Genomic DNA, 253772 nt, shown 5'->3' with positions numbered 1-253772 from the left:
ATTAGCTTTTCAGCGATAGTGTGCGCTTCTCCTTCTTTTCATTCACAGTCTGAGTCGCATACGTCATAGTTTTTTGGCTTCTTAATAATTGTTCTTTTTTACGTAGAAAAGATTCTTTACTTTTGTTTTTGAAGTCGGGATGTACAGCTACTAAATGTCGGCGCATCTTAGCAGGTACCATCGAACTATTAGGAAGGAGTTTGCTGCACATGTTACAAAGAGGTGAGCCGTTGGAATCAACAAATCCGAGATTAATGTATGATTCGTCATACTTTCGTTTTTTCACCTTCAGTGTGTACCTTCACCTTCACCATTAGATGTTTTACTACTTGAACTTGAAACCATAAAACTAGAACTTGACGCCGTCATATCACCTTGATTTGAATTTGACGCATCATCCAAGATTTTACAAGCACTACGAACAACAACAAGACAAGCGAACATAAAATACTGAGCGGGGTGTGAGTACATTTTGCGGTACGTTGCGTAATTAATAAATTCTTCGCGCCAAACAATCCTCCTTTATATTATACCAGCAACCATCGAATCATCTCGAATTCCTCAGAAACTTCGGAGAGCCAGACGATTTTCTCCGAAGTACGCGTCGACGCACGAGCACGAGAAACAGCGCGACGACCCGAGGTCATTCGATTGCTTATAGTCCGGGGGCGAATGGTGGTGTACGAGTAACGCTGTAACATTTCGATGTAATAGGTCAGACATTTACTTAATAATACATATATTAAATTTTCGTATATGTACCAGTAACACCTATAAGTAGGCGTTTCGTTTTGGTTGTTTATTTTTATCTTAGGTAACTTTATTCTTATAGAGTCCACTTTAATACATGCATTCATTTATTATGACTGCTGGCGGAGCCATACGGGAGGTTTCGCGGAGCACCGGGGATCCGCGGACCACACTTTTAGTAACGCTGCTCTAAATCATGATATGCTGCTAGCTAAATTAAATTTCTTTGATTTTTCTAATACCTCTATTGCTTTACTAAGATCCTACCTGACCAGCAGGTTTCAATGCGTGGAGATTGATTCTCACCCCTTATACTCAAAAGCTGATCTATTCTGGATCTGATTTATTCCTGTTAGCACTGAGGTACGTCAGAGATCTCTATTAGGACCCTCCTTTATTATTCTAATTATGCATTGCTGATATCAAAAATATTATATCTTATTCAAAACCACAACAATACGCAGATGATTCTCAGATTTATACATCGTTCTCATTAAACTCCTTACGACACTCACAAACAAAATTTAATTCCGACTTAAATAATTTACATATATATGCTAAGGCTCATAACTTGAAACTAAACCGTTCAAAATCGTGTCTCTTATATATAGGATCCAGTAGAAATAACATAGAACATGTTTCTTAAGACTTTGTGGTTAAAATAGACAATACAATAGTACCTGTGGTTAATGAAGCAAAGAATTTGGGTATTCTTTTGATAATACTTTTTAGTCTTTTTCAGCCCACATAAACAAAAAAATTACCTCTGCTTATATGCGCTTAAAATATTTAAATAATCTAAAGCGTCACTTACTGAGTGAAACCAAGTATTTTTAGCGCAACTCTTTAATTGTTTAACTCATTGTTTGATGGCGATGTAATCTACAATAACGCAATTACATCGGCAGTTTCATCTTCTATTTAAAAAGTGCAAAATTCTTGTATGCGTTTTTCCTTTAATATTTGCTACAGAAGTCATATTACCCCATATCTTAATAATCATTTTATTCTTTTAATGTCAAATAGACACAAATATCACATGTAGTCTTTCATATACAGAATTTTCAAGTCGGGTTAATATCTAAGAAAACTTTTCAATGTGCATTAAGACAACCAGAATACCAGACGGTTTAACATTTTTAGGGTTCCTCATCATACAACAGCAGTTTTTTAAAAATCATTTAGTTACGTTGCAGTTCATTTGTGGAATAATTTGCTAAAGATAATTGTTTTAAAAGTATAAGAAATACATAAGAAATAAGCTTATGCAGTCACAGTATGATGCCTAATAATTGAATATGTATTGATATGAATGCCAATTTGATTTGTTCCAGTCTCTTTTTTCATTCAGGTTGTGTCATATTCATGTACTTGTACTGGGTCAAGTCTACACTTACATTTTCGTTTCGCATTTAACAAGGTATACCTGTATCATATTATTTATATTCATATATATTAAATGTGTTTCCTCTTTTGCGCTTTCTTGATTCAGTCACTGCGTACCCCTGCCCTGTGTATACAAATATAAATAAATTGTCTTTTTTTAATTTTTTTTTCAAGCTCTTACTGTCAGAATGTATCGAAAAAATAATCTTACGTAAGGTTTTTTTTTATTATCTTCTTATTTTGTTCCTTGTTTGTTGCTTTTTCGTGAAGATGTACCTCTTGCAGAGGTACTTTTGAGAAACGGTTTTTATAATCGAGATGCATTCCTATTTGCTAACTTCACTTACATCATAAGTACAACTGTTTTGTAATTTTTGATATTGCCAAATAAACGTTTTGAATTTGAATGTGACCATTTGTGTAAATGACTTCTAGATTTTTTTTCATTCTTCATAGTACTTCTGTGTTTGTAATGTGAGTTGTCCATGATATTCTAAGCATTCTCCTATAAAGCCTACGATTTTTAGTGGTGACTTACTCATAGAGTCAAGGATTCTACACCATACAATGAAACAGAGAAGACAAAAAATGTTAAGTGCCTTATTTCCGTTTCAAAAGATAGGTTGTGACTTTTGAAGATGGTACTCATTTTGTCAAATACCACCCTATACGGCATTTTATTTCTTGTGCAATAAAACACAGGGTGGGGACTCTAACTATGCGCTCTTGAAAAAAAATTTTTCACAAAACATAAAAACAAGTCTACTAAGATTGTTTACCGCTTTTAAAAATATGTCTAAAAAAAATGGCAATCCCTTCGAAAGGGTGACCTAACACTATGTAGCGTTTTTTCCGTTCGTTAGGTGTCAATTAAAACAATCGAACAAAAAGTCAACTAATTTACTTACAGAACACGATCATAGAGATATTTATTTTTACTGTATTTATTTACAACTATTTGAATTTCGCGCTAATTTTCTGAACTTCACTGAACTGACAATTGACTACTATCGGCGATGTGGCTCCGTATATACTCTGCAGAATGCTGTTTCGGACACAAAACACAAAAATATAGAGAAGTGGTGGTTGTTACTGATAGAAATTCCTCTGACAAATCAGCTAGCGTCCTCTCGCTTGGCAACGAAACTGTTGTAACCAAGTTGACAGTTTGACGTACCTAATTGAACCAATCAAAATGGTAGAAAGGCGTGGCCATTTAAGGCGGGAAATCAATTCATCTTAAACAAACGCCTAATCGAAAAGGTTACTTATAGAGAAAAGGGACTTCTGATCAGATATTGATCAGAATAAAAATAAAACTCTTCATTAGCTTTATTTTACATATCTAAATGAGTTAATTTACTGCAATAATCAATTAACCATAGTGTACTACATATGTCGTCGTCAGACTTTTGATTTAGTGGACTGTATTAGGTTTTTGAGACAGATTGAGAATTAATATGGTTCTTCGTTTTTTCTTTCATTAAATGTTCGAACGCACATTAGTGATGCATAATGGCTTACCTTGCTTCGTTGAAGTCGGGCTTGGTAGCGCTACCAGTTCATCGTTCCTTCCATATCAGGCACTCACACTTTAGGTAAAGTTAAATTTAAATCGTTATTATAAGTTTAATTACATTATTATAAGTTTAATATAAGTTATTTATTACTCCATAAAAATCACCGGCGGTCAATATGTATTGTTCAGTTCAGAGATCTATTGGAATCTTTGATGTGCCGCGAATAGTCCGTGTGTCGGTATTGCTTGTATTGTCACATGACAGGCATGTTTAAATCGCAAACTTTAATGTGAAAAGAGTCATAAAATAATATTCTAAGGGTACAAACATAGTGGAGCGGCGAGCCTCGAGTCTAGCCGCGATTCTAGCGGCAAGATTAAAAACTCGAAGAGCCACACATCCTATAGTAGAGCGACGCGTTTTGCATTTTAGTGAGAGACAAAACCTAAAGTCCAGTTACCAAGATGTTGTCGGATAGTAAGGACGAAATTCTTCTAGGTGGTGCCGCATTGCGAATTTTAGTACTTTTACAAAGACAAGATGCTGTACATACAGTTAATAAAAGAAGAACGAAGTGTGGTGCCTACTACACTCTGTTTAGAGAACTAAAAAACCACCCTGAAAGATTTTTCAAATATGTGAGAATGAACTTATCTACATTTTCGTACATTCTGGAGCAGGTATCACCATTTCTTCAAAAGAAATTCACAAATTTTCTACGACAACCTATTTCGCCTGAAGAAAGACTTTTAGTTACTTTAAGGTAAGTAATTAACTACATAGTTTACAGGTTTACATAAATGGTATAATTTATTTTAAGGAAGATAATACACCTATTACAACTGTGTTTAGATAATTAAAATTAAAAAAATATATTATTCTTTCACAGCTAAAGATTCAATATATGGTATATTATTGAAATTATAGTTTTCCTGTTGTAATACAGTTGAAGTAGAGTTAGGACGTGTAGTTATTTAGGTCAAGTGCGTAGTAGTCTCGGTCGTTGTTATAATTAAAACCTTCTAATTGCGTACGATGTGATTGTGGTGGCTGTAAATTTTGTTTTTGTGGACAGGCATAACGTTGCACTATACATATTTTGAATTTCGTTTCTAAAAGCCACTTTACGAGAGTCTTCAAATTTTCTTGACATGGGGTATGACACTGTCAAAAAAAAGCTTATCCTCATCGGGTGCTGATTCCGACCGAGGTTCTTCCGTTCGCTTCCTCTGTGTGTAGTCCATTTTTTGTTTCTCAATTTCCAGGAGAGCATCAACTTGGTTTTTTCTAGTCCGACGTCTTGCTTGCAAAACTGTTCTGGGTTCCTCATAAACCGAAGTAGCAGTGGATATGGAAGGCGTGGGATGTGACGAAGAGTTCAATTGAGTGCCTGAATCGTGTGAACTATGTCATCTCCGCTGACGGATAGGGCATTATCGGGCGACGGAGGACTATTTAACGATACGCTAGCAGAGTCTTCAAAATCATTGTCATCGGTTGTAATAGAAAGATTGCTCTGGGATGGTCAAGGGGTAAACTGGTCTTTCAAAAACAGCATTTGTTTGAAGTGGGCCCAATTAGACTTCGGTGCTGAACCTCCGGGATCCCCTGAGCGAGGAGGGGGTATTTTTTTAAGTTCTCGTCTAAAATAGTCTCTGACACTTTTCCATTTTGCTTGTGCTTCTTTTGCTGGTAATAAATAAAATTTGATGAAGAAAAACAGAATGCCAATCGTGCATCGATAATAATTATTTTTTACACTTTTGAGAGAACCCTGTGTACTTGCACGATGAAATTCATGTTTTATGACATAAGTTTTAAAATCAGTTTATAATGAAGGTAATATTATGTTAAAATTTTTCTTTCTTTTCTATAAATTTGGCAACCGGAGAATCCTACAAGAGTCTGTCATTTACATTTCGAATGGGAGCTGCAACGGTAGGCCAAATTGTAAAAGAAACAGTCAAGGTATTATGGGAAGTTTTGCAACCTCAATATATGCCAGCACCTTCAACACAAGCTTTTTTTCAAATAAGTGATGATTGTATTAGTGCTCTGGATGAGAAGCATATCAAAATTAAAAGTCCCAAGCACTCTGGTACAATGTATTACAATTATAAACAGTTCTATTCCATCGTTCTTTAAGCAGTATGCAACGCTCATTATGTTTTTACAATTATTGATGTCGGAAGTTTTGAAAAACAAAGCGATGGCGGCACTTTTCAAAGTTCTAATATGTATAAGTTACTTAAGCAACAAAAATTGAAAATTCCCACAAATAGCTTTCTTCCTGAAACAAATATTAAAGCGCCTTTCGTCTTTATTGCTGATGAAGCCTATCCACTTATGACGCATTTATTAAAACCATATAGTAGGCGAAACTTGAGCCCAGAAAATATGAATTTCAATATGCGTCTTTCAAGAGCGCGCAAAACAATTGAATGCGCATTTGGCATTCTGTATTCAAAATGGCGCATATTGTCAAAAGCAATTGAAACAAATGAAGAAACTGCTGATCATATAATTAAAGCAATATGTATTTTGCATAACACCATCATCCATAAAGAAGGCTTTGAAAAACATTTAAAATTGGTAACTGACAGAGTTCTTCAAAATGTTGTGAACAGACCAATAGGACGAGCTACTAATGAAGCTCAGTTTACGCAAGACACTTTTCAAATGTATGTCAACTCCTTTCCTATCCAGTATACATAAATATTTAATTTTGAATAATATACTTTGCTTTTATTTTAATAAAACATATTAATATTGTTTGACTTACCTGATATTTTACATTCCTTGGCTACGTCGGCCCATAACCGGTCTAAAACATATCTATTATGATGATCTGGATATGATTGATCCCAAAGCGGTTTTAGATTATAAACACAAATTATAATATTTTCATTTATACTCATTTTCGGGCTATTCTTCACGGCCAACAAACATACACTTGCCTGTAGTAACGTGTAGTTTCGCTGCATATCGCGCAATAAAGAAATAAAAAAGAAATTTTAAATCTAGGCTCGTCGCTTTCTTTGACTCCATGCTACAACGAGACACTCGTCGCTTCACTATATGCGCCTCTATTTGAATATAATTGCTTAAAATCGGTCTCGCCGCTAGAATCGCGGCTAGACTCGAGGCTCGCCGCTCCACTATGTTTGTACCCTAAGCGATATTTAATAAATTCATTAAATAAATAAATGTTTTAAGCATTTTTTAAGTAAGTATACTGGAAGTATACTGGATCCTAAAACTACAGTGGATACTAAATACTTTTATAAATTTAACCACTTATTTGAATCTGGCCCAAAGAGTTAATACAATTTTCTAAATTCTGTTTTTTTGGCTTTGTGCTTTAGCAGTTTTTTCCATTAAGGAAGGAAATAGTTTCTCTGTTGCCGCTATGGATTCCAATTTTATATCGCACATCAACATATGGATACTAAAGCATTACATTATATATACTTTATTGTGTCGCTGACGGACAACAGGGGCAGTAAGCTGTAAAAATAGCTATTTATGTATCAAGGGCATCGTAAGGACGATAATGCCCGGAAGGTGGAAATAGTAGGTTTCCGCCTGATGGGCATTAGAGTCTAACAATGCCCGTGGTGCATACAATGCTTTAGGTTTTACCTAAAAATTAATTTTTATGAACAAAAATTATTTTAATATTAATTAAAAAATAGGATCTACCTGTACAGGTAGGTATACGTACATACCTACCCACAGAAATTTATCAAGTGACTTGCAGTGATTATTTAAGTTTGACTTTGATGTTTCTGTCAGTTAGTCAGTTGGCATTTTTTGTTTAAATATTTGCTTAAAATGGAAGAAATTCCACAAAATATAAGACAAAAGGCCATAAAAGCGACCGAAAATCTTTTGCCAGTTAAATCAAGGCAACAGTATGATCGGGAGTATAGCATATTTGGTATTTGGAAAGATGCCGACGCAATTGTTCAAATAACCGAAACCGTATTAATGGCATATTTTCAGGAACTGGTAAGTTATTGATTTTATTTTAATAGGTACATATCTTTAACAAATTTTAATATTTTTCATCGGAAAAATACAGTCCGAACTCTCTCTGGACCAAGTATTCTACCCTAAGGTCTACGTTAATGGTCTATAAAAATATAGACATCTCGCAATACCATCGTCTCATATCTTTTTTAAAAGTTAAGTCGAAAGGATATGTCCCGAAGAAGTCTAAAGTTTTGGAAGGAAAACAAATAATAACATTTATTAAGAAGGCTCCTGATGATATCTACTTGGTACACAAAGTCATATTGGTAATGGGTGTTTTTGGAGGTTTAAGACGAGATGAGTTGGTTAAAATGACTATTGATGATATTGAAGATAGAGGAACGGTCTTGGTTATAAAGGTACCAGAAACTAACACTTCAACTTCAAAAAGTTTTACTATCATTGAAGAAGATTTAGGCGCTTTAAATTTAATAAAAAAGTACGCAGCATTAAGACCAGCTGGAATAAAGGAGTGAAGATTCTTTCTTACCTATAGAAAGAGTCGCTGTACAGTACAACCTGTTGGAAAAAATACCATAGAAAGCGTCCCAACATTGATCGCAAAATTTTTAAAACTGGATAATGCAGAAGCTTATACCGGCCACTGTTTGCGTCGCACATCGTCAACTTTACTTGTTGAGGCAGGTGCTTCGTTTGAAATGCTAAAACAACATGGGAAATGGAAAAGCTCGTCAGTAGCTGAAGGATGTATAGAAGAAAGTATTTCATCCAAAAATAAAGTAGCCAAAATGATTGCCAATTCAGTTAATTCCGTATCGACTATTGAAAATTCTTTAATGGACAATTTACAAACTATACAAAATACTATAACAAAAAACCGGGACATTTCAAAATTGTAATTTTTATTTTGGAAATAAAGTTTAATTTTTAGTATTTAAAGAAACATTATTTTTTGTATAAAATGGATGTTTATTCTTTATTATGAGAGAAATAAAATTGGATAAGCAATAAAATTTCCGGGCATTATCATAATGCCCGCTTATAATGCCCTAGGTGTGATAGCAGGTATTATTGCTACCATAACATCTAAGGTATTATAAATCAATAATAGATAGGTAAAACATAAACAAAATTTTAGACTTGTTTTCTTAATAAAAACAGGGTTTTTCTTACCATAGCAAAAAATGGTTTTTCCCAGAGAATGGTGGAAGAAGCAGTCTTTATTGTATCACTGAAGGACAAACAGGGGCAGTAAGCTGTAAAAAAAACAAAATTTTAAACTTGTTTGATTAATAAAAATATGGTTTCTTAATATGGCAAAAACGACTTTTTCCCAGAGATTGGAAATCATACATCAATCATAAATGTATCATACCATGTTTCGGCTAAATAATATATGGATCTTTCTTTCTCCCAAATTTTTTAAATTTTCTTCAAATATTCTTTGCACCAGCTGACAATTCCATTACAGCAGCTCTTTTGTTAACCCTCTTAAGCTTAAATCCAAGTTTTATCAGATATCTCCGCAAGGTTGAGACTGAGAAATGTTTGTTCCTTGCCGATAAGGTGTCCTTAATCATCTCTATGGTCAGAACCTCAATGTTTTTGTATATAGAATACACACCTTTCCTTAGCAATTTAGAAATATCCGTGTCAAGTCCCTTTGATTGTCCTGCATCTTTTCTTTTTATTCTGTCTTTAATCCATTCTTTTACAGGCATATTGTACTATAGGGAACCCCTGTTAAAAACGTTTTTTTGCAAAGCACTACAATCATTTGTGAACTGAGGATCATTCCTTAGATTGTTATTGACATTTAGATAAATTTGTTTGGCGTCTGTGCTTAAACAATTACGTTTTAAAACTGCTTGATTTTTCCCTGTAGCTTCTATTTCGCTTGCTTCTTTTTGCTTCCTCAACACTAGAAAATGAACTATCAGAACTATGTAAGTCTAAATCACTCTCCAGATCACTCTTATTGTTTTCATCACAAATGTTATTGTCTTTCTTGTGCACCCACTGTCTCCATAAGCCCACACAAACACTTTCCTCTTCATTTGCCAAATTTTCCTGCCTATTTTCACAGGGTCGAAACATTTTAAGGTCTTTAGGTATAATACCAAAACAAATTAACAAACACAAATTAAAAAAAACACACTTCCTCACAGTAAAACCTGCAAAAAATTTAAACGAATTCTAAATTCTCCACGTTCATAAACGTGTAAAAAGCAAATCATCAAATAATAATACCCTCACATGACCCCCCTCCCAACTATTAAAGGTGATAGATCCATCCAACAACTCTTTTAAAGGCGATAGACCCATCCTTAAAGATCTCTTTAAAAACATGACGAAAGTAATACAAAAACAGCCCAAAAATTTATTTGGGTACGGACCCGTAATCTTCAAAAACAGTTGGATAGAGAGAGAGATACAAAATCACTTGTACAGCCTGAAGTAGGAATTGCCAGAACGCAGGTGTTTTATCTTTGTTTAATAGACTGGCAAAAAAGAGGTGACAGGTCTGTGAGTGCTGGAAGTGTTTAAAATATTGTGTAAGATGCTTGGATTTTAGTCCGCGGTCAATTTTTTGATATTATTTTCTTGTGATATTATTTTCTTTCTAAAAATTGACATTTTCGAAAGAAAAATAAAAAATGCTATAAAATATGGGGTTTCACATATATTTAAAATGATTTCATAGATAAAGAATATAAAATTTTGCCATTTAAATATGTATATCATGCGACATTAAATACGACATAGGCATACGGACTAGTTACTGCGGCATCTGCGACACATCAAAGATTCTAATAGATCTCTGAACTGGAGTTTATAAGGCTGTTGGCGGTTAGCTGTTTTACAAAACCTACTTGCAAGTGTGTGTAGGTACTACTGCACTTACTTCCTTCCAATTTTTGGCAATGCATTTGTCCTGTATTGCGCAAGGTCAGTAAGGTACAAGCGCGTAAAACAATGTGCGTATTTTCGCGGAAAAATATATTTTAAATAAAATGGTTAATTATTAAAGAACAAAAAAATAATAAAAATATTCAATATTAATTAATCTTGGATTGATATCCAACAACATAATACCAATCACAAAATGGAAATAAAATAATGTTTTGCTTTAATACGTGTAATATTTAATTTTCCTGAAAAAAAATCCTTAAAATGATATAAATAATTTACAATAATTTATTATAACAGACTTTATATAGATTAGAATTAATAATGTTTAAAAGTATTTTGCTAGCACTGAACTACCCTCATTTTTAAAAAGATTAGAAAAGGTTGTGAAGATGTTTGTGCTATTTTCTTATCACAAACACAAACATATATTCAATAGAGGATGAATTATCATTGTTTAATATGTACTTGTTCCTGTTTCCTAAAGAAAAGTTAAACAGAAATTAAAAAGTAATTAAAAATTTTATAACAGTAATATCCAAAGAAACAATATTTCTCTACAAAAGAAAATAAACTCTTTGAGAATGAAAACAATAATTTATTTTAGTATAAACATATATCACGTAAATAGTATATATTTGTTGGTCTCTTATAATACTAATATTAATAAAAACTTAATTGAACGACACATGTCTACAAAAAATAAAAAGAAACTCTTAAAAAATACAAGTTAAAAGAAAAACATTCATTCTGATACATTCTGTGTGCTCAGCTCTCTTAGTCATTGCATATCTCTCTTCATGTTTTTCTCGTAATGGGGACTAAACGAACTTGAAAAAATCTTTTCTTAGTATGTTTATGAGAATGACTTAAAATATAAATACTATAATCTTTCTTTATTTAGCAAAATCTGCTACATTAAAATAAATTACATAGTATGGCATTTAATATAATATTAAAAAGCAATAAACTAAAATTAAAAACCAATACAAAACCAAAAAATAAGGATAATATTAAGTGCTGGTATGAGGTTCGAGTATTGTTGGCAAATAAACATGTTTAAGATTATGCATTCACATATGAGTGGGATTATACAAAAAGGTAAGAAAAACAAACATATACAATGTAAAAATAAAATCATACAAATAAAATCTTAAGCTTATCGTAAATAAATAATAAAACATGAGTTGAAATAAAATTTTAAAATATAAAATAAGTTAAAATTTAATAAAATCAGACCACAAACACACAATAAAATTAAGGTAAAATAAATAATAAAAAAAACTTAAAATGACATGAAATAATTTAAACCTATAAAATAAAACGTATAATGATACAACACAGAATATAAAATTAATAACAGAGAATAAAGATAAAAAGACAAATACTAAATCTTTAGAACAAATTTTCTCAAGAGCCTTTTAAACACGTTAAAACTATCAAAGGATTTAAGACTAGCCGGTAAGCTATTGAATTCTATTAAGCCCCTATATAATATTGACTGGAGCAATTAAGTTGTATTACATCTGTCAACTAGGAAATCTGTTCAGTTGCGAGTATGATAATTATGAATATCACTAAAAATTGTCAATTTATCACAGATATAGTCTCGTAGCAAACGATGTTTTAATTTAAAAATAAACAGATAAACATTAAACATAATTCTATGGTTCACAGACAACATACCTAGGACGTTTAACATAGACACAACTAGGGTATAACGATTTTATTTAAGGATCAGTCTCATAGCTCTATTTTGTATTATTTCAAACTGGTTTATTATATCTTGGGGTAAATTAAATAATAATGCCGAACAGAATTGCAGATGGGAAAGGACAATAGCATTATAAAGCATTAATTTTGTGTGCATTTCTTTGCAAACTTCCTCATGTTGTAATTAGCATGCGCATGAAAGTTTAGGCTTGCGATCAAAATAGTCCCTAAGTATTTTATTTCCCTTTCAAAAAGAATTTTTGTCCATGTAAAATAATGTCCATAGCGTCAATGTCTACCCGGCTCAATCTTGATTTTCTGTTAAACACACAGAATTTTGATTTATTGGCATTTAACTCAGTTTATTGTGGCAGAGCCAGCCAAATAAGTTTGCAAGATCAGTGTTTATATTAGATACCAGTTCATTAAGATTTTTACCAACTGTGTAAATCATGGTATCATCTGCAAACAAAACAATATTACATTTTTTGATTACTTTTATCATATCATTAATATATAGTGTAAACAATAATGGACCTAACGCTGTGCCTTGCGCTACACCAAACATAACATCAAGAACACCAGACAGACAACTAACATACCTAACACGTTGGACTCTGTTACATAGATAAGATTTAAACCAGTTTAAGACTGTACCCTTAATTCCTAATATTTCTAATTTTTTAATTAAAATATTCCTATTAATAGTTTCAAAAGCTCTGTTAAAGTCTAAAAATACAGCTAAATCATAGTTATCACTGTCAATGGCTCTGAGAAAATTATCACAAATATGACAACCACAGATTCACAAGAGTGATTCTGGCGGAAACCTGATTGATTGGAAACGATTATTGAATTTTCGTTGCAAAAATCAAGAAGTTGCTCTTTTACACAAATCTCAAAGAGCTTTTCATAGACAGGTACGGTGTTAATGGGTCTGAATTCATTGTGATTAATGGTATTTTGTACTTTTGGAACAGGAATAACAGTATACAGTTTCCAGGATTCTAGCAACATACCGTTGCTTAAAGAACTGTTTATATTATTTAACAGACGGTCACCTACAGCATAAGATACATCAGACAGCACATCCTTGAATATACCGCTCTTACCTCCTCCTACGTTTTTCAGGTTTTTTAGAATTTCTTTCATTCTTTCAAGTCAGAAAAGATCTTATTAGGTTCAGGGGCCCTGGTAAGATGAGTTATCATATTTGGAGATTCTGGAATATTTTGAATGATACTGTCAATACTATCTACAAAATATTTATTAAATTTTTCCACAATAACCACTTCTTGATTTATCAGTTCTCCTTCAAAGTTTATTTGATTGGGCACTGTTTGCCTTTTCCCAGGTAGTAGAGTCTTAAAAATTTTCCATAATTCCTTAGGGTTGTTTTTATTTTCATCTATGCATTCTGCATAAAATTTTTCCTTCTCTACTCTAATTTTATTAACCTTTAACCTTATACTCATCCCAGGCACCCTCACTCCTATAAAGAACAGCCCTTTTGTATAAAATATTCCTTTCATGGATAAGGTTATTAATGTCAGACGTTATCCATTTTTTATCCACATATTTTTGCTTTTGGATAATCTTGAGTTTAGGGCACATTTGGTCTAAGATCGTTTCAATATCCCCGATCATAGAGTCTGCCAGTAAATTTACATCAGAGCTATCCTTGTTCCAGTCAATAGCAAGCAGTTTTTCCTGTAGAATATTAGAATTATAATTTTTAAAAGATCTTTGATAAATCACGGTATCAACAAGTGGTTTTTCTTGCTGATTAAATAAAATAGGTATGATTGAGTGGTCACTGATTTTAGGGGTCAGATGTACATACCTTATGTGCCAATTGCTTATCATTTGTAATTGTAAAATCAATTAGAGTTTGGCTTGTATGAACTATTCTGGTGGGCTCTTTCACTATTTGTGTAAATTCTTTTGAATATATAAGATTTTTCATTTCATTGGCATAAAAGGTGTGTAACAATAATGTTAGTACCATTAAAACTGCTTACTTCATCTAAATATTCTTCGAGGAAGTCTAAAAAATTGGCGTCATATTTTTTTTGGTAGATGATACAACACTGAACACAAATACTTAAAATTACACACAGACAATTCCAAGGACAATAACCAGACACAAGAATTAACAAAAAGGACACTTTTCCTTTTATATCTAATATCAGATCTTATCAAAGCCATAACTCCCCCGGTTCTACTGTTATTACTGGCACACTGTTCCAACTTGTACCCATCTATGTCCAGTTCGCATGGTTCGATTCAGCTTCAGATGTTATGTAAGTCTCACTCAAAAGAACAACTGTAGGCCTCCAATCGTTAAGCAGTAAAATAATATTATCCTTATTATTTAAATAACCTTGACAATTAAAATAAATAATGTTGGAGTTTAGTACAATATTAGAGTCTAGTTGCTATTTTATGTACTTACTACGTTGAATTTTATTATTATTTCTTCTATTCTCTTGTATGATGTGATTTACATTTAAGTTGAGACCAAATTTTTCGTTAGACAACACACAATTTACACATTTAACTAAATTCACATTACATTCTTTAACATCGTGGTTTCCACAACACTTTGCACATAATTTTTTCTCTTACATGAAGGATATTTACAGGAAAATGTTAATCAACTTTTTAATTGTGGAAAAGAAAATGAGAGGCCAGACATTTTGTAATATGTATTTATATTAATCAAGTTAAAAATTAAATGCTTGAAAATTGAAACTTCTTCATTGAAATTAACTGAATTTCATTTTATTAAAGACTGAATATTGACAATACAAAAACATAATATTAATAAATAAAATCAGATTTTCTTACCAGAAACCTGGAATTGCTTGCTGCAAATCAATTAAAACATTACTCCAAATATTGAAAGAGAACTTTTTAGAAAAAAAGTCATGAATTTAAAATAACATCCTTAAAACAAATAGCAAACTCAACCCACGCTTCCAGCATTCATTGAAATGAAAAGCAAACTCAAATGGTATGACAATGATAAATGTCAACATGTCAAAAATCAACAACTGTCTGTCAGCTCCCTGTCAATTTTTCCAATTAAGATGGCCGACATACGATTCCGATTTCCAGCATACAAGCTTCATACATGTGCTTCCGGAAGCTTCTCGCCAACCTTCGAGATATCGTGCGGTTTGCGACTGGTGTCATTCCGTAATGACGAAGAATCAGTTGTTTTTTCTGTGTTTACAATATCGTTAAACTTACTTAATTTTTCTTAGAGCGAAGCTGTTATTCTGTGCTCATGACAGATACAAGTAGACCGAGTTTTGGGACGGGTCGGAAATAAGTCCTGATAACTTTGGTTCTACGGCGAATTTCTTTCGAATTCTTACTGTTTTATGTGTGAAGGATGAGGGTACGTAATAGTGAAATTTTTTTTCGTCAAGCTCTCCCGAAGCCTACCCTTTTGACTAGGCCAAAAACCAACTTTTTGACGAAAAAGGCTGCTGTTTTAGTTTATGGAAAACTATCTTTGCCGAATTTTCTGTAGCTCATTGACGTCAAAGGCCTCCACGGAAAGTTGCTTCGAAAGGATGCTTTTTAAAATAAACCCTGAAAAGTGGGATTTTCATGTGCGTGAATGTTGAAAATTTAGCGCGATACCTCGCGGTACCGGCTGTGTGGCTAAGGCTGCTCCTACATTGGAAGCATAATTTCTTCACACTTGACGGTCTGAGCGGGTCTGAATGGGTCTGACCGAGTCTGACGAAAACAAACACAAAGGCGCCGAATTCCCTCGTACACTAGAGCAAGTTGTCGTACCGGGAAGGAGCGACGGGTCTGAACTGGTCTGACAACAACCAAAATAGTTTGTTTTTCTCCCAGTTGGTTCGTGTTTGGTGTTCCCATTTGGCTTGTGTTTATAAATCTTAATAATTGTTGTTATAATGGTAGACAAAGGAAACTTGATTGAGTTAGTGCGTGAGAGAGTGGCTTTGTGAGACCAGAGGGACAAAAATTACCACAACCGCAATTTAAGGGGAAAGGTGTGGGATGAAGTTGGTAAAGAGCTTGGAATTGAAGGTAATAAGTTTATTATTCCTAGTTGATATAATTATTAACTTATTTATAAATAAATATGTATATACAGGGTGCCCCGTAATTAAATTTAATAAAATTAAATTAATAAAACGACCAAAATGTTATCATGCTATAATGTAGGTAAAAAAAAAAACAAACATTTTCATCATATAATGTTTAATTCCATAATGCAGTATTCTGTCTGCCTCGCTGTATCTAAGGTTTATCTCTTATTGTTAACGTTGAAGACTATTTCATTCCGCCACGAAACACTTCCAGGGCCATTGAAGTAGTCTTTGTAGAAATTTCTCACCTCTTGGGCAGCGGTAGAGGATCTGTTAAATCGTCGTCTGCCAATATCTGGTCTTTCATGTTTTTGTTAGTTTTCCTGTAGAGCGTCTTCAAGCACTCGTTGATTCAGTGTAATATTCTCTTTGTCAATAATCAAATTATGCTGAAGGCACATGCATGATTATTTTCTCAGCTTTTTCTTCCTCTGTTTCAATGGCTTTGTAGAGTAATCTCCATTTTGCAGTTAAAATTCCAAATGCGCATTTTATACACCTTCTGCACCGTGACAATCGATAGTTGAAAACGCGCTGTGCTTCGGTCATTTTTCTTTGACTGAATGGTTTCATTAAAAAAGGCTTTAAAGGGTACGCATCGTCACCGACTAGAACAAATGGAACCAGAGTGTCACTGTCATCGATTGGTGAAGGAGCTGGCAACGTTACAGAGCAATTTTCAAAAAAAGTTGAGATTGGAGAAGCTTCGAATACGCCCCCGTCACTTTACTTTCCGAAGGCTCCAACGTCAATGAATATGAATTTACACCGAGCGTCTGCTACACCGTGAAGATTAACAGAGAAAAAATGTTTATATAGTTGTAAAAGAGGGTACCACTCTTCCGAGGAGCTTTGATTTTAACATGTTTGCCGTCTATGCAACCGGCACAGTTAGGAAAGTTCCACATGTCCTTAAATTCTGCAGCAATTTCAAGAAATCTTTCTCGATTTGGAACCGATAAATTGATTGGAGCTAATTGGTTCCAAATAGCATCAGCAGTTTCTTCTACGATTTTACCCACGGTGTAGTTATTCATGCGAAATGTTTCGCTCAGAGCTTCAAAGGAAAGACCTGTTAATAGATACCTAAAATAAAAAAAATAATAATTAGAAATATTATAGTAAAACAGACATGGGCTAAGAGAAAAGTATATTTAAGTTTATAACCTTAAAACAAATAACCTGTACAATACATGTGTTTTTATTTTTAAGTATCATTTTATTGTTATTTATACAACTCCTTGTTTCAGGAGATATGGCCCGCAAGAGTTGGGAGTTGCTGAGAGATATTATGTTACGCAAGAAAATTAAGGAAAACTGTGGTGCGTCAGGTGCTGCTGCCAAGTCCAAGTGGGTTTATTTTGATTCGTTGAGCTTCTTGCTTCCTATGATGAAGCCAAGAGCTACTTCAGGAAATCTTCCTGCGTCTCAAGTAGCAAATACACTGATGGACATGGAACCAGGTGAAATTGATGAAACTCAGGAATCAGGCGAAACTCCTCGATCACAACATGACTTTGACGTCCACACTGAAGATAAAAATGTTGATGAGTCTGAGGAACTTACACAAGTAAACAAAGCTCCACAACCTACTACTACTTCCTCGACAGAAGAGAGTAAGTTGCGGTGCCCCAGACCAAAGAGAAAGCAAAGCCAAAATATTCAAAACGAGGCACTAAAGTTAGAAAAAAGAAAAGTGCAATTGCTGGAATCTCGTTTTTCGGCATCACAACCGACCAGTTCAGCAGAGGAGGATGACGACCTATCATTCTTCAAAAGTTTACTTTCTTCGCTCAAACAATTACCACTCCTAAAACGAATGAAATTACGATCAAATATTCTGAATTGTGTCATCGCTGAGCTTGAGTCACTAGAGCAACACACCATGGACATCGCCATTGACAGTTTTACCTCACCCTCCACGAAATTACATAGGATACTACCCCAATCAACCGTATGCATCCAGTTCTTCGGATACATCAAGCTCCATCTTTTTCCATGCCAACCAGAAAATTCCGAACAAGCAGAATCTCAAAATATCCCAATTACCTTGCGAAACTTAATTTAATTTTTTTACAATTTAATTTGTTGAAATAAATATGTTCTAACTTACGTATTGCCGAAATTGTATTAGACTCGGTATTAAAGTAACTTACCTCAACAAAATCGACAGTTTTTCTGCTGGCTCTATACAATTCCTTCAAGTTACTCCACTTCTGTATGTCCCCTTTTATGTGTGACAAGATGTAGTCAAACGTTTCAACGGTCATTCTGTGACATTTTTTAAATTTGTCTGGATAACCACGCATAGGTAAGCAGGTTAAGTAGTATTCGCTTTCCCTGTGGTCTTCATTAAACTCATGAACCCACTTTCTCGTGGGTTTATTGAGTAGTAAATTTTGGTCCATTAATATAAAATCAAAAAGTTCCTCGTCCATTTTTAAATTCAGATAATCACAACTGGGGCAAAAACTTCCTTTCTCGTCGAGAGCTCACACTGTACTGCATCCTGAAACCACTTGCAGTGTAGGAGCGCAGGGTCTGGTCTGGTCTGATTTGGCCGGGTTGGCTGACCAGATACCATCTGCCTCCAATGTAGAAGCAGCTTTAGTGGTGTACTCCCCGGCCATGTAGACTAAACGGCGCTTTTCTACGTAAATGTAGCTTTTTTTTTTGTTAAAACTATTTATTGCAAAAAAAAACTCCTTCAGAGATAAACGAGCTTTAACATAAAAAAAATAAATCCGAAGAAAATGATCCCGGCATTATTACATATAACCGGAATTTTTACAGAAATGATTTTTTCCAAATCCAAAAAAGATAACATTAAAACTTATTTTCTGAAATAGTATGCCACCCTTTACGTATGGCAGTTTTTGCTCTACACAATTTTGACTTTAACACTGAATACTGCAATACCTATGCCACACTTTTAGTAGTGATTGTTTAGATCAGATGTTAATAAGATGAATGTAAACCTATTTTATAGTTTATCTTCATTCAGTCAATTTAGGAAATAAAAATAAATTAGTAAAAAAGACGCGTTTTTTTTTAAATTTTTTCCAAACCATCATCGTTTACTCCACTTATATAGCTGCTATGTATATATTTGTAGATGATATCTTCTATTCCCCAGTCCTTTTATTTTGATATGCATTATTCACCACATTTGCCCTTCATAAAAAAATTAAAAAATCATCAATTCGAATATATTCGTAAAATGTATAATCGTGAAAAATGTCTTTTTGTTGTCTTTTTACTTTTTTTGAATGATTTTTAAGTAGCAGAAAGAAGTTTTTAGTTCATTTGGGCTAAAATTTTGTACCAAAATCAAAAACTGCAAAAAAATCGGGTTTTCGTTCATTCTAGGGTGAAATTGGTAATAAAACCTATTTTAGAGGTATTCTGAAGTAGTACCGGATAGAAGAATAAAAATTTTAAATTTTCTCATAGCACTCTTGATAATTTAATATTTATATTTAATGGTTTTTTGCATTTGCCCCAATTCTATAATAGCTAGAACCGATTTGTTAACGAGCGAACACCTTGCTATATTCCTCGTAACTTTTATTAAAAACAAAATATTCTCAGAATAATGTTTTAGAAAAAAATCAATAAAAAGCATTTTTAGGAATTTTTGGTGCTAATACGATTTCGATTTTGAACCAAAAGAAATTTGCTTTTTTCGGTTTTTACATTAAGGATTGCCTGTCCAGGAAATACTACCCGTGTCTAACCTATTTTTTCAGATATTATCTCTTGATATCTTAACCAAAGCGCTAGTTTTTTAGTCCTTTTAAAGTAGTGGTCGTTCAATGGCTGTGCTACTGAAGGCATTGAACTTTCGCAGAGGCTGTGTTTTAACTACTTCCTGCTAAAACTCTTTGTGTTTGTATAGTGTCATAACTACTAATAGGTAAGTTGAGCTTGAATTCTTTTTGCTTGAAATTTTCCGTTTTCTTACTTGCTATTTAGCATGTTTTGGCTTCTATCCTGTGTGTGCTTATAGCATTTCTTTGCTTTTTGAACAGACATGTCTCTTCCTCCATTCAAGCTGCTCATCAAACATTTTGCTAATAATGATAACAATTCACGAAAAATTGACAAATAACCAGTTTTGAATGCAAATTCCGAGATCCATTTATAGTTTACAACGAAACAATAGAAAGGCTGGGTTTTAACATTGGTAAATTTAACAATACAAAAATAGCTGGTGACATCTTTAGATTGAATCTTGCTGATGTGAAGAAAATTAAGAATAAAGGTCTCAATAGAATATCTATTGAATTTATTGGTGCTTCTGCTGCTAATAATTTTACAAAAAATAAATCACTTCTGAATAAGGGTTATAAACTCTTCATTCCCATTAATTTTGTTACTTGTAAGGGATTAGTTAGACAAACAGACCTTGAAATTGAGGATAAAGAATTATTGGAATGTTTTAGAACGAACAATATTAAAATTTTAGATTCGAAAAGGCTTAATCGTAAGGTTATTAAAAATAATTAAAAATCTCTTATGCACCAACTGGCATAGTTCTTTTTTACCTTTGAGGGTATTAACCTACTCAAATATATACATTTTTATATCCCAATCTCTTTGTAGATTTTTCGGGTTACATAGTGTTTTTGTTGCCTAAAAATGACAAAAAATAAAAAAGAATATACTCGTCAAAAAAAATATTAAAGAACTCATGAACTCGTGAAAATTGAACTTTTTTCGATGCAAGTGAAATGGTAAAGAAATCTTATATTCCTCATGATGAATTTGTTTATCGACATAGTGGCTTTCCTCCCATTATGTATCAGACTCGCCTAACTTTGAGGCAGCAGGTTAAATACTTGAGAGTCATTTTAGACAGCAAGCTCACGTTTAAAACTCACGTAGAGCAGGCAGTAAATAAGGCAACGGCCCCAATATGGCAATTACGGGGAACAATAGGTACAAGATGGGGTCTATAACCTCCCGTTCTCCAGTGGCTTTATACCGCAGTCATACGACCGAGGATCTCGTACGGATCTGTGGTATGGTGGCCAGCCGTATTGAAGGTCATCAACGCCCAAAAGCTGAACAGGCGGCAAAGACTGGTCTGCCTGGGAATTACTGGAGCTATGAAAACAACACCTGCGGCACCACTAAATATTCTTCTTGGGCTACCGGACCTCCCAGTCTGGATTGAGAGGGAGGATGAAGGATAGCGGAGGGTGGTGCAATGTTCACTTAGGAATGACGATTGCTCTCAGGATTTGTAAGAACATACCAATTCTGATATCCAGATGCACTACAGAAAGTGACAAACTAAGGTTAAAGAAGGGGTTTCATGTCGAAATCCCGACAAGGGAAGAATGGTCGGCGAACCAAATTAAAGAGCCAAGTGGTTTCCAGGCCTGGTACACAGATGTATCATGGATGAAAAGCACCAATTAAGCCGGAGCCGGAGTATACAGGATGGAAACGAACACAGCGGAATCCTTCCCGCTAGGGAAACACACCACAGTTTTCCAAGCAGAGATGTTTGCTATACTCGAAGCAGCATAAACAAACGAGAGGCATTGGAAGGTAACGGGGGGGATTTGCATCTACTCCGATAGTCAAGCTGCCCTCAAGGCGATTTAGAAACCCAGGGCCAGCACAGCGCTAGTCTAGGAATGCAGAGACGCATTGAACAAGTACACCAAGGTGTCGAGGGCAATGAGTGGGACGACGAACTGGCAAGACAAGGTTCCGTTAACCCCTTCGTAGGCCCCAAACCTTGTCTCGGCCTTAGCAAAAAACAAATCTCCCAGGCACTTAATAATTGGGCCTGGGAAAAAACAAGGAAGAATTGGAGAAGGACAGAAGGATGTCGACAGGCCAAGGTAATAATACTAGACCATGACGGCTCTAAAGCAAGTCGACTGCTAACAAAGAACCGACAAAGTATCAAAGACTTGGTGGGAATCCTGACTGGATACAACAGTCTAAACAGGCAATCTACACCTTCTTGGTATAAGAGAAAACCCACTCAAGATCTTAAAGATCTGGACTGGGACAACGTGCAAGCCTTTATTAAAAGGACGGGCCGACTCAGTGAAGACCGCGCATTGGGAGTGGAGGCGTAAGGGTGGGTGATTCTGGGGTTGGCGAAAAGGGACTGTTCAGGCCTACTTGCCGAGCTCTAGCATAAAAAACATAAAAAACAAAAAATTCTCAAGTCAATCTGAAATTAACGAAAATGTTGTTTAACCTTTTCAAAGACGTTCGCAACAGTTTACGCCTGACACCATTAAAAGATCTCATCAAAAACCATTATCCGAAAATGCTAAGGAAAACAGGATTATTCACAAAGGATATGACCAAAAGGCTCATAACGTAAATTTACTCTATCCCAAAGGGAAAATAATTCACAAAATTTTCTTCAATATATACAGCAAAATAACCCCCATAATGGTTCACAATCACCTAGTTATAATAATAAATAGAATAATAAAAACTTTATTTTCACAATTTAACAATTCTTAAAAGAAATTTTATTTATGATTTTATGCACTTTCACCTGAGCCAGGATTAACGTTCATTCATGACATGAACGTTGATCCTGATTCACAATCAGACGAATTTTAATTTAATTGCATTTTTATAATATTAATAATAGATTTAAATAATTTTAATTCCATCCAATGGAATATTTGAATCATTAATTCTTACAAGGCCAATTTATTACATTTAGTTTATAGAGAAGATTCAGACTTAATATTTATTAATGAATCTTGGTTAAAAGTAGATAAATTATAATTTAATTAGGAAGGATCGAGATGATGGTTGTGGGGGTGTGATGTTAATATGTCTGATAAGAAATATAGTTTTCAAAATATTAAAGATTTTTTTGATTTGAAAATATTTAATACATAAATATAGAAATAGATAACACATACAATATATTAATATTTATTGTAACTCTTATACTAACGTGAGCATTTACATTTACGAACTTATGTCACACAATTCAAAAAATTTATTTATAATGGGAGATATAAATGCACATCATCCGTTATAATTCAACAAGGGCAGTAAATTGGTTTTTAACAATGATTATTTATTATGAATGATGGGTCTCTATGCTTTAATTGGGTAATGTTTCTAGTTTCGTAGATTTATCAATTGTGAGTGGAGCTCTGGCTGTAAAGGCCTTGTGGATTACAATTCAGGACTGTGGTAGCAGCGACCATTTTCCTACATATCACGATAAGATTTTGATGAATCTATCTGATTTTTATTATAATTTAAACTATTCTAAACTATCAAATACTATAACCTCTGTCGCTGAGCAGGTTATTCCTTTAACGTAGTGCTGACTAATCATAAAAAAAGTAAATCTCTGGTGGGATAGTGTGTGCTCTTAAAGGGTGTCGCCCACTAGAGCGGAGCGCGCCGGAGCGTGTGGCAGCGCGCCGGAAAGTACTTTTTATAATACATTGTTCTAAATGGAAGTCCGCTCACTTGTCGGAAGAGCACCGATCGGCAGCGCAACGAAGCGACCGGAATTCTATGTTGGGTATATTTTTCCGCTGCCGTACGCTGCCGATTGCGGTGCTACGCCGCGCGCTGGCTGATGTGCGATATGTAGCGCCCCAAATAGGCATTTTTTTGCAAGTAAACGTTTCAAGATTAGTTTAATATTGTCTTTTGAAACACGAGCGCAAAATGTCGGACGAAGAAAAAAAGGTATGATATGGTCACATACATATACATACATATATATACAGATACATATATACATACATATATACATATATATACATATATACATATATATGTATATATACATATATACATATATATACATACATACATACATATATATACAGATATGGCCTCCATCGTTGCATTTCCTCCCACTCGTCGTAAATTTTGAAGATTATCATTGTTAAGGTTATTGTCAACTAATTCCAATGAAATTAAAGAAGGCCTTAAAAAATTATGTAAACAACAGGTCGCTAAAATAACTTTGTCCACATGTTCGGAGCTCATTTTTAATCTCCTTTGATAAATCCTAAATACTTGTGTCAAAATTCCAAAAACATTTTCAGATAACCTTCTGGCTCGGCTCAAGCGATAATTAAAAGTTTTTTTTGATATATTGTCTTTAATTTGTGAACCAGGAAACGGTCGCAATAAATGCTTGTTTAGAGGGAATGCTTCATCGCCTACAATTACGTGAGGCACAATAATATTGGTTCCTGGAAGACTTATCAGGAGGTATATTAAAGGAGTTCTGCAACAGTGCTTTTCCCATATTAGAAAAAGCAAATATTCCTCCATCATTGTTCTTTCCATAGGCACCTATATCTACACATATAAAACGATAATTAGCATCTACTAATGCCAGTAGAACAATACTAAACGTCTTTTTGTAGTTAAAATATAGCGAACCACTATTGGCAGGTGCTTCAATAATTACATGTTTGCCGTCGATGGCACTGATGCAATTGGGGAAATTCCATAGTTCGTAAAAGTCTTTTTCAACCGTTTTCCATGTTTCCTTTGTTAGGTTTGGCATGACAATATTGCGTATTTTAGTCCAAATTATGTCACAAGTTGAATATACAATGTCTATAACAGTGTTTTCTCCTAAGCGATACGAAAATGCAATTGATCTAAATGAATCTCCTGTAGCCAAGAATCTAAAAAGAACATTTTTATATTTCAGCTTCAAAATGTAAAGATAAATGGAAAAAACTAAGAGTCAATTTTCGCAAAGCCATTAAAGCTCGTAAAACAAAGAGTGGGGATTCTGCAAAAAAAATTAGGCCCTGGAAGCTTGAACAACAGAATATGGCTTTCCTTCTTCCACACATCACTGAAAGACCTCAAACCTCAAACATACAAACAACAGAGGAAGAAACTGGTAATTCAAGTGAAGAGGATTCTTACTCCAATATTAGTTCACCACCGCCCACTCCATCGACTACATCGACCTCATCAGCCCCTAAGAAAAAAATACAGAAATGCCGTCAGATGCCCCCAAATATTATAGCAGATGGGCTGCAAAACTACCTATCAACTAAAGACATAAGTAAAAAAAAAGTAGAAAACAATAACTCAATAAGAAGTTTTTTTCTGAGTATGTCAGAGGCAACTGAAAATTTGCTGGCTCATCTCTAAATAGAGGTAAAATCGAAAGTTTTTAAAGCTGTCAATGAAGCTGAATTAGCAGCTTTATCTGAAAGACAACACGCACAATCAAATAGAGCTGAATATCCACCATATCCACTCTCATCTTTATCACGAACATCTCGTCAGCATTCAAATAACTTTCAAGATTCTGTGCTATTGGGAATACCTCAAACATCACCAGACATAAACCGTCAATACTATTCCTACACTCAACCATCATCATCATGTCAACAGGCACAGGCCCCACAATTTTCCGAGGATCTTACCAATTTACATAATTTAGATGATTCACACTAGTTGCCTGAACACTTATAAAAATAATTAGGAAAACTTTTAATTTTATTTTTTTATTATAATTTAAAAAATTTATTTTTTGAGTTTTTTTGCATATTAGAGGTGTACTTTCTTTGTAACATTTTTTGTATAAAAATAAACAAGTTATTTTAGAAGGTTGCCTTTAACTTGTCTTAATTATCTGTTAAATTAAAATTTTACTTTTTTTCTCTTACACCACTTAAATTACCTATTTTTTAATGTAATTTACCTTAAGCATACAGCTAACCTTTCTTCTGGACCTATAGCTTGACGAAATAACGTATTTTGTCTTTCGATTTCTGGTTTTAGGTAACCTAATAGTTTCATGAATTGTCCGTGCGTCATTCGGAAATACTGATAAAATTTAATTTCGTCTTTTATTAGATCAGGAAATAAAGTATAGAATTCACTCTCAGTCTTACGTTTTTTACATATATTATGTATCCAACATTTTCTTTTCCTTTTTTGTTTTTTTTCTGCTTCTTCGCACAAAGCAGAAAATATAAATACCTCTTCCTCATCGGAGGACAGCAATGTACAAACTGAAGAAACTCAGCTAAGCCGCTCCGCGTCGCTTCGGTACAGCGCGCTCTATGTGCATAGGCGCAAGAAAATGCGCTCCGGCGCGCTTCGCTCTAGTGGGCGACACCCTTTATGGATAAAGTATAGAAAAATAGCTATTAAAAAAATTCAGTGAACAACCCACCATTGAAAACTTTATTTTAGCAAAAAAAAATATAGGAATTACTAGCAAAAATTAAGAATAAGAAAAAAAGAAATTATAAATATTTCTTTTTTAAATTTTGTGAATCCCTAAATTAAAATTCAAACATGAACTTTGTATGGAAAAAAAATTCGAACAAGTTCAATAATAACTCAAAACAGAATAGCTTCAATCAGACAATACCTAATGATGTTTACCTATAAAGTGTTACCTATATGATGTTTACCTTATAATAAGGTTTATCCGTCATTAACCATTTTTCGATCTTGCCCCCGAAAATGAAAATTCAAATGTCTTTCTGTTTAGTATGAATTAAATTTAAAAAAAAATCTACGGGTATAGATGATAGATATATCATATCTAATGTTTAACCTTACCAACTTTAACTAAAGCTAAAATAATATTACTAAACATATATAATAGAATCTTGATGGGGGAAGAGAAAATTCCTTTTGCATGGAAAAAATTAAATATTGTCAGTTTGTTAAAGCCCAATAAAACCCATCACTGCCGAAAAATTACAGACCCATTGTTTTATCATCATGTAGTGCTAAAATTTTCAAGATCATGATTAAAAAAATATTAGATTGCCAAGTGGAAAATAAACTTACTAAAAGTACAAGTATAGACAAAGAAAAGTACAGACAAAGAAAATTTTATACGAAAATCCTATACTTAATTTTTTTTGGCAATTATTAGCAGGCGATGGAAGAAAGCCATGGAAAAACAAATATTTAATCAAAACATAAATATACCTCAAATTCTCAATAGTTTCGCTTACTTTTGTATAACTTTTGCAGTAATAAAGCGTTTTACGAACGATGAAGCTGTGGATTTGCTTGTGATTTATTTTGAAGGCCGCAGTAGCAAAAAGAGTTTACGCGGCTCGATATGCAAATTGGCGTCTTTGTGATGTGAGAGTTTTTCCCCGATTAGTAGCTAACTTACAAGCCAATGGTAGTTTTCGGCTTACATTTCAATGACAAAGAATTAGAAGAACCCAGGAAAATATTAACTACGTATTGGGATAATTCAAGGAAATCCTCATGGTAGCCCAAGAGCATTATCCCTTGAGTTTGGCATATCGCCGCGAACAACGGTTCAAAATATTTTGAAAGAATATAGGTATGTTTAAATGACTGTCACAATATACTGACCTATTCTAATATTCTCTGAATTTATCTAATATTTATTTTAATTTTTACTAGTAATTTTAATTAATTTTAGAATGCACTCATATCATTTGTTGTTTTCCATCAGGCCTTAAAGGAGGAAGACTTCGATTGGAGGTTGGACTATTGTCATTGGATGTTAGGTATGATTCGGGAAAATAGAGAATTTTTATTGAAAATTCTTGGGGCGGATGAAGTCACCTTTAACAGCGACGGTAGAGTCAATGTGCACAATATGCATTACTGGTCTGCAGAAAATCCGCATTGGTTGCGTGAAGTTCAGCACCAAGGTCGTTGGAGGTTAAATGTGTGGTGTGGTATACTGGGAGGCAGAATTATTGGGCCATACTTTTTCGAACAATCCCTAAATAGCAACGTCTACCTTAACTTTTTGACGAATCAATTGCCGTTGTTGAATTGCGGCAAAACATGTTTTTGCAGTTAGATGGTTCCCCCGCACATTTTGCTATTGCTGCGCGAGAGCACACGAATGCAGTTTTTCAACAGCGGTGGATTGGAAGAGGAAGTCTTTTTCCATGGCCTCCACGATGACCAGATTTAACTTGTCTTGATTTTTATTTATTGGGTCGAATAAAAGACATCGTGTTTTAGAGCCAACCTACGACCAGAGAAGATATAAATAACCAGATTCGCAATGCAATTAGGAATATACCCAGAGCCGAAATTGAAGCTGCAGTTCTGTCTACCCATGACAGGCTTCAACAATGTATAAAGCATAATGCTCAACATTTTGAACATCTAGGGAGGCTTTAAAAACCTCTTTAACTTTTAAATCGGTCCTTTTCAGGGCCACAAATTAATACAAAAGAAAATTCGAGAAAAATTAATTTAAACATTCGTATAAAATTTTCTTTGGTCTAAATTTTAGGTTAGAAATAAGATATCGAGATGCGGTTTTCGCGAGCCTGTTTGGGTCATTTAGCTACTTTTTTATGAAAAAAAATAATAGCAATGCATTTAATTTTTTTAAGAAAAAGATTTCCAGATATTCAGTTACGATTTCAAAAAGACAGAGGTCTATGATAACATTGCCTTTTTAACTTCGATCATTTTTGAGAGCCTACAATCATCACAATCGACTATTGCAGTCTTCCTAGACATTGAATCAGCATATGATAATGTACATATTTACAGAAAGTAGTATAATAAACTACTAGAATTAAGGATATCATAATATGCAGGATGTTAGTAAATAAGTGCGACAAACTTTAGGGGGTCATTCCGCATGGAAAAATAATGGCAGTTTGCTATATAAACGTATATTCGCAAATGCTTCGTTTTCTGAGGTACGGGGTGTTAAAGTTTTTCTTAAAAATAGACGATTTATTTATTGCTCTGAATCCGGTCGAGATATGCAAATGAAATTTGGAGTGTTTTAAGAGGTAGTTATCGCGCATTTTTTGACATGCAATTAAAAATTTTAAGTTCGCCATTGGCGCGAATACGGGTAATGATCTTAATTTTTTTAAAGAAAATAATGGTACGCCACTGAGCTATTTTAAATTTAAAATAATTTTTGAATTCCTTATTCAATTTGTGACAAAAAACCTCTTTTATCTTTTTTTCGTATGTGGTGCCGTTTTTATGCAAGAAAAAAAAATCTTGACGCGTATTTTTCATTTCTTTAATACATTTTCACAAACTATCTAATACAACAATATTAAACCAGAACAATAATAGAAAATAACAATACTAAAATTTTAAATAGGCGCAAAGCTACAAGTGTTCAAAATGACCTCCCTCAGACGTTACACAAGATTCAACTCTTCGCCTCATCTCGTATTCGCGCAAATATTCCTAATATTTTTCTTATTATCTCACAGCCGGCTATAATTCGATTCCTCAGGTCATCAACATTTTCGACGGGACTGGAATAAACTAATGACTTAAGAAAAACCCAAATGCAAAAATCTAGAAGATTTAAATCTGGCGATCGAGCAGGCCAATGTTCTGCACTTCCCCTACCTATCCAACGATTTGGAAATTCTGTATCTAAGTGATTACGTACATTGATATTAAAATGGGCTGGTGCACCATCATGCATGAACCATAAGTGTTGCCTCAGCTGTAGAGGTACTTCTTCAAAACGAACAGGTAACTCTTCCTGTAGGAAATGAAGGTAAGATTCTCCTGTTAGGCATTGTGGGAGGAAATATGAGCTGATGAAATGATCGTCAATTAAGCCATTACTAGTACATACATATTCAGCACATTTACTGAAAACTGATGCTGAAAATGAGTCTCAAAGATTCCATGTGGATTCTCCTCATAAGTGATTGTTATGGAAATTTCCTCAGCATACAATCTTCGAGCTTGCCGACCATTTCCATTACTTCGGCCATAGATAAAATCCATATCTGACAGTTCCGCATTTGTAAAATTTTCCATTTTTTTCGATAAAAGAAAAATTATTTACTTATTAATAATAACTAAAAGCTTAATAGTGAAGGAACGCTAATTTGTACGATATTTTGTATTTCGCAGATGAATGTTGACATTTTGTATTTAATATTAGTTCATTAATATTAAATACAAAGATCTAATATTAGTATATGAGTTCTTTATCTGTACTATCTAAACAAGCGTAGTCAGAAAGTTATACTTATGTGGAAGAAGGTCAAATTCAAAATTTCAATTTATTAGGAGATGTAACTGAATCTCCAATTATAACTGAACATTTTAAGCAAACACCTCAAAAGCCATCCAAAAGATAATTAGGAAGCAATAAAAACATTAATACAAAGCTGTTAAGATTAGAGAAAAAAAAATGAAATTGCTTACAAATCCATATTTAACTAATCAAAAACCAAAATCCGATGATTATCATTATTTTATGAGGCTTATACCAGTCATGCCATATCGATTTTTGTAAAAAATGAGAATACAGTGGCAAAATTCCAGAAGCAATTACGGAAGAATTATAAGCCTTTCTTCTGCTGTAATTGGGTTTTTCGTAATTTGGGTATTTCGTTATATTGTGCGAGAGTTTTAACATTAAGTCACAAGAAATCATTGAACGACATTCTTGTCTATTCAAAAAATTTTTGTGGATGTCTTCTTCAATTGGTATATAAATGCTGATATTCCTCATGAGTTTTGCTGCTCTTGTTAATATCATGAACCCAAACTGGTCACTTATTGGATAAAACTCTAAATTTTAATGTAAAATTTTCGATTAAAAATTGTCAGAAAGAGATAGTTTTTCCGTAATATCACACCACCGTCCGCTAAGTTCTGTACTGTTTATGTAATTTGCAAATTAAAATAAGCCCGACATCCGCTATCAGCGCTAGTATCTGAAGTACTCTTCGCTATCAGCTTTATGTGTGACCGAAGGGAGTCATCATACCTGACATAAATATGTACCCTGTGAAAATCCTCGCGCCTGCAACATAATTAGGAATGCGTGGTCTTTTCCCTCACAGATCTCTGCACAAGGGATCTAGTACCCGTCAAAGTGTTAACAGGTTTGAGAAAAAACTTGGTAGTCTGCTCTGCCTACTTCTCATCGAAATTGACTCACCTCCCCGGGTCGTTACTGCAGTGGTCAAATATTGCAAGAACTTGGATCTCCAGCGTCGCATGTGATTCCAATTCGCATCATCGCCTTTGGGGATGTGAAGATGAGAACCGAAGGGGCCGCTACCTGATTAACTTCTTGTCCTCAAACGGGCTCATAAAACTACTCAACCGGGACAGCGTCCACACTTCGGAAACTCTTGAAATCGGAGCCAATCACTCATCGATCTCACGATCTGTTCACCCAACACTGCGAAGCTTTTTGGCTCATGGAGGGTGTTTCTTGAGGTCATAATGTCAGACCACAGGCACATCATATTTGAGCTTGAGTAACATGCTCGGCGGGATACGCCAGCCTACAGAAGTCCGATAACCACTGATTGGGACCACTTTCAAGAGGAACTAGTCGGTGGTCTTGTGGACATGCCGGCAAGGTACACACTTCTGGCGGATACTGAGATTGGGACTGTCAATCTGACTCATACGATAGCCGCGGCATTGGAGGATATTTGTCCACTAAGATAGAGACCCGCAAATGTAAAGAATGCCTTGTGGAATAATAGCACGGAAAAATACCCTGACACTACGCGGCGGCTCCTTCGCAGGGCAGAGCTCTCTAAGCTTGCCACTGACCGGAATAGGTTCCACGCAGCTCAAAGGCTTTACTGAAAGATATTCAGGGACTTTAAGTTGTTCTCTGTTGAAAACACATCCTCCGCGGCACGCCTGTGCAAGATACTGTCCAATAACCCTGGTACTAAGATCGGGTCGCTGTGACTTCCAGATGACGGCCTATGAGAGGGAGACATGCTACGCACTCACTTTCCAGGCTCCAACTGGTCTTATGATCACCCTCGCTGTTCTCGGACCCGAATTCATATCGAATACGAGACAGCTAGAAAGATAATCACCTACGATCGAATCACCCACAAGGAAGTAGCAATAAAATCATTCCCTCCCTTCAAATCAGGAAAGACAGGCTTCAGGAGGCTTACAGACTCCCTTCAAGACAGGAAATCCTAAACTGCGGATATCAATCTGCTCGGACAGCAAGACAGCCATTAAGGCTGAAAAGGTGAGATTCAAGCTTGTACTGGAGTGCATAAAGGTCCTGGAGGAACTGGTAAAGGTAGGCTGCCATGGTGGAAACCAAGAAGCGAACTCCCTTGCTAAAGGAGGATCTGCGAAACAGCCGGTGGGACCTGAACCCGTAATCGGTATAGCTAAATGCATAGCGACTGCATGAATGAAGAGTCTGCTGGACAAGTGGACCCTCCAAAGATGGACTGAAGCACGTGGCATGAGACAGGCATACATAAACGGACCCTCTGCCTGCCTCACTAGAAATCTACCGCGCTTTAAAAGACGCGAAATTCGGCTAGTGACGGGTCTATTAACCGAATACTGGGCATTTAAGACGCCGCGCCATCTCCACTGGGTGGCAACATCGTATTTTAAATAGAATATAGGATTATTATCGCAAATATACAAGCTCTTCAAAAAAATTATTAGGAACGGACTGATCAATCAATTAGATCAATACCAGCCATAGCACAAGCGGGTTTTAAAAAACAGTATAGCACGAGTGACCATCTTTTCGGATCCTAGTGGAAGAAGAGATTAAATATAATTAGGATATTTGTTTGGCGTTCGTAGATTTTCAAAAGGCCTTTGTTAAACATTGGGCAACACCTACATTGTACCGAGCGATAATCTTTAAATCCTTCAATCCAGATGTCCGTATTGGGTTTTCCAAGGGCATTGGCCTCTCGTAACTCTCGGTGGGGCACGACGGGTCCTTCTAGAAGATCTATGTAGATAGCAGCCTCCGACTGCTTACTACACTACAAATCACAAATCAATCAAATCATTATCGCTTAGGGCTTTGTCAAATGATTTAATTTTTTTACCAAAAATGTACATATTATTACTTTTTATCATCTTTTAACACTTAAATAGTAACATTACTAACTAGTCACGCACAAGCTTGGAGCTTACCTTTACGGCCGTGATAGCCTTAATGGCAGCTCTGCAGGTAAAAGTGATATTAGTAAAGCTATACCTGGACTACTGGCCCGGGACCATTTATTGGAGGGGTTAAGTTAATCTTCAACCTATAATTTGCCTTCAAGTTATTATTTCATACTAGTTCTTATAAAGAAAACTAATTTGTTTAACTGAAAATAGCAAATTACATCCAATGTTTTGACGTGGGCTACACGGCAAGATGACGTAAACCAGAGGTTTGGGAAATTTGATCAAATTCATCATTGTTACTCATCGAGAGTGCGGTAATAATAGATAAGTTACGCTATTAGAACGTTATATTCGGTAAGTTAAAAGGAAGAACATACATAAAATAATGTTTTAAAATGACAAAAAAATCAAGATTCCTTTTTTTTATCTATATTTTTAACAGCTAAAACTTAAAAAGCTAAAAAATGGTTGTATCTTAACAGCCGCGAATATACCAGCTGTTCTTCGGCATAGGGAGATCATCTCGTCCGTTGGTTAGACCCGAAACTGCGACAACGACGGAGTGACCTGCGAGCATACGTCGCGCCATTTCGGAACACCTGTACAAAGTTGGAAAATGTTTTGAAACAGTGGTCTACCCAATATATACGCAGCGCTATGCTGCCAGTTCAAGTCTGAATATTGACGCGACTTCTAAATCGAAGTAAATAATACAGTGTAAATAAATGTTTCTAGTAGTTAAATTATATTGTATCGAATATATTAATTTATACCTAAATGGACAGCAAAAACGCTACAATGCCATCAAAGTTCTACCAAATTGTTTCTTTGGAAATGTTCATGGAATGTTGGGTCATGTATTTATATTCTCTGAACAGACCAGGAATGTTTCAGTTTAAACCCTGAATATTTATAAATCATATTTAGTGAATCATCATGGAATATTTATGCTATTATTAGTTATTCATACAAAAAAACATTACATAATTACATATTAAAAAGTAGAATAACATATCTTAGAGTTTTTACAGGCTTCATTTGAATTGCTTCACATATCAGTATAATTCGGCGGAGAAAAATCATTTATCGGATGATAGGATATGCATACAGCATTATGTACCTATGCATAACTACTCTACAGTACAATAGCTCATCTAAAAAAGAGCTATGTTACAGAAAGAGTTAGTATAGAAGATTTCGTTCTCTGATGTTCGATGCACTTCACAGGATACCTATAATGTCAGATTATCTGCTGAGAGACCTGACCATTCTTGTCTCTGCGATCATCTCCTAAAGAAATATTTACACATTGTTTCTCTTACAGATCACCATGCTGGCCTCGGATTTTTATATAGGTTTGATATACAAAAAAAAAACTTGTATTAAAGTTAATTTTAAATACAATACTCTACATTTCTGCATATTTTATAAAGTGTTAACTCTACGTTTTATCTTAAATATGTATAAAAATATGCTTACAATATACACATGTGAGCGCATGGTTATTTATATAATGATAAGTACTCACATATGATATCAATTTTGTGTCTGTATTCAGGTAATTTAAAACGATAAGATAAAAAATTAACATTTCTTATAAAAAGTGCATAAGCTGGTAACCTTTCGCGATTTGCTAATCTATTCTTTTAGGTTAACTGTAGGTCACCTGACTTAACCATTTAATTACAATTAATTACAGATTTAACATTTTTTACATTAAACTACAGATTTAACCATTTGTGGAAGCAATAAAGAAAATATTTTAAATCGAACAAACGAGAAACATAAAAATACACATGCCTCTGTCACTAATCTGATAGATTCCCAATCTACTTTAAAAAAACTAAAGAAATCTGTTGATGGGATGGATAACGAGGATTATTTGGTACCGTTAAAGTGTTTTCCAATATATGCTCATCATTTGGTACTGAATTAGTCTAAGTTAACTGCGTTAGGTGTCGCTACAAATTTATATTTGCCAACGTAAAGTCAATATTCTAAGTAGGCGAAAAAGTCAAAGACGTTCTTTTACTTTTTTTAAAAATGAGCCAGGAGTTCACAAAAACTTTAATAAAGAATTAATTTTCTTGCAAAAATTATATTTCTTGTTAATTTGCTCTGTTGTATTTCACATGGGTGGCATAAAACGTCCTATTACAAAATCAAGGACCTTGGTTTAATTCTTCTTCTTGTTCTTCAGATACCCATCCGTTTCGAATGTTGGCAATCATACTCATTTTGTAACAGTTCGAAACAGTTCTACTGAGCTTTTCTCAAGCCAATAACTCCGTAGATTCCGCAACCATGATGTTCCTCTTCTTCTGGGCCCTCTGTTACCCAATACCTTTTCGTTGCACTTTATGTTTGTAATGTGAGCTGTCCATGGTATTTTAAGCTATTCCTATACAGCCACGGTGGCTTCTGCGAGTGTCCAGGTTTCTACGCCATACAATAGAAAGTAACATAGCAACAGTGCCTTACTTTCGTTTGAAGAGATATGTTATAACTTTCGAATATGGCACTGATTTTATGAAATACCTTCATTGCTTTTCCTAGACGATATTTTATTTCATGTGTACATGGTTTATTCATGACGGTACCAAGGTCGCAATGTGGTTGAAAATTTTTAATTCGAGTTCCGGCGACATATCCATTTATATCTCTTTTGCTGATAATCATTTGTTTCCTTGATATTAAGACCATATTGTTGACTATATTGCGCGATATGGTCCATTAACCTTTGCAATACTTCCAAGCTATCTGCTATCACTCTAATATCATCAGCGTATTGAATATTATTCAGTCTGACTACGTTCAAAAGGTTACCTTCTTTTACTCCGTTAAAAGCTTAGATGAACATTTTTAAATTTCTTCAGAATGTAAGTTGAATATCAAAGTCGAGAGGGCACATCCCTGTTGACCTTGCGTTGTATTTTCATCTGTTTCATTCGGTTTCTATCAAATCTTAAGCATGCTGTCTAATTCCAGTAGAGATTTGAAATTAATCTGATATCTTTCTCGCCCAAGCCGGCCTCTTCCAGGATATTAATAATAAAGACTTTTATTTTAATAAATATACATTGTAAATACAAGATGTTAAATTAATGGCGAAGTCTAGCCCTAAGGGCTACTTTAACTTAACCACAAAATAGCATATTATGACTTTTTTAATTACATAAACTAACAATAATAAAATTACGATTCTATTCCATAAAACTATGATGTAATACTTATAGGTTAAACATAACAATAATGAAGTTTATAGAGTCTTGCCGGGAGAGATCAACAAAATAATACGTATTTTAATTTAATATTAAGAATATATAAGGTTATAAATGCAGGAGCCCATTTAAAATCAAATATGATCAAACAATAAATTGTATAAAGTAATAAGAATCTTGTTGGTTCATATAAAATCTAAGGCTAAAGGACTGTATGTACAATGTACATAATGGCATGCCCTCCTACGGTTGTTTTTGAAATAGATATTCCCTAAATTTATATTTAAATTTATTTACATTTAAAAGTTTAAACTCAGGTATATTATTACGTAATTCAATAGCATTAAACAGAAAAGATCTTTTTTAAAAAGTAGATTTAAATATAGGCATGGTGAAGAATCCTTTATTTCTTATGTTCAAGTTATGTACTTTACAAAATTTGCTAAATGAAGCTTGCACCTATTTGACATATTAAGCCATTTAGTTTCTATTATTTTATGTGATATATGCTCATTTTTTTTAATACCATATATTAATCTGCAACAAGAATTTTTTCATTTTTTGGAATCTTTCTTTTTCTACTAGTCGAAGACATGGCATATATAGTTCAGTTCAGATATCTATTAGAATCGTTGATGTGCCGCGAATAGTCCGTGTACCGGTGTTGTGTGTGTCACATGACAGGCATGTTTAAATCGCAAAATTTTATGTGAAAAGAGTCATAAAGTAATATTCTAAGCGATATTTAATCATTTAATTAAATAAATAAATGTTTTAAGCATTTTTTCTAGAATTTATACATTTAATTCGTAAAATTCGACTACATGCGCCCACGTACTATTTTGTTAGATGTCTGACGTCAGTCATCTAACAAAAGCGTGAAAAGTTGCACAGGTCCGACCTTAAAATGTATTTGTATTTAAAACTTTATTATTCGGGATTTTTGGGTTTAGTTTTATTAAGTTAGAAATTCAGGATAGTTGATAGCAAGATAATATTTAACTATAAGATTTAAGTACGTAAAATGAGTTTAACCAAAAATTTTAATTTAATAAGTTTAGTTTTTAGCGCCATCAGTGGGGTGTTTTTTAGTACCAATTTCTTTTGATAAAAAGTAGTTATGTGGTCAGAAAAGTGGAAGTATATTTTTTAAAATAAACTTTTATATTAAAAATCATCTAGCTTTATGCGTTTAAAAGACACAAGTTTTACTTATAAAAAAAACACACTTTACATCCTGAATGTAATATTTATTAATTTGTTTGCCTCATATTTAGTTATTGTGCATATTAGGAGAGATTTGATGAAAATTAACAAAAATAAATGCTTATACTAAAAACTAAAAATCTTATTCAAAACACTACATTTACAAGTATACTGGATCCTAAAACTACAGTGAGGATACTAAATACTTTTATAAATTTAACCACTCATTTCAATCTGGCCCAAAGAGTTAATACAATTTTCTAAATTTTATTTTTTTGGCTTTGTTCTTTAGCAGTTTCTTCCATTAAGGAAGGAAACAGTTTCTGTGTTGCTGCTATGCATTCCAACTTCATATCGCACATCAACATATGGATACTAAAGCATTACATTATATATACTTTATTTTGTGACAAACAGGGCCAGTAAGCTGTAATTTTTTACAGCTTACTGGCCTTAAAAAATTAAAATTTTAAACTTGTTTAATTAATAAAAATATGGTTTCTTACTATGGCAAAAACGACTTTTTCCCAGAGATTGAAATCATACATCAATCATAAATGTATCATACCATGTTTCGGCTAAATAATATATACACCAGCTGACAATTCCATTACAGCAGCTCTTTTTTTAACCATTTTAACCTTAAACCCAAGTTTTATCAGGTATCTCCGCAAGGTTGAGACTAAGAAATGTTTGTTCCTTGCCGATAAGGTGTCCTTAATCATCTCTATGGTCAGAACCTCAATGTTTTTGTATATAGAATACACACCTTTCCTTAGCAATTTAGAAATATCCGTGTCAAGTCCCTTTGATTGTCCTGCATCTTTTCTTTTTATTCTGTCTTTAATCCCTTTTTTACACATGTACTATAGGGAACCCCTGTTAAAAACGCTGTTTTTTGCAAAGCACTACAATCATTTGTGAACTGAGGATCATTCCTTAGATTGTTATTGACATTTAGATAAAATTGTTTGGCGTCTGTACTTAAACAATTACGTTTTAAAACTGCTTGATTTTCCCCTGTAGCTTCTACTTCCCTTGCTTCTTTTTACTTCCTCAACACTAGAAAATGAACTATCAGAACTATGTAAGTCTAAATCACTGTCCAGATCACTCTTATTGTTTTCATCACAAATTTTATTGTCTTTCTTGTGCACCCACCTCTTGTGGTCTCCATAAGCCCACACAAACACTTTCCTCTTCATTTGCCAAATTTTCCTGCCTATTTTCCCAGAGTCGAAACATTTTAAGGTCTTTAGGTATAATACCAAAACAAATCCACAAACACAAATTAAAAAAAACACACTTCCTCACAGTAAAAACTGCAAAAAATTTAAACGAATACAGACCAAATTCTAAATTCTCCACATTCATAAACGCGTAAAAAGCAAAACCGACAAAACTCATCAAATAATAATACCCTCACATGACCCCCCTTCCAACTATTAAAGGTGATAGACCCTTCCTTAAAGATCTTTTTAAACACGTCGAAAGTAATACAAAAACAGCCCAAAAATTTATTTGGGTACGGACCCGTAATCTTCAAAATCAGTGGGATAGAGAGAGATTCAAAATCACTTGCACAGCCTGAAATAGGAGTCGCCAGAACGCAGGTGTTTTATCTTTGTTTAATAGACTGGCAAAAAAGAGGTGACAAGTCTGTGAGTGCTGGAAGTGTTTAAAATATTTTGTAAGATGCTTGGATTTTAGTCCGCGGTCAATTTTTTGATATTATTTTCTTGTGATATTATTTTCTTTCTAAAAATGGACATTTTCAAAAGAAAAATAAAAAATAGTGTACAACATGGGGTTTAATGTATATTTAAAATGATTTCATAGATAAATTATATAAAATTTTGCCATTTAAACATGTATATCATGCGACAAAGGCGTACGGACTAGTTACTGCGGCATCTGCGACACATCAAAGATTCTAATAGATCTCTGAACTGGACTTTAAAAAGTAGGTCGCGATCACTTTGCTCCCGGTTTTGGCGCACAATAGCCGATCGGTATCTTTTATGTGGTATTTATAGCTCGCAGCAGTACTTCCCCGGTATGTTTCAACAGAGCTTTTAGATGTTTAGTTAAGGTTTTAGTAGTGATTTGTACAACGTAGACTATATTTTGGACCATTCTATAAATTATTCAGGTTTAATAAAGTTGTGTTAAACCAAAAGGTGCTTGATTTATTTCCAAAGTAAGGCGAACCCTTGGGCAAACGAGTAATCAGAAATACAATTGAATCCCTCAAGAAATTAGGAGGGTCTCTGCTCCGTGCAGTAGAGCGCTAAAATTATTGTGGAATGTAACCGCCACAGGCACCATGAAACCACCCAGAACACATCAGGCTCGAGGGATCAAAAAATGGGGTTAAATAGGGTCTATTATTGGCAGAAACAATGAACAAGCATGCTTAAATTAAGGGATTAACATAAATCTATAAGATCGGTAGTCTATATATTATGTTATGATTTAATGGTTTCTGTGGGAGTAGTTGAACTAGACTTCTGAGGAGTGAATAAGCGTGGAAACGTGGCTATACAACGCGCATTAAACCATCATTTATACTTTTTTTTTTAACTCTATCATGTTTTGGACAATGGATTTTATTCCTTATAAAACAAATATGATTTGTGAAATTAGAAATGTGTTTCAATATGTCATTTATCTGCATTTACAAATACAATATTTACAATATATAGGGTGGAATTTTTACCTGGACTGCAATAAATTCGGTATTAGAGCCGCTTTATTTGTAAAAAAAAACAAAGAGTCCTTTTTGTGAGTTTGGAAATTTTTTTTCATGATTTTTAGTTCCAAGTTCTCTTGGGGGTACAAACCGTAACTTTCGGGATAATAAACAAACACACATTTAACAACATTTTTTTTTAATTACCTATTGCCAATAATGGGTTTGAGAGCAATTGCAGGTTAATATATAATTTATCTAAATCTTACAATTAATTATTTGAAAGACGACTAACATATAATATCTCCAATTTTTTTCTGGCTATTTCGCAAGTTAATAACTTTGTTTACAATGCAACATATATTACAGATATTTTTATTAATATCTTCTGCTTTCATAGCCACATTAATGATAAATATACAGGGTTAAGGAAAAGCTGTCGATGTTTATATTTATTAATTTATGTCATGTCTCCTAAAAAAGCTTAATATCGTTTTACTTCTATGCTCATAGCGAGTGCCCGAAAATGTTAAAGTTAAAAAAAAATACCCTAAAAAACATTATTACAGTTATTAGAATTTGTTGTTTTTTTTTTTAAATAAAAGTATTTAATCTTAATCCTAAGTATTATTTATATTATATTATTACTCTGGAGCGATTAAGGGTTAAACAATAAATAAGAAATTATAAATTTTCATTTGCATCAAGGAACAGCTCATATTTCTATACCATTATATTTATTTACAATATTTTAAGAGGAATATACTAAAAATAAAAAATAACGATATTAATACTCTTTTTCTAAACTTTTAGATACATTATATAATAAATAGCCAGAATTATAAACTATATATATATATATAATATTATTAATTAAATTACCTATTTAAATATACCATGCACAGCTCATTTTTTACTTATATTTTATTTCTTGATAAACCATGGTTTTTGTGTTCCATCTAACGAAAAATCGACAATATATCTCCACAAAGTGTAAAGAAACAACGATGAAAAAATAATTAAAAAAAATTTATACAGGAAACTTCTTACGTAAATGTCGTAAGGGATGTCTATGCATTCGTAGAATCTCACGAAATAATTGGCTAGGAACTATTGGCGTGGTCTTGCAGGCAAAGGAGGAGGCGGAACAGACCGGGCCGGCACTGGTGGTGGCCGTAAGGGTGTTGATGGTAAGGAGGACTCTGCTCTTGGGGGTGGTGGCGGCGGACCTGCCAAATTAACATACATTAATGAATACCTAATTTTAGCGCATTTTTATCGTTGATATTATTATTATTAGGATACATTTATATAAATATCGATATCTCTTATAAAAACCTAATAGTATAAGATGCCTTTACTCGTTACTTCATGAAGAACACACTCTAAGAATGTCTGTAGTTGATATGGGAAATTGCGCTTAAGATGACATACTTTTTGTTTTTAGGCAAATATTTGATAATCCAAAGATGATAAATAAATCTAATGAAAATGTTTATTTACAAAGTAATAAAATGCCTTAAGAAAATTCAAGATTTAGAAAGAAACAAAAACATCGTCATGTCGATGGTGATTGGTGGGGAAGATGACACACAATAGTCTAAGTTGACTTATCTAATTATTGCTGCACAATTTAAAGGTGAACATCTTAAGTTTTGGTGAAAAGCCAGCACAAACAGTATGGCACCATCATTTACATACCTTATGGCAACATAACTAGTGCTCTCCTGACTTCGATTTACTATATAATTCGTTGCAATAAAGGCGTGCAGCATCCGAGTCATGCGTAAAAGCTTCATTAGGTTCCGTATAGGAAATAATTAAAACGATAGTTCACTTCACCTAATTTCTAACTCTAACGCTCTTACGATATTCTTTCTTTTTTTTGTTTTGGACTTGGGCTTTAATTACATCCATATAAGGAGAACTTGTCAGAATTTGAGAGGCAGTTATTTTTCTCTTTGTACTTCTTGCTGGCCCCCTAGATCCGCTTTCGGAAATAGAGAAATACTGCATAAGTAATTTACCATCTCCTGGGTGGCAGACGACCTAGTAATGACTTGACAATCACGCTGAACCGGTATTGGATTCATCGTATGCTGTGCTAAAACAGAAGGTCCAGGAATGTCTTCATAATTAAGCTTCTCTCTCTCACTCACAACGGGTAGAAACAAAAGATCCGGAAAACCATGTGCGCTCAACGGATAAATTCCAGTTTTGTTCAAATCCACTCGTCATATTTCCGAACGTGGCAACACTTTCATATGCTCTTTCAAAAATACCGCCGATTTGGTTTAACCCTACGGTTTTACCAAGGTTAATTCAGGTGACCATCTCTCGGTTGTAGTATGAATCCAGTCATTCAGAAAATGACACGTCTAGTGGTTGCTTCCGATGGGTGTATTGCGGCCACGTTCATAGCAATAAGACTCCATTAACCATAGCAAACTCCAGACCCTCTAAGTATTCGAATTTAGTTCTTTTTTGGGATAATCATGGCAGGCAGAACAAAATTTTCAGCAGCATTCGCACATACAGCGACAGAGACATGCCGGCCTCGTTCTGCTTTTGTTATGACACCAACTTGTTATTTTTTCCTCCTAGACAAATATTTTCCGTGGTTTTTGGACGGTGTTAAGGCCCGTTTAGTCTATGTTGTACATTTTTATCGGTAGAATATCATTGTCAGTTATTAATTATCCTAAAAGATCAAAGAACTTCATCACTGTTGGTCTATGGGTACATCAAAAGTACGCTTGAAACGTCCAAGATTTTCAGAAATGACGATGAAGTGTAGCCAGCGTCATGTTGAATGCTTCAGAGGCCTTTAGCCACCCCATTTTTTGTTTTCTTTGACGCTTTTGGCCAAGAATAACGTATAGACTTTCGTTGATAGTTGTCACGCATCCTGCAAAATAAATAGGATTTTTTCAAATATTGTTACTCTTCGTAAAGAACATCAGGGCAAGATGACATACTATATCATCTTAAGCTAACAGGTTACTATGTCATCTTACCCTACCAGCTACAAAATATTGACAGCCCTTGCTGCTTTAAAACTTTAGGGTTATGTTAATTATTTTTCTGTATTCATAAAGCAGATTACTGACAGTTAATATCAAATTACCCAAAATATAAGTAAAAACTTACCCGATACAAATTCTTTGGTGCAAACACTTTGAACACATCTATATTTTCAATGAAAATAAACAAATGCACACAACAACCAAGCAACGCGAGCTGGCGGTCACAGCAATTGTGAGGTCGCGCCTTTAACGTAGGTACGAGTTAGTTTTAAGGTCCACTACTAGAGTTTGTCTAGATAAGGAAAGGTACACCATCTGTTTCAAAGCTGCGCCAAGTTTTGTTCCCTAATAACGCGCGATTAGCGACAGTAGCGCGCCTTTTTTTAATTTAATTTAATTTAATTTAACGGCACAGAACACAAATATAAGAATTAACGCAACGGCACTGTTTATATGCAAATCGGGGCGATCGATAACCGAGCCGAACAACACGTGCTGTACCTTTCCTTAGCTAGACAAAGTCTAACAACGCAACCAATCAGTTAAGTCAATTATATTTAAACAACCTGAACAGTTATTAATCTCATTATTTTGTACTAGCAACTCATTGTTATAAGTATATTAATAAATTCTGTAGATAATAATATCATATGTGTCGTACTCCTTATCCCGACATATTTGGTGACCCCACAGTGATAAAACTGTTACAATAAATGAGCGCGAAGCATAGCGACGCGTTTCCTTACTCGATAGCAACCCAGTGCAAGTGAACCGCAAGCAACGACGGCATTAAGTCAATCTTGAGGATCTCTCTCATCTCATAGACCTAATTTTCAATAGATTTTTATTGAATGTTTGGGCTGGCGTGGTAAATGCTTATTGGATCCTACTTTTTTCCATTTCGACTGACCGGTGAAATTTATTTAAATTTTCTTCGACACAATCTTCCACAATTATAAGAAGATGTTCCTCTAAATGTAAGACAGAATATTTGGCTTCTACATGATATGGCTCCACCACATTTTAAAGGACAAGTTCAGAAACATTTATATAATGAGTTTCCAAATAAAAGGATAAGGTGGAATAGACCCATTTGTTGGCTTCCTCTTTTTCCAGATTTAACCGAGAAAGAGTTGGTGTATCTTTCACAATCTTGGATAGAGCAGTAAATACTCCGGCAGAACTTCAACAACTCATTGAAAATTCTTGTGATTTAATTCGTGCACACCAGGATTTTATTTTCTAAATATTTGTGCATTCGCCGAGCAAGATTGTGTGTTAATCGAATAAATAGCGAAAACTTTGTTCAATTCTTGTAAAAACGGTAACTATTTAGCTTATTAAATATTTTTTTTTAATAATTTTTAATAATGTGAAGTAGATCTCTTATTGTGCAACTTTTATATAGGTAATTTTTGGTATATTAAATTCTTTTGACGAGTTCTACAAGGTGTTCAAATAAATGACCCAGTTTATAAACACCCTGTATATAAGTATCCTATGTATACCAGTCATATCAAATAACACATAATTTAAGGAAATTCTCGTAATTATTACACATAAATGTTTCCCTATATCTAAAAATTATACAAAGTAATTACCCAAAGGTGCTGGCATATTAACCGCGGAATCATCTTGAATCTCTTCATAAATACCGCCCTCTTGATCCCGTGGAGGCAAAGAAGGTAACTCCGGTGGTGGCATATTTGGTGGAGGTGCTCCCGATGGAACGCCATTCCCATTTTGGTTTATAGCGGATGAAACTATGGTTGGCTGAAGGGCAGGTTGGGGAGTAGATTTAACCGGAATACTTATAACTCCTGCTCTTGGTAATAAAGTTTTTTTTATTGGACTTGAGATTGGTGTCATTTTAACAGAAGGTGGGGGAGGACGACTAGGTGGAGAGGGTCGTGAACTATCCTTTTGCTGAACTAATGGTATACCAAGACCTTAAAATTTGAATAGTCAATTATTAGTTTTTGCAGAAATTAGATATGGTGTGAGCAGATGCAACAACTCTTTATGAGGACTAAGATCAAACATCTATGTCACAAGTTTGGCTAAGTCAATGATAATAGAAAACACTTACAGTGATATTCAGATTGGCTGGCTGTAGAATATAAAGAAATTGTATTATTAGAACATAACTCAATCTCTTCTTTAGCCTTTTCTACCCAATCCGGGGCCTTCAACGATAAGGCAAGGTCATAATCTTGAATCTAAATGTTAAAATAATAACGGTAAAAATGAGGTTTTACGTGTAAATTTAGAACTTACTCTTATAACACCACCAGTCTTCTTCATAGCTTCTAACACGGACTGTCCTTCTCTAAAAGTGATCCACATGGTATCAGCGACGAATCTAACTAAAATGGTTTCCCCGAATTGGGCAAACTCTTCTAGTAAAATCATTACAATATTATCATCAAAGACCATTCCATCTTCTTGTTTGGCATCTAAAATTTTTAACTCCTAAATAAATAATCAACCAAGAGAAAAATAATGGGTGTATGAGTTAACATTTAATATAATTCTGCTGAAATTTGACAGGATATATCACTTAAAAGAATTCTGATATTCTTGAATTGTTGTCTATTTTCAACGACTTTTTTCGGATGATAATAATGATGACTAGATAGTCGAAATGCATTATATGTTTTAACACTTTTATTTGTTGTATACAAGTATGGTCATAAATTTTTCTAACATTACATTTTTAGATTTGTCAACTTTGTAATAATAATATTTGAAACGCTAAACTCGAAATACTAGATATCGTCGTGGTGACTGCAACATATTGTATGTCATTTAAAGTATACTTTTCAGGAGATACAAAAATGTTATTTTACATGACAATAGCTGCAATAGGTAAACCGTACTGACAGGTTTTTCTTTATGAAAGACCATGACATACCACCTTTTGCTACTCTACTTTGATACTTATGGCGAGACACGCCCAATTGATAACAATAATTAACATACAATAGTCAATAAAAAGGGATAAAACGCATATAAAATTTTGATTATAAACATTATTAATTATAACTTAAACCATCATAAAAAAATGGTAATTTTGGGGAATCAGCTGCTTTAGTTCTTGCAAATGTCCAAATTTTAAGGCCTCAACCGCGCGAGGTGCATCATATAATTTTTAATGATATGGTAAGCTGTCAACTCGTTTTAACGCTGTGGTTAATGGTTTCCAGTCTTCCTGGAAATCAAATTTATAGTTATTTTTTCCTTCTGGAACATATTGGTAGGCAACGACATCAGTGACACAAGGATCACCAACTTTATTCTCCAGTCAAATGCAATAAAAAATAGTTAAAAAAAGATCATGTTGATGGTAAGCGGTTTCATATGATTTTGTCTTGCAGCTTGATTTATTGGTACAATGTCTGCTAGAACATAAACCTCCCTTTCTTTCCCAGTTTCCCTTCTATGGCAGCATGAATCGAATCTATTTTCGTTAAAATATGTCCAACTTCAAGGTACTATTGTTCGTGTATTTTTAATGCCAAGCTTTATTAGTGCATTCGACAGCTTTCTTGGTATCCGCAACCGTCACTCCAGATTATAATTTTATTAGGTTTATAAGTATGCATTTCTTTTTAAAAATACTTCACTACAATTGAGGATAATACATAACTTTCCGCTCCTCCAGCTGCTTCATTCCACGCATAACAAACATCTTTGGTAGAAAAACTATAATACGTAAGATTGTGCACCTTTAATTTAGTTTTGTAATAGTTTGCAGCTGCACTAAGACGAGGTGAAAGCAAAACGGCTTGTTAATCAGTTATGTAAGTTTTTACTTCAGAAAACTCTAAAGCTGCAGACTTGTCCCTTTCTTTTTCATACCAGGCATCATTTTTTTTAAATCTGTTTTTAATATGCTTCGTCGTTTAAATTGCCTTATTTATACATAGTGCATTCATTGCATTGGTCTTTTTTAGATTTATAAATACCGATATTTAGTTGTATAATTGTAAGAAATGGCTTATTTTCCGTTTTACCCCAATAAATTCAAGAACTACCGTAAAATGGGGTGAATAGAAATAGTTTCGGACCTTTCCTACTCTGCTGCTAACATGGTAGTCACCTTTTTGACAACAAAAAATAAGGAATCTACGGGTCTCGACTTGTAGATCAAAAAGCGCATAATAGATTTTTTTTAAATAGAGGTTTTCCACAAAAAAAAAATAAAAGCGCTCTTTTTCTACCCTTAATGTGGGGTGAATAGAAACACCTGAAAAAAAATTTAAATTGATAAAAAAAATATAAATACACAAAAAAAACTGAGAAAAACCAATTTTACAAAATAAAAAAACTTTATTTCTCTAGAAATGTAAGTATAAACGTAATAAACAAGTTTAAACATATTAAATTAAACAACTTTGATGCAAATTAAATTTCAAAATGTCTCTTCTTGACGTAGATGCTTCTATCTCGTCATGAACTAGGAAAACCTCTCCAACAACCTGGCTAAAATGAAAGGTGGAAACATCTGGAAATCCATAAATATATCCTGACGAGTGTTTAGTGGGGCCACTTCTTAAGAAAGTGGCTTCAATGTAATTTTCTGTATTATTAATGACTTGTCCGATAAAATATTTATTTCTTTGTCTATTTCGATATTTGTTATATTTTGTTGCGAAATAGGAGAAACACATCGGAACAATTTACCCGCGAAGCAGACTGATGCTGATGAATTATTTGTATCCCACTTATTCTCGGACTTATCAGTGAAACTTGATAGTGAAGTGTCCATTTCTGAGTCTGCATCTGAAGAATGATCTTGATCTTTTTCCATTTCAGAGTATTCACTTGAAGAATGATCTTGAGCTTTTGCCATTATTGGCATGAAATCACCAAGGGGCAAATTCATTTCCGGGTCTGAATCTTCATCTAAGGTTTCCATACGTCTTTCCAAATCATTATCCTCTTGATCGTCTTTAACCAACGTGCTTTCAAAATCTGCACTTGTAACGCTTTTGCCAGCAGGAACTTGAAGTTTACGACGTCGACTCTTCACATTTTGACCATCGCCATATCTCATTGTCCTTAGAAGGTTTACCAAAGAGTTATTAAGTCCTTCTTCAATGTTCTGATTCTCATCATTTGTCTCATCAAGATTTTGCTGCGGAAGGCGTCTCAAGACTTGATCCCTATCTAGTGGAAAAATTGCACACTTTCTAAACCCAGATTGTATGTTTTTTCCAGTATTAGGCTCAATAGCCTTTGACAAGTCATTTAGCAAGAAAGGGAATCTGTCCTTTGGAACCGTGCAATACTTTGAACCAGCCCCCATTTTCAATTTTTCAAGGATCTGTCGCCAAGATGTTTTAAGAGCCCGGAAAAATGCCACGTCCAGGGGCTGGGTTAGATGAGTAGAGTTAGCCGGGAGGAAGATAAATGAAATATTATTTTCTTCGCAAAAAGATACCATTCAGATTGTCGCCAATTAAGTACTTCTTTCCCGGTAGATCTTTTACTGCAGGTATGACAGTTCTCTCTACCCAATCTGAGAAGGAAATCGTATCAAACCAACCTGAAGGACTTCTATTAAATCTGACGTCCTTTGGTCCTCCAACTGTCCAAGATGTATACAGATTTTTAGCTTTGTAAACCACGTATGGTGGGAACAATTTTCCATCAGCTGAAACAGCGTACATAATAGAAATGGCTGAGTTCGACGTATTGCAAATACGTTCTGGATAGTGACAGCCTCTTTTCGAGATTACTTTTTTTCTACCCGGAGCGTCAGTTAAATTTGTTTCGTCGTAATTTATTATGTCTGATGACGGTACATTTTTCAACTCCGTGGCTAAATTGTCAAAATAAGCATTTTGGTATTGGGAGAAACAGCAGCTCTTGAGCGCTTGATGTTTTGGCAGATTCTAGATCTTAATTCATTTTTGTGACGTTTTAAAAAAGAATAGACAAAGTCTGCCAGGGATATTATCTTTAAATCTCGTTATTGTTTTACCTCTACTGTCTAGGTAATTTTTTATCATCATCCTGACGTCCAAATGGTCAAGTGGATACCCCCAATTGGTGCCGATAAAGCACAGAATAATGAATGTTGTATGTTTCGTGAGCCACTCTATAACTCATCCCGTTGTCAATTGAAGCAAGGGCTATTTTTAGAGATTTTTCATCAATTTTCCTATATGTTTTACCTCAAGTGTCTGGTTTATAAACGCGAGGCATTTTCCTGCAAAAGAACAATTATAGGGTGGATAGAAACAGCGGGTGAATAGAAACAGCGTGTTTCTATTCACCCCAAAATTACTTAAAAGTGACGTTATGTATTATATTACATCATAGCAAAAAAAAAGCAAGACAAGCAATTTCTAAAATAGGCAATGTAAACCAGACACCTTAAAGCTACTTTAACCAGCAACTCAATGTCTTACCTGTTTTTAGCTAACCACTGTGAATAAAGTTTTGCTGGTGATGAAAAAAGCACATGTGTTCACTCCAATGGGTGGTTGGTACTGCAATCAGGGGTGCCAATATAAAACATCTTTGGCCTGTTAAAGTAGTTATGGCGACATCTGTTGACCGTTTAAGAACAAATTTGAAGCGTTGGGAGGTTTAATTTCAATGTTGATTTTTTTAAAAAGAAGTTTCCCGTTTTTGTTGCTATTCACCCCATTTCACGGTACTCTATACTTTTCACGACTGTTTATATCTGGTTAATTTCAGTTGGTGCCCAATTCTCAACTTCCGAAGTTGTACCTGCTGAATATACCCTTTCCTCATCTGAAACCCATCATCGCACAGCCTTCTTCCAAATGCACAATATGTTGTAAAATATTTAAACGTCAACTTTTTTTAGAGTTTTCTGAAATCATTTGAAATCTTCTGTTTTGGTCGTACTTTTAAAACGTTTCCTGATACGAATACTATTTTAGCCTTCCATGAAGAGAAACATCAAAACCGAGCAAAAATGAAATGTCGTTCTTCTTCACTAATTGTGGAACATTCAAAATTTCGATTTGCACTGCCCTTTCCAACATGCAAGCCAAGAGATCTCCTGTTTCTGCACGGATTGTTGGTATTTGCTGAATCCGTTTTTTTATTCTATATAAATTTTTTCTGCAAGTCCATCAATAACTTTCAATTTTTGTTGCCCTTTGCAATCCTTACAATTTACGTCTCGCCCTCTTTTTTCGAGGTTGTATTCTGTCTCTCGTCTTTGCTGGATGGTCTAGCCTCATTTAAATTAAATTCTTTTTCGTATTCACTGATATGATAAAACTTGGTTGCAGTAACGTTATCTTGAGTTTCATTGGGATCGGTTGATTCATGCGACTCGATTGTCCTAGTACAATCAACAAATCTAGATGTTATTCTTATGCCATTTTAAAATTAATTTCAGTCGTAGATATTTCCGAAACATATCGTTTCAAAATTGAATGACGTACATCTTCTTAAAACATTCTTAAAATTGAAAACTATTTATAATAAATAAAAGTAATAACGATTAAAAGCAACTATTTTCAATAACAAGGCAACTAAACTCAGCTAAACTATTTTTTTAGGTTTTAAAAGAACTAAAACAAAAAAAAAGTTAAGACTAATAGAAAACTAGCGACCTTATTCTATATTACATAAAATGTTTAATATAGCACAATACCGGCACCAACACTCATCGCTGTGACATACGGTTAATTGCCATAACCAAAACACATATTAATTACATTCGCCCAGTTAGAAGTGATTTCGTCAGCTTGTTATTGGACAATCGACATGAGATCATTTTCAAAATTCCGTTACATTATTATAGTTCGAAAAGTGTAATAAACTTAAATTCGATTTTTTTAACATACGACCTATTGCGGTCACTACGACGATATACTCAAAGTTTTTTGGGCTAGTTTTGCTTATTTACCTTGACAATGTATAATAATGGTTGAATCTGGAGGTCCCATATCTTTAATAACTTCATAAAACATGTCTTGCCTTTTAGAGAGATCAACGCGTCTACATTCAATATCCACGATTGCAATAACTGGTCTATGATCACTCTGCTTTAATTCAGCTCTACCATAATGAATTAAATTACCAGCTGATAAATTCTGTGTCTGGCCATTAAGTTCTGCAAAATGTCTTCTTTTCCATAGAATTCGATCTGTCCAGGCTGGAGCGCGACATTTTTCACTAGTATCATAATCATCACTAAAGAGGTCATATTTATAAGTCGGAGGAAAGGTAATTTTACCTTCAATAAAATTTTTAAATGCGTTACCCTCTTCTTGTTGCTTCTAAAAAAATATTTATTACTCTTTGATGCATATTAACGTAGGCAACAACTGAAAACAATATTTTTAAATTTTATTAAGAAAATCAATGTTATAAAGTTGGTTTGTTAAAAATCACATTTTGTCAAAAGCTAACAGAATGTTTACTGATATTATATACAGATCGAGTTCTTATTATAAAATAATCCATTGTTATTCCAATTGTAACATAAGAAATTAAATCATAAAAAGTTTACAGTTTTAAAACTGGAATAACTTATGCCATATCGTTAAATAACGTACTGAAAAAAAAATAGAAATTATTATTTAATTATTTATTAAATATTGATACATTTAAATATGTACATATTTAATTTTTTTAAGTTTTGGTTTGTTTGTTTTAGTTAGCTTGTACCAAAAATGTATTATTTCTTAAGTGTTATTTGCCGAATTAATTAACGGCTGCTTACCTTTAACTGATCTCGCTCTAAAATAGCATCAAAATTACCTACACGAACTAGTTCTTTAATCTCATCTTTATCCATATCTACACGATAATTAAAATCTCCACACCAGAAAAGGTAATCATGTGAATTTAATGAACGACCCTAAGGAAGAATATTATCTTAGTATGTGCAATTTTGCGTCTAAAAAAGTACATCTAGAAAGATCTACAGGAGTTTTGTATTATTTAAATATAGATTATACCAATGGCAAGCAAAAATACATGGACTTAAGAAGTGTTAGACCCAAAAAGAATAATTTCTTTAACTTGATTTTTCGAACATAATGACTAGATTTAAAAAGTGCTATGGCAACAACCCTTAACGTTTATTTATTAATCTTTATTTTTGTTTATTATTTTTAAAATTTTATCTCTTAGTTTTTGTGAGAAGCATTTCTGAGAGCTGATTAGTACAGATATTTTTAGTTATTGCTCGTCCGTTTACTAGTGTTAAGCATAACAAAATGCCTCTAGTTCGTCGAACACATCAAAATTATCACCATAACGATTTTGACAGTCATAGAGTTATTGCCTATCGAGATGTTGATCCTATCGCAAAATTGGCCACCGTGTTAGTTGTACTGGATAGAAGAAGGTAGGGGAACACGAAGAAGGCCAATTGGTCAACGTAGGCTCTGTAATACGAGCGTATAGAAGCTTCACACAACTAGCCCTACGAAACCGTTTTGGTACTACACGTCAGATCGCTGGCCAATAGTTTGGAAAAGAAGGTACTAGTAGATCCGTTTCTATCCGTATACTCTATCTCTTGGTGACTCTATGGGAGCCTTTGGACTTTTTTTCATACCGTCCAGTCAGTTAGTGCTTCCTCTGAGGACCACTGTCGTAACGTTGAAACTGGATTAGAGAACGGCAACACTGGGAGGCAGAATGGCATAATGTCATCTTCAGCAATGAATCGCGATTATGGACGATGGCCGTAGAAGGTTAAGATGCCACCGTGGAGAACAGCGTAACATTGGATTTGCTGTTGACAGGCATGTACACAGTACACTGTTGGAGTAATGGTTTGGGTATATTGCTCGTCATACTACGGAGTTTCTTCCAAGTAGGTGCCAGGCTTACTGTTTTACCGTAGCCACCTCGTTTACCGGATTTAAATCCCATCAAACATCTGTGGGATATCATGGGGAGAAGACCCACAGCTAATCCACGGAGTTTGACTTGCTTGGAATGCGACATTTTGTCGATGCCTAGACATATACAGTAGTGTATTTACAGGCAGGATCGTCAAACACATTATTTATTTTTCTTATTACTTCCCTATAAAAATTCTTACAAAGTCTCGCTTTCCTGATGTAAGACTACCTCATTGCGAAAAAATTAAGTTGGAGAAATTCTTCTGGGTGTAACACTTCTTATGTCAGTGAGTTATTTTCCTCTGGAAAATGAAAATTTATATTATACAGGGTGTTCAACTTCTGGGGGTTGTTCAGTGCAACAGAAGAATCCATTTGAGTATAGGAACCCATGTCCGGAAATGCGTCACTACGCCATTACGGCCCTAAGACGCGTTTAAATTTAAAAAAATATTAATTACCTAAATAGGATCTGATGCATTTATTTTTACCTTTTGTACATAATACCATAACAACAATTGTTTAAAATCAACGCTTATCAATGTCATGTTTAAAAATTTTATAGCTTATAATTTTTAAACATTTATTGCTAATGGAAAACTTTACCAACCAAGAATTGGCGGATATGCATTTGGCATACGGAGCAACAAACTGCAATGCACGAGCAGCATCGCGGTTGTATCATGAACGTTATCCCGAACGACAGCATCCTGGATACAAAAAGTTTATTGCGGTTCATCGGCGGCTCGCTGAGACAGGCATGTTTAAGACCAAGATGCATGATACTGGTGTTGCTCGAACCGTAAGAACGGTCAAATTTGAAGAAGAGGTGCTTTAGCGAGTTGCCGATGAACCATCAAATAGCACACGTGACGTCGCTTAGAATATGAATACGAGTAACGCTTCTGTCTGGCGGGTACTAGACGAGCAACAACTCCATCCTTACCACTTCCAGAAAGTTCAAGGTATGACTGCAGCCGATTACCATCCTAGAGTTTGATTTTGTCGATGGCTTCTGGATCACATCATTGCACACCCAAATTTTTTACGATATGTTTTGTGGACCGATGAAGCCTCTTTCACAAGAGACGGTATTTTTAATAGTAGGAATAGCCATGTTTGGGACGAAGAAAATCCTTATGCAATTTTTCCAAAAAAACATCAGAATCGTTGGTCTGTCCACGTATGAGCAGGCATTGTTGATGATTATTTAATTGGGCCATACCTTCTACCGGAACGGTTAACAGAACCTATTTATCTGCATTTCTTGGAGGAAGTTCTTCCAGAACTCTTTGAAAATATTCCACTAAACGTTAGACAGCAAATGTGGTTTTAGCATGATGGAGCGCCGGCTCACTTTGCTGTACAAGTACGCGAGTATTTGGCTCAGCGGTTTGGGCACCGTTGGATTGCCAGAGGTGGAGCAGTTTCTTGGCCTCCTAGGTCACCCGATTTAACGTCGCTCGATTTTTTCTTGTGGGGACATATCTTTAGTCTACGAAACTCCAGTAGAATCAGAGCTAGACTTAATTGGACGAATAACAGCAGCATTTGAAATCATTCAAAACGAGGATCAAATTTTTAGTGTAGTCCGCCGAAATAATGTGCGGCGTTTAAATCGGTGTATTGAGGTTGGAGGAAGACATTTTGAACAATTGTTGTGATGGTATCATATACAAAAAGTAAAAATAAATGCATCAGATCCTATTTAGGTAATTAATATTTTTTCTAAATTTAAACGCGTCTTAGGGCCGTAGTGGCGTAGTGACACATTTCCGGACATGGGTTCCTATACTTAAATAGATTCTACTGTTGCACTGAACAACCCCTAGAAGTTTGATCCCATAGTTCTGAAACACCCTATATTTCATTACAAAATATTATATAAATCGATAACATCCAAATTTTGAAAAAATATAGTAATATCACTTTTATGTGTATAAAGATTATTAAATTAACATTTATACTATGTAATACAAAATATGTTAATTATATTTGCCATTTTAATTTCATAAAGTAATTAAAAATTCAGTAAAAATGTTGTTTATATATACATTGAAATACCATTTATAACTTATCCTTACCATTGGAAAAGCAATTTTTCTTGTAATTTCATTATAATCCGCATTTCTCTCATTGACCTGGGACTGACCAGCTGCAAAATGTGCACAAACAAAACAAAGTGACGTGGCATGAACTACAAGACGTATTGCCGAAGCACCTTTATTCCCTAAAAACGAAATCCATCAAATAAATAATCAAATACCTATTCAGGTATACTTTATATGTAGATATTAGATTCCAAGATAATTTTATATTATTAAAAAAATGTCATAATATTTTTACTACCTATAAAAAAATTATCTGTATTTAATTGTTTTTTCGAGCTTTTCGTTTTTTTTTAGAATACTATTTAATTGTAGCCACGTATAAATCAGTAATGTGGAAATAAGTATGTATAGTAGTAGTCGTCAATCACCGACGGTTCGATGAAACTGTCGCAACATTTTATCATTACAATTGATAAAGTTGAATTTTCATTCGGAAGAACTAATGTAAATTGAAATTATTATATTTATATAAAGCGCCATTATTATTTTTTACTTTTCCCTCCTAGCATTCTCATTTATCCCATGAAACAAAGTTTCATTATTGTCAAAATTAAATAAGTTAACCATTAAAAAATAAATAAGTAAGTTTTTCTTGTATGGGATATTTCATAGATAATTGGAAAATTTTTACTTATAAAGTATTATTATTATTTATTTACCTGTGTGTCCTCCTAAGCCAGTTTTGACAGAATCCACAGCAACATCTTTAATAAAAGGAATAAGTTCAGGTCGGACGAAGACATACAAACAAACTCCAACGAGCTGTTGATATGTAAGCAAAGCATATGGATAATCCCTAGAAAGTACTTTTTCTAATTCCGTAGCCCAGGCTTTTGCATTCTCCGTGCTTGAGTTGACAATATTTGCAGCATTCAAATCAACGATTTCTTCAAAACCAATAGCATATATGTCCACAGGGGTCATTCTATTAACATCACAACCAGTAGTATCGACGAGACTTTGATTTTGTTTATGGTTATCAAGCAACCAATCTGATAATTTTATATCTTTAAAAACTAAGCTTCGAAAGTGTTTGCCTCCATTTACATTATATGTTCCAACTGCTACTCTAACTTGTAGAGGCTCGGTATATTCATTGTATCGCTTACACATTTCTCTCAAAACTTGAGGGGGAGCATGTAAAGTATTGTAAGGCAATAAATTTCTGGCTCTATCCGCTAGTTCAGTTGATAACGTTGATCCAAGTAACAAAATATCTATTGCTTCTTGTTTAGAGTTGTCCAACAGATTATTTTGAATAGTACGTGCAGCTGACCTTGCGCCGTCCATAATCTAATAATTATTATAAACTTTTAGAAAAGGTTAATAACCAACTTATAGTCAAGCAGCACAATGAACCATATTGAGATCTTAAAGCTTTCTAAGGATGGTATAGAAATATTACAATTTATTTCTAAACACAGTGCGAAAGGGTTACAGTGTGTATTAGCATTTCACATATTTAGCTAGAGTAACACAAATTTACCGTTTTGTTACGATCAATTTTGGAGATTTGCATATCTGTATAAAATGATCTACTTGGTAAAAGGCCTCTACTACTAAAATCCTATAATTTGTGCGGTAAATAAGGACACTTTAAGCAAAACTGTTATAACAAACTGAAAAAGTAATGATTTTAGTCCCAATTAGATAATCAACACGAATTTAACTGTTTCTTCTTACTTTATTTAAGGTACACATTCATTTAATAAGTTCGATAAGCTATTTAATGAATTTAATCCTTATTCTGATAGTGGTCGAGTCAAAGCGATTCAATGCTATTTTATGCATCTCAGAGGAGAATGAACCAAAACTTTGGTATCGCTATATTTAGAGCTTAAGAAAAACATTTAAAAAACTCTAAGACAATTCGTTCAATATTTGTACACTCCCAAACAACTCGCCATAAATACTTGAAAATTTGCTAGCTCGATTAAAAAAGGCAACCGATAATTTTTCCTTTTTTTTTTCTTTCATTATTATTTTTTTGTGATTCATTATGATAAACAATAGGCAAAATATAAATTTGGCCGCAGTATCTCATCTGATTAATAATAATATTATACTACAAAATGTAACCGTTAAATAAAATGTCAAAATAACAAATCCGCGTGGCTGAATGAAGTAAAGGGAGCATTCTTATCATACAGGATGTTCTCAAAGTTGAGTCATTTATTTAAACTGCTTATAGGACTCGTCAAAAGGAGTTGATATACTAAAAATCACCTATACAAAAGTTGCATAATAAAAGAGATAGTAAAACATTTAAAATTTGAAAAAATTTAAGTATTAATAAACACATTTTTTGATATTCTCGGCAAATGCCGTGCAGATTTTTACCGTTTGTTGTTTAGGGTCTTACCGTTTATTAAAATTTATGTTATTGTATGGTTTTCAATACAACTCCTTAGCTCTATCTGTTGTATCAGTCTTTTAATGGTGCGTATTTCATTTGTCTAATTATTTTGTGCGGAAAAATGGTCGATGTTTACGGAAACAATGAACTAGCGGACATAATACTTACCTATGGAGTGTGAACAAAATGCAGTCACAGCTTGCAAGTTGAATGCGAAAAGGTTTACTTTAAGGAATCATCCGGCCCACGTATGTTCCTAAATGTAGTTATTAGACTTCGCGACACAAAGTTTTTAAAAGAACAAGACGAGTACTAAAGCTATAACAGCTCAAGCTGAAGTTTCTCATAGTAAAGTGTGGAAAACAATACGACAAGGACCGTATTATCCTTATCATTACCAACGGGTATAAGCGTGTCAATCTGAAGATCATCCTAGAAGAGTTGTATTTTGCCAATGGCTGTTAGAACAGGTCGGCAGAATTGAAGATTTTACTTTTATTTTCAACATAGATCTTCATTAAATATTTGGGCTGGTGTGGTAAATGGCATGTTTATTGGATCCTACTTTTTTTCAACTCGACTGACCGATAAAATTTATTTTGATTTTCTTCGACACAATCTGCTACAAGTATAAGAAAATGTTCCTATAAATGTGAGACAGAATATGTGGTTACTCCATGATCACGCCGCAATACAGCAAATTTTTGAATTTGGCGGAACTTAAAAAGCTAACGGCCAGGTCATTTGAATTTCAATTACTTGTGAACCGATCTTTATCTACAACTTTTCTCTCTATTGGTACGACTTTGGAGTGAGAACGTGGAAGAGAGACGAAAATTAGACAGTAAGAGACAAGAGAGTAAGGCAGTGAGTGACACTACGCATCTTGCGTATCTACTATTAAAAGAATTATCCTTTTTTCCGCCTGAATTAATTAGGCCCATTATTTTTTAATGTTAATTATTGCGGAGACGCATGTGATAATTAAAAGTTGTCAAGCTGTGCAGGAGCCCCTGAAAATCCATATGTTGTGGCGTTAACTTTACAGTGTTACTATTTTGCCAAGAGTTTGCAGACGGTAGCTCAGAATTATTGGAGGCTTGGGATTGTTCGAAGGTTCACTTGTGACTGGCTATTAAAGAATCTAAACTTGATTATAACTATTAAATAAGAGGGCGCCACTTAGTTTTTTTTTATAAATGAAAGAAAACTAAGAAAAACACTTTGTATATAGGTTTCAATTAACAATTAAATGACCCTGGATAAAGTAGATTTAAAGAGGCAAAAAAAAATATCTTAACAATACAACCAAATTATATTTACATCAAAGATAAGTATACACCTCATGTTCTAATCTGTTAAATGGTAATAATTTATTATGAATTAAAATATGAATAATGTTGATGTGATTAAAATAAGTTTGACAAAAGTAACATTTAAATTATGATTTCACTACTAGGTAGATTTCAGCACTTGAAAAATAAATTGCAATTATTCAAATTTTTACTATATATTCGTATTACACAGGGGAAAGTTCATGCACCTTTTTACCTAAGGCATATTAGCCTTAACCGAGTTATATCTACTTAACTACCAAAAAAGGTACTGAAAAATACTGAACAAAAAATAACTAAAATTATAGATAAGAAATTGACGTATTAAATTATGATATTGATTAAATATTTGTAGCAATAAATTGAAATTAAAGGTATATTAATAAAAATTTAAATATGTGAGACAAATCTATGGTTAATAATATTTAAATAAATGGAATAAACTGGCCTGTATATCCCTCCAAGAAATGAACGGCTCGCCTTCAAAACCAAGGCTGTGAATGTATGCCATTTGTAGCTTAGCTATCTGGAATAGGAATATCTAATACTAGCTCTAGTTCTGGTCTCAGCTCCACCGCTTTCAGCAATTTCAAAAGTCTACAGCCATCAACAATTGAAGAAGAATAAAGAGGAAAACGGAAAAGTAAAACCCTAAAACAACGGTTGCCATTGTATTCACTGTCGATAAAAATTAATGGCGTTCAAAATGTGACATACTCACCTTGCTAAGTTTCATTATCTATCCATCAAAATCTCGGGCATCCCGCACCAGAACCATGAAACAAACAGTTCCCCAAAGGAACAAGATTAAGGACTATAAATTATAAACCATATTGGCCACTTCCTGCTTCACAAACTTCGGAAATAAAAAACTGGCCTTTTACGTGCGCTTCCACCTGCGACACGGGAACAAGTCCTCGAAAAATGAACGCAGTACCGACTAAATCAGTAACGACCCCACCTCTCGCCTGAATTGTCAATATCAGCCAATCAGAGAAAACATTAATTAAGACCAACCAGAAGAGTGACGGACCGTCAACAGAAAGCATGAATAATTAAACCAGGAGAGTGATGCGTTACAGTAGTAATGTGTCATTGAGAGTGTGAATTTAAAGAAATATAAATAAAAGAAGTTATTAATATAATATTATATAAAGAAGTACTGAAATTATTAATATAATTATTGAACCTAATGAAATTTCAATGGAGCGTTAGTGAAAATAAGGAATAGAAAAATAAAACGCTACAATGTGTAGGATACTGTGTGAGTACTATTTTGACATAGTCACGTTGTGGGTACGTTTGATTTATATTTTGTTTAATAATAATTACTTACATAAATTATTATTTGTTTGATCAAATTTTAAATACAGTCCGCCTAAAATTATCAATCTATAGGGTAGAAAATTTCCTTAAACGTTTTCACTCTACACATGGGGCTCCACCACATTTTAGACGAAAAGTTCATGAACATCTAAATAATGAGTTTCCGACTAGATGGATAGGGCGCAATGAACCTATTTCTTGGCCTCCTCGATCCCCTGATTTAACGCCTTGCGATTTTTTTCTGTAGGGCTATTTAAAAGAGTCAGTGTATCATGATAGAGCAGTAAATACTCTGGAAGATCTTTAAGAGCGCGTTGAAAATTCTTGTGATTTAATTCGTAAACACCAGTAGTTTATTCTTGATGCTTGTAAAAAGTCGTGGATTTGCCGAGCAAGATTGTGTGTTAATCGAACACTTCTCTCAAGAACCTTCACTTCTTTTGACGAGTTCTACAAGGTGTTAAGGTAAATGACTCCTTTTAAAACCTTTGAAAACATCCTGTACAGAGCTGAGTTTTTAATAAAAAGTTAAATAATAAAAATAATTCATAAACCTAGTAATAATAAAGGGTACCTTCGATCCACCTTGAATTGCGCCTGTACCAGCATAAATTTTACTAATCTCGTTTCCATTATTGATCCACATTTGTCTAAATACCTCTTCAAATCTAGCATTCTTCTTATCAATCGTTTGCATAGCTTGCAACTGTCTTGCCAAAATCTAAAATATAATGACAAACAATTAAAATTGTTGTTTATTAAATTCATTGGTTGTTGCATGCTATGACATCCATAATAAAAAGTAAATTATCGATGTTTTCTAAAATTTATATTCGGATATTAAGTAAAAAAGAAATGTATTATAACTTCTAAAAAGAAGTGATACAACATTTGAAAAATTCTCTTACAATTTGCGGCCTCTTTCAAGGAATCATCAGATTTTTCAAAAAATAGTTTTCAGTCATAGAGAATATAACAATTACTTACCTCTAACCCGAAAAATGTTTGTACACAATTTGTTCGATCTAAACAATCTAAGCAATTAGTCCGAATAGTGCCTGTCTGTAAACTATGAAGAGTGTCACCACTGGCATGATAAAATGAAAACTTGTCCAATTCTTGCTCAACTTTAGCTCTTAGCTTTTGAAGACTAACTTGATTATTTCCCCTTACTTCTTGGTGATAATCAAATACTACATGTGGTATATCGTTGTGTATGGAATCCTTATGGTGTTTCTAAAAAAATTTTGAATATTAAATTTTCCCTAAAACACTTATTAACATACCTGGAATTCTTGACTAAGCGTTGCTTCACCTTCCTTACTACCAATTAGGCTAGTTCCTAATAAATTCACTATAACCTGGTTACCATATTTTTCTTTAATCATGGTCATATGTCTATCAAAGGCAGCCTTGGAAGCCTCATAGCCTCTAGATATTCTTACTTTATGCGATCCCATCTAAATAGTTGCGGTAAAGATTTATATACTTTTAAGAATTTAATCAGTCGTTACCTGTATGCCAGGCTGCTCCCAAAATAAAGGAACCGAGCCCCTCGTTTGCAAATATGAGGAAACCTCGTTATCTAAATAAATTACTTGTTCTGTTTCTACAAAATTTGCCACGTGACCTTCATCGTTGGTACCTCTTACATTGAAACTAAAATTTTTAGGACAAATGTCATGTTCCAGAGTAAACATGTACCAGGTGGTCCATTTAACCTGAGACCGACTAATATCTTAACCATAGTGCGTTTTAGAAGAAAGTTTAAAATAATAGTTTGGTACTATAGAAAAAGGAAATTATTTTTACACTTTTTCAAGCAGATCTTTTTAAGCGGACAAAACAAGTAGCTTCTCAACTGTCGGGATTCATTTTTTTTAATGCTCTCTCAGGGTATATGGCATGTGTGGTATGTAAACAGGGCCCGCATCGATCGATTGTGGGAAAATTATAATTAGGAAAAATCTGAAAGTTTGACAATATTCTAAAGTCGATGAAGGCAATTCGAATAAAATATTTTCAAGACTGGCGTCACCTTCGGTTATACGAGACTTCGTTATTTTAAATGGAAAATTGAGGCATTTATTTGTACAACTCGTCAAAAGGAGTTAATACACTAGAAATTACCTATATAAAAGTTGCATAATAAGTGTGCATAATAAGTATATACCATACTTGTCGCCTAAAATTTGGTAGAGCCATATCATGTAGGAACCGCATAATCTGTCTTACATTTAGAAGAACATCTTCTAATAATTGTGGCAGATTGTGTCGAAGAATATCTAAATAAATTTCACCGGTCAGTCAAGGTGGAACAAAGTAAAAGTCCAACAGCGTGTCGTTTACAGCTTGCGGATTTTTTATTGCGCAAACATGATTATTGTAACAATTTTGCACTCCATCGTAAAATCTTTGTTTCTACAGAACTGTTCTAAAGGCCACTGGCAACATACAATTCTTCTACGATGATCTTCAGGATGTAACGCGTGTACCCGCTAATAATGATAAGGATAATACTGTTCTTGTCGTGTTGTCTTTCACACTTTTCTATGAGAAACTTGAACAACTTAAGCTGAGCCATAGCAGCTCAAGTTGAGCTGATATAGTTTTCAGCTACTAGCTCTAGTACTCATTTTTGTATCGTCTTTGACCATTTCTAAAATGTCTTTTTCAATTTGTAACATTTCCGGTTGAACAGCTGGTTTCGATCTTTTAAATACCATGTGTCATTTAATTTAATTATTTGTTCAACAGTAAAAACCAATTACAGAACAATATTTAATCTACAAGAGTAAAACTAATAAAAACTACAGTTACAAGAAGAAAAAAAATATACAATGCAAAATCAAAATTATGCCTAAGCCAAATATTGACTTGACAGTAATACCCAGTTGCTCAGCTATGTTGTATGTGTCTATGTTGTATCGGCGGCAGTGTTTTGTGATCTATCCAAAGCATTTGACTGTGTGGATCATGGAATACTGTTATCTAAGCTCGATAAATATGGTTTTAGGGGCGTAGCGTTGCGATGGCTTGAGTCCTATCTATCAAATCGTACTCAGAAGGTTACAGTGTCTGGGCGTTTGTCTGCTTCTAGATCCCTAAAATGCGGCGTTCCCCAGGGTTCAGTGTTGGGACCACTGTTATTTTTACTGTATGTGGATGACTTGAGTTCATTGAAACTGCAGGGCAAGGTGGTTCAGTTTGCTGATGATACCACCATACTATGGAGCCATAAAAATTCTGATTATATTAAGACTTGTATCCTTGAAGACCTTCAGATTTTATCAGGGTGGTGTGCTTCCAACAGGCTCGTGTTTAATGTAAAAAAGACGTCTATTATGGGATCTAAGTGCGATGTTCAGGGTCTGATGTTTGACGAAAATTCCCTCTTGCAGAATAAAGAGTGCTGCAAGTTCCTAGGAATTACCATTGATGGTCGCCTTCGGTTTGAAGATCATATTTTACATTTAGCTGGGAAATTATCTTCTGGATGTTTTGCAGTAAGAATGGCAAAACAAGAGCTGGGAGGGGTGGTTGCACGTTCAGTGTACTTTTCACTTATTGAATCTCATATTCGGTATGGCTTGCCTTTTTGGGGTTTAACCAATAAGGGGCTATTTAACATTGTCTTTGTTATTCAAAAAAAAGCAGTTAGATACCTGTGTTCTGCTAAGTTAAGAGATTCTTGCAAACCCCTCTTCATTTCTGAAAAAATCCTAATTCTTTTTTCACTCTTTATCTTAGAAACAGCTGCTCTTATTCACAAAATTCCCAAACTACCCTCTGACACTGGCCATTTGACTCGTCGTGTAAATGATGTTCCCCTACCTATTCCTACGTCTTCCCTTACCAAAAACTCATTAATTTACATAAGTAAAAAAATTTACGATCATGTTCCTCTATGTGTTAGACATATAACGGATGTTAAGAAATTTAAAAGAGAATTAAAGACGCTTTTATTGGCTAAGGCATATTATAACCTGGATGACTTTTTTAATGATAGGTTTTAACCTTGGACATGTTGGAAAGTTTTTTTTTTCCTTTTTTTCTTCTCTAGTTTTGTCAACAAGTTTACCTTTATTTAGTAATTGATTGTTTTATTTAGTTATCTTTAATTCAAGTATGTTCAAAAAGTTTTGTCTTCTTGTGTTTAATTTTGTTCATTGTTTTGTCAATTTTTGAAATTGTATTTTTGTTTTCTTTTTTTAGCTTGTAGGATGCTTGTACACAAGATTATTCTTACGTAATATAGCACATTTTCTTTCTTTCTTTCTTCTTAGGAGTTCAAAAATGCACATCACACAAATGAGAAATATTATTAAAATTTGTGGTCATTATAAAAACAGGCGATTTTCTAGCGGCATTCGTTCTAGAAGCCCTATTATAGAAAGTTGTGGAAAGTCGCGAATTCATGCGTGGTATCCGAAAGCTTAACGTCGATAATAAATAAGAATCAACTTCGTTATGAAGGAGTTTGTAAAGAAAATTAAGAGATATAAGCGATCTTCTGAAGTCTAGTGAATCAATGTTAAACTGTCATAGCAAAATGTTATTGTTACAGGATTAATTACGCTTTAAACGACATCTCGAGAATTCTAACTTTTATTCATTTGGTTAAGATATTTAGAAATGACCTTGTTATAAATTTTTCTTTCAAAACTTCATAAGTACGCGACTGACTCAGACACCCACCATAACTACTATATTGCCTTCGATTTTTTATAGAATTCGCCAATATTTTTCACTGAAGCACTATCAATGTTATCATCACTTTAATTCTTTGTTATTGTTTACAATATGCTGTGCATGGAGAAGATTTCAGGGCAGGTGAGTTGGTCAATCGGTTTACTAAAGCAGACGCCAGTGCGCGTGCGTATCGAATTATTCCGATTTGTCCCGTATTTGTATTTTCTACTAGACATTCCATGGTTTGCTTATTCGTGATCTATGTATGGGTTTTGGTTAACTTATGAAGTAATGAGAGAAGTTCTTCAATCTCCGGTCTTGCGCCCGGACGTCTTTTAGACTACTACTTAAGCAGTCCCGCGACGCATCTGGGGAGTCTTTCCAGCTCCTGCGTCCGTCGAAAGTCAACCGTGCTGTCCGCTGTGACGGAGAGAGGTTGAGTCTACGTGAAATAAATCTATTATCATCTCTCTCCGCCAGCATCTTTTTAGTGAAATTAACACCTAAAACTAAAATTCACTAGTGCTACTTCACTGTCGACCAATTATAAATTCCCCTTCTCGGATAAATACCACTCTCTTTAAAATGCAAAAACTTGAGGAATCTTCTTTGGACACACTCCAGGGCATCAATATGGACCTGGTAAATAGGATACCATACCAGGCAGCAATACATAAGCCTTGACCGCACCAATGAGTAAAACAGTATTTTAAGGGTTTTGATATTTGTAAATAATCGGCAATTTTTCATTATGAACCTTATAACTTTTTTTGCCCATGATACAATTGATTGAGTTTGTGGAATAAAAGTTAATTGAGTATCAAAGGTGACACCTAAGTCCCCTATACTTTTGCAATGCACTAGATTTTCGTGATCAATATTATAATTGTAAAAAAGTCGTTCACTCTTTCGAGTAAATTTCACCACTTTGCACTTAGAAATATTTAATTCCAGTTTGTTGGTTACACACCATTCATGCAGGATATTTAATTGTTCTTGGAGAAAAACATTATCACCGACTGTCAATTCTGCTGTACAATTTTACGTCATCAGCAAAAAGCAAATAATTGCATGCCAAAGGTCATTAATGAAAAGCAAGAACAACAATGGTCCTATGTTTGACCCTTTGGGTACTCCAGACGACGCCACATACAGGTTGGATTTAAAACCATTGTATATCACACACCATGTTAAAACCATTGATCACGAAGTCTAATGAAGACCTCAGCTGTAAGCTAACTCTTTATCATACCTAAAAAAATTTTCGGACAGCATATTTTTTCATACTTATGTAAGGCTATACAGGAAATTGTATCGAAAAGCAATAAAAGCCGCAAAAGATATTTATTATAATAACAGGCTGGCTAATTCTGGTAACGTTGGTGGTCAACATGGTCTATTGTTAACGAATTAAGAAATAAGCCTTTTTCGATTAGCACTATCCCCTCTTCACCTGAGAATCTTAACGATTACTTTGTAAACGTGGTTAAAAACCTAATGACTACTATAACACCTTCTCATGATCCACTTTCATATCTCTCTAATGAAAACTCACATAGTTGTTCTCAAATCTGCCTGATAACACCTTAAACCATCTGAGAAACCTAATTAACAAATCATTTCAAAATGGGGTTTTTCCTAACTGCCTTAAGACTGCAATAATTATTCCCTTGTATAAAGGAGGATATAAACAGCAAGCTTCAAATTATCGTCCAATCGCTCTCCTTCCAACATTATCGAAGATCATAGAAAGATTGGTTAAACAAAGGCTATTATCATTCCTATTTAAATATAAAATACTAACTCCCCATCAATTTGGCTTCTTAAGTAATAAATGCACTAATGATGCTATGTTCTCCCTTTTTACCAGTGTTTACTCCAGTATAAACAATCATCATTCAACAGCAACTATTTTCTGTGATTTCTCCAAGGCTTTTGATTGTGTAAACCATACTATCTTGATCAACAAATTACAGCACTATGGGTTCAGGGAAACGCCTCTCGAATGGTTTAAGTCCTATCTTAGCTACAGAAGTCAGCTTGTGAAAGTTGATACGACCATCTCTTCTAGCAGACCAATAGAATGTGGGGTACCTCAAGGTTCAGTTCTGGGCCCAATTCTGTTTCTGCTGTTTATTAATGATATGGCCCATGTTAACATTAGCGGCAAAATCTGTCTCTTTGCCGATGATACTAGCTTTACATGGAGCAATCCGAATGTTGCGGCACTTCATGCAACTATTGCTAAAGACCTTATCAACATTAAATCGTGGTGCGATTCGAATCTTCTCTGCTTAAACATCTCAAAAACTAAAGTCTTATCTTATAAAGGTACTATCCAACCCTTTGTCCTTAGCAACACCAGCTTGGACGTTGTTGAATCTGTGAAATTTTTGGGACTTATTGTTGACAGCTCTTTGAAGTGGGAATTACATATCGATGTTTTATCTAAAAAATTAAGTTCAGCTTGTTTTGCCATAAGATCAGTTTCCAGGGAAATAAATCTTTCGTCATCAAGAACAGTGTATTATGCCCTTTTTAAGTACTATCTTCCATTCTGGGGCACATGCTGTGTGACTCAGTTTGAGCTCATTTTTAAACTACAAAAGAGAGCGGTTCGCTATTTACTAGGACTTGATAGTCGAGCTCACTGCCAAGAAATGTTTATAAAAGATTTAAAATATTAACTCTTCCATCTTTATTCATTCTTGAATCTATTTGCTTGGTTCGCAAGCATATATCAGAAATTCCTAATAGACCATCTCGCAATTATCTACTTCGAAACATAACCTTTATGTACCAATCTCAAAGTTAGAATTAATAAAAAGCTCTATTCTTTACTAAGCTAAAAAAATGCACAATCATCTGCCTTTAGACATTAAATCATTGACATCTTTTCCTCGATTTCGCAATGCTTTGAACTCATATTTACTGGAGAGAGCTTTTATATGCAGTAGATGATTTTTTTTTAATATTAATTTTTGAGTATCATGCACGCACTGGCTAATTATTATTTTTTTATGATGTAGAATAGCAATATTTTGTATTGCTAAATTTCTATAAAATTTTTTATGACTTTTTAAACATTGTATTAATGTTTTTGACTGTTTTTGTTACTTTTTTATTTTATTTTCTTGTTACTATTTTTATTTACTTTCCTATTTTCTTACTTTTTACATTTAGTATAAAAAATTTGACCAGGTACATTTATGTCTTTTGTACCCAGTTTTGTATATATTTATTTTACTTGTATTTTGGTTTCTATATTTGTGTGTTTTGCTTTTTATGTATAGGTTTGTCTACAATTTTTTTTTAAATTTTTTGACAATAAAACATATTTGATTGATTGATTGTAATAATAATAATAATAATAATAATAATAATAATAATAATAATAATAATAATAAATTTATTAGCAATAACTAGCATTACAATCGTTTATAATCATAGTAACTCATGATTGTAAAGGTAACATAGTAACTCATATTCACAAATAATAAATTAAATGACTTCTTAGATTCCAATCACAAATCAGAGCACCAAGTTCCAAAACTCCAACTTAATTTTATCGTTTTACTTATGTAAATAGTCAATCAGTAATTGGTTCAACATTCATTTTAATATGAATACCCTGTGTTATTGCTAACTACTCGATGCACAATGGTATTAAAAATACTGTGTGTGTACCTTTAAACATTAAAATTAGTATCTTAATTAATTGAGGTTAGTAAATAATAATAATCGTTTATAAATCACGCAAAAAAAAAACAAAAAAAATTAAAATAGCCCTCAAAAGCGAAACAATAAAAAATATACCTCTTTCTAGTCATAACTAGATATTATATTTCTTATTCATTATATTAAATAAGATATTTTATAATTATTATTAATTATTCATTTATTTATCTCTTTTTTAACTTTAAAGGATTTATTGGTCTTAATATTAATTGGGAGATCATTAAATATTTTTGGCCCCACACAATAAATATGATTCTGACAGAGAGCATGCTTGGGATTTTGCAGAGCTACCTTTTGTTGTGTGGCATTTCTTGTGTTTTTGAAATGGCTCAACTTTTATTTAAAGTAATTGGATTTCAGCATAAATGAAACTATCGCTTTTATGTATAATTGTTTAATATTTAATAAACTACTTTCTCTAAACAGTAGTTCAGATGGATACCTTTTGCTTTAAAAAAAAAAACATATTTTAATTATCCACTTTTGTACAGCTTGGAAATTACTGTTTTATCCTGCATTACCCTAAACTAAAATCTCATAATAAATTACAGATGCAACAAGTGCAGAGTAAATTGTTCTAAGGATTATTAATGGTCATATATTCCTCAGTTCATAACTTAAAGATTAATTTTCTGATCTTTTGCGTAACATATTTTAAATGCTCTTTCTAATTTAGGTTTTGATCTAGTATGATTCCCAAGTACTTCAGATTTAATTTTCTTTCTATATGATTTGGATAATAGCCATGTAATCTATTGTCACATTGAATCATGCATTTTTAGTGTCTAAATTTCAAATAAAGGCCATAAATTCTGTTTGTTTTTTGTTTAATGATAGTAGACTACCATCTAACCATTTTTTTAATACTTTGTAAAGCGAATTCAGACTTTTGCTATGTTAAGTTTCAGTTCTCTCCACTAATAATAACCACCGTGTCATCCGCAAAACAACAAACAGAATCCTCCCTTCCCAGCTGAGTCATTAGTCCATTAATGTATATAATGAATAGCAATGTTGCCAACACTGTTCCCTATGGCACCCCAAACTCCACCTCTAGTTCCTCACTTTCTACCCCTGATGCTTTCTTTTCTATTGCTTAATTAAGTGCTATCGGTCTGTTAAATGTTAGTGGAATTTTTGTCATCTTGTTTGAGTATTCGTATAATTATTGTGTTTGTCAAAATATCTGGAAAAACTCCAGCACTAAAGCTTAAATTGATAATATATTTTAATGGTATCAACAAATTCTCCTTATATTTTTTAATCAATTCAGAACTGATACCAGCTCTTCACTTAATATGATTTTTTAAATTATGGCCGCTGTACTTAACAGGTGTTTGTTGTGGGTATAAAAGTGAAAAATGGAATCTAACTATTCAAGTAGTGACTCTTATGACTGTAGCGGATCAAGACTACGAACCTAGCGACAGCGAGTCTGTGGAAGAAGCAGAAGACGCATTTGAGGTTAGTTTTAGCACATGACTTTATTTTGATGTTGTTTCATATAAAATATGTGATCTACTGCACTTAACATCTATACGTTCTTACCTCGAAAGTGTTGTTCTTAACATTTTTTACGTAAATAATGTTGTTTCAGAACATTGCTTCAACCTCCAAAGGCAGAAAACGCCTTCGCCTAGCAGGTGTACGGCTTGACCATTCTAGCTTGGCCTCTGAGATGCGCGAACGTGCGAATGAGAGAGTCAGTGTTAAACAAAGACAGAGGACGGGCGGTTTATTAAAATCTTAGTCCGTGCGTAGATGATGTCAAGTGGAGTAAATAGCGGAATAAAAAACGGAAAAAGCTTTCTTCTCGAAAAAAATTTTTTTAGGTATAACCACATGAAACCTAGACAGGATCATTAGTTGGGTCTCTGGGTATGTGAAATGACTAATTACAATATATTTTGAGGGGTCGGACATTTTTTATCCCGGAAAATGCCCAGAATTTATCAAAGTGATATTTTTATGTTTTTTTTTACACATACCACGCGATAACTTCTAAACCAATAAACTTACAACCATCAGGTTTTTTTTAGTCGATTCGAGATATAAAGGCGGTCACAACGGAACTAATTTGGGTCTCCTAGTTAGCCTAGTTTGTCTTGGAGAATGGAGTAAACACAAAGGTTTACTTTTATTGTTGCATGATTTTCGGTAAGCGAGAAACTTTTTTGTTTGAAGGAATTTCAGTATAGTAAAGTAAAAAATAAAGTGTTAAGTGGACAAAGTCGTGAAATAGTTAGCAACGTATTGAAGTTTATGCAAGCAGAATCAGTGGCTGCTGGCAATGGTGAAGAAGTTACTCTCGCAAAGGTATGTTTTGATCTGAAATTTCTCGGTACACAATAAAATAAAAAAACTGAAGCATAGTGGACAGATGTAAAAATCATACCGCGGAAAACGTCGAGTGATTGAAAGAAAACGGCATCTTCTTTCTCGACGAAAATGTTTTGAAATAGTACCCGAGGCTATTGCGTCTAAACTTTTTCAAGATTTTTGGGGTTTAGCAAATTACATCCTACAAAATGCATATCTATTTGGCTGTATAATCCGATTAAGAGGCGAACAAAAAAAAAGAGATACGCGTCGTGTACGATATCATATTTATTTATTTTTAGCAATACAGCCCAACAGTATAAACCATTTACAGAGCCAAAAAAATAAATACCCTTATACCTAAATCTCAAAGAGAGAAAAAAAAAAAAATACAAACAGCCAAGTTAATTGGATAATCCCAAAAACGCTCTTCAACTTCAGCACCAGAGCATACAAATAAATCACAATATTGTGAGACTCTATTAGCGTTATTGCACATTACATGCATAAGATTATATTCGTATTAGCCTCGGTAAAGCAAAAGGTTTTAGTATTCCTATTATTTAATCGTGGTACAAAAATTTAATTTATCTAGCAATTCAGAACAGTTAATATCCCCACGGAGAATCGAGGTAAAAGCAGATATATGAAATGCCCTGTGGAGGGTAAAAACCATCAACTTGAAAGGATAGATACTTAAGAAACTTTCATTGATTTTCGAATCAACGAAATCGAAAATTCGAAGTTCCATCGAATACTTAGCTCTTAGCCCTTACTATGAAGATTTCATAGTAAGGGCTCCACATAACAGAAGCGTATTCAAAGCTAAAAAATAATGTTTTTATTGCTTCTGTGTTATTAAAACCCCGACAGTTGCGTACTATAAAGCCCAGTGCCCTACTAGCGCGATCAGAGACTCCACCTGATCAAAAAGTACACCCAAATCCGAAATGGATTCACATCGATTTAAATTTATTGATAAACCATACTTAAATTCAATTAGATTTTTTTTCTGTTAAAAAGTAAGCACTTTACATTTCGAGACATAGTGCACCACAAACCAACACAATTCAAGTCGCTCTGCAAGGAATAACAAACATTTATGTTTACGATAGTGGAAAATATCTTGAGGTCATCGGCAAATAGGAGTTTCTTATTGATAAGGATAGTAATTAAATCATTTATAAAGACCAGAAAGAATAACGGACCTAAGTTAGAGCCCTGTGGCACCCCCGAAGATGCAATTTATTTATGTGAATGAAAACCCCTGTGAAAAACATATTCTTTTCTCCCTAACAAATAATTTTTCAAATAAGGAGTTAAAATCAGATGTAAAACTATAGCTTTGAAGTTTTTTTAAAAGAAGACTATGATCCATTCGATCAAAAGCCTTAGAAAAATCCAGGTAAATTATATCTACTTGGCTTTGTTTGTCCAATGCTTCCGCCATATACTGAGTTACAAGGGTCAAATTTGTAACCGTCGATCTTCCTTTTAAGAAATCATGTCGTTATTCGGATAAATCTTTTGAGATAAATGGTTGACTGCGCAAGTAAAGAATTTTTTCTAGTGCCTTAGCAAAGTTATACAGAATGGAAATTGGTCTGTAGTTTTCAATAGACTCACGGCACCCACCCTTGAAAACAGGACATACGCGTGCCTCTTTCCATAGTTCAGGAAATTTTTTGTTGACAAGAAAAGATTGAATATTATTTATAATGGTGTAATAATGGCATGCCTACAGTCTTTTACCAGAAAAGATGGAATACCGTCCGAGCTAGCGGTTAGTTTATTTTTAAGTGACCGTATTGCAACCAAGATTTCATGGTCTGTTACCGGTGAAATTTGATTGGTGAAAGTGTTACACCAAGATGTAAACACGTATTCACGAAAAAGCTTGCATCTGACTTGGATGGGATAAACCCTAAATGAAAGAATTCGGCAAAACTATTTCCGATTATCTGCGAATCAGTAAGGGATCCGTCCCCATAACGCATATTATCCTGGGATATTTGATGTTCTGTTTCTAGTATTAACGAAATTCCAGAACCAGCCGGAATCTGTTAAAATATTGGCTTCTACATTTTGAATATATGCATTATAAGTTTCTTTCAATTGCCTTTTTACTACAGATCTAATATTGCAGAATTCAACTCGATATTGCTGATTATTAGTATTTTTAATTTTTTTATGCAACCTAGCTTTCTGTTTTAGATTTTTAATGATGTCTGTGGTATACCAGCATGGATATTGGTGTTTATGTATTACGCGAAGTGGAACATGTTTTAAACATCAACAATTCATCATTAAAGCTTTCTACAGCTAAGTTTATGTCACCGATATCACAGAGAAATTGCCAATCAGTTCTTAGTATCTCATCGTAGAGACTAGGAAAATCTGCCCTTTTAAAATTATATAATTTTTGATGAACATGTTCCCTAAAAGAAATATTTCTCTTAAACAAATTTATATCAATTCATAAGGCAGGGTGATAGGCATCTTGAGCGACAATTGGTAATTCATCTTGGCTGACTCTACATTCACAATTACAACCTACCAAATCTAACAGCCTATTAGACTGATTTAGCGCAATATTATATTGGTTTAACTAAAAAAATTACACAAATGAATTAACAGAAGTGCTCTTTGTATCCCGCTGGTCTTGATTACTTACATAATTGGGCATATTAAAATCGCCAGTTATTAAAAAGTCACCAGTTATGCCTAATTGTAATAGCATATCAAAAAATCTTTCAAACTCGTCATCAGTTATTTTTGGGGGTATATATAATACAAGCACAAACAATGGTTTATAAGAAAGTAGACATTTACACAGAACAAAATCTATATAAGAAAAACTATTAGAGATATGACTAGCGTCTATTGTTGAGCATACTATTGGTTTTTGATAGCCAGCAGGAGGCCGCATCCACGTGATAAATTGACCAGCTGAAAACTTCGATCTTTTCGGCGTACCTCGTATTCAGCTGGGAACAATACAGTACTGTTGACCTCCCCACTTAGCTGCGTTTCTGTTAACGCGACAATATCGTATTCACACGCTTATTGAAGAAAAGAATGTGTCGATTTTGGAATTTAAGCCACGCACATTTTGATAATAGCATGATGGAGTGCTATTCTCGAACATGTTGAGTTGCTTTAGTTTTTTGAACGAAAGCTGTATCTGGTGTTTGTAATTTTCGTTTCAGGAACTGACGTTGGTCCCTTCGATGAACGTTGTTGTTCCAATGGATTGGCTACCAAGATTGTCTTACTGGCAACTGGTGGGGCATTAGGCAGTGCAGTTTCAATTGGTGGTAGGTCAGGACTTGATTCAGATAGTTCAGGATTTTTTGGAACAAGCTTTTGCATCAGATCTTCCAGGCGCCATGTTTTATTATCAATTATTAGACAGTCCTTTTCAACTTAACGTAGTACCCTTGGTTTTGGGCAGACTTCTTATAAAATAGGAGCTTTTTCTTTAGATCGAGTAGCTTTTCAGGTAGGTTTTCTGTGATTGCATATTCAGTGTTTTTTAGTTTATACAACGCTTTTAACATGGATCGAGCGGCAGAGTTAATATAGCATCGAATATAGCATTAAAATCTTCATGAATAATTTCCTTTATGCCAAAAGGACTAGATTTTTGGAACGAGGCTGATATTCTAATTAACTCTGCCTCTGAGTGCTTTGTTCTCTTTCTCCAGTTTTTTAAACAGCTTTCATAGACTGCATATAACAGTTTATACCTCTGCAGGGAGAGTGGTTAAGAAACTGTTTACCCGCAAATATTAATAACAACTTATTCGACTTACACATAAACAATCCACTCAGTCCTAAGAGACAGCTTGTTAAACTCGGAGCACACTATTCAGTAGTATCATATATTATATATTTTATCATATGTAGTAAAGGGACACAGTTCCACTTATGAAATTTGCAAACAAGTATTTATATCAATCCAGGGAATTGGCAGAGGAAGATGTAAATACCTTGTGAAAAAATGTCACGCACAACTTTCAGTATCGGGATCAGAGAGAAAAACACCAACAACTCAAAAAAAAATATAGTGAAGCTGATCTTAAAGATATCAAAGATTTCATAGACTCATTGCCAAAATACGAAAGCCATTACAGCTGCAAAATCCTGACAAGCTGTACATGAGTCTTGAGTATAATATTGCATCTCTTTTTGAAGAATTTGCAACGAAACGCACTCAAGAAGAAACAACTCCAATATCTTGTGATAAATTTAGGATAAAATTTACTGAAGAGTATAATATTTCTTTGAAGGGTCCAAAATCAGATACATACGCTACATGTGGTGAAAAACCACGAAATCACGAAATCAAGAGCTGCTAAAATAATTGGAAGGTTCTAAGAAACTGCACCTCAGAAGGGTTAAAGCAGCTAGAAATATTTAAAAAAATGCTGTTGAAGAGGCTAAGACTATATCAAAGGATCTTTCCACGTCATTACATTTAACTTGCAGCAAGCACTGTCGACTCGAACTTAACAACTTGAAAAAGTTGTGGTGTTACAATTTTAGCATCCACTGCTGTAATGAGCCGGAACAGGATTACTTCTACCTATGAGTCTGTAGCAAAAAGGAGCTCTGATGAAATTGCAAGTTTTGGATATCAGAGCTGAAATCTTACATGCCGTGTCTGACAACTGTGGCGGACAAAATAAGAACTGGACCAATGTGGCACTGTGGGTACATCTTTTGGCCCAAAATAAATTTTCCAAAATCATTCATGTCCTTCTGAAAGTCGGACATACAATGCTGCCTAGTGAGCGTGATTTTGCACGTGTTGAAAACGCAGCAAGAAAACTGGTGGCAGTCTATTCGCCCCAGCAATGGGAAAATATTTAAAAAACAGCTCAGAAACAAAGACCTTTTTAAGTTACAGACAAAGGCTTTACGCTTTCTAAACTTCGCAAGGACTTTAAGCAGCCTCAGGATGCAGGAATAAGCTCTGCCGAAAAACTGGAACTCCGTTGTGAAGATTCTTTACAAATTTTTGTACATAAAACCTACACTGGCTTGCCTACAAGCTATTCTTTAAAGAAATGGGGCAGACCAGTTCTCTTCAAGAGATAGCAATAGCAAATTTGCTACATAAGTGTCATGAAAACCTTTCAATAGAGGACAGTAAACTGAACCATGTATTGTCCGGTTTACAATAGATTCCACCTGTTAAGTTCGTATTTTTAAGTAGTATTTTTGATGTTATCTTTAGAGTCTGTTTGAGTTTCTCATGTCATGTAAAATATAGTATCTGTCTTTTTTTTTAGTTTTTAATAAACTAAAACTAAAAAAAATTGCAGCAATTATTTTTATTTACTATTCTGTTTAAATAATCCTTATAATTAAAAAAAAATAGATATCCTATTTTATTTATGATTAAAATATGTTTTTTTAAAGTTTCTCAAATTTTCCTTTATGTTGCATAACAGGTTTTACAGCCGAGGTCTTCTAATAATTAAGTTTTCAAACATTGGTGGGCCGAATCATTTCTTAAAGGAAACCTGTTGCATACTGATTTGTTATAACAATATTATTATATTTTCACTCGGTATAATCTCTATTTTATAAACAATTAAATTTACATACCAACTCCTTGTATGGGAGGTACGCAATAATGGCATGGACAATGTGCCGCAGGAGATCGGTGTGGTTGCCAGTCGGTAAAAAGAGTTTAATCAAACTGTTATTGTTAAAATTATTTTCTTCTAATATATGCGGGTGAACTATAAAGAAAATTAGTGTTCCATTTTCTATACCCAAGAACATTACAAAACCTTTCCGCATACGACCCGCATTTTCATTCAAGTATTATGTCAATTAGTCTCTACAAAGTTACCCTTATTTTTAATGCTTAATACCATTAAATTATAAAAATACAGGGTTTCCATTTGAGCACCCTGTATTAATAATTTTCGAAATTTCATGTAAAAGTCTATTAAAATCGGGTTCCTACTCGATCGACCAAAATACAATGATAAAAGTTTCTTAGATACATAATATTATATATAAGAAGTCTTTAGATTCTGATGTAGAACTCAAAAATGTAATAGGCTGTCTTATTTAAAATAACGGTGTTATTTTAAATAGTTTCAATAGATACCTGTTTCCGGTATTACCTTAAGTGCCACCATCTTGAAAATATTTTAGTCCAGTTGCTCCCATCGACTTTACTAAGCTGTTAAATTTTAAAAAGTTGCCAGATTAGGAAAAATCGTTTAGGCTATAGTTTTCACATAGACCATCAATGCAGTTCCTGAAGACTATATAATTATATATATAAAGTGATCCTAACCTAGTTGGACACCACATATTACTTTTAGTAGTAATGTAGTTGATTATACAAAGTTCTGTCTAAGTAGCACACTTGTCTATTACCAAATTAATTGTCTAAAAGGAATATCCTTACTAAGCCTTAACTTCTTAAAGCCAATTGACCAATATACTTAAGCCCTATCAGAAGTAAATTTTTTGATATTGAAATATAAGGTAATGGATAAGTTAGTTTAAAATATATAGAATCTGGAATCCAGAGTCTATATTATTTTTATAAATCTGGAATCCTTTACCATAACTTAAACTGTTTGGATTGCATAGCATTAAAAAAAAATAAGTGTGTTTTTGCCTTATGTACCGAAATATACAACTTTCTCTTTAAAATGAAATATTTTGGGTCTCAACTCAGTAAAGCAAATAAGGTACCATAAATAAACGATTACCTATAAAAGGAAAACCTTGTTAGTGGCATAAATGATTTCTAAATTTTAAATTTGAGGCCTCAATTTAGGCTCATGTCAGATCAATTACGTGATCAAATTTGAGTCCAGTCCCAACCCCTTTAAACAAAAAATAAGCCAGTAAAAGAACAACAGTTAATAAAAATATACCCATTTCTGTATGTCAGGGGTACACACTCTTTTTTAATGAGTTTCATAAGTTGTAATATACAGGGTGTTGAACCGCCAGGTGGGACATAGGAAAACCCTGTAATTTTTAATAGGGTTAAATATTGGCTCTCCTAATTATTTTAGAGAAAAAATGTATTAGAGTAATTTAAAGAGCACTAAAATCTGCAACCAACAAGGTAACTTTTAATTTTGTAGGTTTGCCCGTTTAGAAGTTATTGGCGAAAATCTTGGGGAAAATTTTGTGTTTTTTGTCGCCCCGTACCAGGCCCACTGAGAGCGGGGGAGAATGGGCAGAATTACCCTGGGCCCGAGGTTTTTAGAGGATCCCGAAATTCTGAGATGGTGATTTTTTTATTTTTTCATATGTTTGGAATTTTATTTGTAAGTTTAAATACACTTGAAACTGTTTATGTACAGTGGATTCTCTTATTTTTAGCGCTCACTCCCCTGATTTCTTGATTTATACACTTAAAAACTTGTTCGCTTCGATTCATTGATGATTAAGTTCGTTATTTGCGGATTAAAAGTTATTTATGAATTATTGAAATGTAATATTCAATATTCAATTGAAATTCATCATTAAAGACAGGGTGTTCCATAACTTAGTGGACATAGAGTAACAGCATATTCTTTGGTTGAAAATATTACGATTTGACTCAATTTGTCTGCTCCGAAAAATTGATAATAATCAAGGTACAGGTTAAAGTTTCATTTTTATTTTCATTATTTATTAATAATTCATACAAAAAGAACTATCAGCACAAAATTTGGTAATAAAGATTTGGTAATTGGTTTTTGGTGTCGAGAAGTTCGAATTCAATTTTAATTTATGTGTAAATCTTAGAGAGCGCTCTCGGCGATACTCCGATGAGATAAAAACGTGTGCAACTTCCTTGTACTTTAAAGTGTATGGATTTTTCATTGAAATCTTAAAATTTCAATCAATATTAATCAAGAAAGGAAATTTTGAGATAAAAATTTTTAGTGCTTCAATTTTTTATTTTGTTTAAGTAATGATTAGTATGGAAATAAGGTGTCATACTCATAATCATGTATTTTGTAGACATACTGTATTTAATTGTTACATACTCGCATTTTTAGGTTTGAAAAAACGTCGTATCGTGGCATTATAGACTGCTTAAATTTTTTTAAAGGGCTCTAATGGTTCTAATTAATCACCAAACTTTTGACAGAACTAATATTCGATATCACCACAACTGAATCCCTACATTAATTTATTTCTATAAAAGCATTGAAAAATTTACTTATATTTGTTAAAAAAGTATTGAAAAATTTACGTGTATCCAAAACTCATGGTTTCAATGATGCAGGAAGTGGCGGTTTCCTATTTTTTTTTATATGGGTTAGTTTCGACTGGTATTGCTTAGCTCTGTATATATTTTCGAATAATTTACCCCTCGATAAATGAATAACTAAATTTCCATAGAAAAAATACAAATCGTAAATTACCAATTTTTTATTTAGGCCGTATTGAAAATTAAAAATTAAATTATCGCGGAAACAGTCGCTCTGAGCAACTCCACCAAACTTTCGAACCAGATGTTTATGACCAACCCTATCAAAGGCCTTCACGAAATTTGCCTGATGTCAAGCAAAGATTGAAAGGGTGATGCAGAGGCTTACTCAGAGTGCAGACAAGTTTTTAAAAAAAAACAGATGGGATACCATCAGGGCCAAAAGAATGTTTGTTAGGAAGGCGTAAGATTTCATTAAATATGTCCAATAAAGAAAAAGAGGTGCAACTTAAATCTAGACTGTAATTAAATTTATAGTCAGTAACCTTGCTGATAGGTTGCCTGTATATAGTTTCAAAATACCTAGTAAATAAGTTTACATTATCTTGATCGTTACCAGCAACCTCGGCTTCCATATGCATGCTATTTGGGAATGAATCAGACCTACAGAATCTATTGAAGGGTTTCCAAAAATGAAGAAGGATTGTGAAAAATATCAGTATTTAATCTTTCAATATATGACCTAAAACATTCATCAAAAAGAGTTTTATATTTATTCCTCAAATTTGAAAAATTAACATAATCCATGGGATCAGGTTTGATGCCGGTGATAAATTTTTAGTGGCATATATGACTTCAACATTTGAGAAAATTGGGAAAAACAAATTAAGAAATGTAGCTAACAAATTTGGCAAGCTATTCACCTGCTTAAGATTAAGATAGTTACAACAACTACCATTAAGTATATATAGATTGGCCATTATATACCTCTAAAATGTCTCCGCATTGTTTGAGATTTTTGTGTATGTAATCTAACCAATTAACCATGCTACCTATGATATAATGTACATTGGTATAGGATAATGTGTGTGAAACTAGCGTCCGATTTATATCCAGTGACCAAAATCGAGACCGCAGCATATGTCGGTTGCCAGAAAGCTAGGTATACTCCGCACTGTTATTATTATTTATAGTTGCTGTTATTTAATCAATACAATGCCCGTATATCCTGAAATTGCAAATCTCTACAAACGACCATCTGAATTCGGTTTAGATATTTATTATTTATTGCATAAAAAAGTTTTATCCAAATCCTTTGGCAGTTTTGGGAATTATAGCCTTTTTCTTAACATTTGATTTTTTAAATTGATTTTCACAAAGAAACCTTAGTTTGTAGAGGTTTGGAACCACCATAATTCGATTTAGGTATAATTAAAAAGCTGAGATTTTTATAAAAAAAACTCATATACACTGAGGCACAAAAAAGTTGTACACGTGTTTGTCCCTTCGGAGTCTCGCTGACAGTGCGCTCTAGGATGTACACAAAAATTACCATTAAAAATTACAATTCGATCTCGCCCCCAAACTACCAAATTTTGTGCTGATATGCTACTTTTTGAAAGACTTTATTTACTATAGTGCCTTTTTGCTGAGATTTTGTAACAGTTTTATTAACTGTTCATTTTCCTGGTAACGGCCCATTTGGATAAAAAGCTGCAAGCAAGTCTAAAATTTCTCGGTAACTATTGCCTTGGTAAAACCATTTAACCATTAGTTCTTCAGTAGTGTAACTCATGGTCGAGTTTTTTAATGTAGAATTTGAATGCAGTGAACTTGAACTATTTGATGTTTATCACCAGTCAAGATAATAAATTTTGGCTAGAATACCTGTGAATACGAGGCAATAAAAAAAGACAAAATTTCGTAAAGATTTTTGACTGTTACTCCTTAAAGGACATATCAAAAATAATTACAGTTATTTTATTGGTTACAGATTTTGGTGCTCTTTAAATTTTTTTCTGTAAAATAATTGGGGACCCTATTAAAAATTACATGGGATTTCGTATGTCCCGCCTGACGATGCAACACCCTGTATGGTGAATTAAAAATAATAAAAGAATATGAAAGGCGAAAATTTGGCCACATTGATATCGAGATCTATCAAAATAATCAAGTATCATTTAATTTGATATATCCTTTATAGTAGCTTCCGAAAAAAGAAATAAAAAGAGTTTGTGAGTTTGTGCAAAATACAATTTTCTTAATTGTCAAATTACGTAACTTTACCATAATTAAACCAACTATATTTCCGAGATTGCAATAGTGAGCATCGATTTTTGATTTTAGGGGGACAATTTTTTTGAGGGTTGTTGCAGGGGGTTGCAACAACGCTCAAAATCTGAAATAGGAGTGGGGGTCAAGTGCTTATTTTAAAGGTCTTTTCATTCTAGTTACAACTGCTAAGTTTGAAATTGCTAACTTGAGTTTTCACAGTATGACAGCTTGTCAAAGATTTTGAAACATAATGTTTAATACTTTTAGCGCTAGTTTTTAGAGGTTCTTGATTTACAAAACAAAAACGCTCGCACCCGTCGATTTTTGATTTTGGAAAAACCATTTTTTGTTTAAATTTATAACCCCACAACTTCAACCCCTTAGCGGGGGCGACATTCAGTCTTGTTTTTTAAATGGGAAGGAGTGTGTTGGGATACATCTTTTGAAAGGGCATTGAATTTTCTTTACAATAGCGCTTTGTTTTTTAAATTTAAGCTACGCATCGCCAAGCAATGGAATTCTAAACATTTTACTGGATATTTTAGGTGTGTGAGTTAAAAATTGTTTATAAACTATCAAAATCCAGACAACAATCCGACTTTATCTTCAGTAAACAAGTTGATGTGAATTAATTATTTCTGTGCTTTTCTTTCGATTCGATAAAAATAGTTTATTATATTGCGGAGAGAGTAGAAATTAGTGAATTATACTTTATAAACAATCAATGTGCTAGACTAACGGCAACTTTGTTTAATCAGAGACATGCAGATAAACACGTACATCATGGTTACATCCTAGAGTTAGTGGCAAAATTTCGGGAAACTGGTTCGATGGAAAATAAAAAACGGAATAATGAAAATCCATTGAGAAATGAGGCAGTAGAAGTCGGTCTTCTCGGTTAGTATGAACCCTTCATTAAGTACCAGAAAACTTTCTCATGTAACGGGAGTCTCGCGGACCACTGTACAGAGAATTCTAAAACATAATAAATGGCGCCCATATAAAATACAACGTCTTCAAGAATTAAATGAAGATGATAACGACCGTCGTTTACAGTTTTGTGAAATAATGTCCGAACTAATTTCAAATAATCCCAACTATCTTTTGAATGTTTGCTTCTCAGACGAATCCAAAGATCTACCATGAGGTTTATAATTCTCATTCTTATTTATTCTCCACACCGGCCTCCACACCATTTTTCTTACCGGAAAATTTAAATATAGATACGACCTTTTGGAGAATGCCGTTAACCCAGCATTGATTGAAATTATGGAAAACGACCAACGCTACTATGAAGAAAATGCGATATCTCAGCAAGACGGGGCTCCTTCCCATTATGCATTACTAGTACGGCAGTTTCTGCATGAAACGTTTCCTGATAGATAGATTGGGAGAAGGGGCGCTATCGAATGGCCCGCGAGGTCACTCGATTTATCTTCTCTTGATTTCTTTTTGTGGGGATATCTGAAATCGAAAATTTATGACAAATAACAAATAGCACCCGATATTCTTCACAATGTTCGGGAACACTTTGAACAGTTACTGTACTATTGTATGGAGGTAAACGGCGGACATTTTCAACATTTAATAAGATAATGCGTAAGTACTAATCAATAAAATTAAATTAGATTTCTCTGGAACCCGCAGCTCGAATTTAAAAAACAAAGCGCTATTGTAAATAAAATTCAATGCCTATTCAAAAGATGTATCATAACACACCCCGTCCCATTTAAAAAATATGTCGCCCCCGCTGATTTAAACTTAAAATTTAAACAAAAAATAATTTTTCTAAAATCAAAAATCGACGGGTGCGAGCATTTTTGTTTTATAAATCAAGAACCTCTAAAAACTTGCGCTAAAAGTATTAAACAATGGTATTGTTTCAACATTTTTGGCAAGCTGTCATACTGCGAAAACTCAAGATAGCAATTTCAAACTTGGTAGTTGTAACTAGAATAAAAAGACCTTTAAAAGAGGCTTGGCCCGCACTCCTATTTAAGATTTTGAGGGTGGTTGCAACCCCCGTCAAGGGGTTGAAAGTATTAAAAAAGATTGTCCCCCTAAAATCAAAAATCGACGGATCAGAGCATTATTTAAAATTTTTTCGGAGCTTGAGCTTTAATAATGTGCACTGACGGTCTGAACAGTACGTGTTAAAAATCACTCTACTAAATCAATCATATTTCATTTTTTAAATAAATTTTTATATAATCAATTTCTTCATGTTCTTTTCATTTCTACTAGGTCTTCATGTTTTAAATCTACTAGAAGAAAAAATCACTATTTTGATGTATTGTATCATAAGGTTCTATAGGCGGTGGTCCAGATCTTAACCATTATTTTTATTTTAACCACGTATTCAACGTCAAAAATAAGCCTTAGTTTGTCATATATACATATTTAGAGAAATACTCTCCAAAATTACAGGGTATTAAAATTATAAGAATATTATAATCAAATATTAAACGTCACTGGTTTTGCCAACCATAACATCTACTCTTAAAATCCTCATTCAATTTGGAGCAAATTCGGTCTTTTGACTTTTTTTCTTACAATGCACGCTTGCTTCCAATCCACTTAAGAGTAAAAAAGTAAAACACATTCTCATGCATGAAGAAATCGCTAAATATATATGGTACATAATAATAAGACTATCTTTGTAAACGAAACGTGTACTTAAAAAAAAAGCGATACTAGTCACACTCAAATACGAATTTAAAGAAGATGTTCGAAGTATAAACCAATTTGGCTGAACACATAATTCACATCGATGTCTAATAGATCCGATAGCAGCACCTAGTTCGCGATTTCTTAATTCCTTGCAATCATTTTAAATGCCGCCAATACGTTCTTCCCTTGAGTTCAGAGGAGTATAGGAGCATATAGCTTCAAAAGCCCCATGTGAGGAAGTCTGAAGAAGTAATATCGGGGGTTCGTGGAGGCTGACTAGCCCATTACCTCCGATCCATCTTTGTGGAAAAATTTTTATCCAACCAGAATCGAATTTCTATGAAAGTGGGCTGGACAACCGTCCAGTTAAAACCAAGTCGGTAATCTTGATTCTAGTGGAATATTTTCCCACATATTGGAATGCTCTGCCATTAGAAATTGTAAAAATTTTTAACCATTAACTCGTTTTGGTAAAAAATAAAGACGAGCATCAAGTCATAATATGATCTTTAAAAACTCTCTATTCCGCTCAATTGAACGAAGAAACCATTGGAAAAAAAAATCGCTATTCAGCACCTTCTCTTAATCCTTGGACGGGTCGCAAATGGTAAGCATCTCGATGGCCTTTTTTTAAAACTCGAAGAATTTTGGACTTACAAGAACGAAGTGTGCGAGCTGATTACTATAAAATTCAGGAAAAATGCTGTTATTGTTCCTTTCTTGCTAAATAACCCTATTTTGTCGTTCATGAGGTCTAGTACAAAGTCCATCGTTGATGCATGTTGACTAACACTGAAGAATGCCTCGGAAATCTTCTTCTGTACTCCCTAGTTGCTTCCGCCGAGTTTCCACTTGCCACTCCACAATAGAAATGGATATCGGCTTATTCCTGACTCGTAAAATAAAAAGACATTTAGTTGTTAAAGAGAAACTAATACAAACTAATTAGTTTCATCACCACAGGCCGACTTGTCACTGCGACAAATTACTGACAACCTTCAAATATTAATAATATTCGAAGCTGACCAGAGTTTTTGCCCTTCGCTTTACACAATAAGAAAATTACAGTTTTTTATGATTATGCTGATTAATGCATTGACTGTGTTTTATTTCCATACATACTGGAAACAGTGCCTCGTTCATTAAAAAGAAACAGAATTTGCTCCCAATCAAATAAAGATTTTAAGAGTAATTTTTATTATTTGTAAAAACCAGTGACATATCATTTTAAAGTCAAAAATATTCAGTCTCGATGCAGTACGGACGCCACTGGTAAAAATTAAAAAAAAAAGTATTTTTATAAAAGAAGTGCTCCTTGATGCTTAAAAGGTATGTTTCAAATTGCAGAGAAATATTCTAAGCAGTATAAAAGTTAAAAATAAAAAACGTTTTTTTTCTTATAAATTTAACACCCTGTGTCTCGGATAGGATGCATTGCTCGACATATGTTTGGCAAACTAGGTCTTATTTTTAACGTAGAATAAGTGTTTCTTAGTTAGGAAGTGGATCACCCTGAATAGCCTGACTTCTGGGACACTGTATATAAAATGTAAATAAACATTAATTTTTTACTTAATAAGTAGAGCCGTTACCGTGTCCCTGCCCTTTCACAGCTAAGCCTTGAAATAACAGCAGCTAAGGCTTTCTTAGATCCTGCATAAACTGTTCTAATCTCAACGGACCCACACATTGTTCGTAGCAACCAGCTGTTACAATCAACTCCAAACCTGACTAGATGAACATGTAACATTCGATTCCTAAAACATAAATAATATACATAAATATGTTTGGTTTAAGGAAAAATTAATTTGTTTAACAGTTGAAAATATATACATATAAGTATAAGAGTAAGTATAGGTCACTTTAAACGTTTCACCCTTAGAAAAAGAGCTTGCTCATTGCATATGAGAACAAGGAATAACGCTGGTAATTATACCGGGTGACACAGGAAAAAGGGAACACTTAATAACTATTTTAATATTCAAGATAAACAAATGTCAAAACTCAAAATATACTTTAATTGCTAAGTTTACAAACTTGTGCTAAAAGCTTCCTAATACAAGTATTTATTTGGTTATACAGGATACAGGATAAAAACAGAATACAGAATCGATTTTGATTGTACATAGAAGCATATTTTATATAATCAAAGAAAAAACCAAAAAAGAAGAAAAGAAAAGGCAAGAACCAACATAAAACAAGAATAATAAAAAACAAATCTGATCAACAGATATATAATTCATTTTAAATATTAAAATGAGTCGTTAAAATACTCTTCAATGCTGTAGTAAGCTTTTGGTAAGATTAATTTCTTTAATTCTCTCCTAAACTTTTTAAGGTCTGTATCAGTCCTAATCGAAAAAGGAACATGATTAAATATTTTACGACTAATAAATATAAGAGAGTTTCTCGTAAGTGAGGAGGTGGGGATTGGAAGAGATAAGTTGTTTACTTGACGAGTATTATGACTGGTGCAGGATGGTGGACTAACGGACTTATGTATGAGTGTGTTGCAGTTTCCAATATAAAGAGTGAGAAAACTGTTAAGATTTACAAGAGACTCTCAGACCAACACCACACAGATACCTTAATGCTTTTTTCTGAATAGTAAAAATTATGTTAAGGAGTCCCTTGAAGCACAAACCCCAAAATCGCAACCCATAACAGATATGAGAGTCTATTAAGGCGAAATAAACTGAACGAGCAAATAACCCCCCGAACTCATGCCTAGCAACCCTGACTGCAAAACAACCAGAAGAAAGTTTAGCAGCGAGGCCCAAAACGTGGTTGTCAAACCTTAAACTCTCATCAATGAAGAGGCCGAGAAATCGACAATAATCCCCACCATGTAGTGGGCTCTGCTCATCAAACAAAAAACCTTCTACATCACACTTAAAGCCCAGAACAAAAGTCTTATCAACATTGAATACAAGCTGATTGCAGATGCACCACTCTTTAATTTTGTGAAGGTCCTCTACTATGAGAGATCTGACGACCTTTTGATCTTTGTTATGCCACAGAATTGTAGTATCATCGGCAAACTGAACCACTAGTTCATGCAGTGAGAGCTCAAGTCATTAACGTATAATAAAAATAAAATAGGACCTAACACTGACCCTTGAGGTACACCACATTTAAGGTGTTCTATCCCTAACGAAAATCCAGATGCAACCACCCTCTGGGTGCGACCAGACAGGTATGATTTCAACCACCCCAAAGCCACTCCCCTAAATCCGTAAAAATCAAGCTTTGACAGCAGTATTCCATGATCCACACAATCAAAGGCCTTGAATAGATCACAGAACACCGCTGCTGCAGCCTCCTTGGGGTTCGTAGATAGATACACACTTTCCAAGAATCTGAAAATGGCATCCTGCGTGCCCTTAGATGACTGAAATCCATACTGATTAGGGGACAGCACATTGTATTTGGTCAAAAAAGAGACAATTCTCTTTTTTGCAAGCCGCTCAAGAACCTTGGAGAGGGTAGACACAATTGATATGGGACGGAAGTTAGAGGGTCGGTCCAAGCTACCACCTTTATGAAGCTTCCTTTAAACAGGATGGGAACTCGCCCTGAAGCAATGACTGATTGATTGCCCAAACCAAAGCACCTAAAGCGCTCGCAGGCAGAAGTGACAGCAGACGTGAAGAGATACCATCGGAACCCGAAGACCTATGATTCTTCAAGCACTGAATTGTTTCAAGGACCTCGGTGGCATCTACAGGGTGGAAAAAGAATTGATAGCATTCCAATTAAGATACTGCAATGGATCGCCGTCACTGGGAACTGCTTCCAGTAACTTCTCAGCAATATTAGAAAAATAGTCATTGAAATCATCGGGCCCCAAGTCCGATTCAACCAACCGCCGACGAGAAGACCGTAGTAAGAATGATATTTGGTATATCGATAGAATTATTATAAGAGTATCTTTTAACATATTCAGTTGTTTTCCGTCACTTCCAGTTTAACCGGAAGTGACACTAACTTTCTTATTTTAAATGGGACACTTGGTATATTATTACGTATTTCGATAGAAAATAATATTCTGAGAATAATGATACTGCATTTATTTTTGTTTTATACTTATACTTAAAAATCACTTTTTTAAATTCTAAAATAGGGTGCTATGAATGCGTTAAGTTTCAATTTATCATCAAGTAATCACGAAAAAATAGTTTTTGTTACATTTTATGATTTAAATCTTTTACACGTCTATTTAAAATGTCCAAATTATAAATTTTCACATTTACTTTATTTTTTAAATAGCACATTATTGGGAACAACCACTTTTGAAATGCGGTTTCTTTTTCCCAATAATTTGATATGATTATTTTTTAAATCGGTTGATAAATAAGCCCATAAGAAGAAAAAAAAATTAATCATTACGTGTTTAATTAATAGAAATAGCATAGAAGGCTTTGATTTCTTGACTAGGAGGCTGCGTTTTGACGTTGCAGGGTTGCCATTGCTAGGGAATTTTCCGAAAACTAGGGAAAAATTGGTTGCCTCTGGGAAAAAGGGAAAATTCCCAGAGGGTTCAGGGATTCCCAAACTCTCGGGGGAATTTACCCAAGCGATCGACAGTATTATTTTCGTGATTTCGTCGGGTTTTTTATTAGAACAGACCATCAAGCATTAAGGCGTTGTGAGTTGTATAAGTAATTATTTTTTAAAGTGGTTCGTCGTTTTTTACGAGTAATATTTTACATTTGTCTTATTATTATATTGATAAGTGTCAGAGTTGCAGGACTTACAGGTATATGAAAACCAAAAATTGTTTGTTGCTAAAATTAATGTAAATTTTATTTTATTCTAAAGCTAAAACAGCAAATTATAATGGCTTCAACATCTCGCCAGATTTCGTCTAGCTCTAGTGATTCGGATTCAGCGTCGGAGATGTCAAGGGTAGTAAAAAAGAGAAAAAAAACCTATATACAACATTACCAAGATAAGTGGGAACAGGATGAGCGGTTTAGGAACTGGCTTACAAAAAGTAAGAAAGGGTCTACTTCTATCTTATGCAGTGGAGCATAATATTTCTTTTAATGCATTAGATCATCTAGCAAAGCTAAATCGCGAAATATATCCGGAATCCGATATTGCAAAAAAATTTACATGCGGAAGAACTAAAGCAACTCGAATAGTTAATAACGTCACCGGAAAATACTGTTTTGAGAAGTTATTAGATATTTTAAGAAAAACTAAATTTTCGCTTATATTGGACGAATCTACGGATCAGGGGGATATTAAACACCTGGTTATGGTAGTCAGGCTGTTTGATAGAGAAAAAAAGAATGTGGTTGATCACTTTTTGGGCTTAGTAGCAAGTGCCGCTAGCAACTGCTGATGCCCTATATGCCGCTGTATCGAGTTTCTTTATAGAAAATAATATTCCATAGGACAATATGATTGGTTTTGCGGCAGATGGGGCAAGTGTTATGATGGGTTCGCGCCATTCTCTATCTATATTATTTAAAGTTGAGATCCCAAACCTATTTATAATGAGGTGTATTTGTCACTCATTTGCATTGTGTGTAAAATATGCATGTGAGAAACTGCCCTCCTTTATTGAAAATACCGCTAGAGATATATATTCATTTTTAAAAAATAGTTTTAAAAGACAGGCTGATTTAACGACTTACGAAATATTTGGAAATTAAACCCCATAAAATCTTACACCTCCGCCAAACCAGATGGCTATCTCTTCTTGCTGTCGTAAAAAGACTTATAGAGCAATATAATGCGCTGGTGTTATATTTTACTAATGCACATTTACTTGACAAAATACAAAATGCTGAACAAATTTTAAATAACTTACGAAACCCTTCTTTTTTAATGTATTTAGAATTTTTAGATTTTAGCTTACCACTTTTCAATAGCTTAAATTTAGAGATGCAATCGGAAAATATTAAAATACCTTTTCTATACCAAAGAGTTTGTACCATTTTAAAGACAATATTAGGTTGTTATTTAAAAAGTGAATATATTAATTCAACAGATATCGAAAACATAGATTGTAAAAATCCCCGTAATTTTATGGAAATAGAAGATTTATACCTTGGGGCGATAGTCACTGCTAAAATCCAAAATAATTTACATAAAATGGAGGCTGGTGAGTTATTGAATTTTAGGAAACACTGTTTGGCTTTTCTTATTGAAGGATGTGAGCAAATTTTAAAAAGATTTAATTTTAAAGATCAGCCTCAAAAAAAAATAATAAAACAATTAAATTTGCTTGATCCTAAATCAGTGGTTGATAAAAAATATAATTCTATTGCTCTATTGGGAATGCTGTTTCCTAATTTAGTCAAACAAGACACAATAAATGACTTAGATCGAGAGTGGCGTGAGCTACAAAATGTAGAATTGCATACACTTGAGAATGAAAGTTTGGTAGATTTTTGGATAGCAGTTAGCAAATTTAAAGGCGGAGATAATAATCCCATATTTCCCAATTTATGCAATTTTGTGTTCAGTCTACTTTGTTTGCCGCATTCTAGTGCTACAGTAGAACGGATTTTTTTCGGAAATTAATTTAAATAAATCAAAAATACGTAACCGCCTATCAACAAAAACATTAACGGGCATAATGCATTCTAAAAATTTAACAAAAAATACTTCTTGTTTTGAATTTGTAATTCCGAAAAAAATGGTCGCAATGCTAAATGACCAAATTTATAACGATTAAAGAAATAAACAATTAAACATTATTTTTGTATAATTAAATATTAATTAATTAATTTTTTTAAAGTATATATTTTTTTTGCTGAGAAGACATTTAATTTTTAATTGAAAAACACATTTAAGTATTAGCTTAAGTATTAGTTTATTAGTTTTTAAGCTGTATTATATGTATTAGCAGTTTTTATTCTTACATCTGTATTTTAAAATAAGTATATACCTAATTAAAGGATTAGTAAAAAACAATTGTTTTAATTTGTCAATATATAGCCAATTTTATATCTAGGGAATTTTTTCAGATTCTTCTAGGGAAATAAAAATTTTGGACCTCGCAACACTGTTTGACGCGGTCTTGAGTTATTTCTCAATTAACATAATAATACATGACATCTTGTCAAGTTCAATTATTATCTGTTATTCGAATAAATTTGCCGTAGTTTTTAAAAGAATTTCAATGTTTACTAATATGTGAAATGTTTGCTCACTGTATTTCTGAAAAACTGATTTAAGTAATAAAACACAATGTAAATTATTTTTCCGTGATTAAAAATTAAAATTTTCAATGCATTTATGACACCTTATTTTAAAATTTAAAAAAATGATTTTTTCTATGAGCATAAAACAAAAAGCGGCAAATGCGGTTCTCGGAATATTATTTTCTATCAAAATCCGTAATAATATACCAATTGTCCCATTTAAAATACAAAAGTTAGTGTTACTTCCTGTTAAACCGGAAGTAACAAAAAATAATAGAATAAGTCGAAAGATACTCTTATGACTATGTATTCTTAAAAATCAAATTGTAAAATCAAATTAAATTTAGAGGTAAAAGAATGATCTCTAAGAAATACAGTGAAACTGCTAATTTATACAGGGTGTTTCGGGAGGAAAGGGAAATATTTTGGGAACATGTTCATAAGGTCAAAATAAGGAAATAATAATAATAATGATAATAATAATAAAGACTTTATTTTAACAATTTAAGTTAGATTTACAAATAATTATATCCTAAACATAATTGTACTATTATGAAAAGAGGCGAAGTCCAGATGAAAACCTATACATATAGGTTTATCTACCCTCCTCTACTTAACCTTAGATATCCATAATACCCTAATTCAAGAGAAAAATCTTACAAAACATAACTAAATATATATTATCAATTATCAATAAGGCATTCATTTTAAAATAGCACATAAAAAGGAGGCAGATTTGAAAAGTTTGAAGAAAAAAAGTTTTATTATAGGCATATTTTTTTTTACTCAACTCTTCTGCTGGACATAATAATTAAAGATTTTGTGTTTAAAGATTCGGGGTTCCAAAATCTTGAAACAACCGGGAACAGAGTTGAGAAGCTTTGAAATATTATAGGAAAAACGCCGTTCATAAATAGATGTTCCATGTAGAGGAGCTGTTATCAAACCTTTAAATCTAATATTTATATTATGTATATGCTATCTATAGATAATTTTATTGTAAAGATATATAGGTGTCTTATAAAATAATAACCTATTATAAAAAGATGCACAGTGCACTGTACGCCTGGCTTCCATTCTAAGCCAGTTTGTTTCAGAGAGTTTATAGGAAAATCTTTAATATTTATGGATTCCATAGATATACCGCAAACAGGAATTTTGAACTCCTTGTATACGTTTTTTTTGAATTTGTGTCAAGCAGTTTCCATAAACGACATCTCCATAGTCAAACACAGATAGAACGAGAGCGTTACATAAAATTGTTTTTAATCTTTGCGATCGAATGTGTCGATTGCTGTATAATAATTTAAGTCTAAGATAAGCTTTCTTGATACAATGAGATACGTGGTGGTCTAATCGCATTTGACTGTCAAAAGTAAGACCAAGATTTTTTATATTTTCCTTTATTTCTAAAGAGACGTTACCTACCCTAACATTAATTTGATTTTTATTAATTTGCACATTTTTAGGACAAAATATTGACAAACAACACTTGCTTGGATTTAGATAAAGAGAATGCTGTAGGGAAATAGATTTTAAGTTTTCTAATTCTGTATTAATACATTGAAGCGACCAGCTTGCTCTATAAAAAACGACTTGCGTATCATCTGCGTAGTAGTGAACTTTACATGTTTTTATTATTTTATTAACAGTTTCGTGTTTGTGACCCAATATCTTCAATATTGAGGGTTGTTGGGTGGGGTCAGAAATAAAACAGAAACCTGTTTACTTAAATGTCGACGTTTCGACTTATATTAAATCATCCTCAGGACACTGAAATGGATTTAAGTAATCACAGAGATGAAACAAAGTAATTTCAAGTCCATAAAAAACACTATCAAAATAAATGTTTTTTACGTGTACAAAAATTAAAACAAAAAAAACAAAAACCATGACACAATTAAAATTACTTTCAGGTACAATCCGTTAAAAAAAAATTATTTTTAATATTATAATATAAAATATATTTTTTTTATTAGAAAATAGTGTCGTGGTTTTTGTTTTTTTTTTGTTGTTTTCATTTTTGTACACGTAAAAAAACATTTATTTTAATAGTGTTTTTTATATACTTTGTTTCATCTCTGTGATTACTTAAATCCATTTCAGTGTCCTGAGGATGACTTAATATAAGTCGTAACGTCGACATTTAAGTAAACAGGTTTCTGTTTTATTTCTGACCCCACCCAACAACCGTCCGCAATATATTTTATTAACATTTGATGTATAACAGGGTGTCCAAGATAAGAATCCTAAGCATGGGGATCTCGGTACCTGTTGGAGATACAGCTTCGGTTAAATTAGGAAAAAGTTGTGAACTTTGAAGCGTATTTACATGCCGTTGAGAAACTTCAAAAATGTCCATGGCCTGCTGAGATATTTGGAAAAAACGGAAATTTGCCAATATCGATTTTATTTTTTCCTGGCTTTATTTTAAAAGATATCAAAAAAATTATTGACACTTTCTCATTGACACTTTTGAAGTAGGACGTGATGGCGCTTTTAAATTTTATATCCGACGTTTCGTTTCCGAGAAACCACCATCAACTTTATTTTTTTATATGGCGCGAAAAGAAAGTACACACTGTATCTGATTCCATTTTTTATTACAAATTCAACGATGTATCACATGTCACATTTTTTTTGTTAGTTAAAAGGAAAAATACAATTTTTCTTTTTTTTTTAAACATATTATTAAGTAGGCTTTGGAAACAAATGCTTTGACACTTTGACGTAAATACCTTTTACCCTGTCACATATTTTTTATTAAATGTTAATTGCCGTTGTTGTTACCGTGATTGTCGAGGTGTTGTTTGTTGAGTAATTATTGTTATTATTATTTACTGTTGTCGTTATTATTGCTAAAATTGTGTTAATTAGCTAAAATTATCTTCAAATATGCCTGGTGGTCATTATAGTCATGAAGAGAAGTTTGACATGCTGCCGTGCTACATTTTGTGCTACAAAAATACTGTAAATACAGCAGCAATTTATCTTAATAAATTTCCAGATAGAAAGCAACCATGTAAATCCATTTTCTTAGAGTTAGCTCGAAATTTAAAAGAATATGGTTCGTTTAAAAAGCCTGTTTTATCTCGAAAAAAGGAATCTCTTGAAGAAACTCAAAATAATGTTTTACAAGCAGTTATTGAAAACCCCGAGATATCAACCAGGCAAATTGAAAAAATGTAGGAGTGGCCAAATCTACAGCTCAGTTTATTTTACGTAAAAACAGATATCATCCCTACAAATTTAGAATTTGCCAAGGACTTAAACCTGGGGATTTCGAACGACGTCGGCATTTTTGTGAGTGGTATACACGTGCCTGTGAAGAGGATTTTAATTTTCCATCAGAAATAATATGGTCCGACGAAAATATGGTCACTAATAATGGTATCTTTAACCCCCGCAATAGTCATTACTGGGTCCAACAAAATCCGCGTGTTAAGAAAATATCTAGACATCAACAACGTTTTGGGTTTAATATGTGGTGTGGAATTTTAGGAACCAAAATACTAGGTCCATTTATTTACCATTATTCATTAACAGCAGAACGATATCTTAATTTATTGCAAAATGATTTAGAAGACTGCTTAGATGTTACCTCTGGCACAAGTCAATAGCTGTTGGTTTCAACAAGACGGGGCTCCTGCACATAATTCTGGGCAAGTTCGACAGTACCTTTCGCAGCGTTTTCCTGAAAAGTGGATTGGAACCTCCAGTGAAGTGTCTTGGCCAGCGCGATCTCCGGACTTAACCCCTTTGGACTTCTTCCTTTGGGGATTTATTAAAAACCGAGTCTATCAACATTCTTTTGGAACTGAGCAGGAGTTACGAGAATGTGTGACGGCCGCTTTTCAAAGTATTACGCCAGAGATATTGCGTGATGTTTTAACACCTGTTTTAAATTAAATTTATAAAATGCGTTAATTTATTTGCTTTTTTCGTTATTTTTAAAATGTATTCATTATTTGTTGCATATCGTTAGAAAAATCATAAAACATTTGTCTATTACTGGTTACATTTTTTTATTTATAAGTAGTACAATGTACAATGCAAATCAATGCTTCATTTAGCTTTATCACTCTCTAAATAGATATTAAGAAAAATGTGACAGACTCGGTAACAGGTATTTACATACGTCAGAGCATTTGTTTCCAAAGCCTACTTAATAATATGTTTAAAAAAAAAAAAAAATGGTATTTTTTCTTTTAACTAACAAAAAAAATGTGACATGTGATACATCGTTGAATTTGTAATAAAAAATGGAATCAGATACAGGGTGTACTTTCTTTTCGCGCCATATAAAAAAATAAAGTTGATGGTGGTTTCTCGGAAACGAAACGTCGGATATAAAATTTAAAAGCGCCATCACGTCCTACTTCAAAAGTGTCAATGAGAAAGTGTCAATAGTTTTTTGATATCTTTTTAAATAAAGCCAGGAAAAAATAAAATCGATATTGGCAAATTTCCGCTTTTTCCAAATATCTCAGCAGGCCATGGGAATTTTTGAAGTTTCTCAACGGCATGTAAATACGCTTCAAAGTGCACAACTTTTTCCTAATTTAACCGAAGCTGTATCTCCAACAGGTACCGAGATCCCCATGCTTAGGATCCTTATCTTGGACACCCTGTATATGGCATATAATAATGGATTTATAATGATGATAAATTATTGAATTATTAAAAAATAAGATAATTTAACCATATGTTTTAATCCAATTCTCAACCGTTTCGGAAATAATCGGTTCTGAAGTTTTTTTGTAAGATTTTAGTTTAAAAACAACACAAACAAAATTCTAAATACTAAAACAAGTAAAAAAACAAAATTCCACTAATTTAAAATATTTTGGAAAATACCCCCACGAACTTCAAGTCAAGCTGCAGCATATTTGTTAAGCTCTCGTGTTGCACGTTTAATTGCTTGGGGAATGTTTTTAATAATATTTGAAGCATTTAAAAATTGATTGTGGAGTCCTTCTATGGTTTCTACTGGTATTTCGTACACTAGAGCTTTCATCCACCCCCAGAGGCAGTAATCCAGTGGATTTAAGTCTGTCTGGTGACCTTGGTGGCCAAACTTGAGGTGCCCCTCTGCCAATTTAACGATCAGAAAAACGATTGTCTAAGAAATTACGCACTCGGCGACTAAAATGAGGCGGGGCCCTATCGTGGTGAAAATACATTCGATTTCGAACAATTGGCGGAACATCATCTAATATGTGTATTAAATGGTCTTCCGAAAACCGTAAATACCCTTCTCCAGTAAGACGCTCATCTAATACAAAAGGACCAAACAACTGGTCGTTCAGCATTCGACACCACACGTTAACACTGAATCGATGTTGAAAGTTTCGTTCAAACGTGGCATGAGAATTTTCATCTGACCACCGATGTTCATTGTGTCGTTTATTAATTCCATCTCGGGTAAAATGCACTTCATCGCTAAACAAAATATATTTATGTGGGCCTCGATTTTGTTGGATCCATTCGCAAAATTGAACCCCTAAGCCATAATCACCCTCTGAAAGATGTTGATCCGGTTGAATATGAAAAGGCTTTAAACCGTTTTTCCCAAGTGTCTTCCAAACGTCTTTCCAAAGTTCTTTTGTAATCCGCATCGTAATATTCGGGTTCTCTTGAGCCACATCTAGAACTTTATTAATTTTCCACATTTATTCTCGCCTCTTGTTCAGAATTAATTGCTTGAAAACATTCCTGTTTCCTGAGCATTTGCAAAAACTGTCTGAAAAACTTATCGATTAGGAATTCTTGGATTTGGAAAACAACGTCGGTATTCATCAACAGCACGTAATGCGCTACCATTACAGAAACCATACACGAATATCATGTCAGCATACTCCTTATGGGTGAATGTGTGAGGCATTACGTAATGGAAACTTTGCTCTTTTCAAATTAAAACGCTCAGAATCAATCAAACGGACAAACATGCTTGTCAATGATGAAATACCTGCAACGTGAGTTAGAAATACAGACGTAATTATTACAAAAATTTACAAAAAAAACTTTATAGCCGATTATTTCAGAAACGGTTAAGAATCGGATTAAAACAAATGGGTTAATTTATCTTATTTTGACCTTCTGAATATGTTCCCAAAATATTTCCCTTTCCTCCCGAAACACCCTGTATTTCATACTATATTATTTTTGTTTACTTATGTTTGGCCCATTATTTTTACACTTTTGAAAATCGGTGAGAATTTGGTTCATACTTATAGAAAAAAATAGCTACCTGCAAAAAAGTCTTTACAAAAACATTTCTATTTTTGACAAAATGCATTTTTTTCTTTTTTCATCATTATTTTTTAATAATTCTGAAAAAACAGAGACACTTACATGAATATCATACTGTGGACAACATAGCGTGATTCACTCGTATCCGGAAAATTTCGAGGCAAGTTCTAGAAAATATTTTTGACTTTTCCACCAATTCTTTTTAAGTTTGAAGTCCTTTAATTATTGTCTTTATAAATATGAACGTTTTATATATTAAAAATTAAAAAATTAATTATTTGAATTCGCTTGAGTGGCAGCTCATGGTCAATTTCACAATTTAGAGGTGTGACAGGAATTTATTGATTAAAAATAAGCACGTATATTCTAGAGAAAATAAAAGTGGTGAATAACCTAAATAGTCTTATAATTTAGTTCAATCCTTTCATTAACATTTGCAAAATGGTTAATTACTTCTTCATTGTAATTTTTAATATTATTTATAAAGTCCTTTTCAATACTTAACATTGCCAACGCAGAAAGCCTTTCTTGCCCCATCGTGTTGCGTAAAAATGCCTTTATTTTTTTTAATGTAGAAAAGCATCTTTCGCTTTCTACAGTTGTCATCGGTAACGTACACAAAATTGTCAACAAATGCACTGTTTCCGAAAATGCTCCACCAAGTCCATTATTAATGAAAAACTGAAGTAAGCCTACTGACCCAGAATTTCCGCGACAATCATCCCGGTCATAAATTACTTTAAGTTCAATTTTAAGTTTTTTATCGTTTAGGTACGAAAAATGTATTTTAACTAATTTTAAAATGTTTTCCGGAAAAACCTTTTTATACTGTTCAAAGTTATCAACACAAAAAAGTTGGTCGATTATAAGATGGTCGCTAAATGCAAAACGATGATTAATTTCCGAGGTTATGATATCACACACATTCAAGGCGATCCTTCGCTTGGCGTCTTCATCTCTTCTCACTCTTTTTGTACTTGTATGCGAAATTTCATCTTCAGATAATTCATTTAAGATCTGCCCTCGAATATTTTTAATCGAATTTTTGAAAGAGTTGATATTAGTCTTAACAGATGGCACGTCAATGCCTGGTTTCTGATACTGATTTAAGAAAATTTCAGAATGTGACATTATTAAATGAAAAAAGTTTAACCAATATAAAAAGTCATCGTTATTAAGAATTGCTTGCAACCCTATTGCCTGATTAACACTGGGAGCATCAAAATCGTCGATACTACTACTTATTTTTTCTAAACACCTGATTATATCGGGTTGATACACATATATTGTCTCCACACAACGAGAACTAAAACACCACCTATGTGATATAGCTTTAGATAAACGGAGCTTTACACATTCATCCAGTACAGCGGTACGTTTTGGATATTGACCAAAAAATGCTGAGAATGCTTGTAAATTTGTGAAGAAGAGTTTAACACTTGAATTCTGACTAGCTGCTTTTTGCAATATTAAATTCAATTCATGTGCGTAGCAATGTATGAAATTTGCATAAGAATAATATTCTCTAATTCTTCTTGGCACTCCCGCCCAACGTCCGCTTATGGAAGATGCACTATCATAACTTTGTGCAATAAATTTTTTTGGGGTCTTATTTATTTCTAAAATCTCTAATTCATTTAAAATGACTTTCGTTAAGTGTTCGGCTGTAGTGCCGGAAGGAGTTGTAAATGTTAAAAATCGCTCATAAACTATACCAGACAAAATATATCGAATAATAAACACCATTTGTGTCTTATTCGAGCTGTCCTTAATTTCGTCTATTTGCACTGCTATAAACTTAGCTGATTCAATTTCTAATTTAAAATTTTGTTGCGCTACTGTTAACATAGATTGAAGTAAATCATTTTGGATTGTTTTTAAGACGCCTTTAAAAAATGTTTCCTTTTCCAAAAATTCTTTAAATATTGGGTCTAGTTCGGAAACAAAGTCTATAAGTCCATAAAATACTCCTGGATTTTGATTTGTTTCACTTTCATCGTATCCTTTTAAGACTAATTCAAATGCCCCACAACATTTTACACGGTCTATTATTTTATTTAAGATGTTTCTGTTTTTTGATACACCTTCATTGAATTCTCTTACCGATTTTCGATAAGATGTATTTAATTGCAGTCGAATATCTACTGTACCCATAGTAGCAAAATTCATCGAACTTTTAATGTGTTCCGCAGATAACGAGTGTTTCTTTATTTTCTCTTTCAAATGTTTTAAATCGGTTACGCCATTCTTACACCATGAAGGGTCATTTGAAAACATCAGGCACACAAAACAATATAAAGCATTTGTCACTTGGCAGCCACATATCCAGTCACTTAATTCATACATATTTTCGCGAAAATATCGATTTATTTCTTTGTCTCTGTCTTTACTAGTCTGTCGAATCTTAAGCTCTGGCAACGGGCGGCCCTTGACCTTGAACTCAAATATTTTGTCAAACGTTAGCTCATTGGCGGTCTTTAAAGTCTTAATCTGCTCAACCACTGTGGCTGTCATTTTTTTTTGCTAATATTAATTTACAACATAAAAACAAAACAGCAACAACCTACTATGCACAAAATACTGATGACAAACAAAAATGCCAAAATACACAAAATTAACCTCGCCACGGCGCGGAGGCTGTCGACCCAAATCTTACGGTTAAACTCATAACTCGCTTTGAAAAGCCAAATCACCCAACGCAAATTAGATCGGGCAAACTCGGCTTCGTTTGAAACCATGCAGTCGTTTCACTCGTTTCTGCTGCCATTTCCCATTTGCCAGCCCGACACCATGCGAAGCGATCGAAGAAATAAGGACATCGCCGTTTCAAGTATCGGTCAACGAGCTTATAGACTTAGAGTAAAGAATAATAATTTAAATTAAAAGGTTCATCGAATACTAATGTTTCATCCAGAGGTAAGCGAATAAGGCACATTCTTTATAAAATTTCACATCGAATTTTATATTGAGTTTTTGGTCGAATTATGAAAAAAAATATTTATTTATTTACAGGATGTCTCCATTTCCAAAAAATAATAAAAATTTCCTAACCATAAGAAAAATATAAAAATTATAAATATTTATTTGGTGACCATATAGGGATACAACAGGCTACAACCCCAGAAAAGAAATCCACAACTTATCTTAACTAATTTAAATATACTATAAGACTAAATGGTTAAGTACTTAAGTAATTTAAATATAAAAGGCTCAAAAAAAGTAATTTTTAATGCTAAATTTCTACATTAGCCTCATAAAATTTTAAAGACAATATTTCGCTTTTAAGGTATTTTTAACTGTATTAGGTGACATATTAAAAACGTCTAATGAACGGCAGTACAAATTATAACTTTTTGTTATTCTACATAATAGAGAGTTCTGACCATAATCTGTTTTCCTGAATGGAATGAAAATAATTCGCTTGATCTGATGCTGACTTGAGGAATGTTAAATTTAAAAAGGAAGGAGTGTTCAGCTGACAATTCATTACTTTATATAAAAACGAACCATCAGTTATCAAACGTCTGTCGAAAAGGGAAATCACGCCAAAATGCTCTCGAATTGAATTGACATCTTGATATGATCTTTATTGTCGCTGTTAAACACTGTATTAAATTGCCTTATGTTGTGATATGCCAAATTCTGAAGCAAAGCAGAATATTGTTGTTCTATATTGTAGGGGTCTAAATAAAGATTGTTTGGCATTTAAAGCCACTTGGTAGATGAAAGGTTAAAATCACCGCACATTAATACTAAAGATTCATTAGGCAACCTTTGGTCTACCAAGTTTGAAGAAAACATAGCATAAGCCTCCTTGTTATTGGGAGGAAGATAAATACAACATACAAATAAAGTTCTGTTACCTTCTAGCTTGGCAGTAATCCAGACATCCTCAGCGTCACTATGAAACTGAGGCATTAAAAATGCATTAAATTTATTTTTTATCGCGATAAGCACCTCGCCTCCATAAAGTTTTTTACTGGCGGTAGATTCGGGATCCCTACGAAAAACTGCATATTCGCGTAGATCTATGAGTTCATAATAGAGGAATTGAGCCATGTTTCTGTGACACAGATAATATCCAAATTATTTGCCAAAACGTTCTGCCTAAAAGTATTTAATTTTGTTCGCAGCCCTTTGGCATTTTGATAAATTACGCTCAGAGCCATAGATAAAGAAGATAAGAAAAATAAACAAAGTTCTTTAATACGAATAATAGAGAAAAAAAATAAAAAAAGCACTTTACATTACTTCGATATCTTCAGTACTTGAGATGGAAGAAAACCTGGATTTTTCAGTTTTCCGCACCAGAATATTTCCATTTTGAACACAGATAAACTTATAGTTCCTCATCTTTGCTGCCTCACGAGTTTACTTCAACGGAAGTTTGGTTTCTGGCAATAAATGTTCATTGATGTAAAATTTATTAGCCAAGCTGGGAATTTTTAAATCCGTGGCTGAAATTCCGCCTGTTTCCTACTGCTTTTTGCAGCTTCCAAAAAACCATCCCTAATAATCTTAGACATAAACCTAACAACGATATTTTTAGGTTTTTCTTTAACCATGCTAGGCACTGTATTAATAATGTCAATCATATCTGATATGACCCTGATTTTAAGAAAATTTCCAATGCTTTTTACTACAGATTAAAGATTTTCATTCTTATTGTTAGGTATGTCATGAATTTCAATGTTATCACATGGTAATGATTGTGCCAAAGAATTAATTTTTTAATTTGGACTAGCAACATTCTGTTTCAGTTTACTGTTTTCCAAAACCAGAGTATCAGTCTTTTTAAAATAACCTTTCATGTCCCCGAGCTTCTCCTCGAAATCGGTAATTTTATTTGAACAAAATTCAACCGATTCCTTCAGTTGTTGTATTTCCCGCTGCATTGATTTGAGAACCAGTAGTACGCTGTTACTTCCTGCAGCATCGTCCGAGCCGAGTGACTTCGTATTTAGATCGTCGGTCTTCGTACTTAGACCTGTAGTGTGAGTCCGATGTCTTCGGCAGTCTGTACAAACCCATTGCGCGCCAGGTAAGTTCTCAATGACACTTAGTTGAGTTTTGGACACATCTGAGCACGTACTATTGGCATGATAATGCGATACACAATTTCCGTGACACTAAATACCTGGTGAAGATCATTATATCACTTTAAAATTTATTTTCACTAAATCCAAATATGACTTACTTAAAAATGCAGTAAAAAAATATGCAGTTTAAAAAATATACTACTGTCGCAAAATTGTCAATTATCTAGATCAATATACTGTTAAAAAAACACGAGCCAAGCTTACAGTGGCGGCCAGCAAATTAAAAACGATACAATTTTTAATATTTTATGCTAAAATCAAACGGTATATTTTCTATTTGCACATAAATGTTTTTATCACTTCATGTTAAGCTTGCACATGCATAAATATTTGGATTTGAAACAGGTTTGGAATCTGATATTTTAACAATTTAGAAATACCTTGGACAGCTAAATAAAAACGATTCATCTTTTGTTTTTTTTTATCAATTTTTGTCGAATATGAATGTGTAGCATTTATTTATCATTTAGTTGGTGTCTCACTTAAGTAATACAAGGTCAATATAAAACAAACGTTATGGGTAAAAAAAGAGTTGTGATCCTAAAAAAAGACAAGTAATTTTAAATTTGATTCAAGAAGGGCATTCATACAGTAAAGTTGCAGCAATGCTAAAATGTTCCAAATTTATGGTTCATAATGCTATTAAACATTATAAAACTCACGGCACGGTTAGAAATGTACCTAGGAAGAAAAGGCCTAGAATAACAACCGCAAGAGAGGATAAAATTATGGTACGTTTAGCAAAAAAGTCGCCCCATTTAACAGCAGTAGATATCAGACGTGAAATGTATGCACAAAACGATCCGAAGCCATCAGTAAGAACAATTCGCCGCCGACTTAATGAGTTTTAACTATTTGGAAGAGTTTCCCGAAAGAAGCCACTTGTCTCAAAGAAGAATCGTAAACTCCGATTGCAGTTCGCACGCGATCATTTGAGTTGGACCCTTACCCAATGGAAAAATATACTTTGGTCGGATGAAACAAAACTTAATCGCATCGGATCGGATGGTCGTACTTACGTACGAAGACCACCTGGTGAGGAATTAAATCCAAGATTCACAAAATTAACTGTTAAACATGGAGGTGGTTCAATCATGATGTGGGGCTGCATGTCATGGTATGGAGTTGGACCAATTTATAAAATAGATGGAATTATGGATCAGGAGAAATACAAATCTATATTAGAAAATGTGATGCTTCCATATGCAGAAGAAAAATTACCTATTACCTGGAAATTTCAACAGGATAATGACTCCAAGCATACAGCACGTTCAGTAAAAAGGTGGTTTGAACAAAACGTCGTTGATGTAATTGAATGGCCCTCGTGTAGTCCAGACCTCAACCCGATAGAGAATCTGTGGAATGATCTTAAAAGAATAATTCAGCCAAAGCAATTTAAAAACATGGACGAACTAGTGAAAGGTGTTCAAGAAGCTTGGTATTCCATCCCAATTACTCGCTGTCAAACTTTAATAGAATCTATGCAAAGAAGATGTCTAGGAATAAAAGAAGCTAAAGGATATCCTACCAAATACTGATTTTTTTTGGTGTAAAATTAAAATATTGAATTCGTTTTTAATTTGTTGTCCATTAATTTTGTAAACATTTTTTTTCCCTAGATTTTTGAATAGATTACTATTGATTTATGGTAGAATGTGTTTAATATGTCGAACCCTTATAAATAAATATCATTCGTAAAACTGCGTAAAATGGTTTTCCAAAAAAATTAAATTTTGTGTCGTTTTTAATTAGCTGGCCGCCACTGTATATAGAAGATCTTTACTATACGCGTGCTGCGTTAAGACTGTAATAATCAATATAATAAATAAAAAATAGTTAACTAAACCACTGTTATTGGTACATAAAGAAACCCATGACGGGTACAGGCTAAAAAGGGGGAATGTCAAAAATCGTAAATTTTCAGTAAATCAATTTTTACTTTTAAAACCCAATAACTTATTACTTTATTACTTTGTATTGAATGTATTGATGGATTTAGTTTGTTATGCCTATTTGGGATTGGAATTGAGAAAATATTAATGAAATTCCATTTAAACATTTTTTTAGAGCAAAAAAAGAAGAATAAACTACAGATTGTAACAAACAAGAAGGGGGAATGTCACATATTTATCATATTACTCACATTGTAAACACTTGCCTGGAAATTGGTTATTTTCCTAAACCATGGCGCGAATCTATAGTCTGCCCAGTTTCCAAAGTTCCTAATCCCAAAAATGTTCAAGACCTACGGCCCATAAGTCTCTTGCCTCTTGTCTCTAAATGGACTGATGGATCACTTTTGTGAGACTAATATTCTGCCAGCTCAACAATCCGGATTTAGAAAAGGTCATAGCACTACTAAGTGCTCTTCTAAATATTACAGATAATATCATTACAGCCTTAGACAAAAAGTTGGCTGTGATTTTGGTGGCACTGGATTATTCTAAGGCATTTGACTTGATTGATCATGACTTGCTCGTTGCCAAGTTGTCTTATTTTGGTTGTGATGACTCCGTCTTATCAATTTTTAAATCGTATTTATGGAGACGGTCGCAGCGAGTACGGGTACAAAACGAATATTCTGAATGAAAAATAATATTTTCCGGGATACCGCAGGGATCTGTATTGGGGCCACTTTTGTTCCTAATGTATACCTCTGATCTACCTAACGTAGCCTTAAACTCGGACGTCTACCTGTATGCGAACGATACTCAGGTTCTTCACCTATTTAATCCACATAATGTTCAGCTTGCAGCAGACTCCATTAATTTTGATTTGGAGCAGATCGTGAATTTCTCCAGTGAACATAATTTGCATATTAACCCTATTAAAACTAAAGTTCTATTGTTTGCGGGTCGCAATCAACGGCATAACATAGAAAATACACTTAATATTACGCTTAATAATACTACTCTCACTTTTTCAAATCACATAAAAATTTTGGATCTCGTTGTGACACATCTCTCAGATTTAGGGATCACTGCAATATGTTATTACAAAAATATTATTTACGCTAGCGAATGCTTTATGCAAATAAAAGTATTTTAAATTACAAAACAAAAAAAAAAGCTTTCTGAATCCTTGGTTATGTCTATCTGTTGTGGAAACACAACCCATTTCTCTCAAATTATTAAGCCTATCTCTTAATCCTCTTTCTCGTTGATTTCGTTGTATTGTTATTGTAATAATCGTCACGCTCGCTACCGGCCCCTCCGAAAAATCTAAAAATAGATCATAAGCACGGAAAAGATGCAGTTGCCCGCGACTCGCTCTTCGGGTGTAATAAATCTCGGTCCCGTGTCCCAGTGACACATTTTTTCTCTCATTCTCTCGTTTCGCGGCTAAAAGCCAATCGCCAATCGGCAATAGGGTAAATACTCGTAATAATAGCAACTAAATACTCAAAAATTAAAAATTAAAAAAAAATAAAAAAGTAAATTTCTCGTTCTCGCTTAATCTCGAAGCTGACTGTAAACTAAAGTTAATTAGTAATTAGGGTATTGTGTGCAGTAATATAAACTATTAGATTATAAGCAATTCAACGCTCTTTTTATTCTTCCATTGAACCAGCGCAACCCCAGTAATGTTTACTCTCAAACACTATCATTAATTATTGTATAATTGTGTATTACCCATGTCTAGATAGAATAACGCAAAATCGCTTGAAGCGTATTCACATGTTGTCGTTTTATTAAATACGACCATGTATCTCAAGCTATACTTCAACTTAAATGGCTAAAAATTGTAAATATATTCAAGTTGTATTTATTAGTATTTTTGTATCGCCTAATTAAAACACGCACACCTGTGTCTTTGTGTGAAGCTGTGATTCTATTTAATCGTTTCAGGCCTAATTTTCATTTTACCATTTATTATTATCGAAGATTCTATAAAGATCTATTCTTGGAACAACAATGATTGGTTGTTCTCGGTTAATGTTCAGACAAATACTGTAATTTGCAGGGTTTGTTAAATAAAGACGATTTATTATTATTATTATTATTATTATTATTATTATTATTATATTTCCACTGTAGTTTTGTGGTATGATCAGTTTTTCATACACGAGCTATTCTAAAGCAAAACAGCAAAGGTTATTTCGGATTTCTCATTCAATTGGGAAAGATACAGAAAAAGTTCAAACACTTTTTTTTGTGCCTCTTACACTCCGAGCTTTTGGAAAGGAAGCCTTGCCTTAGACATTTCTGGTATGTTTTAATGTAGAGAAATATTTTCTAGTGGTTGGATTGCGACAGAATTTCATTAAGCACTGTACCTGGCAGGTCATTGTACTTGGCCTTCATTGTGCACTTATGCTTGTAAATTGTAGAAAAATGCACAGTCCAGCATGTAACAAAAACTCAAAAGTAATTTCCCTAACATCAAAATGATTTGGTTTAACTCGTGTAGCTCTGAAAACTTCAGCTCATTCATTTGGAAGTTCCACACGGGAGTTAGTTTTGCTGAACTAGTTCAAATTTTTCGTCGCATTCCATTAATGAATGTCCTTTAATGGGACTGACTAACTGATCTTCATTTCATCAAACCTTTTTTGCAGATGCACTAAGTGATGAAGGTAACGGATAACTGTGTAATTCTTATTAGTCCCCCACGAGTCGCCAAATATATGAAGGTAGAAAGTTGCAGACAAAATGATGCAACATCGAACATACTTCTTTTCAACCGTTTGTTTCAGGATAAGTATAGAATATACTTTGACTAGTCGACAAAACATGAATATTAAAAGAGAATACAGATAACTGTCTCTTATAATGAACATCATCTGTGCTGATGTTGGGCACTGGCAGATTTTTAGAAAAATTCATGCATATTGCTTCTTTGTTCTCATTAGCCGGACTGGATAATTTTGCAGTTTTTTTCTTAAATAAAACACTTCAACTTTATGCTTGTAAAGTAGATTTTGCTGTTGGAGGGTAGTGATTTTGTCATCTAGTTGTTTTTTTTCTATGGCATTTTTTGACACATTTTTCATAACATTTGATCAATATATTTTGATCTATAACGGTATTTTTGTACATACTGTCCATTTTTCTGATATTCAAATCTTCCTTATAGTCCTAATAATCCTTAAGGCTGTTATGGTTTTGTCGTCCTTTGAAAGAACTAATATGATTGGCTACTAGATCATTAGATTTCTGTTTCAGCTTAACCTTTGTGCTACCAAGGGGGTACATGCTGTACCCCACACGTAAATAATTACTTATATTTGAAAGATTAATTCTTCAAATGTATTGTCCTTTTATCATTGCCATTAACAATACCTTAGTCAACTAACAAAATCATAATCGGTTAATTACAATTAATATTTTTTAAATTATAATCAATTTTGTTGGCTGGGGTACAATTTGTACCCCGCTTGTAGAAATGACCAAAGGTAAATTTGATTTGGATTCGGAGGTAGACAGACAATTAGTATTAGATTATTTTGATGAACTGGATAGCGACGACTTTGATGACAATTCAGATGATAATATGTCGGTGGCTTCCGAAGAAAATGATTGTGTCGAATATATACAGGATGTTGATGATTTTCTCCCTATTGATGAGGTACCAATATTTCTAATTTAGTGATATGAATTTATAAATATTTGTTACATATTTTTGCATAACCAAAGTTCCGCAGAGAGTGACAGTAACGATGAACCTTTAGCAAATTTACGTGCTAAATATTTGAGCAATCCGTGATATATATTTTCAAAAATAAAACTGTCTGGAATCAGGACCCGCCAGTTGGATGCCGACCTAAGCAGAATAATGTTTGCCAGTTGTTTTAAACTTTTTATTTGTGAAGCCATAGTTGACAAAATAGTACAGTTTACCAACCAGAAGGCCCTAAGTATGGAATGTACGAAACAAGAAACAAAAAATTTCCTAATAAACCAAAAAAAGAATGGACACCTGTAGATACCACCGAGATGTATGCCGTCATAGGTCTCCTGATAACTGCTGGTGCGCTAAAAGCTAATAAGGAACCAATTAAGTTCTTGTGGTGTAAGAATCCTTTATATTGTAGACCAATATTTACCGCTACAATGTCACGCACTAGATTCAGTGAGATCCTTTCTTACATGAGGTTTGACGATCTTACCACACGAATCGAACGCAGGCAATATGACAAACTCGCAGCAATTAGAGAAATTTTTGAGATGTTTGTTGGCCATTGTAAAGAAAATTATACACCTAGTTTTCACCTTACTGTTGATGAGCAGCTCGTCGGCTTTCGGGGAAAATGCCCTTTTAGGGTTTACATGAAATCGAAACCAGCGAAATATGGCTTAAAAAAAATATGGGCAATGGTTGACTGTGAGATATCATTCTATGCCTGCAATCTCCAAATTTATTCAGGTAAAGACGGTAATGTTCCAGAAAAACAACAAGGTAAAAGGGTTGTCCTTGACTTGGTACAGGGTATTCAGCGAGGTTCTGGAATTACCACGGACAATTTTTTTACTAGTCTTCCGCTTGCTAAGGAACTATATGAACGCGGTATAACACTTTGCGGAACATTTAGGAAAAACAAAGCCGATATTTCTCCCGCCCTATTGCCCAATCGCAGCCGAGTAGAGAAACCGTTACGTACTCTTTCCTCTTATGTGAACAAAAGTAGTAATGCCGTAATTTTATTGAGCACCGAAGGCCATAAGTGGAATAGAGAATGACTTCAAACCAGACATGATACTCCATTATAATAATACAAAAGGGGCCGTAGATACTATGGACAAATTGGTCAATCAGTACAGTGTAAAAAGAAATACAAAAAGGTATCCATTTGTACTTTTCCAAAATATTATTGATATAACTGGCGTAAATTCATATTCACTATGAAAAAAAAAAGGATAACAGAAGATTATTTTTACTAGACGTAGGACTTGCCCTCATAAAACCGCACGTAGCCAGAAGAATGACAAATCTAAACGGCTTCCCAAAAAAAGTTATATCTGCTATGAATCAAGTGCTACCTCGAGAAATCTTGCCTATGCCGCCAAATCCAGAAGGGTCATTTGGACGCTGCCATTATTGCCCAAGAAAGGATGACAAAAAGTGCCGGCTTTATTGTGAAAAGTGCAAGATTTTTTTTTGTAAAACTCACGGCCATCAAAAAAAAATTAATTATTGTAGCAGGTGCAATCAAAATGACAATTGAAATTGAATTATGTTATATTCATATTATTATGTTCAATAAAAATAACTTTATTTTGAATAAAATTTGATATTTCCTTATGCTTAGTAAGATTTTCCTATCCATACTTGAAAAAAAAACAAAAACAACCAAGGGGGTACAATATGTACCCCCTTGGTACTACTCGTTCGTTCAAAAGCTTGGTAAAGGTTAAGAGGCCTATTTAAGTGTTTTCCTCGTTTATCAATTGGGGCGCTGCCAGTTGTTGTTAAAGATTTCTGGAGAATTTTAAGTTTTTTTTTGGTTATACCATGTAAAGAAAGAAAAGCCTTTAAAACAAACAGGTATTTCTGTTGATATACGACTTGTTGTTTATACGATAAGCAAATGAACTGTCATGTAATTTTGCGACCTCTTCTGCGTTACGTGGACGTCGCTTTTGTACAGGACAGACACTAATAAGTCCACACAATTAGATGTTTTGTTCATCCCCGGATTTTAATAAATTAAACTCACTTATTATCTTTTGTCATGCATTAGGTGTTACTTTATCAAAACACTTGAGACGTTTACATTAGCAGTCGCTTCCTGTCACGTGACTTTGTAGGTTAAGTTTTTTAGAAACATCGGTTAGTCTATCGGTTAGTAATTTTTCTCTTTTTTCCTTGAACTTGCATAACAATAATAATAATGTATATTTATTTAGCAAAATTGTGCTACATATATAAATAAAATATGATATTGTCTAAAAACACATTATACAATTAAATTGTTATTCGTTGCGTTCCACTTTATTTTCGAAATATCTCTGTTAATAATCGATGTTACTGCTGATGTTGCATCACAAGGTCGGCTCGTATTTATTTTTCGAGCATGTCATGACCCATGTTTTCTAGGTCGACCCATGCTAAACAGGGCATCTCGGTTTCCTGGCAGATATCCGATATCGTCCCAGTAATCCATAGACAATCACTGCCTCCGGTTTTCCAGAAATACCCCGCCAAGTCATCAGGTCACAGCCTAAAGGTGGAGCAAGTCGAATAACAATAAATGACACTAATTATAATACTTTACGTAAAATTAAGAAAGAATATTACGTAAAACCTTAAAAAACTTACTACACTCATTAATTAGATAAAAATTTTCTCAAGAGCCCTTTAAACCGTTTAAAATTGTCACAGTCTTTAATATTTGTAGGCAAATTATTATATTCAATCAAGCCTCTGTTAAGAATTGGGTTGAGCATTTGAACCGTATTACATCTGTTGACTAGATTGAAGTCCGTACGATTTCTTGTATAATAATTATGTACATCTGAAAAAATTTTCAACTCTTTACAAGTGTATTCCGGCAGCATTTTATGTTTCAATTTAAAAATAAACAGATAGACATGATACTTAATTTTTTGGCTTACACACATCAGTCTCATTGCCCTATTCTGCATTTTTTCAAGTCGATCCATCTTAGAACGTGGCAAATTATACAATAAAATGGAGCAGTACTGTAGATGGGGAAGAGCAATGGCATTATAAAGCAATGATTTTGTGCGCAGCGATACATTTTTACCAATTCATGTCAAGAAACCAAGTTTTTTTGAAAATGTTCTTGTTACATGATCTGCATGCGCATTAAAGTTTAAGTTGGCGTCAAGAATTGTGCCCAAGTATTTAATTTCTCTTTCATACGAAATGTTCTCTCCGTTAACAGTAATCCTCATATCACCAACATTTAGAGAATCCACCCTAGACTTTTTACCAAAAATACAAAATTTCGATTTCTTTGCATTTAAACTCAATTTATTATCGCAGAGCCAGATAAATAAATTATTTAGTTCAATGTTTATGTCCTGCTGTATCTAAAGGATATCTTTTCCTACTATATAATTCCTACTATATAAAGTGTTAGTGTAAGTTAAAGCTTTTGAGTTACATGTACCATACCATTAATATATAATAAAAACAGTAAAGGACCTAAAACTGTTCCTTGTGGCACACCATATTTGATATTAATTCTTTCAGACACACTATTTTTATACCTAACACATTGAGTCCTATTGGACAAGTATAACAAACCATCTCAAAACATTATTTCTTATTCCCAAATGCTGTAATTTTTTTTAATTAAAATTTCCCTACTGACTGTTTCAAATGCTCTTTTAAAATCTAAAAATACAGCTAAAACGAGGCTATCAGACTCTAGGGCTTAAAAAAAATTATTAACTATACTTATAAGAACAGACTCACATGATTCTCACGGAAGCCTGACTGAACCGGGACAATCAATTTATTATTGTTACAGTGGTCAAGAAGTTGTTCTTTGACACAAACTTCTAGAAGCTTCTCATAGACTGGCACAGTATTAATAGGTCAAAATTCATTTTCATGTTTTGTGTTTTGTACTTTGGGAACAGAAACAACAGTAGACAGCATCTTTCCAGGATTCTAGAAAGATGCCAGTACTCAATGAAGTATTAACAATATCCAAAAAAACGATCACCAACAGCATAAGTCACATCACGCATAACCTGCTTTGAAATACCAGTTTCACCCCCACCAACATTTTTTAGATCTTTGAGTATTTCCTTCATTCTCGTCATGGAAATCTTATTAAATTTTGTCATTATACTATTTGGCACCGGGGTTCTTGTAATATCCGTTAGTCCATTTGCCGCTTGAGGTATATTTTCAATAATATCTTCAATACTATTCACAAAATAATTATTGAAGATTTTAGTTCTTTCCGGGCTTTTTTGCATTCAACCTCGTGTTTTCATTCAAGTCATATTTTTGTTCCTTTTCTATAATAATCATCCATATTTAACATCTCTTTAAAACAACTTAGACGAATAACTATTAATGTGAATAGTAAACGTGCCGATTTTTGCATCTCTACCTATTTCATACACTGCCGCCTCACTGTCGGAAAGCCAAAAACCGTAATTTTATAATAAACCAGCCAGTTTGGAAAATAACGTTTAACGTTTGCCGTTTTAAGAATGTCTCTGCTATACCGGCCGCCAAAATAATTTTAATACCGGCGTAAAATAATTTTCTGAGTTCTCGCAGCAGCTACTCGAACGGATAAGTAGCGGAGCCTTAAGTTCAACAAAATTGAGAGAGAATAACCTTTTTTAATATGTTATTTTTTTTAACAAATTATCTACATCTATCATCAGCTTGTAAATATCACTCTTAAACTGTTTTACCTCAAAATGTATATAACAATAGTTTAGATTGAACACCAGTTAAAAATCAAATAACTATTCCGAAATTAAATGGCTTGACATTTAGGCGCTGATTATTTTTAAACACGAAATTATATAATTAAGAAAGTATGCTGCTCTTTGGCCAAAGATGAACTATACAATCAAATTATGTACAATTTTTCTAATACACTTTAAGTACGAAAAAAGGTAATAGGTTTAAATCAGAAATATTGTATAAAAAAAATTGTAATTGCGGTTAAAAAATGTTCAGAGGCATAATGTTTTAAGGTATAAGTAAAATTACTAAAGGCATAAAAAAAATAATTATGCAAATAAAAAACTAGCTATATACAGGGTGTTCATTTGAAAACTTCCCACCACGGATTTATCGAAAACCACTGTTTAAAAAGAAACGCCGAAATACGTCAAAAGGTTTATCAAGGGGGACAACTTTCTAACCTAAAATTAATTCACCCCCTTTCACCCATTGCCCCCCCAGGGTCAACCCCTTAAAAATTTGAAATGGTAAGGGGTATCGAGTAATAGCTTGTTTAAAAGGTCTTTCGAAGTCTTTTATTTTGACGTTTGATTTTTTTAAATCGGTCGAGTCGTTTTCGAGAAAATTAGAAAAATCTTGGTTTATCTTAATTTGTTCAGATAGAAAACAAAAACATAAAAATATCAGTTGCCCGTTTTTGGCCAAACAATGATATAGGCGATGTTCATATTCCTGACGGACATTTTCAAAAACATGTTGTGGGATATCATGACAGCTGCCGATGATACGTTGACGAAGTTCATCCAAACTTTCAAGTTGGGGAGTAAACACAATAGATTTCAAATGACCCCATAGAAAAAATTCTAACAGCGTTATATCAGGAGATCTAGCAGGCCATTCTATAGACCCCCTTCGCCCTATCCATTTATCTGGAAACTTGTTGTCTAGCCATTGCCGAACGGGAAAAACATAGTGAGGAGGAGCGCCGTCTTGCTGGAAATATATTTTACCTCATCAAGTATAGGGTTTCCATCATCATCGATTTGGTTTTCAATGGATTCAGTGATAAGCGGATTGATGGTATTTTCCAACATATCCAAATAAATGTCTTCATTTAAATTTTCGTTAATAAATAATGGCCCAATCACTTTATTTCCTAAAATGCCTGTCCATACATTGATTTTTTGAGGGTACTGGGTATGCCCTTCTACAAATGCATGAGGATTTTCATTGCTCCAATATCTACAGTTATGCTTATAAACAAATCCATTTAGATAAAATGTGCATTCATCGCTGTAGCAGATATTCTTTACATGAATAGTATTATCATTAATCGCTTCAGTCATTTTTCCACAAAACTCAACTCGCCTATCGAAATCGTCTTCGCTTAACTCTTGCAATATTTTCATTTTGAATGGACGAAATTTATGAAGTTTGGTAACTGTGTCAACAGAGCCTAATGAAATACCAGTGGCAGCAACAATTTTGCGTAATGAAGTATTAGGATTTATTCCAAAATGACCCAAAACTTCAACTTGAGCGGCTTCATCCAAAATTCGCCGATGATCACGTTTTTTATTTACAACAGATCCAGTTTCAGTAAACTTAGTAATAAGGTCCAAAACATACCTATGCGAAGTTATCTTCTCCGGATGTCTGGCGTTAAACGTGACGGCAGTTTGCCGAGCACATTGATTTTGGGCACCATAAATTAGAATAATTTCCACTCTTTCGGCTAGTGTGTAAACCATTTTGGAAGTAAAATCTTCAATTCAACAAATAAATTTTCACTATTCCAAGACTGTCACAAATGTAACTGACGGCAAAATAAATTCTTTATTTTTCCTAGCAACTATAAATAACTTAGTTCGCCCAGGATATCTGTGTTGATGAAAAGAATTCGGAAAAAAATTCAGGTTGTTATTCAGTTTTTTCCACGTCTAATCTTCGGAATTGCTGTTTATGTTGGTAATTTCCGTTTTAAATTATAAACGAATTTTAGATTTGGCAAACCCTAACAGGCAACATTTTGAACACTGGTTTTCGATAAATCCGTGGTGGGAAGTTTTCAAATGAATTAAAAATACTACCAGTAATATTTTTCTGCTGGAAATACTAATACATTCTGATGAAGCGTATTTAGCCAATTTGTTAATTTAAATTAACAAATTGGCTTTACATGAGCTCCAAAATGTGCCACGTTTTTGAATTACCGTCGTGTTAATAATAAACTGTGTTTTATTATTCGAATCGAGTTTCGAAAGGAAAATCGGGTAGGTTTTTTACATGGTGACACAAAACAACTTTTTAAATCATTTTTACAAAAAAACTTTAGTTTGTGGAGGTTTATAATCACCGTAAATTGGTTTAGTTATTGATTGCTAATATCTGGACAAAAAATTATTAACATTCCTTGGGAATTTCAGGAGATACGGGCATTATATTGCATAACAGTGAGCGCGGACTATAAATAGGTTGCTGGCAAACGACATATGATGGGTTCTAGGCTTTTGTTGCTGGTTATCGATCGGACGCTAGCTTCACATACAGGGTGTTTCAGAACTATGGGATCAAACTTCTAGGGGTTGTCAGTGCAACAGTAGAATCCATTTGAGTATAAGAACCCATGTCCGGCAATGTGTCACTACGCCACTACGGCCCTAAGACGCGTTTAAATTTAGAAAAAATATTAATTACCTAAATAGGATCTGCTGCATTTATTTTTACCTTTTGTATATGATACCATCACAACAATTGTTCAAAATGTCTTCCTCCAACCTCAATACACCGATTTAAACGCCGCACATGAGGAGGACGGAGGACGGAGGACTACACTAACAATTTGATCCTCGTTTTGAATGATTTCAAATGCTGCTGCTATTCGTCCAATTAAGTCTAGCTCTGATTCTACTCGAGTTTCGTAGACTAAAGACTTTACATGTCCCCACAAGAAAAAATCGGGAGACGTTAAATCGGGTGATCTAGGAGGCCAAGAAACTGCTCCAACTCTGGCAATCCAAAGGTGCCCAAACAACTGAGCCAAATACTCGCGTACTTGTGCAGCAAAGTGAGCCGGCGCTCCATCATGCTGAAACCACATTTACTGTCTAACGTTTAGTGGAACATTTTCAAGGAGTTCTGGGAGAACTTCCTTCAAGAAACGCAGATAAATAGGTCCTGATAAATATGGCCCAATTAAACAATCATCAACAATGCCTGCCCATACGTTGACAGACCAACGATTCTGATGTTTTCTTGGAAAAATTGCATAAGGATTTTCTTCGTCCCAAACATGACTATTCCTACCATTAAAAATACCGTCTCTTGTGAAAAAGGCTTCATCGGTCCACAAAACATATCGTAAAAAATTTGGTTGTGCAATGATGTGATCCAGAAGCCATCGACAAAATTGAACTCTAGGATGATAATCGGCTGCAGTCATACCTTGAACTTTCTGGAAGTGGTAAGGATGGAGTTGTTGCTCGTGTAGTACCCGCCAGACAGAAGCGTTACTCGTATTCATATTCTTAGCGACGTCACGTGTGCTATTGGTTCATCGGCAACTCGCTGAAGCACCTCTTCTTCAAATTCGACCGTTCTTACGGTTCGAGCAACACCAGTATCATGCATCTTGGTCTTAAACATGCCTGTCTTAGCGATCCGCCGATGAACCGCAATAAACTTTTTGTATCCAGGATGCTGTCGTTCGGGATAACGTTCATGATACAACCGCGATGCTGCTCGTGCATTGCAGTTTGTTGCTCCGTATGCCAAATGCATATCCGCCAATTCTTTAGTGGTAAAGTTTTCCATTAGCAATAAATGTTTAAAAATTGTAAGCTATAAAATTTTTAAACATGACATTGAGAATTGACATTGATAAGCGTTGATTTTAAACAATTGTTGTTATGGTATCATGTACAAAAGGTAATTAATGTTTTTTATAAATTATAACGCGTCTTAGGGCCGTAGTGGCGTAGTGACGCATTTCCGGACATGGGTTTCTATACTCAAATGGATTCTTCTGTTGCACTGAACAACCCCCAGAAGTTTGATCCCATAATTCTGAAACACCCTGTATATGCAAAAATATCTAGAAAAAACACAAAGTGGCAACATCGGATACTTGCATTGTAAACATAGAGGAATTCTACGTTGCCAAGTTGCTTCTTTTCCATTAACTTTTTTGTTACGAATCTTTCTTCTTTAGTTTAAAACATTTGTTGATTACTCTAAAAGTATATATTATGGGTTAACAAATAAATGAAACTTTTAAAGAGTACATTTTTTCTATTACAAAATACAACCACATTAAAAAAAATATTCAGTGGATTAAGAAAAATATATATTGTATGAAATATTGGAAAGTCGATTTGACATCATTGTCTGAGCTCAAACAACCTCGCTTATGGTTCGCAGCTAAGCTTATTCTAGGCATTCAATATTCTAACGGTTTACCCAATATATAATAAGGCCTTGCCACTAGGAAGTCAGTTTAAGTCTTAATATTGGCGCGATTTTTAAATCGAATTAGTAGAAAATAAATATAATGCAAATAAGTGTTATATGTCTTAGTTCATCTTGTTTAGTGTGTAATAATTGTGTAATAAATCAGTTCATTGTTTTTGTGTATCAAGTGTTTTAATTCACACCTACACATTGAAATAGCGCCTATGAGTTTTAATAAAGACATTTTTAACAGATTGTTTTTCACATCCCATACATTATCAGTTTTGGGACATGTTTTATTTAAAATGTCATTTTATCCTTGTCTACTAACTAATTTTCCGCCCTATGGAACTGTATTAATAAAACGCTGTATTAGCTCTTACCAAAAAAATCGGTGGTCTGTAGTACTTGTTTTAGCTCGCCTTTGAGCACATAGAGTCAGATCTAACGGAACTCCACTGGATGGTCCAGAATACCATGAAAAATAAAAAGTTCCAGAATTCAATAATTTTCTGACCTAAAAACCACAAAATACATTAAAACTAGGATATAAGCTTCAATAAACAGATGATTTGTATTAAAATAAACAGTAAACCTTTTGCCCTTTATTAGTACAGGTGCAAAATATGTTGTTTTTTTATTTGCCAAAAGACATTAATTAAGTTGTGTCTATTAAGAAATTGATTAGTGTGAACAGCTTATATTTATTTTATTTATCTACTTCGTATCTCTTTATTTACTTTGTGTCGTCATTCTAATTCTCGTAAATTGAAAGGGTGAGACACTAATGACACTGAGATACTAATAATTGCAGTGAATGAGCTCCAGTAAGAGTGAATTATATTTAATAGCAAAAACACTTTTAGAAATCCATTAGCAATTAAAAACAGAAGTTTTGGCCTTAAAAATAAAACAAGCTACTAATGACATAATATGTATAGATTGCAGAAAAATTTTCCATCACTGGATAAATTAAACTTTATTAAAGTACATGCATGACAAATAAGACCATAAATCTACTTACCTCTGCTATTTTATCTTCATTATTTGGATGATGTAATGGTACAAAATGGGTTTGCGTTATTCGAAAAATTTCAGAGTCTGCTATTTTTCCTATAGAAAAACATCCTGTAACCATTACAAGATATAACAATGTATTTTCCCCTGAATACATCTGTAGAACCCCCAAGCAACCATATGCGTCTAATACTTTATTGTATTGTTTCTTAACAGCTTCCGTTTCTTGTGTAGCTAAAATAATATTAATTTCTAGGATTATCTATATACATACATTGCATGAAAATTTTAAAATTAAAACACAGTAAGACTTTACAAATAAACAATAATAAAAAAATACAAAACTGAAAATATAAATATATTTCTGGTCATACAGAAAAAAACAAAAAGGTATTATCCATAAAAAATTCTCTTGAACTTCTAACAATTGACAAACTTTAATTTTTTACTATCAAAGTTTCCTTAGAGTAAAAGTAAAAAGTTAATTACACCAGGAGGTCCTTTGAGAACTTCATCAATCAATTACGGTAAAACAGCAATGAGGAAAACTTGTAAAATTTAACAATATGACAGGGTCATTGAGGAATAAACAAACTAATACTATTAAAATATTTTGGGATTTTCGAGCTTTTTTAATTCCAGAAGTAGATGTAAATTTTATTACATTAAATAAATAAAACAGCCCTTATATTGATATATTTTTAGATTGTATGTAAAGATCTACATAATACGGCTCTTAATTGTCTCCTTCTCTCCCTCTCTTATCTTTTGAATGCGATTATATAAACATTTGAAATTGCACACATCATTAGCAACCTACATACTACTTTTTAGTCCGTATGTCATTTTGCAAAACTTCAAAATGGCGGCGGGGATGCCATTTTGAGTAATAAAATTAAATAGAAACGGAGGTCATGCGATACATCGTCATTACTTCTACCCATAGCAAAATGGCAGCCTCTCAAAATCTTATTTTTCGCATTTTTATTTAAAGAAAGAAAGAAAGAAAGAAAATGTGCTATATTACGTAAGACAAAACAAAATCTTGTGTACAAGGATCCTAAAAACTAAAAAATTCCAAATTCACTTAAAATTTCAAATTTCAAACAAACATAACATCTAAAACATTTTACCATAAAATTTACACACATTACCAAAATTAATTATAACAAAACAAATTGAAAAAATTTAAAAAAAAGCGTCTTTTCGATAAATTTGATTAAAAAATAAGTAAAGCTGTCAATAAAACAGAATTTAGAGGAAGTAAATTGAAATATTTAATAGAAAACAAAACTAAAACACTAAAATGATGTCAGAGCACAGGTCAAAAGGTATCATTAAAAAAATCGTCAAGGCTATTATGCCCTGGATAATAAAAGTGATTTAAATTTCTTTTTGAATTTCTTAACTTCTAAAAATTGTCTGATACATAGAGGTACATGGTTGTAAATTTTTTTTGTTAAGGTATATAAGTGAGTTCTTGGTGAGGGAGAATGTAGGGATTGGTAAGGGAAAATCGTTAACCTGGCGAGTCATATGACCAGTATTAGAGGGAGGTTTAGGACATTTATGAATAAGAGTAGCTGTTTCTAAGATAAAAAGAGAAAAAAGAGTTAGGATTTTTTGAGATATAAAGAGAGGTTTACAAGAATCTCTTAACCCAGCGGAACATAGGTATCTAAGTGCCTTTTTTTGAATCACAAAAATTATGTTTAATAATTCCTTGTTGCTTAAACCCCAAAAAGGCAAGCCATAACGAAGATGGGACTCAATAAGAGAAAACTACACTGAACGTGCAACTACCCCTCCCAGCTCATGCCCCGCCATTCTTACTGCAAAGCATCCAGAGGATAATTTTGATGCAAGATTTAGGATATGATCTTCAAAACGAAGGCGACCATCAATAGTAATACCAAGGAACTTACAGCTTTCTTTGTATTGCAAAGGGAGTTTTCACTAAACATAACGCCCTGAACGTCACACTTAAATCCCATAATAAAGGTTTTGCCCACATTAAATACAAGCCTGTTTGCAGCACACCACTCCGATAAAATCTTAAGATCCTTAAAAACCTGGGCTCTAACACTATCAGAATCTCTATGATTCCATAAAATGGTGGTACCATCAGCAATCAACAATCTTTTCCCGTTTGAAATCCAAACTGATTTGCAGATAAAATGCAATTATGTTGCAAAAAAGACAAAATTCTGATTTTTGCAAGTTTTTCAACTATCTTGGAGAGGGTAGACAATATAGAAATTGGGCGGAAATTACAAGGCTCACTTAAATTTCCACCCTTATAAAGAGGGATAACCACTGCCTCTTTCAAACATGTTGGAAAGATGCCATTATGAAAGGAATTGTTTATGGCAGAAGCTAAGGCACTCAATGCTGAGTCAGGCAAAAGGAGTAGTAATTTTGATGATATTCCATCCGCTCCAGCTAATTTATGGTTTTTTAAGCTTTTAATTGCATCTTCAACGTCAGTAAGGCTAACAGGATAAAAGAAAAAAGAATTTTGAACTGACACTTGTTGAATATAATGCAAAGGGTCAATATTAGTATTCACATCCTTGAGCAATAAATGAGGAATATTACAGTAATAATCATTTAAACTATTTGGTCTTACTTCTGGTTCTGAAACTTTCTTGTGAGAATGCCTGAAGTCATTTATAATTGACCAACATTCTCTCTGCCTATTTGAGGACACATTCAAGCAGTCACTATAATATTTAACCTTTGCTGCTTTTATCGTCTTTCTGTATAGACTACGATATTTCTGATGATAAAAAATAATGTTTGCATTAGTTGTATACTTGCACAACTTAGCCAAAAAACTGAGGTTTTTAGCTGAAGCTTTTTTCTAAGGCCTGCTGTGACCCATGGTTTTCTATTTTTCATTTTAAGCCTCTTTTTAGGAAAACACTGATTGATCTTGTCACATAGCACATAAAATAACAAAGTAAACGGGTCAGGAGCCATTTCAACTGCATTCCAATTAACCAAAGCTGTAGTAGAGGGAAAAGCATTGAAATTTGCTCTGCTGAAAATTCTTCCTATATAATGAGATGAAGGAAATACAGTGTTGCATGGAATTCTAGCGAGAATGGCTTCATGGTCAGAAATACCAGATGAGAGTACTCTACCTGACACATCATTTAAATTTGTACACAAATAATCAATAGTAGTTGCAGATGAGGATGTTATACGTGTGGGTGAAAGAACATGCATCTTTAAGTCATAACATTCCAATATACTTAACATATACATCCCTTATGTATAATATGATAGCAAGCTGACATCAGTGAAGTTAATATTAAAGTCACCAGCCAATATAACTATGGAATGTATAGACAATTGGGATAATAGAGAATCAAGTTTGTCCAGGAACATACCAATATCTCCTGTGGGTGGTCTATAAACACAAGGAACATATAAATTAAATCGCTTACAAAAACAAAGGGAGAATTCAAAAACCTTCTCCAACAGAAAGCTATCATACTTTTACAGAAAAAAGATTCAATTGTTTGTTTAACTAAAATAGCTGTTCCTCCATGTATGGAGTGTTGCTGACAAAAAATTGATATAGGAATATAATCAGATATTAAGAAACATTCGTTAGGCTTTAACCAGTGCTCAGTTAGTAATACAATATCAGGAAAATCACATGAATCAAGTAAAAGATGAAGCTCGTCCATTTTATTTCTTAGAGACTGTATATTTAAAATAAAACTACTGAAACTTTTCGCATGCATATTTTCAATGTTATTTATAGAATGTGAGTGAGCTTCATTCTCTGTGTATTTATCTATAAAAAAGAATCCCTATCACAGTCAGTATCTAGAAGTCCAGATTGATTACTTGGTTTTATTGTGGACACATTTTTTGATGAAATGCTACTTTTGAAATGTTTTAAAATATGGGTATACAGTAATGATGCCAAATCTGATCCAAAGTTGCAGGCATGATTAGACTCTAAAATTCTATTTAGATTAATATTATTTGCGTGAAATATTCTATAGAGAGCCTTAATGCTATTATAAATTACATTATGATTTGGGTATATGTAAGGGCTTGTCATCACTAAACTATTGCTATGTAAATGTATAAAATTTTTTTAAATATCGAATGATGAGCAAATACCATTTAACATTAAAATTAACACACCATTTTCTGTAAATTCCTTAGCCATAGATGATGCAGTATAAATCAGTTCATTGTTTGTACTTCCTGGGCTTCAGGAAACATTGAACTTTGTAGTTAGCTTCAAACTTCAGACGCAATTTCTTCAGGAACACTCTACTACAATTTCCACCCACAAAAAGAAGCTTAGGTCGATTATCAACGGGTCAATTTGGCCTACATGGTAACTGTGTTGGAGAATTTATATTAACAAATTTAGATAAGTTTTGCTGTTCCTTTAATGCACATGTTGTTTGTAGAGTTTGAATTAAAATTTGACAGGAGACCTTACTTAACTACTTAAACATGTTGAAAAATGCAATAGAATGATGCATAAGTTTCCAACTCATGAATTTGAGTTGGAAACTGTTGGAATTTGTTAATAAGATTTGGATTGATCTTGATCTGGAGTTTACAAGTTAACTTGTGCCCACCCCTTATGTGATATTTGTTATGTCGGCCAAAGCGGAAGGAAAATTATAGCCAGAGTCAATGAACATTTAAGACTTATCACCCGACATAAAAATACTTTTATTAGCAATACCAATTCTCCTTTTGCGAACCACATATTAGAGTCTGGCCGTAATTTTGATCTGGGACCTAGCACTGAGTTTCTGCATGTTTGTGAGAAAGGGTTACAACTGAACTTATTAGAGGCATTTGAAATAAATAGGACTCCCAAGACTGCACATGCATTAACGAGCAAACTAAGTTCACGTTTTTTGATTCAATTAGCCCTAGAAAATAACTTTTACCTTTATTGTTTTTAACTCTTTTATCTTTTAACATTTGTCTTAATCAAAATTTAAATTTTCCGTTAACGTAACGTTAAAACACAATAGTTCCTTATAGTACCTTCTTTTAATATGTAGAAATCTGTATTGTCCTAAGTTTAAATTTTGAATCGTGAATGTCCTATTGTACAATGTTTTTAATTTTTTTATTTATTGTTGTTTTTATTCCCGATAACAGGTAGTTTTTTGAGTTTTATTTGTTGAACGTTTATGTATTTTGATATTCTGGTAAGTTCTAAACCTGTATTGGTATAGCGAATAAGCTCCTTTTTAAATTTGTCTTGAATTACCTGTATTTTATTTTAGTATCTGATGATGGCTGTTTACACAGCCGAAATGCATAATACATTTAACTAAATGACCTACATGCATTTTATTCTTGGAGACATTCTCCTACAAAATATGGAGTTCTATTCAACTACTAATGTTTGAATTTACCAACTAGGATAATCATATTTGCTATTACGCCTTTTAAACAGAGGGAGTGATTGCAAAAAAGCAGTATTTAGTTTAGGGTAGAAGCTAGATACAGCATCATTAACGTCAACTATATCATGCAAGAAGTCCCATTGGATCTCAAAAATAAGCTGATATAACAATGGAAAATTGGCTTTTCTAAAGTTATAGCTCACACAACTTCCCTTGACTCTGGATATCAACTCTTACAAAAATAGAAATAGCAGGATGATAAGAGTATTCAGGAACTAATAGAAAACCCTATGTGGAGACCATTTTAATTTCCTTACGCTGGACATTTCACCAAAACACGCCGCTAAATTAGTAAAAAGATTTTTTTCTAAAAATAGTGTGGATATTTTGGATGGCCAGCACAGTCTCCAGATCTCAACCCTATTGAGACCCTTTAGGACCATTTAGAAAGGGAAATTCGAATAAAAAATATAGCAAACAAGCATGAGCTTTGGGAAACCATACAGGAAGAATGGAAGAAGATTTCTATCGAAATTTGCCAGAACCTCATCAATTTCTACCTACAAGATATCAAGCAGTATTGACTGCTAGGGGACAAGTCACAAAATATTGAAAAAAATATACTTTTTTTTATAAATTTCCATACTTTCGTCCAATTAATTTTTGTTTTTTTAGAACTGGTATTTTTTTGATTTATTAAATAAAATATGATCCCTTATTACATGCAGTTTTAGTAAAAAAAAATATATTGCTAATAAAGTTGTGTACAACAAAAATATTAAAAATTTCAAAAATTTTCAAATTTCCAGTACTTTTATTCCTGGACCCATTTTAAGAAAAAAAGTTCCTATGAACATATGTCCTAAATGTCTTAACTTTTGAGATACAGGGTGTCAAAGTTTTCAAAAAAAATCAGTTTTTTTAATAATAACTTAAACAATATTGTAGACATTTTTATGAAATTTGGTACATGTATTCCATGCATCAAGATGCATTTTTTGATGTGCAAAAAGAAATATTTTCTCTGCCAGTGGTGCCAGGTCTTCTATTGAATATTTTTAGTGAAAAAAATACTACACCATTGCTTTTTCTTAAAATAAAAATTATTTAAAAAATCCTGCTTGTACACAAGATTTTGTTGTCTTACGTAATATAGCACATTTTCTTTCTTTCTTTTCGTTCTTCGGTCCCTTTTTGAGTATCGGGGATATTCTTGCAGTCCTCCATTTATCGGGAAATACTGTTGAAGACAAGATAAGATTAAATATGTGGGCAATAGGCCCTGATAAAGCGCGAATACAATCTTTAACGACAAGACTTGGTACTCCATCAGTACCGGAGGTCAACTTACTTTTTAGTTTATTAGAGGCGGTGACAATTTCATCTTCCGAAATTGTCACCTAGTTTGTAGAATAGTCTAGCTTGATTCAATACCAATATTAATACTAGATGGGTCCGACTCAATATATACGCTTTGAAAGAAAGTTCCAAATGCAACAACAATTTGCTGTGCATCTTTTATTGTACGATCCTGAAACAGCATTACTCCGGGAATACGCGAAATTCCTTTCTTGTTCTGCAAATAGTTTCAAAAATCGGAGGGCTCTACATTAATTCGATTTTCAGCTGTTCGAGAAAATTCTAAAAAAGCAATCCTAATTCGTTCTTTAATATTGCTTGGAACTATTTTAAACTGACTTTCATAATAATGAGTTCTGTATTTCTTGAGTTTTTTTCGAATGAAATTCTTTAGTTTGATATTCTTTATGATATCAGAATTGAACCAGGCTGGAAATTTATATTTTTTAATGATTTTAAGCGGAACTGCTCTATGAAATATTTTATTAAGTGTACTGTAGAAGCTGTCGCAAGATACATTAGGATCAAAAGAGGCAAACACCTCCTGCCAGTCAGCAGCTTCAATTAAGCTATATAAAATATGAAGAAGAGGCAGTTAAATTACAAAGATCAGCGACATTTTATAGTACCAGAATTTATTTTTGACGCTAAGGAGTATTTTGAAATTATCGACTGCCAAAAAGTTTTATGGACAGAGCCTCCTGTAACTATAAAACTATCAAAGGACCAACTAGAAGAAGTTGTTCAGAATCCTGAAACCAGTCTTTTGGCATATGTAACAGCATACCTTTGTCATACACACGCAGTTAAGAGGGGTGTCAAAATAGTAACAGAAGCCGAAGCTGTGGAAGTGAAAAAAGAGACGGGTAAATACGAAACAGGCTGAAGTCAAGGGAAAATATGCCCAAATATGAATCAAAAAAAGACTTTTGTTTAAACTGATGTGTTTTTTTTCTTAAAAGAGTTACGCTTTGTTTTTTTTACTTGTAGTTTCATTTACAAATAAAAAATATATTTGTTTAAATATTTTATTAGGTGTTTTTTATTTTCGTTTCCTTTTTATGCGTTTAAATCAAAGTAAGCTTTATCCAAAAATAATTTTTTTCTAAATCTATGAGACAATAAGAAATATAATTTTTCTTTAAAAATTTTAATTTTTTTATCACTCTGTGACAGTGAGCAAAAAAATTAAATTATTTATCAACCAAAATCCTATGAAGTTAGTTACCTTATCAAATTCTGTTTTTGGCTAAGGAGATCGTAATTAATAAAGAAAAACAAATTTAGCATATTATATTAAATAATTAGTTTTTTTTGTAAAAATTACATTCTAATATGGCTCTGTGGCAGTGGAAAAAAAATAATGAATCATGAAGAAAAACACTATAAAGTAAGTCAACATATGATACATCTTTTCCGGGGTCAGGAGATCCAATTTAAAAAACAAAAAAAGATCACATTACTCAACAGCCCACCCTAGTGAACAGCTTAATAATATATTAATATTTTATAGACTTATCAGAAATCATTTTTTATTTGTAAGGTTTCCTAGAAAATTAAAGGGAAAGAGCCCATTTGGACTATCAAATAACAGTAAGAGAGCTACATCTTATATGGGTAATAAGGAATATGTCCAGGTTTACCTGACTTAAGATCAGTGTACCAATTTTTACATAGAAGATGACAATTGTGTTACTGACAAAAGTTTAGATTATAAATTAATGTATCAGATTCAGTTTATAAGTCAGGAATATATGAATAGTTTTATTTATAATAAATGTAATTAAAACACAAGGTTTATTTAATCAACCCAATGTTAGAATTATATAGGTCTTATGTTATTGTGATTTTCTTTTGAAGTAGTACTTACATAATACTGCCACCGCTTGAGATTCAAAAAGCAGAGTATCCTCTTTTGCCTTATGCTCTAGTAAAACGCTATGAGGGCTAGGAGGAGCCCTTTTTTCAAAAACACGAAATGCCTTGTACATAGCCATGATTACTGCACTATTTGCTTAGATATATTAAGTAGGTGTCAACTGGGGGTTTAAGCAAAACATAAAACAGCTCAGATTTTTACGGCTTAATCATATTAAAAATATGTGCTGCTTTTATTTACTATTTTGGAAAAACAAGAATTTTCCTCCCATAATAGAGAAAGGGGAAAATCTGATCAGTATGTAACTATTGTATTTATTGATTGTGTTTTGACATTCTGAAATCTGAAATTAACAACCGGCACTAAAGGACCTTTCACATGACGGAATTGTGGCGACGATAGCGTAGGTCGTCGACGAAGATCAAATCAAATAATTGATTTCCATCTACATCATAACAATGTATAGAATGGTCAATAAAAAACTACCTACAATGCTAATAAAAATAGTATAAAATTACTAAGAAAGATGAAAGGAAACAAATTTTTCAATATCGGTTTAGCAGTCGTACAGAGTAGACGTCTATACTCGTAGGAGGCGCCGGTGCTCAGTTTTGTTTTGTTTTGATTTGTTTTAATTTAAATTGTTTTGATCTAGTGTTGCGTGTTTACATTAACGTGCTATATTTTCGCGGTACAAGTGTTTCCAAAAAAACTAGTTAAGTTCCTGCGTCAGTAAATGTTTTTGTTTTATAATCAGTTCCTGTTTTGACTAAATTTAAACTATCTGGCTACCATTGAGCTTAACTTGAAATAATTGAACATTAACCGTAGGACGTGCAATTGTGTGTTTTGTTGTACGTTTGTTTCCTGCTTTGGGTTCAAGTTCAAGTTACTGTTTACTTGCAGTTCATGTTTTAATATTTATTTCAATTTTAATAACATTGCCTTATAATCTAAAATGAACCGCAGTTTCAAATGTTGTCAGAAGAGGGATTTTCCAAATTATTGCTGCATCTCTTGTATTTCAATATTCCACCCAAGTTGTCTGGAAAGAAATTCTGATGCCATAAAACTGGGAGGCTACAGAATTTTATGCTCACAAAGATGTCAAGATGATTTTAATGAAAGAGATCAGGAAGGAAAAATTAATGAGCAAAAGATTTATGATTTGTTGACAGAATTGAAAGAGAAGGATAGACATATAGAGAGACTGAGAAGAAACAGCATGGTTTTTGAAGATGAAGTGTCGGAGGCCAAAAAGAAGTTTTCCTCATCCCTGGAAAATCTGCATAAACGGAATGAAGAACTTAAAGTTGAATTGGAAAACTTAAAAATTAAAGAAGGTGAATTGTTGGCATTACTGGAAGTGAGTGAAAGGGCAAGTCTTAAGTTCAATTCACAAATAAGCGAGCTAAATATCCTAAATAAAAATTTAATAGTAACGATAAAAACATTAGAAAATGAGTCTTCAACCTATAAGACTGAAATAAACTTGCTACAAAAAGACGTAAACGACTTAACTAATTTAAATAAGAAGATGTTAGACTCCGTAAAGGTGTTGGAGGTTGAAAAAGATACCTGTTATTCCGACATTTGTGCATTGAAGGAACAGTTACAGATATCCAAATCTGTTGTTATTAATTATCCAACACAGCTACCAACTAGGCCAAATACACCTGACGATAGTCGACCTCGGCTTCTCTTTGTTGGTGGAAATTGTAGCAGAGTGTTCCTAAAACATTTACGTTTAAAGTTTGAAGCTTACTACAAGGTCCAGTGTTTTCTGAAGCCGGGCAGTTCAAGCAGTGAGGTGATTAGGACAGCATCAAATTTAGTTAAGGAATTTACGAAAGAAGATTTTTTAATAGTAATGTTAAATGGAATTTGTTCTTCATCTGATGTTTTAAAAAATTTAATTCAAAATCATGTTGATACAAACACTTTAGTGATGACAAGCCCTTATACTTATTTAAACCATAATGTTATCTATAATAGTAATAAGGCCCTTTATCGTACTTTTCATAAAGGGCGAATAATATTAATCTGTGTGGGATTTTGGAGTCTAATCACGCCAGTAACTTTGGGTCAGACTTGGCATCATTATTACATGCACATATTTTCAAATATTTTAAAATAAATATTTCATCGAATAAATTGTCTTTGAATCATTAAATTAATGAGTCTGAACTAGTTACTGATCGTGAATTGGATTCTTCTTTTTTATAGACGTGTCCACGAAAGTTGAATCTCATTCATGTTCATATTCTACTAGTAAAATTGAAATTAGCTCTTCGAAAAACTTAAGTATCTTTATTCTTAATATACAATCCCTAAGAAACAAGATGGATGAGCTTCATCTTTTGCTGGACACATGTAATTTTCCTGATATTGTACTTCTGACTGAGCACTGGTTGAGGCCTAGTGAATATTTTTTAATATCTGATTATCTTCCTGTATCAAATTTTTGTCGTCAACAATCTATACATGGAGGAACCATGATCTTGGCTAGGCAAACAATTGAAACGATTTTTTGTAATATTGATAAGTATGATAATCTTCTGTTAGAGAATGTTTTTGAATTCTCTCTTTCTTTTTGTAAGTGTTTAATTTATATATTCTTTGTGTTTATAGGCCACCTACAGGAGATATTGCTATGTTTCTGGACAAACTTAATTCTATTTTATCCCAGTTGTCCCTACACTCTAAGGTTATATTGGCTGGTGACTTTAATATCAACTACACTGATGAAACCTTGCCTCGTACTTCTCTTTTAAGTATTTTAAATTCTTACGACTTGAAAATGCACGTTCTTTCTCCCACACGAATAACTTCTTCATCTGCAACTACAATTGACTATTTCTGTACAAATTTTGATGACGTTTTATGCACAGTACTCCCATCTGGTATTTCCAACCATGAAGCTATTCTTGCTAAAATGCCATATAATACTGTATCATCTTCATCTCATTATATGGGAAGGATTTTCAGCAGGAGAAATGTCAATGCTTTTTCTGCTGCTACAGCTTCGTTAAATTGGAATGCACTTGAAACGGCTTCTGACCCACTTACTTTATTTTTTCAAGTTCTGTGTGATAAGATCAATCAGTGCTTTCCTAAAATGAGGCTTAAAACTAAGAAACGAAAACCATGGGTTACAAGAGGCCTTAGAATTTCTGCTAAAAACCTCCGTTTTTTGACTAAATTGTGCAAATATACTACAAATGAAAATATCCTTGTATATCATCAGAAATACCGTAGTCTGTACAGAAAGACAATTAAAGCAGCAAGATCTAATTATTATAGGGATCGCTTAAATATGTCATCAAATAGGAGTAGAGTGTTGGTCGATTATTAATGATTTTAGACATTGCCATAGAAAAGTATCGGAACCGGAGTTAAGACCTGACATTCTAAACGACTATTATTGTGATATACCTAATATCTTGCTCAAGGGCATTCGTAGTAACATTGATCCCTTACACTATCTTCAACAAGTGTCGGTTGAGCATTCATTTTTCTTTCATCCTGTCGAACTTACCGAAGTAAAAAAAGAAATCAAACGCCTAAAAAACCATAAATCATCTGGAGCTGATGGGATATCTTTGAGGTTGTTACTCTTTTTGCCTGATTCAGCCTTAAATGCTTTAGTTTCTGCCATAAACAATTCTTTACATAATGGCATTTTTCCTTCATGTTTAAAAGAGGCAGTGGTTATCCCTCTTCATAAGGGTGGAGAGTTGGATCAGCCTTGTAATTTCCGTCCCATTTCTATTTTGTCTACCCTCTCTAAGATAGTTGAAAAACTTGCAAAAAGCAGAATTTTGTCCTTTTTACATCATAATGGCATTTTGTCTGCAAATCAGTTTGGATTTCAAGCCGGTAAAGGGACTCATGATGCTGTTTTTAGCTTTTTGGAGAGCGTCTATGTGTCCTTGAATTCTGGAGAGTCATCGGCGGCAGTGTTTTGTGATCTATCCAAAGCATTTGACTGTGTGGATCATGGAATACTGTTATCTAAGCTCGATAAATACGGTTTTAGGGGCGTAGCGTCGCGATGGCTTGAGTCCTATTTATCAAATTGTACTCAGAAGGTTACAGTGTCAGGGCGTTTGTTGCTTCTAGATCCCTGAAATGCGGCGTTCCCCAGGGTTCAGTGTTAAGACCACTGTTATTTTTACTGTATGTGGATGACTTGAGTTCATTGAAACTGCAGGGCAAGGTGGTTCAGTTTGCTGATGATACCACCATACTATGGAGCCATAAAAATTCTGACTATATTAAGACTTGTATCCTTGAAGACCTTCAGATTTTATCAGGGTGGTGTGCTTCCAACAGGCTCGTGTTTAATGTAAGAAAGACGTCTTTTATGGGGTTTAAGTGCGATGTTCAGGGTCTGATGTTTGACGAAAATTCCCTCTTGCAGAATAAAGAGTGCTGCAAGTTCCTAGGAATTACCATTGATGGTCGCCTTCGGTTTGAAGATCATATTTTACATTTAGCTGGGAAATTATCTTCTGGATGTTTCGCAGTAAGAATGGCAAAACAAGAGCTGGGAGGGGTGGTTGCACGTTCAGTGTACTTTTCACTTATTGAATCTCATATTCGGTATGGCTTGCCTTTTTGGGGTTTAACCAATAAGGGGCTACTTAACATTATCTTTGTTATTCAAAAAAAAGCAGTTAGATACCTGTGTTCTGCTAAGTTAAGAGATTCTTGCAAACCCCTCTTCATTTCTGAAAAAATCCTAACTTCTTTTTCACTCTTTATCTTAGAAACAGCTGCTCTTATTCACAAAATTCCCAAACTATCCTCTGACACTGGCCATTTGACTCGTCGTGTAAATGATGTTCCCCTACCTATTCCTACGTCTTCCCTTACCAAAAACTCATTAATTTACATAATTAAAAGAATTTACAATCATGTTCCTCTCTGTGTTAGACATATATCGGATATTAAGAAATTTAAAAGAGAATTAAAGTCGCTTTTATTGTCTAAGGCATATTATAACCTGGATGACTTTTTTAATGATAGGTTTTAACCTTGGACATGTTGGAAAGTTTTCTTTTTTTCCTTTTTTCTTCTCTAGTTTTGTCAACAAGTTTACCTTTATTTAGTAATTGATTGTTTTATTTAGTTATCTTTAATTTAAGTATGTTCAAAAAGTTATGTCTTCTTGTGTTTAATTTTGTTCATTGTTTTGTCAATTTTTGAAATTGTATTTGTGTTTTGTTTTTTTAGCTTGTAGGATGCTTGTACACAAGATTATTCTTACGTAATATAGCACATTTTCTTTCTTTCTTTCTTTCTTTAACTCAATTTAGTCAATAAATATACAGAACTCTGTCAACGAGTCAATTCACGTCACGGCAGCCTAGCGAATAAGTCGTGTTTATGTTTGTTGCAAAATGTTTGACAAAATGATAGTTTTTCGGCTAATTAATTAGAAGTTCATTGTTGAAGGTGCTTTGTACTTATAAGTATATTTACGGTGATATTATTATACGATCGTAACAGTTTTTGGTTCCTCTCATTTTGCCTACTGCTGTGATTGATCTAGCAAAACTAACGAGTCACCTGTCCGCAATGCCAATTGTAGTTAGTTATCACATGTTTTGTACAGGGTGTGCCAACAAGGTGTATGGCTAAGATAGCGCCTTAACTATACGAGGTAGAGCAAATAGTTCTACAGCAAAGTTGTAGGGTTGATAAAAACCTACGAACTAAACATATTTTTATGTATACTGTATGTGTCACAAAAAAATTACTATAAAATATGATTTTTTTTTAAATGGTACGCCCTGTATATTATGGTACTAAAATGTGAGGCAAAAAGAGGCTTTACTTTGGTATAACGTTTTTAAAATTTCCTTGCGGCGTTGCAGCGTAATTAATTTTTTTATGTTATTTTTTGCCTTTTAGAGGGTTCGTTTAAAAAATCATAATTAACTTAAAATTTATTCTGCGCCTATGAAACTTGTACCACAGTTAGTCTAGGGTACCTCCTCTAGGCTGACTATGATAATTTGTAATTTTTTAATACAGAGTGTTTTTAAAGAACTTTCAAACTTGCTGAAATTAAATACGCAATATCTCAAATTTTTCAAATGGAACACCCTGTATATTTTTATCTAATTAAGTTTGTCCTTCAAATACCTTCATTTTTTATTCAATATGTCCTCTAGCTAAACCAAGTACTTTTTGAGATATTTTAACTTTTCTGTAAAATACTATGCATAAAACTTAAAAAAAAAAAAATTCTTTAAGTTTTGATCAAGATTGCTTAGAAACATTGGTTTAAACGTCAAATAATAATTATCAGATTATTAGTTTTATGACAGCAGTAGACAAGATCAATGTTTTTTCTTCAAAAACCATTTTGGAAATTATTATCAGTGAGTTAGTTAATCGAATTTTAATTTTTATTGTTCATTTTGTAATCAATATGAATTTTCCTCGTGAGGAATATGTTGATATGATATATGCCCTTGGAGCTGCTGAAAGAAATAGCCTTTTGGCATCTAGAATTTATGCGCAATTTTATCCTGAAAGGAGACATCCTCAAGCACAAGTGTTTCCAAAACTAAAAGAAAGCATTTTGATAACCGGTGGATAGGGAGAGGTGGGCCGTTCCCTTGGCCCGCAAGGTCCCCAGATTTGACCAAACTGGATGTTTTCTTGTGGGGAGATGTGAAGGAAAAAGTCTATCAAACAACTCCTACCACAAGTGAAAATATGAAAAATAAAATTCGGGAGATTTTTCAAACAGTTACGCCAATTATGTTGGAAAAGGTTAATGACTCATTCTTAAAAAGGGTAAACGCTTGCGTACAAAATTTAGGAAGTCATATTGAACACAATTTATAATAATTGTAATTGATCTTTAAAATTTATATTAGTGTAACGATGTACATTTACGCAAAAATACGTAAGTACCCACCTAGTATGTAATTTAAAAATTAAATAAGAGAAACCTCTTTTTCTCCGAAAACTTAAATATTAACTTATACTTTTGATATTATTTTTAGTAAGCCTAGATAATTTGATATCATTTTGGTTTATGAATTATTGACGTACGAACGAAAGTAGGGGTGGGGGAAGCTATTGAAAGTGGAATCATTAAAATCGCTGTAAATTCTAAACTACTCATTTGATTTTAGCAATTCAAAATTTATTTACTAGATAAATGTAGCTGCTTTAAAAGTCTGATATCATCACTACTCTATAGTTTCTAATAAAAGCGCCGGAGAACGCAATTTGTAATTATTCCAGTTTTTTTCATTTTGCTCTAAAAATTCAAATCAATTGGTATACTTTTGACATCATATTTAAAAAGTAAATAAAATTTGCAAAAGTACTGTGAAAACCGCACGATGATATCTTTGCTCGTTTTAAAGCTATAACGAATTAAATTTTTTTACGCACCGAGCCTAAACTTACGTACCGCCTAAAAATCTCTAATTAGTATTACCACAACTAGGATACCATGATGTTGTCATAATTAATAAATTATTAAAGTAATAATACCTATGTATCACAGAATAACTGGAAGTTTATGTGACTTTCTTAAGTCGAATAATTTTATTAACGAATTTCTTTTTATATTTAAATTATGGTCCTGAAAAGGACCGATTTTAAACCCAAAGATATTTGGTATTTAATGCCTCGATAGGTCTTCAAACTGCTTTCCATCACATTCCAAACAAGCTTCCAATCTTTTTTGGGTGGATAAAACTGCTGTTTCGATTTTAGCAGCTGATATTTCATTTATTGCACCGCGGATTCTGTTTTCCATATCCTGTCTTGTTGTAGGTGGAGTTTGGTACACAATATCTTTTAAACGACCCCATAAGTAAAAGTCTAGGCATGTTAAATCAGGTGACCTGGCCGGCCAAGGATATAGACTCCCCCTTCCGATCCAGCGCCCTTGAAAGTAATTATTTATATGATGCCGCACCAAACGGGAAAAATGTGCTGGGCACCCGTCCAATTGGAAATACATGGTCTGTACTTCCAATGTCAAATCTTCCATTAAAATAGGCAAGGAATTTGTTAAAAAATGCAAAAAAACATTACCGGTTAATGTGCCATCAAAAAAATAAGGACCAATCATTTTCATTCCGATAATGCCACACGATACGTTTACACTCCAGCGGCCTTTGTGCTGGACTTTTTGCATCCAATGAGGATTTTCAACCGACCAATAATGCATATTATGCCTGTTGACTTTCCCATCGCTATACAAAAAGTGGCTTCATCTGTCCACAAAATCTGTGACAAAAAATCCCTGTTTTCGCGAATCATTGCTAGTATCCATTTACTCCTATAGGTCTCCTCCAGTCTATTGTTTTTTTTTCGTAAATTCGGAAAAATTCCTTTCAAAATATAGTAGAATGTTTGTCGTGACATACGAAAGTACTCGTGCAATTTAGCAGGATGTTCTTTTAATTCTTTAAAAAGATGATGGAACTCTTCATACGATTGCCTACTTTGATTAAGTTTATGTATCCATAATCTTTTACGTTTACACCTTGCTTTAATAAACATATATTTTAACGACGTATTTTCCAAAAGTAAATATTTATGAAGAAAATTCATCATTCACCAATGAAAACTGAAATGCAACTGATAGCAGTGCGGTGGTCGCACTGTGTGTGAACACCTTCGATTTCACAAGCAAGCGATGATAGTGGATTAGAGCATCACCTAGCGTAGCACAGCATCACATATCAAGCAGTGTGACTACACTAAGTATTATAACTTTTTTTTTAATAATTTAATGTAATGTTTTCTTTTGATTTTAACCTTTTTCTGGATGTGTAATGTCACTTTTGACTATTTTAACTTTTTATGTAATTGTGGATTATAATGGATATTTTTGAATTTTCGTTATCTAGGTAGTTAGCAATATTTTTTTGTTAAATAGGCCGAGATTATAACATGCACTTTGCGTCTATTTTTATTGGATAACCAAGTTTTGATTTTGAAGTTTTTTTTTTGATAATATGCTAGTCTTGGCTGGTCAATAGAAAATTTTATTTTCTTTATAGGCCTGCAAGGAAAGGGACATTTTTTTCTATAAAGGTGTTTCCCCAACAGCGAAAATATTGTTGATTTGTATTTTCTACATCGAACGGACCTGGTTTTAGCCTAGATGATCGTAGTACATCAATCCAATCGGAAGGAGTTTCTATTTTTGATTAACCAAACCAAAATCTTTGTCACACTCCATGTATGAGTGACCACGTATTGGAAACGTCATCTGACCCTCTTCGAAATTGTCTTCTAAATGCGGTCTGTTTTCGTGACTTCCCCTGACATCCTCGGGAGCTCCCCCACCGTGGGTAGTCAAATTAGTCTGTATTGTTTGTATTCTCCGGGGAGTGATTCCATGCAATGAGATAACTGCCTGAATATCAGTTATATTCTCATTCTCTAAATTACATCTTACTCTGTAAGTATATGAAGCGTCGTTAAAGTTGGGTACTTAAGCTTCAGCAAATCTGGATCTTCACCTCTGGACAGGCACGACTGTTATCAGATCAGCTAGATAAAAGTTTTGTTCGTCGAAGAGTTCAAAGTTATTAAACATTTTGAAAATTCTTTTCTATTACAATCACTAATCACTGAGAAACACTTGTAATACAAACGTTACAAGTGACAATCAGGCCCAGTTTCATGACTTTATTTCTTCGTAACATCCACCATTCTTCCATGTCGTTTACGTTTTTTCGTTTGTTTATCTATAGCACAGGAATACTTATTATTTAGCACATCTAACCACACTTTCATACTAATTATTCATACAAGAAACAACCACACTTCCGCGTCATCCTCCACCCAGTCAACGCGTGGTTGTTCTCGTCCTTTCCTATCCTCCGGATTCCTTTACTTGACCCTTTCCTACCCCTTGCCGTTAGTTACAACGTGCATTTCAAAATTAAACTTTGTGAAAGCTTCGATCCCACTTCCGCGTCATCCTTCACTCCATCAACACGTGGTTGTTCGTTCTTCCTATCCTTTAAATCCCTTTCCCAGACCCTTCCCTACCCTTGACGGTGGTAGCTGATTCTATTCACGCCGGTAATCAGGTCGGATGCATCGTGGGGGAGGCGACATCGTGGATTGTAAAATTTCTAATTATTAATGATTTAATATTGTGAAAGTGTCGATTCGGGGAACATATTTAACGGCTTTCCCGAATTTCCAAATCGTGCTGGAAATTGCCTCGTAGCAGCGACATCAACTGAACAAGAAACAACACTCTCATCATTATTCTAAATTACGCATGGACTTTCATCGATATTCCCATTTATTTAGGTACCAAAAGATGCAGCACTTTAAAAGAAAAAAATTGATGTATAAAAATAAATTTGTGAAAAAATGTACTCATCGTTTTTTTGTGCTCTTCATTTATGAATATCATAAATTCACAGAAAAGAAAAAAAATAATTTTATCATACTTAGAATTTAATTAAACCAATAGCAGTATCTGAAATATTTTCAATTTATTTTCCCATCAAGTCTATCTGGTCCATTTGAACCTTTTGTTAGTAAATTCGAGTCCAAAGACATTGCAATAAATAATTGTAAATCTTTAACTCAGAAGATCGAAAATAGATCCAACCAAAAAAAGAGAGAACATAACTCTTAATATTTTACTAAGTGTGGAAAAATAAAATACAATAATTTCTTTAAAAATAATAGAGAATTACATAAAAACATCAATTAATCAAATGTTCAAACAACCCCCCAATAACAGCTAAACAATATCCTAACCGATAATAAAATTCATTTCTAACGTTACTAAGTTGATATTGGGAAATTTTATTACATTCTAATGAAACAGCGTTTTGTAACTGGTTTAGATTCTCAAATTTTATACTTTTATAAATGACACTTTTTAAATGACCCCACAAAAGTCCAAATAGGTTTCAGCTGTTAGGTTATAGTCCATAAAAAAGGGTCCAATGATATGGTGTCCGATAATTCCCACGAATACATTTGTTTTCTGGGGATATTGTGTCCGAGTATGAACAAAGCGATGTTCACTTTCTTGGCTCCAATACCGGCAATTCTGAACATTTGGTTCATTGTTGAGGGTAAATGTACATTCATCGGTAAAAAAAATATTTCTTAAAAAATTCCTATCATTATTTGCTTTTTCCATCATTTCAAAACAAAATGCCATTCTTCGCTCTTCATCTCCTTCCTGCAGCTCTTGATGTTTTTCGAATTTATACGAATAATATTTGTTTTTTTAAACTGCGCAATACCGTTGTATGATGTTTATTTACCTCTTGCCCAAGAACCCTCGTACTAACCACCTTGTTTTCCTCCACACTTAGTAGAATATTAAGATCTCTGTTCTCTCTTTCTTCGGCTCTATTTTCGATATCCTGAGTTGAACATTTACAATTATTTATTACGGTACCTTTGGATTCGAACTTATTGACAATACGTTTAATAGTTGAACGGAATTTTTAAACGGAAACGTTGTTGGATGGAATGGGCTTGGTGGGGAAATAAACTGAAAACATTTCAGATACTGCTCTAAAACTGTTTCCCGCATAATGCCACTTAATTATGGCTATTTTTTTGTCGATTGAATAATTCATACTTGTTTTCAAATATCGACTGTCACTGATTTATTGACACTTTTCCTGACGTCAGTGACAATATTCATTTTACTGGTGCCCGTTTGGTTTTACCTGAACCGAAAATTTGCTAATTTTGCAATTACTTTTAATTAAATAATTCAAGATTCGCTTATTAAAATTTTTTGAAACTTTGCACGAGGGTTTGCCAGATTGGTCTCTTCAAAAATGTATCTTACATTTATTCTATAAAATGTACAGGAAAGTCAATAATTGACCCCCTTAAAATTTACATGGGATTTTTTATGTTTCGGTCGGCGACGCACCATCCGGTATATATACGGTGTCATCAAGTGGTGTATTGGACCCCACCTCTTGAAACGAATATATGTGTTTTCTAGGGAAATGTTTCTCAGAACCAGGACCTGAATAGTAACCTTGAAGGTTCGCAGTCTGGTCAGCCTTCTAGATCTTTTTTGAGTTTAGTATTCCATTGCGGGCACATCAAGTTAAATTGCCTATACCTTTTTCGCTTAATAACAATTTATTCATTACGAATTAATATTCGTTTATTCTTTTTTTTTCTCACACGAATTAATCGAGCCGGTATTTTAAAAAAGGCATTAAAAATAAAATTTCTTTTTCATCCACAGCCTGAATGCAATTTTTATTAGCGACCCTTACAATTTAAGAACTTATTACAATCACAATTTAAATTAACAGCTGCCCAATAATCATATTACCTAAATAAAGTTTCCTATCATCTAATTAACAAATATATCTTTAAAATTTAATCTGAAGTAGGCGTCATATACAGTTACAGTCTGTAACCAGTTATTAAAAGGTGAATAATTAAAGTCATTAATATGTCAGTATCCGGCCAATACAAATGTGGTTATTCCCAATCGTGTAGATTTTATAACATCTAAAAGGTGCAAACCGATCGATTTTACTATACATATAGTTAATACATATAGTTTATACATTGAAGGATATCACAAGATTGTAGGATACCAAAGTTCTTGGAATGCTGTTTTCGGAACATTAAAAACATAATTAATATAAACATACTTAAAAAAAAGATACTAAACAATTAAATCGACTCTTCAGCATTTATCCGATAAGATAAATGTATTTCATTTTAAGTTACAGACTCTTACCAGATTTTACTGAATATGCACTGAATACCTAACAAACATGCAAGTTATTTAGAGAGACAAAAAAGGGCAAAATATTGGAAGAAAACTTTTTTTTATATTTGTCTTTTTTAAACATTTTTTTTGCCTAATTTAGTTTCGTGTTGCTATTTTCATTTTCTTAAAATGCTGGTTGATGTCACTTTAAAGTATTATCTCAAAACTATTATTTAATTTAAAACTTAAAAAAAGCAATTCAAAGACTCGGGCACTGGACATATACATGAGATCTGAAATTAAGTTGTGCAACGGTGTTTCCTTTTTTAAAAAATAATTAACTTTAATTTTAATAAAGGTCCTAAAATTTTATTTCGCAGCTTAGGAAACTATTTATCTACAGATAATTTACTACATTGTTCCTTTAATTTTCTTATGTTATTGTTAGGATGCCCATAAGCTAAAATTAAATTTGAATTTACAATATCATAGAGACATTATTTACACTATAACAATTGTACGACTTTTATAAACTATTAAGTATTTTTTTGGGCATCACGAAACTATTTAAAGATTTTTGACTAATAATCCTAAAGCCGATTTCTGACCCTGCAACTTCTCAGAGTGACTTTGTCGCGTTATAAGGTTGTCTTAAGATCCTATTTATTTGGCGCACTTCTTTCCAAAGATTGTAATTCGAAAGTGGTTTTTGTTCAAGAAAAAATTAATCAGATGATGTCAACGTTTTTTCTATCACTTACAGCCTATTAGCAGAATCGGTATCAACCAAAAATTTAACTTATAAAATCCATAAAACACTTATTGAAATATACTATATAACTTGTCGAATGGAAATCCTAGCTGTCTGCAATACGTTAGGTCGTATGACACTCATTTTTATTACTTCTTTATGTTTTTTAATTTAATTTTTAGTAGGAATAAAGGTGAACAATATATAATGTATTTTTTTTAATTATCTTGACGTAGGTCTATTTATTTTACATTTATACAATTTTTTTAAATTAATATATCAATCTTAGGTTGGTGCGACAAAATCGCTACGGCAAAGTTACAGTTAGTCAGAAATGCCCTTAATAGGATATAAATTTATATTGATATAATAAACCATTTGTGTCAAATCTTTTGATATTAAAATAATTTGACTTGTTCAGTATATACAAAATAATGATTAGCTGCTTGAACTAGAAGAGCTTAACAATACATCACTAAAATCGAGCACTGAATGAAAGACTAGTGCAATATAAAAATTAATGAGTTCAAAATAATGAGATTAAAAAAATGACTACAATAGATTACGCATCGAAAACGGAATATATATTTTTGGATATATTGGCTTAAGAAACTATACTATTTTCTTACCAAAACCCTTTCTAATAAGTGAATTATTGATAATTTAGTTTTAAGCATCTTTATCTACTAGCGTTATATATTTTCATTGTTACCTAAATTTTTGTATTTGATATTCCTAAAAAAATTGCAGGCTCAATTTAAAAGCGAAATGGCAAACTTCGCCTTTTGTTACATTTAAGTAGGATATCATCTTTATTTAAAAATAAATTTAAGCTCTCCAAACTCGTACGGCCAAAGGATTCTGTTCATTGTTCATAAAAGCTTAAAGTTGATGCAAGTAATCTCAATCGTATGTAAATGAGTGAACAAATATTATGCACTAAATATCCAACATTTAAGACTGTCTGGTAACCGGAATTCCTTCTAAAGGTGGCTCACGATGAGTTGCAGGAATAAATTCTGCTGCTTCAGGGTTCAGCTTAGAATTAGTCACGTTACCAGCATTCTCGGACCTTAAAAATATTAATAAAAAAAACTATTATTATATTATTATTATATTTATTCCACTAAATACATAGGAAAATCACATGCAATATAAAATTTTATTTTGACCTGGTTTTCTAAATAACAGAAAAAGAATAAATTACAGAGAACAAACCAAAATAAGTAAATTTCAGATCACTGGACATGTTAAGTTTTGCTAAGATTTTATTATTTCTTGGCAATTAATAAATATTTTCGCTTATGTATATGCTATGAACGCATTTTCCATATTTTAAGGTATGAAGTGGTTTTTATTACCAAATATACTGCGAAATAGTTATAAACTTAAAGATATTATTACATGCAGGGAGACAATTTAAAATGGCTAGTTTTTTTGTTAAAATAGTTCGGCATACTAGGTTGTTTCTTAAAAATATCAGATTTTAGGTTGCCTCAGGCAAAAAATTCAAGAGGCGATAGGTCTGTCTAGGAGTCCGTTCAAAAGGACTTCTTTTTCAATCCATTGACTAGGATAATTGTTTTTAAACTAAATAAGTGTATTTATTGCCTAACTTAAACTATATAATGAGAGGCACCTCGTCGTTTGTACGGCTATTGCGTATCCTTCTATAAAGACTCGTGGGTTGTTGATATTCTAGTAACCACAGGTTTGTTTAGTGCCGATTAAAATAGAAAGTGCACTGATTACTAACGCAAATATTTTTGATAAGCCGAGCTTTTACAGTAATTTTAGCTGTCAGGATTTCACAAAATGTAATTCTTCTTAATCAATCTATATATATAAAAGAGTTTGTCCTGACTGACTGACTGACTCATCATCGTAGAGCCCAAACTACAATAGCTAGAAACTTGAAATTTTGCCAACGGGTTCCTTTTATAATGTGGGCACCGGATAAGAACAGACTTTTCGAAATAAGGGGTAAAAAATGGGAAAATTGTTACCCGTAACCTCGAGAACTAAGGGGGCGTGGCTTCAGAATTTGAACGGAGACTGCTCGCACCAACGAGTCGCAGGCATCAACTTAAGAAAAAAAAATTAACTGCAACAATGTTTTTTTATAATGTAGGCCTCGGATACGAACGAACTTTTTGAAATTCCACCGATAAGGGGTGTTAGCGATATGATAAATATCGCATAGCGGCATAAAACTGATTAATAAATATGATTGAAAAAGTGCCTCTATATTATTTATATTTTGGTAGATATAACAACAAGGCAGGTCCATGCGAGACTGATACCCGAGAGGTGACTCGACTCAGACTTACCGCTCGCTCTGCATCTAACGAATCATTTTTAAGATTATTTGTGTCTTGGTTTTATGATAATTATATTATATTAATCGCGCCCCTTGACCTCAAGAAAAACGTCGTGGCAATTGTGGGTTGCATGTTCTATCAATGAGGCGAGGCTTTGGATTTTATTTTTGTGTATTGTGGGTTGCATGTACAATCATTGAGCCGTGAGTTATGTGATGCGACCAGGCCAATAACCCCGATGACCGGATAATCCTGCTTATTCATATAATATTATTTCATTATTATTGTATCGCAAAATAAACATTTATAAGTAGTATTAATTTCCATAATTAGTTTTACTTTTACTTATCTTTTAATTTTCGAGTAGTAAAGATCGTAGTTAAATAGATAGTCAACCCCTTTTTTTGTGCAGAATTATTTGAATAAATTTAACTTTTTAAAAAGTTAGTATTCATATATAATTCCATCACTCGTGGCTTCGGATTTTATTTTTGTGTATTGTGGGTTGCATTTACTATTATTGGAGGCCTTCTTCGACTGTTCTTTTATTTTTACGCGAGCAACGCCGCGGGCATTCAGCTAGTCTTTACTATAAAAAAATTATTACCAAACATTCACCTGTATTATAAAAAAGTGTTGCAAATAAATGCTATTTCTTGTGCAAATAATATCGAAATAATAAGCTTTCATGGTTTTACTTGGGAAGGTTAAAGTTTGTCCCTGTATGACCGAGGTTGTATTGGCAGGTATAGGTATAAAGAATGTTCAAGGACGCCACATACGAATATTAAAAATACTCAAATAAATTTTGTAGAATTAAATATAGCAAATAAATTTAATAATGAAGAAATAAATAGATTCAATACAATGGCACTCGCCTTGCCTGTGGTTAACCTCTTTTTATTATAAAAGAATCTAAAAAATTTGGGTCGGCAAAATATGCCAGGCTTACACCAACTTGATCGGTTGGCCGTTCATATAAGAAAGAATGCTAAACGTGTTACCTTCAATAAGAAACCCAAATGCAAATTCACCGGAACTTGAAAAATTACACTTAAAAAAATACAATATTGCCCGGAACCTCCCACCTAGTAACATGGCACTTCCTGACAAAATAAATCACTTTTTTAGATATTAAAGTTGATTTAGTGAATTTAAGAAGAAATATTTATACCGAAAAATCATAACATAATTAAATAAGTCCATCGAATCTACATTCTTATGAAAACAGGGATAATTAAAAATACGCTAATTCGATCTGATTTGAACAACTTGCTGGCATCTGCCCGATAAGATTACCATAATAAAGTCACATGAGTACCATTAACATGATATATAGGTTAGCGAATAGAAAACTACTACATAGGCATTATAAATGGCAACACCGCTTCTCGCCTACTTTCTCATTGTTAAGCGGTGCGGTGGATTCCGATCGTCTGATTTGCTATTTTCGGCACGGCACAACCAGCAGATCTGATTTTGCTGTGTGATTCCATACTGCACTGTTGAGTCTTAAAGCGCTATTTTATTTTTTTTTTAAATATATATCATTATGACTGTTTAAGCCATGGAAGGGCTATCCGCAAAAGTTCAATGGATTACATGGTTTTATGGAGGCAATTCGACAGTACAACGGAGGGATTTATTCTTAGTAAATTTTAAAAATTGACTAATTCCTTGTGCTAAAACTATTTTATATGTCGTGTCAAATTTTGAGACATCTTTTTGCCTCCAAGAATGTAGAAATTGTCACATCAAAGCTCAAGAACCACGCTATTGAAAGGGTCCAGGAGATAGCACGGCGGGAAAAAATGGTTTGCAATGCTTTAGTTTTGGATTCAACACGATCGAGCAAGCAAAAGTATTGAAGAGGAATTGGGTATGCACCATAAAACTGTGACGAGTATTTGGAAAAAATATGGATATAAATGTTTGAAATATTCCAAAACTTAGGAGATGTTTCCTGAAGACCAGTGCCGAAGAATGACAAATTAAAAATGAAAATTTCTTAAAAAATATTTTGTTTTAAGATGAGTCCTCTTTTCCATTTCATGGTAAACACAATCCTTTCATTGTCCGTTACTGGTCTCAGGAACGAGCACAGAAGTTTTTGGTTCCTTACTGAGTACCGTCAAAAGTTGAATGTTTGGGCTGGTATTTTGGACCGTATTATTGGGCCATTTTTCATTGATGGTACTTTGAACGCGCGAAGTTCTTCCTGCCGTTCAACTCCTCCCTGATTTAGACCTGGGATTCTATTTTCAACAAGATGGCTGTCCTGCTCATAATGCGCTTACACTCTTAGGGTAAAAGAATTTTTAACAAATACTTTTCCTAACCACCTAGTGGGGCTGGCAATATTAAATGCCCTCCAAAATCTCCCGATTTGTCACCACATGACTTTTATTTGTGGGGTTATCCTTGAGAGGACTTGAGAAACAAAATTGGTGAATCTGCCCATTCCATTTTACCTCAAACTCTTTCGAAAGGAAGAAACAGCTTTTACGATTGGCTAACCTTTTGTTTAGCTAAAGAAGTAGTTCTTTTTGAGCCTTTTATTTAAATAATTATTTGATAGGTTTATTATAGCTATTTGATAGGAGTTTTATTTTCTATTTTTTTATAATGTTTACATTCTATTTTTATTAGTTTATATTTTATTTTATTAAAAACAACGCGTTGATTTTCAATATGCTATGCACAGCATAAATAATTATAATTACCAATCTATGTGGGTTTTACACATGTAATTCCTGCATTGGAAGAATATTATACCAATGTTAAGTAATATTTTTTTTAATGTTTGATTTTAAATTTTTTAAATTATTTGAAATTTTAAAAATTTGGTTTTCAATGGATTCAGTGATAAGCGGATTGATGGTATTTTCCAACATATCCAAATAAATGTCTCCATTTAAATTTCCGTTAATAAATAATGGCCCAATCACTTTATTTCCTAAAATGCCTGCTCATACACATTAATTTTTTGAGGGTACTGGGTATGGGCAACATTTTGAACACTTATTTAAATAAAAACTAATATTTTCATGTTTTTTTTTTCTATCTAAACAAATTAAGATAAACAAAGATTTTTCTAATTTTCTCGAAAACGAATCGATCGATTTAAAAAAATCAAACGTCAAAATAAAAGACTTTGAAAGACCTTTTAAACAAGCTATTACTCGATACCCCTTGCCGTTTAAAATTTTTAAGGGGATGACCCTGGGGGGCAATGGGTGAAAGGGGGTGAAGTAATTTTAGGTTAGAAAGTTGTTCCCCTTGACAAACCTTTTGACGTATTTCGGCGTTTTTTTTAAACAGTGGTTTTCGATAAATCCATGGTGGGAAGTTTTCAAATGAATACCCTGTATATACTAACTTGCTTAAAAAACTAATATGGCTGGGAAAAACTGCACTATTTTTCGTTTGGCAAAAAAAGTTAATGTTTCAAAAATGTCATTCCGCTAGTGTTAAAAATAACAGATGCAATTAGTAACAAATATATTTTAAAACAACCCTAAAATATTCAACTTACCAAACCCTGGATTATAAAAACACTCAAAATAAGAAATGATCTTTGCCGTATTAATAGTGTTGACAATATGAACATTTGTAAAATACATACCCTGAATTGGAGTTCTCATTGCTCATAAAGGCAATACATTCTTCCATTAAAGCTTCCTCTTCTAATCTTTGCATGACCTTAAAAAATATATATTCAATAAAATTCATCATTAAACAGTTTTGAATGCTATTGGAACATATAAAATATAATTAGGGCGGGTTGGGAATGGCGGGATGACTTTCCTCCACAAATAAAAATGTCAATCTTTTTGTTAAGAGTTCTGCATTTCGATGAGTTAACTCATCATCATCAGACTCTAACATTTATTTTTGCTTTTGAGAGAAATCACATTAATATAACAAACAATAAGTCAACATTAAAAGATACAACAAAAATTAACGAAATAACAATTAAAAGTCGAAGTTATACATTACCTTACACTACATAGCTTTGATGTTTACACGAAAAACAATAATTATAACAAAATTAACAAATAGTTAAAGGCGCGATAACATTTTCTTAAATAATATCCTCTCCCCGCGCTACTGTAGTATTCTGTGGACGTTCAATAATAATTCGACCTTATTCGCCTTTATCGTTATAGATTTATCTTTCAATGTTTAAACCTTAGTTTTAACTGCGTTTACTAGATGTCGCGCCTTATACTATTTATTAATTTTATTATCATAATTATTGTTTTTCATGTAAACATCACAACTATGTAGTGTAAAGCGCCCCTCACACGATCAGTATTACTGACAGTATTTCAAATACTGATCGTGTGAAGGCAAATACTGATAGACTGTCAGTCGTGAATGAATGACTGATGTGATTTTCGGAATCCTGAAAATCACGTCAGTCATTGGGGGCGGAGCTAAAAGATTGATGAAAATACTGCCCGTGTGAGGGCGAGACTGTCAATCATTCCAACAGTCGTCAGTCTGAATTGCATCGTGCACCGTGCAGAGACAGAAGCAGAGATAAGTTGAGTACTCTGCGCAATGGAAGAAACTTAGGAAACGACCGCTCTGAGCTCGATAGCTTCACCTTGTGTGAAGCAGAAGAAAAAGGAAAAAATATATTTTAACGCAATTTATAGACCTATATAGGTCTATGCCCGAATTGTGGAATTCAAGTGTATCTGAATATTGTGACACAGATAAGAAAAGAAGAGGATATAAAGCTCTGCTTAAAAAGAGCAAACCGAATGGGACCATTGACGATGTAAAAAAAACAAATCAATACGCTAAGAAGCCATTTTAGGCAAGAGTCATATAGTAACTAATGCTTAATTTCACTTATAGTAGAGGAAGAAATTACAGTAGAATATTTTGAATCCTCGAATGATCTTCCAGTTGCCAGAAAATGCAAAGTTACTGCTAATCCTTCATTTGCTGATATAGGATCCCTCATGTTTGTTCGTTGTTTTATAATATAAGGCCTAACCAAGTCCAAAAGTTCGTTGTAGACTACACTTGTGATTCGGAAATATTTTTTGTAATCCTCGGGATAAAAGGTATATTTTTCACGTTGACTAATCCATTGCTTAATTCAGCGTCTCTTTTGTTTATTGCGTTTAGCACTTGCTAAATGTAAAATCATAATAGCAGCGCAGGCTTTCTTTTTATAATCCATAGCAAAATAACTAACAGATAAATGACGCGAACGAACAGGCTTTAACTGCTTCAAGCAGCAGACTGGTGACTGAACACACTTCAAGAGACGATTCGAGCAGACTGATGACGATGATGATAGAAAATAGTGATCGTGTGAGGTCGCGTGAAAAATACTGACAAAATACTGTCAGTCTTCAAGACTGTCAGTAATACTGATCGTGTGAGGGGCGCTTAAGGTATGGTTTTTTAAAAATTTTATGGATAACTTTGACTTTTAAATGGAATTTCGTGAATTTTTGTTGTGCCTTGTAATTTTGACTTACTGTTTTATTTTAATGTGTTTCTTTCAAAAGAAAAAAAAAATTTTAGAGTCTGATGATGATGATGAGTGAACTCATCGAAATGCATAACTCTTGACAAAAGATCGGCATTTTCATTTGTGGAGAAAAGTCTTCCCGCCCTTCCCAACCCGCTATATTGTAGCCACTCCACTTCAAGAATGGACTTCTACTTACAAATATAATTAGGGATTTTTATTTAAGTACTTATTTAATGATATAAAAATTGTTTACAATTATATGATGTTCAAATGCTCGAACAAAGTTCAACTTCAGAAAACACACTCGTTTTGGGATGAGGAGGTAGATGTTATTAAAAAAATATACAGTGCATCCGTAAAGTAGCGGATAAATTCAATAAAAATGAAATGGACCATTTCTGAAAAAATCCCCGAACCCGTCGATTTTAATATTTGGTTTACGGTTTTTCCACGTTGAAATTAAATATACAGGGTGACTCAAAAAAAAGATATGACCTCATCAATGTTTTTTAAATGAAAACCACCATTTTCTAATGCAGAATCAGAAAGAATGGACTTTTTTACAAAGGATATGGTACAAATGAATAGTGGTTACATAAGCAATTTTGAACGAAAAATGATGATAAAATGGAAAATTAAACAAATACCTATCTAAATTAAGTTGTTGCTGTCAGTGTCAAAAAGTGAATGTATTTTGGTGCAACTATTTGAAGTATTTTTACATGTGCAAGTAGTGTTTATGCTTTTTAAGAGGCGAAAGCAGTGTCATCCTGCGTTTTATTAGTAACTACACTTTATTGCTTACTGTTATTGTATTAAATATGAGAAAATTAACCAAACGTGAAAAAATCGAAATCTTGTGCATAATTGGTTTCGGAGATATGTAGCGTACTCAAAAGGAGGTGGTTCAGTTGTTTAATGCAACTCATCCTGCTCGGTATCCTATTAGCCACAGGCATAGTTGAAGCAAAGTTTCGTGAATTCCGAACATTCTGTTAACGGTCCAAAATAATCCCAAAGCCACAATAACAGGCATGGCTTCTAATGTTAATTTATCGTAGTCTACTGTCATACTGTCCCCCGGGGAGGGCCGGGGTAGAATAGCCCTCCGGTACGCTCTGCCTGTCGTAAAAGGCGACTAAAAGACCCCTTTGGTGGTAGATGTTGTCCACTTGCATCGCCCGATTCAATACCACCACATAGGACTTAGGCGGCGTGAAGTGGTTCCATGGAACTCACGTTTCGCCGCCATGTCGATATAGGCAATCAAATAAGCCTCACATTCTGGCATTGGCAGAAACAAAGGTGAAACCTTCAACAACAAATGTTCACCTGTCTGAGTCTCCTGGATCTGGTCTTGGCTTTAGACCCTGACTCGTACACAGTATCAGTACATGCCCCCCTAGGAACGTCGGACCACAAATTGATAACAGTCTCTTGCCAGTTGGAGGTTAAAACGCAGGATCCTCCGATGCCGCGAAAGGTATGGCACTATAAATCAGCAGAGTGGAACCATCTTCGGGAATTTTATCGCTCATTCCCTTGGAAAGAAGTCTGCTTTAGAACCAATAACATCTCAGAATGTGCAAACCAAATTACAGAGACGATCTTGGCAGGAATGGAAGCTTATATCCCTTTTTCTACTAAATGCGGATCAAACAACAAGCAATGGTTCAATCTGAATTGCAAAAAGGCAGTAAACACTAAAAACGCAGCATATCGCAAATGGCGTCAACATCCTTCCATCGAAAATCGGAGGAACTTTTTAGCCTCCAGAAATAGCTGCAAGCGAATTATTGATGAATGCAAAGAGAGTTACAACAACAGGATCAAAAACAAACTGCTAAACTGCCCAAATGGAACAAGATCTTTCTGGTCGGTATCGAAAGCCGTTAGTCAAGGATTTGCTAAGTCGGCCTTGCCACCCCTAACAGCAGATGATGGTTCTATCGCGGTAACAGCAAGGGAAAAAGCCAACTTACTGGGTAAACTCTTCGCGTCCATTTCTACTCTGCACTCGCAAGGCAAAACACCGCCATATTTGCCAAGGGTGAATTCATCGATGGGAGAAACTTCGTTTCCCCAACGAATTATAAATAAAATTCTTAAAAGCGTAGACGCCAACAAAGCTTCTGGACCCGATCAAATTCCAGCCCTAATACTAAAACGTTGTGCAGACGAATTAACTCCTCCCTTATGTAGACTGTTCACGGCATCGTAAGCAGGGCCAATTTCCAACAAGCTGGAAAACTGCTCGAGTGCAAGCTGTACCCAAAAAGGGTAAGAAGACGATGCCCTCCAATTACTGCCCGATTGCACTAGTTCCAGTAATATCGAAGATTATGGAGAAAGCAGTCAACCAACAACTGTTAAGATATCTGGAATCATCTGGACTAATCAGCGATCATCAATACGGCTTCCGAAAGCTTAGATCCACCGGCGATCTTCTGGCCTACGTCACACACTTGTGGACGGAGAAGCACGGCGAGTCCCGCTCAGTCGCTCTTGACATTTCCAAGGCATTTGACAGAGTGTGGCATGAGGGACTACTAACCAAGCTCTCCTCAATCGGCATACAAAGCTCATTATTGAATTGGATCAAAAGTTTTCTTGAACAACGAACAATCCAAGTAGCCGTCGATGAATACCTCTCCGACAAATTTAACAAATTCTCTTAGGAAGAAGAATCTTAGGCAGCAACAAGTAGCTTCAACCAACAACGATATTAGAGCAATCTTGTTAAAATTTAACGCTAAAAAAACGCAGGCTGCAGTATTTACGATGAAGACTAACCTTGGTGGCCCGGAGCTGGTTATGGCAGGGAAAACATTGCCAATGAAATCATCTTTACATCTTCTAGGAGTCGAAGTCACCAACAGTGTGTCCTGGCATGACCACGTTGCCGAGATCGCCAGGGCAGCTTCCAAAAAACTCGGAGTGCTTTTCAAAACGAAAAAACTGTATACACCAGAACAGCTACTGACTCTTTATAAAGCTCAAATACGCCCTTCCCTCGAGTATTGCTCGCATGTCTGGAGCTCTGCACCCAAGCATAGTTTAAAGCTGCTAGATTCTATACAGAAGAGAGCTATTCGTCTTATCGACGGGAGTCTGGATAGTCTGGAGCACAGGAGAAAGGTGGCTGATCTCTGTTTATTCTACCGTTATTATCACGGTAAGTGCTCCTCTGAGCTGGCAGGCCTGATTACACCCAGGGCTGTTCCGGCAAGAAGGACGCGTCTAGCAGTTGCGGCTCATCATCATCGAGTCCACCTGCCTACCCCAAGGACGTCGCTGTATCGGGACTCATTCATCTGGAGAACATCTTCTTTGTGGAACAGGCTTCCACCTCACATATTTCCCGACGCATACAACCTACAGCGATTCAAGATAAATGCCCACAAATATCTTCGCGCAAGCACCACTCCAAGAGTGACATAGGACTTTCCTCTTGTGCTTGTGTTTACCATAAAAAAAAAATAAAGTATAGAAAAAAGCACCCTTTTAAAATATTTTCACTTCAAGAACTACCGGAAGATGGTTTTGATCGCCGAAATGAATTTTGTGAGCAAGTGCAGCAATTATGTAATGATAATGAATATGAACAATAATTTTGTAAAACGGATAATATTTTCTGACGAAGCAACGTTTACTCTAAACGGCCAGGTGAACAGAGAGTTCTGTTAATGGTCCAATGTCGATACTGGGCGACCGAAAACCCTCATTGGTTCACAGATTGTAATACACAACACCCTCAAAAAGTCAATGTTTGGTGCGGTATAGTGGAAGGAAGAGTTTTATCAAATGTTTTCTTCAAAATGATCTTATCCCTGCTATGACAACTTTGTATCCGAATTTGGAAAAACCCGACATGCACCAACGTGATCTTTTTTTTCAGCAAGATGGAGCCTCGCGACACTATGCTTTATCCATTTATCGAAATTATTTAGATGATGTTTTCTCAAATTGTTGGATAGGTAGACGAGGCTTCATTGATTGGCCATCCAGATCGCCCGATTAAACTCCTCGATTACTTTTTATGGGGATAGTTAAAAAATAAAGTGTATGTCACTAAATCAGCGAGTTTAGAAGATTTAAAAGAACAAATACGCCAGGAAATTAGAAATATTACTCCAGATGTCATTGACAACGTTCAAAAAGAATTTTTAAATCGCCTTGGTTACTGTCAGGTTGTTAACGGTGCTCAATTCGAACATTTAATTTAGATAGAATTCCTTTAATTTTACATTTTATAATCATTTTTCGTTCAAAATTGTTTATATAACCACTATTCATTTGTACCATATCCTTTGTAAAAAAATGCGTTCTTTCTGATTCTGCATTAAAAAATGTTGGTTTCCATTTAAAAAACATATCGATGACGTCATATCTTTTTTTTAGTCACCTTGTATATATACTTTCCACGTAGAAAAACCCTAAACCAAATATTAAAATCGACGGGTTCGGGCATTTTTTTTTCAGAAACGGTTCATTTCATTTTTATTGAATTTATCCGCTACTTTACGGATGTAAGGTCATTACAAGACATTTTTTAAATTAAAATATCTGAACCAGCATCACCTCATGGCAAGGGAAATCAAAAAAATATTGTATTATTATTAGTGGGGAGTATCATTTAGATGCGTACAGGCCGATGATGTCGATTTTGTGAGGAAAAAAGAGTGGTTACAGTTTCCTGCACCAATAACTTATTTTGCAGTTTCTTTTATTATTAAAGGTGCGCGGAAAGGCTCTGCCAGCGGCAGAGATAAATAACCTTCCTTTGATAAATAAACCGAAAAATAGAATATTGGTGGTGGCAACTATACAGAGTGTCTCACGACGAATAGACGTGATCGATATCTCGGAAACTAATTTTTCAAAAATTTGGCAACATGGTACAGTCGATAGAGGCCACACAACAAAAATATTTTGACAGTTGTGACGTTTTCGGTTATACCGGAAGTAGATGTCAACTTCGTTATTTTAAATGGAACACCATGTACATTTTTACATTTTTGGCTTTCAAGTGAAATTCTAGGTATATTTTGTGTATAATGTGTAACCGTTTTTGACATATTTTTAATTTCATGTGAAAAACTATGTTTATAAGTTTAGAGATTACTCCCTTTTAGTAGCCTTCATTTATTGGTTAGTTTTGGTTTTATTTTAAAGAAAGGACCACTTGGCCATGAGGGTTGTCATAGTAACCGCTAGAAGCGGCAGACAGACAATGTATTCTAACAGAAATGTCAGTATTGCTTGTAATTTCGTAATTTTTTAAAAACTAATATGTCGGGGCGATTAAATTATACACACGAAGTTTTTTTAAATTGGTTTATTATCTATGGCGAATGTAACAAAGTTTTATCGAGAACATGCCAAATATTTTCCGATAGATTCCCAGAAACATCAGAAACCATCATGTTGCGCTGTTAGGCGCATAATAGAAAATTATTTTGGCACTGTTAAGGCGAAAGCGTAAAAAAGGAAACCACTTGTTGACAATGAAAATATTGAAATTGCAATTTTGGGATATTTTGCAGCGTATCCTAGGACGTCCTTAAGACAAGCAGCTTCACAAACTAGAGTCTCCAAAGACACAATACATAGGATTTTGTTGAAATATAACTTCCACCTTTACTTAATATCTTTGGTTTAGCATCTTAGAGAAACAGATTTGCCCAAAAGAATCCAGTTTTGTGAATTTATCTTAACAATAGTACAGGAAAATCCTAAGTTTTTGAATGACGTAATTTGGACTGATGAGGCAAAATTTTCAAAAAATGGTATTTTTAACAGACATAATTCCCATGTTTGGAGTGATTCAAATGCTCATGCTGTGAAATCACAAAATTATCAAGAAGTCTGGCAGTTTAATGTTTTTTGTGCTTAATTTTTAATTCTGTATCAATTTTTACAGGAGAATGATATTTAAATATTCTAGGGGGCTTGGATAAAGAATATTTAATGAATTTACCATTGGCAGAACACCGAAACATTTATTACCAACATGATGGTGCACCACTACACAGAACCTTTCCTGTAATGAGATTCTTAGATGCATCATTTAATGGTGGATTGTTAATAACGGACTCCTCGTTCTCCGGATTTAACTGCCCTAGATTATTTTATTTGGCGAAAATAAAGAATATTGTTTATTTCAATCCATTAACCACGCAGCAGGATTGTATGGAAAGGGTTAGACAAGCATTTGAAAGTTTATCTCCAGAGTCAATTAGAGCGGCAACCCATGACGAGCTAATTCGCAGATGTGAAAAATGTTTAGAAGTTCAAGGAGGAAATTGTGAAGATTTGTTAAAATAACTTGTTGCTCTGCCGAGATTTGTAAAATTTTCTATTATTTGCCCATAACAGCGCACCATGATGGTTTCTGTTTTTCTGGGAATCTATCGGAAAATATTTGGCATGTTCTCGATAAAACTTTGTTACATTCTTCATAGATAATAAACAAATTTAAATAATCTTCGTCTGTATAATTTAATTAAAAAAAAATACGAAATTATAAGCAATACTGACATTTCTGTTATAATCCATTGACTTACTGCCGCTTCTAGAGGTTACTATGACAACCGTCATGGCCAACTAATCAACAATCCTTGACCCGTGTTACTATGCGGCTTTTGATATTAGGCCAAATTTAAACTGTCAATATTTCGAAAACTATCAATTTTCGGACTAGATAACCTTATACAAAGTTAACCTTATTTTTAATTATCTTTATGAAAAAATAATAAAAATAGGGGGTTTCCATTCAAGGAAATTGACTTTTAATAATTTTTTAATTTTAATTTTTAATGCTAGTTTTTGACTCCCCTGTCGAAACAGTGGGCCCTCAAGGCAGTTTTGCATATAGGTCTCCTGATGGACTCGTCATGCCCATTGACCCCCTGTATCTTTTTTTTTAGACAAATATTAAAATATTCTTTTAAAGTGGTCCTTCCTTTAAAATAAAACCAAAACTAACCAATAAATGAAGGCTACTAAAAGGGAGTAATCTCTAAACTTATAAACATAATTTTTCACATGAAATTAAAAATATGTCAAAAACGGTTACACTTAGGTGTAGGACCATTATACACAAAATATACCTAGAATTTCACGTGAAAGCCAAAAATGTAAAAATATACATGGTATTCCATTTAAAATAACGAAGTTGACACCTACTTCCGGTATAACCGGAAACGTCACAACTGTCAAAATATTTTAGTTGTGTGGCCTCCATCGATTGTGCCATGTTGCCAATTTTCAAAATTTTAAAAAAATAAGTTTCCGAGATATCGATCGCGTCTATTCGTCGTGAGACGCCCTGTATAAGTATATCCTTGACCAATTAAGAAGCATACATATAGTATTATCCACACGCGTAATAACTCCATGATAATATGAGTCTCATTATTTAAAATAATTATTATATTAAACTATAAAAAATATACCTCCTTGTCAAACTCTTCTTCATTTTCCATCCACAGATACTCAGAAAAATCATCTTCTGGAGGTGAATTAAGTTCTTGATCGGCAGTATTTTCCAACTCCTCATTTACAGTTAATGCATTTTCATATTCATAAATTCCACTATCACTACATTGATCTACTGATGGTGGCATTTTCATAACTAGAACAAAGAGAAAAATCCCATAGACTTATGCATTACCTACCTTTAAATTATTATTAACTAAAAAAATATTTATTTTAATCATATTAAAGCGTTCTTTGCCAAAGAGAACAGGCAAATTAGTATGAACTAACTAAATTATAACTAGTTTAATGATACTTTTTGGTTCAAATTTGGAAAAGAAAAACAAAATATAATCCAAATAAGATAAAATAAACTCAATCACGTATATAAACAAATACGTTTATCAGTGTCTCATGGGCCAGAAATTAGTTATTCACATGAGTCACACTATCTATTAAATTATAGAAATTTAGAAAGTAACATTAATAATGCAAGCATACATTTCTGGGTAGTAGGTAAGGTAAAAACTGACTAAACAATTAAAACTGAATGAATTGTCACGAAGCGCGTCCTTTTTAAAACCCGATGAAACAGTTTCGAAATATATTTTGAATTATCTTCATTGTTTTTGCTGAAAGAGACCAATAATTTTAGGAGAATACTGACAGTCAAAGCAAGCAAATATACAAATTCTAGAAAATTGAAACTACAGGGATTTACAATAATATAACCTAAATAACCTAAATTGGGGCCAAAATGGGGCTGTCGAACACTTAATGAACTACTTAAAAACTAAACACTATAGATAAAAATAATAAACCAAACGTAAGTAGAACCCTAAATAAACCCTACGAATCAACTTTAACTACGGAATACTAATAAAAATAGTACAAAAACTAGGAGAATAATTAACGTATTTACATTTTCATAATACTGCTCCCCTCTCAAGTTTAATCATCCCGATCAAACATGGGACCACTTGAGTCATGATGACTGAGTGTGACTCAAAGTTCCTTCCTTGGTCTGAATGTATTTCTCTGGGTACACCAAATCGACAAATCTAGTTCTGGAACAGCACTTCAGCTACTGTCGTTGCTTCTTGGTTTGGAATCGGATAAACCTCGGGCCACTTACTAAAGTAATCCATAGCAACAAGAGCATATCGGTTTCTGGAGCTACTAGTAGGAAAGGGTCCTGCTATGTCTATGGCAATTCGTTCAAAGGGTGCACCAACAAGATACTGCATCATCTTTCCTCTTGTCCGGGTTCTTGGGCCCTTGCTTGACGAACACTCCTCACACTATCGGCACCAGCGTTCAACATCTTGATGACTGTTCAGCCAGTAAAACCGTTCTCTCACTTTTCCTAAGGTCTTACTAACTCCAAAATGTCCTCAGCCGACATCGCCATGAACAGCTTCAAGAACTTCCGGAATCCGTTTTCGAGGAAGGACTGTCAGATATGTCTTTTCTTTTCCATCTACGCTCTCCCAGACTCTTTTTAACAATCCATCTTTTATAACCAACAAATTCCATTGAGACCAATAAGCTTTTAGTTCTGGAGATTTGTTTAAGGTGCCCCTCCTCATTGCAATTCCAGCATTGCAATGGTCTTTTAGGTTTCCTGGCTAATAATTATTCAATCTTCTTTAGGCGGTCTTCGAGATCACTTTCCGAAGTTCTGATTTATCTTATTCGTGTCTGCCTTCTAGTTGCTTGAAAAGCTGCCTCATAATCTAGTCCATGAGCCAAAGCTTCTGAAATATTTTTATGATGAGCCATCCTTAAAGCGTGGTTAGTATCTGGATCTCGAACTCCGTCAATAAAGCAATTTAAAGAAATTTGTTCTCGGAACTCTGTTGGGGCTGAAGGGTAAGCCAGATTTACTAATCGAGCAATATCGGCCTCAAACTGTTGGAGTCCTTCCTCGGGTTGTTGTCTTCTAGATTTCAATTGAGCCTGGTACACTTGTTGTAGATGGGCTTCACCGTATCTCATCTCTAAGGTACGCATCAGTACGTCGAAATTGAGCTGATCCTTAGATGGCACCATTCTTAATATTTCTGTAGCTTCTCCTCTAAGGCTTAGCTTCAGATTGATTGCCTTTTCTTCGTTATCCCAGCGATTTCCCCTAGCAGCGGCCTCAAATTGATTCAAATAGGTACTCCATGCTTCTTAGCCGTCGAATTTTGGTGGCTTTACTTTCATCATTGTTTGCATTCCAGGATCGGGATGAAGAGGAGTCCGTTTTATTGTCATCTCTAGTTCTTGGATCTTTTTTTGTACTTGCCCCAATTCTTCTACTGTTGCTTCAAAGTTAGTCATTAATTGTTTCTGATTCTTCTCCAGATCTTCTTTAAGTTGTAAAACTCGTTCCTCTTATTTTCTCTCTCGTTCCTCACAATACTATTTACAACGGATTTACAATAATATAACCTAAATAACCTAAATTGGGGCCAAAATGGGGCTCTCGAACAAGATGAACTACTTAAAAACTAAACACTATAGATAAAAATAATAAACCAAACGTAAGTAGAACCCTAAAGAAACCCTACGAATCAACTTTAAATACAGAATACTAATAAAAATAGTACAAAAACTAGGAGAATAATTAACGTATTTACATTTTCATAATAATATTTATGAAAGGGTTTTAATGCTATTTCATACAAAAAAAAAACAAAATTACAGGTACAGTGATGAGTAATAATGGGTATAGTATTTGTTTTTAATACAATGCACACGTTACAAAACAATAATATAATAAAAAAATAAAATTAATAATATAAATATAGATAAAAAATATTCAGATATAGAAAATAAGCTCAAATTATGGTCCGCAAGGTGGTGCATTAATTATTTCTTTGTTAATAATAATAATAAATTCTTATTTCTTTGACATTCAGTTCTGTTAGTACTTTATGAAACAGTTACAGTTAGCTAACCTGGTACTTTTACCATTTCCTATAATGATCACATAGTTAGATTTTTATAAACTCACCTGAAAATGGATTTAACTTAAATTTTGATCTAAGTATACTCCTAAGTATTTCAAATTTTATTTTTTACAGAAATAACTGAAAATAACGCCTAGAATTGTGAATAGATCTTTTTGTCTCTTGTGGCATTTACAATAAAATTAATATAGCCAGTAAAAGACACTTTAGAGTCAGACAAATTTCCTATACTCCTATTTATTTATGAACATAAATACTAAAAATATTCTATGGTATTATCGCTTATCATAGTTAATACTTCTGAGATAGGAAGCCTCCATAAGAGCCAATAGCCAAAAGAAGATTGAATATCATACCTTCTGAATATCGAATAGTACTAAGCCGAAACGAAAATAAATTTGTGACCTTATAATAGCGGTAACATTATGGCGCCAAACTTGAATTTCGGTCTACTATATCGTGCGCTTAAAATTAGTGGGAATTGTATGTTTTGTCGGAAATTTTTTATAGTAGGCAGGTAGATTGAAAATGTTAAATTGAGACTTTTTTTGTCTCCATGTTAAAGAAACTTCTCCATTTATTACTTTTTCTATTTGTGTACTATAATTTCTGAAAGACTTTTCCTACTAGATACATAGGTTTGGATTTTAGAAATGAAACAAAAAAACGATCACGAAATATATTACTGTATTATAAAAAGACATTATAGTAAAAAGTTCACAAGTTTTACAATGAACAATTCACAGCTATACACACTTGTTAAAACATAAAAAAATATATATAAACATTCATTTGTTGTATCAAGAACAAAGTCTGTAAAGTATAATTTATACAGGGTGTTACAAAAGGTTATAGTAAATGTATAAAGGTCAATAAAAATTTAATAAAATCACCAAGAAATTACCCCCTACTCAATTCAGCAGTAATTCCCATGATAAATATTACGGAGATAATAAGTATCAATAAATTAGCATTGAAAGAGGCAATAAGTGAAAATGATTGCAGCAGGAACACAAGAGCAAAGTTTTAACGGAATTTATAAAGGGTGTTAAAAAAGATTATACTAAATGTATAAAGATCAATAAAAATTTAATAAAATCACGAAGGAATTACCCCATACTCAATTCAGCAGGAATGCTCCTTAGTAGATTGGAGGGTAAAAATAAATAATCAAGTATTAAGAAAATTGACGTTGTTATTTAGAAATTAGGAAGAATTTGATACAATGTCATCTTAATGCTGCATTCAGGTTATTGACTTTAACTCCTTCTTTTGAGATTTTCTAAATAAACTTAAATACCACCTTTATTTAGATTTTTGCTTTTAATAAAAGTTGACTGATGAAAGTCTTTAATAAAGTGGCACATATGCTAACGGCCGCTTATCGGTCTGGAGAACATTAATTGGTGGTGGGTTGGCATGAATTATTCTAGAGATGCTTAACTTTTAAAATGTGGGCGCCATCCAGTTTAATGTGTTTATTTAAAGTGCAGTTAAAAGAACCTTTAACTGGTAAATTGGTTCTTACATAAACAAAAAGGATGTTAAAAAATATAGGTAACACATAGTAAAACACAAAATAAGCTTCAATTATTAACATTATATTATCAAAATATGCTATTTCATTGTTCAAACTTTTCCTTAAATAAAAATAAAGTAAACATTATAAGACAGTTTCTTGTTAAAAGTACAACCCCTGGAATCTAACAGTTCTAAAACATTGAAAAAATCAATATCTTGCTATTATGTAACTACCCTTTGGCCAAAGTCAGTAACTTACCGCACATTACACTGTACAATATGTACTAAATCAAATAATAAAAAAAATATATCTTTCAGTGGGGTTGCTTACATATAATACTGTATGAAAATCAGGATAGTGATATTAACCCTGGAATGCTACTTGGGGTACATTTGTACCCCATCATTAATCATATCTCAAGTTAAATTGAAGTGGGCGGGGGAACGAACGCCGACGTCTTATTAGTTTCAAGACGCGGCAAGTCAGTTCGCGTGCGACAATTGACATTGGCACACGGTTTTTTCTTTTCGAGATTTGTGATATTTGGGGTTAGCGCGTACCCCAGTGTAGCAGTTTAGGTCAAATATACTCCGTGATTATTTCGCTTCTCAGTAGATTTTGGTAATTATTATTATATGAGTAAGTATCTTTTTTTTGAAAAATATTTCTAAAATATGTCTATAATACTTTGAAAATATTTTAGTTTTTTTTTTTAAGTTATTATATTTTTCTTTCATTTTTAAGTTAATATTGATTTTCTTTGTTAGGCTGCATGAATAATTGCTGGGCAGAAAAGGTTCTTCGACCTAACAAAGCCTGAAGATGTCGGAGAAATTCATCGCATTCTCTATGAATCTGATTCAGACAGTTTTTCGGATGACAGCGAGGAGGAAGATGCCGTTATATGAATGATGAAACGCGGCAATCAAATCAATCTTAATTATTTTATTGCACCAGAACAGACTCAGGATACCTTTCCATCTGATACAGATTCGGAAGATGACAATATACCATTGGCAGAAATACAGGCGATCAACAGAGATATGGTGGAAATTTTACCAGTGCCTACCAAATTAAGGGGTAAAAATGGGTTTATGTGGTCAGGTAAGAAAGGCGCAATTCATCGTACACCAAAACGAAATCTGGTTTGGATTTACCTGGAAAAAAAAAACGAAGCAAAACATATAACATCGAGAACTGAAGCTTGGAAATTATGTTTCACTCAAGAAAATCTTGATAAAATCACCCAATATACTAATAACGAGATATTCGAGATTTGATCTTCTTCAATCGTTGAACGAGAAGTTCAACGATTGAAATATTCAAATAAGAACGATGACCAAGATACTGATGCATCTGTTATTACGCCAGTAGGTAAGAGACCCTCTTGGACAGAAAGGGTGATGAGCCATTTACGACCAAGTTACTAGAAATTATTCAATTTTATAATTCTACAAAAGGATGAGTGGTTACTTTAGACCAGTTGTGCCACACTTATTCTACTGGTAGAAAAACACGTCGCTGGCCATTATGTCTGTTCTATAATTTGTTGGATATTCTGGGATATAATTCAATGATTCTTTTGCGTGCCTCTGGTGAAGTGAATAAAGAAATTGTAAAGCACAGGAGAGAATACCTCAAGAAGCTTGCCCTTGACCTGGTCAGACCGCGCATGATCAGTCGTTTGGAAGCTCCAACTTTGAGGCGCGAACTCCGTGAAACTATATGTAGGGTCCTCAAGATAATCACTTCAGAAGAAGTACCTACTAGGCTTACAACAACAGTGGGTAGGTGTGTGCTTTGTCCCAGAAGAGAGGATCGAAAATCGAGAATAAGCTGTGCTGTATGCAAAAAGTTCGTGTGTTTGCAACATCAAAAAAAAATATGCTCAGTTTGTGCCGCATGAACATTTTATTATGGATGTGCGTTAAAAGTGTTCTTAGAGACTCGGTTTAAGTTATTATTTTTCTATAAGTGAATAAATTATTCGTTTTTCTAAAATACGACGTGTTTTATTTGGGGTACGGTTGTACCCCTGTGTAGCAGATGCAGAGTCGGAAATAAGTGTAGCATTCCAGGGTTAAAAGGTACTGAATAAATTATTATTTAGGTAGATATGGTAAATTACATCATAATTTAAATTACCAAGAAAGAATTTTAGACACAAGACAATAATTAATAAATTAAGGAGCCATCAAATGATATAAATTAGCCAATATGACTAGTCCCAAAATCAAAATAACAAAAACAAATCATAAATCATGTCATTGCTTACACTTTTCTTTTATCTTCCCTGACTTGGACAGCAGCTGACTAAGGTCAGAAGAAGGCTAAGGTCAAGAATCAATCCCATCTCAAAAGGCAAAAGTATTCAAATTACAGGAAAAACAATGGCACCAACCGGGCTGTATCGAAAATGCCAATACGTAAAAGTTGATTCATGATCAATAATAAAGACAGACAGATAGAAAAATCACGTTAGTCAGAGACATAGAGAAAAACAACTTGATTCCAGTAAATTGTTTGAAATTCAAAGCGAAGAACAGCTAACGCCATCTAGGAGTTTTTATTTTTACAATGCCATTAACTAGACACTAAATGTCGCGATCAGTACTATTCATACAATATTATATTATTACCTTAGAACATTTAATGCCTAGAATAAGCCTAGCTGCAAACCATAGGCGAGGTTGTTTGAGTTCACCATCTCTCAGACAATGATGTAAAATCGACTTTCCAATTTTTGATTCAAGCTAGCGCCCGATCGAGATCTAGCAACCAAAATCTAGAACGCAGCACATGTCGTTTGCCAGCGATCTATTTATAGTCCGCGCCCGCTGTTATTTAATCGATATAATACCCGTATCTCCTGAAATTCCCAAGGAATTTCAATATTTTTTTGTCCAAATATTAACAATCAATAACTAAATCGATTTAAAGTGGTTATAAACCTCTACAAACTAAAGTTTTTTTGTAAAATTTACTTAAAAACTCGAATGTTTCGAGGAAGGATTCGAATTATTCTTTTTTCTATAATAAACATCTAAACGCATTTAAGATGGTTGCAAACCTCTACAAACAAAAGTTTTTTGGTAAAAAATTATTTAATTGTTAGATGTTTAAAAATATAAAGGCCTATGTAACTCCTAACGGCTATAAGAAAAAGTTTTATCTTTATCTTTTGGCAGTTATAGTCGTTTATAACATCTAATTCAATAATTTGTAATCAAATTCCAGGAGATACGGGCATTATCTTGAATAAATTATAATGGACGCCGACTATAAATTTGTCGCTGGCAAACGACATATGCTGCATTCTCGAATTTGGTTGCTGGATATCGACTTACTATCTTAATTTTTGCAAACATTAATTTTGCGGCATTTCGGGTTCGAATAAGCAATAAATTTGCTAGATTTTAATAATATACTAAATTACACATTTTTATTAATATTTTGGTATCCAATACTTAATAGATACTTCACAAATATGCCGTCTTTTATAATATTATAACCTAGAAGGATGACACCATTGACACCTAACTCGCCTGTGAAAGGGACGATCTGAATTTCCTTTTTTCCAATATATGTGAGCCACTTCAGACTTCTTTATCATTTTTCAGCAAAAAAGGAGTTTTTAGTCTTAATATTAATTTAAAAAACGCACTGAAAACATCCTTTTAATACTAAAGCTTTGTTTTGGTTCCTGTTAGAATCGTCCTAGAATTGTTTTGCACATGCGCAGATTGTTTTATGCGTTTTGGTTAAATTAGAATTGATTCCGAATTGAAAGTTTGGTGTTTTGGTTTTTTTTTGGACCGGTTCAGAATTGTCCTAGAATCGTCCAAAAATCCCTGCTCGAGAGTAGGGATCAATTCAGAATCAGGCAGTTCGTACATGCGCAAAAAATATATCCTTACAATTTTACTCGACTTCACCAAATTTGAGAAGAAGAAGAGGAAGAAGAAGAAGAAGAAGAGAAGTAAATAAGTAATTTTTTATGCTTTGTTAATGTTTATTGTTTTTCTTGGAGATAGATTTCACTTAACCTAAGAATTATCGATTGATTTTTTTTTTAAATCTATTGACATTTTTATTCCAGTCCTAATGTTAAAAAAAATATAAAGGTCCAAAACCAAAGCAATAAACAATATTCAAAATTTCAAAACAAGTTGTGTTTAGTAAATAAACAAAGTTGTTTACTGTCAGCGCGTCAAGCGTTCGGGTTCCATACCATGCAGAATTGAAACGGGAGCGATTCCGGATTTTACTTTATGGCGCAACGAGTTCTGCGCAGTTCTAGAATCATCCCAAAATCGGAACCAAAACAAAGCTCAATACTGTACGAAAGTTGCATCATCCAACAGTAAACAACGAGCGCAGTTGCCAAATACCCTTATTACGAAATATTTCTGGTTGAAAGAAGTCGTCCATATTCTCAAAGAGACCCTGATATAAATAAATCAAAGGAGAACAACACAAAGTCTCGGTCTTAAAAATTCTTTAATTTGTTAGAATGGTGACACGTGATTCGCTCCTAAGAGCATCATCAGACCTAAAAAATAATGTAAACAAAACCAAATATTACAAAGACCTTAAAGTAAAACAAAAAAATATACCTCAAGAAGGTTAAAAACACGCCCGACTGGGTCAAATATACACACACACTGAACGGTAAAATATAAGTTTAAAAAACTGACGTCACAAATATATAAAAAACAATAACATAGATCTTAAAAACAAGAAAATAATAAAAAAGTAAAAAGGAACTATAGAGATTTGAACCTACAACTTTGCAGCAAGTTACTGTTTGCTGTGTTGACCGCTAGGCCACACCGTTCATGCGATAGCTTGGAAAGAAAGGAGGGTACTACAAGATGTTATTAAAAATGAGTCCCGGCTCAAAATTGAACACGTCGTTAACGCGAGTTAAAACTGGACTCTTCTTCGCTCTTGTAATCTCTAGCTTCTCTAGAAGATCCAGCTTTTTGCCCTTCTGGCAGTCATGAACCACTGCCACATTATTGGGGTAGGAAAAATTATGACCTGTTGACAATAAATGATTGGCAAACGCTGACTTGGTCTCGACAATATCGGTGGCTTTAAACTTGTTCACCAGACCCAGATGTTCCTGTACCCTTGTTGAAATCTTTCTCCCGGACTGTCCCACATAAATCGTAGGGCAATCGGCACAATGCAAACTATAAACTCCCGATTTCGAAAGCGGATCTGGCTTATCCAATGGTTTAACCAGATTTCACTTTACGGAATTAGAAGCCTTAAAAGCGATTAAGATATACCTCCAAAGTAAGTTAAACATCTAAAATTTTTATTATTACGTTCCCTTTTCTCCTGGAGTACAATGTGGTACGAAAGTTTGTACTTATTAAAAAACTTAAAATATAGTTTTTTGAAACTTGATAGAGGGAAGTTATTGTTGATTGCAATAGATTGTACTCTTTTTTAAAGGCTACATTGGAGAGAGGCAAATTAAATAATATATAGAAGAATGAGTTAAGAGCAGCAAACTTATGTTGGCCAGGAGAAAGGGAATTAAATTGGATAATATTATCCGTAGCGGATGGTTTTCTGTACACTTCAAAAGTTATTCCATTGTTGTACTTAGTCAGAAGTAAATCCAAAAATTGTAAAGTCTTATTAACTTCTTTTTCCAAAGTAAAAATCATGTTACTATGAAGAGAATTTACGAAATTCAAAAATCCCGCCAAATCATCGTCGTTTCCTCTCTAGACTAGAAAAATGTCATCGACATACCTTTTGTATGTAATTATAAATTTAAAAAACTTACTAACCATAATTTGATTTTCTAAATGGCTCATAAATACTTCGATTAAGAAAGGTGAAAGGTTTTAACCTTCTTGAGGTATACTTTTTTGTTTTACTTTAAGGTCTTTTTGAAATATTATTTGGTTTTGTTTACATTATTTTTTAGGTCTGATGATGCTCTTAGGAGCGAACACGTGTCACCATTCTAACAAATTAAAGAATTTTTGAGACCGAGACTTTGTGTTGTTCCCCTTTGATTTAAATATTTCTTAGCAAAATGTACAGCGTTGCCGCTGTGTATGGAAATTTGGTGATTTAAAGAATCCAAATTAAAAATATTAATTATTATTAGTACTTAGTGTAAATATAGTATAAAATACTTTTGGTTATTAAACGAGTTTCACTCTTCCTTTGCTTTATAATAAAGAAAAGAATGCAACTTAGTTTCTGCTAATTATTATAATTTATTATATCACTTTATTTTCTTCTGTTAAAATTGAGTAATCAGTGGCAACATGGATTATTAAGCATGTTTATCAACAAAAGATCCCCTCTGCCCCCCTGTGCAGATGTTGCACTCAATACAAAGCAGCCAATGTTTATTCTAGTGTATTCAATGTTCTAAGGTTACAATATTATAAAAGACATATTTATGAAGTATCTATTGAGTATTGGATACCAAAATTAAGGTTTATTTTTTTTTAGGAAAATTCATAAAAATGTTAAATTAAGGATATTGTTATAATCTGGCAAATTTTTCGCTTATTCAAACCAGTAAACGCCGCAAGAATATTGTGTGTAAAACTAGTCTTCTACGAATATCTAGTCGATATCCGGCAACCAAAATCGAGAACGCAGAAACCTATTTATAGTACGCGCCCGATGTTATTTAATTGATAAAGTGCCCGTATCTCCTGGAATTCCGAAGGAAGTTTAATAATTTTTTATACAGATAACAATTAATAGCTAAATAGATTTAGGGTGATTACGAACTTCAAGAAAGTAAGATTTGTTTGTGAATATTAAATAAAAAGTCGAATGTTAAAGAAATGAAAAAGGCCTAAGGATTTGAATAAAACTGTTTTCTATAATATATAATAAATATCAAACGAATGCAAACCTCTACAAACGAAAATGTTTTAGTAAAAGATCAGAGGTGTTAGATGTTAAAAAATATAATCGACAATAACTCCCAAAGGATATGGATGAAACTTATCCTTTGGGAAGTTGTAGCCGTTTATATTTTTTAACATCTAACAATTCAATGATTTTTTTACCAAAAATATCTCGTTTGAGGTTTGCAATAATCTCAAATTAGTTTGGATATTGATTATATATTATAGAAATTTTTTTTAACGAAATCCCCGATGGATTTCGGAATTTCGGAATTTATAGGCGTTGATTTTTTACCTAAATTTTTTTACGTCTAACAATTCAATAATTTCGTATCAAAAAACGTTCGTTTGTAAGTTTGCAGTAATTGCAAATCAGTTTAGATATTTATTATATATAGAAAAGTTATTCAGACCCTTTAAGCGTTAGAGCCTTTTTCATTTCGTTAACGTTATTAATAATTAAATTTCACAAAAAAAACCTTAGTGTGTAGAAGTTTGTAACCACCATAAATCGATTTATTTATTAATTGTTAATATCTGCATAAAAAATGATTAAACTTTCAGGAGATACGGGCATTATATCGATTAAATTACAGTGGACGCGGACTATAAATAGGTTGCTGGAAAACGGCATATGCTGCGTTCTCGATCTGCTGCATATCGATTGGATGGCGAATTCTCACACATGCAAAAACATCTAAAAAAAATGGTTACATTGGATACTTGCATTGTAACATAGATTATGCTTTACATAGAGGTATTCTACATTGCCAAGTTGCTTTTTTTCATTAAGAAGTTCCCACTATTTCCCATAGATTTTCTATGGGATTTGGGTCTGGCGATTACGGTAGATAACATATAAACCGATTCCAAGCGATCTATCGGTTTTAACCCCGGTTAAGCCCTTGGTTGAGCCTGAACAGTCCCTTTATAACATTCAAGTCCCAACACAACAAATCGTGTCCGCTTGGATGTGTTTGGTTGTAATATTGGTTGTAATATTTTGTTTGTTTAAAATAATACCCCAGACATAAACATAAATATCAAAAAAAAACTAGCCATAATAAATTTTGTGTCATCTTTAAAAAGGAAATAATTTGTTTTTATTTTTTTCCCGCACTTATTTCAATATCTTTGACATTTGACGTTTAGAAAACAGCTCCGGACGTGGGCAATTACTGTTCCAAATTGATGACGTATAAAGGGCTAATTGGTGACGTCACGTATCTCAACACGGTTATAACTATAACCGCTTGGACGTGTTTGGTTAATGCCATTTAGGAACGGTAATTACCGATAGACCGCTTGGAATCGGTTATAGTTAATCAATATAATGCCCGTATTTCGGGCGCGGACTATAAATAGGTCGCTGGCAAACGACATATGCTACGCTCTATTTTGGTTGCTGGATATCGACGGACCCTAACTTTACACATATGCCAAAATATCTAGAAAAACAACACAAAGTGGCAACTTCGGATACGTGCATTGAAAACATAGAGGTTGATTTTACATTGCCAAGTTACTTTTTTTTCATTAACAAGGAATCTTTGTTTTATTCTGAAAAATTTGTTGATTACTCTCAAAGTATATATTATTAGTCAGCAAATAAACGAAACTTTTAAAGAATACACTTTTTACCTGTTACAAAATACAACACATAAAAAAATATGTAGTGGATTAAGAAAATTATATATTGAATGAAAAATTGGAAAGTCGATTTGACATCATTGTCTTGAGAGATGGTGAACTCAAACAACCTCGCCTATGGGTTTCAACTAGGTTTATTCTAGGCATTCAATGTTCTAAGGTCCCACCTGACTATTAATGTAATTTTAACGTACCCCGTAATGCTCCAGGGGAATAGGTTGTCATAAAATTATTTATAATAAGAGTTTTAGAAGAACCAAAGTTTACAGAATAGAATACAAGTTGGGTCACTCCGGTCGGCCGTCAAAATCCACCCCGCAGTTCCCCGTCTGCCCGGTGCACCAGGGTGTAGTTAAAAGAAATAGTTGTCTAATCGAAATATTTGTTCAGTGATTGTGAAAGTCGAATGACAGATCAGATATCGTTTTTTAGGTGCCCTAAAGATGAAGGAAGGTGTGTACCAAGTATTGTATAGATTCTATTAAATAGGTTTTAATTATCTTCATATTACTTTAACTCAACCTTCTATTTAATTAGTAAATGAATATTGCAAATATAATAATTATTTATTTAATTACCTAACTAACATTTAAAATAACTCGTATAAAAAAATAATAAAAAATTATAATATATTATGCATTCTTAAATGAAACAAAAATTTTAGGTGTCAAGCTTGGAAAAATGCCCTAGGATTTATAGGATCCAATAGATACGCGGATAATACTCCAACGCAATGTTATAACCGTATTAGAATTTGTAGTTTGCATTTTAATGATGACAGTTTTACAAATTCCTCGAAAACCCGAATTCATTCGTATGCTATCCCATCGATTGGAGTACTTACCCAAAAAGGTATGTTTTTTTTATAAATTCAAACCTAATTAAATAATTTTTTATTGATTTTAAATTAAAATAATATAGGACATATTGTAGACGATGCACATTTTCCTAAAGCCAGTGTTGATGCTATTGTTCAGACAGAACCCTTCAAAGTAAATGAGCCAAAGCAGCAGTTACTAAAAGGTAAGATATTTATTTAAATCAAAATACCTATAATATACTAATACGTATAAATAGTCGGTATGATTTTGTAACATATCAAAATAAAAATATTGCGCCTTAAAAATCCATCGTAGATTTGATTATAAACGGCATAAATTAGTTAAGTTCTTCATATAAACTGAATACATAATATTGAATATATAATCTAAACTAGCAAAATTAGTTGCAGGAAATTGAATGTAGAGTAAAAATACATCTGCACCTGTTAATCATTTAAAAGATATTTAATTTGAAACTGTCCAAAGGATGTGCAAAACCGGTTTAAATATTTTTGGGGTGGTATCAGATCAGGGTACTAATTTTCAAAAACTAGCTAAAAGTTCCTAAAAGGCTTTTGCGTTAGGATATTTAGATAATGTCGAAACAGCTAAATGTATAGATGATGGCGCTAAAGCCCTATTAAATTTAAATCCCGGTTTTATTAAGAGTTGCAATAATATATGCAATTTTTCTCCAACTAAATATATTCCTCTTCGAGTTTTTACCAACGATTTGAATAAAGGATTTGAATAAAACTGTTTTCTATAATATATAATAAATATCAAACGAATGCAAACCTCTACAAACGAAAATGTTTTAGTAAAAGATCAGAGGTGTTAGATGTTAAAAAATATAATCGACAATAACTCCCAAAGGATATGGATGAAACTTATCCTTTGGGAAGTTGTATCCGTTTATATTTTTTAACATCTAACAATTCAATGATTTTTTTACCAAAAATATCTCGTTTGAGGTTTGCAATAATCTCAAATTAGTTTGGATATTGATTATATATTATAGAAATTTTTTTTAACCAAATCCCCGATGGATTTCGGAATTTCGGAATTTATAGGCGTTGATTTTTTACCTAAATTTTTTTACGTCTAACAATTCAATAATTTCGTATCAAAAAACGTTCGTTTGTAAGTTTGCAGTAATTGCAAATCAGTTTAGATATTTATTATATATAGAAAAGTTATTCAGACCCTTTGAGCGTTAGAGCCTTTTTCATTTCGTTAACGTTATTAATAATTAAATTTCACAAAAAAAACCTTAGTGTTTAGAAGTTTGTAACCACCATAAATCGATTTATTTATTAATTGTTAATATCTGCATAAAAAATGCATAAGAAACAGCTAAATGTATAGATGATGGCGCTAAAGCCCTATTAAATTTAAATCCCGGTTTTATTAAGAGTTGCAATAATATATGCAATTTTTCTCCAACTAAATATATTCCTCTTCGAGTTTTTACCAACGATTATGTAAATTTAAAAAGCGTAGAAGGAAATGCTTTAGTACATGTAGCGGGATATTTATTTAAAAAATGTCTCTCACGTCACTCTTGTGAAATATGCAATAATTTTGCAACTGAGTCAAATGCCCTGTTTAACGAAGAGTTATTTTATTGTAAATTAAAAGCATATGAAAATAATACCTTATTTGGTGATCTAACCATACCTCCAAAAGACATTATTGAGTACATAATAAAATTAGAAAGTATTTTTATCGCTGAATTTAATAAATTATCAGCGCAAGAAATAATTGGCTATAATCTTAAAAAACTATTTTCTAACATTACCTTTAAGCATCCCTGTAACGAATTTCCCATTGACTATTTTTTAAGTTTATACATAAGGGTGCATATTTATTATACATTAAAATTTATAAATGCCGATATTAAAAAAGAAAAATCTAAAAAAAAAGGTAAAGATGTTTATGTAAGCAAGCAACATATTAAAACATTTGTAAATACTCATAGTACTTATGTATCATACTAAATAATTATGTTATATAAGTTGATTTGTTCCCTATTTAGGTTAAAAAATATGTTTAGAATGAAGTTATTATATCATTAAAATGGTCAGCCTCTCTGTCCATTTATAATGTACCTACTTATTTTCATAAAACTTTAACCAGTCTTTGTAATTATTATCTTTGTTTCATTTACAATAATAACCTATATACCTAGTTTTATATCCTATAATCCCAAATATGTTCATGAGCAAATAGGTACAAACAGGTAAATTGATGCAAATATGTACTCGCGTATTGGTATTAGGAGCCTATGGAATTTCCAGCGTTCCCCTACACCAAGGTAAACAAAGGTAAACACTGTCAATGGTTAAGTTTTGGCTTTTATTGCCCTGGTCTCCACACTCGTTTTATAGTTAACACCTGCAGAAGCGGCGCGTTTTTGTACGATGATTTTCAAAGAGCTGGCGCCGAGTGAACCAACTTTATTCTACCAACGTATTCTATTCTGTAAACTTTGGATGAACCAAAAACCTTTTATGGTAAAAACAGGGTTTTTTAATTTAAGCTGGGAGTGCTATGATTCTTCTATTTGCTACTTAAAAGTTAATAGCCTCCAAGATTTGTATAGAATCTCTCTAAAATTGCCCATGCATTGAAACTACTCCTCTCTCACTTTTAGCTTCAGTTTTAGAGTAGTTTGTTAGTTTCAACATGAGGCTGTCAAAAACTCTATCCAGAAATAAGATGAGTTTGGCTGTGTATTGAGCTTCACTGGGTAATTTGTTTTGGTGTCTGTCTAGAAATAAAAACCATATTTTGAACTAGTAACTTTTAAACTCAATTAAAAAAGAGAAATCTTACCTCATTTTGCCACATTATCCATATAGGATTTTGCTGCATTACTAAAGACCTGAGTACACTTTTTAAACTTCATTTTATTTATTTTTGAAGGTATTACAGCACATTCTATTGTCGAATGCTACTCTATGTGATCAAAAGAGCTCAGTTCTTCATAATCATGGTCTAAAAAAAGACATTTTTAAATGGAATGTCATACATGTTTAACTCAAATAAAAAGATATAATTTTTTAAATTTAAAATATATCTTACAAGATGTCATTTGGTCACATAACAGTAGTGTCAGTCTAAGAGACATACTAATAAGTTAAGTGTAATCTTCCTTTACTATGATAAAGGTAAATTAATAATTAAAGAACCAACAGAAATAATTACCACCTCTGGTGGGGCCACTTGTTATGAAGACCATTCTAACTTACCTTGTATTAAGCCTAAGAAATTAACTGAAGGTATGGCATCTGCTTTAAGGCCCCTCCTTGAATTGGGCTTGAATGAATCAGGAGTAAAACACACATATAATCTCAAATAGATCTGTTTATTACTGAGATTTTCATGGTTTCAGGACTTTAGAATCTAAACATAAGTATTATGATATTGGACCTGTTAATAAAACGACCTGTCCAGCTCCTTTTGCTGTCCACAGATTTAATGCAGCAGTTTCTTCTCGGAATCCATTCCTACTTTTGCCATTTACATTTGCACTCCCTATTTTCACAAAAAAAGTCTATTGCAAGACTTACTTATGCAAATGCAATGCAGTGCATGTCTATATTCAAATAAAGCTTTTATTATTTATTTTTGACTTCTGATACAATATTTACAAAATAGTTCACTGTTGTTTTAGAGATTTTCCTTTATCCCATGTGTCAAACCACAGAACACTAGACTAAACTAACACCTGGCAAAATTTTGTGTAAAATATGAGAACAAATTAATTTTGTTAAGATTTTTTTGAAAAATTTGATTCATAAAACTTAGTTTTTTGGCAAAATTAAAAAGAAAGAGTCTGTAAAATTCTATAAGATAGAGCTATGAGAAATGGCCGCATTTTATATATTATAGATGCTTGACAATCCATGCAGCCTGAAAGCAGTAGTCTCTTTCTTACTGCCATCTATATGTTGAAGAGTAGAAGCTCTTTCAGGGTTCTCTCAATCTCCCAAGCTTACAAGGACCTGATGTTGATAATTAACTGTCAAAATATTCACATAACCTATTTGGGAGAACTACAGTATAGCTAGATTGTGAAGCTATTTTCATAGGTTTCATTACTTAGATCATTCCTAGGCTATTTTATTTCAAGCTTTATTTTTCTGTCTTTTTAAAGTACAATACAAGTGCTTTATAGCAGCTTGCATCAACATATTTGTTGACATGTTGAAATCATTCAATTTGAATTCTGAAAGGTCATTTGTTATAAATAAGCAGGTGAAAGAGACAATCAAATTAAAATTTGGTCAATTTTCATGAATATGGTAGGATAGTTGGAGGTATGTTGTGATGGACTAGGTTGGGTTGGACCTATGCCAGCCAATTTTACATATAAAATGTTTTACAAAAAAATATTAATTTTTTATTTCAATATTTCAAACAATAGAAAATTCAGTTACAAGAAATTCATGAAGTAAAGACCAGAATTTATTGCAGACTTACATTGTATTGTAAAAACTTGTACCTGAACCTTATAGAATTTTATCAACTATGGCAACACTGCCAAATATCCTCGTAAACATTTACTTCTTGGAGGATATTCACATTGCAATGTTTTGAATATAGTGATGCATCATTATGCATTTAAACATTTTTTGTACTAAAAAATAAAAAAAACTTTTTACTAAATATCACCATATTCATGATGTTTATTAGTGATATTTAGTAAAAAGTTTTTTTTTATTTTTTAGTACAAAAAATGATGCATTCAAACATTTTTTGTTTTAAAAGTTGTATCCTTTCTACTAAATAAAAACAGAAACATTTTTTCAGAAAATCATTGGGCCTTAAATGGCTCAAGCACCAAAATAAACTGTTGGCTATAACTCTGCCCAAATCAGATTAAAAAAAAGAGAGCCTTATGACATCCGAGAGAGAATTTTGACAATGTAAGTCAAATATTGCTTTATTGTTATAACATTAAAATGTTTTTAACAAAGCTAGAAAAATTAAAACTTAAAAACTGTGAGAAGAAAAATTAAAAAAGAAATATTTAAGACACAAATATAAAATACAAACATACAGACAAAAACATAACCATTAATCTTATAATCAGTCACTTAAAGTAGATCATTAAAAAATTCTTTAACAGAGTAATAGGTCTTAGCAGCCAGCAATATCTTTAAATGTTTTTTGAAAATCTTAGGCGAAGTTAATTTTTTAATAATGATAGGCAGATGATTAAAGATATAAATACTGTTGTAAAAAATTGATTTTTTAGTTAAAGCTGAAGTAGGTCAAGGAAGGTGCAAAATCATCTGATTCCTGCTTGGGTACCAAGCACTCCTGACCATGAACTTATCTGTGTACTTATAGATTATGCAAGCAGTCTCAAGAATATACAGACATGGGAGAGTTAGTATTTTAATTTGGTGAAATAGAGGACGGCATGAATCCCATCTAAATCCCATGAATCCCAACTAAATTGAAAACATAGCAATTTAGTTTTTGACCAGTTTGTTTTATTTTCAGACTTAGAATTGTGTGTTGTTAGAATGTGAAACAACTTTTTGAAAAACATTTATATTCAAAATAAGAAATTAAACAGACATAGAGAGTTGCATTCAAATACTTAATTATATTATACTAACAATAAAATATTTGCTCCTCTCACATAAGAACGACCATTTTGTCATCTCTTCTAGATGCTTAAATTTGGCAGAAGCATTTTGTGAAAAATGTTTATCATCTTCATCACTTGGGTCAGTGTTAAAATTACCACAGATATTTTTTAACATTTTTGTGCTTGGTAAAACTGGGAGATTAAAATTTCATTGAAAATTATAGGCCAGAGGTGCAATTGACCGGAATAAACTACAGAAGAGTAAAGTTTCCCATACATACCATAGAGAATTTTTATTTCTTACAGAGATCAATTTTATTTGTTCAGTTATAAAACTAATAGCTTGTGGCTTTTCCTCAGTTGATTTCCTCACAGATGTGTGAGAAATATTCCGATAATTTTCTCTTCTATTTTGTTAACAGTACTAACAATTTTTGGAAACACTATTTTATTTTTACCAAGACCAATTAAATGTGTATTACTATTTTGATAATTTAAAGTCAAGTTAAAGTGAGAATCGGCTGAAACTGATACAAGTACACTTCAAACTCAACAATATAATTAAAACAAACATAATTTACTGTTGTTGTTATATGCCAGCCTGGGAGAATGTTATTTTTAAATTTAATGAATATCTCTTCAAAGGGTAAAAGTGATTGTTTGCTCTCATATAAGATAGCAGATTCCAAACTTTCAGCAACTGCCCTTTGCATTAAAATGCTGTCTCTTATTAAAATGCTCTCTAGGACTTTCCTGAAGGACAGATATTGCCTTTGAACGGTGTTGTGGACATCCTGGTAGCTAATTTAAAACAACATCAGATAAATGAAAACTGGATATTAAATACCTAATCCGCTAGTAAATTCATATTTAACTGGATGTTTAACTCTCACAGATTATGAGAAATGTTTTCTTATGCACCTTTAGCACGTCTTGGTTTCTCTAAGTTTTTTCCACATAAAAAGAAGTAGCCCTTTCAATTTCATGATGCTGAAAGCGTAGCTTGCACACCTATATATACAATGTGCTAGATATATCAGTTGCAATGAAGCCAATAAATATTTTTACCTTTGATGCCTTTCTTGGTGTAAAGTTTTGATTGCAATTATCCACTTTTTTTGTGATTCAAGATCTTGTGGGAAAACATTAACACACCTATCCTTTTAACACACACTAACGCAAATGACATAGACTTAAATACTTAAAAAGATTGACTAATGAGGCAGATAATCCATAACAAGAAAAGCATCAGGTCAAAACCAATATCCAAGTATAAACAGCTGATCGTGTAAACAAACATCCTCAGGCTGGTTGTTCTTTTAGAGAAGGCATTGGTCCAACATCTGTCAGAGAGACTAAACAACTGATTGATTTGATTCTTTGTGCCTAAATAATAAAGCTTCTCTATAAGGAGATAGATAATGGGTAACCTTATCAAAGACTTTAGAAAAATCTGAATATATTGAAAGGCTTTTTTCCTTGTGCCTAATAAAAATTTTGATATAAAACTGGATTTTTTAAAGTCGATCTTTGTTGACATTGTCATATAGTTTTTGTTTTTCCCTCTTGATCTACTTTCAAACACTCATTTCAGAAAGATGAACTTCCACAAGTTAGTAAAAACTATTTGATAGTAACCTATTGAAGTCTGAAAATTGTCAGAGGTATTGCAAGGAGATATAAACTTTATCTGGTCAACATGTTAATCAATATCAGTAATTTTTGCACTTACAATGTTAGCACAAAAAACAGAATAGCTGCCAATGAAAATATTTAGTAAAATATTCTAAACTATGAATTATAAAAGCAGTTGTTTGATGTATTGAAAGCTAGTTATTGGCTAAACTTAGTTACATTCAATACAGTTCTCTTTTAAAAAACTGAAATTTGAAATGTATACAGAACTATTCCCTTTTATCTGATAGTTTCAGCAAAATGTTTGAAAAACATTGGCCTATATTTTTAAAGATCCCTATACTAAGCAAATAAATAAATATAAAAGTGAATCTAAGTGTGACTTTCAGCAAAAAAACAAGAAACATTAAATTGCCTACTTTTATTGCTAAATTTCAATACAATGCAATGATAACATTATTTTGGCTCTACAGCTAAGCCTGTACACAAGTTAAAAATAGGCATCAATCACAAACAAAATAATGGTGGATATTAAATTTTTGTTTTATAGCCCAATGATTTGCTAATATTGAATAGCTACATTACCGATTACAAAACGTTCACAAAATGTATTTTTATAAAGAACTTAAAACTCATGAAGCAGAAAATCCAAGTTTTACTGCTTGCTTCAACCAAGCCAGAGGTAAAAAAACTAGATCAACATTCTGTTATGGTCAAAAAAAAAATATTTATGCTTTCTTCTTACCTCAGAGAATCCTACTAGTCCTACAAAAAATCTTTAGCGGCGGGAATAGCTTAAAGCTTTATAAACCTTTAATTTCGTAGCTTTAAATCACTGCTTGAAGAAACGTTTCAAAATTTTACGTTTACCAAAAAAAAAATGGAAGCAACCAAATAACGCACTACCGTTTCGAGACAATCGTGAATATACGATCAACAATAACACAAGTGAAAATGTTGACGTTGACAATTTTGACAGTGACATTTGGAAAAACCGATCTATACTTTCACGAGTTCTCTCTCAAGGCGGTTTGGTACGGTCACGTTTTACACGAAGGCCGTTAGATACGATATACTTTTTCATTCTATATGGTGACCAGATCTCTGTTTTTTAACGGAAATGTTTGTTTTTTTTATGTAATCTCCGTAATTTTTAAAAATTTTGATGATCAACACTTTGTAGAAATATTCAAAAACTGTCAAAGCTTACAGATGACTGACTCGACGTTCTGTTGCGCAAATGATGACCTAAAACTCATTTCCATAGCCACGTTCACAACGGGAGTACCAAATATTTAATAATTGGATCAAATGACGTCACGAGGGCTATTTTTTCGGTGTAAACGGCAGCGCACTAAAATTTAATACGCGAATTTGATTTTTTTTTTTTATGGTAAACACAAGCACAAGAGGAAAGTCCTATGTCACTCTTGGAGTGGTGCTTGCGCGAAGATATTTGTGGGCATTTATCTTGAATCGCTGCAGGTTGTATGCGTCAGGAAATATGTGAGGTGGAAGCCCGTTCCACAAAGAAGATGTTCTCCAGATGAATGAGTCCCGATACAGCGACGTCCTTGGGGTAGGCAGGTGGACTCGATGTTGATGAGCCGCAACTGCTAAACGCGTCCTTCTTGCCGGAACAGCCCTGGGTGGAATCAGGCCTGCCAGCTCAGAGGAGCACTTACCGTGATAATAACGGTACAATAAACAGAGATCAGCCACCTTTCTCCTGTGCTCCAGACTATCCAGACTCCTTGTCAGTTCTGGTTTGTCGATAAGACGAATAGCTCTCTTCTGTATAGAATCCAGCAGGTTTAAACTATGCTTGGGTGCAGAGCTCCAGACATGCGAGCAATATTCGAGGGAAGGGCGTATTTGAGCCTTATAAAGAGTCAGCAGCTGTTCTGGTGTATACAGTTTTTTCGTTTTGAAAAGCACTCCGAGTTTTTTTGAAAGCCGCGCTGGCGACCTCGGCAACGTGGTCATGCCAGGACACACTGTTGGTGACCTCGACTCCTAGAAGATGTAAAGATGATTTCATTGGCAATGTTTTCCCTGCCATAATCAGCTCCGGGCCACCAAGGTTAGTCTTCATCGTAAATACTGCAGCCTGCGTTTTTTAGCGTTAAAATTGACCAGATTGTTACCGCCCCACTCCAAGATTGCTCTAATATCGTTGTTGGTTGAAGCTACTTGTTGCTGCCTAAGATTCTGAGAACTTGCGGCTGTCGTTGGTTTGGCGGACTTAAATGTGGAAATAAGTGTGCTATCGTCCGCAAAGCTGTAGATTGGATTGACAGTGGTTCCTAGCAAATCTTTGATATATATCAAGAAAAGGGTAGGGGATAGAATGCATCCTTGAGGGACTCCAGCGATAATGTTAAATTTGTCGGAAAGGTATCCATCGACGGCTACTTGGATTGTTCGTTGTTCAAGAAAACTTTTAATCCAATTCAATAATGAGTTTTGTATGCCGATTGAGGAGAGCTTGGTTAGTAGTCCCTCATGCCATACTCTGTCAAAAGCCTTGGAAATGTCAAGAGCGACTGAGCGGGACTCGCCGTGCTTCTGCATGGCCTCCGTCCTCAAGTGTGTGACGTAAGCCAGAAGATCGCCGGTGGATCTAAGCTTTCGGAAGCCGTATTGATGATCGCTGATTAGTCCAGATGATTCCAGATATCTTAACAGTTGTTGGTTGACTGCTTTCTCCATAATCTTCGATATTACTGGAACTAGTGCAATCGGGCGGTAATTGGAGGGCATCGTCTTCTTACCCTTTTTGGGTACAGCTTGCAGTCGAGCAGTTTTCCAGCTTGTTGGAAATTGGCCCTGCTTATACGATGCCGTGAACAGTCTACATAAGGGAGGAGTCAATTCGTCTGCACAACGTTTTAGTATTAGGGCTGGAATTCCATCGGGTCCAGAAGCTTTGTTGGTGTCTACGCTTTTAAGAATTTTATTTATAATTCGTTGGGGAAACGAAATTTCTCCCATCGATGAATTCACCCTTGGCAAATATGGCGGTGTTTTGCCTTGCGAGTGCAGAGTAGAATTGGACGCGAAGAGTTTACCCAGTTAGTTGGCTTTTTCCCTTGCTGTTACCGCGATAGAACCATCATCTGCTGTTAGGGGTGGCAAGGCCGACTTAGCAAATCCTTGACTAACGGCTTTCGATACTGACCAGAAAGATCTTGTTCCATTTGGGCAGTTTAGCAGTTTGTTTTTGATCCTGTTGTTGTGACTCTCTTTGCATTCATCAATAATCCGCTTGCAGCTATTTCTGGAGGCTAAAAAGTTTCTCCGATTTTCAATGGAAGGATGTTGACGCCATTTGCGGTATGCTGCGATTTTAGTGTTTACTGCCTTTTTGCAATTCAGGTTGAACCATTGCTTGTTGTTTGATCCGCATTTAGTAGAAAAAGGGATATAAGCTTCCATTCCTGCCAAGATCGTCTCTCTAATTTGGTTTGCACATTCTGAGATGTTATTGGTTCTGAAGCAGACTTCTTTCCAAGGGAATGAGCGATAAAATTTCCGAAGATGGTTCCACTCTGCTGATTGTGCCATACCTTCCGCGGCATCGGAGGATCCTGCATTTTAACCTCCAACTGGCAAGAGACTGTTATCAATTTGTGGTCCGATGTTCCTAGAGAGGCATGTACTGATACAGTGTACGAGTCAGGGTCTGAAGCCAAGACCAGATCTAGGAGACTCGCGAACTCGCCGTCTCGGTCGGGGATTCTGGTAGGTTCCTCCACAAGCTGCGTAAGCCCGCATATGGTGGCAAATAGCTCAGCTTCTCGTCCTTCATCGTCGTTCTTGTTGCAGAAGCGCAGCCAGTTGATATTGCTTCCCAAACAGGGTAGATTAAATTTAGTTTTTTTTTTCAGTGTACACACCTATGACCTATTCTAAAGTACCAAAAGTTTGACATTTTATTGGATGTTAGCTTAGGATATAGACAAGCTTAAGTCTTGAAAAAGAAATTATTAGTTTGTTTTTATTATCTTTAAACAATAACACTTTTAAAGATTTAGAGGTTATGTTCTATAATTCTTCGTCTAAACTCACTTCAACTGACATTTAGATCCTAGAGATAATCCTGGACTTAACCCTCAAAATCAATCCTTGTAAACAGGGCTGTACTAAATAAAAATAGTCTATCATTTGATCCCTGGATCTAATAGATCCGCGCGTTGTAAACGTAGCTCATGTTTCTAGGAAACCTATTAGTATGTTTTGTTCTCCCTGCGGATAAAACATGCTCAGAAATTCTTAAAATTGCTGAATTAAACTTGTAGAATTAAACTAACTTAGATGATTGCTATGAGAATCTTGAACCATATAGAAGACACTAAGACACATTCGAATTTAGTTATATATTTGATAATGCCATCGACATCGCTCTTAGTTTCTGTGGTAAAGTTGAAACCTGTCACGTTTGTAAGAGCTTTGACAGCATCAAACCGAGCAGACATGTAGGCCAAGAACTTCAAGAACTGCCTTCTGAGATGGCCATATATTGCAAAAAGGTGATTAATGAAGCAATCTTCCATGCACAAATGGGAAAATTAAACCAGACATCAAAAATCGTAACCCAGATGGAAACAGATAGATCAGCAGCAACTTCTGATATACACACTTTTCAGTATAATCAGGAGGTTAGTCGGCCAAGTAACACTGAAGTTTTAAGATTGACACCAGAAGGACCGGTGAGACCCTTACAACGCTTTGGGGGATTAAATCCAATATTTCATGAAATAGACACTTTTCAGTATGATCATGAAAGGGTTAGATCGCGTATTGGAACTTATGAAACTGCAACATCGCTAGGGGAAGCAGCCAATGACCTCCCACAATCCGTTGGAGAATATTATTCAAGATACAACGTTGAAGATAATAATTAAATTAAGTATAATTAGGTTTAATACGTTATACTATTTTTAATAAAATACTTTACCTTCAAATATATCTTGTGTCCGATAAGCAGTGAAATGAACTTGGTACACTTTTAAAATGTTCTGATGTATCGTACTGCTACTGAACATGTTCAAATATTTTAAAACTACTCCAAAAAAATGGTTGCATTGTGACAGCATTCAGCAGTGTCGTCTCGTTTGAAATTGAGTGTATGAGCGCCGCAGGGTGCGTAAAATGCATATATATTAATAAAAGCCAAAACGTTCTTCAATCTGACATCTTTTTTCATCAGGCTTCAGTCGTTTGTCTCGAAGAATAAAAGGTATTTGCTTTACGTGACTGAAATTAGGTGTCGCATCAACCAAAATAGTATTATAAAACTTGCTCTTTCCTTCAAAATAACATGACAACAAAAGGTATTAAGCACATCAGGAAACACGTAATGTACTTGCAAACTCTAATGTGAGTGTTGGGACTTTCTCCAAGCATGGCATCATAGTGACTGAACAACTCTAGTATTCCTAAGAAATTTCCGTATTCGCACTTCTAATTCACGCCATTTTATGTAACATCCAACATGATCGCTCCTATTTTCATGAGACGGCAAGATATCATAAAACTTCTTCCATACTTGATCAATTGAATATCCACTTGGGCTGCAGAGATTGGAGCATTGCAACGTTTTGGTACTGAAAAGGCGACAAGGCAGACAGAAAAAAAGCATATTTGCTTAGACTCCAAACTAATGTCTTTTTTTACCATGAGTGTTTTGAACAAAAGAGAGACGGAAAATTATTCATTTAATTGATCACGGAGAAACTTTGGTATAATTATAATTTACTATATTTTTATAAGTTAAGAATTTCTCAAATTACACTGGAGTCCGGCCCTAAGAATCTGAGAAATCCGGGTTCGGAGGGAAAAGTCTCCGATTCTCCCCTTCTCCTCTTATCGGACCTGTTAATGTTATTAGGTTGTGTTTATACAGCGGAAAATCGTAGTACTGTACTGTTCATATTTAACAATTTTTACGAAATCAATTAATTTTTTTCTTTGATAGATAAGCGGTTTAGTTTTTTCCTTAATTATAAAAGCATACGATTTGGTCAAATTCAGTTATATATTATATTACATTAATCCATAATTCACTGTCAGTGCAGTACGAAAAATGCAGTTATGTGGAGGGGAAATTTCTGTGGGTTATTTCTGGGGTTATTTCTGCTCATGCGATCTGCTTACACTATTCATTTAGACTTATACGCCTAGAAATGCTTATAAATTTAAATGCTTAAAACTAATGAAAGAATCTTTTAAGCAATATACTTCTACCAGACTCTATAAATAATTATAATAAAATAGTTCCAGATCCTCCTTCACCTCCTTCTGTTATTTCTTTTCGTCTTTCGGTACTTTCAACCCAAAGCCCATAAACTGTAAACCATTAAACACTCATGGTTAGTAGACATAATTTACAATATTTTTAGATTTTAGATGTTAACATAAGATCTGTAATTGTTTTTTTTTCAGTGACATAAATAAACTAGTAATGAATGAAAAATATCACTTATTTGTTTTAACTGAGAACTGGTTAAGTAACCATAGTGTTTCGTAGTGGTCGCTCGGCAAGAGATAAAGGGTTGTTTTCAGATTCGTTGTTCGTTCGAAATTCTTTAAGTCCTTCGGGCGGTTTCTCTAAGGCCGTTGGGCTCTGGTAACCTCCGGTGGGGCATGACGAGTCCATTAGGAGACCTATATGCACAACTGCCTTGGCAGCCCACTGTTTCGACAATTCAATTCAATCCAAGGGTTGTCTGCTTATGTGGCGAGTGATTTCTCTTGCAGTGCTGTATACACAAAAATTTTTAATGATCCCACTGACTTTATTGGTTATCTGTTAAAATTAAGTCAGTACATTGTTTGCTAGGTATTGTGTATGGCTCTCCTTCTGGCAGTTATAAGCAGCTGGGTTTTATTGATACATTGCTATCAGTACTATCTCCTATGTATCACATTGTTATTTTGATGAAATAAATTTCAATTTATTTGCTGTTTCTAGTGAAGCGAGGCGGTTTTTCACTTCGGTTTAATAGATTTCTATGGCATCACTGACCATCGGCTTGTTTACTCTTATTTAATTAAATGTTATACTTGACCAACCTAAACCCAACCTTTTTACTAATAGATATTTTCGTAAGTTCAATAGGGTGCTTTTTGATTCTTCTATAAGTTACATAAACTTCAACTCAGTATTAGGAAAGGGATCTATTGACGAAACCATTGATAAGATTAGTCTCGAATACAAGCTGAAGAGCAGTCAGCTCTTTGATCAATTTACTCTTTTATAAACAATTATATCTCGTAGACTGTCAAACCCTATATAAGTAATACTATAAAAGCTATAAACTTGAAAACGAAAGCCTTTAATAAGTACAAAACACATACTTACCTAGGCAGATAAATATTACTACCTAGATCTTAAGCATTATTGCAATAAACTTTCATCTGCAATCTTCTTCTTCCTCAAATACAATGGACTCGCGTCATTTCGACGGCCGCCCAATCTTGTTGCTTATTATGGACCTACAGTTTAACGTGGGTCCCGCACCACGAGAGTTTTTTGTATGACAAACACAAACAGCCATGCCCATGCCAGGCTTTTTATCTGCAATAAAAGCAGAGAAAAAAGCTTATTGACAATCTTTCAGAGCTAAGACCAATTGCTCTTTTGCCCATCTTTGCCAAAATGTTTGAATTAATAGTCTTGGATATGTTGCTTGAATTTGTAAATATGCATGAAATTATACCCTCAGCACAGTCTGGTTTTTAGAAAAATCATGGAAAAGCCATAGCCCTGACAAAAGTAGCTTCCGAGATATCAACCAATATGGACTCCTTTTATGTTTCTTGCCTGGTACTGTTAGATTTCTTACTGAAGTAAGGCCTTTGATCCCATAAATCATGAGATGCTGTTGGCTAATATGAGCTTCTTCGGTTTTTCAGTGAGTGTTTGCAAATAGTTCCAAAGTAATTTTCAACTGAGGACATAGATTGTGGAACTGGATGGAGCAAGATCTGAACCTGTTGTCACTGGTTATGGAGTGCTCCAGGGTAGTATCCTCGGACCTTTATTATTTAGCATCTACACTAGCGATCTTCCAGAGCAGATTCGGTTTTGTTCCGTAAATCTTTATGCAGATGACACACAGCTGCTATCCGAATTTCCTACTCATAATGCATGTCAATGTATGCAGCAAATTAATGAGGACTTAAACTCAATATTTAAACGGTCAAGACAGCATAGGATGAATAGATTACCCTACCCAGAAATGAAGGTTACCTAATGAAGGTTATGTATGGCTAAAAAAGATGGCGGCGGTTATTATGGAACTGGAAATGTCATGTTTTAGGATATGTTAGTACATGTTTGCAACGGAATTTAAAGTCTAAAGGAAGCATTCGCATTCAAGGAATTTATCTATCAAGAATAATCGTTAAAATTTTAGTAGATGGTAGCATAGAATAACCAGACAAATTCTTTCGTTAGCCTATGATGGTAGGTTTTATTTGCTTAATAATTATTAAACTAAAAGATTTATAGGATATTTTTTCAGGAGTGATTAGAGTAAAATTTTTTGAAACCCACATAGGACACACTGATGAAATTAAGAAGCAAAAGGCTAACAAAATCGTAATTATCCATAACGTAAAGTTATTTATAACGAAATGTTTATAACTATTTTATTATTGCATGACATTGCTTTTGTGAGTGCCCTGTTCTGGTATTATATCTAAGTGGTGTTGGCTATATTTTGTGTTCATGTAATTTGTTGGCTTATGGTGAAAGATACTTATAAAATATATTTTTTTAATTTTAATTTTGTCTTTGTTATAACTAAATAATATATTAGTGTTTGTTTCATATTTATTGGTATTTATTTGCAACTTTTGTAAGTAGAACCCTTTAAGCAATAATGTTATATATTAGTAGATTGTTTAATAGATGAAGTTGATATAATAAATTTTGAATATTCTGCATCAGTGTCAGTGGCGGCTCGTGAGTTTTTGGAAAGGGGAGGCTAAAGGATAAGTGCAGATAGAAAGCCCGCAGGCGCCCCGCATGCCAACAACGTCAAAAGTTTTTTATAGTTGCCACGATTAATCGACTCTTCGGTCTCATCATGTCCGCGAAAAGCCAGTTCTTGTGAAGCTAAATAAAGAGTAATGTTAACAAGCCGCTTTAAATTTGACCGGTTTTCACGTACTTGATTGTTAAAAGAAATAATGGCTTCTTTTTGAGCATTATCTAAAGCAGAAGCAATATTTTGTTTTCCAAAAAGCCTTAATTTGCAAGACGAAAAAATGTGCTCCTTTGATTTTAAATGTCTTTCAATGGACCGAGGCAAATTTTTTAAATCAGAATATCCAGTTTTTGACCACGTAGAATATTCAGTTTGGACAGAAAATAACAGACAAGCCCAGCAAAAAAGCTTTTCTCTTTTAACCGATCCGGTCAACCAATCATATTTGCTGTACCAAGTCAAATTAAACCCGCGAATTTGTCGATTGTCTGCAGAATGCAATGAAATTAAATGGGGCTGAGGCCTGCCCAAAGTCTTAATAACATAATATTTGGCATCAAAGCTTAATGAACTAAGATTGTTTAAAAGCAGCCAGTCTATTAAATCTTCAGCTTGTTTGATTTCATTTAATTTGTCCATCTTTCATCTTTCAGCAAACAAACATTAGAAATGATATGATGATTAATAAAAGAAGCCATTAAATAAAAATATCTTACCTTGCATCACTCAAATACACATAATAATAAATTATTAAACACGATAAATACCTTAAATTAAGTACCAAACACTAACATAGAGGGAAATCCGGCCGCACAATTAAATCGATGAATCGACAAAATCAAAACTAATCAATAAAACCGTTAGCCAAAACCACCTACCTTGTCAAAATTCACGGGCAAAAGACACGACGATCACCGAAATCAAAACGACTGAAAACTGCTGAAAATTCAAAACAAAACAAAACAAAAATCAGGATAATCAGATGATCGGAGGCTAGCCTCCCTTGGCGCCTTATTTCGCGCGATGAAAACGGCGGTTGTCGGCGCCAAATCGAGTGCACGGCCCGTTGGATTTTGACCGCTGGAGGAGGCTTGCCTCCCTTGCTACGTATGGCTTTTCTTATTTCGTAATGTATCGCGTTCTCGCACACGTTCTGTGTCGATGCGGATGAAGCCGGTTAGCTTTCTCTCTTTTCTTACAACTGTTTAAAAAAAGATGCGAGTCGCGGCGAATTAACAGTATGACGTATGGCTGGTTCGCGCTATATTGGTGTATTAGAAGTTATAGAGTCGGTACTTATTATTTGGAAAAAAAATATTTTCTTTTTTTATTTTTGTTAAATATTTTTATTATTTCATTACAATTTGATGGGGAGGCTAAGCCTCCCTTGCCTCCCCTGACGAGCCGCCACTGATCAGTGTTATAACTAAACCTACCTTATTCAAATATAATCTGGTTATTTTATTCATATTTAATAATCTCAGATCCTGATAAATATTAGTCTTTTTTCATTGTTGAAAGAGAATACAAGAAATGTTTTCCATTATTATGCCTCATTTTCATAGTATGCAATTGCATCTGATGTATGGATCACACGAGACAAAAAAGTGTAGTAGGTATATCATAATAAAATAATACATTTCTAAACTTTTTTATTTTAAAATGAAAATGTTAAATAATATAATGGATTAAGATAATTAAAATAATAAATTAAATTACTAGATAAAATAGTAACAAGTGTTCTTTTTAGACTATTTAATAAAATTATCATTTTTTTATACTAAATTTTAATTGAGCGGAGTTTAGAGCCTGAAAATTAAATCAAAACTATCCATTAGGTGCCTGAAATGAGATAAATTCTATTTTAGTGAAAGCAAAATTAATAAGATCATGTAACAAAAGTATTTCCCGTCATTTGCTGAAAATAAACAATTTCTTTACGTAAGTAAAGTGTTCCCTATGTTTATTTTCCTCAAACACCATAATTCCTCTTATAATCAGATTTGAAATACGCGCCTTAATTATCTGAGCCAATCACAGACAAAGCGCCGTGATTGGCCCGCATGGGTGCGGAAATTAATGTATTCTTTCCTTCCATTGGCTCACCGATCTCACAAACAACTCGTGAGCTACAATAGATGCTTAATTTAAAATCTAACCTCAAACTTGCCTACTTTATAAATTCTTCATTTCCTTCATAATGACAAGAAGCTCAGGAGCCACAATGCACTTTTGCTCTTTTGCTTGCGCATACGTAGTACGTACACGAACCTAACCTCAGTTTGTCTTTTGTGTATTGCGGTTGTTTGTTAATTGTTTACGTTTCGTTTATGTATATTAATTATTGGTTTTTGCAAGTGATACAAAGATTAAAGTATTAGATTTTTAGACTTTTGGATTTTGAGCTTACAGGGTGGTAAAGTTTTAACAAAAAAATTATTTTTTTTCGATAACTTAAATACCCCTGTAGATATTTGTCCAAAGACTGGTATGCAGGGTCTGTGTATCCAGAGCCATTTACCAACATACTTTTAACATTTTTTATGTTCTCCAGTGGCGTGTGTGCGGGTTTTTCGCTGAATACTTTTATAAAGAAAAATGGTACGCCACTGATTTTTCTTGTATTAAAAAATATTTTTAAATTCCCCGTTTTATTTGCAACATTTTTGATCACTTGGACTTTGTCCGTTAGATGCACGGTTTTCGCACAAAAAAAAAACATTTTTCTACTTTGACTGATTGCTATAATTTAATGTAAATTTATTTATTTTTTTTTTGTTTAGGACCTATGTTTATAGCAACTTTTTTTCTTATTTTTGTCCAAAGAACACGTTCCTGAATTTTGTCGCAATATCTAAAAAACACCCTGTATACCAGACTAGTGATGTAAAATAATCAAATAACTACAAAGTAATCATTGCTAGTGAAGAATTTAAAAAATGAGTCCCGATTTATGAAATGTAATGTTAATTTGTGTTACTTCTTTACATCAGTATTAACTCAGAATGTATAGGTAAAAATAAAATAAACTTTAATAAATTTGAACGATGAACCGCCTCGCCTGAAACTGACTTCCAAGTAACATTAAATAGAAATAAAATTAACGAAACATTTCTACTTATCAGGATGAAATTTTTTTACATGAGCTCGCAAATTAGAACTTTTGGAATAATGTTTATTGCAAACAGTGTAAAATGTTTTAGTCTCCATTCTAAACACGTTATTCGACTTTAATCTTTATAACACTTGCAAAAACGAATAATTAATGCACATAAACGAAACGTAAACAATTTACATTAAACAACCGCAATACCTGAAAGACAAACTGAGGTTAGGTTCGTGTACGTACTACGTATGCGCAAGCAAAAGAGCAAAAGTGCATTGTGGCTCCTGAGCTTCTTGTTTCATAATGCCAAAAGTTTTACGTTGGAAAGAGAAATTAATCGAAAACTTAACATTAGCTTAAAAAACACCCAAAAAAACATAATTTAAACAAAAATGATAATGTTTTATTATCATTTTTGTTAATTTTTGCAACATGCGATTACCTGCTTGTATAGGTGCCGTTACAGCTTCGAAGCTTGCAGTATCTTTACGATCATTTTCGGACATTATGGACGAATTTTTGGGACCTTTTAAGGAGGAAGGCTAATTTTCCTATATTTATTTATATATAGGGTACTTTCTTATACAGAAATAATAATATTCTTTAATAATTTCTGTACTTGCGATGACGTTTAAATATCAAGAAATGACGCGTGCGTAAACTGAGAAACAAATGCTTGCCGCTTAAACAATTCGAGAGCCATTTCTGAGTCATCACCACACCTTAGATTTTAAGCGACCAATAAAATTCAAATATTTTCATAAAATAAATAATTTCAAAAATTATTTGGTTTTATTCTAATTATAATAATTGTATTTTTCCAGAAATATGGTTTTAATGGTTTCCTTAGGGAAAATAAATAAAAATTAAGACAACGGGAGTTTACGACGCATACTGCGCATGTGTGAGATTATTTTGACCCAAAAGTCAATTTCACGGCACAGGCATAGGATTTGCAAAGAAATCCGGAAAAATGATAAATTGTTTCTACTAAATCTAAGTTTTTGAGTAGAAATAAAAAGTGGGATCGTTTTTAGTTTATTTCTGGTTTTTTTGCTATGATTAGTGTCCAACTTCAATGGTTATTTTATACCGTAAGTTACATTGCCTGGTGTTAATCTCTAATGGCGTTCTGCCGTTTTTCCACTTTAATCGGGGAATATGGAATTGAATTAATGAAATGACACTTGAAGACCAAAATATCTACTTGAGGCAAATCTTCGAATGTAGGTAGTGCACCCTTGCAGAGTAGTGAATACTTCCACATATTAATGCCCAAATATACTGATACTTTCAGGAACTTGTGAAATAACTGTGATAGTACAAAATGTGATACCTATGACTAACAATTTTAATTTTCATGAGTGATTTAAGTTTAAGGACTCAAAACACCCTAATTTTTTCAAAGGATCATAACATTACAGCATTTATTGGGCAGATTACAAGTAAGTACAAATTGTCATTTCTTATCAGTCACTTTTTCTTATACAAGACAAAAAAATATCCAAATACTTATATGTTATGTGTTTTTATCACTTTCCTACAGCTATATTCAACAACAGGTATAGGTAACTGCATGTTTCATTATTTTTAAATGCCTTATATATTCTACATCAGGTTTAAAAAATATATATATTTAATAAAATTCTTGTTATACATTAATCTAAGAATATATAAAATTACAGCTGTTGATTTTGGTACACAATGGGGTTGAAAAGATGAGATAGGAAGTTACAGAACTTTATACGAGAAGTTTAGTTTACAAAATGTAAAATAAATAATAAATATTATACAGTTTTTTTCAAAATCATGTATTTATATATGGTACTGCACATTGAAGAATTTATGAATAACATTGTAAATTAATAGAATCTAAACAAACAGAACAGACACAACATAAATCTTTTAAAGCTTCTTATCCAATACTTTTTTTGCAAACTTATTGTTGCAATCCACATGAATCCAGATTTACTATTTAATAAGGTTAAAGATCTATGACCATACAAATTAGTGAAACAATTGATGTTTATTTGTGTAAAATAAATATAATTTCCTAATAGTGTGGTAAGGGATTCCAATAACAATGATGCATACGAAAATATGGACAATTTACAGAACTTTCTTTGACACCCTAATCCAAAGTAAATATATATTAAATTTATTCTCATCAATCAATTCAAACTCTATTTATTATGAAAAATAAGAATGTATAATGAAAACAAGTACAATTTAACCTTGCCATTCTTATTTTTCTAAAATTATTTAAATTCCACATCCAAACAATATCCAAAGTATTTTTTTACTTTGAAACATCAGCCACAAATTGCTCTATCGATATAGCTTGAGTGCAGTGGGCAGCCAGAGGCTGTTATGCACATAGGTGTCCTAAAATCAAATCCAATAATTATTTGTCTAAAACACCAAGGTGTTGTTAACAAAGCTGTGGTAAAAAAATACATATTATTACTCATATATTACCAAAATTAAATTTATTTATTTATATTTATTATATATCAACGGGGTTTGGCCCAATATTACAAAAAAATATTATAAGAATAATAATTGGATGATTAAACTAACCTAACCCAACATACAATTAAAGCTTAGAATATAAAGATTACCTATAACTTGGAACAATCGGTTCAGAGTAAAAAAAAAAAAAGAAAAAGACAATACTTATAGTTAACACAAAGCAACAATTACCATCACAATTCACAACACCTTATAGTTCTAGTTTAAGACAGCATTATCAATTAATAAGATTTAATTTCTTAATGAACCCTGTGTGCCCCTCAAACATCAGAATACTGATTAGCCAGCCTAACAGTCCTTGCCAGAAAAGAATTGTGACCATAATTTGTGCGGTGTGTTTGGCTTTAAAAAGAAGTAACTTGCCTTGTTGACCTAGGTGGAACATAAAGACCTATTTTATTAAGAAGTGCAGGACAAAAGCTTTGCGAGTGAAGGATGTTGTAAAATACTTTCAAATCTTTATGTCTACGACAAGTTTCAAGACTTCTCAAATTCAATGAGGCTTCCATTTGCTGATAGTCCAACTCATCCTGATAATTTATAGGTACTCCATTTTGCTTAAAGGCAATATATCTTAAGAATTTATGTTGTACACTTTCAATCTTATGAATATGATTATTATAGTATGAAGACCAAACACAGCAACTGAATTCTAGATAAGGACGCACAAGTGCACAATAGAGCAAACAAATAGAGGAAATTATAAAAGTCCCTTGAGCACCTCTTGATAAATCCAAGCATCTGCAGAGACTTGGTAACTGCCCCCGAAATGTGCAGAATATAACTTAAAGGGCTATCCAGTGTCACACCTAAATCTTTCATATGAGAGACAGATTTCAATATGGTGTTACCAACAAAATAGGAGTGGTTTATGGGGTCTCTATTTCTTTTAAAGGACATTGAGTAACACTTTCCAGCATTTAGATCCATACCGTTTGTTGTACACCAATCAACAAGCCCATCCAAATCCGATTGGAGTCTGAAACAGTCCTCCAGAGATGAGACTCTAAGGAAGAATTTTAAACTAGATAAAAATTAAAATAAGATATAGTTATAGTGCACCATTTGCTCAAACTCAAACAAAACTTAATTAGCTTGATAATTGAATGAAAAAAAAAGAAGTTTTATTACTTTGAATCAAGAAAGATAATTCAGAATAATGTTGAAAACTTTTTGAAATTATCAGTTATAAAAGTGATACATTTCTTATTAAAAGCTCTTCTGTTCCCTGTCATCCTTACTGTTAGCGGCAAAATGTTGTATATTTTTACACTAAGATAGTGATATGTCCTAGGTTTAGGTTGGTAGTACTATTGGGAATCTGTAAGTTTCCTTCATTATTAAACCTGGTAGAGTAAGAATGGCTTACATGTACACCGATTTCAGTGTTTTCCTATATAAAAGAACAAACACTTAAAATATTATAAAGATTGAATTGCCAGTATTCTTTCATTGTAAAGTAGGTATGTTGTAAACACTATCCTTTCTAAAAATGATATTAAGAATGTAGTTTTGGATTGTCTTTAAATGTTTTAATGCATTTTTGTAAGAACTTCCCCATACTATTATAGAACATGCTGCTCCATTTTATGATATTTTAAATGCCCTGGTTTCTTTGTACGCCCCTCAAAAGAGAATCAAACATTCTTCTTTTCCAAGGTGGTTTGATGCACACATGAAAAACCTTATCTTTGAGAAAAAGATAGCTCATAGTAGATACAAATGTCACAAGTCAGATGTGTTGTATATATGTTGTGATATATGTGTTGTTGTATTCTCTGAGCTAAGGCAGCAGTGTAAGGTCTATTGCCAGGAGTGTTACCAGAGGTATCTTAGACGACTGGAGACAATTTTTTATGAAACCCCTAGGTACTTTTGGTCTTTTGTCTATGACCATCAGTTGGGTAATGATGTCCCTGAATCAGTGGTTTCTAAGGATGACCAGCATACTCAAACTGTCTCGGTGAATGTCTTTTCCACATATTTCTCCTCCATCTATGCACCAAATAGTGCAGTTCAGATACTGCCTTACAATTTCCAAAATTAAGTGGAAAGCAATACTTATCATATTGTGTTGACCGATGACCGATAGATCTTTGAACACTGAAATTAGATTAAACTTTTAATTTCCCTCTTAAAACTAGGTAAAGTAATGTCCAATATTTCAACCTCATTAGAATTTATAAATTTAAGTGTCCGTTCAATAGGGGAGTGGGATGCATAATTAGTGCTATGAAATGGTAGTGAGAATAATCTATTATGTTTAAAATTCCTAGATGGTATATTGAAAGATATTGCACCAAGGAGTTCAGGACATTTTAACTGACCATTCACCAATTTATACAAGACCACCAAATCTGCGTAAACTCTGCTTTGCCTCAGTGTTGATAAGTCCAATAACCTCCGAGCATCATCATAAATGTGATCATTGAGAATCCTCATATCAAGCTTATGGTATATTGATATATATATCATATATATACTATATATATTGTATAAACAAAATTGAATAAATTTATTTTGGATCCTTTATAGGTCAGTACAACAATTTGTGTAAAAAGGGGACCATATCATTGATGCATATTCCAACAAGATACATATATATCCTTTTACAGGTCTTAACAGAAAATTCCCTGCAATTACGCAAAACAAAGCCTAAAACTTTTAAGGAGTTAAGAACCAGATTTGTTATATTTGTGTTAAAGTTTAGGTGCTCATCAAATCATACACCAAGATCCTTAATAATATTACATGACTGAAAAGAAACGCCCTCCATATTGTAAAATGAGTCAAACCTTTTATTTTTCTTGTAGAAACTAATAAACTTACATTTGCTCACATTCAGAAACTGTTCTTTGGCAATACACCATTGATTGACCATATCTAAGTCACTCTGTAATAAAATTGATCAGAACTTGACATCGTCGGCAAAAAACCAAAAAGAAATTGTTCCTAAAGCACTTATTTATATCATTTATGAAAATGATAAATAGTAAAGAAGAACAATGCCCCTCTTGGGGAACTCCAGAGGTTACACACGACTTAATCTGGCATTTCCGATTTTCGTCTGTTGAGTCCTGCCTGACAAAAAGTCCCCAAACCAAGCAACTATAAGATTTGAAAAACCAAAATGTTCCAGCTTCCTGAGCAGTATAGTATGATCGACCTTGTCGAATGCCTTGGAGAAGTCGGTGTATACGGCATCAACCTGACCCCTCCTTTCCAAGACACTCAACAAGCTCCGCTGGAAAACCTACAAGTTTGTCAAAGTAGACATACCAGTCCTAAAGCCATGCTGCTCACTGATCAATTGCTCCTTATTATAAAAATACAATTGGTCATAAATAAGACTATCCAGGTGTTTCAGAATGGCAGATTGCACACAAACACTTCTGTAATTCTCAATATTTTTATGGTCTCCAGACTTAAAAATAGGTACAGTGTAACTATGTTTCCATAATAGGATAAGAAACACTGCATACCGTTTTATACCAGAATTATTTTATTCCGGAAAATAATTGGGCACACCATCAGGATCCAAACTAAGTTTAGGTGGTATAGTTTGGAAATTTTGTCGAAAATTAATCCAATAGATTAGGGTTAGGGATGGATATAGACATACTCCCGCTCGACTGCTGATTCTCATTGTTGGCCAAACCATTATTACTTTGACTATAAACGGTCGAAAAGAATCGAGCAAAAATTGAGGAAGACATTTTAGAAATGGTCGAACACGACCCAACAAAGTGCAAAATTTCCACAACAGTCATGTTTGAGCAGTAGAAAATTCGAATGTTGTAAAAAGATATAAGTTTCAGCATAGATTTTCTTTAACTATTTGGGCTGGCGTGGTAAATGGCATGCATATTGGACCTTACTTTTTTCCATCTCGACTGACCAGTGAATTTTATTTAGATTTTCTTTAACACAATCTGACACAATTATTAGAAGGTGTTCCTCTAAATGTGAGACAGAATATATGGTTCCATATATTCTGATGGAGCTCCACCACATTTTAGATGAGAAGTTCATGAAAATCTAAATAATGAGTTTCCGAATAGATGCATACGGCACAATGAACCCATCGATTTTTTTTCAGTGGGGCTATTTGAAAGAGTTGGTGAATCATTGTGCATTCAAAATTCTTGCGATTTAATTTGCGAACGGAAAGAGTCGTGGATTCATTGAGCAAGATTGTGTGTAAACCGAACAAATGGGGACAATTTTGAACTGGCGGCATCATAAGTTCATTTTTCTTTAAAGGAGTCGCTGATACCGTCAATGGAGAGGAGGGTTACCTAGCTTTGCTCAATTAATTTTTGATTCTAAAAACTGAAGAGGCATGGCCGAAATTTGGTATCAACAGTATCGCGCATCCTTTCCGCTAGGGATACCACATACCACAGTTTTCCAAGTGGAGGTGTTTGCTATACTCGAAGTATAGCAAACACCTCCGGTCGAGTAATTTGCATATACTCTGATAGTCAACCTGCCCTTAAGGCGCTTCAGAAACCCAAGGTTGAGCTGAGCGCTAGCTAGTCTGGGAAAAAAAAGGACAGAAGGATGTAGACAGGCCAAGGAAATGATACCAGACCATGACGGCTCTAAAGCAAGGCGACTGCTAACAAAGACCCGACAGAGTATCAAAGACTTGATGGGAATCCTGACTGTGATTAACAGTCTAAACAGATACCTTCTTGGTATAAGAGAAAGCCCACTCTGTCCGAATTGCGGTACAGGAGAGGAAACTTCATACCATATACTAGGTATCTGTGATAGGTGAAGTCGCCTGAGAAGGAAAACTTTTGGAGCAACGATCACTCCAACGGGAGGATCTTAAAGATCTGGACTGGGACAACGTGCAAGCCTTTATTAAAAGGACGGGCCGACTCAGTGAAGACCGCGCATTCGGAGTGGAGGCGTAGGGGTGGGTGATTCTGGGGTTGGCGAAAAGGGTCTGTCGAGGCCTACTTGCCGAGCTCTAGCTTTCCCACCCTTACTACTACTACTACTACATGGCGCAAATTGCCACACACCTAACGTAACGGTTGAACTTTTACGCTCCGTCTTGAAAAAATTGAAGACGCAATTTTGAAGTCGTTTGGCCGCCTCGGAGCTGCGATTTGAATTCGACCATTTTTTTGTAGGGAACATTTAAAGATAAATGTTTATCATTCACAGACAATTAAAGACTTGAAACAAGAAATCAGAATTGCTATTGATGAGATTCAAGCAGAAACAATCGAAAAAGTACTGGAAAAAAACTGGTTGGTCAGAAAGGAGTATTGTAAGATTAGTCGTGGCAGCCACATGAATGATATAATTTTTCACTCATAAATAAAAAACGCCTGTCTTTCGAATAAATTCGAAATTTTGAAACAATATTCACTAGTTTTTTTTCTACAATCAACTTCAAAATATTAAATGGTCCACCCTGTATATGCTAGAGAGCTTAATACATTTAGTATGGAATAAGTAGTGTAGTAATGGAGGTCAAAACCATACTGCAATCTTTTTACTATAATATTTATTAAATAGGCAATTTAATTTTTCATGATGCGGATACTCCTTACTAGGAAAATTCTATCAAATTCTTAGAAGTTATTTGCATTTAATTTGAAAATAATCTTAAAAAAATACCTACTAAGGAATGTTTATGTTCAGTGCATTATTGCCATTTTTATTATACAAATAGGTTTGATTAACTCCATAATTAATTTGCCTACCAAGCAAAATTATTTTTTGAAAATATGAATCTCATAGTCCAGCATTGTGTTTCGAATTAGTAACAGATAACTTATCTAAGCATTTCAAGTATGATTATGAAATCTAGATTGTCAAGTTATATATCGTAAATCATTGGACTTACAGATTATAACAATTTAAAAATCAATAAGTTAATAAGAATTGAATTCCTTGCTAGGAATTCTGGAAATATGTTAATTTTAAGATAGATTTCTGTTGGTTTCCTAAGAATTCATACTACATTTATGTCTTGCTCAGATATTAAAAAGGATGTACTGTTTATCTTATGATTAGTAAGTAAATGTATGGTATTGCATTAGTAAAACTAGTAAGTAAGACTATAAGAGAAAGAACTTCTAATCAGGCTCTTTAAATGTTTTTGAATGGTCTATATGTATTTAATAGGAAGGATGACAAAAATCGTGCCGCTGACGATGAACTTTCTATAAAATGATCTGGTCAGGATATTCCATTCCTATTCTAAGGCCAAAATAGTTTAATTTTTCTAATTGAACTAAACTATATAATTTGTGGTATATAATGCACCTAAGATATGCGATTAGACAAATGTATTTCCCCAGGACCTTGTGGGTTAAATCCTAAATCTTGTTTATCAAATAGATTAAAATTTATTAATTCAACTCCATTTATGTAATATGTCGAGTTCCAGAAGAAGCTCATCTAGCACCTTTTTTTACCTATAATGGTTTTATTAAATTTATGAAATCAAAACATGTTATGTATGCTGATGGCCTACATATATTTAGTGTAATTAAATTTCTTGCAAATAATTATAATATTCAAGAACTCTTCAACTGTGTATTTTGTTTTAAAATGTATTTGAAACAAAATATCTTTCTAAGTTCAAATCTATTAATTTCAGCATAACCTGGCCATTTCAGCATAGTCTCCCAATATTATTATTTAGCAGTGAAAAATTTATTATACAGGTTGCATTTTTAAAAGCTCTTGGCAAGATCCTGATTAAACTGGAATTTAGGAAATGTCATTTAAAATGTTGGACCTACTCAATGATGAGACGCCCTAATTCTCATGACAAAATTTAATTGTAATAAACTAAATTTTGAACATAGTTTTTTTAAATTAGAAATACACACTTTCAGGTTTACATTAATAAGTTACTTTCACGCTCAAAATCCGTTTTTAAAGCACTTGCATAAAACTGGAAAATTACATTTCATACTGGAATAATAGACGGAAATATTAAATATACATAGCTTAAAAATAGCATATAATTTAAAAGGTGTTCAAAAGCAGTCTTGACTACACATTGGTAAACTTCATAAAAAGTTTTCAATTTTATTGTTCAACTTCAATTTTATGTACCTTTAACAGCTTTAAGTGACTCTTTCTTTTGAGTATAAATCATAGAATTATGAGTTATGGCAATAAATGTATGGAGATTTTTTAAATACATAAAAAAATGGCCATTGGAATATATATTTTTTTTTTTTTTTTTTTCAAGTACTTTATTGTCGAAAATTTTTTTACTGGTACATGTACACGAATTTTATTGACAAAGCTTCAGAAAATAAATACAATCAAATCAGATTTTACAAAACAAATATAAAAAATTTATACAACATATAAAATGCCTAAAAAAAAAAATGCAAGAGAAAATGTTACAAACAAAATCTTTATAAAATAAAATACATGCATGTAGACAAAGGTAGCAGAGATAAAGGGACACATAAAGGTATGTTCAAAATTAAAATTAACAGATTAAAAGCTTAGCATCTACTACACAACATCCTCAGCCTTAAAAAAGTCTTCAATCGAATAAAAGGCTTTTAGAAGCAAATATGACTTCAGTTTACAACGAAACTGGCGCAAAGACTGAACACTTCTTAATTCCACGCTAATGTGATTATAAATCATTAAACCACGATATATAAATGAATCTTTGATAGATGTAAAATGAGGAATAGGAAGGGGAATATTATTAATCTGTCTGGTAGGATAACTGTGATGTCGGATTGGAAAACTGTTCTTATTTTTGAATACTAAACATGCAGTTTCCAAAATAAATAATGATGGTAGGGTCAAAATACGGCTCTCTTTGAAAAGATTACCACAATGCATTCTAGAATGGGCCCTAAATAAACTTCTGACAGCCCTCTTTTGCAGCACAAAAACAGACTGAAACAGATAATTTGAACATGCACCCCAAAATGGAAGAGCATACCTTAAATGCGACTCGAACAAAGCAAAGTACACATCACGAGCAACATTTCTCCCCAGTTCATGAACGGTTGCCCTAACAGAGAAGCAGCCAGAAGCAAGTTTTTTATTTAACTTTATTATATGGTCAGAAAACTTTAAATCTTTATCAATGACTAAACCAAGAAATGCAGAATTGTCTACCATGTCCAATGCGTTCTCACCAAAATCAAGACTCTCAGCTTGAAAATTGAAACCAATAATGTGGGACTTTGACATATTTAAGCAAAGTTGATTGGAATCACACCATTGCTTTAATTTCAGGAGATCGGCTGCAACATCTCTGACAAGCTGCTTGGGATCTTTATTCGACCATAAAACCGTTGTGTCGTCAGCAAACAATGTAAAATGTCCACATATGCTAAGAGTAATAAGATCATTAATGTATACAAGAAATAGAAGGGGACCAAGAACTGACCCCTGTGGAACACCACAATCCACAGACTCCCTACCAGAAAAGTCACCATTAAGGTACACAGACTGCTCGCAACCAGACAAATAGCACTCAAACCACTTCAGTGCAACACCCCTAACTCCATAAGCAGAAAGCTTCTGAAGCAGTATCCTATGACTCACACAATCAAAAGCTTTGGACAAGTCACAGAACACCAGTCGCCAGCCGCAGTCGCCTCTCTTCCATTAACACCCTGGAGAAGTTTGGACAAGAAATCAAACATAGCGTCAGAGGTGCTTTTCCCTGATAGAAAACCAAATTGTTCATCTCGAAGAACCCCTTCCCCCAGAAGAAACTTTAAAAGACGATCCTTCATAAGTCTTTCAATTAACTTAGATAAAGTAGACAAAATTGAAATCGGCCTATAGTTGGATGGACTAGAACGATCACCACCCTTATAAAGAGGCAAAATTTTTGCTAATTTTAGGCAAAGAGGAAATGTGCCCAACTGAAATGAAATATTAATAGCATCAGAAAGAGCCTGAATAGCACTCAAAGGAAGTTTTCCCAATAAATTCACTGAAATACCATCGTCACTAGATGCCCTTTTCTTTTTCATCGATCCTATAGTGCAAAAAATCTCCCTGGGAGTAGTGGGGCTGAGGTAAAATGAGTTTCCACTAGTGGTAGGTAAAAATTTGAGAGGGTCATAAGTGGAAGAGAGACCCTTTGTGAGGATATCAGCAACCGAACAAAAGTACTTATTTAATATGTCAGAATCAATCCGCACTTCTTGAGAGCCATTACTTTTGGACACAACCTCATTAACAATTGACCACGCTTCGCGTTGCTCATTGGAGGAATATTTCAAACGTTTGGAATAATAGAGTCTTTTCGCTTCACACACAACTTTCCGGTAAACTTTTCGATATCTCGAGAATAGCGACAATACAAAATTATTTATCGGGTAGAACTTTTTTAAAATACCAAAAAATCTAAGATTACGACCGGAAATGCGAATACCAGGAGTTAACCATCTTTTCCGGTCCCTAAATCGATTTTTTAATGGGTGAACGGGAAAGTATCTATCAACTAACTTTGAAAGAGATGCGTGAAATGAAGCAAGAGCATCCTGCTCACAAAATATTGAGTCCCAATTAAAAGATCGACATCCTGCGTCAAAAGACCGGAAGTTCCTTGTCCTGTAAATTCTACCCAAACCTCTGGATTTGTATCTTTTTCTGAATGGCACCTGAGCCAGGATGGCATTATGATCAGACAAAGCTGGATCAAATACATTACAAATTACATTCTCCTGTATATTGGAGGCAACATAGTCAATGGTTGTTGATGTGGTACCTGTTACACGCGTAGGGCTGTTAACATGCATAGAAATATTAAAAGAGGAAAGCAAATTAATTAAATCCAATGTAGCCCTATTCTCCCCATCTTCAAAAGCTATGTTAAGATCTCCAGCAAGAATTATAGTATTTTTAGGAGAAAATTTTAAAAGGAATTGTTCAAGCCTATCTAAAAAAGTACTTATACTACTATTTGGGGAACGATACATACACACAATATAATAATTGGCTTTACCAGAATAAACAATTGAGAATTCAAACTCCTTTTCGACACTAAGATCATCAAAATCGCCAAAACCAACAAAGCCGTCGCAAAAACATTGATGCACAAGAGCCACAGTGCCACCATATCCAAGGCCAGCCCTACAGAATTTGGAAGCTACAGAGTAGCCAGGAAGGGAAATTGGTTCCTCATTTCTCAACCAGTGCTCAGTAAGTAAGACAATGTTTGGAAAATTTAAACTGTCTAGAAGTATATACAAATCATCAGATTTACCGCGCAGTGATTGAATATTCAAAAGCATAATAGAAATGCATGCGTCAAAGTTGCCTACCCTAAAAAAGAAGAATTAACCAAGGTATCAGCTGAAGTAGAGTTAAGAGTAAGAGGAGAACTATCAGAGTTAGAGCCACTGGAATGCTTATCAAAATTAACATTAGATAATGGAATGGGGGAGAGTACAAAATTTCTTTTTAACGCATAACTAACAGTAACAAACAAAACCAGACGAACACAAAGAGCACTCTTACTAATTCTAAATTTATTATTTTGAGAGTTATTGCTGAAAATTCTTACTGAAGCCCTTTGGGACTTGTCAAAATAAGTTGATCCTAAATCTAAGCAAACAATAATATTATCCGTACTAACATAGTCAGTGGTTAATTCAAATATATGGTTTGCCATCTGGGATAAAGTATAGTTGGAGTGAACTTCACCGTGAATGGAATAGATCTTAGAGTCCAAAGAATGTGTCATCCCAGAGGCTACACCTCTTGCAGTCTGATCACCAAACACCAGGACCTGCTTTCTGCATACATTGACATCAGGATTACTTGTCACAAAAAACTCTTTAACATCAGGTACTGTTAAATTCATGGTACTAGAAGGATTGTCAAGTTCTGTACTAAGTGTACAATGAGTGTCAAATTCGATATCCGAAGAATCCTCGATAACTTCCTCGCGTGAGTTAGAGGCTTCAAATACCTCCATGTCATTTTTGAAAGAAGCTATTTCACAAGAGTATGATTGATTTTCAGCTTCAAGAAGTCTAATTGAAGTAATCATTTTTTTGCATATCGAATTAGCTTCTTCTAGATCTTTCTGGAGTAAAGATATTTTTTCCTTCTGATCAGAAATAGAAATTTTCAAAAGCTCTTCATTCAGCATTAACTTATCAATCTCAGATCGCAACTTAATAACCTCTTCTCTTTTGTTATTTAATTCCTCAACCATTTTGCGCTCTGCTTCCAATATATCCTCCTCGAAGTCCTGAGTTAGTTTGCGTTCTTTTTGAAAAGCATTATCCCTAGATTCTAGTTCCTTATGCAAATCAGTCACCCTATCCTGTAGAAAACTAATTTCATCAATCATTTGTTTTATTAGTCTTGAAAATGGAATTGTACGGTAGGATGGACTTTTATTCTTTGCACTAATTTCTAAAATGTTTAATTGCAGCACAAATTAAATGAGATGAAGTAATGGACTCACATCAGCAAAATTAAAGTGCGAGACCAGCAAAGAGTTGTAGAGCTTTTTTTTTAATGAAACAATCAATAAATGTTTTTGTTTCTATATATTAGTTTTAAATTGCCAAAAGCCCTTTTTATACACAAGTGTTATATGTATCAGTTTAATTGCAGGGAAAGCCATAAAGACTATTTACACGCTGCACCATGTCATAAATGGCATCTCGGCAAACAAAGTCTGGATGGAATCAACTGAACTGGTTGATAATGTGCAATCACAGCACACTTGGTATGCCATCAAACCTAATGCCAAAAAAATACACTAAACACAAGTTCATACTCGGTCAACATACCAGACCGAGCAGACTGGGATCAGAAACGGATGGAACTAGAGAAAGCGGACATCCGAGTATATTCAGGCGGCTCCAAAACCGATCTATCTGCCTTGGGAAACACTCATAAATTTTTCAGGCAGAAGTACATGCCATTGAAATCTGTGCAAGAATACTGAAATAAATAAAACTTAAAAAAACAGAACCATCAACAAGAGCTCCATCCAAATGAACTCATACTTGGGGAAGGGAACAAAATTACCGTAACATGGATTCCGGTACATGCTGAGCTTACAGGCAATGAGGCGGCTGACAAGCTAGCCAAAAAAGGAGCAGAATCCAATCTGATAGGTTCAGAACCAGCATTAGGCATTGCCTACAATACGGCAAAACACACAATCTCAAACCTGGTGCACAACAAAGCAAAGCGCTACTGGGGGGGATTACCAGGACACAACCATGCGAAGCCTTTCATACCGGACGTAACAAGGAAGGTAACAGATACCATAAGAGAACTCAACAGAAAGCATCTAAAAGCCCTAATGGGAATGTATACCGCCCACTGCAGGCTGCGTCACCACATGAATGGAAAATATTCATCCAAGAAGATGAGATTGCAGAGTACATCCTATGCAGATGTCTGGCACTAGGGAGAATCAGGCAGGCAACCTTCGGCAATGTCTTAATGAGTGAGCCACAATAGACCTAGGGTCGCAGTGGAGGGACACAAGGTGTCCCACTTACAACAAACCTACCCTATATGTTCAGTAAATGTCAACTTTTTGTCCAAGATCAATAGTTTGATCTGCAGATTAAGTTATGATCAGGCAGTTATTTAACTTTATTTGAATATTATCAACATTAAAAGTTTGTGTCCAAGTTTTGCCAAGAGCATTGAGCTTCATGCAATTTTTCTGCAATGCTTAATACTCAATATATATTTCATGTTATTATACAAAACACTCACATATATCAGTTATGAAACATAATATAAAAACTAAAGAAAATAGAATAAAATTTAAAAGTACTTTATCCTAGCAGTTAATTTGTAAATACTAAGCCTAAGAACGCTATTAAAATCCCCACATTTAAATGACCAAGCAATCTATTACAACATAAGGACATGCGCCAAGCTACTGATTTAAAATTTAACATAAAAATTTAAAATGTATATTGGACAAATTCTTCACAAGAGTAGAAACAATTTGAACATAATTGTTTAACTAATTTTAATTTTAAATTGTTTTCTTCCTAAATTTTTAATAAAATCAGGTAACACATTAAACAGTTTAATGGAAAGATAACCTGGGCCATCTTGACAGATTTTCACCCTGTGGTATATTTATATTTTTATATTTATTTATTTACGGGCATTACCCATTTTTACAGAAATAGCATAATTTACAATAACAATAATTTATAACCTCAAACAATTTATACTTAGTATTATTTTATATAATTATCATTTGATATTCACAACCCATCACTATCACAGTCATAGAATAAAACAGGATTAATAAATAATGGCAACAGGAGAACTTAAAAAATATACAACAAAAGAACACAATAAAATTAATTAAATTCAGTTTTCACTCCCTTGAACCCAATTTTGAACCCAACCATCACCTCCAAAATTGGTTTAAACCAGCACACAATAGTATGAAGTATGAATAGTATGTACACACAATTAAACAGAATAGCAAAAACCCCACAACAATATACAAAGTCACACATGAAAATCCTCAACAAACTCAGCAAAGCGCCTTGGACTTATATTGAAATCTATGCTCAGAGATGTACTATTATTTGCAAGCCTGGCTGATCTAGCAGGAAAGCTATTGTACTTGATGTTTGTTCTACAGAAAGGTTGGTAGAAAAGGCTGTTTGACCTCGTATTTCTCGTAGGTACTGCTAGACCTATTGAATATAGCAGGTCTGGTGAATCTACAGAAGCAGTCAGAAGGTTATACAAATTTTTTAAATCCCGTTGTTCCCGACGAACAACAAGAGGAGGAAGACAAAACAGCTCATACAGAACCCTGTAATCATAATGGTAGTTGTCAACAGGATCAATTTTGGATTTAAATGCCAGGTATTTCAGCATTCTCCGTTGCACCTGTTCCAACCTGTGAATATAGCAGGCATAATGAGGACTCCAGACTGAGGAGGCATACTCCAACAAAGGTCTGATCAATGTACAGTAGAGCATGCGGATAGCAGGGGTATTTGTAAAATCTCTTGTGCATCTCTTGACAAAACCTATTATTTTAAGGGCTTTTGTTACTATCTCAGATATATGAAAGCTAAATGTAAGAGATGAGTCGAATATGACTCCAAGGTCCCTGATTGTTGTCACATTCGACAAGGGTCTATTGCACAAGGAATATGCGAATGTTGTGGTATTTCTACGCTTGGAGAAGCAAATACTATAGCACTTGGCTGGATTCAAATCCATGCAGTTCTGAACACACCACTCTTCCAGTCTGGAAAGATCTGACTGTAGATTGACACAGTCATTAAGAGAGGAGATAGCTAGAAAACATTTCAGGTCGTCTGCAAAACATAAGAATCTGGAATATTTAAAACATGAGTGGATGTCGTTCATAAAAACATTAAAAAGAAGCGGCCCCAAATGTGATCCTTGAGGAACACCTGAGGGAACGCTTAGCTCATAGGACATGAAGCCATTGACCCTTACAATTTGGGACCTATCTGATAGGTAGCTGCGAAACCATCTCAAGAAATTTCCCCCTACACCCGCGGCTCCAAGCTTACTCAAAAGTATCTCATGATTGACTCTGTCGAACGCCTTCGAAAAGTCGGTATAGATAGTGTGAACCTCGCCACCCCTATCCAAGACGCTCGCCAGATAGTCTGCATAAGTCAATAGATTAAGCTCTGTTGATCTACTGGTCTTAAAGCCAAACTGCTCTGATATAATGGTAGGACCCAAAAATGATGTAAGATGTTGTGTTACAATTTTCTCGAATAGTTTTGGAATAGCGTTTAAGTTGCACACTGGTCTATAGTTGCTTACGTCGCCCTTGTTTCCTGCTTTATGTATAGGGGTCAAGTAGCTTGTCTTCCAAAAATCAGGGAAGACTCCCAATTCTAATGATTTATTGAATAAAATAAAAAGTGGATGAGACAGAACAAAACTGCATGATTTAAGGATGGAGGGTGGTATGCCATCTGGCCCTGGACCCTTATTGGTGTTCAAGCTGCAAATTTCATTGTATATTGTAGAAATATTTATGTGAAAATTGCTTGTGTTGATATTATTGAAGGATAAAGATTCAGGTACAGGGTAGTTTTTGGTTGAATAAACTGTTTTGAAGTAATCAGCAAAGAGATCAGGTAGGGCAGGACCAAGAAGGCAATGCTTATCATTATAGAACATTTCTGAAGGTAGATCATTTCCTAGTTTTCTAGAGTTTACATAAGACCAGAACTTCTTTATGTTACTGTGATCAACTAAATTTCTTTCTGATTCGGAAACATATTGTTCAAAACAGACTTTTGCAAGTAATTTACACTCTGATCTTAAGCTTGAGAAGGTAATATAATCATCTCTGGAACCCGAATCTTTGAAAACTTTATGTGCCTGTTTCTTTGAAATTACCAAATTTTTAAGAGCTGGAGAAAACCACTTTGGAAAGTGCCCGCGAGACACCCGTTTTAAAGGTACAGCAATATGTATAACTGAATAAAGTATATCATAAAAAATATTTAACATAATATCTAGGGAATCCTGTTGAAGTACATAATTCCAATTAACCTGCCCAAGAAGTTCATTAATTAAATAAAAATTTGCTGAATTATAATCATAATAATATTGATTGTTAAATCTACCTGGATGATTAGTATGTCCTCTCGAAACCGTAATGGATGTAAGGAGGGGTGGATGGTAATTGTCCTGTGGAACCAGAGCATCATCAGCCGCCGTGACCTCTGCAGACAAGGTACTCTCACAAAAAATCAGATCCAGTGTATTCCCCAGGTGGTTTGGAATATTATTCAATTGGTATAGATTGTGGAAACTACATAAGTCTGACATCACTTCTGTGGACTCGACTTCCAGAGGGCAAGCACCCAGTGCACTGGTCGCTTGAGAACAAAAGTTGTCTGATGACCAAATTGCTTTTGGCAGATTGAAGTCCCCGAACAGTAGTAATGGGCACTCCTGATTCCCAGAGAAAGAATCGATCTCTTGGCTGAGCATGTTGTACTTTTCTGAAGGTGATTTTGGAGGGAAATAAATACAGCCCACTATGAACTTTCCCAGCCCAGAGCCTACACTAACAAATAGCAGTTCAAGGTCTGTTGACAAGTTTATTACAGCACTAGATAGTTCCTTTGAGATCGCCACCAATACTCCACCACCTCTTGAGGAGGTGCTAGATTTTGCACTTCTGTCAGTCCTAAAGACATTGTACTTATCCAAACCAAGCTCTGCATCCGATATATCAGCCGAGAGCCAGGTTTCACTTAGTAAAATTATGGAGTAGCAATTAGAGATAATGTTACTCTGGAGAACTGACAACTTAGTTCTCAATCCTCGAACATTCTGGTAGTAAATATCTAGGTTTTGCTGTCTATGGGATGGTTGCTTTGTTGTAGAAGGCCCGTTTATTAGTTTTTTTTCTTAAAAATGTATGGGGTACCATTACGATACCTAATGGATACATTTTCACCCTGGGCTCTCCGTCTACTAAGCTCAACTGACAATTTCTTTTCAGCATCCCTCTGCTTCATGGTGAGATCAAAGTTCAAGAAAACATTCTTTCCTTTAAGTTTAAAGCGATTCCTGACAAGATTCATGACATCATCTGGTGATTTGAGAGATATCCTTAAAGTGGTGGGTACAGATAAGCAAGTTTTTGTTTCTTGTGTCATAGTTGTGGACTCCACTGTGCACCATGAACCTGTCCACGTGTTCTTTCATATACATAAGGTTTTCCAGTATGTATTGGGATGGTAAACTCATTCAGGATATTAACATCCCTAAAAGCTTTCTTACATTCCTCCCTGAAATCCAAACCTGTCATGATACGAATAGCCTTTCTCTGAAACCAAAAGAGTCTGCTAGCAAGGGGCGAATGACCCCAGACCAAGATACCATATGTCATGACAGAGTGGAAGATTGCATGATATGATGTTTTCAATATATTCCCTGAGACACTTTGTGAGAGACTCCGAAGCACAAAAAGAGCCCTGCCCAATTTTATTAAGATCTGGTTTATTTCAGACTCTGGTTTATTCCATTGAAGAGCAGGATCAATGTGCACTCCTAGGAATCTCACACTCTGGGCCTTATTGAAGTCATTAGTGTCTCTAAGTGAAAAAATTACTCGCTCTGTGTTCTGTTCATTTAAGAGAAGTTCATTATCCCCAAACCAGTCCCCCAGTTATGTCTGGGCCCTCGTAAGCTGCTGAATAGCCTGGTTAAGTGATCCTGCTGTAAAGGAGACTATGGTCCAGACCGTGGGATCCGCAAAGAGGGTGAATTTACCATTTGTAAAATTGGTAGGTAGATCATCAACATATATTAAAAATAAAATAGGTCCAAGGATGGAGCCTTCAGGTACTCCTTTTTTCACAACCCTCTTTGCAGCACACTCCCCGTCCACCCTAACAGTTTGGGATCTGTTTTCCAAATAAGATTTAAGTGTCATACTATCCTGGCTAAAGTTATAGTATGACAGCTTAGCAAGCAACAGATCATGAGACACACAGTCAAATGCCTTGCTCAAGTTGCAAAAAAGAACTGCATTAAATTCGCGATTTTCAAAGGAGTCATAAATATTGGCTACTTACCGTAGAGTAGATTAAATATGCCAAGTGTGGTGCTCATTCCTGTTCGGAATCCAACCTGCCAATCTAAAAGCAGCGCCCAAAACTCTTTCTTAATTTGATTTACAAAAATTGGTTTATGTAACAAGATTTGTATATCTGATTATCGTCTGCGTCTAAATGGACTTTAGAATGTTTCATGTACTTCGCCATTTGAGAAGTATATAGCTTAAAAAGAATGGGTCCGAAAATTGATCCTTGTGGAACTCCAAAAACAGATGCATTACCATTGACCACCACTTTCTGACTTCTACCTTGCGAATAACAGGCAATTGCTTACAGGTGCAGCCATTGAAGCCTAAATATTTTAAAATAGCGAAGAGAAGATTGTATAATTTGTCAAATGCGTTCGAGTAGTCTTAAAAGACTCAGGATAGTTAACAAATTATTTTCAATAGCTATTGCTATCAGCTGTATTATCCGTGACGTTTAAAAGCGTGGTTGAGCAACTGTATCCTTATAGAAATCCAGGCCGAGTTGATAGCAACAGACATGATATGTTATTGAACATATTCCCTTATTTGGTTGTTAAATATTCGCTCTAAGATTTCCGATAATGTAGGAAAACTAATTTAGTTTAATTGGATTATATCTCTTATGTAGAGGTGTAAAAGGGGAGCACTGCCACTGGTCAGGAAAAGTAGATCTGTATAAAAATGTTTACAAGGTGTCTAATTACAGAGTGTAATAGTGAACAATAAACAAACATGTCAACGCCAATATCATTGTTTCCTACGGCCTTCGTTTTAATCTTAATTAATGCATCCTTAACTGCTTCGGTTATAGCCAATCTAAAGCTGAAATCAATTCACTTTGTTAGCAATGTATTGTTCAGATAAAAGTTTATCAAATCAGTGTCTTCATCAACTTGCGGAATATTACTAAAATAGTTATTGATATCATCAACAGACCAAAGAGTTATAAAACTTCTTAGTTTTTTTATAAACACTTTAATTTTTTTAGAAGCCTCCAACTATCTCCGGAATTGTTAATTAAAAACTGTTAATGAAAAATATAAATACATATTTAAAATATTTCAACAAGAAAAAAAAAAATCTATTTAAAGGGTGCCTAAATTTAAGAAAATTTGTATGCACCTGGTATCTATAATAAGTCTACATAATAAATAAATAATTAGTATGTAGATATATTTCTTTTTTATTTTTAGATATATTTAAATTTTGTAATTAAAATATACCTACACCTATTAATATTTGCATAGCTGCTAAGAAAAAATTAACCAAAGTATATTTACAAAAACCAGAATACCAAGAAAATCACCTACCATATTCTACAAAAAATTGAAAAACAAAAATTTCAATCTACAAACATTGCACATTACCTATACCCATAGTATATAAAATTAAAAGAATTTAAAATAGACGTAAAAACTTTTCACGATGTTCCCAACAATATCTTTTAAACATAATATTAGCTTTTGTTTTTTACCACATTCTTAATATTTTAGGGATTAAATTATAAAATTTAGGTCCTAGATATGACATGAATGTAAATTTAAGTCACACTTAGATTATGGAATATTTAGATTATTAGCCATATTGGCTCGAGTTTCATAGATATAATATTAAATGACATGATTGAGATAAGCTGTGTTATACAAAACTTGCTTGGAATTTCGCCTATATTTCATAAATGCAATAAAAAATATAGCATTCCATTTAAAAAAATGACCGATGATGTCATATCTTTTTTTTGTTCCACCCTGTATACAAAAATTTATGTGAAGTAATGCGCAACTTAAAATAAAAATTGACGGGTTCGAGCGTTTTCTCAAAAAATCTCTAATTTTTATCGAATTTATGCCGAACTTGTATAACATTTTTACGTCATTTATTTCATTAGAATATAATTGATTTAAGGAGTATAATCGAGGTTTATTTAAAATTATTCTTAAGATATAATTCTGAGCTACTTTTAATTGATTTAGGTGGGAATCATACATTCCACCCCACACAATAATGCCATATCTCAGAAGAGGATCCACTACTGCCTTATAAATCATAAGAATTAATTTAAAGTTCAAAATGCTGCATAAAATATAGAACTTATGAATGAGGAATCTTATTTTTTTATTGAGATAAAGCACATGCTGATCTCACTTCAGATGCCTGTTGATAACAGTGCCTAAGTATTTACTATGGGATACCTCTTGCAGAGCTTCATTTATATTTTCAAGCTTAATTTGATCAAATATAAGTCTATTTGCCATTGTTATGGAAAAAGCTATATATTAGAATTTTTTAATATTTAAGGTTAATTTAAAAGTATCTAAAAAGTTGTTAATCATGAAGTAAAACCGGTCTTTAGTTTTAGATGTGCTAGTTTCCAGCTTCTCGCATGAAATATCACCACAGTGTCATCAGCATATGCAATGAGTTTTCCATCAAATTCAAGTTTACAGAGATAATTTACATGGACATTAAAAATGATAGGTCCAAGCACGGTACTTTGTGGGACGCCATGTTGAACTGTTTTGGCTTCACTTAGGGTATCTTTCACCCTGACATACTGTATCCTATCTTTGAGATAATTGAAGAAGACATTCAATACCCCACCCCTAACCTCAAAGCCCTCCCCAAAACCCGTAGCAGCAGAGGATGTGATACTGTATCGAATCCCTTCGCCAGGTCCAAAAACAAAGCAATACACTTTTCATCTTTATCTAAGTGAAACATTATTTTAGACACTATTTCATAAACTGCATGTGATGTACTTAACCCCGACCTAAAACCAAATTGATTGTTCGATAATAACCCATTTGAATCCAAATATTTTTGCCAGGTTAGAGATTACACTTATTGGCCTATAATTACTTATATCTTCTTTGTCCCCACTTTTAAATATTGGTGTTACAACTGAGGTCTTAAATTGTATAGAACAGTGTAAACTGACGATTCAAAACTGTCAGTTTACACTTGAAAACGGTTGGAGATACTTACCAACCGAAACGTCGTGTTACATTAAATAAATAAGACAATGCAAGTCCGACAAGATGTTTTCATTACATTTGTTCTTATAATAGTCACTTTTTGTGCATGTTATATTTTTGTGAAGATGGTTTCTATAGTTTTTATGTTCATTTAATTTAGTAGGAGAGGCATTTACTTTAAGGGCTTTTTTAAGCTTGTCTCAAATACTATGCTTAATGGACTTGATTATTCCATTTTTAATCCAAGGCTTTAGCTTATTATAATCATTTACTATATGTTTAGAATATTCAGCCTTTTTTATTATTGTACATATTAAGGTTCCTTAATCAATGATTTAAAGCTTCTTCTGGTTGACAAAAATTTAATGTATGCCTCCAATCTATATCAAATGAAAGTTTTTGTAATTTGTTCATATCTATACGTTTAAGTTTTTTTTGAGACCTAGATGATGGGAAATTCAGAATTGAGTCATCTGACATAATATGGAACATAAGAGGCAAATAGTCAGTTATATCATGTTCAGTGATATAGGAATTCACTTTCTCAGAAGTTGCTCTTTTTTTGTCTCATAAAAAGATATGATCAAGGCAGGTCTTGTAATGTCCTGTACACAGTGGTATAAATCCATGTGAAAACATTATGGAAATATACATATTTACATCAGCACCATCCTTAAGTAGATTAAGATTTATATCTCCCAAAAAAACATCGTTGTTTAAACTTGTCTCAAAGTCTATATACACTACCGCTCAACAGTATTTCAAAGTCAAAGTCAAAGTCAAAAAAGTTTATTACCAAAAAAATAGTTATAAATATAATTATAGCTACATGAGAAAATAAAATTGACAATTTCTGGTAAAAGGAACTGCTTCGCGATTATATAAAACCGATAGCGCAATTTGCGTGAAACAGGCCTTGAAAACATTATAAATAAATACAAAAAAAAATCCTAATTAACCTAAAAAAGAACAAAACTAAAACTAAAAAGGGTAGAAACAAAAAATGGCAAAGCAATTTGGCTGGCATGCGACGGAAGGTAACAAGAATAGACAAAAAAGAACCATAAAAGAAAGATTGGATAGGCCAGCTTATCTTTGGTCTTAGTTGATTTTGCAGTCTATACTACTATGTATCCACCACTAGTCATACTACCAGCACAGATATAACTAGCCAACGCAAGTTGCGTTAGCTAGTTATATCTGTGCTACCAGGCATCTCGTTGGGAGTCGAGAAGAATTTGCTTAACCTTGGTGTAAAATTTATTAAATGACAAATCTTTAATATTATTTGGCAAGTTATTCCACATTGTAACTCCGACAACCGAAAATGACCTGTGGAAGCTACTTGTTCTATGTTGAGGTATCCTAAAATTTCCAACATTACGAGTATTGTGTAAATGCGAGAGAGTAGTAAATAACTTATTTAAATAAGGGGGTTGACCCGACTTTATTATTTTATATATAAAGGCATATATGTGTAATTTTCTTCTCCTTTCCATATTTAAAATAGAATTTATGTTTAAATAAGGTGTGATATGCTCCCGATAGGCAGCGCTATAAGAAAATCTTATACAGCTATTTTGCAATTTTTGTATAGATCTAGAAAGCTCAGATGTTATAGAATTAGAATATACGATATCACCGTAGTCGAGTAAGGAGAGAATGAGGCTATTGCAGAGATAATATTTGGTTTTACTCTTTAAGACATTTTTAAATCTGTACAGATTTCTAAGACGCATATAGCCTATATTTAATTTGTTTTTAATGTGTGTCTCAAAACAAAAGTTAGAATCTAAAGTCAATCCTAATATTTTCACTTCATTGACAACTGGAATTTTTTCTCCATTAATCTTAATATTTATACTTTCATATAAGTGTCTCAGAATTCCTGACTTACAGCCATATAAAATGATGTTAGATTTAGCAGGGTTAATTTTTAAGTTATGCTCATTGGAAAAATTAACTATGTTTAGTATATCCGATTTAATTTTTTGCTCAGAAATATTAAAATTTAAAAAATTTAATGGCATGTATATTTGAGAATCATCAGCATATTGTTGTAATTTACAATGTTCAATACAGTTAGGCATATCCGCAACATAAATCGAAAATAAAAGAGGTCCCAATATGGAGCCCTGAGGAACACCAACTTCCAAATCAAGATACCCTGAGTGCTCCAAACTTCCATTGTTGGTTTTTAACAACACCGAATGTGATCTATTTTTAAGATAGGAATCAAAAAAAGAAACTGTAGATTCGGAACAACCAAAATATCCCAACTTTGCAAGGAGCATTGAGTGATTTATAGTATCAAATGCTTTGCTAAAATCAAGCACCGCCATGCAAGTACTTTGTTTATGTTCTTCGTTAAGTCTTATATTATCTAACATTCCCACCAGACTAGTAGTTGTACTATAATTCCTCCTAAATCCCGATTGCGTATCTGGAAGTATACCAAATGAGTTAACAAAATTATAAAGTTGTTGGTGAATATGCTTTTCTAGAATTTTAGAAACTACTGATAAAATACTTATAGGCCTTATGTCTTTTAGTTCTTTCGGATTATGCCACATATGACTGTTTTAAAGTTATAACCAAAAATAATAAACCCATCAGTTATTCTTACGGTTTTTTTATAACAAAATGAATATAAACAATACATTTTTCAATTAATTAAATTTAAGAAAACCAAATTTTGGATTCATCTACATGTCCGCCTCGATTTTTAATAACAGCTTCGGTAGTCTTCTAATTAATTTGTCCAAAGTTTCCTGAAGTGCATATTTTAACTACATTGTTTGTTATTTGCAAGACTATTTTTAAATAAACAATGTTTTTTAACTATGGTTGATAGGTATGTAAGCATATATGCAATTTACAAAAGAGATACAATCTAAATATAGCTTTTTTGTATTTAATTTAAAATAATAAAAAGAATACATGGTGGGCAAATACTTTTGAGCGGTAGTGTACAAATCATTAAAAAAATTATTTAAGTTTGAGGATGGTGACCTATATACTGCAAATATGTTATAATTTATATTTTTAATTAACAAATTAATTAATTTCTGTTATCGTTATTTTTGAAGTTTGTAGTTTAAAGTTGACGAAATTTGGATTCAAATGCATTTTTGAGTAACCAATAATTCTATCAAACATATTATAGTTAATATTCTTATAATATATAGTATACCCAGGAATATTAAACTGCAGGATTGATTCTAATTTATGACATTCAGTCAAAATAATAATGTCACAGTATTTATTAATATCGTAAGATTCTAAAAATACCAATAAATTATCAAAATTTGAGCAAACCCTCTAATATTTAGATGTAAAATATTAATTAGTTTATTACCTCTGTTTAAACTATTAGCAAAAGCATTGGGAGTTATTTTTAAACTGGCATTCATTGGCTCATTTATTGTCTCAAGTAGTTCACTAGTTGGATCAGCCATAGTTGATTTTTGACCTGGCAATGTCTAATCGGTATCTATATGTAGGGCACTCCCCATCATTTGCTTTGTGGTGAACGTCATAGTTTGTGGCCATTTTTTTGTTAGACATATCACAGTTTATGCACTTGGGATTTTGATTATTGTTACTACAGTATTTTGTTTCACGTTCTTCTGTACAGTGGCAGCAGACTAGTTTATTTGGACAGTCGATAGATTTATGGTTAAATTGTTGGCACTTAAAACATTTACATTTTCAAAACCCGGCAATCTTTCCGATTCCAAGTAGATTTTCCTCCTCTCCATAAACAAGTGGAATAGTTTGGGCGAGCATTCAGCATATACGGTCTTAAGCTTTTTATGTTTAAATGATTTGATGTAAGTTACTTTAAAATACTCATCGGCTATAACCTTCCAGATCCTCTTCATTGCAATCCTTTTTACAGCCTGGTGTTTTTATTTTAGGATTTTTAAATGTTGTTTCTATAATTTCATAACTCTTGCCTAACACTTTCATTGCTATATCCTCATCTTAGTCATATCATTTTGTGACGGAAATTTTAATAACGGGAATTTTAACTCCATTTTATGAATATCTTGTTTGGATTTTTGTATATCCTGCTTTTGTTTTGGCTTTATTAGCAAGTTTGGCAAGTTTGAGGGTTTTGCCATTGGTTGCTGCTTATTCAAGGCTTGTGAATAAGTAGGCTTCATAAATGATTTATCCATATTTTCTGAAAAATTATTTACTTTTTCCTCAATATATACAAATTTGTCGCAAAGGTTTTTAATTTTAGTACTGCAGGATTCTATTTCCAGTACCGACCTAAATTGCCTTTTGCATGCAAGACACAACCAAACTAAAACCTTTAGAATTTCAGGTGTAATTTTTTTGTATTGTTGATTAGTAATGCCAATACAGGCGGCATGGTACCATGACTGACATTTTCCTTAACAAAAAAGACTGTGTTCATTGTCCTTTACTTCATTATTACATGTCTTACAAAAAGGATCACCGTCCATGCTTTCCTCGTCGTTCTTTTCCATAGTATTTAGAGGTAATTAAGGTTCGGAAATATGAAACGTAGCTGGCAGCATCACATGTAAACAAACTATTGGCGCCAAATTATTCCAAGTTAAAAAAACACTCCGTATTTTAACTAATTAATCCGCATCCAAAACTATTGGAATACTCGATTTATTGTGGAGCACCAGCTACTGCATGTTGCTCCGACTAACTTCCACTACACTTGAATATTATATTCTTCATATTATTTAATCTGTTCTAATGCCACTTCCTTTTGAATATCCTGATATATCAGCAAATTATAAATATCCCAGCTTAAAGATATAACTTGAATATTAATAAATATATTTAGAAAAACATGGATTTTTTTTGCAATACATTATTTGCTTTTTGATCTTACTTTAGTGCTAGATCACAGTTATTTAAAATGTAAACCGAAATTTAAGGTTTAAATAGAAACAGACATAAATGCAATCAAATAGATTAAAACAAACTAGGACATAAAACCAACTTCGACGTTATCATGTATGGAATGTTTGAAAGTATCCAAGGTTTTAAAACAATGAGAATTCTTTCAATTGTTAGCGAAATATTGAACGAAGTAGTTACTGTGATATGGGAGTGAAATCTCTTAGTTGAAGAATTTTAGAAGGTTTAGGTAAATATTTTCTTTTTATTGTTTTTTCTCTTGCAAATCGATGGTTCTATTCCTATTTTATCTTTCTTACACGGCGATAAACAATACATCCTTTTTTGATATTAGGCTGTAACCATTTCAATATGAATAGATTGGTGAAACACTATAGACATTCCTTATATTAAATAACAAAACAGCTTTAGCACTAACCAGAACTCTTTATTTTAATCTCTGAGCTATAACCTTCTCCCGAAGATGCTAACATCGTTAGCGAAACGTGTCGAGAGTGAAATAATCGAGTTTTGGTTAGTGCAAAAACTGTTTTGTTATTTGAGTGTCATATCAAAGATTATAACCAAAGGACTTATTATATTGCGTGGCTACCTCCATAGACAGATTATACAGTAGGAGAAAATAAATTTTGGCTCTTATTCAAAATAGAGCTGAGCTAAAAATGCTTTAAGTTTTGTTATATTCACGTTCTGAGCTGATGCTACTTTTACCACATACAGACATTATTTTGATTTTGTTACCCCCTAGTATTCAAATTCACTACTTCATTGTTTAGAACGCATTATTGATCACAAGCGTGGTCGTAGTAGATACAATTTATGAACGAGAAACTGCTTTTGATAATACATTCTAATGACGTCCATATATTATTTAATATTTTATGACATAAAATCGCTAAACTAAACGAATAGCTCTTCTAAATTACAACTTGTGATAAAAAAGAATTATAGTTACATATATTTTTCAGTTTCTACTGTCTGTGACTAACATGTTGTTTATTTCTCATCCTATTCATGATTTGATCTTATTACCCCTTTATTTTTTTTTCAGAGAGGTATTTTATAGAAAATGGACAAGGGCGATCAAAAGAAGAACTCAAAACACCGCGGTATGTAACACTCAACATTTATTATTTCGAAATAATTTTTTCAGTGAAGAAATTTTGTGCTTATTTAAAACTTTTAAAATTGCTTGCAGGGTCTACAGAGTCTCATAATACGAGACACAGCGTAAACTCAAGCTCGGGTGTACTAATGGTGGGACCTAATTTCAGAGTGGGTAAAAAAATTGGCTGTGGGAACTTTGGAGAACTTAGGTTGGGGAAGAACCTCTACAATAATGAACATGTTGCTATTAAGATGGAACCTATGAAATCCAAAGCTCCACAGTTACATTTGGAATATAGGTTTTACAAATTGCTTGGTAGTCATGGTGAGAAGTTTTTTATTTATTTTATTATTTATAATGGTTTATACAATAATATGAATTTTAATATCAATAATTTTGTTATTAGCAGGTATAGGGCCGGTATTATAAAACTAGTTTGACAGATAACTTAATGTTAACTTGTGGAATAACGTCACATGTCACAGTTAACTTCAAAATGTAGAGGTTAACTTTATCGGGTGGATGGAGTATCAGTTAAAGTTAACTTTATAAAAAAATCCTGGTTTTTCACATCTATTCTTCAATCATTTTGAATATAACCTAATACTGCGACTTCCGCGTCATCCTTCACCCAGTCAACAGGTGGTCGTTCTTTCCTTTCCTATCCTTCGGATTCCCTCCTAGACCATTTCCTGCCCTTTGCCAGTGGTAGCTGAACCTATTCACGCCGGTAGCCAGGCCGCATGCATCGTGGGGGAAGCGTCACCGTGCATTTCAGTATTAAAAATTGTGAAAATACATACATACCCGATACATATATATACCCGATATATATATATTAGGTTGGACTTGCTAGTTTAATGGCTCTGCTACGAGGCAATCTGCCAGCACGATTTGGAGATTCGGAAAAAGCGTCGGGTATGTATATATATACGTATATATCTCCAAATCGTGCTGGCAGATTGCCTCGTAGCAGAGCCATTAAACTAGCAAGTCCAACCTAATACCGTTGATTAAATATTTGAAAAGATGCGCGACCTTATGGACGAAAATGTACCCGACAATGGGATGGCGACACCGTCGCGTTGGTGCCGACAGTCACTGTCAGCCTGCTTTGTATCATCCGCCCTGAAAACTCGGGCGCTTTGAGCTGATACCTATAATGTATTCGACAGGTGTATTTCGAAAGATTATTTAATTTTTTTGTGGACATTTTGGGTGATAACTATTAATTTATTTTCTTTAGTAGCGTAGCTAAAAGCTGCTTCGCTTGCATATTATACACAGTTGAGTGTTGTTAATAAAGGACTTCATAATAAAAAGAAACAAAAACAATAATGTAAGTTACTTTAAATCTCAGGTTCTAAATCAAACACCGTTTAAGTAGATTCAAACCCGTGGAAATATGGATATTTTTTTGATAGGGAACACACTGTTAAAAATAAAAATAATGGATATGCGAAAATAATTTTTAAAAAAATTATATTTACGTAAGAACATACCAAACAAAACTACTAAGAAGAAATGTACGGTAATGTGGTATCTTGAAAAGGTTTATATATAATTCATTGTTTTCTCACTAAATAGAGAGGTTCATTTGTTATAAAATTTTTACCCAATATGTTGTTTTAAATATTGAATTCAATTTAACCATTTTGTTTGAATTTTTCTTTTAGATACTTCATTTAATTACTTTTAAAAAAATGATTTTCGAAAATCGTAATAATATCAGTTAGGTATTATTTTTGTAGGTAGCTTATTTCTGATCTAATTTGATTTAAAAAACTATAGGTTTACAAAAGCAAATTTAAAACTATATAATTGAGTATTAGATCAGTCTGTACCCCAGACATAGTTTTATAAAGAATTAATTATATTTACTCCAGTCAATTAAGGTAGTTAAAGATTTATTGATCGTGCATGGATTGTCTAAAGCAGCGTTACTCAAAGTGTGCTCCGCGGAGCCCCGGTGCTCCGCGAAACCTCCGGTAGGGCTACGCCAGCAGTCGTAATAAATGAATGCATGTATTAACGTGGACCATATAAGAATAAAGTTACCTAAGATAAAAATAAACAACCAAAACGAAACGCCTACTTATAGGTGTTACGGGTACATATACGAAAATTTAATATATGTATTATTAAGTAAATGCCCGACCTATTACATCGAAATGTTACAGCGTTACTCGTACGCCACCATTCGCCCCCGGACTATAAGCAATCGACCTCGGTTCGTCGCGTTGTTTCTCGTGCTCGTGCGTCGACTCATACTTCGGAGAAAATCGTCTGGCTCTCCGAAGTTACTGAGGAATTCGAGATGATTCGATGGTTGTTGGTATAATATGAAGGAGATATTAATCAAGCAACGTACCGCAAAATTTACTCACACCGCGCTCAGTATTTTATGTTCGCTTGTCTTGTTGTTGTTCGTAGTGGTTGTAAAATCTTGTATTTCGTGCGTCAAGAGATACTATTTGTCATAAAATTGGCCAAATCAAATTAGTGTTAAAGAAGAATGGCTGAAGCTGGCTTAAAGGTGTTGCAAAAAAATGTGGTTCGCTTGGATGATGCGTCAAATTCAAATCAAGGTGATATGACGGCGTCAAGTTCTAGTTTTATGGTTTCAAGTTCAAGTAGTAAAACATCTAATGACACACTGAAGGTGAAAAAACGAAAGTATGACGAATCATACATTAATCTCGGATTTGTTGATTCCAACGGCTCACCTCTTTGTATGTTGTGCAGCAAACTCCTTCCTAATAGTTCGATAGTACCTGCTAAGATGCGCCGACATTTAGATACTGTACATCCCGACTTCAAAAACAAAAGTAAAGAATTTTTTCTACGTAAAAAAGAACAATTATTAAGAAGCCAACAAACTATGACCTATGCGACTCTGAGAAAACTATAACCTATGAGACTGTGACTGAAAAGGCCAGGGAGGCATCGTATTTGGTTAGTTACCGCCTTGCCCAAGCAGGAGAAGCGCACACTATCAAAGCATCTTTCTACAGTACTGCTTTCGAACGATACAGTTACGCGCCGAATTGGCGATATCGCAGCAAACATAAAACAAGAACTGGTTTCACGGCTTCAAAATAACAAATTCGTCTTGCAAATGGATGAGTCGACTGATGTTGCTGGACTGGCCATCTTGCTAGTAATTGTGCGATATCGAAGAAGACTTGCTTATGTGCTCATCGCTGCCTACTAACACAACCGGAGAAGAAATTTTTAACACGATTAACATATTTTTTGTGAGTGGATTGATTGCATTGACATTTGTACCGATGGAGCCAAGGCAATGACAGGTACAACAGCAGGAGCAATATCACGAATAAAAATGAAAGCGCCAAATTTTAGTTCCAGCCAGGCATTCCTGCATAGACAATCACTCGCGGTTAAGAAAATGCCACCAAATCGAAAATTGCTTCTTGATGAGTCAGTAAAAATAATTAATTTTGTCAAGTCACGTCCACTACAATCCCGATTTTTCTCAATATTATATGAAGATTATGGTAGCGTTCATAAAACACTATTGCTCCATACTGAAGTGAGATGGTTGTCTCGGGGTAAAACTTTGACCAGGCTTTTTGAACTAAGAAAGGAATTAGAAGCTTTTCTTACAGATGTTCCTTTTAATTTAAAAGACAGTTTATCCGCATTGTGTGCATTTTTAGCAGACATGTTTGGAAAACTTAACGAATTAAACCTATCACTACAAGGAAAACAGACAATAGTTTCCAATGCTAACAACAAAATAACTGCCTTTATGAAAATTAGATTTTTGGATTACTTGTTTTGGTAAGAGAGAAATCGAAAGCTTTTCATTGCTAAGTGAGTTCCTTAGTCACCATAGTCTTAGTAATACAGAAATATTTCAAAATGAAATATTTGTTGAATTGGTGCAATATCTCAATGATCTGCAAGGGACTTTTGAATCTTACTTTTCTAAAGAACATAATACAAAACTGAAAATAAACTCATGGATTCAAAACCCTTTTTCATCTAAATTGCAGAAGCCTGAAAATATGTCACATCAGATCTATGAATCATTTCTAGAAATGACATCGGATACAAGCATGGAATCATTGTTCAAAACAATTTCACTAATTTTTGGTGCAGTGATGAATATCCACAACTTGCCACAGAAGCTTTGAATGTTTTTCTGCCGTTCCCAACAACGTATTTGTGTGAAACGGGATTTTCAGCATATATAGCTACAAAAACAAAATACCGCAATAGACTGGATGCCGAACCAGACATGAGAATTCAACTTTCTTCTATCAAGCCTGACATTACCTAGTTGATAAGGAATAAAAAACAATTACATGCCTCGCATTAAATGAACTTAGTGTTATCATTTGCTTACTAACTCACTACTTACTGTATCTATCTTTTTTTGTATGATTATTAATAAACAATTCACATATAACTCCTTTTGCTTTTAGTTTAGAGTTTAGGGTTCCGTTAAAAATTTAGTTTTTTAAAAGGGTTCCGTCACGAAAAAAGTTTGAGTAACACTGGTCTAAAGTAATTCAGATTTAAGTTCTTATTTTTTATAAATTTGGTCTTAATTATTTTAGCTCAATTGATGAAATATTCAAAAATAGTAAAAAAATTCACTGCATTTAAGGCTTTATTTAAATCCTTAATTCAGTCCTTGTTTTACTCGAATATTTAAGAAACTCCTTTCATTGTTAATATGTTTTCACTAGACACCTTAATCAAGATCTCTTAGAGAATCTATTTTCTGTAATAAGAGTGAGATGTCCAGCTTAATTTTCCAAACCAGTGAAGCTTTAATTTTCGATATTGAAGCCAATAAAAATTTAACTTATTGTTATTCCGTAATTGCTTTTACAAGCAATATAAGTAATTTCACTTCTTCCAATCTAAAAATATCGAATAATTCAAATGAAATTTCAACATACCCTGTTAGTATGTTGAAAAGGTAGGGTAGTGATGTACTACCATCACTCATCACTTGACCACCTAAATGACACCACTGTGTTTGTTGTATGTTTAAAAAAAATAATAAAAACATAGTTGGCAGCATCATCCCATGTCTTAAAAAAATATCCAACACGGCCGCGTAACCGTAGATTCCAGCGTCGTTGAAAACCTGACTCAAAGAAGTCAAAAGCGAACTTCACACAGCTAAAATAAATCGTTCCTAGATTTGCCTAGATTCAAAATAAAAAATCAGAAAATTCATTTTTTGAAAGTAGCAAGCACTAACGTCTCAAAGACGAAAAATAAGAAATGGGACGTCTATAAAACTTTTGACATGACATTCTATTGCTAAGGGTAACTTGATCGTTAACGTTAAAGTTAACTTTTGAAAAAGATTTATAATACCGGCCCTTAGAATATTAAATTACTTTTTATCTCGAAAAGAGGCCGACTCTTAGACTATTCATTTAGTCTGTAAGTAATGACAAAAACGGGCCACTTTTCGCAATAAAAAGCAGTTTTGTGCTAAATATATTTTATTGATATACATATTAATGTTAATATTTTAATAACAATATTTCAGAGGGTATACCTGAAGTATATTATTTTGGACCTTGTGGTAAGTATAATGCCTTAGTAATGGAACTCTTGGGGCCCAGCCTTGAAGACCTTTTTGACCTATGTGAGAGAAAATTTTCTCTTAAGACTGTTCTTATGATTGCAATACAACTGGTATGATTTTTTTTTCAATTGGTGGAGAATGTTAGTTTTTATGGTGTCAATTTTAGCTATACCGAATAGAGTATGTTCATACAAGGCACTTAATATATAGGGATGTTAAACCTGAAAATTTTCTAATCGGAAGGCAAAGTACGAAACGGGAGAAGATAATTCATATAATAGGTATTTACTTGTATCCTAAGTCTAACTCTTTGAATTTCTACATTTAAATGCATAAAGACAAATTATGAACAAATATATTTCAATTTTAGATTTTGGTTTAGCCAAGGAGTACATCGAGTCGGAAACAAATAAACATATACCATATAGAGAACATAAGTCATTAACAGGTACAGCTAGATATATGTCGATTAACACTCATTTAGGAAAAGAACAATCTAGAAGAGATGATTTAGAGGCACTAGGTCATATGTTTATGTACTTCCTAAGAGGTTCATTGCCCTGGCAAGGTCTCAAAGCTGATACGCTTAAAGAACGGTATCAGAAAATAGGAGATACGAAAAGAGCAACGACTATAGACCAACTCTGTGAGAACCAACCAGAAGAGTTCGCAACTTACCTTAGATACGTTAGGCGACTAGACTTTTTTGAAATGCCAGATTATGAATATTTACGGAATTTATTTATCAGTTTATTTAAAAAGAAAAGTTATGCGGAAGATGGAGAATTTGACTGGTCCGGAAAGACTATGGTAAGTAAAAAAACATTCATTTTTTTTATATTCACCAATATTTACTAACAACAATGTATGCAATGGATTTATTTTAAAATGGTCTATTACAATTGTTTCTATCATGTATAAATTCTATTACATATTCTTTTGCAAGCCACCTAATGTGTACGCGCTCCAACAAATACGAAAGGCTCCGCCTTCAAATAGGATCAAAACTAAATCTGATAAGGTATTTCGGTAGTAAAGACTAGATGCTTTAACCGTAACTTATCGCTTGAGTTTTCAGCTTTTTAATTCCTAGGGTACGTAGTTCCTAAACACGATTTGATAAAAGAAAAGTCTTATTATTTTCTTGCAAGTGGAAAAAATTATAATAGTGTCTTGTCCAATATGACCCAGTCGTCCTCTAACTTGATCTAGAAAGCCATCAAAAAACTCATGAGGATCAAAACCCCTATTATAAAAGTGGCCAGTTGAAAAGCTTAATGGTTCAATTTTGTGAATGGACCCAACAAAATCGAGGCCTACATAAATACATTTTATTTTGCAATGAAGCTCATTTTACCCGCCATGGAATTAATAACCGACACAATGAACATCGGTGGTCAGATGAAAATCCTCATGCCACGTTTGAACGAAACTTTCAACATCGATTCAGTGTTAACGTGTGGTGTGGAATGCTGAACGACCAGTTGTTTGGTTCTTTTGTATTAGATGAGCGTCTTACTGGAGAAGGATATTTACGCTTTTTGGAAGACCATTTAATACACATGTTCCGCTAATTGTTCGACACCAAATGTATTTTCAACACGATGGAGCCCCGCCTCATTTTAGTCGCCGAGTGTGTAATTTCTTAGACAATCGTTTTCCTGATCGTTGGATTGGCAGAGGAGGACCTCAAGTTTGGCCACCGAGGTCACCAGACTTAAATCCACTGGATTATTGCCTCTGGGAGGAGGATGAAAGCTCTAGTATACGAAACACCAGTAGCAACTTCAAATATTATTAAAAACAATCCCCAAGCAATTAAACGTGCAACACAAGCGCTCAACAAACGTGCTGCAGCTTGCCTTGAAGTTGATGGGGGTATTTTCGAAAACATTTTAAATTAGTAGAATTTTGTTTTTTTACTAGTATTTGTTTGTGTTGCCTTTAAAATAAAAAATCATACAAAAAAATTTCCGAACCGATTATTTCAAAAACGGTTGAGAATCGGATTAAAACATATACATAGGTTAATTTATCTTATTTTGACCTTCTGAACATGTTCCCAAAATCTTTCCCTTTCCGAAACACCCTGTATAAGAAGTATTTTGCGATGATTAGTACAGGAATCCTTGAAACTATAGTACACAGAAGTTTAAACTGTTATACAGGGTGAGTCGGAGAAACACACCAAACTCCACGTGAGTGTTGTTCATATTCTTTTTTGTCATTCAGCCAGTCACATTCTTTTTATATATAATTATCATAATTTTAAACTTACAACTAAATCACACACTTACCAAGGCCCATGCCAAGCCTGGGACTCGAACTCAGGACTACACGGTTGCTAGGCGGGTATATACCCGCCGCGCTACCGGGGCCGGCGAGTGTTGTTCATGTGTAAAAAAAAAAACAAAAAAAAAAAAGTTTTGATGTGATTCTCATTTATTCAAAATATCAGGTAATATATTATAAAAACACAAGATTTCCTACATTAGCCTGGTTCTAATTATAGCGCTGTTTTAACAAATGTTCAAAAATACCGCCACTAACCTCTAAACATATTGTACTTCGGCTGCAAAGAGCCCTTGTTTCTTTCCTAAGTGATTCATGCCTTTCTTTGACAAACAAGGACCTCCCGAGTGTCGACTTTCACTTTGTACACCTCATTTTTTAAACCAGCCCCACAAGCAATAGTCCAGTGGTGTGAGGTCTGGAGATCTTGAAGGCCAACTAAAAGACCACCGCAGTCCATAATACTGGAAACTCTTCGTCTAAATATTGATTGACCTGAAGAGCGAAATGTGCGGGAGCTCCATTGTGCTGATAATACATGCTGGTGATAATGCATAATGATATGCTGGTGTATTTTGATGTTTAGAGGAACTTCCTCTAAAAAGGCTTTTAACTCATCTCGCAAAAAAAAAGTTCTTCTCTGATGTGAGACGATTTTCGAAAATGTGTGGGCCAATTAACTAACCGACCACACCACACATTTACCGAAACCTTGTGCTGAAAATTAGTTTCGACTGTTGCGTGTGGATTTTTGTCTGACCATACATGAGAGTTGTGACTATTATTGATGTCATCACGGGTGAATGTTGCTTCATCGGTAAAAAGTATGCGCGACGCGCGGATTATTATTTATACAACACCACAAAATTGCATACGCCTAGCATAATCTTCCGGTTGTAAGTGCTGTACACGCTGTACATCGTATGGATATAGGCCTTGCTCGTGGAGCGTGTTGATTACTCTTTTCTGTGGAATGACCAATTGAGTAGCAATTCTTCGTGAGGTGGTCGTTGCATCATCTTCTACCAAATTCACAATATTAAATATTTTTTACTTTTTCTAAACCTAGTCGAGTGGTCCGTTCAAATGTTTTGTTAGTACTGGGTAAAGTTGCGGTCTCGTAAAGTTTGTTCAAAGCTCTGATAAATACGTTTTTGTCCGGATTTCTCTAGTGTGGAAATCGTTGATAGTATTGTTGAACAGCAGCTGTAGCATTTCCATTACAAAAGCCATAAACAAAAACTATATTGTATATTCTGTGGATGTGTGTCATATTATACGACTTTTATCGTACACACTCGAAAATAAACGTGTCAAACACAGTGACATTGATCTAGCACATGTCAAAACAACAAAACGAAACAAACAATCGGTACCGACTTCCGCGTCATCCTCCACTCAGTCAACACGTGATAGTTCTTTGTCCTTTTTAATTCCTCGTATCCCTTTCCTAGACGTTTTCCTAGCCCGTTCCGGTCGTAGCTGAACTTATTCACGCCGGTAACCAGACCGGATGGCATCGTAGGGAAGGCGACATCGTCCATTGAAAAAATCTAGATTAGATCTTTGACAGCTATTGTGTTAACATTGTGAAAGTTTCGATTCGGGGAACAGAGCACATATCAAATCAAATCAAAATAAGCTTTATTGTTATGAACAAATATTTGTTGTTAGCAAGGCAACTTAAAATTAAGGAAAAAACAGAATAAAAAAATTAAAAAAGTAATGTATACAAAAAAATCGTGTCACATACCTGGGGTCCTTTGCCATATACCTATGCTGATTTTTGAATATGATGCTAGCAACTTCCAGTATATACAAACAGGTGACTGTTAGAATGTTTTCTCGAACAAATAGAGTGTGACGGGATTCCCGAGGTTTTGCCTTGCAAATATACCTGAGGGCTCTCCTTTGCAATACAAAAAAAGACTGGATAAGATAATCTGATGATGGCCCTGGCTCCATGTCAGATGCAAGGACTCACTATTTGATCCATGTCAAAGAATTGTCGTGTTTTTGAAGGTGGTAGACAATGGTACAGTGAAAAGATAAGACGATGCAAGAATTGTCGTGTTATCAGCAAATAAGGTAATTTTCTCCTTAATGTCCAGATTTGTAAGATCATTGACATACAAAAGAAAATGAATTGGACCCAACACCGATTCCTATGGTACCCTCCAGGTTATCTCGTGATTTTCTGAGATCTCAGAGCCCACAACAGCTCGCTGATGACGACCCTACATATAAGAACGGAACTAAGAATGTGCTACGCTCTAAAACCATAGCAGCCGACCTTCAGAAGCAGAATCCCATATCTAACACAAATCAATGAAAGGTCACAAAAGGCTGCCGCGGAAACACCACCGCCATTCATTTGGGCATATAGATCATTCAAAAAATGTTAAATGGCATCATCCGTATTGCTGCTCTCCTGAAGGCCATACTGAAAGTTACTAAGGAGGTTTTTTGATTTGAGATAAGATATGCGAAATTTTACCAGTTCTTCAATTAAGTTTGATAGTGTGGAAAGAAGAGAAATAGGCCGAAAGTTAGATGGATCATTCAGATTGCCATCCTTATGAATAGGAATCACTTTGGCGAGCTTCCAACAACCCGGAAAGATGCCCAGCTCTCTTCAGCATGAGAAATTACAGCAATATCCGGCAAGTTAAGTAAACTCTTGACCGTGATCCCATCCTCGCCTTATGAATTTTTGTTTTTCATCAAGTTTAAAACTCTTATACCTCTTCCAAGTCAGTCAAAGAAGAATGAATTTTGAACTATTGTATTTGTAAGATAGCTAAGTGGTTCAGTTGATGGAGTAAGATTTTGTTGAAGATTTTGGGCTACCGTACGCAAGAAAGTATTGAGTTCGTCAATGTTAATTTTTTAATTTGCAGCAGGTTTACGGTTGTTTTTGCTGCGGATATTATTCACGATTTTCTAGCTTGTTTGAACTGTCATTCAATCGTTTAGAATAGTGGGATTTTTTAGCTAGCCTGATAAGACGCCGATTCAATGAACGATAAGAATTGAAGTACGAGTGAAATACTGGGCAGTAAGTATGCTTTCTGATGGTATGGAGGGAACGCAGATTTTTTTGAAGAAGAGATTTTAAGCACTGTTGTTAGCCAAGACTTTTTCGATTTAGATTTTGACGTAAGCAAACTCATACACTCATGCAACACTCGCATGCGTGACACACCTGACGGTTTTCTCGATTAACCACTAGTCCTCGCCGCATACTTAGTGAAAGCCATGACACAGAAACCAAACCAAACAATCCGAACCTATAGCATTTGATAAGAAGCGGTGAAATGAGAATCGGATAAGAACATATAAGTTTTTTAAAATTATTTTCACGTGTACAATACTTACCTGGGTTTGGCGCGTTTTTCCCGACTCACTCTGTATAAATTAGTTTTTAAGTTCTACTTTAAACTAATTTTGGTTTCAAACAATTTGATAATTATCTGCAGGAGTTACGAAATTACTGGGTTTTAGTGTTCAGTAAATGGGTATTCTTACCCCAGAATGGCAATTTAAAAAAAATTTGCCAGCCTCTTTTGTTATCTGATGAAAGCTTATCACTAGGGATGAATTGGGTAATCACTTGTTATTTTTTCTCGATTTTGAAAATTTTAAGGTTTGTGTGTAACACTGTAACGTTTATGCCTGGCCTAAAAATGAAATGTTGAAATTATTTGAACTTATTTCGACTTATTAGCGGATTATTGACAAATCCCTTTATCTGTAAGCTGTAAAAAATATACGGGTTTTTTTAAGTAGGAAGTAAAACCTACGTTTTTAATGTTTTCTCTAACCTTTTGGTATTTGTATTGCTGTGTAGTATTTTCAAGAGGAGATTCATGCGCGGAATTTTGTGTGAATTATTTGGATGACTTTCGCGTTTTTCCGAGGACTTCTGAGGAACATGTGGATCATTTGAGTCAATTTTTTGAAAGATTAGCGAATAATGGGTTTACAATTAAAATTAGAAAATGCTATTTTGTACGGGAATGTTTGTCGTTTTTGGGATATACTTTAACCACCGAAGGCATAAAGCCAGATAAATCGCCAGTGGAGGCCATTGAATTTTTTCCCGACCAAATAATAAAGGGGTATAGTCTTTTTTAGGCCTCTGTAATTTCCATAGATCATTTAGCGCTCTCTATACTGGCAGAACAACTTACGCAGCTGTTACGTAAGTTTGTTAAGTGGAACTGGAAAGAAGAGCAAGCAATTTCGTTTTTAAAATTAAAACTAATGTTATCCAATGATGTGCAATTATATCATCTTAACGAAGGTTTTGAATATTGTGTGCAGACCTATGCCAGTGACCTAAGATTGGAAGCACAACTTTTTCAAAAACTTGTTGGTCAAGGAAGGTTTATTGCCTATGCAAGTCGTCTTTTGCTGGACAACGAAAGGAAATACAGTTCTTGTGAGAAGGAGGTATTACCTATCGTTTCGGCAGTGCATAAGTGAAGGATATTCCTTTTAGTAGAGCAATTTAAGGTTTTCACAAATAACAAGGCGCCAGTATATAGCAAACAGCTTGCAAAATGAATCCGCCGCAACGAGATTCGCCCCCCAATTTGGAGATAATTTTCTGCTTACGCACGATAATGCGAGACCACACGTGGGAAAGGTGATACACGAGTACCTTGGAGAAATTTAAATCGCTACCATGGATTGGCCACCCAGAAGCCCGGAAATGAATCCAATAAAGCACATGTGGGATATCATGGGGAGACGACTGCGACAGTTGCTAAGACCCCCAAACAATTTGAATGATCTTTATTTGAGATTGGTATAAATTTGGAGTCAGATAGGCCAAGATCAAATAAGGACCCTAATTTTCAGTATGAGGGATCATTGTCAAGGTGGTGTAAACACCAGAGGGAGAATTACCCGTTAATGATTTTTTTTTGGATATCACAATTTTGTAATATTATTATTTAATTTTTTGGTATAAAAGAGAACACATTGTGCATTTTTATCTTAATTTTTTATAATTTAAACTAGAAAGACAAAACATGAGCTGGAAGGACAAAAAAAAACATTCGAAGAAAAATTTAATTTTCAAGAATATGCGTTAATTGGTGCGCAGTGTATGATAATGGTGACAGAAACCTGGCTACAGGAAGCTGGGCAACAGTATTCCGGTTTCAATGCAGCTTTTGTAAGTAGAGAACAACGGGGTGGATGATATGCAATTTATGTAAAAGAGACCCTTGATTACAACCCTATAAAAGCTATTAAGAGGCATGGTAATTCATATTTAACTATTTATGTGCCCAGTTTCCAAAAATATTTTGCTGTCGTCTATAACCTCTTGGGAACTAGAGAGATGGTACAGTATACCGTACAGCTGCTTAATGAAGAACTGTCAAATCTAAAATCTAATGAAATAGTCTTATTCGGTGATCTTTAACCAGTAGTTATGAGACAGATGTTAGGAAGTAAGGAAGATATAAGGATGTTTGTTTGCGTAATAGCCATCATTTTGCTAATGAAACTCTAACTACGCGAAACTCTTAAACACTTATGAATCATGTTGTGACAAATTCTTTGATGCATAAGGCATTGTCTATAATTGGAAGTTTTATTAGTAATAAGTTTTAAATGTTGTGGATAATACTTAGCAAAACAATAATTGTAGAACATATGACAAAAAATGTGTTAACTATGAAGCCGTCATTCGCGCCCTAAAAGCACATTTTATAGAATCTGCCACTTGTAGAAAACTATAATTCGATTATTCAGTGTTTTACATCTAATACAATTTATTCTAGGAAAACTGTAAAGCTTTGTAGAAAGAATAGAGTGTGGTTTAATGATCCCGAGAATATAATTCGTAATGCAATGAAGCAACGGGATTATTTTTATAAAAGACAGTGTTAATATCCAGAAAGCATATTTCTACAAAATAAGTACAAATAAAACACTAAATTTTGCAAGAGAATTTGAAAAAGCCCATGGTAACTCTAGGAAAACATGACAAGATAATAACTCCGTACTAACAAATAAAGAAAGGCAACAACGCAACAACATCGATTGACTCTCTACCGACACGAGCACTATAAGGAGCAGCATTGAGATGGGAGAATACATGAATAAATACTTTGTAAACATTGGGTCCGGACTGGCGTGGAAGTTACCTAACTCTCGTGTTGATACTGGTTGGAGATGATTGGTTTAAGAACTATGGTTTTTCTGGAGTTTGATGAACAACAAATTGGTTCAATTATAGATAAACTTAATTCTACGAAACCTGCTTTGTTGGTGTTGACATGCCGGCAGTAAAAAACTGTCGTAATAGATTGGTTCCTGTAATTTGCAATGTAATAAATCAGTCTCTTAAAAGCGGAAGTGTTACTAGGGGTATTAAGATCGCTAAAGTGAGCCTCTTATGTAAAAACCTCACCGGTAACCTCTTAAAGGTTACCGGAAATATTTAAAATATTTGAAAGAGCTGTAAATGATAGGTTAGTAAAGTTTCTGAATTCTCAGCAGCTTATGTATTCACATCAATATGCCTTTCACAAGACTAGAGGCATAACTTCTGTAGCAATTGATTTAATATTCGATTTACAAGTTAATTTAAACAAACTGCTCCACAGGAGTTAAGGATATCAGTGTTTTTTTGGGAAATACTTAATTTCTTATAACTAGAAAAAATTAATTAAAAATAAAAAAATATTTTTTAACAAGAAATTTTAAATATTTTTTAAAAATTTTAAATATAGCGGTAATATGTAGTATAGCTTCCAGATTCAATAACAGATTGGTAACGTCTCTGCATGCTGTCAATCAGATTGTTAGAAGAATTTCATTTCAAAGTTCTGGTAAAACGGTCCTAAGCTCAGCTATTTTTTCGACAGTGGGTCTGTGTTAATCTAGCTAGGAGATAATGGAGGGAGTGAAAGATGCGGAATTTCATTTATTTCTATCGCATCAATAATAACTCTAGCCCTGTGAGGTCTGACATCATCATCTAAAAAATGAAAGTCTGGACGGATAGCAGCATGAAATTGTGGTACAATTTTATTAATGACATGCCGCCTGTATTGTTCTGCGTTCATGTTTCCATCGCAAATGTAAAGATCAGCGCGACCGTTAAAACATGCCACCCGACACCATCATTGAACCTCCTCGGAAAGGGTGAACATGTCGTCGAAGACGCGTTGAACATGTCGTCGATTTTCAGGTGTTCCAGGTAGGGCCCATACTTTAACTCTTCGATTATTCGAAAATCTGGCATATCTGGATTTATCTGTAAAAAGCCGAGACCCTCATTTATTGACCCAATTTACGTGTTCTCTTGCCCACTGTATCCTTTGTCGCGTGTCATGTGGTCTTGGGTTAGTGGCACCAGCCTTAATAGATGACCGAGATCTTAAATTTATACCATTTAATTGCCGCCTTATTGTTTTAGTTGAATCACTTGTTCCTGCAGCATTAAAGAGGCGCCGCGAAAGTTGCCTACACGTGGATAATGGCTCTCTCCGCGGACTTAGTGTAACAAATTTGCCTTGTGCAGCTGTGGTTTTTCTGGGGCCACCAATCCTTGGTCTTTCTAACACAGAATAAGTTTCATTAAATTGATTATTTAACCTACTTATGACACTGCGATACATTAAACAAATTACCAACTTCTTATTGAACACGACCACTTTGGAGCATGCAAATAACCCGATTTGCTTCTTTAATTGTTAATTTACGTCCCCCATTATATTGAAGAAATATGCACGCTACATTATTACCAAAGAAATAATAAACCATAACTTCTTCAACTTGTTTCATTTTAAAAAAATAGCAAAAATCTTTTAAGTAAACAAAAAATGCATTAAAAAATTGTTTACCAGAATACCAATGTAAGTAAGTGTATGGGTCTATTTTGTGTTAAACTGGTCACCAAAAATTAATTTTATTAGAATATATTTACAATTTTTAGCAATATCGTTAACTCTTGTGGAGCAGTTTATTTAAGAAAAAAAAACAGCGAAAGTGTCTATTGACTTGCGAAAGGCATTTAATACGGTTGATAACATTTTGTTAAATGAGATGGAGTTTCTTGGCATACCTGGATTGTGTCATAAATGGTCGAGACTATCTAACAAATCGAAAGCAATTTGTTTTTATTAACAATACTCGTAATTCTACCTTAAATGTCACAGGCGATGTGCCACCGAGCTCAATCTTAGGTCCAACCCTGTTTCTTGTTTATATGATCTCTGTCAAGTCTGAAGTTAAAAGGCAAAATATTCTGATGATACTCTTTTGGTTTATATGACTTAAGTCTCCTTAAACAGTAGCTAATATTTCATTCACTGTCATATACAATTTTTCAGTATAAGTGGATGGTTTCCAATAGCATAGTATTTAATAGAACCAATAAAATCTTCTTTCTCCAAAATACGTTAATAGAACGGAAAGTTTTAGGATACATTCATATTCGAAAGGGGCCAAATAAAATTAGTTTTGGTGGGGTAAATCGGGCAATCAACAATATTTATAATTTACCAACTCGGTATAACACCGACATATAAAAAATATTAAATTATGTCTTATGGAGAATATTTTTAATTATCAGATATCTGTTTATATTTATCAAGTTAAACAAGAATTTTGATATTCCAATATTAGCTTTGACCTTGGAAGGACTGTGCATAATTTTCATACTCGGGAATAGAATGACTTTACTTTACTAAGACCTAGTGGTGTAAAATTTTATAATACAATTCCTTGAGAATGGAGAACGCTCTCACTGAGGCAGCTTAAAAGAAGAGTTCAAATGTTTGTATCACAGTTAACTTACTATATTGCTATGCCATTCTTGCCATATGAATTTATTTTGTATGTTTGTTTTAAAAATGTTTAGGTATTATATATATATTTTTACTATATTCCTAATTTATATTATATTTCTAATAGACTACTAAAGATTTGCATTATGTATTTGTCTCTTAGATTACTCTACACTCTATTGTTTAAATGAGTTTATTGATAAGCAGTGATCAAAGGATGAATCCATATCAGATCTCTAGGTTTTTATAACTAAACATGTTTTCTTATTATTTTTCTTAAAATCTAAAAACCATCTCTACCTTAGGTTTCACGTTACATTATAAATTTTAAATTCAGAATAATTGGTAGAATTGTGTGATTAGTGGAATACCTACAAAGAATGGTCTTTCTACAAAGTTTAAGTGTATAGTTATTTGTAATGATTGATAGTAATGCTAAAGTATATAGTAACCTTAATAGTAGATTTAATACCTACTTCATTTGTATATTTTATATATTTTTATATTTTTAGTGGCAAAACTGGAAACGTTGAGAATAAGATCAATGTTGAAATTTCATATGTATACAAAATATTTATAAATAATCCTGACCAGCTTTGAAAATATTAATGTTTTTACGAAATCCAAATCTTTTGGTAGTACTGTTACTAGGCTTACTCTGGTCATATATTAAATTGTTTTATGTCTTGTGTCAATAATAATATCTGTAGATTTGTTATGAAGATAATTTCTAATGTGAGTTTATTTTATTTTCAGAGTACACCAGTAGGTTCTCTGCAGACTACTGCGCATGATATTGTGATCTCTCCTAATAGGGAAAGGCATCCTATTCCTAAGGTAATTAGGACATTTTATTTGCATAAATTCGTTTGTTGTTTCTTTTGAATATTATGATGAAAAGCAATCGTAAAGAATAAAATAATTCAGAATGCCATTAAAAAAAAAGTTTCATATAATATACTTTTAGATTCGCTCTGTTTTATACATTTTATATGTATAGATGCAGGATTTACCTGCAGTAATATACGTTAATTTCATATGCGTATGTGTCCACAATTTAATTATTCATTGAGTTCAGTGTAATATATGAATTGCCCACGCGTAACGCATGAATACGCGTTAAAATGTTTTATCTGTATTCAGGGTAACCCATAGTAGGCAGTTTAATAAATCATATCGATTTCTTAGACTTAAAACGCTCTCTAATCGATTTTAGGAAGATTTTATTATAGCCAAGGTTATGTTACATACTATAATAAAAGGAAAAATAGAAGTCGGGCCATTTTTATTGCCTAATAATAAATCACCTATGGAAACTTCTAATAACTTATTTTATTTAATAATAAATTCGTCTGTTTAAATATAGCTAAAATGCAGGAGTTAGAAGTAACTGTATAAACTATTTATGCTGTGATTCCAAAGTTCAGATTCTGTAATCTATTGAAGTACTATTGGCAGAAACTTGTATCAAATTCTGTAATAAATTGAAATTGAATAATTCATTCAATACTCGTTATATCTTATTCGATTTTAAATAAAAAGTCGTGGATATATTTAAAAAGTTCGATGACGAAAATAATACAAAAATATGAAAATCTCGAACTTTCCGAATTGATGAAACCATTTTAAAAATAGCCCGACAACCTTACAGACCTTGATCCCAGAAAACCTCACAGACAAGTTAGGAATGAAATCTCGCAGCAACTTGGTATTAAGTAAAACCGTCTACTTGATGGAAAAATTGTTGCTAAAAAACCCCTTAAAAAAAGATTTAATCTCAGAAAAATAATTAATGCTGATTTTTACAAATTGAATTTGATGGCAGGCAATATGTAAGCACACCGGTTGGCGCCAAGTACCAAATTTCTTCTGTAAAGCAGGGAGATTTTTTTTACGGAATACACAGGCACAAAAGGGAAAACTCTATGGTACTCGAGTATCACGAACTGCTACAAAGGTTTCTGTCGATATTTTTCTTATATTATTTATCTTAGTTTATACAAGTTCTACAACTTGTAATGTTCGGGAAAGACGTGCTTTGGAAGATGATTCCACAGAATTGTATTGCTCCTTAAAAACGGAGTCCCGATATAGCGAGTTTCTAGGCATCTGCAGATGCACTCGATATACATGATTCACATCTGCCTGTCGAATAGATCTTGTGTGTATACTTGAAGAACAGGTTGTACACCGTAGAGACGAAATAAGTTAACGTTTTGTACGTCAGTGTAATTTTTACTTATTATAATCCGCTAAGCGCTTTCGGTCTGTTAGATCATCTTCAGAGTTGGCCTGTGACAACAAGGCAACAAAATGATTATGAAATGACCTAATATAAACAAATTTAACAAAATTACTTACTTTGCAAAAAGTACACAGAAAAATACGTTGGACTGATGTACAAAGCTTTAAAGTAACGGAAAAACGGAAAACTGGTATACATATTTAAGAAACAATTAAAAACTGAGAATGAGACGTTTACATTCATATTGGTAAACAATACAGAAGTAAATGCCAAAATATCTCATCTCGTCATGAATAGGAAAAGAAAAGCATTTACTTTTGTTTTGTCTACCCATGTGAATCTGAGCCTTGCAAACCATTAAAAGCTGTTATAGCGTATACAGCCTTTTCGTTGTGAATAGAACAAATTTTTGAGAAACTGCTTTAGCTATTCCCGCTACATGATCACGTCAACACATACGGCTTTCAACCTCCACACCTAACAAGCGAACTGACATTTGAAGACAGCCGCAAAGTAAGCTTGAGCATAATAAAGCTTGTGGCGGCAGAGGCAGCCTTCCTCGTAAATACAGCAGCCTGAGTCTTAGCTGCGTTAAACTCAACGAGATTATACTCACCCCACTCAAAATGATGTTAAGGTTGGCAATAATAGTCGTTACCTTGCAACGCATATAGCGCTGGGTGTCAGCTGATGTGATTTGGTTGAGCGATACCAATGTCATCCGCTAAGCTGTAAATTGCATTAGAAGTTTTGTTGAGAAGCTTGTTGATATATAACAAGAAGAGAGTATCCTGAGATGCATCCCTGAAGACACCAACATTAATTTGAAACCTCTGCGAGGTTGTCCACCAACGACAACCTGGAGGGATTGGTTCTCGAGGAAGCTTCTAAACCAAGCAATGAGAGAGGGTTGGTGGTATATTATAAGAATTTAGAAACATTTATTTGAAGAAAGCGTTTGTTTAGGAGGTTTTCATGCCAGACCCTATAGAATGCCTTTGAAGTATCTAGAGCTATTGCATGAGATTAACTATATTTCTTGATAGACTCTGTTCAAACATACGTGACATCGGCCAATAGATCGCCATAATACCGGCCAATAGATCGAAATCCATACTGGCGGTTGCTAATGATGGCGGTAGACTCCAGATAATTAAAAATTTGCTGGTTGACAAGTTTCTCCATTGCCTTGGCGATTGCCGCGACTAATGCAATCGGACGGTAATTGATGGGCGCTGTCTTTTTTTCTTTTTTGACTATCGGTTGAATCAGCGCAAGTTATCAGTCTCCAGGGAACAGACCTCTTCTTGGCCAAATCGGTGGTATTTGCCTTGTCTGCCTTTTCTATTGCGGTCCTTGCAATGGAACCATATTAACCATATAACCTAGTCATTGGTGGAATTGTTGATTTACAGAAACGTTGGTCAAATGCTTTGCCTACAGACGAGAACAATCTTGATCCATTTGTGCATATGAGTAGTTACTTCTTCAATCTCTCATTATATTTATCTTTGCAGGTATCGGTCGTCTGCTTGCACGCATTTCTCAAAGCAACAAAGTTTAGATGATTGTAGGGCTTGGGTCTTGGCGCCATTAAGTAATCAGTATGCAGCATTTTTGTTATTGACTGCCTTGTTGCAGCTTTTATCGAACCACGGTTTGCTGGCTGAAGAACTTTTCAACGTGTCTGGAATCAAAGCCTTCTCACTTGCCAAAATCGCCTCTGAAATTTCACTCGCACACGTTAATCATCATTGGTCCTGAAACAGACATCACTTCAAGGTACCGAAGAAAAGAACTGTTTTAAATGTCTCCAGTTGGCTGATCTATAATGCTCCTGAGTTTTCATTTCTAGTTCACATATTGCGGCTATTAAAGTGTTGCATGTACGGTAATATTGTACGAGTCAGGATCCGTCGCGAGAATTAGATCCAGGAGGCAAAGTCTTCCTGTCTACCAGGGAATCTGGTTGACTCCTGTTTCAGCTGCGTTAGGCCATGACTAAATGCAAAGTGTCTGCTTGGCACCCTTCATCATCGGCCCCGTTAGAATACGTCAACCAGTTGGCCTTGTGGACGTTAAAGTCTCCCACAATAACAGTTTCCGCACCTGGATGGTTTGCTTACAGATCGTTGATTTGGCAAGCAAGGTCAGTGAAAAGCCTTCTGTAGTGTGTATCGCTGGGTGGTTTTTAGGGGAAGCAGAAATACTTTGTGGATATTTCAGTTGTTATTTTAAACCACATAACATCGAACCCTGGAGATTCCGCTGACAAGATATGTCGATAATGAAGACGGCGACTCCGAAATTATACCTAAATCAGGTGTGGAGGCCATATTCAGGATACAACATATAAACCTTGGTTGTTTTCAAGTTCATTTTCGTCAGATGTTGGTGCACGGCATTTATGTTCGTATTCAGACCTCTTATATTACATAGATCCACTCTTAAATATTTTATGCCCGATGGATCCTCCAGATCAGCCTCATCCCGGAGATCCTAACGGTAGAGGCCATCACGCTATTTTTTTTCCTTTTCTTCTCCACATTGGATGTGTCCGGTACATCGTCATGGCGACGAAATGGCGTGCAGGCTTTGCGACATAGCCGTGCAGGACAAAATGGATCGATTTCAATAAGAAGAGATATTGAAAAATACAGTGGTTTCATTTGCAATAGAATATAAGCTATTCCGATGTATAATTTAACAGAACAATGATCCTTAACATTGTTCAAGCTAGTAAAAAATTGGTTTGCTAAGGAAAACATAAATCAGAGATTTTTCCTTAAGAAATGTTCAAAGATTAATTTACTCCATGCCTATCTGCCATACTAAAGTGTCGGGCAGCCTTAAATGCTAATGAAACTTTTACAAAGCACTAAAAGAGTGTTAATAATAATCTATTTTAAAAAATAATAAAAGTTTATACGGGATGTCCCGAAAGTAATGGGACATAGAACAACAGTAGATTCCTTACGTCAAAATAATGTGATTGGGGTCAACTTGCCCTATACTAACATTATTAGTAACTGAAATACAGTTACTAATATTTAACTGAAATACAGCTACTAAGAACCATATTTTAAGTATGCATTATAATAAATAATTTATAATAAATCTCATCAAAAAATTTGTTTTTGTTTTTAAATACACTACCGCTCAAAAGTATTTGCTCACATATGACTGTTTTAAAGTTATAACTAAAAATAATAAACACATCAGTTATTCTTATGAAACCGTTTATTTATAACAAAAAGAAAAACAATACATTTTTCAATTAATTAAATTTAAGAAAATCAAGTTTTGGATTCATCTACATGTCCGCCTCGATTTTTAATAACAGCTTCACAGAGTTTCGGTAGTCTTCTAATTAATTTGTCCAAAGTTTCCTGAGGTATCTTGTGCCACTCTTCTTGGATGATCCTCCACAAGTCTTCTTTTGATGTGGGGCATGATTTTTGCACTTGTCTATCCAATTCATCCTACAGTAATTCGATAGGATTGAGGTGATTGTGGGGGCCATACCATAACTTTCAGAAGATGTTGCCTTTGTGACCTAAATATTGCTTGCACAATTTCGACGTGTGCTTGGGGTCATTGTCATGTTGAAAGATGAAGTTTTTCCCAATTATTCGAGTACCAGAAGGAAGTACATTGTCACTTAAAATTGTTTTGTAACCCTCTTTTCGAAGAATTCCCTCTATTCTAATTAGATCGCCCACTGCAGATCCTCCGAAACAACTCCACACCATCACCGAACCACCACCGTGTTTAACTGAGGCCACCATACAGTTCTCAGGTACAGTTTACAGACCTTTTCATTGGAATAACGGCGAACAAAAATTCGCCTCTTCGTTCCAAAAACCTCGAATTTCGACTCGTCACTCCAGAGAACTTTCTTCCAGTCATCAATGGTCCATTCTTTGTGTGATTGGGTCCACTTAAGTCTTTTCTTCTTATTAACATCCTTCAGTAGCGGTTTTGATACAGCTAAACGTCCTTTAAGACCAGCATTATAAAGTCGCCGTTTTACTGTCGAAACACTGACCGCTTTTTTACGCTCCTAGTTGATTTTTGCTATGATTTCAGGGGCGGTAAGGCATGTATTGCGTTTGCTTGTAATAATTATAATATTTAAATCCTCCTTTAAACTTGTTGCCTTTGGCCTTCCCGATCGAGGTTTGTTGCTAATAGTCCCTTCTCTGGTGAATTTCCTATCGACAGTCCGCCTTGGAATTCTTAAATCCGTCGAATTTTGACGGTTAGTCTTTCCAGCCTTATGAAGTCCAATGATAATACCTTTTGCTTCTACCGATAACTCTTTTGTTTTATGAATGTTGAAAAACTAGCAAAGAAACGGTGACAATCGTCAATAAGCAAGCGAAATTATTTACCTATGTTACACAAAATCAATTCTTGAAGACTAGACACCTTTAAATGTTTTTAAATTTCATCGGAAACGAGCTGTAAACAGATTAGTTTTTTAGAAGAAGTGCATATTTTCACTACATTGTTTGTTATTTGCAAGACTATTTTTAAATAAACAATGTTTTTCAACTATGGTTGATAGGTATGTAAACATATATGCAATTTACAAAAGAGATACAATCTAAATATAGCTATAAAGATAAGATTTTTGTATCTAATTTAAAATATTAAAAAAAATACATGGTGGGCAAATACTTTTGAGCGATAGTGTAAATAGATATTCCTCTAATCCATGTTCGAATGATGTGTACTCCGCAACAAATTGCATAAACAAATATAGTCGAGTCATCTGCAAAAAACTTCCATCACTGATATGAAATGGGGATTCCATAAATGGTTTTTAAATAAAAAATCTAAGATACAGTTTCGCAGCTGTATATCGAGCAGTGATTATAAATAGAGGAAAATTTAAATAAATAGAAATAGATAATTTTCTTTGAAAAGTGTGTTCTTGCGTATAATAAATCGCGTATAGTATAATTTTTTTTTCATTTTATGAGCAAAAAGTAAAATATCAATTAAATAATAAATTCAACCTAGTTCAAGACATTTTTTTTATTATTCTTTTTTTTTAAGAAACTGATTTGCCAATCTGAGTAGGATGAATCATTTTTAAGGGTACACGTTTATTTTTCCTCAGACAAACAAAAATACCGCATGGCCTGAAACCTCTAAACAGAGTACCCTAGGTAATCTAACCCCAGCTGATAGGCATGGTTCTGTGCAGGTCGTCAGCTCAACCAATGGGGAACTGAATACCGACGACCCAACCGCTGGACACAGTAACACCCCTATAACGCAGCCTCAAGAAATCGAAGCCATTGATGAAACCAAGTATGTTAAGTACGTAATCAGCTTTTTTAAATATATTGTGTGTGTAATTAATATCTGTATAATTAGACCTTACATCTTCATGAAGTGTAAGTTTAGTTTAGTATATACCAAATACTAACACAGAGTTTTTGTATTAGTAACTTGTTGTTGGCCATTTAAGTAGAAGTGGTTAATTTTTTACGTAAATTTAATTTATTTTTCATAAAGTTTACCGCTTTTTGTTGTGTGTTTGTTTTTTAAATGGTTGCTGAACTGTTACGGTAAGTGTGATGAAACCGGTAATTTTTGTAACCACTGTTAATTAAATTGTTTAATAACTATCAAATTTACGTGAGCGCAGATAATCGCAGAAACAACGAAATGCAACCTATTTTGATGCTCTTTAGATATGAAACCAACTAAACCATAGTCCGACCTCTCATTTATGACTATTTATTATTAACTTTGAAAAAAGCCGCGATATGCGGGACTTCCAGCATATCACTCCATTATTTACATTGCATTTTCACACCGTTATATTTACAGTAACACATACAGGCTAGCCATTTTAGTAATCTATACTAATATCACAGATCATTCGGACTTGATTCTAAAGTCAAGATTCGACGTCATTCAAGTCAAAAACGTTTTTTTAATAAAAACATTATTGATTCCAACATTTGATCAGCGAAAAATTGATTTTAATCGTGTTCTATTATGGTAAAAACTTCTTTTGTTTCTAATTAAAAAAGTTGGTTTATTCGAATAGAACTATTAAAAACAAGGTTACCAAAGTTAATTAGGTGATTAATGATTTTTCCCAAATTTGAGTACTGTTTGCTGACTTTAATGCTTTTATTTCCATAAGCAGCACCATTCATTTAAATCAAATAAGACTTCTTTTTGTTGGGACCTTTAAAAATCTAAGGAAAAAAGTCACATATGTATATTTGAATATGCAATTTTCTGATTTATAAAATAATGGAGCCCCAATATGTTTTTTTTTAATTAAATTGATTTTTTAATACAACATTTGATGTAACAGCCTGTGTATTTGTTATTTTCTTTTTTGTGATGGGAATAATCTTTTCACGGACATAAAATTTTAATAAAACATGGCACAGGTATACTTTGCACATTATTATTATTACATTTGTAACAGAAATATCAAAATCCCGCATTGATATATTTTTATGACTATATAAAGTATTTTAACTACAGCCACCCCACTTTAACATAACTCTGGTAAGGCTGATTTTTCTTAGGTTCGGTTGTCTTTTTATCTGCTGTATTGGTATTCTTAGTGCCTGGGAGTTTAATAATTTAGAATAAAAATAAAGATTTTAAGCCTTTGCTGTCCTATGTGCTCCGAAAGCGAACAGTTGCTATAAAGATTAATTTAAACCTACTGTTTCTTGACTTACCATCAAGAGACTGCAATGAGGGCATACAGATTTCAATGTACTGACATAAGAGTGATGCACTTGTTATAGTGTTTCTCGAGATCATGAGTGATCTATTGCTTTACAACCGGAATATATGTTGATGAGAATGCACTCTAGTCCTATCTTCGATTATGTTAATAAATTAACATTGGTTCGCAGTATTTTAAGAAGCATATTTCTGCTGCATCGGTTGTGTTCAATGTTGTCAAATTATTGGTGTAGATTTCTCCATAATCATGACTTGCAGTTTCGAAATTTTTCCAATATTGCTTTTTGCCAGTGATATGGATCCTGGCTTAAAAAGCTATGCTCATCTCTCACTTAAAAATATTAATATGTTTATTTCTTCCAGGTATAACTGGCTCATCTTTTCCTGCTTGCATTTTATAGTTGCTATTTTTATGTAACATTGTCGGTAATCTAATCAGGTGCTTGCTTCCAAATCGCGTCAAATCCTTTCAACTTTCTCAAAAGTGGTGGTGGTAATAAAAATAAAAGTAGAAAAGGATTGAATTTAAGGACAATTTGTTTCGAAAAAATCAGTAAATGCTATTCTCTAGTTGCACATATACTCATGGCCAATTTTATATTAGTTTGAAAGTCGCTTTCGTCGTTTTCTTTGCGATAATTTCGTGCGGAAAATAGATAGACACGGACATCCCCTTCTTTATTCCTTTTTTTGTCTAGTTTTTCTTCTAATTGCTTCTTTTTTTCTGTTTCTCCTTTTTTTTCAACGCTTCTGTCTTTTGCTTTCTCTTTTTCCTGGACATCAATGTGTCCTTTGGAATGTTTTCTGAGTGATCATAACCATTGTCTCTTTCTTCCTCATCGAGTATTTCTTCCAAAGCCTTCTCTGCATTCGGTCGATCAGTCGTAATAATTTCATCCGAGTTGGTCTCTGGATCTAATCGGTCTTTCGTAGAACTGGGCATGAAATTATTCTAAAAAATATCTCCGTCCATGGTATTTATTTCACTAGCGCCAAATTTCAATGCTCGTGAAACCATCGCCGGGATGTCAAATATTTAAACGGGGCGTCCTGAATTCATTCGCATGAATGTGTCGAACTAAAAAAAGTACAAAGTACAAACTAAACTTGAGTTAAAATATCGTCTGGCTCCAATTGGTTAATAGGGTCAATTCATATACTCTTGTACGTGGATCGTCCTCTCTGCCATTAGTTACTTATGCCAGTGAACTTATACGAGTGAACGGTCGTCAATAGGAGAGCTTGTATTGTTCTTGTTTGCCATCCTCAATTCTCTAGTAATAAGCAAACTAACCTTTCGACTATCCTGGCAACGGTGTGCTATTAAACAAATGCTGGTATTTTGAGGCTTATGAGTGCTGATAAAGGCTGTATATTATAAATAATCCTTTTTGGACTTACAAACATGTTATGGTCGTTTTTTTCAGTCTTATTCAGACTCACCCTAACTACAATACTTTTATAACTTCTATGAAATTATATATAACAGCTGCTTTAAGTACATTTAGTCCTAAGTAAGTTTACGGTGGTTTGCAGATATTTTGTTTGTAAGTGACGAGTTAATTGGTTTTCGTATAGTGTCGTTTCTGATTGAAAATTCCACCTTATTAATGTTATTTGTTTCAGATGTTGCTGCTTTTTTAAACGAAAGAAGAAAAAAAATCCCCGTTCAAAATGACTACAATATAGTGAGACCGATCAACACCTCACATTGCTGCCATGCGGCCACAGCAGTGCGGCGACTTTAACTTGAACTTATTATGATTTTTGTGAGATGACCATTGTTATAAAACTTTTAATTAGCGAATTATTATAGGTTAGCTTTAATTAAGTCAACAAAATTATTTAAACTAATATATTGTGAATGCTTTTGGTCTGCTCTAATATTGATTGTTTTTTTTTTTTATATGATGCAAGTCTAAATATTGTGTACTTTAATTTTTTATTTTGTTTTAATGCATCTGATTAATTATTTATGCTGTTTTTCATAAAATATTGTATACGTTTGAGCAGATCCAACACTCAATGGACTTGTTTATAAAAGCCTTTATTGTTACTTATGTACTGCTATTATCATTTAACAATATTTTAATAGATTTCCGTCATTATTTATTGTAACCAAATATTATCTTTGTAGGATATTACATTTTACTTTTAGTTTAGCGTGTGTTTTAAGTTTTAATTGTTATTATTCACAATTTTACTTCAATTTATATGAACATGAAAGATGTGCTAACGTTATGGAAGCGTCGCAGTGATGTTGCTTTTTTATAAAATGTTTGAATTTTTATTGTTTTTTTTAATTGGTTATCTTTACATTGCTGGCATCACATAGCCTCAGATGTAACAAACATTAAGAGAAACAAATTGTTGGTTATAGCTGAGTATCCGTCATAAGTATGTATCTATGTAATGTTTATTTCTTACTTATTTTGTTTCATGTCATTACTTACATTACACAAATGGTAAAAATAAAGCACTGTAAAAATAAAATTTAATACCTGACAAACTGCAGAAAATTTTGAAGTTACCCTGCCTGTAGCTAACAAAAATGTACAGTTTTCATTTACAATTTTTTATATATATAATCCCTTGAACAAGTTACCCCATATTTTATGAAATAATACATAATTTTTTCATATTTCAGGTATGTACATATATGTTTAAAAATTACTGAAGTAGATTATAATTCAAATAAATATTTATTAAAACTTTACAAAATTTACCGGCATAAATAAAACTTACAACATTTGGGAAATAGTGAAACGTAGGTTAAATGTACATTTTAAGGATTAAAATGCAACATTCGGCATAAATAATTATTTACATTAATCACTCACTTTTTACGAAAAACGTTTTATTTTTAAAAATTGAAATATTTATAGACGTAGGCTATCAAAATTTTAATCGTTTCTCAAATCGATATATTTCTCTTAAAAGAAAAAAATATGAATTAGTTTTGATTCGAGTTCAGTGAAATTGAATCAAATGATAAAGTACAAAATTCTAATTAGCTTAGCTATTACAATGAAGAGAAAATTATTTACAATCTTTATTCTTTAAAGATCCCCACTACTCCTTGCATTCATACTTCATGGTAGGTTTTCTTTTCTTTTTTTAATCTAAATTTGAAGATTTGTATTATACGAATAAACTATATAGCGTAAATTTAATTACTTTTTAGAATGTCGGCAGTTTTACTGTATTTATAATAGGCCGTTTTTTTATAAAAAGGAAAACACCAATGTCATGATCGAACATAACCGATTTATTTCTACGTGTATTTTGCCGTAATATTAGAGTACCATCAGATTTTCCTGCGCGGTTGATACATTTGTTTATACAGAGAAAGTATAACAATTCATGATATGCCACAACAACAATCTTTTATATAAACCGTGCAGGTGTTTGTTTAAGATCTGATCATTGTGTAGTTGACCAGGGCGAAACACGTATGAGATTAAATAAATTTTGTAAGACCCTAAATTGTGTTTGTTGTCTTCTAAGTATTTGTTTGGTTTTCTTGAAAATATGGCTTTTGTGATTATTGCCAGATCGTTGCGCGTTAATTTGTTTTATTGGTAAAACTTACCAAAGTATATGCTGGAATGTTGCAATAGTAGACAAAATGTATAAAGAAAAATACGCTTCTGCTATAGTGCTCAATTTTCGGCAATATAAACTTTATTTTATTAAAATAAATGAAATGCTCAATAAATGAAGACTTCATGGAGGTTTAAATTGAGTTTTACATCTAGAAGTATTATTTTGATATTAATAAATAATGTGACATTTACTTCTTAATTCTTTTAAAACTTTTTTAATGTATGTTTTTTTTATATAATTTTTAATGCACGTCCTTATTTCATATTAATTTCTTATAGTCTTTTCGATCATATAGTCAAAAATGGAAAGCCAGTTATTAATTGTTTTTTTTTTGCAATTTTGGCTGGTGCTTTATAGAAGTTATGTTAAGAAACTTAACTCTAATTTTCTAGGTAAGGGAAACGAAAATTCAAAAAATAATATTAAAAAAATATACATAGGTGCAACTCTGTAACAACTGTAAACTATACTTTATATTTGTAAATTAACGTATTCGTGAGGGTACATGTTTGCCGACCATGGCACTCTTAAACCTTAAAATACTTATTAGTTTATATATGTATGTGTAATTGATTATTTTCAATTCCTGTTATTACAGCCTTTTTCGAAAATAAAGCTCAACTTTATACTAGATTACATAATTTTAAGTTTTTAATTCCTCAATGATGCCTTAAATTTATTGCTTGTATGATATAGAATAATATTTAAAATGTAGGACAATAAAAATTAATTGTTCTAATTTCATTAAATTTTTTAACGGCTAAAACATAAAATTGGAAATAATTTTCTACGCAATTAAGTCTTGAATCAGAACACACGTACACTTTTTTTTAACCTATTATGTCTTTATGGTGCATTCTGAATTTCATATATGTGTTATAAAAAGCTGGATAACGAATATAAGTTATGAGAGTCACAGCATTTTAATTAGCGGAACATATTTTTGCTTCTGTTAAATTCCAATAAAAAATTTTAGAGTTAATATAAAAATTGTTTTTCTATTTCTAGGTTAACATCTAATATGTACTAATTTTGATTTATAATTTTTTAGTTTGCCACTTTAAAAAAAATAGCATAAATAGGTTAAATGATTTTCATATCATTGTTTAAAGTAACGCGTTGTCTAATATTACCAGGCTTTTGAGAAAAAAGGGCGGTGCAATCGGAAGCAAATTAACAATCTGTTTAACTATTTTTTTTGGCAGTGCTTTAGTTTTACGATAAGTGATTTTACAAACATATTAAAAGTAATACACCATTTAGAGAATGGCAACTATTCTAACCTTAGCATGTAAATAGAGTGATCAAATGCGTAGGGAAGGAAAACATTTTAATAATTGTCATTAGGATTTTATAGCTTCAAGCTTCCGTTCTTTTGTACATAATAAATTTCTTATTAAATTTTAACAAGAGTTTATACATTAGTTAGCTTGTTAGTATCAAATATATTATTTTCCATCCTCAGCTGCAAAGTTATATAAATTTTTTAGACAAAAACATCAGGGGGCTCAAGCATGTTAATTTCTGTCAAATAACTTGACTTATAAGATTATAAGCCTTACGTGGACAGGACCAATGGTGTTAACATTTGGAACTGTGTATAACTGTTTAGTTCTTGTGTAAATAATAATTTATTGCAGATTGATTTGGAAGTAAATGTACATACGTTTATAGCTTAGCATAACTCGAGCTGACATTTGAGAAGATTATAGTCCTATATTGTCAGTATCTCGTCCTTTCTGTCGGATAAATTTAAATAAAAAGTTATTCATCAATTTACACATAATCATTTTTTAATTATCCTGCCCTAACTCCTAAACTGCACCCTATTGACATTATCAGAAAAAAATAGTCAATAATATGATCATTGGCAATTTTTTTTTTCAAATTTACATGTACAATTCGAATTAAACTTTATGATTGATTAACGAAATTAGTCGAGCAATGTCGCTGTAATATAGATCGTGACGTTAAGCACCAGCATGGGTACATCTTTGTGTTTTTTATTTATTTTTATGTGTTGGCTATATTTAAAAAAAAAATCTTATTAAATATAAAGATATTATATTATAAATTCGTATTGTCATGCTTTTATTTTGAATAAATACCCTAAATAAAATTCAGTTTTAAATGGAAATATTAAACTCAACTGAAGGCAAGCTAATACATTTTAGTTTTATAAGCCACCTACTGTTATAAATTGTCCATTACATATTCATATAGATAAATGTTCTGATGAGCTTGTGAAACGAAATATAGCACTTGAAAGCCTTTTTCTTTGTAAGTCCTGTAAATTAACCTATAATTTTTTATTGTTATCTATATTCCAGCTGGCGTACGTACGTTTACTTCTTAACCACACTGTAGATTTAAACATTTCATATATATAATATATTTTCTGTTTTGTTATTTGAAAATTTGTATGAAATTGCTTTCTCTTGTTGATCTCAAAGTGTGAAATCAGCTGCATTATTTTTTATACTGCGTACATGTAACATCTTTTAATCTTTTCATTATCTTCCTTTAACTTATATATTACTACATACACATATATGTATGTATTTTCTGTGATAGCCACCACTGAAAATGCAATGTAAATGTACTTATTTTTTCTTTTATCTACAGTTTTAATATATATATAACACCTGCAGTAAAGTAAAATGTTGCCAGCGTATTTGCCATTTGGTTTAGTGGCTATTAAACTATATAGTATATAAGGTAACTCTAGTATTATTTCAAACCCATTTATTCAGAATTTAGGATACAAACAGCATAAAGTCCAAAAATAGTATCCTGAAATTTAATAATACATTTAGCGCTAGGTTATATCATATCACGACGCAATATCACTATTAGAACTTAAGGCTGTTTTCTTTAAAATGTTAATAACTTTGATGTAAATAAATACCACCTAAAACGACTCCCATATTACTGAACAAATTGTAATTTATTAAAAACATAAACATAGTAAAATGTCAGTATCGTTTCAGAATTCTAGAAATTTGTCTAATAAAACCTACGATTCTATTATTGACTAATTGATCAAGGTCTCAGATGAAGTGACATTTTGGAGTCAAACAACGCCAAGACACCTAATATATAAAACCTCCTCTCAAAAGATCGTTTACTAATTGATAATTATAGTTAATAATAATAGCTTTCCCAGATTTTGTTTCGAGTCTCACGACTAGCGCCAGTGCTTCGAAGATGTCTGTGGGAATTTTTCTTCAGGTTCTGCAAGTTGTAATGTTCGGGAAAGACGTACTTTGGGAGTTAATTCCACAGACTTACACTTGTCCATCAAAAGGAGTCCCGATATAGCCACGTTCTAAGCGTCTGCAGATGCACTCGATATTCATGAGTCGCCATTGTCGAATAGATTTTACGTATCAGCTCTAGGTGGAATAATATGGGACAGTTCGAAAGAGATGCTCTTATGATGATTTATCGATATTATTCTTATGCGCCAAACTGTCCCAAGGCTTTATTTGTCTCTAGATTTTCTTAAAAGATAGCTTCAAAATGTGTTTGTATGGAGCTCTATATGATACAACAATACTTAAGGGATGGACGAATCTGAGCCTTGTGTAGTCTGAGTGTTCAAACGATGTAGGAATAAAGACACAATCTCCCAATAATAATAATAATAATAATAATAATAATAAACCTCTTTTATTTATCAAACAAATAATTTACAGTTGTGAATATCATACATACATTTCTATAGGGATATAAGAGAAGCGAAGTCTAGCCGTGTGGCTACTCTTACTTAACCTACCTAATCCGTCTAAAGTGAAAATAAAACAATATCATGCATCTTATAAGTGAATAGCTTTATCCAGTAGCAGGTATAGATTTTCTTTAAAAAGTAGATAGTTATACTTTGAAATAATTTCAAAATCTAGTCCAGTTCAGCATACAATGCCCATACCTGTTTATAAATTCTTCAAATATATTATAGCGTTTGTTTATTACACAAGTTAGATATGCTTTTTTTGGTTATTTTCCTATTTTTTAATTTTTTTTATTAAGTATTACCTCAACATGCTCATTTTAAGTGTCTTTAATAAGAAAAAAAATCCTTTCTTATTCATGGTGAGTTTGTTGATTAAATAACAACAAACGCATTTTGTATTTAAATTTATTCATATTAAATATTTTAAAATATCAGGATGAAATTATATTATATTGCATTATATGAAAAAGATCTTTTATACATAGATGTTTGATGTAAGGGGATGGAGAATTTGTTTTTGTTTCTAATATTTTGTCCATGCATGCTTGTCCTTGGCAGAAATTTATTTTTAAGAGTATTCTAGGTGTTAGTGTTATTGAGAGGCTTATGCACAAAATTTGAAAGATGTAGTTTTCTATGACTTTCCATATTTAGCCAGTTAGATTCTACAATTTTGTGAGTAATATGGTCATGCTTCCTGATTCCATATATCAATCGATAGCATGCGTCCTGTACCCATTGTAATTTTTGTTTATCGAGAGCTGTAAGGCATGGACCGTATATAAAGCCACCATAGTTAAAATGTGAGAGTACTAATGAGTACCGCACATCTGTGCTTTTTCTTGTTATATTCTGAACTTGTGCACTAAACCTGACATCTTCGTTGATAGTTAAGCCAAGATTTTTTACGCTGGATACAATTTTAAATGTAGTATCATTTATTTTTAATAGAGTTTCTTTTGATTTTATTACCGATACATAATAGCTTAGTTTTGTCAGAATTTTAGATTATGTTATGTTCAGCAGATAATTCTTTAATTGCTTGAAGATCAGCGTTTATATTATCGACCATCTATTGCGATTTGTTATAATCGAAAGAAACATAGATTTGTGTGTCATCTGCGTATGCTTGTGTTTTACAGTACTTAGGTGCGGGAATTATATCAATGGTGTAAATAATAAATAAAAGGGGTAACAAAATATCTTCTTGTGGCACACCCGACAGGATATCTAACGCATTCAGCGTGGTTTTATTATAGACCACCTTTTGCGACCGTTTGCTTAGAAGTGAATTAATTAATTGAACAGAGTCCGCGTCGAACCCATAATATTTTAGCTTAGCTAATAGGAGACGGTGATCCAGAGTATCAAAGGCCTTGGAGAAGTCTAGAAGTACCAGGATATTTATGCTGAATATATCATCAAGCACAGATGCTAAAGCAGATACTGTACTAAAATTCTCTCGAAATCCACATTGATTATCAGGCAGGATGTTATTAACATTAAAATAAGTGAATATTATACAAATATATATTATACAATAACAATTATATTTACGAATATCCCAAACAATAACTTTTGAATAAATAATAATTCTTAATTTATGCAAGTCTCATCGCTTCGAGTCGAGCGAATATATCTATTCTCTTTTTGTTATCTCGCCCTGCGAAATATATTGAATAATGTGCCGATTGCCTGGGTCATTCCAAAAACATCCGATCAGGTTATTCATGCCCTTAAATACTTGTTTCAGTGGCGGGTTTACGAAGCGTAGTACGTCACTTGTAAAGTATTAAAAACTGTTGTGGTGTATACGGCCTTTTTGTTTTAAAGAGAGCCCCAAGTTTTGGAGAGCCTGCTTTAGCTATTTCCGCTACATGATCATGCCAAGACATATTGCTTCCAACAACCTCCACATCTAATAAGTGAACTCACGAAAACAGCGGCAAAGTAAGTTTGAGCATAATAAGGCTTGAAACGGCAGAGGCAGCCTTCTTTGTAAATAAGCAGCCTGAGTCTTACCTGTGTTAAACTCAATTAGGTTCCACTCACCCCACTCCAAAATTATGTTAAGCTCAGCATTAATAGTTGCTACCTGGTGACGTCTATGATACTGGGCGTCGGATAATGTCACTGGTTGGACGATTTGAAGGAACACACTATAATGTCATCAGCAAATCTGTAGTTTGGATTAGAAGTAAATTTTTTTTTTAAGTGTCAAAAATTGAAATGTTGCAGTTTTGTTTAAGTCGATATGATCTTTAGAAATAAAAGCCATTTTTAACACGCTTTTATTAGCTTGTGTTGTATCTATGTATGTAATGGAAATGTATCTATCTATGTAACAGAATCTTTAAACTTAATTTGCACTGGTTTCTAAAAATCTAATCAAGTTAAAACTTAGCACATA

The 253772-nt window shown here is 33.6% G+C and overlaps 3 protein-coding genes and 1 long non-coding RNA gene across 9 annotated transcripts; 2 read left to right on the top strand and 2 right to left on the bottom strand.

Annotated features, from left to right (window-relative positions):
- Window positions 1–40596: 40596 nt before the first annotated feature.
- Window positions 40597–127599, bottom strand: LOC126748858 (synaptojanin-1). 2 transcript variants are annotated; one of them, XM_050458367.1, is made up of 16 exons: window positions 127261–127599; window positions 118634–118860; window positions 117993–118126; window positions 85898–86062; window positions 61936–62080; window positions 61708–61881; window positions 61409–61657; window positions 60996–61142; window positions 56065–56698; window positions 55379–55524; window positions 52160–52297; window positions 51341–51713; window positions 45718–45896; window positions 45530–45659; window positions 45042–45389; window positions 40597–41643 (listed from the first exon to the last, which is right to left on the bottom strand). In XM_050458367.1, the coding sequence occupies exons 1-16, from the start codon at window positions 127385–127387 to the stop codon at window positions 41525–41527; spliced, it is 3435 nt and encodes a 1144-aa protein (XP_050314324.1). In that variant the 5' UTR covers window positions 127388–127599; the 3' UTR covers window positions 40597–41524. The 2 variants fall into 2 exon arrangements, with proteins under 2 accessions (XP_050314324.1, XP_050314325.1); XM_050458368.1 differs by lacking the exons at window positions 117993–118126; window positions 118634–118860; window positions 127261–127599 and adding an exon at window positions 97820–97971.
- Window positions 106038–111349, top strand: LOC126748862 (uncharacterized). Its single transcript, XR_007664824.1, has 2 exons — window positions 106038–106186; window positions 110854–111349. It is a non-coding gene; the product is annotated as an uncharacterized LOC126748862 (long non-coding RNA).
- Window positions 127600–139498: 11899 nt separating the features above from the next.
- LOC126748415 (polyadenylate-binding protein-interacting protein 2B) lies at window positions 139499–189819 on the bottom strand. The gene is made up of 4 exons (XM_050457650.1): window positions 189687–189819; window positions 156026–156204; window positions 146694–146770; window positions 139499–141819 (listed from the first exon to the last, which is right to left on the bottom strand). The coding sequence occupies exons 1-4, from the start codon at window positions 189748–189750 to the stop codon at window positions 141702–141704; spliced, it is 438 nt and encodes a 145-aa protein (XP_050313607.1). The 5' UTR covers window positions 189751–189819; the 3' UTR covers window positions 139499–141701.
- Window positions 189820–190086: 267 nt separating this feature from the next.
- LOC126748242 (casein kinase I) lies at window positions 190087–249412 on the top strand. 5 transcript variants are annotated; one of them, XM_050457330.1, is made up of 9 exons: window positions 190087–190689; window positions 218301–218358; window positions 218448–218681; window positions 223897–224045; window positions 224102–224216; window positions 224306–224745; window positions 235797–235877; window positions 242501–242607; window positions 245647–249412. In XM_050457330.1, the coding sequence occupies exons 2-9, from the start codon at window positions 218319–218321 to the stop codon at window positions 245696–245698; spliced, it is 1218 nt and encodes a 405-aa protein (XP_050313287.1). In that variant the 5' UTR covers window positions 190087–190689; window positions 218301–218318; the 3' UTR covers window positions 245699–249412. The 5 variants fall into 5 exon arrangements, with proteins under 5 accessions (XP_050313287.1, XP_050313285.1, XP_050313284.1 ...); XM_050457328.1 differs by having other exon boundaries at window positions 190092–190689; window positions 242501–242616; XM_050457327.1 differs by having other exon boundaries at window positions 190094–190689; window positions 242414–242607.
- The last annotated feature ends 4360 nt before the right edge of the window (window positions 249413–253772 follow it).

The sequence above is a fragment of the Anthonomus grandis genome, chromosome 22 (genome assembly GCF_022605725.1).
Source record: "Anthonomus grandis grandis chromosome 22, icAntGran1.3, whole genome shotgun sequence".
In the NCBI taxonomy this organism is placed as follows: Eukaryota; Metazoa; Arthropoda; class Insecta; order Coleoptera; family Curculionidae; genus Anthonomus; species Anthonomus grandis.
This window is presented reverse-complemented; position numbering and strand designations above follow the sequence as displayed.

What these genes read in the sequence shown, in the direction of transcription:
- LOC126748242 (XM_050457325.1), top strand. Translation starts at nt 218,319, where the DNA reads ATGGACAAGGGCGATCAAAAGAAGAACTCAAAACACCGCG. An exon ending in CAAATTGCTTGGTAGTCATG is followed by an intron (nt 218,682 to 223,896) that starts GTGAGAAGTTTT and finishes ACAATATTTCAG; the next exon opens with AGGGTATACCTGAAGTATAT. An exon ending in ACTGGTCCGGAAAGACTATG is followed by an intron (nt 224,746 to 235,796) that starts GTAAGTAAAAAA and finishes TTTTATTTTCAG; the next exon opens with AGTACACCAGTAGGTTCTCT.
- LOC126748858 (XM_050458367.1), bottom strand. Translation starts at nt 127,387, where the DNA reads ATGGCTATGTACAAGGCATTTCGTGTTTTTGAAAAAAGGGCTCCTCCT. An exon ending in ATGAAGATAAAATAGCAGAG is followed by an intron (nt 118,127 to 118,633) that starts GTAAGTAGATTT and finishes TGTGGTTTTTAG; the next exon opens with GTCAGAAAATTATTGAATTC. An exon ending in TAGAGCGAGATCAGTTAAAG is followed by an intron (nt 51,714 to 52,159) that starts GTAAGCAGCCGT and finishes ATATTTTTTTAG; the next exon opens with AAGCAACAAGAAGAGGGTAA.
- LOC126748415 (XM_050457650.1), bottom strand. Translation starts at nt 189,750, where the DNA reads ATGTCCGAAAATGATCGTAAAGATACTGCAAGCTTCGAAGCTGTAACG. An exon ending in AAGAAGAGTTTGACAAGGAG is followed by an intron (nt 146,771 to 156,025) that starts GTATATTTTTTA and finishes ATATTTTTTAAG; the next exon opens with GTCATGCAAAGATTAGAAGA. An exon ending in AATGAGAACTCCAATTCAGG is followed by an intron (nt 141,820 to 146,693) that starts GTATGTATTTTA and finishes AATATTTTTAAG; the next exon opens with GTCCGAGAATGCTGGTAACG.